Here is a 271362-nt window from a genome sequence, read left to right as displayed (position 1 = left end):
CCCTCAAGAAAGGGAGATTCAACATGTACAAAAATAATTTTAATGAAAACTAGAGCATAAATTCGAAGGCATCATCCAAAGTGCTGTAAGGAGGGCTCACGTACAAAGTGCTCATAGAGTATACAGATAGGGAAACTGAGGCCAGGATTGCTTAGAACTCAGTAGCAGCACAAGAATTAGAGCCCAGGAATACAAATATAAAATACCACTCCTCTGGACATGTTTTCCATTCCCTCAGGAAACCATACTGCTATGTTTCCCACTGTGACATTTAAGTTGCTTTACTCCTTCTGCAGTTAGCTTTATAGTTCCTGATAGAAGGGAAGGCGTGACGTCACTTTGACATTTATTCCTCCCTCTGACCAAATAAAACTAAAGTTTGAAATGAAAAGAGTATGGAGAAAACCTTTAGGTTCCACCCAATTATAACACAGCTTGAACCAATGACTCCCTGAGAATCATCTAGGGTGTTAGACTGAAACCCAAGAGTCTCATTTCCTCTGAATAAAATGAAGCAATTCCTGGCTGCAAATTCATCAGAGGTCTCTGTTCAAATACTGTTGAGAAGTCACAAGTTCGGATCTAGCTTGCATCCAGCCTCGGGATCTGAGAGCTAGGAGGCATAGTTCTTTTAATAATCACCATTAACTGTGAGCAACAGTACACTTTTCAAATTTCCAAGACACCCTACCCTCAGATACTCCCCGGAGGAAGAATCATTATAATCCTAAATTTTCTAGCATTAACCACTGATGCTTTTGACAGTGGGCAGTTAAGTAAGACACTCATCAAAATATGTATGTCTAGTCCTGCCATTCCAAAATACAGGCAGTGGGGACCATTAGGCCTTCATGATGAGTGTTTCTGAGCCAGGAAGTGTCAGACTGCTGACAGAATACTTCATGCTCCCAAAACAGACTGGATCTGAAAACCAAACTCTCCTGGCTTGGCAAGAATTTTTGAGGTTTATCATGAGAGTGACTCAGAGCTCACTCTCCAATCCAAACAACTTTTAAACCCTGCTGGCAGAATGATATAGTTAACAGGGATGGGGAACCCGTGGCCTGGAGGCCACCTGTGGCCCTCTAGGTCCTCAAGTGTGGGCCTTTGACTGACTCCAAACTTCACAGAATAAATCCTTTTATTAAGGGTATTTGCTCTGTGAAGTTTGGATTCAGTCAAAATCCTTTTATGAAGGGCATCTGTTCTGTGAAGTTTGGATTCAGTCAGAGGGCCACACTTGAGGACCTAGAGGGCCAAGGTAGCCTCCAGGCTGCAGGTTCCCCACCCCTGAGGAGACACCATCTTTTTGTTATCTTCTAGGTGAACTTGGTTCTCCTGTATCCTTATTGCTTAAGAAAAATGTAAGCCTCTGGAAAGTTCAGAGAGGCCATTTTTTTTAATGAACTCTCCATGTCACACTATTGTGGTATCGAGTTGGAGGTAAATTAACCAGTTACTTTTTAACTTGACATATCATTCTAGAGCAAACAAGGCAACACTGAATATCAACACAGGCCATCTGGATAAGCCCATACAATTGAAATGAGATACTTTTGTGTTTTCCATGTTCACTCTACATTCAAGATCGATCTATTTCCATAAAACATTGGACGACTGTTATTTTTAAGGGTTTCGTTTGGGATATTCGTATTTCTGGGTAAGTTAGGTGGAAAACTAATAGTTCCCCCAAATTTCTCTCTTTAAGAAGCCCACAGTTGTGAATTTAGTTTCATTGCAATTTCCTTCTATAGCAGCTTTAAATCTGTATTTTTATCTAAATAGATAACAAGGAATTTAAATGTCTTTGGAAGAAAAAAAAGTGTTTACAGACTGGAGGCAATGGAATCAGAGTCTGATTCTTTAACAACCAGAACTACCACGAGCCCATTAGAATAGCCTTCTACCTTCCCAATTACATTGTTTTAGTGGTTTTTTATAATTCTCTTAAAATTAGTCAAATGTCATCCTGGATTTTCTAGTCTTTTTTCTTAACGATGTAAACAGATCCTAGGTTCTAAAGCATTAAACCAGAAGGTACCTTGGGGGCCACCTGCTCCAAGCCACCCATTTTGCAGATGAGTGAAATGACTTGCCCATTGTCACATAGATAGAAGTAAAGGAGACAGGACTGGAACCTTGGTTTTCCAGAATTAAAGTCCAGTCCTCTAACACTGACAGTAAGCTGCTTTTTAGCAAAAGAAGACAGAGATATTGGGACTCCAGCCCTGCGCCACACACATACAAAGCCCTTTTCTTCTAGTTTTCAATTGAACATATATAAACTATATCAAATTGCTTCCTCTCTTAGGAAGGGAGAAGGGGAAATAGGGGAGGGAGAAAAATTGGACCTCAAAAAAAACTTTAAATGAATAATAAGTTTAATCTAATAATATTTTGTCAATATTTAATACTTACTATTTATCATTTATTACATATTACACTTATTTATTATAGTTATTACATATTATATACAAGGTCACATAGGAATATATACATATATAGTATTAGTAATTAATTTAATTTAATAATAAATTTAAATGAATACTAAAATTACATGCAATTGAAAAAACTAAAACACTATTTTGAAAAATACTTTATTCTAACAACTTTTGACAAACTCCTTTTGTGGAAACTCTCTCCATAGATGTCAATCAACTACCCCTATGTGAGTTATAGTGTTAAAAAATTTTCCAGGGCCCTGACAGGCTGTGATTTGCCCATAGTCAGATAGCTAGTATGTATCAGAGGAAGAAATCCTAACTCCAAAAAGAGAACTCTTATATATTGCTATATATCTCATTACCTTTGAAAATACTGAACTTCTTTATTTTTCTCCCCTTTGGCAATTGGAGTTAAGCGACTTGCCCAGGGTCACAGAGCTAGTAAATGTCAGGTGTCTGAAGTCGAATCTGAACTCAGGTCCTCCTGACTCCAAGGCTGGAGCTCTATCCTCTATGCCACCTAGCTGCCCTGGAAACACTAAACTTAAACAGCTATTTGTCCAAATTGAGCATCTTTGTTTTTAAGGCCATGAATTTTATGACTAGCTCCTTTCTTGGATTTTGTTTTCTGCAATTCAATCACTAAGCATTTATTAAGCACCTGGTATGTGCCAGGTATATAGGTGCTGGGGATGTATTTTTTTTTAAGTAAGAAACAATCAGTTTGCTTGCCGATATGGTCCATCCGATCAATTGACCTGCCCTGGCCCCGATCCAGAATGAATTCAAGTACTTCTAGAAAATGACTACCACTTGTTCAGTAGAAGGTAAACAGAATCTGTTGATAATAGGGAGGAAGACCTGGTTCTCCATTCCTGAGAAGAATTGACAGGATTAATTTAGTTCTCAACAGAGAACTGAAGGAACCTCCTCCAGGAGCTCATTACCTTGCCAAAAGTCTGGATGATACATTAGACCTTCTCAAACCTCCAGAACTAGCAAATAAGGTGGACTGATCTGGGTAGTTGGAGGCAGCTCTGTTTTTAAGGAAGTTATGAAGAAAACTAGTCATCAGTGACTGTGACAAGAATTTTGCAAGAATTTAAGTGAAATGTTTTTTTCAGAAATTGATCTAAAGAAATATAAACTTCTTCCAGAATATCCAGGTGTTCTTACCGATGTCCAGGAAGAAAAAGACATTCAGCATAAATTTGAAGTATATGAAAAACATGATTGATATGAAAGGTTTGAAGGCTGTTGTTTCCAACTAATTTTTCCACTAAAAATTAAGTTTGTATGGTGTTAGCACAAAAACTATTATTAGAAATATCATCTTTATTTTTGCTTAATGTACCAATAAACATTTATTAGGTGCCTACTTTGTGCCAGGCACTGTGCTAAGCTCCAGGTGTACAAAAAGGGACAAAAGACATCCCTGCCTTCAGAGAGCTCACAATTCAATGGGAAAGACAACATGTGAGCAAATATGTACAAGCAAGCTATAGACAGGATCAATAGGAAATAATTAACAGAGGGAAGGTCTAGAATTGAGGGGTTAGAGAAGTCTTCCTGTAGAAGGTGGGCTTTTATTTGGGATTTAAAGGAAACTAGGGAAGTCAGAAAGGAGTGAAGAGGAGAGAGAGCATTTCAGGCATGGGGGACAGCCAGAAAGAATGCCCAGAACCAAGAAAAGAGGTGTCTTGTTTATGGAACAGCCAGGAAACCAGCCTCACTGGATTGAAAAGTATATGTTGAGGACCAAGGTAGAAGTCTGGAAAGGTAGGAGGGGGTTAGGTCATGAAGGCTTTGAATGCCAAATAAAGGATTTTGTATTTGATTCTGGAGATAATAGGGAGCCACTAAATTTATTGAGTAAGGAGCCAGAAGAAGCCAGGAGGTGGGTGGAGTATGACACGGTGGGGAAAAATTACCATAGTGACTGAATGGATGATGGATTGGAGTAGGGAAAGACTTGAAGCAGGCAGACCCACCAGCAGGCCACTGCAGCAATTCAGGAAAAGCATACAATTATAAAAATGTACATGAAAATAGCAACCGAATGATTGAAACAATACTGAGAAATTAGAATGACCAAGCTTAGCCCCAAAGTAGAGGGATACAAAGACACCTCCTCCAACTTCTTCTCGTGGGTGGAAGACTATGGGTGAGGAATACTGCCAATAGCAGCAGACTTTTTCAACATGTTGGTAAGTTTCACTGGACTGCTTTTTCTCTCTCTTATTTTTCGTGATAAGAGATGGTTCTCTTGGAGGCAGAAAAGGAAATGTGAAGTGTAAGTGAGATTAAAACAAAAGTAACAGTAAAAAAAAATTGTTTTTAACAAAACCAAACCAAAAAATACTATTTCTCTGTAAGAAATGACAAATACAGAAATGCCTGTGATACAGAACTGAGTAAGCAAAATCGTGAGAACGATGTACAAGGACATCAATAATGTATATTTTTAAATGCATTAGTTGGAGTGTGGGAGGCGTCATGATGTGGTGGAAAGGAGACGGTGCTGAGAGGCAGAGGACTTTAGTTCACACCCCCGTTGTGCCTACTTGTTACCCGTGTGACCTTAGGCAGGTCATTGATCCTTCGAGGGCTCAGTTTCCTCATCATAAAATGAAGGAGTTGGATGAGATGGCCTCTAAGATCTCTTCCTGCTCTCAATCCATGATCCTGGGATCTTATTTATTTTTTTAATTAAATTTAATTTAATTTTAAAAATTTAAATTAAAAAATACTGTTAAATGGTTCAACTGGAACTTGTTAGTTTTTCGTTCAAATATGAAAATGAGGTATCACTTTACAAATCAACACTATAGGGTGTTCACCTATAGGAGAAAAACTATATAAAAGCAAACCAGTACTCTAGTGCATTTATGATTGATGTGGCTACTCTCTCCAGTGGAACAGATCACAACCTACACATGCTTTCTCATCCTGTACTCTACTTGTCTCCAGTCTTCCAAAGATCTACTAAATCTACCCAATGTGCTAAATGCCTTTCTTGAAGTCTCCTTACATTCCACGGACACCAACTCTTTGAAGGTTTCCTCTGGGAAGCAGGTGCAATCGTATCCCCATTTTGCCAATGAGGAAACTGCCGATGGGGTAGATGAAGGTTTAGTGACTTGCCCAGCTTACAAAGCTAGTAATTATCTGAGGTCACATTTGAACTCAGATCTTCATGTTTTCAGATCCACCTAGCTGTCTATTTCTCCTTTTTTTTTTTTGCTAGATAACTGTTCTACTTCCTTTTTCTATCATCAATTGCCTAGATGTTATGTTATTTCTTGCATACATGTCATGATTAGTAACAGGCTGTATTTATAACCGTGTTTCTCTCAATTATTCTTCCATTTGCTCTTTCCTGTATATATGGATAGACCAAACGTGTTTGAGTGGTTATAGCTCCCTGTTTGGTGTTTATTATTAGCTGGTCACTGAACATGGTTGTTTCTGTTGTTACATCTTCCAAGGAATCTTGAATGATCTTAGTATTTGGATGGGAGACACCTTGCTGTAGAAGAGCCTATAAAGTGGTGCTTTGTTCTTTAAAAAAAAAAGTACAAAACAATCCTATGAACTTCTGAATGTCTCAACTCCTATTCTCCCTGCATTTTGGCTACTTCCTTGGTAGATATACAGACAGTTTTCTTCTTCCCCTTTTCAGTTTAAAATTAGATTTGCAAGACACTAGGTAAGTATATTCTTACCAGCCTTTGAAAGGTGCCTTCCATTCTCAACTGGAAGCCTGTCATTCCTATATTTTAGGCCATGGTCCAGAAATCTACGTCCAGTTCTCAGACACAGCCTCCATAGACAATAGCTCCCTTCAAACAATTAACAGGCTTTTTTTTATTAAACACCTACTATTTGGTAGACACTGTCCTAGGTGCTTGAGATACAACCACAAAAGTTAGTCTCCCATCTTCATGGAGTTTACATTCTAACAGGAGAGACGACGGACATATATACTGATATATATAAACCATAGAGAAAACAGAAATTAGGAAAATTAGTAGGAATGAATGGCATTAGCATTTGGAAGAACCTGGAAAGGCCTCATTCAGAAAGTGGAACTAGAGTTGAAAACTTGAAGAAACCCAGGAATTCTGAGAGGTAGAGGTGAGGATGGAGTGTATTCCAGGCATGGGGTCAGTTTGGGGGGGGGGAAGTGGGGTGAAGGGAAACAGACAACCCAAAGGCACAACAAGAAGCCAGTTTGGCTGTTCCATAGAGTGTGTGGGAGAGAAGCAAAGTAAAAAAAGCAGCCGGGGCTTTAAGGGACCACGCTCTAAACAATGGCATTTATATTTGATCTTAGAGGCAAGAGGAAGTCCCTGGAGTCTACTGAGTAGGGGATGAGAAATACTCAGACCTGAGCTTTAGGGAAGTCAATTCAGCAGTTGTGTGGAGGGTGGATTGGAGTAAAGAGAGGTAGACTTAATTAGGAGGCTATTATTTTAGACCAAGAAAGAGGCGATAAGGGCCTGAACCAGGGTGGTGACTGTGTGAATAGAGAGTAGGGGACAAATGTAAGAGTGTAGAGGTAGAAACTGCAAGTTTTAGCAACTTAATGAATAAATAAGAACAAGGATTCTAGGATGAGCCTGAGGTTCTGACGTTGGGGGACTGGAATGAGGACAAGTACCCTCTACAAAAACAGGAAAGTTTGGAAGAGAGGATGGTTTGGGGGGCAATGTAGTAAGTTCTGTTTGGGGGTTTAAGGCATCACCTGGACATCTAGTTTGATATGTCCAATAGGCAATTGGTGATGTAGGACTGAAACTCAAGAAAGGATCTGTCCATAGACATGATGGGAGCTGATGAGGTCACCGAGAGTGTAGAGAGAGAAGAGGGCCAGTTTGTGGGGTTAATATCGATAATAAGCCAGCAAGAGACTAAAAAGGAATGGGCAGATAGGTAGGAGGCTAGGCAAGGGGAAGGAGTAGCAGTGGCAATAAGCATTTAATAAGCACTTAATATTTGCCAGGACTGGGGATACAAATACAAGCAGAAAGAAAGAAAATTTCTGCCCTCAAGAAGCTTACATTCTAATTGGAGAAGACACCACACAAAAGGGAGCTGAATACTGGAGAATGAGGAGGGGTTAGGGGAGGGGTGTATGGTATCCAAAGCCCAGAAAGTCAGAAGCAGAGCTGGGAGGGAAATAAAGGTTGGACAGCCTGAAACCCCACCCCTCAAACAAAGACCCCAAGAGGAACTCAACAATGGGACATGGGTGTTGGCGGCATAATGGAGGGATTATTTCAGGATCAAAAGTCTCCAGGGGTAGATGGATGCTGCTACTGCTGCTGCTGTTTGTGTTTTCATTCTCCATGAGGACCAGGACGTCAGGGTGGTGATGCCGTGACATGCAAGTGAATTGAATTTAAGTGAAAGAGGGCTGTGGATGAAAGAAAACCCAGAAAGGAAAGAGTATCAAGGAGAAGAGAGTGTTAACCATGCTAAATGCTTCATAGAGTCAAGAAGAACGAGGATTGAGAAAAGCCATTAGACATGGTAGTAGGAGATACATTAAAATCTTTGAACAGAACAAGTTTTGGTTAAATGACGAGAGATCAGAAGCCAGATTACTGATGGTTTTGAAGAAAATGAGAGGAGAGGAAGTGGAGATTGGCTTTTAAATTTTAATTTGGCTTAGAAAGGGAGAATAGATATAGGATGATAATCTATAGAGATGGTAGCATGTAGTAAGGTGTTTTGTTTCATTTTGTTTTGTTTTTCGGAATGGCATAGTCATGGACATGTTTGTAGGCTGCAGAGAAGGAATCAGTAGAAAGCAAGGGCTTGAAGATTGGAGGGAGCTTTTCTCTTCTGTGTCCCTTGCCTTTAAATGATTAAAAACCTCTCTTATGCTCCTTTGATCTTCAATTTTTTGCATAAGACTTCATAATCTTCATTAATCTCCTCTAGGTTCCTTCTGGCCATATCATTGGTGCCAATATAAACCACCAGAAGGGGAGAACAGCCACCCATTTTGATAAACCTTGGGAGGTTCTCTGATATACCTTGGATTCATGCCCTGGGAAAGATAACAGATCTATTAGTTGCCTAAATTCCCCTGGGTAGGGAGTTACCAGCCACCACTACCCATCTCCTCTTTCTCTGCCCGACCTTTACTAAGACATTGATCTCTTCACAGCATTTGTGAACTTATCATGCTTTGGGAGACAAATAGCTAGTTCTTTATCAGAACATCCAGCCCCTGCTCTTCAGGAAGAGCCCTGAATTTGTGTTTTTGCTTTGTTTTTGTTTTTGCTTTTTAAGGAAAACTTCAGTGTCCTTGAGACCCTTCACATTCTTTTGAGGAGGTAGACCAGCCTGCACTGATGGACATCCTTTGATTGTGGCAGATATACAAACATTGTGTCCTCAGTAGAAGTCACTTGAAAATTCCCTCTGAAATCAATTCAACCATTCTATTCAATCAATATTCCTTAAATGCATGTTACAGCCTGGGCACCGTGTCAGGTGTTGTAAATACAAAGACAAACACTGAAAAGTACACAGATAAATAAATGCAAAGTAATTTCAGGAGAGGGAAGGAACTGGCTGCTAGTGGAATCAAGTAAGACCAGAAATTGGGTTGAACTTAAAGGAAGATAAAGCAGCTAAGAGGAGGAGGTAAGGAGAGAAGGCAGTCCAGGCTTGGAGGATAACCCACGCAAAGACATGGGGAGAGTTGATGGAATGTGTGTGAAAAACACCAAGTATACAAGTCCTGCTACAATGGGGAGGGTATAAAGAAAAGTATTGTACACGAAGCCTGGAAAGGTAAGCTCGAGTCATATCATGAATGGCTTTAAATTTAACTTTTCATTATTATTAGCATTCCAGAGGCAATAGGGAGCCACTGGAATTTCTGGGGCAGGGGAGTTACTTGGTAAGATCTGTGCTTAAGGAATGTCGATTTGGCAGCTGAGTGGAGGTTGGATTGTACACGGAAGAGACTTCAGGCAGTGAGGCTGATGAGGAGGATATTGGAATAGTCCAGGTGAGAGGTGATGGGGATTTGCATTAGGATGGTAGCACTTTGAGTAGAGGGAGGGAAATGGAATGGATCCAGGGAAAAGTTGGGGAGATAGAATTGACAAGATTTGGCACCTGGTTGGGTGAAGAGTGGAGAATGACTCTGAGGGTGGGAAGTTGCTGCTGTTATCCAACCTTCATTTTCAAAGAGGACAAATGACATTGCAGGGTGGAATCTTGACTTCTGGGTGGATTGGATTTAAGTGAGGCAGAGGTGTGCAAACCCATCAATCTCACTCTCTCTTCCAGGGCACTGAAGTTTAGCAGCAGCACAAAAGCCAAGATGACCGTCGACAGCTGGGGTACGACGGATGACCTTGGCATCTTTGATGTCTGACCAAGCTCCGAGCGCTCCATAGCATCCACTTCAGCGGCCGTCACAGCCACCTTGACGAATCGTTCTCCCTTTCTGCCGGAGGGACATCTTGCCTGCTTGGGGTAGATCCCCCCAACTCGCCCAGCCTGTGGGTCACCCTCAGCCTGGTTTAACCCCATCAGCCCAGGGGGTTTTAAAAGGGCGTAGCTGCTGGGCATCCCACAGCTTCTTGGAGCCTGTTGAAACCCTTGATAGAAACAGGAAGTAAGGAAGAAGAATAATTTAAATTTATATAGCCCTTAAGGTATGCAAAGGCTTCACAGACATAATTTATTGTTTAGGTCTGTGCTTGAGATCCTCAGCTTTGGCTTTTATAAAGTTTATGGTGTTCATAAATGCTTTCTTATCAACTTTATACACTTTTATCAGCACTTTATAGCTTTACACCATTTTTATCACCTCTGAACTTGATAGCCACACCCAGCTTTCTAACCTCTTTTTTTGTGTTACCAATTTGTTTTATTTCTCTTACTTACCCAGACTTGTATAACACACTCATTAAGTAGCCCACCCTAGCTTTACTTCAAGACTCTGTTGAGAAGCTAACTTCCTTCGGAGTCAGGGAATCCTACCAGCTTCTGGATTCTAAATTAGACTCATCTCCCAAATGGAACAAGGTGAAGAGTAGAAGACACAGGATTTCCAGGAAGGGGCCTCATAAGCCATTTTTTTCTGGTATACCAACTGTCAATGTTTTTCTCAGATGCGTCCATCATTTGGTGACAGTTGTATCAGCAGATAGAGGCTTCCTCTTCATCTGTATTCTGCTGGTTATTCTTGAGTCCTCTTGGGCCATCTTTCCTTCTGCCCTGCTGTACTCTCATTTCTCCCAACCTGGGACAGTCAGTTGAGAGGCATTAATAAAGCACCTACTATGTGCCGGGCACTGTTCTAAGTGCCAGGAGAAAGGCACTCCAAAGGAGCTCACAGTTTAATTGGGGGTGGGGGGGAGGGAGGCAGGAAAAGGAATATGACAGCTAGTATTTATAATAGCACTTTAGATGCAAAGCACTTCACAAATATTATCACAAAAATCCTGTAAGTGCTACTTTTTATCCCCATTTTACAGATGAGGAGACAGATGAACATAGGCTAAGTGACTTGCCCAGTGTCACACAGCAAAAAAAGTGTCCTAGGCTGGATTTGAAGTTAGGTCTTTCTGATTCCAGATTCAATGTTCCACTGTGCCATCTAGCTGCCCTTCTAGACCGGACAGCACCCTCTAGACTGGATCTCCAAAAACCATGGCCCCCCGATCCAAGATGAGAAGAGCAAGCTTAGTGAAATGAAACAGGGAAGCTTCTGGCTTCTCATCTTCTTCCATATTTCTTATTGTGTGTGTTTCTAAAAGGTATTCTTACCTTTCTTCTTGAACTAGAATGTAAGCTCCCTAGGGCAGATGCTATGTCTTATAAATCTTTGCATCTTCCCCAATGCCAGGAATTGTGTTCTGCATATGTTAAGTACCTAATAAAGATTCTGTCCCCCAATAGAATATAATCCTCTTGAGGGAAGAGATGGCTTCATTTTTAAATGTCTAGCACCTAGTATAATGCTTGGTATATAGTAGGGACTTAATGAGTGTTGAGCTGAATTGAAATTAACAAATATTTGTTGAGCTGTTGACTGTGCTTCTTGGTACCTGTCTACATTTGGAAAGAAGATAAGCCGTATTCCCATACAGCGAGTAATGGGATTGTACTCCCACCACCCATACCTTTAGATACTGTCAAATCCCCACCCAATTGCAGATGATGCTTTATGTTCAACCACACAGCACTAGGTATGTGCTGTTTATGTTCAACCACTGTTTCTGAACAAATCCAAGTTATGGAAGGCAGGACTCTCCCAAAGAGCTAAGTAATTGACCCAGCAGAGAGCTACCATGCTCAGAACATTCAAAGCTAAAAATAAGTGAGCATTTTTGGTGTTATAACATGCCTAAGACTAACTCCTCCTTTCATCTTTGAGAATCCAACCACTTTTCTTTGTATAAATGATTCCAAAAGGAATATTAAAAAATAGAAGTTATTATAGCTTAAAATTGCATTAAGACTTTTGGAATGCTATCACATACACACATGTATATGTATACACACATGTGTATGAACACACACATATATGTACACACGTGTGCACATAAATATGCCATCCTTTTCATCTTTATGTGCCATGCACTTGTCTTTAGAGAAAAGCATAAAGCACTGTGGCTTGTATACTAGATTTTAAGCATCTTGAGGGCAGAGACCATGCTTATTTATCTGCGAACCCCTACTACTACCAGAAGGCATGGCATTCACATTTCTTTTTCTGTCCCTTTCAGCTTTGTCAGAATAACTCAGAACACTATTGTCCGGTACTGGAAGACACTCTGGCATGCCTCACTCAGGTGGCTAAGTAGCCTACTCTCTGAAGAGAATTTTGAGTGCAGTAATGAGCCATTAGGGAATAGCAGCTTTGATTAAATACAATTTTATTATCTTATTATCTTATGAGACTTGGGTAAGCCAGTATCCCCAAAGGCATTATGTGTGTGTGTGTATAAAATATGTATATTTTCCCTCTAGCCAAGGCTAGATGTCTAAGGGCCTCCTATCTGCTGAAAAAACTGTTCATGGATACCAGGCTATAAAGCTATATAATATACAATATACTATGGAATACTTTTAGACACTATGAATTTTTTTTATTGATTTCAATTTAAAAATCTATAAGTTATTTGTATAATACCTGGTCATGTGTCTGAAAATCATAAAATGATTAGCTTTCCTGTTTCAGTCCTTTGTTTTTATCAGTTGCTGATTTAATTCAGCATAGTGTCTCAAAAGGATTTGGTTTATGGTATTTTTTTTATCTTCCCATGTGCTTTTGGTACTTGTTAAGTAAAGCAAAAAATTATTCAGTCAGCAAGTGAGCCAAGCATTGGGAATACAAAGAAAACCAAAAATAATCCTTGACTTCAAGTAACTTAGATTCTAAGGGAGGAGCCAGTGAGTATATAACTAAGTACACAGAGTATAATAGACTGTGAATTCCTTGAGGCTGAAGATCAGGTCTCATTTTTCCTTGCGTATTTCTTAATGCCTAACATAGCACATTGCACATTGAAGGTGTACAGTATTAGTAATAATAGCTAGCGTTTATATATTTAAATATATATTTACATATGGCACCTACCATATGTCAGGCACTGTGCTAAGAGCTTTACAAATATTATCTCAGAACCTCACAACAACCCTGGGAAGTAGGTGCTGTTATTATCACTATTTAACATTTGAAGAAACTGAAGCACAGAAAGAGTAACTTACCCACATTCCACAGCTGGGGTCACATTTGAGATTAGGTTTCCTTGACTGAGTATTCTATCCACTGTACCACCCAGCTCTCTGTTTCTAGAATGGTTGAATGCAAGCTCCTTGACTTCTGTCTTCTCTTTTTTTATTTAGAGTGAAATGTCAGTAACCAATTCAGCTCCTTGGCTATTCTCCTATGGGCAGTTAGCTATTTTAAAAAATAAAATCATGATGATAAATTTTTTTTGGATTGTGACTATCTTTCTCAGTATTGTTTTGCTTTTATTTAAACTCTAATAACACTGTTTTGTAAGCATTGCTAATAAGACTGCATCAGAGTTTGTATTTGCCCAGGGCGAAGTTATGTCTAATCCTGACTTCAAGCCAAGAATTACAAAATGTTTCTGCAAATCTCTTGGTGTTCTGGCTGTGTTGGTTTATGACACTGAAAACTGGCACCAACACCCCCCCCAAAAAAAAACCCCTCCAGACTTACACGAAAATAAGTTATACTGACCACCATCATCAGCTATTTACTTGCTCCCTTTCTTGTGTGCAAAAGTTTCAAGTAGTCACTTACTCATCTTTCCCTAGTTCCGATTCAGGAAAGTTAATATGAAATGTCTTTGCTTACATTGTTAAGCTTAGGGCAAAGCGAAGAAAGTGGCATCATTCCAAAGTATCACTCTCCGTTCATTTTGCTCCAGCAGCTACACACGAAAGTCTTAACTTTTCAAGATGGATTGCAATTTGACAGTTGATGCACAAAGGCAGTTTCCCAGTTCTGAGTAATTTCACATAGTCTAGGGTTCTGGGAACTCCTTACCCCATGTCAGCTCACAGAGTATGCATGTGTGTGAACTTTTCTGAATACTGTATTTTCTTTTCTTTTCTTTTTCTTTTTTTTAACATGCGAACGCTATACAGCCGATTCTCCATTTCTCCTTCAAAGTTAAGTTTTCCCTAAATTCGTAACTCAACAGGCTTCTGGTTGGTTATAAAAACATTCCTGTTCTTCAGCCCCACCTTGCGGCAGGAAGGCAATTCAATGCAGTCCAATCACCTGCACCCTTTACTGAGCCCAGGAAGCATAAGAAATGTTTTAGAAAGTCGAAAATTCTGTGGCATTATTTAAGCAATAACACTCTGTCAGATAAGAACTTGAGGGTCCGAGAAACAAGTCAGGATATTTTAGCTAGCAGGAAGTAGACAACAACAATATGACATGAATTTCATTTTATTGAAGTAAATTCAACCTGTTCCATTCTGAGCCTTTCCTCATTAACTTTGAAAACAATCATTTTACAGAGTGAACAATGTTGGAGCATCCTTTCAAGTCCTAACCCTAATTGCATTTGAGGTAAATTCTATTATAGCTACTTTATGAGAATGATAGGAGCCCAGATTTAGAGTTCCAAACGATCTCAGCAGCCTTGTAGTCCCAACTCCTCATTTTGCACATGAGGAAACTAAAGCCCAGGACACACAAAAAGCTCATTGGGTCATAGATTTAGAACTAGAAGGATCCGATCGAGACCAGCTAGTCCAACTCCATTTTACAGATGAGGAAGCTGGGGGCCAGAGAGGGAAAGTGACTCACCCCGCAGGTGGACAGTGCCTAGAACAGGGTGGTATGTGCCTAACAAATGCCTGATGAATTAAACTAGCAAAGGCCTAAAAATAAATTTCCATTGAGAAAAACTTGGAGAGCATACAAAACTTCTCTTTCCTTCCCTATATGAAGCAGTTAGGGTAGATTTGGAGTCATTTTCCTTGGCACCCATTGGAGTCAATTTCTTTGGCAGCCAAAGGAGTCAGTTTCCTTTACGTCCTATGGATGTCAATTTCCTTGACAGGCGGTGGGAGTCAATATACTTGACATTCATGAGAGTCAATTTCCCTGGCTTATAACGGAATCAATTTCCTTAACATCCAAAGATGTCAATTTTCTCGGCAAAAGGAGGATTTGGATGGGTTGAAAGGCTATGTCTGCAATGAGGGGGTTTCCCAGGGAGGAAGAATCGGTTGCTTCCATGATTACGCACCCTCCCACCTTCGTCGGATCGAAGCCGCACCGAGAAGCCTCAAAGATGCATGCTTGCAAACAGTCCCAGGGCAGGCAACACCGACCTCTTGTTTACGATTAAAAGAATAGTATTTTAGAAGCCTCCTCTAGGACTAGGCTGGAACCGTTCCCCTATACCGGACAGTTTATCTGGGTTCCTCAGGGCAGCTGGCGGACATCGACGGGGGGAGGAGGGGGAAGGGAGAAGGGGGGGGGTTGTCCTGGGCGTGCGCGCGAGCGAAGGCGCCCAGCCCCCGTAGTCGGGGCAAGCGCCAGCCCGCCTCCGGCAACGATGCGTCTCGAGGGCGGTGGGCGGTGGCGGCGGCGGTGGCGGCGCTCGCGCCCCAGCCTCCGCCTCCGATTGGCTGGCGCGGGCGCCGACGTCAGAGCCCGGCTGGCCGAGCGGCGGCCCCTGCTCGGGCTCCGGCTCAGTCGGCTCGAGTGCGCGTTGCGGCGAGGAAGTGTGGCGGCCTCGGTCCTCCCTCCCTCCCTCCCTCTCACTCTCTCCGGGTGTGTAAGCGTGTGAAAACCTCCCTGTCCCTCCCTCCCGGTCTCCTCGCGGGCTCCTGCTGCGCCCACCGCTGCCGGCCGCTCCTCGCTCTTCCTCGCCGGCTCCCCCCTCGCTCCCTCCTCCTCCTTCCTCCTCCCCCGCCCCTTCCTCCACCTCCGCTCCGAGTCTCCCCCCTCACGCACCCCCTTCCCCCGCAGCCCCACTCACGCACTCACACCCACTCGCACTCACAGCCACGCTCTGACACGGACCTCTCCCCTCCCCACGCGCGCCCATCATGACCAAGGACGAGAAGAAACCTTTGGAACAGACTCTGGGCGAGTGGAAGCGCTTCATCTACAACCCGGGAAGCGGCGAGATCTTGGGGCGGACGGCGGAGAGCTGGGGTGAGTGCGGGCCGGGGGGCGACGGTGGTTTGGGCCGGGGGCAGCCGGCGCGGCGTGGAGCGGAGCCCCCGGGCCTCGGGGCGGCCGTGCCCGGGCAGGGGAGAGTGTGCGCCTGTCGCCCTCTCTCCGCTCTCCCTTCCTTCCTTCCTTCCTTTCTTTCTACCGTCCGCCCCCCGCAGGACCCCCGCGCCAGGCAGCTCCTGGACCCGCTACATCCACGGCTAAAAATAGAAGCTGACAGCGGGGAGGGCGCGGGAGGAGGAGCCCCCCGGGCCCCAGCTCCCATTCATTTGGCCGCGCTGGCGTGGAGGGGGCGTCCGCGTGGGGCCGGCCCGGGCGGAGGGCCCATGTGCCGCTGTCTATCTGCCGGGAGGGCCCGGCTTCCTAGGCCCGGGAAGTTCCCTCCTCCCCTCCGCTACCCGCGCCGGGCTTTCCTTCCGTTACTCCGGGCAGGGCTCGCTCCCCTGCGTGGAAAAGGGGGCACACGTGTTTCCGCGGGTCCCGGTGCCCTCCGTGGCCGGGAAGCCGGTGCCGGGTCGGTGTGAAAGCGGCTAGGGCAGGACTCTAGCTCCCCCAGAGGCGGGCCCCCTCACGCCCAGGCTGGAAGCCCCTCTGCCGGGAGTTGGACCAGCCCCTTCTTGTGCCCGGGGAGCCGGGCAGGGCGGGGGGCTCGCCCCCAGCTGGCTTCTTTGTGCCAGCCCCAGCGCAGAGGGCCTGGGCTCGGATGCCAACTTACACTCGGAGCGATTCGGAGAAATCAGACCCTGCCCCACTGGGTGGGGGAGAGGAAATTTCCACTGCCGTCGGTGTCTTGTGACTTCTTCATTGGCACCCCCACCCAGCAAGAAGTGTGTGTGTTTTAAATGTGTGGGTCGAATGAATGCAGTGGTGAAATAATCACAGAAGCACATTGTATCCAAAGTAGGCTGGCTTTGCGGAGTTACAGGACACTTGAAAATGTTCCTCCCCTTTTTATGACAGGCGTTTGGTTCGCTGTGAACTTTCTTCCAAGGAAAAACTCAGGGTTCCTGGCCGTTAAAAGTCTTCTTTGCTTTTAGGTTTAGGTTTTAACAAGTACCTTTTCAGAGTGTAATTAAATAAAATTCTGGTTTTGTGGTTAAGCAACCCCCCCCCCCCCCCCCCCCGCTGTATCTGTATCTGTAGAGTGCCGATATAATTTTAACAGATTTAAACGTTCAGCAGTCTTTGTAGATGTGTTTATAGCTGGTTAAGAAGCAGTGTTGTTGTTTGTCCTTCGTTTTCTAAGAGGACCATGACATCCAGAAGGTGATGCCATGACTTGCAAGTGAAGTGGATTTGAGTGAGGGAGAGCTATGCAAAGTCACCGTCCTCACTTTCTACCCCCTGAGATCAGGAGGACTGGAAATGGCCCCAAGAAGCAGTGAGTGCTGTCTTCCACTAAAAGTGGAAAGGGAGATGACTAGCCCATACCTGAATAAGAATCCTCTCCACTGAAGGCCATTCCTAGTCTTTGCTGGAAAACCTCTTTTTAAGGTGTCAAAGATCTTTGGAGGTGGGAGGGGATCTTACAGATCCTCTAGTCCAACCCACCCTCATTTTATCAATGAGGAAACTGAGGCAAGATGACTTGCCCACATGGCCAGCCTCAAACCCAGACCACCTGCATCCAGAGCCAGGACTTTATGGACTTGTTTCATTTTATATTTTGTACATGCAGAGTTAACTTCCTAGAGTGTAGAACATTGGCTGACGTTTAAGAAAAGTTTGAAGGTAGTAAATTAGTGTTAACTGAGTCAGAAAGACCAGGTTTCAAGTCCCCCCTTTCAAGGCTGTCGGTTAACCCTGCCCTCTCTGTCCCCTCAAGCATCTGGCCTTGCACATAGTAGGTCTTCAAAGAGAGACAGTAGTGAAAGGAACATTAGCGTTGAAGTCAAAAGACCTGGTTTCAGAGTCTCCATTTATTAGCTACGTGGTCATGGCCAGGTCACTCGGGCCTCAGCTGCTGTTATAGAATGCTGTAGTCCCTGCCTTGAAATAGGCCCTTCCGAAAATAAAGGACTTACTTATATTTAGACTGAGAAAGAACATTCATCAGCTCCATCATAGACTTGTCATATACTAGATGGAGAAACTGAGCCCCAGAGAGGTTGCAGATTCTGGAGCCAGGCTTTCTGGGTCGTAGAGCACAGTTGCCTCCCATAGCTGCTGCTGAGGAACAGGACTCTGAACCATAGGGGCCTGGTGACTTGATTCATCAGCAACCACTTGGTATATTCTTACCACCTCTTCATGTATATTGAGTATCAGTTCTTTATTATTCATTTGTGTTTTTACATTTCCAGTGTTGTATTGAGGTCTTGGCAGAGGAAATAGAAGTATGATCTGGATCGAACATTTCTGCCATCTTGTCAGTTATCATCCTGGTCACCCCCAGCTGTGGTTCTAACTCTTCTCAGATCCTGTTATTTTCTCCAATATAACTTTTTTTTGAAGCCCTCCCTTTGTTTTTTATTGTCCTTTAGCTTTTCTAAGCTCATTCTTCACTTGAGCTCTCCCAGTGATACTCTTCCAGTGATGTGCTTTTGTATTCATCTGATGTGGCCCATTCCATTGTCTGTACATGTCTTTTAAAAATTAAAGTGTGCCAACAAGTTCTCTGTACTTCAGTGTTGTACTCTTCACACTGCTCCCCACTTTCCTCTTTTTCAAAATAGCTTCCCTGTATATTCAGGATTTCATCCTTAACTGTTTCTGATCCCTTCCAGATGCTGTCTTCAGGGGCTTCATGAGATCCTTCTCTTCTTCCTCCAAACTCATCCAGAGAAATCTTCTCTTCCCCAAATCTAGAGTTCATGTTGGTCTTCCCAACTTTGGTCTCTTTTTGCCAAGGTTTTCATCATTTCTACCCCAGTAGCCAGTTCCTGTTAGTAAGAACTACAATAGAATTTCCCTTTGCTGTTCTTCTGCTTCTTGAAGGATGAAATTGTTAAGACAAATTAAGAAGTTAGTAGCTTTTTCTGCTTTTGGCAGAGAAAGAGGGCGCACTACTCTAATCATGCTTCTGTGCCAGGCTTGTGATATTTCACAGATGTTTTGTCTGTTTTCTTTTACTGTCCAAGTGGTCTGTAGTATATAGTTAATTAGAGTATTAATTCTCCATTAGACTGGAAGCTCCTTGAGGGCAGGGACTATTTTGGCTTTTTCTTAATATCCTCAAATGCTTAGCACAGTGCCTGGCACATAATAAGCACTTAATAAATACCATTCTGTTTTCCCTCCCTTAACAAGGGATTGCAGGAAAAAGCCTGGTTTCTGGATTTCTTCACATATGAACACTTACAAAGCTACCCAGTCATTTCCACAGCAGTCTTATTTTTAAAAAACTAGAAAATCATAAATTGCTAGCATCCATGAGATCTTTTTGTCATTTGTAGAAGATGAAGCACAACTGCACAAATGGGGCAATGTGATGTAATAGGGAGAGCTGGGCACTGTCAGAAGACCTAGGTTCTGGTTGGAATTTGCTGTTGGGTAGTTCCATGGTCATGGGCAAGTCACAACCCCCTCTCCCCCAGCTCATTATCGATTCCCTTCCATACAATAAGAAGGTTGGCCCTGGTGATCTCTAAGATCTCTTCCATCCACAGCTGTCCATCTCCATGGGGACAGAGAACTGACCCACCATGGAAACAGGAAGGTGGCTGCCTTGAGGAGCACCTCTCCAGTTTGGTGGGATAGAGGAGCCATAGTGGATGAAGGATTTGGATCTTGGTTATTATGGAGTCGTTTGTCCCATCTGATTTCTTTTGTCTAAGGTCTGCTTATCCAGAGTCACACTGCAGTCATGGTTCTCATTCCATCAAGTCTCAATAACATGTATCTGTGATGTCAAGTTTGCCTCTTTTCATTTGGACCTCTACTTACTTATTGACTCAGCCATGGATGTGTGAGCCCATGGGTTTTACTACTGGATCCTTTCTTGGATTTCTGTCTCCTTTGAACTTCAGACTGCCATTCCAACGTTACAGCTACTCTGTCTATGGGATCTAGTTTGAGAGAGAAATAGAGATGTAAATGTAGAGGCAGTTTTCTCCCACCCTCTCCTTTTCACTTTATAGCCCCTTTGATTAGATTTGCCAGATGCTAGGTTAAGTGCATGCTTATCAGCTGTGGTTTAGGGAATCCTCAGCCAGGTCATTCCCCTATTCTTCAATTGTATTTCAGAAGTCCAAATCTCCTTCTCAGATAGTCTCTTTTACCAGATATTCACTTCCCCAATCAGAATTTCTCTTTGTCCCTTACCTCCAGTAGGCAGCTGTGATAAAAGCACCACATAGGCCCTGGTGAAGGACTTCACTGTGTTGTCCAAGACTTTCTAATCTTTCCCAGTCTCTACTAGGTTCCAGTGGTATCATTTGTACACATAGGAATCATCGAAGCTGGTCTCAAGTAATAAATTGATAAGCATTTAATAGATGTCTACTCTGCTGGTGATACAAAGACAGGCAAAAACGAAGGAAAAACAGCCCCTACTTTTGTTTGAGGCACTCACAATCTAATGAGTGAGACGACTTGCAAACCACTATGTGTAAGCAAGATATACATGGGCAAATGGGAGATAATCACAGAGGAAAAGGCTTCTTTTTGGAAGAAGGCGGGATTTTATCTGGAACTTGAAAGATGTCAGCAGGCAGGGATGAGAAGGGAGAGAATTTCAGGTGTGTGGGTGAAGCCAGTGCAAAGTCACAGTGTCAGGGGATGGGGTATCTTGTGGGAGCAGTCCATTGTCACTGGCTTCTGTACCATATGGAGTGGATCCAGGTGAAGGAACATTGCAAAGGTGCACGGTGGAGGTGGGAGGCAGGCTGTAAAGAGTTTTGAATGCCAAGTAGGATCTTTTCTTTGATCCTAGAGGTGATGGGGAGCAGCCACTGGACTTTATTGAATGGGAGGGTGACATGATATGGTGATACATTTGATGGCTGCAGTATAGGATGGATTGTAAGGGGAAGAGACCTGAGGCACTTTGCCAACAAATAGACTACTATAATTACCTTGGCGTGAAGTGATAATGGCCTGCACTAGGGTAGTGGGGAGAGAAGGAGACCTATGTGAAAGATACTGCAAAATGTGGTGCCTTCAGGACTTGACAACAGATTGGCTGTGGCAGGTGAGAAAGAGTAAGAAGTTGAGGATGGCACCTGAGTTGTGATCCTGGGTGACTGAGAGCGTGATGGCGCTATTAACAGGAACAGGAGAGGGCTGAAAGAGGGAAGATTAACAAGTTCCATTTTGGACACATTGAGGTTAAGATGTCTACAAGATATCAGATGTTCAGGAGGCAATTGAAGATGGAGACTGGAGGTTAGGAATGGTCGAATAGATTTGAGAATCATCAGCATTGAGATGGTAATTGAATCCTTGGGCGTTAATGAGACCACTAAGGGAAATAGTGTAGGGGGGAAGGAACAAGAAGACCCCAGACAGAGCCTTGGGGAGCACCAAAGGTTGGGGGATGATCTAGGTGAAGCCTTGCTGCAAAGGAGACTGTCAGGCAGGAGAACCAGGAGAGCCAGGCTGCCCAGAGATCAGGAAGGTTGAGAACTGAGAAAAGGCCATTAGATTTGGCAGTTAAGAGATGGCTGTAACTTTGCAGAGTAGTTTCAGTTGAATAATAAAGCCAGACTGCAGTGAGTTAAGAGAGTGAGAGGAAAGGGAGTGTAGACCACCTTCTCAAGTCGGTTAGCCAGGAAAGGGAGGAGAGATTCTAGGATGATGACCGGCATGGTAGGAGACCTCAGCTGAGGGGGGTTTAGGATGAAGGAGACATGGCTGTGTTTGTAGGCACTAAGAAAGTAGCCAGTATGGAGTGCCCATTACATGCTAGGCACTGTGCAATGGGGATGCAAAGACAGCTCTTTGGGAGCTTATGCCAGCAGTAGGTGATGGGCCTCCTTTTTGACAAGACTTAGGAGGTTCTCTGTTACATTTCACCTCCATGCCTGCCCTGGGAAGATTGCAACCCTCTCTCTGTAGCCTGAGTGTAGTCACTAACCACCACTACTCGTCTCTTCTCTGAAAAGAGGAATCACCTTCCTAGTGGTTTCTTACCTGGTCACACTTAGGGATTTCAGCCTTGGGAGGACAAAGCAGCAGCTGCACTTTACTCCAAGCATCCAGCTAAGTGTAACCTTACCCTCCTTCCCTCCCTCAGCTCTTCAGGAAGAGCCTCCAATTTATCTTTGAGTTCAAAGTGTATCACACAACACCCCCCCCCCAATCCCATCCCATCCCACTCTAAAAACTACCCCCAGGGTCACTTTTGTGACCCTTTTGACACTTCAGAGACTTTGAGTTTGTTGTTTTTTTCCCCCGACATTGAAGTGTTTTTAGGGAGATGTCATTGTCCCTGATCATTGGTAGAGTGGACAGTTTCTTGAGCTCATTTACTTATTCTATAAGGTGGAACTTTGAACACAAGTGACTTGGTTTCATTGACTGTGGCAGACCTCCAAACACATACAGAATGCCCTCCTCTCCTACTCTTTGAAATCCTCAACCTAGTCTTTCACTAGGCTGCCTTTACATTCAGATTACCTCCTAGTTTTACAGCCACACCCAGCTTCCTTTCCCTGATCTTTGCAAAAGCTTGACGGTTCCACCCAGCTTCTCTTTTCTTCTTTCCCTAACCTCTAATTTTTTTTTTGCTAATTTATATCATTTACCTCACCTTGCCTTTTTCTCCACAGTCCTCTCACCTTCCAGATTGACCTCTTATTCCTTTAGTTTGAATTGTTTTCCTTTAAACTTTCCCTTTTATTCTCCCAAATTTAGCCTCTGGCTTTCTTTACAAATCCAAAACTCTGCAAATCACTTTCACAGTTTCTTTTTCCATCTTGCTGCCTTCACATCTTCCTTGTGCTGAATAAAGAAGTATAACAATCGTTGGGCCTGTGTTTACGGATTTTTTTTTTTTTTGCCTAGGACTTGCCTAGGACTCATCTCCAGCTTATCCCCAAGCACATTTAATTTAGCAAACTTAGTGAGTACCTACTGTGTGCAAGAACCCTAAATGACAAGACTGAGGAGTTTGAAAGGCAAGAGGAACTCAATGAAGTTTTGAAGTGGGATGAAGTGTTCAGAATTGAACACTAGAAATATTAATCTGGCAGAGTCTCAATTTAGAGGGAAGTAGAGTAATAGTAGTAATGGGAATGATCAGAGAGATATTGCAGAGATAAAATTGACTATTACCAGCATTCATAACTGGGAGAAACATGGCGGTCCTGCCAGAGAGAAATTAGGAAGGGAGGAGCAGGTTTACAGCAAAGATGAGTTTGGTTTCAGACATGTTACAGTTGAAATCTCCATCCTTAACAAAATTAATCTTGCAGTTTGAAATTGTATGGGATTAGAATGGAGGGAGACAACAGAGGGGGAAACTGGTTTGGAGACATTTTGCTTGAAACGGGGTTGTGAAACATTTTAGAACCAATTGGATTTGATGTCTGAAAAATTAATTGGTGAGAGGTCAGAATTAAAGTGTTTAGCCGTCTAAGGCAGGAGGTGGTGCAGTGGAGAGAGTGCTGGACTTAGAGTCAGAAAGACCTGAATTCAAATTCTACCTCAGGCACTCAGGAGCCTGGGTGAGCCACTTAACCTCTCTCTGCCTCAATTTCCTCATCTTTAAAGTGGGGATAATAATTGTACCTGTCTCCTTGGGTTGTTGTAAGGATAGAATGAGATGACAGTTGTAAAACATTTTGCAAATGCCAAAGAAAGCACTGTATAAATGCTAGCTATTATTATTATTAGCCTAGTTGATTAGAAGAATAGTGGTGCTATTCCTAGAAATAAGGAAGCTTGGAGGAGAAGAGGGTTTTGGGAGAAAGAATGAGGGGTTTTTTTGGACTTACTGAGCTTGAGGGGCTGATAAGACAGTCAAGATGGAGATGTCCAGTAGCCAGTTGGGAAGGTTGGTTGGCAGTAAAGGGATGGAAATTCAGACTGGGAGTTCTCTATATAAAAGTGGTCATTCAGGCCATGGAAGAGGGTACAGAGAACCATGTGGGGGCAGCCTCATGTGGGACAGCTATGTGGGGGAGGGAAGAGAAGCTAGGCAGGAAGGTGTTGCTGTGTCTCGGAAACTAGGACATTATCAAGAGGATAGCGGTAGGTAGTCAGACATCAGGGAAGAAATCACAAACAAAACCACTGGATTTGGCGATTAGGAAGCAGGCTGTTGGTGAGGAATTTCTGTTGGATTCTAAGGAGCTGAATCAATGATTGATAAAGAGGTGGCCCTCACCAAGGCCAGTATTTATACATGTACTCTTGACCCCATCCTCTGCCATGTTTTCCCCAACTTTTCTTCCTTCCTCCCTCAATCATCACTCTCTCCAGATCTCCTTGTTTCTCTTCCCTGCTGTCTGCACACACAGCCAAGTCTCCCCCCCCATTCCCCTATATCCCTGCCAGCAGTTAAGCCTAGACCTTTCTGTGATTTTTCAGCCCCAACACCTTGAAAAGCTGTCTCCACTTCTACTGTTTTCATGACGCTGTCATTATAGTTTCTCTACCCACCTGCCTTATCACTCCTCAGTCTCCTTCAGTAATTCATCATCTGTGTCACTACCCCCAGATTTGTGTGTAGTCCACATCTGGTCTGTCTTCTTTTTTCACGTTAAGATTTCCTGTGTGTCACCTTGGCTCCCTTGGGGTCAGTGTCTCTGCTGATGACTTCTCCTACACACACACCTCTAGGGTCTCCTGATTTGCCAGCCCTTCCTGAATTGGATGGCCCATGTGCATCTTAAACTTGCCTTATCCAAAATTAGAACTTGTTCTTTCCCCCAGACCCATCTTTGTTCCATGCACTTGCCTGTTTCTGTTGAAATCCCCAGCCTCTGTCCATTCACCCAGCTTGGCAATCTTGGCAACTTTGAAGTCACCTTCCCTCCTCTCACTAACGCTGCATCCCCATTCAGCCACCGGATCTCACCAGCATGTCTGGCCTATGTCCCTTTCCTCACTGCTTAGGTGGACAGCACCTCTCTCTCTCACTTTCCCGCTCCGACAGTTGCCTATTTGTTTTCTCTTCCTCCAGCTCCCCTCCCCCCACCTCCATCCTTCACACAGCTGTCGAAGCAACTTTGTGAAAGCGCCAGTCTAAATGTGTCCCATCCCCTCTCCCCATTCATTCTGTAAGGTCCAGTGGCCCCTTCTTACTTCTGGAACCAGAGAAATTCCTCTGGTTGGGATTAAGAGCTACCTTTCTCCCATACAGCCAGCCACACTGGCCTGTACTTATTCGTCTGCATCTGTACCTCATTGAATCCCTGACTTCCTTCAAGACTGCAGGGCCACCTTCCACCTTCCAAAGGAAGCTTTTTCTCATCCCCTAGCTCCCTCTTCCAAACTACCTTGTATTCATTTTATACACATCATGAGTATACTTACACACACACGCACACACACACACACACACAGTCTTTGCCATTGGAATGTAAGCTTTCTGAGGGTAGGGGCTGGTTCCCTTTTGTCTTTGTAACACAAGTTCTTAATGTCATTCAAATGGTGGGCACTTAATATTTGATGACTGATGAGGAAGTAGAGGTACTGAGTTCCACAAGTTTGTCTGTCATTAGGCTGTTAGATGGCACAGTGAATAGAATGCTGGGCTTGAAGTCAGGAAGAACTGAGTTCAAATCTGGCCTTAGATACTAGCTGTGTGACCCTGGGCAAGTCCCATAAACTCTGTATGCCTCAGTTTCCTCAACTGTAAAATGTGAGGAAAAATGAGAACAATTATGAAAAGGACTTCAGTAGTAAGTGTACGTGTGAAAATGATAATTGTCCAACAGTGGACAAAGCTAAGGTATAAAATATTAACTATCATACCTGAGCAGTTCTTAAAAGATTGAACAACTAATTCTGTGTATTTTGCCAATAATGATTTTATGTGGAGATCTTTAAAATCACTTTCAAACATCTCAGTTGAAACAATGACACTTTTTTGGGTGTGCTTTACAATAGTAGTGTAAAACTCAAATAGAAATGGGGTCCACTAAATGGTGCCATTACACACACACACAAGCATGTGTGTATGTGCTTATATTTAAATTGAGTTATTTTAATATTAAAATATTAAAATTATTAGACATATTAAATATTTTCTATTATTGAAATAATATATTTTTATAAATAAACATAAGATTCCTTGCAGGCTGCATGTGGGTTTAGTTTTGAAGTAATATTAACTATGTTTTATTGTATTTTTATTGATTTTTAAATATTTCCCAATTACATTTTTTTTTTGGTTAGTTAATGGAATTAAGTGACTTGCCCAGAGTCACACAGCTAGTAAATGTTATGCGTCTGAGGCCGGATTTGAACTCGGGCTTCCTGAGTCCAGCGCCAGTGCTTTATCCACTTTGCCACCTAGCTGCCCCTTCCCAATTGCATTTTAATCTGGTTCAGCTACACTTGAGGTTGTTGGAAGCTGTGTATGACACTTCTATTTTACAGTATATGCATATTAACAATTGAGTCAAAATGACAAGGTTTTTTTGTTTCTGTAGCTGTCAGTTTTTAATGCAGTTCCAGCACACAACAAGAAATCCAAACTCTTACTTTAATGACGTTTGCTTCCTGTTCAGTCTGTTGCTAAAAGTGGGGCTTCACCTGTGCTCCTCTCCCCCCATTGCATTCTCTGGTGGGTTGGGTAAAAGTAGAAAGCAAATGCAGTTGAAGAAGAGAAGAGCAAGGCTCCACTCCCAGGATCTCCCAAGGGATTGCCCAGCAAGCCTCACCAATAAGCGGTCGTCACTTGACGTCCGTAGCGTGAGCATTCTTTGGCCTGTCCCCTTTCTGCGCAGCAGTATCTCCAGTGCTTGCTTAGGGGACACACGCCAGTTTTGTAAAGCTGAACTCGCTACGACTGTGGGCTAAAACACCCACACAACATAATCTACTTCTAGATCATATTGGTGACAAGTAGCATTTATTGGACAGTGTATGAAATAGAATCACGGTTTGAGGGCTGGACTTGGGATCTAATCCAGCTCCTTTTTAGAGATGAGAAAACTAGTGCTCAGGCTGAAACCGAGATTTCCTTCTGACTGTTGGTCGCTGTTTTCAGCATTCATGGAGACAGTGGATTCCAGTCCCAGCTGCCATGCTTTGCAGTTCTCAGCTGCTGGCGCCGGGCAGGACCTTAGTATCATCTTGTTCTGCCCCTCTTTTGTAGGCGGATGCACTGGAGCCCAGATTGGCTGGGACTCACAGTTGGTTAGGGAGAGATTGTAACGTGTCATCTCTTGACTTTTGTGGACTTGACAGTTGGCCGCTGTCATCTGGGTCAGTCACATGGGCCTCAGACTCAGCTTTGCTTCTAATGCAGCTCTCTGGGGTGCCTTTTCCTCTGAATCCCCTGCTTTCATGCTGTGAGGCGCCTCTCTCAGTGCTCTGCTTGGGCCATCCCACTCCTATCTGGGTGCTTGGCTCCAGGGCCAAAGGCAAGTGGGCTTCATTTCCCAGGGCCACATGGTTGTGAGCGGGCTTTCATGGCATCCTTTGTCCTGGGAAATCCTATAACCTGCTAACCAAGCTTTACAAGATACATGCACTGTTGGGTGCATACAAGAAGACTTGCCTTACCCCCAGTGACGGTCAGCGGTGAGTGTGGGCACCTCCACAGTGTTAGTAACCTCCCATTATTTGTTAGAGAACACTTCACATGGCATTTGAGATTTAGTGTGTTCTTTGGGAATCTACTGGCAGTGTTCTAGGGGCCAGACATCTGTTTTGGAATAATACGGTTTTTGTGAAATTGGAGAGCTGACAGAGGCCTTTGAGATCATCTCATCCAGCCTCCCAGTAGGCAGCTGATAGAGTCTAGTGGAGGGACCATTGGGTCTTCTGGCTTAATTAACTCATTAATGCTTGAGTTACCCCACAGCTTGCTCACAGCTTTGGGAGAAAAAAGTGCCTTGTAATGATCAGATATCCATGTGTAATGAGCATAGTGGCCAGGAAGCACACTCCTTAGCAGTGTCTGAAAAGACAGTCTTTTCCACATTGCAAATAAAGACCTGGCCCATTGCAGAGTTTATACTGTTGATCACCTTCATTCTCAACTTCATTGTTTCTTAATCCCCTTTGGATAGGAATGTGATGGGAACTTTTAAAAATGATAGCCCATTTTTATCTATGTTAAATGATTAAGAAATATATAAAGTACTCTAGTAAATAATGGCGACAGCCTGGTCTCGGGCCCAATTCCTGTAGGGCCCAGGCTGGCAAAATGGCAGCTTAAGGGCAAGAGAGCAACCTTAGTGGTCTACAGCTCTGAGATCCTGGGGCTGGGAGGAAGGGGGTCCTGGGTCCAGACCAGCCCTCTTCTGCCCACAGCTTCTACCACACCCCAGGAGATATACAATAAATAAAGTGGTTTACATTGAAAAAGACCTAAAGTGTGCTTGTGGAAGTGGGCACCAGAAGGGCTACAGCTTGTGAATTATTGACAAGTGGCAGAGTTTTCTGCATGGGGGGGTGCAGCTAGGTGGCGCAGTGGATAGAGCACCAGCCCTGAAGTCAGGAGGACCTCAGTTCAAATCTGGCCTCAGACCAAACACTTGACACTTACCAGCTGTGTGACCCTGGACAAGTCACTTAACCCCAATTGCCTAAAAAAACAAACAAACAAACAAAAACAACAACAAACTGTTTTTTTCAGACAAAAGCCAGACATAGGCACGCAGGAAATTCTTATGCCCAAAATGTTCTCTGATATACCTATCACTTTAGAACAAATTCACATTTTCAAAACAAGCATTATAGAAGCAATTGTAATTTGAAATAAGCCTGGAAAAGGTAATTTGGAGCCTGCTTGTGAAGACGCCCTTTGTCTAAAAGGGTAAAAAAGCCATGAGGACTGTACCTAAGGGAAATATAGGAGAGAGAATCAAAGACTTGGCACCTGATTTGATGGATAGGTGGGGTGGAGGACATCAAACCTGGATGACTGGAAGGATGACAGAAAGAGACCTTAGGAGGAGAAGGGGCAGGTTCTGGTGGAAGAAGATGGTGTGGTACTGGCAAGACATCAGAGTGGGAATAGGAATAGAAAAGATCTAGAGAAACTCCTTCCTAGAGGTGATCTTCCAGTAATATTGTAGAAGGGATTTTTGTTGAGGTGTGGGTTCAGTTAGCCTCAGAGACCTTCTGACTCTGAAATTCTGTGACATCAGTTGAAAATATGCACCATTATTCACTCATCATTTAATAGAAAAAGCCTAGCATAGAGGAAAGACCAGTGAACCTGGAGTGAGATAGAGAGGATTTGGGTTCAAATCCTGCCTTGAAACTTGGACAAATGTAGTTAATCTGTCTGGGCTTCAGTTTCTTGATCTATAAAAGAGATTTGATTCCATGGTCTCTGAAGTCTTTTGTAACTCTAAATATAAAAACCCTTGATTCATTACTCCTTTTGCAACAATCTAGATTATTTTAAATAAAATGCTCATATAGAGGTGGTGATTATTTGAAGTCACGGATCAACTAAATTCTTGCATTAGAATATCTTTTTAAACTCGAATTTAGAGGAAGGCTGAGATTTGCTCCCATCTTAAATAATTAGGCTTGGATTGATCAGATGTTGACAAATAACCCTCCCTCCCAATGGCTGTTTTGGATTCCATTCAAAGATGCTGGTAGAATTCCTGCTGTCTTTTCATACATTTTTCTTTCCATGTTTTAGAAATTAGTGAGCTTTTTAACTTTTTATAGTGGCATAGCAGTGAATCTTTTAAGTGGAGAAAACCAAACAAGTATTATAAATCCAACAGATAGCTTATCTCTTCTTTCTGATTCTCTTTTGGCTATAACCTAATATTAGCTTTTTGTTATTAAAATACTTAATAGAAGATCTTGATTTTGACTGTCAGGTTACCAGCATAGCAAATACGGGTAAATACAGTTATGTCCTTAAAAGTATCATCCTTAAAATATCCCTTTGTCAGTTTTTAAACAAGGCCAACAAAAAGGTAAAGAAGAAGGAAAGTAGAACAAATTCCAGGAGAAACAAGAGCTAAAAGACTTATAGTGTCTTTTAAGTAGGTTTACTAAAAATATGTGTGTTTCTCAGCAATAATGGAATATCTACAAAAATTGGCCATGTATCAGGGCTCAGAGATTGCAAAAAAAAAAAAATCTAAAAGGAAAGAAATAATATAGTGCAATAAAAGTAGTAATCAGTTCAGAGACCAGAAAGAAAAGATAAATGGAGCCTTAACAATGAAATTCTAGATAACGAACAAAGAACAAATCACCAAAACAGTAATTCTGTGAACAAAGTGATGGTGATGACAAATACCAGAATTTCTGGGATGCAGCTAAAGCATTCTGAAAAATCATCCCTACAAATATCCGTTAACAAGATAAAAAGAGTGGACTAATGAACTAAATATGCATTTTAAGAAAATTAGAAAACAAATAAACAAGCCTAAAATAACTACAAAGAGGAGACATTTAAAAATTAGGGGAGAAATAGATAAACTAGATACCCACCTCAAAACAACTGTAGGAATGACATAAAACAAAAAGCTGTTCTTTGAAAAGACTATTCAAATGGATAAACCAATCAGATTAAAAGAAAGAGGGCAGAAAAATAAAATCATCAAAAAAAGCAAATGAACCAGGAGAAATCACAACTAAACCAAAAGAAATGAAAAGAATTGAGACCCTACCCTATACAACCATAGGCTAAAAAAATTGAGGACATAAAAGAAATCAGTGAGTACCTTCAAATCGTCACAAATACAAAGTAACAGAAGGCCCAATAGACGTAATCCAGTCTCAAGAAAAGAAAGAGTTTGTTGTAAAGGAACGACCAAAGAAAAAGCCTCTTCCTTCACCTGATGGATTCACAGGCAAATTATTTCCAACTTTTGAAGAACATTTAATATTAATACTACGCAAATTATTCTTAAAAATTGAGAGGGAAAAAAGCACCCTGCCAGAAGGATAGCTATATAGACCAATATTATTAATGAATATTGATTTCAAAAATCTTAAATAAAATCCCATCAAACCTCTACAGAGATTCATCTAGGAATTCCATTCATCATGACCAGTACTGTGTTTTTTAAAATAGTATTTTGGACAACTCTGAGGTACCACATCACACCTATCAGATTGGCCAACATGACAAAACAGGAAAATTATAAATGTTGGAGAGGATGTGGGAAAATTGGAACACTAATACATTGTTGGTGGAGTTGTGAAATGATCCAACCATTTTGGAGAACAATTTGGAACTATGCCCAGAGGGCTACAAAAATGTTCATACCCTTTGATCCAGCAATAGCACTTCTAGGGCTATATCCTAAAGAGATCAAACAAATGGGAAAAGGACCCACATGTACAAAAATATTCATACCAGCTCTTTTTGTGGTGGCAAAGAATTGGAAATTGAGAGGATGCCCATCAGTTGGGGAATGGCTGAGCAAGTTGTGGTATATGAATGTAATGGAATACTATTGTTCTGTAAGAAATGATGAACAGGCTGACTTCAGGAAAACCCTGGGAAGACTTATATGGTCTGATGCTGAGTGAAGTGAGCAGAACCCAGAGGACTTTGTATACAATAGCAGCCACGTTATGCAATGACTAAGAATGTTAAACTGAACCCTTCTCAGCATTACGAGGGTCTAAGACATCTCCAGAGGCCTTGGGATGGAAAATGCTGTCCACATCCAAAGAAAGAACTATGGAAGTCGAATCGCTCTCACTTATTTTTACCTTAAGTTGAATTTTGTTTCCTCTTTCTGATGGTTCCTCCTATTGGTTTTAATTTTTACTTACAACTTCACTAATGTGAAAATATGTTTAATGGGTATGTAAATGTAAAGCCTATGTCAGATTGTGCGCCATCTTGGGGAGGGTGGGGGGGGGGGAGAAAAAGGGAGAAAAACTTTTTAACTCAAAAGCATATGGAAAAAAAATTAAAAAAATAAAATAAAATAGTATTTTGGGACCACACAAATAAAACAATAAACACAGTTCTAAAGTAGGGTATGCTTATTTGGGGATTTTCCTAGTAGTTCTAGATTAAAGATGATGATTATTTATGAATCTCTTACAGAGATTGCTTTTGATTTTAAAGTTGTTACTGTCTTAATTTTTACATACCTAATATCAAAAGGACAAATTTTTAAAATTATGACAAAAATGACAAGATTTTAGTATGGAAAAATGAGTCAGTAAATTAAATTATTACCCTTTTTAAGGCAAACTGCTATCTAACCATGTCTCCTGTATTGTATTTGAAATTAGTTTTTTCAAAAGCTCAGGTGTTAAGTTCATTTTGTACGTATGGGTCTTTCTACATTTCTCTGCGTTCATCACGTAGTTTGTTTCTTACAGCTGAGTAACATTCTATTACACTTACATACCATAATGTGTTTAGCCATTCCTAATCAGTGGCATCTGCTTCGTTTCCAATTCTTCCTCACAAAAAGTGCTCCTATACATATTTTGATGCATATGGGGACTTTGTTCTTATCCATGGTCTCCAGGAGGTGAATGCTCAGGAAGAGAATCTCTGGGCCTCAGGTTCCCCACCCCTGGTATAGACCTTCACTGTCTTGATTGTCCTCCTGCACCGTTCTAGCTCGTCACCAGAACCAAAGCAGGATTCTGGCTGTCTCACCAGGGCAAAGTGCAGCAGCATCGCCAGCTCTCTGATCTTGCAGGTGCGCCCTCTCGAGCCCAGGGTAAGATTCCATCCACATGTTTGGCTGTCCTGTTACTCAGCTGATTCATCTTGCTTGTCCAGTACAGCCCTTCTTGAATGTGTGATGTATGGGGAGAAAGGCTTTGGATTTTTTCTGACCCCACTTGTAAAAGTGAAGTGATTTTTGGTGAATGTAGTTCCCTGTAACTATTTCACTGAGGAAACGTCTACCTGCACCTTTCCTTTCTTTGAACAGATAGTAAACTACAGATGCACAGGTTTGCATTTCTTGTCAGTTACAACAAGTCTTTGGATGTTTTTCTTAACTGCTGTGTATGTTCCATGTGTGGGTATAATTGAGTGTCTTGTTGTTTGCTGTTTTATATTTGCAGTGTTTCGTTTTTCATTTCTGATTTTTAGGTTACCGTATTTATTTGAATATTAGAGGAATCCCTTTTTTTCCAGCTTTTGTCTTACTCATTTCCCATAATCCCAGCCTGGTTCACATGCTGTTCCCCCGTTGCCCACCCTACATCAGACCCTTACAATTGTACTTACACCAAACCAGACCCCAGCTCGCTTTGGGCAGAGGCTGTTGGACTAGATAATGCTAATGTCCCTTGCAGTTATAGATCTTTAATCCTAGGTCAGTTTGACTTAATTTTATTTGAATTTTAAATTCAAAGGATTGGGCCTGCTCATTAAAATGTAAATATGAAAATGTATTCCAAAACCTGCTACAGTAGTAGCATTGGGTCACGTCTTAGGATTGATATGTAACTCTCCTCACTCCTCAGGGGTCCATCCCCCACTGTCAGGATTCTAACATCCCCATAATTTATTTATATAGTAAAATGTTTTTTAGGTGTCAGTGGATTATTTAGCTAGCTTAGCAACCATAATATTAAACATACTATAGTTGTCCCTTCCACATCTCAAGGGTTTGAGGTGCTTGTACCCCTGCAATCTAGAAAATTCGCTTAAAATGTTTGGCCTTCCTTTATACCAGAGAAGAGGTCTGAATTATTATGGTATTAAAAAATAAGGTATGTTGATATTATACAATACTATACATATATTTTATGCTTTCCTGAGTTTCTGAACTTTTTCTGTGTTACCTGCTGGCCTTTGCATGTTATCTGCGGCTTCCATAAAACTCCCCAAAACTTCCCGTTTAATTTCTTATTTCTACTCTCTCAGTGGGGAAAGTGGAGATAGGGAAGGGATAACTGTAATGTCCTTTCTGACGATTAACACCTATCTGTGACTTATGGCTAATTATTCATTACTTACTTTTTATGCCATTAGAGCCTAGATCTGACCCATTCCCTAAATGTCCATTAGCTTTATCTGTTGTTCTGAAGAAGATAAACTAGCCTCCTCAGCCCGATATTTTAAAGCTATTGATGTTCTGACTCTTCAACCTTTCCAGGTGTTACCTGCCACATTCCCAGACCCAGCCCTACCCTGTTGTTTAGTTGAGCCCTGAGATAATTCTATCTTTGATTTTCACATCTGTTTAGGTTTTTATCCCCCACTTTACCACTCCTTGTGGGCCTGGATGAGTTTTAGGTTTTGTCTTTGTATCTCCTGCTTGGGTCTAGGTACTTTTAATGAATGGATGTTAAATTAGTGGGAGAACATTTAACCACTTCCCTGCCTTAGGCAGGTTATGAAAGAAGAAAGTTTGCTCAGCCTGCTGATAGAGCTGTTTATTCTCAGCACGAAGTCTGGGTAAACGAGTTTTCCCAGCTTTTCAGTGTGTGGCTCTCTTATTTTGTTTGAATGGCACTTACAGTACACACTTAAACATCAGTGCAAAAACATTATAAAGGAAAAAAATAACAGTTTTTGGATTGAGCGGGCAGCTAACCAGGAGTTGATGAGTTCTCCTGTGAATTATCTCTGCCGCTGTCTCACCGCAGTCGGTGTGATACAGGGGAAGGCAAAGGGAAGGGCTCCAAAAGGCTGGCGAGGGAGGCTGCGTTTGTTCCAGGTAAGCTTTCCAGGGTCCTAAAGATTCTGAGAGGCGGCGGTGAAGAGGCAGCGTATTCCGGGCATGATGGATAGCGCAGGTATGGAGACCAGTCAAGTAAGAAGCATTTATTAAGCACCTGCTACAGATCAGGCACTGTGCTACGCCCTAGTGCTACAAAAGAAGGCAAGAACAAGGTCCCTGCCCTTAAGGAGCTCACAGTCCTGCGACAAACACGCACATAACTATGTGCAGACAAGGTATTCTCAGGTTAACTTGGTGATTTAAGAGGCATTGCATTAAGCGGGACTAGAAATCTTGCAGAAGGTGGGATTTGGAGAAAGCCTGGAGGCCGAGATGAGGAAGGGATAGGGGTGGGGGTGAGGGGGCAGTCAGAGAAAATGCGTCGAGTAGAGAGGAGAGGGAGTGTGTAGCAGTACATGGGTGGAAGAAAATGGTAAGAAGACTGGAAGGTAGGAAGGGCTTTAAAGGCCAGACACAGTTCTACACTGGATCCTGGAGGTGATGGGTGATCCCTGGAATTTATTGTTGAGTGTGGTGGGGGGCGAACAACATGAACCAGACCTTCACTTAAGAAAGGTCACCATGATAGCTGAGGGGAGAATGGACTCAGATGAGAAGAGACTACAAGACAGGATGAAGTCTTGTGGAGAAGTACCAAGATTACTGATGTGGCTGCAGGACAGGGAGAAGGAAGGAGAGGGAAAGTGGAGCCATCTTGGGAAGTGATGGGGAGCTCCCCACTGGCTGTTTCTGAGCCAGGAGAGTGCTGTGTGTGCTGAGACTTCAGGATGGTGCATGGTGGCTGGCCATGGTGGAAAGGGTGTGAATGAGCAGCATGCCTTTGTGATTAAAGGGCCATGCTGTCGTGGGAGGAGAATCAGCCAGACTTGGTACCCCGAAGATAGCTGTGTGGGACGAGGGAGAGCAAAGACTTCTGAACGACCCTGAGGCTCAGTGAGGGGCTTCTGGGCAGAAATAGGGAAGGGTCTCAGGAGAAAAATAGCGGGGTCTGTCTGGGGAATCTAAGGAACAAGAATAATAGAAGCATTTCTGGAAATCAAGTCATTGTGCATGGAGCTCGAGATCTCTTAGGTAATAAATTTGCTGCATAACTTTGTCCTTGCCGTCCTGATTGTTTCATCTTGGCCCTGCTTCTGTTCTCTGCTTTTACAAAAATGTTTCATTTGCCCTCAGAGGAGGGGCTGCCAGGTGGAGAACCTACCCCCACCTCCTCCCATTTAAAAAACATCCGTGTCCAAAATCTGTCTAGTCAAGTCCAGCCAGTTCCTGCATTGTCAGCATCACTAAGCGTGTCTTCTTGTGCTCCTCGGGTCCTCACCTCTTTCCCCCAGGGCCCTCTGGAGTTGTGACTCCTCATTGCCCTGATGAGTTTTAAGATTTTTTTCTTTATGAAGTCGGTGTCACATTGTTCTGGTTCTGCTCGCTTCACTTTGGACTAGTGAATTTTAGAGGCTTGAAAAACATCTGTTGGGAAATGTGTGGTCAGAAGATGGGCATGAGAGCTCAGGAGAGAGATGGGAATGTCTGTCATCTACCTCTAGATAATTGATGAACCCTTGGGAACTCGTGAAGAGAGAGAGAAGAGGAGCCTGGACAGAACCTTCAAACCTTAGGATACGCTCATTATGGAGCTGAACATAGATGATCTAGAAAAGGAGACTGAGAAGGAACACTTAGGCAGGAGGAAAAGCTGGATGAGAGTGGGGGGTGAGCAGTGCCAATTGCTGCTGAGAAGTCTGGAGAAAAGGCCATGGGATCTTGGAAACCTAGAGACAGCACTTTGAGATCAGTGAAGTTAGAAAGCTGGAATATTAAGAGTTGAAGTGAAAGGAAGGAGAGGAAGTAGAGGTAGACTTCACTTTGCAGGAATATGGCCCAGAAAGGGAAGAGATAGGATGACAGGATTACATAAAAGTTGGTTTGTTTTTTCTTTTTTTTAAGGATGAGCAGGACCTCGTGTTTTTAAGCACCAGTACATAAGGAGATATTAATGGGAGAAAGTAATAAGTATTCACAGCCTGCTTACCGGGCTAAGCACTTTATAAATAGTAGGTCATTTGATCCTCAAAACAAACTTGAAAGGTAAGTGCTAGTATCATCCCTATTTTATAGTCGAAGGAGCTGAGGCAAACAGAGGTTAAATGACTTGCCCAGGGTCCCACAGCTCGTAAATTTCTGAGACTGATTTTTTTTTTTCCTGAGACTGGATTTGAATACTCCAGGCCCATTGGTCTTCTCTATTTCACCACCTAGCTATTGATTAATAGGCTGATAGGACAGAGTAGGATCAGAGAGACAGGTAAATGGCTGGGCTTGATCAGAAGGCTCACTTTTTCATCTGAGACTGGAGTAAAGGTAGAGAGGATGGAGGATGATGGCTAGGTTAAGGGAGCTCTCTCACTAGCCTCTGTTTTCCGAGTCCCTTGTTGAACTAGAGTCCTTTATCAAGGTTGCTTTATGAACATCTCCATCTAGACATCCTGTACAGATCTCAAGCCCAACATGACCAAAGCAGAACTCCTCTTTTCACCCGCATCCTCCATGCTTCTGAATTTACTGGTCCCCTCATTTTTCTCCCTTCCCCAATCTAGTCTCCACATAACTTCCAGACTGATATTCTTAAAGTCATAGATGTGACTATGACACTGTCCTGTCAGGTGCCATTGACCTTTAGGATAAATGTGAACTCCATTATTTGGTTTTCAGACTCTTCACGATCTCACTTCATCATTCCTTTCCAGCCTCCTTGTCCTCCGCGCCCATCTCATCTTCACCTCCATACTCTTTCCCCATGCTTGGAATGCCTTCCCTCCTTGCCTCTGCCTCAGAATCTCCAGCTTTTGGAGGCCTATCCGGGTCTCCTACTTGCTAATGGCTTCTCCCTTGGAATTGCTTTGTGTCTGCCATACACACAAACAGTGCTGACTTTTCTATTTCTTCACTGTTTCTTCACTGGAAGGTGAACTCCTCCAGGGCCCTTTGTATCCCCGGAGCCTGCCAAGCAAGGTTGGTGAGTATGTGATAGGCATTTAGTAAATGCTTACTGAATATGTGAATGAATAAAACATTGGAGCAAAATACAGTCATTAAGAGGAATTTATCTAACAGTATTTTAACATAGCTAGTCATTATTTACCATCTCAAAAAGTTTCCTGAAAAATTGAAACCTGAGTACTGTACTGACAATGGTCTACTTTTGTATTCTTCAGACCCTCTAGGTTATCTATATTCCTTACCTTCTAAAAACGTATTTTAAAGGCACTCTGAGATATGTTTAATAAGCTGAATACAAAATGGATTGGGACAGATTGCAAATCACTCTCACTGCTCGCAGGAGTGCTCTCACTTTCCTAAGTTAGATTCACATCAGTCTGGAGCCCCTAAATTGTTTCTATGCCATTATATGAAAATTAGCTGTTGATAGAAGTAACAATTACAATTTAGTTGCTAGCTGTAATTATTAATTTTTAAACAAATAGGTTTTTTAAAAATGATTTACTGCTATAAGAGATGGGAGTCGTTATTTTTTCTTAGTGGAAGGCAGAGAAATATCCTTTGATCAAGCTGTTGCTATTTTTTGATGGTTTTTCATATTGGTGAGGAGTAAAAATAATTTGAATTGTAATTACTTTTTGGCCTTGTCAATCATTCTACGTGAAGGGAGCAAACCCTCAATTTAGGGAAAAGATATTCAGATTTAGGGCAAGGCCAGTTGACACATTTTATTCTTGTGTTGGACTATCCATTGATATTACCTTAAAATATTTCAAATCTACATGGATATTTTAAGTCTTTTTAATGTTTTCCTTATTTTCTTACATTTTCCCTAAGCTTGATTTGAAACAAATAAAAAAATTTTTTTCAGTGAAAAAGTGTTTGTTTCCCTCCCTCCCTTCTTCCTTTCCCCTGTTGGAAAAAGAAGAAAACCAAAACTCTTGTAACAGATATGCAAGACAAATACCCACAGTGACCATGTCCACCAGTATATGTCACATTTTTCATCTTGAGTCCATTACCTCTCTGCCAGAAGGGTGGAGTGATAGCCTGCTTCATCATCAGTCCTCTGGAATTGTGGTTAGTTATTGCATTGATCCGAATTCTTGAGTCTTTCAAAGTTGTTTGCCTTTACAGTGTTGTTATTGTATCTGTTGTTTTCCTTTTCTGCTCCTTGTTCACTCTGCATCGATTCATACAAGTCTGTCTGTGCTTCTCAGAAACTGTTTCTTTCATACATCTTTTGGCACATGAATGTTATGCAGTAGGTTTACAAAAAGAGTTGCTTCAGTATAAAATATATAAAAGTAACACATGGAACAAATCTAAAATAATAAAATATATTTTTAATTGTACATGGGTCATTTTCTATTTTCTGATCACTTTGGTATAAAGGTTATGGTAGTGGTATTGCTGGTTTCAAGGGTATCTGCACAGTTTAGTAACTTTGGGGGCATAGTTCTGCATCACTTTCCACAATTCACAGCTCGACCAACAGGGTGATCTGACATTAGTGTGCCCGAAAAACAAAGAAAATGGACAATGCAGGTGAAAGGGGGGGGTCGGGGAAGGGGCTTATCTGCTCAGTTTGGATCCTAAATATGAAGTTTTTATCTTGGAAGTTTATGTCAATTCCTAGGAAATGGTGTGATAAGACTCTATATCAAAATTCAGGTGAGTTTTCCTATCCATCTTAATTTTGTGCAAATTCGTAGACTGAAAGTTCCATTTTTGTTGTCTTGCTTGATCCTTGAGTTTTGTCTCTGTCTCTGCCTCTGTGTGTGTGTGTGTGTGTGTGTGTGTGTGTCTCTCTCTCTCTCTCTCTCTCTCTGTCTCGTCTGTCTCTCTTCTCTGTCTCTCTGTCTCTCCATCTCTCTCATTCTCTCTCTCTTCCTTTCCCTCAGGACTAACATGATGCCTTCTTTGAGTTTGGTCTTCCTTTTTCTTTTTTCTGAAACAGGGTCCTGGTGTGTGGTAGGAAAGTGATGCTGTCTGAAGGTGACCCTGCTGCCTTTCTTCTCTGCTATCCTCTCCCCTTATTTTGATCTTCTGGTAAAAACTTGATTCTAAATCAAGAAGACATTGCTTTAACCATTGCATCCTTTCTTGAAGCAGGGCCTCAGGCATGTGAATACAAATGGTTAACCATCCGAGCTTCAGCCCTTCCACTAGGATGACAACTAGGAACTGGGACTGTGTCTATACTGGGGGGAAAAAGTTAATTGGAGTAATTTGGAATTTTATTTAAATAAAACACCAACCTGATGGTTGGTTTTTAACTAAAAGCACTTAATAACTCATTATATACAACCGACATCACAACAGTGACCATTTTTCACCTTTGATTCTATAGTTATTTAAGCTAGATTGGTTCAAGGGCCAGAAATTGACCTAGTATAGACCCACCCACGGGTGAAAAGAGAAAAACAGACCAAGGGTGTGGAAAGCTGTTGTCTTCTTGCATTGAAGGCAAGGCCGCTGTCCACCCAGTTCAGGCCTTGGTCTTGCCTGCTGCTGGGTGAGCCCTGCACTGACCTCATGTCCATTGTTCTTCGAGATTGGCTGTCCTAGAAAATGGAGGAGCCTTGGAAGTAGAGGCCTTGAGTTGCTCCCCGGGACCTGGAAGAGCAGGAGAACTGGGAGGGAATCTCTGCTGGCCTGAGTTAATGAAGGCCAGGGCCAGGAGGACGATTGGCTGTTTTGCATGGCTGAGCTTGAACCCATGGCCTGGTCTCTCATCTATTAGGTCTCAGGGGATGGCTCACTGTTGTTTTGTCCTTGCAGGTTTGATCTTACTCTTCTACCTGGCCTTTTACGGCTTCCTTGCTGCACTCTTCTCATTTACGATGTGGGTTATGCTTCAGACGCTGAATGATGAGACTCCAAAATACCGGGACCAGATTTCTAGCCCAGGTAATTGTGGTGTCATTAGTCGGTTATTCACATCTGGCTTTTCACTCAAAATTGGTATATTATTATATGACCATTAAAGTTTGAAAGGGCCTCTTTATAAGAATGTAGTTTTGTAGTAGACAAAAAAAAAGGTTTGTACCTTGGTGCCAGGTAATTAAAATCTAGGAACTAGGATGTTTTTGTTTTGTTGGCATTTTTTTAGTTGGGTTTTTTTTGGGGGGTGGGTCAGGGTGGAGTGGGGAATTGACTATATGTTAGGCTAGTTAGCATTGTGGGTAGAGTGCTGGGCCTGGAGATGAGACCTGGGTTCAAATTTGACCTCAGACACTAGCTGTGTGGCCTTGGACAAGTCACTGTTAACATCTCTGTTTCAGTTTCCTCAGCAGCCAATCTCCCAGAGCTGTTGTGAGGGGGAACAGTGAGATGGTATTTAGAAGCATTTGGCCCACAGGAAGCTCTTAATATATGCTTCTTCCCTTCCCTCTTTCCTATTAACCACAGTGTTATAGCCCAGGCTTTTTTCAGCCTTTGAAGGAACTCCAAAGAAAAAAATGAGTATGGCTTGGTATTGCTTCTCATGATTGGTATTGATTCCAGGGTATTATGACAAAGCGCATCCTGATTCTTTCACAGAATCAGTTAGAAACTAATATTGACAGATCTAATTAAGCTGAAATGAGCGGGGGGAGGGAGCATTCTTTTTTAAAATCTGAACTCTCAGCTCCTCACACTGTGGGTCAGTTAGTAATTAATTCTTTTGTAATGGTCATCTCAGAGTTAACTCCCTGGGGCATTGAAGTGCCGTGGTCTGTGCATGGTTACACAGAGCTGTCGGGTGTCCTCAGATGGGCCCGCCCAACTCCCTTCCTCACTGATGGCATGGCTGCCTGCTAGATTGAGTCAGGAGGTTCAGAAATTAACACGTGTCATCTGAAAATGATCCAGGTGCCATTATTACAGTCAGAAGTCAGACTGCTGTAACGACTGGTGAACTGGATGGACACAAGCTGTTGAGAAGGCCCTGGTTGTGCTCCAGCCATCTGGGCTTTCAGAGATAGAATTGACTGACCATGAAACTGGTGATCAAGCTTTACTTCCACATTCAGTTTATGGGAAACTATTATTCAAGCAACTTGTGAATACCAACTTTTAAAAATTACCAATACTTTTCTTTACAATTTGAAGATTGTTTAAATAGAAAAAGCCAAATCTTTCTGCATGTTACCTTATAAGATTGTAGTTTCATTGAGATTAATGTTTCAGCCTCATACCAGCCTACTAAATTATATTCTTTCATGTGCTAGTGAATAATTTATGGTATCCTTGTATAGGACCGGGTGATAAAAATCTCAATATGAAGAATACAACGTAAACTTGTATCAATAAATACAATGCTAATACTTGTATGGACAATCTCAAATGTCCTGTATATGGAGAGTCAATGGATTCTAGTTAGTTGTAAGTTGATTGGGGGGGAGGGGGGGAATTTTTTTTGGGGGGGGGTGGCATATGTAAGGGGCCTTTGAATATTTCCTAATTCCTAATTAAAATTCCTAAGTGAAATTTGATTTTTTAATCTTTTGACTTTGCAGGGCTTACAATTGTCCCAAAACCACATGGTGCATTGGAGTTTTCTCTCAATGTCTCTAAACCTTCATCTTATGAAAACCATATTATCGGCATCACAAACTTTTTAAGAGGTGAGATTGTTTTCTTATGAGTACTTTTTTTTTTAAAGTGATTGATTCAAATTTGGTTTCTAACAGAGGAAAATATGTATGTTATATTCCAACTTCAATTTAAGGAAATAGAAAAGGTAGCAAAATGGTGCTTTGCTAATCATTCTGACTCACCAGTATACTTTAGGCAAGATACAGAACATATAAGGAGGCCTGATTGTCAAGAACAGTTAATTGGATTTTTCTGTCTTAGAACATAGAAGAGCGGACCCATATTAATTAAAGTAGGGATTCTGATTATTTAAGAGCAAATAAAGTTTGGCTGGCTGGCTGTAAAGAGAAGAAGAAGAAGAAGATTGCAAAGATTTTCTTTTAGGTTGTGGGACTATTTCTTGAAATTAAATAGTCTTACTGCTATTAAGACCGCTGTAGAAGATCAAGCCCAATTTTTTTTAGTGCTTTCATCTATCTTCCTAGACCAGTGTTTTTCAACTATTGTTCATCTCATTCATAACTCTTTGCTTGTTACCCTAACCTTGAATAAAAGATGAGTGGTGGGGATGTGAGTGATTACATTCACAAAGCATTTTCAGTTATCCTTCATTGCCACCTTGTGAAGAATGCTGTGACTTGGCCGAAGGTACACAAAGAAGTTCTGAATCTAGCATTCAGATCTTGATGGAGTCAACTAATCAACCAGTGAGCATTTATTAAGTGCCTTCTGGGTCGTAGGGACAGTGCTAAGTGTTGGTGTTAAGAACAAAATGAAGCAATCCCCATTCTCAAAGAGTATACAAAGAGAGAAAGAGACAAAAACGTGTGTGTGTGTGTGTGCGCGCGCGCGCGCGTATGAACATACATATACATACAGAAAATAAATACAAGGTAGTTAAAAGGGAATTTGGGAGGGGGTGGTACTAGCAAGTGCTAGATAAGGAAAAGCCTCATGTACATGGTTCTTAATATAGAATTATGATCATGATAATTTGATGTTTAATGCCTTGAATATTTTTTAGATCAGGGGTTCTTAACCTGGAGTGCATGGGAAAACCCCCAAAGGATTGGTGGATTTCAGGGGGTCTTTGAACTTTGATGGGAAAAATTATTTCTTTATTTCAGTATAATTGGTTTCATTTATAATCCTAAGTATTTCATTTTATGCATTTAAAAACATTCTCAGAAGGGGTCTGTAGGCATCAGCAGACTATGATGGGGGTGGGGCACAATACCGAAAAAAGATTGAAGAAGCCTGGTTTTTTAGGTAGTGGTAAGAAGAACTAATGATTAGAATAGCTTCCTTTCTTTAAAGATGGTGACTTGTAAAAATGACTTAATTTTCACCATCTGTTAAATATTTTATTAATTTTACCCTAATGGGGGTATAACTTTTCCTCATATTACTCATCTTAAATATTTGTCTTCTTGTTTTTACTAATTTTGTTTCTGTCTGCCTATATTTAAAATTGCAAACAGACTTTTGGTGGGTTTGAATTAAAAAGCAATTAATGTTAATGTCACTCACATCCACACAAAGTAAGTGTTGTCCAACATAAATGTAACATACACCTAGGGTGAAAAATTGTCTTATTCATGTGTTAAATGAAATTTTTAATCTGTGTCAGACTTCTGTCTTCTCCAACCCCATTTCTATTCTTTGGAATTTGACAAAACTCTTTTCAGAAGGTTTTGTGGATGAAGCCCTCTAAAAGTTAGGAGTTTTCATGGAAGTCAGACCTGAAATAAAGCAGTGCTTTTAATGAAACAACACAAGGAGGTCTCTTTGCTCAGCCTTTGTTCCCTAAAACCTAATTTTTTGGAAAGTCAGCAGTTGTTGGAGGAAAAATCAGTATTTATCAAATATTTCTGTGCAAGAAGAATCCTAAGTTTAGGCTCTGTGGAAGATACAAAGGTGCATAGCCTAATGTATTATCTTCCCTCTGAATTTGTTAGACTAGTAAAGTCTTGCAAACTTGGCATGTTTGTTGGGCTGGCCATTACGAACTTAGTAAATGTCTTGCTGCTCCTTCTCTTACCCAGCAGAGGCCACTGGTAGCAGTTTTGTGAAGAGCAGTCTAGAAAGGGAAAAATTAGGAAATGGTTTTCTTAATTAATGAAATATTGACTTGGAGATTACCTGAGAATAAAGTGAATCTGTGCATAAATATACAGATTATGATTGGCATGGACCCCATTTTCACTATGACAATTTATGTGGCTAGGCGGAGAAATCTAGAGCTGATCCCAGTGCTATCATTGACGATAAAGTCAATTAACATGTCATGTCATTATTGGACATCAATTTAAACATGACTACTTATTTGATCCCTGGAAGGAACAGTTTTAAAAAAGGTAAGATTAGTACCAGCATGATAGAGTAATGAGTTAGTGTTGAGATTTGTCTTTTGAAATCTCTTCACTAAAATCATATATTTATCTATTTAGCTTTGGACCATTCAAGATTGATGTGCAAATAATAAATGGTTATTTCTTTTTATCCCATAAGCATATGAAAACCAAAGACAAGAATATCACATATACTGTCGTAATGGAACGATTTTTGATCAGGATGACTTGTCTCCTAAAAAGGCTTGTAGATTTCCTCTTGAGACCCTTGAGACCTGCTCTGGATTGACAGATGAGTCTTACGGCTATTATGAAGGAAATCCTTGTATTTTTGTGAAAATGAATAGAGTAAGTATATGCTGGGGGCTTCAGCGATGAATGGGATTCTGTCCAGAACTAAGTGAAATTCTGTTTGAGTTAGCTGATTTTGGGGGGAAATGGGTGATTCTTAAATGAAATGATATACAGATATAGGAAAACAGTTGTTTCGCAAGTTAGTAATGTGGATTTCTATTTTTTTTACATAGTTGTTAAGTTATTTTGATTAAAATATTCTATAAACTAAACTGATTTGCTACGTTATTTTAATACTTTCATGAATTTTACTTTATACCAATCAAATTATTGACAAATGATAAATTTTTTGTTTAAATTACAATGTGAATCTATTGAGATATTTTTGTAGTATTTAATAACAAGATCCATGTGAGATTATGAGTGTGCCCCAGGCAGCGTCTTATTCTGATTGGCTGGAGAAACATGGTTAACATGAAGGCCGTAGCTGCTGTGAACTGCAGCAGGGTCACATGGTATTTATGAGTGTTCTGTACAGCGACACCACAGCATTGGTTTCTTTGCTAACTATGGTAAATTGGGCAGAGCCCTCAAAAGCAGCAGTTCTGCGGCAGCACCAGAGAGTAGCTACTGTTAGGGCTGTATTGAGTCTCCTCTTCGAAGGCCATTGGGAATTTCTTGATGTAAGCTAACCTTTTTTCAAAATGTTCAATTAGTGAGTTGAGGAATAAGTCATTTGGGAAATACCGGCAGGAGCACTCTGCTAATTTGATGATTGTTCATCAGGATTACCCAGGTGGCAAAGCCCTTTACTTCTTGTGACTGATGGAAACTGGGTGTGCATAAAGAGCCTGTTTCAGGGTTGGCATAGGCAGCAGTGATGTCGAATGCAAGAACATCCTTGCCACTTAAGTCAAATGGTCTTTCTTTGTTGTGTTTTTATTTGTTTTGTTAAACATCTCCCTTTTGCTTTTAATCTTGTTCAGGCTGCACTCAGGAGTGTTGGGGGTTTCTGAGTTACCTGAATTCATAGGTGAAACAGATGTACCTGATTGGCAGACACTTAAGGTTTTCTAGGAGGTGGGAAAACAGCAAGCAGGAATGAGGAAAGAGGCCTGGCCAAGACTAAAAGTTGTTTACGAATGATTTCAGAATGTGGCGTGGTAGATCCCCCTCTTCACATGACTTAACGTCAGCTTGTCCCCCAGCATCAGCGTATAAAAGGGTTCTGTTTTACTGGGGAAAACGGGGTGAAATCATTTTTTGATATGATATGAAAAATAATCATGTTTTCTTAACCTTAGATAATTGGATTAAGGCCTCAAGGAGAACCCAGAATAGCATGTGCAGTTAAGGTTAGTATCATTTTGAAAACAAATGTTTGCATTTTCTTGGAAATAGATCCTAAATCTGAAAAATGTCTGTCTTTTTAGTTTGCTGCTTAGAGAATAGTAAGAGCCTGGTATATGGAGTCAGACCTTTGCCCAGATCCCGGCTTGGTTTGTTGCGTATGGCCCCAGGCAGCCTCATGCCTCAGCCTCAGGACCTCACCTGTAAAATGAGGAAGTCAGAGGTCCCCTTGAGCTCAAACTGCTGTGCCTAGGCTCTCCAAAGAGTCTGCTTTCCCAGGTTCATACAGACATTGCCTTTAGTTGATTGTGTGCATTACACTGGCTTACGTAGTTGTCTTCCTTCCCTCACAGACTTTTAGTGTTAGTTAAATTAATTGCATAATTTTAATATCATAACCTGTTTATTTTTTTCTTCATGCTGCAAATCCAGCTTAGACAATTATATAAATAAAGGGTAAGAGTTTCTTAGAGAAACTGGTTTAGCTGTAAAATTTTCCCAAATGAGATTATCAACAGACGTTATCATCAGAAGTGCTGAGTGTCAGTTGACCAAAAAAAACTCAGTTTTTTTTATATTGCTTTTGAACTTGCCTTCTAGAAGAGTTTTGTACTTTGTTGTAACCCATGAGTGTCTAAAGTGGAAGATTGGAAAAAAAGAAAAAAGCTAATTCCTGTTACCTAAGTTGAACTCTCTTATATACGTGATCAATGGGCCGTTACTTTTCCTCAGTATGCCTGTCAGTTCAGAAGGAAACTTGTATAAAAAACAAGGACCTCCCCCAAAACCAAATACTCTTATCTGATCTGCAGGTGTTATTGGTAACTACATTATTTTTGAGCTCAAGTCACATTGTGGCTGCATTATTTGTCATATCATGGATACCATACATGTACATTGTTTAGGGGTTCCCCCACCAAGATTTTCTTTTCTTTTGAGGAATTATTTGTACTTATATTAAATTTCATCGAAAATACAGAACTGTTTGTCGAGTTGTTTTGTTTTTATTAGGATAATTTGCCTAAAAAAAGAACCAGATGTAATCCATAAGACTTAATTGTCTGGCCTTTCACTTAAAAACATCTATAATTTTTAATGATAGTTGCTATTTCCTCAATTTGCCTCAATTACTCAATTTGCTGTCTCATTTTTGAATATTTAATGAATTTCTGAAAAATGGTTTTCACTGTAAACCTTGTGTTTGATTAGACTGTTTAGGTTGTGGTTTACACATTCCTTTAGCTGATGTTTTCTTGTTTGCTTTTATTATAAGAACTTTGCAAAGAAGAGAAGATGGTTGATATGCTTGTGTTGGCTTTAAAAATAGTATCAGCCACAACATTTGTAGTGGCTGAATTTATTGAATTTCCACAAGCAAATGTCTCGGTGTTAGTTCCTTAAGCTTCAGTTTAACTTACTGAGGCCGGGCTCGCGGAGACCTCCCCCTGTTCTGGGCCCTTCCTGCTGGCCTCAGCACTTTGCTGGGTCTGTAGCAGAGGAGAGAGTTCGACTACATGATCTCAAGGAGTTTGCTTTTCCAGGCCCATGCAGACATTACCTTTGGTTGACGTGCACGTTGCACACAGTTGCCTTCCTCCCTTTACAGACTTTGAGTTTTATTGAAATTCATTACATAGTTTTAATATCATAACCTGTTTGTTATTTTTCTTCAGGCTGCAAATACAACTTAGACAAATATATATATCTAAAGGGTAGCAGGAGATTCTGCAGCCCGCCCTCATTTCAAATCTAAATTCCTTTTCAATTTAATCTCAGTTCCTTTTGTGTTTTGTTTTGTGGTATTTTTTTTTCTCCCTTATTAGTGGAAAAAGAGAATGTCTTGTATCTAGACAGTGTTATAAAGTCTAAGTGGAGGGTCCTATACATCCTTGAAAATTAACATTAGAAAAGTCTCTCTAGTAAATTGAATGTGGCTCAGGTCAGTGCCTTTTCCCCCCTCTAAAAAAAGAGATGGGTAAAAGTAGCAGAAATTGTTGTACTCTGAGTTGTGGTATAGTGTAGAAAATTTGTTAAGATTCTCATATTGAAGAGAAACCAACCTGCAACAACGTTGCTATGTTTGCACCCTGGTAATATTGCTGAACCAAGTACTGCTATTGTAAAACTTAAATCTTTGATTAATGGTAAAAACGTTTGAGGGAAATTGATTTGTTGAGAAAAGGGGCTCAAACGTAGCTGGTTTTTGCAGCAAAAAGTCATAGGCTGCAGACAAATGTATTTCTTCACAGTTTCCAGTGTTCCATTGACTAAATAAAGCTTTTGTCAGTATAGATTCTGGGTCTTGATTATTGAAATTTTGTCCTGTGGGGGTTTTCTAACTGATTATTTAGAGGTAGAGATGAAAGATTAATGCTGCTTTCCCCACCCCAGTTATCACCACGCATATACTTCTTGTGCAGCCATCAAAAAGTTGGGATGCCAATGGGTAAGGTTACTTTTTTTTTTAAGGCCAGTCCTTAAGTATTGTTATATGGTATGTGCTTTGATTAATCCAAACGTTTGGATTGGTGAATAGTAGCTCTGTTGTTGTTTATAAAACAATCATTGCATTCTAGATTTGTCATCCATTTATAAAGTCATGAATATGGTGGCTCTTACATGTATTGATATGGAGCATCTCCAGCCTGCCCCCTCGCACAATACATGATCATTCTGTACAAATCCCTCTGCATATAATCATTAGGATTAGGCCACATTAGAGAGAACACAAGCATGCAAGATAGGGAGAAAACATGATTGTAATAGATTTTGGATGTTCATCTGATGCAGGATCCATGGACCGGGGTGGGGGGGAGTGTTCAGGTCTTATTTGAGTTATCCTATCAAACATACAATGTTTAATTTAGTTTAGATATACTTTAAGATAGCTGAGGTTTTTACTACTTAGAGCAAATTCCATTGTTCCAAGTTCTTTCTCTTGGTTTAATCTATACATGTCAGCAGTACGCAAGTGGACTCCTGGCAGACCTGCTGCCTCCCGGGGCCATTGTGGCACTAGCAGAGGATGGATATAATCAGACTAGTTAATCTGTTCTGTAGTAGAGTTCACCAGTGACCACAGTTGTGATTTGTATGGTTTCCATTGTAAACCTTGACTTTATAAGAGTAGGAAAAGTGGCAAGTCTACTTTTCATCAGCATTGCCATTTCCCCCATACCATGAATAACTGAAATTTCTTTCATAGTATATACTTATAATTTTGCTTGTTAAAAGTGGTTTTGTGTGTGTGTGTGTGTGTATCTGTGTGTTTTAAATTTTAGGAAGGAAAAGATGTAAAGCTAGTAACTTTCCCCAAAAATGGAAATCTTGACTTAATGTATTATCCATACTACGGGAAAAAGTTGCATGTAAGTATGCTTGGGTTTTCAGCTCTCTTGGCCTTTATAGCATGTATATGGTTCTTTCTCAAAATTCAATAGAGTGGATTTGTGTCATGTAAATTCTGTTCTGTCCTTTATTTCTGTTATAAAACTCTAGCTATAGCTTCATGTTCCCATGAGGAAAGGGTTAATGTAGTAATTAGGCTTGAGGGTCAAGGGTATATGTTTTATAGTAGGAGAACTTTGGGACCACTTTTCATTTTGAGAATCCCTCCTCTGTGGTTGCACCCAAATACATCCCACCCTTTGGTAGAACATCACCATTTTCTTTTATCTCTGGGGTCATAGGCTCTTAAAACTTCCCTGTCTTGGTATGAAAGAGCCAAGTTAGAGTATCATACCTGACCAGCAGGTTCTCCTCTGTAATGGTGTCCGTGATCGTGGGCCCTGACAGGCTTTCCACAAGTACAGAAGTGGGGGGAGGAGTATGTTACTAAAATGAGGAAGAAAGTGGATTTAAATCTAGCTCTGTCACATAGTGCCTCCATGTCTGTCCTTGGTCAGGTCTCTTTGGGCCTCACTTCACTCCTGTCAAATGAGAGCATGGAATAGACAGCCAGCCACTAAGGTCTCTTGTCATTAATGAACCTTGGCTTCTCCATTTCATTGGCTTTCCTATTCTGTTGTCCTTTGTCCTTCTCCATATGCCAATTATTACTTTATTCTCTTTATTTGCTAGGTGGGCTATCTACAGCCATTAGTTGCTGTCCAGGTCATGTTTCTGACCCACGAACAAGAAGTGACAATAGAATGCAAGGTTGAAGGGTCACCCAATCTAAGAAATGAGGATGATCGTGACAAGTTCTTGGGACGAGTTGCTTTCAAAATATCACTGACTCATTAGTACGAGTAGAACATCTCCACAAAGTGAACATGTTGTCTGTGTCTTCATGTTGTATCGGCTGGACCTGCCATTCTAGAATTTGAAACCACCCCTTGGAGCAATTTAGGGTGGTACATGACGTTTGGGGTAGCATAATAATGTGCTTCCAGATCGTAATGTTTAATGTTCTCAAAGTAACTGCCTTTTGCCTTTGCCTGCCCCATTGGACCAGTGTGCAGACATAGACATGTCATATTAGGGACCTGTAAATAGCTGATTCAAAACGTGTGATAATGGTGGTCTTGTCCTGTTCTAATGTGGTTTTATCTCCAAGTGTCTATAAAGCTTAATGTGCTGTGCTATGTAAATATTTTATTGATTTAACACTGGTTTAACTGTCATTATCTCAATGCCAACACACCTTTAGGGATCAAATGATAAAAAAAGGTACCTGACCAACCTAAAGTGATTTATAACTGCAAGAACTGTGGTGTGTGGAGACACCTTAAGTTCTGTGTGTGAGGAGGAAGAGAAATAAAAGTGGATTAAAAAAGTGTCGGTGTAGAGTTTTTGAAATTATTTTAAAAGGCTGAATTGGTTTGGGCCCTGAACACAAAGGAAGGTTTTTGAGTTTTAAAAATGTGAGAAATACATGGTGGAATTGAGCTTTACGGTTTGTAAGATATAGAACATAGAACAGTTTTTCAAATGAGTATCAACACGGGTGGCCCCTTTCAAATCAACATGGTTTAGGTGAGTGAATAAATCTTAATTTTTGAAATCTATTGCTTTTTAAAATTTTCAATTATGAACTTAACTATTAACAATGACAATCAGATCAGCATACAGAACAAGAAATAAAACCCTTAGCACTTAAAAAGAACTTGAGACGAGTAAATCAGCTGGTGAGCATTTATGAAGTGCCCACGACGTGCCAGGCACTGTGCTAAGTGCTAGGGAAAGGCAAAGACAGTCCCTGCCCTCAAGAAGCTCACATTCTAACGAGGGAGTTCTGCCACCTTTGGTTTCATTTTTTCCCCCCTTCCTTTCATTAATATTTGTATTGGCCTCCCCAAATTACCTTGTATGCTACCTGTTTCTCTTTTAAATCTCCTTATGAACTCACCAGATATATCATTTCCTAATAACAAAAGGAGATAAGATAAAAGATAACAAGGCTCTCCCTTCACAGTATTTTCTTTAGATTATAGTTTCCTAAATTAAGGCATAAAAGATGGCCCATTGTCTGAAATCTCACCATCCCAATGAGTCCGTTATTCTTGGAAATGGAAGTTTTGAGTTCTTTTCTGCTACTCCTCAGCCCCAGGAGATATTTTTAATGGCTGCCCATTCCAAGTTGAAGGTATGACCCTTTCGCTAGGATTGCAGGGGTGTATGTACATTGTGGTATCAAGCAAGGTAAATCAAGGAACTATTGATAGTGCTTTTTCTGAAAGGGCAGCAAACTCCATAGTGTTGTCCATAAAGGGGAGCCCCAGGCCCCTGCAGCCCCTCAATCCACACGTGGATGGTTCTTCTGATCCCATCAATTAGTTCACTAGGCCATTGGGGGAGAAAAGTGGAAATACGCATTCCCAGCCTATAATACACACAGAACTAGGCCATACACTACCGCCTGTGAAGTTGTAATGGCGCACCAGGGCCCCAGCTGATAATTACATGTTTGTGCTTGTGTTCATGTGGGTTGGATAGGCAGTGAGGCTTTAAAGCGTTTTTCAGTAGTCTGTTCTAACCACTAAAAATTCCTCCTAAAATGAACAGGAAAAGTGTTCTAGGTTTTGATGCTCTTCTGTGTGTTGGAGACCTTGCTAGCTATCTGAATTATTATAATGTAAAAATGGACCAAGGGCTTATCAAAAACTATTTTGGGATGTCGCTGTAATATAAGTAGATATTGTAGAGAGGAATTCACTTTCCAGTGAGTCTAGTTGGGCAGTATCAGGGTCAAATAAAAATGGCTTGGACAGCCTGTATTCACCTGGGCCAGGGGCTGTATGGGATAGCCTGCCAGCCTTCCTTCCTTTTTCAAATTTTCAGTTCCAAATGGTTTCCCTCCAGCCCCTCCGCCATCAAGAAAGCAGGCAGTACAATACCCATTATGTGTGAGAAGTCATACAAAAGAGTTCCATGTTAGTCATGTTGCAAAAAAAAAAGCCAGAAAAAGAAAGTGGGAAAAATATGCTTCAATCTGCATTCATAGTTTATCAGTTTTCACTCTGGAGGTGGATAGCATTTTTTATCCTGGGTCCTTTGGAATTGTCTTGATCAGAGTAGCTAAGTCTTCCACAGTTGATCAGTGTGACTGTTACTGTGTACATTGTTCTCCGGGTTCTGCTCACTTCACTGTATCAGTTCATTTAAGACTTCCCAGGTTTTTCTGAAACCATCCCCCTTATTTCCTATAGCACGTTATTCCATCACAATCATATACCACAGCTTGTCCAGCTGTTCCCCAATTGATGAGCATCCTTTCAATATCCAATTCTTTGCCACCACAAAAAGAGCTACTATAAATATTTTTGTACATATAGGTCCTTTTCCTTTTTTTCTTGGCTTTCTTTGGGATACAGACCTGGATCAAGGGTATGCCCAGTTGTATAGCCCTTTGGGCATAGTTGCTAATTGCTCTCCAGAATGGTTGGATCAGTTCACAACCCCACAACCTTGCATTAGTGTCCTAATTTTTCCACATCCCTTCCAATATTTGCCGTTTTCCTTTTTCGTTATGTTAGCCAATCTAATAGGTGTGAGGTGGTACTTCAGGGTTTTGGTAAATTTGCATTTCTCTGTTAGTGATTTAGAGCATTTTTTTCATATGCCTGTTTATAGCATTCATTCTTCTGAAAACTGCCTGTTCATCTCTTTTGACTGTTTCTCAATTAGGGAATGACAGCGAGGCTTTCCTAAAACATTCTGCAGAGGACTACATTTTCACCATCATACAATTCACGGAAGGATACAGAGAATACAAGATCCCACTGGGTTTATAGTTTGTTGACTTCACAAAAGTATTTAGAAGAGCCTTAAAGCTCTCTTCCCATAAGGTGTTTCCTGTGAACATCTCTGTTATACAAGAATCCTTGAGAGCTTTAGCAATAGAGAGAAACATATTGTGTGACCTTATAACGAGAAAGACGCTCAGCAAAGTCTGTTACCATCGGGGGAGGGTGTTGTGACTCCATAGCGATTGGGAGGCCCTCTGGGTGCTCCTTGGGTTAAGTGCTGATTGAGTCACATCCCAGAACCTCTCAGATATGATCCATAGCAATTCCAAGGTAGGCCTACCTCAGGAAAAACCAAACTGGTGAAGAGTGCCCATTCACTGTCGTAGGATGGGTGGTCTGGAGAGCTCCTGTGCCTTGGACAAACACTGCAAATGAAAAAACAAGCTGTGCCCACAACTGAGCTGGCTAGGTTTTGGGGATTCGGTGAGCTACTCTTGCCTGAGATAGATGTAATGCTTCTAGCTACCAGTGGGGGTGCATTGCTGCAACGTCATGGAGCGCTCGTGAGAATCATCCATTAGGTGCGTGGGCAGTTTGTAACACATTACCAGCAAAGAATTAGACTGAAGAAGCAGTGCAAAGGAGGTCAGAAAAAGGATGAGCTAAAAAAGATGGGCCAGTAATGTGAAAATGAGGGAAGAAACTGTACCCTGTCACTATCCTCATGATGTCCAGAAAAACAAGGGGTGGTCCCCAGTATGTTGGGTGAATCCTGACATTTGGCCCCATGGCAAACGGAGGTTGGACAAGTGGGCAGACTGGTAAGCATTTATTAAGTTTAGCACTTCTAAGTGCTGAAGATACAACTACGAGCCAAAAGATAGTACAGTACCTGCCTTCAACCAGCTTACGTTCTAACAGAGGAAGACAATACACAAGAGAGAGCTGGAAGGTGGGTGCTACCTGTGCAGAGGAAGAGGGGAAATGAGGATACAGAGAGCCAGCAGGAAAATGAAATTTTTCTGCCCTTAGCTCCTCCCCAAATGGAAGGCCCTGGGAGAAATTCCTCAATGGGAGAAGGGGCCCACAGCTGAAGCATGGTGGAAAAGTCAGCATAAGCAGAGCCAGGAGGGGAAAGTTCCACAGTTTGATTTACCATCTGCTTTGTTGAGGGAAACACCCACCTCCCAGATCATTTAAGCATGTGACCTGGATCTAAAAGACAACATGAAACAAAATTCTAGCATATTTTAGCCTCTAAAGAGCTTAGGTCTTTGCTGTTTAATCTTTTTTTTTTCAGTTTTGATTTTTTTAATATTATTTAATATTTTATTTTTCCCAATTACATGTAAAAACAATTTTAACATTCTTTTTTCTTAAAATGTTGAATTCCAAATTCTCTCCCTCTCTTCCCCCCCCCCATCAAGAAGGTAAGCAATGAGACATAGGTTATACATGTGTAGTCAGGCAAAACACATTTCCATGTAAGTCATTCTATGAAAGAAAACAGACAAAAAAAAAAGAAAAATAAGGAAAAAGTATCTTTGATCTGTATTCAGGCTCTACAAGTTCTTTCTTTGGAGATGGTTGGCACCTTTCATCATAAGTCCTACAGAATTGTCTTGGATCATTGTATTGCTGAGAATAAGTTATTCAAAGTAGATCATCATATAATGTTGCTGTTACTGTGTACCATATTCTGCAGGTTCTGCTCATTTCACTGTGCATCAGCTCATGCAAGTCTTTCCAGGTTTTTCTGAGAGCATCCTACTCATCATTTCTTAAAGCACAATAGTATTCCATCACAATCATGTACAACAACTCGTATGGCCATTCCCCAATTAATGGATATCCCCCTCAATTTCCAATTCTTTGCCACCACTAAAAGACCTGCTATAATTATTTTTGTACACATAGGACCTTTTCCTTTTTGTTTTTTAATCTCTGGGATACAGACGTAGTAGTGGTATTGCTTGGTCAAAGGATATGCATGGTTTTCTAGCCCTTTGGGCATAATTCCAAATTATTCTCCACAATGGTTGAATCAGCATACAACTTCACCAGTAGCACATTAGGGTTTTAATTTTCCCAAATCCCCTCCAACATTTGTCATTTTCCTTTTCTGTCATATTAGCCAATCTGACAGGTGTGAGGTAGTAACTCAAGAGTTGTTTTAATTTGCATTTCTCTCATCAGTAGTGATTTAGAACAATTTTTTTCATATGACTATAGATAGCTTTGATTACTTTGTTTGAAAATTGCCTGTTCATATCCTTTGGCCATTTATCAATTGAGGAATGGCTCTTATTTCTATAAATTTGACTCAGTTTTCTATGTTCGAGAAATGAAGTCTTCAGAGAAACTCACTATAAAAATTTCTTTATGATTACCAACTATGTATTTCCCTCCACCCTATTTTCCCCCTGTTTATCTTACTCTCTTTCACCTTTCACCCTGTCCATTCTCAAAAGTGTTTTACTTAGGGGGCAGCTAGGTGGCACAGTGGATAGAGCACCGGCCCTGAAGTCAGGAGGACCTGAGTTCAAATCCAGCCTCAGACTAAACACTTGACACTTACTAGCTGTGTGACTGTGGGCAAGTCACTTAACCGCAATTGCCTTAAAACAAAGTGTTTTACTTATGACTTTTATCTCTCCCAAACTTCCCTCCCTTCTATCAACTCCTTCTCCCCCCCCCAATTCTCCTATCCCCTTCCCTTCCTACTTTCCCGTCTGGTAAGATAGATTTCTAAACCCAACTAAGTGTGTATGTTATTCCCTCTTTGAGCTAATTCTGACTAGAGCAAGTTTCATGTGCTCCCATCCCTGCTTCCCCCATTTTCCTCTCCAGTCTCTTTCAAGCCTCTTTTATGTCAGATAATTTATCCCATTCTATTTCTCTCTTTCCCCTTCTCCCAATACATTCTTCTTTCTCATCCCTTAATTTTATTTTTTAGATAGTCATACCATCACATTCAACTCACACCTGTGCTTTCTGTCTATATATACTCCTAACTGCACTAATAATGAAAAGTTTTTAAGAGTTACATCATTTTCCTGTGTAGGAATATAAACAATTTGATCTTATTGAATCTCTTATAATTTCTCCTTCCTGTTTACCTTTTTATGCTTCTTTTGAGTCTTGTATTTGAAAGTCAAATTTTCTATTTAGCATTGGTCTTTTCATTAGGAATGCTTGAAAGTCCTCTCATTGAATATCCATTTTTTCCCCTGAAGGATTATACTCAGTTTTGCTGGGTAGGTGATTCTTGGTTGTAATCCTAGCTCTTTTGCCCTCTGGAATATCATAGTCCAAACCGTCTGATCCTTTAAGGTAAAAGCTACTAAATCTTGTGTTATCCTGACTGTGGCTCCCTGATATTTGTATTGTTTCTTTTTGGCTGCTTGCAGTATTTTCTTCTTGATCTTGGAGGTCTCGAATTTGGCTATAATATTCCTGGGACTTTTCATTTTGGGATCTCTTTCAGGAGGTGATTGGTAGGTTCTTTCATTTTCCATTTTACCTTCTGGTTCTAGAATATCAGGGCTGTTTTCCTTGATAATTACTTGAAAGATGATATCTAGATTCCTTTTTTGATCATAATTTTCAGGTAGTCCAATAATTCTTAAAATATCTCCCCTGGATCTATTTTCCAGGTCAGTTGTTTTTCCAGTGAGATGTTTCACATTTTCTTCTATTTTTTCATTTTTTAAATTTTATTTGATTGTCTCTTGAAGAGTCATTAGCTTCCACTTACCCAATTCTAACTTTTAAGGAATTATTTTCTTCAGTGAGCTTTTGTACCTCCTTTCCCATTTGGCCAATTCTGCTTTCTAAGGAGTTCTCTTCAACGAATTTTTTGATATCTTTTTCCATTTGTCCAATTCTGCTTTTCAAGGCATTTTTTTCTTCAGTAGATTTTTGTGCCTTTTTTTTTTAACCATTTGGCTTATTCTGGGGTTGTTTTTTTTTTTAATGATTTTTAAGGTGTTATTTTCTTCAGTGTTTTTTCATGTCTCCTTTACCAAGCTGTTGACTCTTTTTTTCATGACTTTCTTGCATCACTCCCCTTTCTCTTCTCAATTTTTCCTCTACTTCTCTTACTTGATTTTTTTTTGGGGGGGGCAAGGCAATCATGGTTAAGTGACTTGCGCAGGGTCACACAGCTAGTGAGTATCATGCGTCTGAGGCCGGCTTTGAACTCAGGTCCTCCTGATTCCAGGGCCAATGCTCTATCCACCGCGCCACCTAATTGCCCCCATCTTACTTGATTTTTAAAATCCTTTTTTGAGCTCTTCCATGGACATTTTATATTTTGGGGGCTTTGGATGCAGGAATTTTGACTTTGTTGTCTTCTGAGTGTGTATTTTGATCTTCCTTGTCACTATAGTAACTTTCTATGGTCAGAATTTTTTTCTGCAGTTTCTTCATTTTTCAGCCTATGTCTTGACTTTTAACTCTTTGTTAAAGTGGGTCTCTGCTTCCCAAGTGGAGGGCGCACTGTCCCAAGCTTCAGGGGGGTTTTTTGTGCAGCTGTTTTCAGAGGTAGTTCTGGGGACTTGTAAGTTTTTGGCTCTTCCAAGGGGGCATGATCTAGGAAGAGGTGTGTTTACTCCTCTCCTGTACTGTACACTGGTTTTTGAGTGATCTCAAGCACTCTTCCACTCGGGAACTGGGACTAGGGTCCTTGCTTCCCTGTGGCCACAAGCTCTGCCATGCTAGTGCTCTTCCTTGCACTGAGACTAAGACCCAGAATGAGACCCACATCCAAGTGTAAGCAATGTGACAGTCCTGCCCCTGGTGCCAACAAAGGGACCCCTGTAAATCTCCTTCTGACTCATTATTCGATCCCCTTACCATCGGATTCAGTCATCCAAATGCCTGCTCTGGGTTTGCTGGGGCCTGGCCTGTGCTGGCTTGCACGCCTCTCACACCCTGGTGCAACAGACCTTTCCTGCCAACCTTCTAAGTTGTCTGGGTCTGGAAAATTGTTTCACTCCCATCTTTTTGTGGGTTCTGCTGCTCTAGAATTTGTTTAGAGTCATTACTTAAAGGCATTTGGAGGGGTTCGGGGGTGAGCTCAGGCAAGTCCTTGCCTTTATTCTGCCATCTTGGCTCCGCCTCTATCTAATCTACTCTGAAGGCTTCTACAAGCAGAAATCCCTCCCATAGTTAAAAAAAAAACAAACAGTAGGGTTCTCCCCATTTTTCCCACCTGTGTTTCTTTTAGCCCTCTTTTCAGTGATTTCCATTATGCTGTGGGGAGAGGACCTGAAGCGTGTCTTTTAAAGTGTAGAAAAACAGGCACAAGCTGGTGTGAGTCTAAGACACAGTTAAGGAGGGAGGAGGTGAGGGTGTGGTTAGAAACTAAGCCATTGCCCCAGGTGAACAATTAAACACAATACCGTTCTGTTACAATATTCCTGCCTCATTTGACCTCTTCTCATAACATGACATTGTAAAATATTTATGGGTTTATCTAAGTGACAGGAAAGCTTAGTCATCTCTCAATAATTTCACCTGTGGTCATTACTTCAGTTTATAGTGTCCAATAGATCCCTGGAAGCTTCAAACAGCCTATTTGTTCTTTACTTAATTGACTTAAACTAATAGGGGAGACATCAGGTGGCTGGTTTGCCCATGTTTCAGTAATAACTCATCTTGGTGTTTGTGAAAAGGTGAACAGATTTAATCTGAGCTGTGCTCTTCCACCCTGTCCCTATTTTTATATGGGATGTTCCTACAATCTTCCCAAGCCCCCAGTTTTGTGCTCCTGCCTTCCTTCAAAACCCTGCTTAGAACTTACCTGGAGTTCTTCCAGGTAAGCTAGCCCCACCTAAATGACCCCTCCTTTACTGCTCATCCTTCCTACTACTGAATTGTCTTCTACATGAGTGTAAGAAACAGGCCTCCTTTTACTATTGGGTTAGTAAAACAATAGTAGTGGGGTAGCTTTAAAGAGAATTCAGGGGAATGTTGTCTTATATCCATCAGCTATGTTGATTTCCCACTCCCACTCCCCATTTCCCTCAGTTTCCTTGGAATTTTCTCAGACTTTGTAATACTTGCATGATCATAAAACCAAAGCTGGAAGGGACCTCAGAAGCCATCTCAGCCAACCACCCCATTTTGCAGATGTGGAAATGGAGGGGCCCATGACAGAAGTGACCTGAAGGAGGTCACAAAGCTAGTTAGGAGTAGAAACAGTGGAGACATGAATCCATCCAGACGTCCTGACTCCTAAGCCAATCTCTTCTCCACTCAACCAGCTACTATCCCAAGCACTCTATCCTAGCAAATAAACATTGGATTTTCTAATTAGTCCTGTACTCTGCCACTTACAATCTTTTGGACAAGCCATTAACCTGGTTAAGCCCTGGTTTCCTCCTCCGTAAAATGTGAGGGCTTGGATTGCCTGAGTGGAATTGGGCCACACTTCATCCCACACCCTGGTACTCAGTACCTTTTCTGTCTTGGGCAGAGAGGTAGCTTATTCTTGATTTTCGGATTTTTGCCCTGGATAATGTAATCACAACAAGACATTGTTGGGGGGGAAAGAGGAAGAGGAAAATAAGGTGATTGAGGAGGGTCCAGATAGCTTATTGTCAATGCTCACGTGAAATTTTTTTTTCCCTAGCACAACAGGTAAGTACTTTGCCATCTAATTTGAACCATTTATGAACTTCTCTTTAGGCTCCAGACCCCTCAGCAGCACCCCTTTGTTGGCGGAGTAGAGAAAGGGCAAAACCAGTGTTTGGACAGGAAAGGGAATGAGTCATCTGTGACTATCTTCTCACTAATCTTTCCCCTTCTCCTGATCCTGAGTAGACTTTTGTGGTATGAGAATCAGTGAGGGGAGAACTGTATATATTTAATGGGCCCAGATTTTGCCTTCCACTCCAGGAATGCCTTTTCTTCACAGAAAGAGCTAACCTTGCCTGTCTTACCTGCAGAGGAAGGAGAACATGACCCAATTGAAACCTGCCCATGCCATCCATCTTATTGTTATGGCATGTAAACGAGGCTGCCAATCTCAGAATTTGCACACTCCTTTGGAACAAGCTTTCCTTGGGGCCAAAAGGGGATCTGTGGTAGTCGTAAATCTGTTTTACTAGTCTGTTGTCTTCAGGACCCAAAAGAGTTGATTGATACCAACATAACTTTCCAAATAACACCAGTTCCACCAGTCCAGCACACACCTATATGACCTACTATTTAGAAATGAGATAATTATTTGGGTAGTTTTCTCTGCTTCTCTGCCCTACCAGTAACTGCCTGGTAGATGAAAGTCTTTGGAACTCACATGTGCTGGGGCCTGTCAACTCGTGTGTGAACAGACAGGCAGATGGGCAAGTAGATTGAAGGCAACCTTAAGAGCTTTCTCTCCTCCCTATGGGAAATTGTTAAATTTGCTTCTTAGATCTTACTCTGTTCATTAGAACCTTTAACCCATATTTTTGACCAGATATCTTTAAGGAAATCATCATGTTGGAACACCCATTGCCCCAATTCTCAGCTTAGTTAACATGCTGGAGGAAATGGTCCCTGTCCTCAAGAAACGTGCACTCTCCTCCTCAGGGATACAGAGCATTTACAGATAAATAAATATAAATCAGGAGGGAAAAGATCTGCAGAAGAGAGGAGAGAGCACCAACAGTGGAAGTGGAGGAATTAGGCAGGATTTCATGGAGGGGATAGGGCCTGAGTTTAGTTTTGAAGAGAACAGTCGGTAAGTTGCACATTCTAGGCTTATGGTCAACCTGTTCAAAATGCATTAAGATGGAAGATGGGATGTAAACCTAAAGGAATACTAGTGGGTCATTTTGTCTGGAACTTGGAGTGTGTAAAGGGAGGAGGATTAGGAAAAAAGCTGGAAAGGAAAGGTAGCCATACTGAAGAAGGCTTAGATGCCACGCAGAAGGACTTGTGTTTTGTCTGGGAAGCAATATGGAAGGTGAAAGTCTTTGAGCAGGAGGATGACATCAGCTATGCCTTGTAAAGGATGAATTGAGGAGGGGAGACTGGAGGCAGGGAGATGAATTAGGACACTGTTAAAATATTCCTAATTGCTGATAAGTGGTTGAACCAGGTGGGTAGCTTGTGAATGGAAAGAATGAAACGTTCCCAAGATGTTTGGCGTGAAAATCAAAAGAACTTAGCAATTAATTGGCTAAGGGGAATGAGGAGAGGGAAGAGTTGAGGATGACTGGGAGATTGTGAACCTGGGTGACTAGAAAGATGGCAGTGCCTTCCCTCCTCAAAAAAAAAAGTTAGGTGGAGAAGTGGGTTTAGGGGAGGAGAAAATCAGTTTTGTTTTAGGTTATGTTGGAGATGATCTAGTAATGGAAACAGTCATCAGGCTGGAACAGACATTGGAATTCCTGGGTTCATTTGCCCCTGTCCAAGTCACAACATGAGCTGCAGCTGGTCATGTCACCACAGTGAAGTTGCCTCAGTTTTCCCCAAGGGATGCTGGGAGGACAGATGAGGCAATACATGTGAAAGGATTTGGAACTCCTAGGCAGAGAGGGGTAACAGATCAAGTTTCATTGATTTTCTACCACAACATTCAGGCTCCTGAGACCCCAGAAGGGAAAAAAACCTGACCCTCTGAGCAAGTCTTCTCTTGTCAGGATGCTGCCTACATTCAGGCACAGAAAATCCATCTGCTGCACGTTAGAACTGGCGTGGTAACTGGGAGGGCGTAGTGAGTGACAGGCAGGTAATGGATTGGGAGAGGGTGAATCCAACATATTGTTATTTAAAGTCAGAACACGAAGGCCTGTTACCCAACACCAAGGGAGATAATGTATGTAAAAGTCCTTTGCAAATGCTGGCCAATGCTGTGGAGAAGCTACCTGCTGGAGAACCAGCCTTTGCGTCCAGAAGATCCAAGTTCAAGAGCTGCCTCTGATGGGTCCTGGCTGTGTGACCTTCAACCAGGCACTTTACCTCTCATTGCCCTGGGAATTCACTGAGATTTGGCGGAGTTGAACATTTGCATCAGGGGAGGGGGTTTCTGCCTTGGGAATTCCTTGCTCAGATGAAATCACAGGTGCAGACCCCTTCAAAAAACTATTAGACATTAAGTGCATGGCAACCTTGTTTTCATTGCTTATCTTTCCTTATGGATTAGAAGAAACCGGTCACTGAGGACAGTGGCTGATGCCCACCCACTACTGATAAAAAAAGGGACCTGTGGAGTCATTGATAGAGGGAACTTTCCTCTGCCAGCGATCTAGCTTAGAGTCTTAGCTTGCCAAGAGCCATGAGAAGCTAGTTGAATGACTTGCCCCAGGGTCACACGGCCAGTCTGTGTCAGAAACAAGATGCGATCTAAATCAGCTATGTCATGCTGCCTCCTTTTTTGGGGGATAGAGGGGAGAGCAAGACATGCCAAAGGGACCTGTAGACACTAGGAATTAATTAGAAAATTTGCACATACAGATTTAAAACTGGGAGGGATCTCAGAAGACATCTGGTTTCAACTCCCTCATTTTGCAAATGAAAAAAATGATTGTCAGGGCAGGGTTCAGTGACTTGCCTGAGGTCCCCTGGGGTAAATAAGTTTCAGGAGGATTTGAACACAGCCATCTGAACCTAGAACCATATCCACTGTCTCTCTCCACTGGGCTTTGTTTATGGTATTATTACAGATTCCCCATATCAGAAGTGGCTTTCTCTAGGCACTGCCTAGAGGGGAAAGGCTCTGGCTGTGGGCTGTCTTCTGAAGGCTTCTCATTTACTTGCTCACATGGTAGAAGGGACAGTTACAATCAGTAGAGACGATGAAACAGCTGCTTCCCAGATGCCGGCAGCCAGCCTTCAGGTTTCCTCCCTTTATCTACCTGCAGTATCCCAACTGCCCTTGTAAGATTAAGCCAAAATTCCCAAGGCAGCCACTGCTTTCTCAGAGGTGGAAAATGAGTCTGTCTGGGATGGCTTTGTATTTTCCCTAATGAATTCAGAGAGTTGCTTTTCCCATTGGAAATTCACTGAGTGAATGAATGACTAGATACCATCTGGTAATTAAAAAAAATTTTTTTTTTGCGTTTTGGTGAGGCCCAGGGTCACACAGCTAGTAAGTGTCATGTGTCTGAGGCCACATTTGAACTCAGATCCTCCTGATTCCAAGGCCAGAGCTCTATCCACTGTGCCACCTAGCTGCCCCATCCAGCTGGTAATTCTAGTGGAATGGAGATTTCTAACTGGGGGCTTTGCTCTACAACATTCCACAAAGTTCCCATACACCATGGGAGTTTGGGATATATCTATCTGTATGTATGTGTACTGTCTACTACCTTTGGGATGATGGATTTAGAATGGGAAGGAATCCTCAATTGTCTCCTATTTCAACTTCCTCGTTTTACAGATAAAGAAACTGTAGCTCCCCGGGGGAGCTAAAGTGAGTTCCTGAAAGTTCTATAGAGAGAGAATGTGTAGCAGACCTTAGGATTCTAACCCAGGTCACCTGTCTCTAAATTTAGAGTTCTTTCTAGTATAAAAAGTCTATGTAGGGAGGGAACCATCTGATAATCATGTCACAGCAAAAGTCTGCTCAACTGGATAATGTCCATCAATTTTTAAAAAGTAAAAAATTAGATTATGTTTGTATTGATATCTATGTTCTCAATCTGATTTTTTAATTAACAATTAGTATTGTAGGCCAACAGCTGTGAATACACCCTTCAAATGACATTTACACACATTATCTCATTGGAACCCCAGGGAACAACCTCAGAGGCAGGCACTGCAGGCATTATTATCCTGATTTTACAGATAAGGAAACTGAGGCACAGAGAGATCCCACAGCTGGGGCAAGATTTTTAAGGGCTTCCTCAATCCAAGTTCAATGCTCTGTTCCCTGCACCCCCTATCTGCCTTAAAGTTGTTGTTCATTTGTGTCTGACTCTCTGTGACCCCATCTGAAGTTTTCTTGGTAGAGATACTGGCGTGGTTGGCCATTTCCTTGTCCAGCTCATTTTACAGATGAGGAAACTGAAGCAAACAGGGTTAAGTGACTTGCCCAGGGTCACACAGGTAGTCAGTGTCTGAGGCCAGACTTGAACTTAGGAAGATGAGGCTTCCCGATTCCAGGCCCTTGCACTGTGGTACCACCTGGCTGCTCACCTAGCTGCCTGGCGTCTAATAAATAATGATTTGTAACAAATCATTAATCAGGTTTCTGTTTACATCTTTTATGTCAACTTTAACCACTTGTTCAAATCAAAGTCTGCTTTTAGATGGGAATGGAGTTGCCTTCCTGTCAGATCTTTTTGTTTGTTAAGGAAATCTATGGTGATTTTTAATATAGCAATCTGAGTCAAACAGGTGAGAAGGAAATCAGATTACAAGACACTAAAGAGACAGAATGAAGAGGAACCAGAGGTATTTAGCATATAAAGTTGTTTTAAGAAGTTTGGCAATAAGTGGGAAAATATACATGGTATAATAATAGGATGGGTGTGAATTTGCATAACATAATAGAGGGTACACTGGTTTTTTTGTTGTTGTTTTTGTCCTTTGTTCTGGAAGAGGACCATGACATCAGGAAGGCGATGCCAGGACTCGCAAGTGAATTGGATTGAAGTGAGGGAGGGCTGTGCAAAGTCACCAGCCTCACTTTCTCCTCCGGAGCCATCTGGGTCCAGTGGCCAGATGTAGATTAGGATGACTGGAGATGGCCCCCCAGTTTTTTAAACATTGGGAACTGGAGTACTTCACAGTCAGGCAACCTTTGAGGAGCTAGGCTTGAGATCGGAAATTCATGAGAAATAGGACTGCTGTAATGAAGTATTAGATTTGGGGAAGGGGAGTGTGGAGAGGATCAAGGACATGGGCAGGGATCATACATACACGCATGTATACCTACATAGATCTGGGATCACAGATTCAGAACAGGAAGGAGTCCTTCATTGTCTTCCGTTCCAACTCTCTCATTTTATAGATAAAGAAACTGAGGCCCAGGGAGTTAAAGTGAGCTCCCCAAAGGTCCTGCAGGGAATGAGTAGCAGAGCTTAGTAACCAGGTCACCTGACTATTTATATCTTTGATGTCAACTTTAACAATTGGGTTAAATCCAAGTCTTTTAATTTCATATGAAAATGGAATTGACTTCTGGTCAGGTTAAGGAAATGTATGATTTTTCTTAACATAGCAATTATTATAGCCTTAGTAAATTAATATATACAGCTTTCATAAAGCATACAGTTGCTTCTTCCTCTGCCAGTGGGAAGAATACCATTTGAGTGATGATTCTGGGAATTTTAGAGAAGGAAAGCATCATTGACACCATTTTCTCAGCAAAGGGCATATTACCTACTTTAAGAATGAAATATAAGGAGGTACGTGGGGTAACAAGGAGATAAAGGTCAAATTAGCCACTCTAGGAAATGAGACAGGGATAAGCTTCATTTACCATTAATTTTCAGTAAGTGTGCACTTGGACTGGAATCCTGTGTTCCTTAAATTTGTAAGACATTCATTACCACAGCTGTTCTCAAATATGATTTCTATAATACATATTCTCAAAAAAGACCTTCACAATTTCACTACATTCATAGTTATTTCCTGTAAGAATCTACTGATGTTGAATAAGCAATTTATTATCTTTGAAAGCCTACTATTAGTTTTCTGTCCAGTGTGAATTATCCAGTGTTTTATAAGACGTTCTCCTTTTTCAGGGAAGGCATGACAACATTTATTGTCTTTATATGCTTTTATTCCAAAATTAATTTTTGTTGTTCACTGAGTCCTGTACTCCATCAGAAGGGCCTTCACTTTATTGATTTTATTTAATAGTATTTTATTTTTTCCAACTACACATAAAGAAAATTTTCAACATTCATCTTTTGAAATATTTTGAGATTCAAATTTTTCTTTCTCCCTCCCTTTCTTCCCCCCCTCCAAGATGGCAGGTAATCTGATAGAGGTTATGTGATTCATTACTTTTTTAAAGGTTTTTGTCTAGTCTAAATTCCCTGATGTTAAGTAAGAGCTGAGCTCCACTTGGCAGCCTCCTCACATTAATTACATTCCTAAGGTTTCTCTTCTAGATGAATTTGCTGTTCAGTAAGTCTTATTTTCCAGCAAGGCCTTCCCACATTCATTACATGTATGACGCTTCCTTCCAGTATGAACTCTGATATTCAACAAGGTACACTCTCTGGCAGAACGTCCTCCTACATTCATTACATTGATTTCTCTTTAGTACATAAGTACTAAATGTACATAGTACATTTCATAAGTAATGTATATAAGTACTAATGTACATAATACATTACATAAGATTTCTCTTTAGTATGAATGATATTTAACAAGCTATGTTTTCTGGTAGAAAGTCCTCCCACATTCATTACATTCAAACGATTTCTCTCTGGTATGAATTCTCCAATGTTGAGTAAGGTTTCTCTTCCAGAGGAAGGCCTTCCCACAATCACTATGTTCATTTTTTTTTCCTAGATAAGTTCTCTGATGTTCAACAAGGTGTATTTTCTGGACAAAGAACTTTCCATGTTCATTTCCTTCAATACAGTTTTTCTCCTGTTCATATTCTGTGATTTTAAAAAAGGTCTCAATTATAATTGAAGAATTCATATACATGGTATACTTAGAAACCATTTTTGCACATATTCCACCATATTTATGTGAGTCTGAATGCTGCTGGTAGCTCTTCCTAGGATTATCTTTTCCTACTGATCTTCTACAGAAATCTCCATCATGTTTGTCACTAGCAAGCCCTCTAATTTCACTGGGAGTCTTTCTTTTGATGATTTTACCAGCTTTGACTGATTCTCCTAATTGTTCCGCTGCTTTTCTAACTTGGTACCACATTCCCAGGATTCCCCAGACTTAGAAAGGCTCCCCCCTCCCCATTCTTTTCTGAAGTAATTCTGACACAGCAGGGCCTCGCTGGGCAGCTGACTGTTTTCTTTCAGTTCAAGCGTCCCAAAAAACAAGGTAAGGTGCTTCTTAGGGCATCAGCCCCTTTCATCTAAGAGGATTCCCCTCACTCCAACTGGCTTGGCCACTACAGCTCCTGGCCTAGGCAGACCAGATTCCCATAGTTCTCTAGCACCATGTCCCTGTCCAGCTCTTTCTGAGATGAGAAGGATGTTAGGTGCCCCTACTCCTGCTGGGTGAATTCCACCCTCATGTGCTTGAACATCATAGTTCTCTGGACATTCCTGGTGGACCCGCTTTTAGGGTCCTTTCCCTCCTCCTCAATTCTCCTACCTGAGGGGAGGCAAGATGACCACTAGGAGATACAGGGGGTTTTTTGTTTGTTTTAAATTTTTAGGCAATTGGGGTTGAGTGACTTGCCCAGGGTCACACAGCTAGTAAGCGTCAAGTTTTTGGTCTGAGGCCGATTTGAACTCAGGTTCTCCTGATTCAGGGCCGGTGCTCTATTCACTGGACCACCTAGCTGCCCCGAGATCTGGTTTTGAAAACAGTCTCTGAGAGTGATCGGCTGTGTGACCTTGGACTAGTCACTTGTTCTCTAAACCTCAGTTTCACTATCTATACAAGGGAGATAATAATATTTGCTCTGCCTTAAAGGGTTAGGAGAAACTCAGATGAGAACTTTTATACGCAGAGCTTTCTAAACCTTAAAGAGCTATGTAAATATCTACTATTATTGTAAGGAAAGCCTTTTCTAAGTCTAAAACTAAACATGGATGGTTAGTGTTATGACTATTATTGCTGTTACACTTGTGCCAGAGACTCAAGGCTATCCCAACAATCTGAGGACCTCTCTATCTATACCACTCTGTGCATCACCACCAGGTTCCCTTGTAAGCACATGGTTCACAAGGCTCAACAAGTAAAAGGATTTATTTATAAGCCAAAAACAATGTCCCTTGAGAACAGGACTCTTTTCCCTTTCATTGTAGCCCAGCACTTCACTGTACTTTGCATGCATAGCTGCTTTAATTAATGTCTATTGCCTGACTGCCCACGAATAGCGTTTCCCCAGAAGCTCATAGTGCCTCCTGCCCTGGTAGGACTCCCAGCAGGTGCTGCTTCCAGTGGGCTCCTCCTGACACGATCTCCTGCCTCAGTCCTTTCGCTATTCTGCATGGCCTTGATGGTTCAGAACATCTTTGTAGCATCCTTCCCCACTCTTCTGCAGCTCTCAGTGGCTCCCAGCACATGGCACCCTTTGTCCTTTCCTGCAAACTTCTTCATCTCTGCCTTCTATTATATGTATCTCCTACTCAATCTCTTGTGTAACATGTTGTATCCTTCTAATAGACTGTAAGCTCTCTGAGAGCAGGGACTTTTTTTTATTTTTCTATCCCTAGAGCCTAGCATAGTGCCTGGCACACTGTAGTGATTAATGAACATTTGCTGAATTGACTTTGTCCTGTGCCTCCAGGGAATACTCCAGAACACCTTTGTTTTGGTTTGGAAGTACTTGGCCACTCCTAAAGTCAGCTCCAAGACAACCCTATGCCCACTCCGGATTTCTCCTATGTGCCACTTCTGTGGTGGCAAAAAAAAAAAATGGAAACGAAGTGGGCAGCAATGATTAGGGAGTACTTGGACAAAGAGTGGCATATGAATGTAATGGAACATGAGTACACCATAAGAAATGAGGGAGGGGCAGCTAGGTGGCATAGTGGATAGAGCACTGGCCCTGAAGTCAGGAGGACCTGAGTTCAAATCCTGCCTCAGATCAAACACTTGACACTTACTAGCTGTGTGACCCTGGGCAAGTCACTTAACCCCAATTTCCCCCTCCCCAAAAAATGATGGATATGGAGAATTTAGAGAAAAACAAGAAGACTTAGGAAGTGACATTTCAAGAAAACAGCAAAGCCAAGAGAACAATGCCTATGATGGAAATGAAAACCACCAAAAAGCAGCCGAACCCAAATTAGTATAATTCAACTGGAGCTGAGGATGCAGACTAAGGTCTCCCCTCAGACTCAGGTGCCTCTTGGCTCTACTGGGGAAAGGCAGGGAAGGGAACTCGCATTTCTTGAGTCCCTGCTTTGTGCCAGAGACTGTACCAAACGCTTTACAATACGCCATTTGATCCTCATAACAAACCTGTGAGATAGGTGCTAGTATCCCCATTTTACAGTGGAGGAAACTGAGGCAAGCAGAGGTTATGTGACTCGCCCAGAGTCACACAACTAGTAGGTGTCTTCAGTCACATTTGAACTCAAGTCTTTCTGATTCCAGACCCAGCACTTTGACCACTGTACAATCTTGCTGTGCTCTGGACTATTCTTCAGAGAACAAAAAAGGGGGGAAAGCTCAAGTTTGTGGCTGGACTCCCTATTAAACGTCAGTAGAAAGGGTGACTCCCCTTCCCCCCCAGTGAAGTCCATCCTTCGAAGAGCTCCACTCAATCAGTCCATCTTGACAGAGTGCCCAGCCAGTGCAGTCTCTCCTCCAGGAGACACCTAGGGACACACCTTTTCCTTTAAAGGGACAGACTGTCACAGGTTCCAAAGACTCATTCATTCCCCAACAAGCGTTATCAAGCTGGTTGGAGAGCTGATCATCCCTTTGTGCTCTCCCCTCAGTTAAATATTTTCGTTTCCTGCAAATCGAGCCAGGGCGCCTTCATGTACATTGTCCCCACTTCTGGATAGCACGTTGGGAACTTGGGAAGCATACTCTTCCTAATTGCCTTCCTCAGTACCTTGCTCTCTCCTTCTTCACCCGTTATCCAGGTAGTCCACCTGTGTTTGTTTTGTAAGGCAATCAGGATTAAGTGAATTGCTCAGGGTCACACAGCGAGTGTCCGAGGTCGGATTTGAACTCAGGTCCTCCTGACTCCAGGCTGGTGCTCTATCCACTTCACACACTTAGCTGCCCCCAAGGTACAATTCTCAAACTCCTAAATTAACAGTTCTATGTGAAGATTCATACCTCCCGTAGCTGGTCAGGCCTAGCACTTTCCATTGATCTGAAACAGTTATACAAAGTTTGTCTAGGCTCATGCTAGCCTTGGTTCTTCTAAACATCTTTTCCAAACCCTAAAAAACCATTAGGAAAAGAAAAGGAAAGAGAAAAAACTAAAAGTAACAGAATTTTTGGAGTGGCACATGGCAGAGGCACTCACGTGCTTGCCAATGTGGCTAAGACTATGGGAGTGCCTGGACCCCAGCTTTCTGGTGGGCATTCTCGAAGGTTCAAAAAGGTTGTCTCTCTTGCAGCCCTAAGTGCATTTTACTTCTGGGGAAATCCAACACCTCAGAGTGCTACCAAAAGTTTCGATGTCTTTCTGGGTCTCTTTAGGGTTGAGGAGAGAGGCTCAGCAGAATTTCTGGCTGTTTTCTAACTGCCCTAGTTCTGAACTAGGAGTAAAGTTAGCAAAAGTCTAAATTAGAGAATAAGGTCAAATAAGTGCTGTCCTGATGCTCTCAACTGCACACAGTAACTCACCAGGACCTGTTGAAACAAGAGGTGAAGCTTGTTTATAATTAGCTATTGTCTAATAAATGAAGGATGCTAGCTAGTCTGCTTGAAAAGTTTGTTCACTGAGGTAGGTAAAACAGCATCCCCACATCCTCTCCTCTGTGGCTAATCTGCTTGACAAAGTTCTTTTTCAGAGATGTTGCCAAGAAGAGCGGAATTGGCCCAGATTTGGGTTGAAAGATGTTGGGGGGGGGGGAATACAGATAAATATACTCCTTGTATCTAATTGTATGCAAATACAATTTAGGGGAGAGGAAGCCAAGAGGTTCGGGGTTAGAATACAGGGCCTGGAGTCAGGAAGACTCATCTGCATGAGTGCAAATATGGTCATAGACACTTACTAGCTGTGTGACCTTGGCAATCACTTAATCCTGTCTGCCTCAGTTTTCTTACCTGTAAAATGAGCTGGAGAAGGACATGGCAAACTACTCCATTATCTTTGCCAAGAAAACTTCAAATGGGGTCATGAAGAGTCAGATACAACTGAACAACAATTCAGAGGAACGTTCCAGAGTGTTACCTCCTGCTTCTAAATCAATTGGGTATAACTAGTTCTTTGTTGGAAGAATGACGGAGGTCGCTGTAACAGAGGGGAAAGAACACTTGAATTTTGGTCAAATGACCTCGAATTCCTGTAGCAGAACATAGACTCGCTGAGGATGTGAAGGGCCATGTCAGCTTTAGCTTTGCATGCCAGCAGCCAGCACATTTGCAGCTTACTGAATATCTGTTGTTGAATTGAGCAGAGCATCGCCCCTCTCTCTGGTACTTATTACCTGTGGGATCATGGCATGCTTCCTCCTTGGTCCAAAGAAGGGATTGGACAAGTCAGTGGTGCTCAAGCTTTCCCCATCCCCTACCCCCACTCCATTAGTGTATTCTTTGCCAGAGGAATGAAGGCATACTAAGGGGCAGTTGGGAAACTCAGGCAGGCTGCCTTCAAGTCTCAACCAAAACCCCGTCTTGTGCAGAGAGCCTTCCCCAGCCCCTTGATTCCAGCGCCTTTCCTCTGTTAATTATTTCTTGTCCACCCTGCAGGTCCCTTGCTCTGTTTGTATACAGCTCTGCTTTGATATCTGTCTGCATGTTGTCTCCCCCATAAAACTGTAAGCTCCTTGAAGGCAGGGGCTGCCTTTTTGCCAGCGTTTAGCACAGTGTCTGGCACACAGTAGGTGCTTAATAAATGTTTATTGATTGATCGCAAAGATAAATTCCATTACAATTCACAGACACATCTTAACAGAAACTTTATGTGTCAGGACATCCTTTGAAGACCTTTGGCCTACGAGGCATTTGGCTTTCTTTTGGCTCTAAATTCTATAATCCTCATGTTGTTTAACTAGCAACATCATACTTAACCAAGCTAATGTTTAGGATGAAATTATTATTGGGTTTGCTATGCCCCACAAGTCAATGACATGTCTCTCAAGAAGAAAACCAAAGCCCATACAAAGAGGCATTTCTCCTGGCTTGGACTTTTCTGTCTTGTACAACTTCCAGGTTGTTCTAATCTCTTCGTTACCATGTTACATTCTCTCCTGTACGTTTCATCTATATAGGAGACAATCAGATAAGTCCCCGGACCAACCTGAAGAGCTTAAAGGGAGGTGAGCTGGCTTAAGACCTGGATGGCATGTCCGTAACGAGGCTGGCAGGCACACACACAGACTGAAAGGAGAGTTTCTGGATCCCAAGTTTCAAGATCCTTCTGGAGAGAGCAGAGGTGGGGGTCTTCTCCTCAAGAGGTTCTCAACCTCTTGGGGAGAAAAGGGTCATGCACACGTCCCTGAAGTTGGAGGATTAGAAAAGGACTGAGCCATGATAAAAGGGAACAAAAGACCTAGCTTTTACCCACTATTGTGTGTTATTTGAACAGTGCAGGTATGATAACAAAGGTATTGCCTTTCTAGTAAGCCCCAATTAATTTCCTTTCAAGGGCATTTCAAGCCCTTACAGAAAATTCTATAGTGGCTGTACAACTGTATGCAACCCTCTGGAGAAAGTGGGATGCAACCAGAAGGTAAAGGGTGGATGCTTCTCTAGCAATCCCAAATTCATTGACTTTCTGGAGTCCAAACCACAGGGTATCATTATGAGGCTACAGGCCTGTAAATAAACTGAGACAGAAACTGGGATTCACTAGAGAGGAAGGAGAATTATAGAAATCTTCTAGAAACTACAAGTCCTTTATTTGTTCTCTGAATATATACATGTGTATATATAAATATATATACATATAGATAGATATAGATATGTAGATTGGGGTGGGCAACCTGTGGCCTCCTAGATCTTTAACTGCAGCCTTTTGACTAAGCCCAAGTTTTACAGAACAGATAAAATTTGGAATTTAGTCAAAAGGCCTTACTTAAGGATCTAGAAGGCCACATGTGGCCTCAAGGCCAGTTTCCCCACCCCTGAAATAGATGCAGGAGCACACACGCACACACATACATATGTATGTTTGGTAGGGGGTGAGATAAGTTATCTGGACCTGATTTGAACTGTTACATGAATGCTTATATGAGAGCCGAGGACTCTTTCAACCTGAACCCATGGAAACCTAAATGAATTTTCATTTGAGCTATACTCTAAGATTTCTTGGGTGCGTGGGGGGGGGCTACTTTGGGTGGGAACAAAATGAGCCCCCAAATCATAATTTTTGAGAGGCCTCCACGACTGAACCTAGCCCATGTAAATCCAGAACTTGGTGCCCTATATCATCAGACCCATTTCACCAGAAGCCAAACCCTCCTGGAGATGGCATTTCCTCAGGCTCGGTGCTGACAGAGGTAGAAGTGAAATGCACGCTCCTGAGTCATACAGTCAACTTTGCAACGTGCCATGACGAACTTTCTCAGGCCTGGAGGTGGAAGCATTTTGGCTGGAGCTATGGGACTGCTCAAGGCTACAGGGAGAGACTTCAGAAACAACCCAGAGTACAGGGTGGGGACTGCAGAGGGTGTGTTGGGGGAGGGGGAACAGCACTTTGTTTCACTGAAATGCTTTGTTTTTCTTGCCAAGTGTGTCCCAACCATCTGGATCTTTGCATGGACAGATTTGCAGGCCCATCCCAAATTGGGAGTTGAAAGCCATACCTGTCATAGTCAACACATGTCAGGGATAACTTTCTTTTAAAAGATCTAGGGCCAGCATTATCATCAGTTAACAAGCATTTACTAACTGCCTGAGGAGAGCATAGAACTTTTCATTTAAAAAATGTATTAAATACCTATTATGTAGAGAGTCAAATTTAGATAAACATAGACCCTACCTTTATGGAACTTACAAGTTTGAAAGGGAAATATGACCCATTACCCCCATATAATGGGGGACTGGCCAGTGTAGACCCAGTTCACAATATACTCTACGTAGTCTTTTTGGAGGCTTAATGAGCCTCCTTTTAAAAATATATAATAGAGGCAACCGTTCCCCAAGTCAGAGCTTGTGCAGACATTTTAATAACTATTTCCTGCTGACTTAATACATAGAGACAATAAACCTTTTAACTGGTTGCTGAGCCAGAAATGAATGTTATTCCAACACTAAATTGGGAATAAATGAAAGAATGTCCTCCTCCTTACAGCTTTTGAGTGAGGCAGAACTTTGGTTAGCTGCCAGGGGGGGGAGCTGTTTCCTCACCCGGCCACCACGTGACTATGAATTCATGGTGGGGCTGGTTTTCTCTATCTGTTATGGGTATACCAATAAGAGATAAAACATGTCAGATTATGATCTTCTGGGTTTTGAAAGGTCAGAACCACCAGAAATCCAGGAACTAGAGTCTGTAGCAGAATCTGCTGTTAGCTGCAGCAATCAGCTGAGCCCAGTGAGGAATTCACCTTGAGGAACCTGCTTGATCCAGCCCAACGGGGAATCAACCCAGCAGCCGTAATTCACCTGCAAGCAAGAGATGCTATCCATCATCTATGGCATATCCCAAAGTAAACTTGGTGGCGTTGGCCAGGGATTATTTGGTAGTCCACTTTACATTTGAGTCTACTCTCCCAGGACTAAGTAGCCACACAGAGGGGAGAGTGTGCCCTGTTTTCATGTAAATATTCTGCAAATTCTGGCCTTGCTATGTGTTCTCAGTAAATATCCCTTTGTAAAAGTTAGTTGATGTAACTGGGTGTTAAATGATATTAAGAAGAGATGCAATAATCCAAATGATATTGAGGCAATAATCACTCATAAGGTGATATGGGGAAATATTAACTAGTGACCAATACTGAATGGAATCCACTGGATGGGGCTCAAGAGCAGTATTATCGGAAAAGACACTCGTGACCCCTCAGAGTTAACCCAAAAACGTTGATGGGGAGAAGTGGTGGCTTCACCCTGATGACTCTACCTGCTAACCCAAGTGTGAATTGGGAGAGTAAGCCCAGAGCCTATGTTACAAACAGGTTTGTATGATACACAGCATTACATAAGTAGATAACAAAGAGGCAAAATAAAGTTCTATGTGAGGTTCAAGGGGCGAGGTCATTAACAACCTTAGAGATTAAGAAAATTTCCTAGGAGGAGGTGGCATTGGAACTGGTTTTAAAGGATGAGCAGAAATTTAGCAGGCGAAGAGAGAGAAAGAGGGAATGCATCACAAGGTTAGGGAACAGCACGAACAGCATGAAGGTACGAGATATAGGACATGTTTGGGGAGGGGGTGGCAGACAAGATGAGGCTGGAAAAGTAGGCTGAAGCCTGGCCACAAAGAGCCCTGAACCTTTAGAAAAGGAATCTGAACTGAGTAAATATCAACATTCAGTCAGCAAGCATTTAATAAGTGCCTACTGTGTGTCGGGCACTATGCTAAGCACTGGAAATATAAAGAAAGGCAAAAAAACAATCCCTGCTCTCACAGTCTAACGGGTGAGACATGTAAACAACTACGTACAAATCAGATATATACAGCGTAAATTGTGGGTAGCATCACAGTGAAGACACTAAGATGAAGGAGGACTGGAAAAGGTTTCTTGGGACTTCAACTGAGACAAAAAGGAAACCAGGAAAGCCAGGAGGTAGACGAGGAGGGAGGGAGTTCCAGGTACGGGACACAGTGAAAATGGACAGGCAATAGGGATGGACTGTCTTGCAGGAGAAACAACAGAGCCAGTATCACACTTAGTATGAGTGGGGGAAAGGGTCTAAGAAGGAGAAAGGTTATGAAGGCCTTTATAGCCCAAAAGGAGACTTTATATTTGACCCCAGGAGTTTACTAAGTAGAGGGTAATAGGTTAAGCACAGCTGCACTTAGGAAGATCACTCTGGCAGCTAAGTGGAAGCTGGGAGACTTAACCAAGAGACAAGGATTACAGAGGAATGACATGACCATATTTATGTCTAAGGAAGACAGAAGCAGCAAAAAGGAAGGCCTTAGGAGGAAGATGCGTTAGGAAGTTATTACATTAGCACAAAGGGTTAATTATGCAGTAATAACAGCATGAAGAGAAATAATTTTGAATGATTTAAGAATTCTAATCAACACAACAACCCACCATGATTCCAGAGGACCAAAGGTAAGGCATTCTGCTTACCTCCTTACAGAGAATGCAGAATAAGATACACACATGCAGGCAATCTTCTTACTTGATAATACGTATTTGTTATAAGGGTTTTCTTCTTTTTCAATGGGGAAAGAAGAGTAGTGATAGGATAGCCAAAAAAAAAAAAGGAAGGATAAAAGGGTCATGGAAGCATTAAAAAATGCACAGAAGAGCACTGAAGGAAGTTCAGAAGGAAACACAGACAAGCTGGACAGTTTTGAAAGTAACATGCTGAATTTATTATATACTTAAGAGGAAAAGCAAGCTGTACCTAACAGACTCAGTGTATCATGTGTAATCTTTATTTTTACTATGTATATCAAAATTCTCATTTTATTTTGTGTTTAAGTTCCGAATAAAAAGTACACACACCTTTTTAAAAAAAATATGAAAGAAAGTCAAAGTCTTTGAAGAAGTCAAAGCCTTTTCCCTCAGAGCCTAAACTTGGGTAAGGTGACTTAGGCTTTGCTACTGGGTACTGATGAAAATTTGCAGTCTTTTATTCTGGTAGAAATAACTAAGCTTAGCACCTCATTAGCAAGAATAATTAGCTAAAGTAGCTTTCAGATAGCAGGCTGGGGTGAGTTACTCCTCACGTACAATTTGCTGTACCTGCTTTCCTAGTAACAGCGACATTTACCTTGTTCAAGACGTTGGGGACAATCTACAAGACGAATCAGAACATCATTCCTCTGGAGATGAGTATTTCAAATGTACTTCTTGGGAAGAAGTCCAGAAGTTCCAGGATAAATGAAAGGCCACAGAGTGTCTGTGTGTATGAACACATCATCATCCCTAAAGGGATTCAGGCTTTGGGAAATAACTGACCTTGGATTTGGGCCCAAAGAGAGCAGAACCCAAGAGTTCCTGGGCAACATGGGTCAAAGTGCTTTAGGAGAAGACAAAGGAGGTGGATGAAGCTACTGCCCAGGCACATCCCACAATGGGAACTGCTCTGGTAACTTGTACAGAACCTCCTGCATACCAGGTAGCAGATGTTGACTAATGCTACACTGTACTCAGTGAGATTATTTTTATAGGACTGGATCACCCCGAATCACACGATTGGGAATAACAGACATTTCATCATCCAAGAATTAGTCTTTTGATAAAGGAAACGTATTTCAACAAGTATTAGAAAGCTCTCATAAAGAACAAAGAAATTGAGAAGAGCTTATTTATTACTTGAAGAAATAAGACTAAAAACAGGAAAACCAGCCTCATTCAGAAGGAAGACGGTATAGGCAGGTGGGAACGTAGTGAATGAAACAACAGACAGTACAAAGGCAGGACGAAGCAGGAATTCAAAGAGGAAAGCCAAAGAAAATGGAAGCTGGAGCAGTTTAAAGAATCTAATAGGAATTGACCCTGAAAGGAAGATCAGACAATGCCAGATGCAATTAGTGTGAAGGTCAGACACATGGCCATGGGTGGGAAAGCAAGCCTCAACAAAGCTCCTGGCTAGACCAGCAGCATGTATAGGAATGGCACCATTTTAAATAAAAGCCCAGATTATGGAGTATTTTTTGTGGTTGATTTGTAGATGATCTGAGGTTGGATAATCTAGAGTTTATGCTTGCTTTACCTCAGGGTGTTTTTCTATCAGAACGGCTTATATACTTCTGGTTTAAAGCCCCTGAAGCTGGAATCTTCAATCCAGTATTTGAAAAGGCAAGCTCCTTTCTCCAAGACTTTATCTAGCCAGAAACTGATGAACCATTAGCCATTCTTCTGATGTGAAAGCTGAAAATGGTAGATTGTTTTCATTAGCTCCCATTCAGAATGAACTAGAATTAGAAGGGGATGAAAGATAAGAGGGTTGAATCTTATCAAGGAGTCTTGGGTTCCAAACTAGCCATGGGCACTTTCTAATTATGTAACTCTGATCAAGTCACTTAACTTTTCTGAGACTCAGTTAACCAATAAAATTGGGATAAAAATACCTCTAATACTTGTCAGAGCTGACACAAGGCTCATCTCAAGAAGGTAACACCTGCAAAGTTCTTTGCAAATATTAAATACTCTAAAAAATGTCAGCTATTATCTTCATTGTTATTTTCCAGCTGGTGTGAAGATAAAGCACAGAAATTTCCCATTTTGTTGGCTAATACCTAAACTGCCTTTAAAAAAGGTGAAAAGCACTTGAGGAACACGTACATGAGGGAACAGAATTTAAACTATTCATGGAACCACTTCCTTTCCTCAGCCTAAGGTGGAGTTCTAGGTTAGTTACTAAAGAGCAGATGGCCAGAGAGAAAGGATGAGCTTATAGCAAAGGCACTATAGTTTCACAGCAGGATGACTACTATGTTAAAAAGCACTTGGTTTAGTTATTGAAGAGAAAGTGAGAGACAGGGACTATTATGGTAGAATCTGGTATACCTTTTCTGATCTGGTCACTACCAGTTATTTTTGCTTAATTTTATTATTTTTTTAGTTTTTAGGCAATTGGGGTTAAGTGACTTACTCAAGGTCACACAGCTAGTGTCAAGTGTTTGGTCTGAGGCTGGATTTGAACTCAGGTCCCCCTGACTCCAGGGCCGGCGCTCTATCCAGTGCACCACCTAGCTACCCCACTTGCTTAGTTATTTTTGCCACTGCAGAGGTTCAACTGTTACAGTGTTGCAAAAATAAAAGGTGGCTATGGATCTATTTTAAAGATGAGTGTGTGGGGGCAGCGAGGTGGTGCAGTGGATACACCACCGGCCCTAAAGTCAGGAGGACCTGAGTTCAAATCCGGCCTCAGACCAAACACTTGACACTAGCTGGTGACCCTGGGCAAGTCACTTAACCCCAACTGCCTTTAAAAAAGAAAGATGTGTGGAATGTACTTCTTTGTGGACACTGTCAGGATTAACCACAACTGCTAAAGACGAAGACTTAAAACTTCAATGTCTCAAAACCAGTATATTTCACCAAGTAAAATGAGGGTTGAAAAAATATCCTAGAATGGACATTTTCACTTGGAATTAAAATTTAGGGAGGAAGGGACCCTACAGATTGTCTAACTAAGGGGTTCTTACCCTTTTTGTGTGTGGCATGGATCCCATAGGAAATCTGGTGAAGCTTACAGACTCAGAATATTTCTAAAGGCATAAAATACATGGGATTACAAAGGAGTACATTATACTGAAATGGAGTTATTGGAATAAGTTATCCGAGGTGGGTAACCTGTGGCCTCAAGGCCATACATTTCCTTCTAGGTCCTTGGGTGTGGCCTTTTAATTGAGTCCAAGTTTCACAGAACAAACCCTTTTATCTGAAACTGTGCTCCAAGGGCTATAAAAATGTACCTACCATTTGATACAGCAATACCACTACTAGGTCTGCATCCCAAAGAGATCATAAAAATCAGAAAAGGACCCATATGTACCAAAATATAGCAGCTTTTTGTGGCAGCCAAGAATTGGAAATTAAGGGGATGTCCATCAATTGGGGAATGGCTGAACAAGTTGTAGTATATGAATGTAATAGAATGTTCTCATGCTATAATAAGAAACGATTAGCAGGAGGATTTCAGAAAAACCTGGAAAGACTTATATGAACTGACACTGAAAGAAGTGAGCAGAACCAGGAGAACATTATATCCAGTAACAGCTACACTGTGTGATGACCAACTTTGATAGACTTAGCTCTTCTCAGCAATGCAATGGTCTAAGATAATTCCAAAAGACTCATGATGGGAAACGCTGTCCACATCCAAAGAAAGAACTATGGAGTCTGAATGCAGATCGAAGCATACTATTTTCTCTCTCTTTTTTCTTTCTTGTGGTTTTTTCCCTTTTGTTTTGATTCTTCTTTCACAACACGACTAATGTAGAAATGTTTAATATGATTTTACACATATAGCTTATATCAGATGGCTTGCCATCTTGAGGAGGTGGGAGAGGAGGTAGGGAATGAAAAAACATGGAACTCAAAATCTTACAAAAGTGAATGTTGAAAACTATATGTGTAATTGAAAAAAAATGCTATTAAGAGGGAAAAAAAGGAAATGCAGTTATCAAAAATACACACATACATATGTATGTTTGTTTTTAAAGTTCACAGACCTTAGGTGTTAAAAGCTCCTGCCCCTCACTAATGGCACAAAGTGAAAGGGAAAACTATTTCTTGGATGAGAAGGGTTTTATTTTGAAAAAGGCTGGCCATGTCCATGAGATTTTGCTTCCATCAGATCTGTTTAAGTGTAAAAGAAAATTAGGAGTCTCCCCCACTAAGAAATGAGAATGAGCCATCATCACTTCCCGTGTTATTTTTAAAAAGATATCTTTAAATGTATCGCTTACATCTCCTCTCAAATAATAATACAAAACCAAATTGCTTAAAATCATTTATTTTCCTACAGTACATTTTTTTTCTTCAGGTCACAGAACAATCTGATGCAGTCCTTTCTCCATGGTAAGCACAACTTTCAATCACTGTAGAAACCACATTCCATTTTTGCACTAGTCAACAGACAGTTACCAAGCACCAACTCTGTGCAAGGCACGCTCCTATAGGACGTAAGTTTGCTCTCCCCTTGCAGCACTTTCAGAAAACATGGGCTTAGTTGCATGTACAGAAATAGCCTCTTCTATAAAATTTTCCATAAAAAAATAATGGGTATTTAGTTACAAAGTCTGTGATACTACAAAGTAATATTTCATATTAGTTCAGATACCCCATTAGGAAAGTAAAACTCGTTTATATTTTTGCTCGTGTTTAAAATGGTTTAAAGCAGATAGTGGCACCACCACATACAATTTCTAATGGACCTATCCTCTGTGATGGTAAATCCTAACATTACATGATTAGAAATTAAATGTCAAACAACAATCAGTCCTTAAATACCAATGGTTTCTTAACAGCATTTTGGAAGGTGGGGAAGGGGAACAAGAGCAAGCTGTTTTGTTGCAGCTAAAAACAAAACACATGAAGGAATGCACAGCCGTACAAATCTGCTGGAAGCCGCTCAGACTTTCTTGATGGCTGGCTAGAATAGTTGACGATTTTATTTTTTAGGGCCTGCAGAAGGGTTATACCTGTCAAGCACTAATGGGAAAATCTGAACCGGAAAGTCTCAAGGGAGTATTTTGGCAGGCGATGATCTTGACCATTAACAGCAGTTATAAGCAACAGAAACACCACTGAAACCTTGACGTCATTTGTGATGGAGTGCAATGGAGCCGTTTGCCCCTGGCACCTGACATGTCCTGGCTGTACTGGCACGATCCTTTTAGGGGACTAAACATCCAGGACAATCTCAACAGGTAAATGATACTGGCAAATGGTATGTTTTTAAATCGACATGTTGTCTGGGCAGAAGGGTTTTGTGCCATGGCGGTAACAGGTAGCTACGCTGTCGCTAAGATGGTGGCAACAGAAACAAACTGATGGCAAATTCCTGAATTGTGCTGTGTAGAAGGAATCTGCAAGGTCTCTTAAACTCCCTGAAAACGTGGATCCATTGCATTGCCTTTCAATGGAAAGAACAATTACAGATGAGATCTCTGGTGTAACCCTTTGTGCAGTGAGTACCTCCTTTCTGTTGGTGCTATTGGTGTCCACGCAATAGAAGCACTGCAATGTGTGGTGCCTGCCAGCAAACTCCAAAAGGGCCATCATGGTCCACAGGTGGTTTAGTGGACTTGTTAGTTCTTTCTAAATCCCACTGTATTTTGGCTGCTTTTCATCTCTACATCAGTTCCCCAACCAGAGGGTGAAAAGTTTGTTAATTAGAAATGCATTAGTGGTATGAATTCTACAGGCCTCTTCGCATGGACTTGCATAAGAAATTATAGTATGAACACACACAACAAACGTCAAATAGTATTTCCCAGCAGCGGCAAATAGTTTTCTGACAAAGCACTCTTAATTTTTATTTTTTGGAGGTTGGGGTGGGACAGTGGTTGTTATTTGGGGGTCTGGCAGGGAAATGTTAAGGAGAATCGGAAGTTTTGTACAAAACTGGGTTTTGTAAGTCCTAGACTGGTCACTTACTAGCTGTGTGACTCTGTGCCAGTTACTCTGAGTTTAGAGATAATATAGTTGCTCTGCCTGTGCTCACAGGGCTCATGGGAGGAATATCATGGGTATAAATCGCAGAGCTCTGCAAACAGAAGGCACTGTGCTATCTTGTTCTCTTGCCCCACCTTTTTCTTCTCAAATACATGGGCAAAGGTATATAGTAAGAAGGCTAAGGTGTGCCTTTTGGAAAACCAATGTCACTGTTTAGTTTCAACTAAATCTAAGAAGAAATATTTGGCTTTCCACTTTGTGCCATCATTTTGGGGTTGGGTGTAAGCTTCCTGAGTTTTCCTGGAATTCTGATCATATGTGTTGTTACTGTCATAACCTTGGCCAATAAAAAAAAAAAACCCAAAAACCCAAACCAACCAAATGAAGTTTCTTAAGGGCTAGGACCATGTGTCATTCATGGTTTATCCTGATAGTGGGCCTTGCACTGAGTAGGTACAAGGTAAGTAAGCAATAACACTTCTTTTCAGGCCCTGCACTGCAGGCTTTAGATAAAAGCTTATTAACCACATGAACTTTTGATGGGATACCGCAGTACATTCAAAGTGTTCTATATGGAACACTACTTTAGATAACTTGACCTTGTGGATCCCGCCCCCTTCTGACAAAGCAAGTTCCTATGCAAGTTCAAGTAGGTTGTCTTTGTGCCAAAATATTACAGCTGGGCAACTGAAGGATGATACACTTTATGTAGAGAAATTCTTCATTTTGATACCAACTCGATAGATCCATCTGGGAGAAAACAGGCGACTGAGAAGTTTCCTGATTAAGACTTTTAAACATATTGAAACATTTCTTGGTTTGTAGATGTTGCAGCTACTAGTCTGTTTTAAACTACCTAAAATGCTGTTAGCTTTCCAAAGATACCTTGTTTTAAAATGGTTGTAAGAGCCTGAGAAATTATACACACATATATAGATACAATATATATCTACATATGCATATATGTGCCTGATATGCATTTTGGAGTTCAAAGGACTTTTTAGGTAGCAGATTTTATGGAACTATTTGAGGTTTGGGCTTTTAAAAGGATGTAATTTTATATTAATATGTGTTACTCTTATAAATGATTTCTAAGATTTTTTCCAGCTCATTTATTTATTCACAAGTGGGATTTGTGCCTGGGTTAGACTGAATTATACTAGTCCACAATGCCCAAGTTTCTTTTTGGTGAGAACCATCCAAATATGAAAGGTATAGATGTTCATTTTCTTATACAACAGAAGTGTTCATGAAGAGGTGGGCATCAACAGAACTTTGGTAACCTAAATCACAGTTTAAGTTCAAAACGGACTTTGTAGTGAATTTTTTCCCAATTTATTTGGCGCTTATTGTTCTGATTTTCAGTTCACCCAGAGACTGCCTCTGGAGACAGTTCCAACCTCCACACTTGTTTTTGAATGTGTAACATTCATCCTAGTTAAACTCTCTCACACTTTTTGGAGTGTTGGTGAAAAAAAAATGTTTCAAGTCTAGCTACAGAGGCTTATTTAGAAGCAGATGCTGCCCCCATGCCAGCCACTACAGCTCCAAGGTCCCAGGTCAAGTAATCAGATCATTCACTACCAGGATCTTTGGCACGGCCTCCTCGGCCACGCTGCCCAAGCAGTCACTGCTCTTCTCTGGAACTACTTTCTCCTTTGCTAAATGAGAGAATTAGACTGGACGGTCTGCAAGGTCTTTTCCTGCTCACGTTTCTTCATTAAGGAGTGGGATTAATGCCCAGATTATACTGGACTATGTCTACACTGACAAAGTTGTTCCTTCCTAAAAAACACTTAAATGAGTTGTCTGTGAACATTGAGCTTATGACAAGCTACCGGAACAGACAGATGGTGACCAACAGCATATCCCCAGTGCAGACAGAGGTAGAGTCACTTGGTTTATTTTTCTAATAGGGTAAACAAACTTCTTGTGACAAAATACTAGACAGTAAAGAAAACGAAAGCAGTGAACACAGGCATTACTTACTTATGAAATTGTCTAGGGAAATTACGCTCTCAAGAGCACAGGAAAAAGGAGACACATTTCTAACAGCACAGAGTGGGGCAAGGGATGGTATGGGTTCTCAGGGCCTATGTTCAAATCTAGTCTCTGCTACTGCTCCGACCACTCTTCTGAGCCGGCTTCCTCACACAGCAAATGAAGTGACTGGATAAGACCTTTAAAGGCCCCTTCCTGCTCTATCTTATGACCTCAGAACAATGTGCTAGAATTACCATTTCCAACTCCCACATGGTCTACCTAACCATGAAGACAAGGCCATTCAAATTCAATGCTTTCTGAAGCTACTTGTGATCACCAGGACACAACGTGACTTTGAAGGGAGAGAGAGGCTTAGACCAAGGGAAAACAAGCATTACGTAAATCTGGCCTCAGTGGCTACAAGGGTGCCAATGTATGTATGTATGTATGCACATATGTGTGTGTGTGTGTGTGTGTGTGTGTGTGTGTGTGTGTGTGACAGAGAGAGAGAAGATTTGTGTTTTCTTGTGGAAAGAGGTCTGCAGTTTTTAAAAGCCTCCTCCACAACAATTCAGGTAGACGCACTGCAGGCCTGAAACTGTCTCGTCAGACTAACAGCAGAGCACTCACAGAGAAAGAAGCCCTTGGCTGTGCTGTATCTGAGGGCCACCCTCAATGGCCAACAGGTAAAGTGACAAGCTAGAGAGAAGGGCACCTCTGGAGCCAAAGTACCTGGATACTGGGCATCTTCTGAAAGCGGCCCAGAGCTTCCCTTCACACAAAAAAGGCCTAAATAGGAAGATGATCTCACTTCCCTATTCCTCTTCTTCCCCTGATCAGGTATGCTCAGGGGAGTCAGGCAAACTGTGAACAGCCTCTTCCCAGACTGGCAACATGATTTAAGAGAGAAACCCACATTCTAGTTCCAGCTGTACAATCTTGGGTGAGCCCCTTAACCTCTGCCTCAGTTTCCTCACAGAAACATGACAGGGCTGGTCTTGGCCTCTGAGGTCCCCTCCAGCTCAAAAGGTCAAGAGAGTCTACGAATTTGTTGGTTGCCAGAGTCTGCTGGATCTCAAAGCTACTGGTTCCACAGAATGCTGTGGGTGAAAAAATTATTGCTTCCATAAACATGTGGAGGTTTGATATTCAACCAAGTGCTTTATTTTTAAAAGCCCTGATAATTGTTTAACAGGTCTAGATGACAGGGAGCTTTTGGCACTGTTGAGGCAAACTGTGAACACAGCTGCTTTTAAGCCTCTTTGGTGGAAACTAAAGCAATCTTATTCAAGCCAGGCCTGTTCTGCTTTGGATGCAGAGAAGGAACGGCTGAGGCAAAGGTTCAATGGTGGCAAGGGGGAACAAGAATGAATTCTGAAAATGGACAAATGTTAAAAGTCATTTTTAGGTTCTAACAGTACTGCACTCTTCCCTAAGACTTTTCTTGAGGGGTGCAGTGGGATGGGGGTCTGTTTTAACGCAGTCTAAATATCTGGATGCTGTTTGAAATAAGTGAAAGAAAGCGCTTATTCCATAACTCAGTCAGTTTTCTATCCCTGGGTTCCACTCCCATCCTCCCACCCCAAATTTGTTAGTCACAGAAACATGTAATGTAGACACGTCACATATTTGGTGTGGGGCTTGATGAAGCCTTTTAGCTTTATGGCCACTTCCTGTTGTGCCTGACTGGGAGGTCTCTTCCCAAATCCATGCTAAGATGAATTCTCTGCTCAAGACACTAAAACTAACACATCACCATGTCATCTTCCTGACCCCTAAACTACTTAAAGCTTATAGTAATTACATAATCTTGACAGAGTATTCTCTCAAGTGGACCTAGCCTGATGTCCTCTGTCCTTGTTTGACGGGTTTCTGAGCCTCGATAAAGACTCTGAGGCCATCCTAGGTGTTCACTGGGCTACAAAACATCCTTTCCTTTTCCAAACCCCTTATAACTTAAAAAAGGATTACCACAAAGTATCCAATTCATAGCTGATGAGGTCAGCAATTGAACTGGGCTGACAGACACCAAAGTTATAAGCCCCCAATCAAAGAAAACATTTGAATCATTCATTCCTTTGCCTCCCACAAAATTAACATCTAAAAATGATTTCTCCCTTCATTGTTTGGCTTCTTCAAAATTGAAGTGTTATTGCATTTACAGCCCTTAAATCAATCTTCATTTAACATTTCATATTTTTTGTTTTGAATAGTATTGGATTTACTTAATTTTTAATATTCTGGATAGCCACATGGTATATACCACAGTGTAGAGGCCTTGATATTTCTCCAACTTAAAATGGTATCACATTATGTCTGTTAAATATCAGGATAAGAGTTTTGTTGGTAGTTTGATATGAGTTCTCCAAACTGCCAAAACACTAGTAAATCTAATTTGTTTTTCTGATGAATACACATTTTAAAACATATATAGAAGTTAACATTGGGAGATTTTAAAGGGTTTAAGTTTTACTGTTTTCCTGGACTTCAGATTTAACTTGAATGATAGTAGAAAGAGGGCAGAGCAAAGGGCTCCTCAGCACAAAGGTGTGCTTTTGCCTAGAATCTGAGCCTCCTCCCTCCTCCCTCTTCCCTCCTCCCAGCTGTAATACCACAGTGAGGAATCTTTTACACTTGTGATTTAAGGATTCCTTCCCCATGCACTCTTTCTTTTAAACACAAACAGAATTCAATAATGTAGTATTCCTAATAGTATCTTTGGCTATGAAACACTGTACCTACTATAAGTCCAATAATTTGGAAGCATTTAACACACTATGACGTTTCCATGAAACAAAAATATGGGCCAGTTCATGAGAGATGCAATTTACTCATTAAGGGTCCAATGTGATTAAGAGGTCAATGGGATTAATGAAATGTACTAAGTCATAAAAGTGCAGGAGGGCTTACCAATTAATCTTTTTGAGATATTTTCTTTTACGACAAAACTGAAGTCAACTGCTTCAGTTTCACAAACTGTACACTTGCTGACACGACAATACTATCAAATGAAATGTAAGCAATCACTTCACAACTGGAGTTGGTTGTTTTTCTATTGTTCTCGCTTTAAATAAAAAAAAACCAACAACACCTGGCTGAATTGCACTGGCTAATAGTTGGATTAAAGCTATTTCTACAGTTTACTTTCCTGTCAAATTCCAACGTTGTAGGCACTGGCAAAAGGCAGTGCTGGCAAACATATACATGGAAATGCTATCAGAGATTCTTCTGTCTTCCATAAATAGCCCTAATAAATTCTTTTGTTTGCATTGGCTAACTATCTTAATTCCCGTTTTTGAACATGACAAATTACATCTGAAGTGTCACTGAAGTAAAATTATTGAGCTGGTTTTCCTACCTCCCGGACAAATGTCTAAAGTGGCTGGCAGGTGACATACATCATTAAACAGGCTTTCCGCTACTTCAAGAAATGTCAGCACTCGGAACTACTTTAAGACTTTGATTTCTAGACTCAGGTGAACAAACATTCTAGGTACCTCACGCATACAGTACAAAGCATAACTGTAAATATTCATCCTGGCATTTAACAACAGTACAGCCAAGAGATATGAGCATGGGAAGTATTTTAGCTAAGGAATCTTCCTTGTCGCACTCTCAGTTCTGAGTAGAATGATAGGGTGTGGGAGAAGACAATGGTCCCACATCTCAGAAGGTAGCTGAACCTCATTCCACTCTGCCAGGTCTTCAGGGATTTCTTTACCTCACTCACAGAGGAAAATACACTTTGTTTGCGCTGTGTCCTAGTGCTTTGTATGGCCAGAGTCTTCATTCATATTATGTTAACTTTCAACTTAATCATCTTAACTCTGATGTCTTTAGCTGTGTTTCACTTACTGTCACTGAATACACAGTGCAAACAAAGGCAAGAGGTGAAGCAATCACATCAAGAATAAGAGCTCACACTAAAAACACACACACGAGCAGCATCCTGTAAAATTTAGCTTTTCTACTGTCTTTATTCTGGGGATGAGGGATCCTCATCGTCTTCGTCTTCATCATCGTCGTTGAAAGAGCAGGGGGTCTCGCCTCGGGACTCTGAATAGTGGGATGTTGCACTGCTCGACTGCTGACTACTTGGGGCAAGGAAATGCCCAGTTGCTAAGGCCACTTCAGCATCCAAACAAAACCCTTGGTTTATACTATTAAATAATTAAAAGAAGACACATATCAATTAATTCCCAGGTAGAATATTTAAGCTTCGATAAATACACAAAAGAATAAATGCGAATTTGGCTCAAGCAAGGCCACAGATAGATCTTTTAGTGAGCTTCTAAAGTTGTCATAAAGACCTGTTGCTCTCTCTCCACGGAAGACTCGGGCTCTTTCTGTTCTGTGCATACTTTAGAGTTTATACACAAATATTTTGGAAGCTTACCTTGATTGTGATAAAGTGGTACCACTGGTCATATCTAAATTTGGAACTGATTGGGTTGAATTCAGAAGTAGCCCCTGATTCAACCATGAAGGTCCCGTAGACATATCTAAAAAAACCCACAAAGACAGGAAGTATGTATGGTGCAAATTTCATGGCTGATACCGTTACAAGTCTTAAGAATGGCTGGAAAAGTAAGTGGATAAACTTGATTTTAACTGCAGCTAAGAGGGTCCCTTAAATCTACCTGTCATTTCTCTGAGAAAGCCCCTCTCAAGATTACTGGGGGAAAAAGAAAATATCTACCATTCACTTATTTCTTTTTTTTGGGGGGGGGAAGGGCAACACAGGATAGGGGAGGAAAAAAACAAATTAAAATTCTAAATGTGAGGAAGTTAAGATTTCAAAAAGTCTCCTTGTAGCCAAACTTCCAGTAGAATTGCCCAAATCATTCTAGGCTACTGCCACTGAAGTTATTAAGAGTCCTACTGAATAAATGCTAGCCAATTCTATGACCACTGACACGTTAGTAAGAAATAGCTTATTCTTAGAGAAAGCAAGTTTGATCACCAACAAAATATGATAAAGTTTCCATATTTGGTTCTTTATCCCCACCCCCAAAAAAAGAGACCTAAAAGAACAATGGTGTCAATAGGCAAAGCCAGGAGTACATGAAAAGAAAAAGATAAATGACAGTCATAAAACTTAAAGTAATAAAAGAAAATCAAAATAGTAAAAAGGCTGAGACAGGCAGTGTAGGACAGTGGGGAGAAAGCTAGCCTTAGAGGTAAAGAAAACTGGAGTTCAAAGTTGACCTTACAAAATGTAAAGGGCACAAAACTCTTCAGTGCCCTGGGCAACTCTCTAAGACTGTCAGCTGCAAAACAGCTATCATTGAGTTGGCAAGCGTTTCTTATACTAATGATATCATAGTTTCAGACTAAAAAGTAGGGGGCAGGTAGGTGGCACAGTGGATAGAGCTGTGGCCTTGGATTCAGGATGACCTGAGTTCAAATCTGGCCTCAGACACTTGACACTTACTATATGTGTGACCCTGGGCAAGTCACTTAACCCCAATTGCCTTAAAAAAAATACACAGACTAAAAAGTAAAAAGTTAACTAAAGGGATAGGAGACATAGGGAACTATGGGGCTGAAAATTAACTTCTTTCGCACTCGTCCACAATGTTATACATCCTATAAAATATTTGTTCAATAAAGTTTTGAAGCATTTATTAAAAGTTACTTCCATGTACTAGGAATTGGTACACAAAGACAAAAATTAAATGGTCCCTGTCTTCAAGACACTTACAATCTATTGAAGGAAAACAACAGTAAATAAAAGAGAATGAGAGGAAGAAAGTACTCCTGATCAAACTCAATTAAAATACTCATAATTATGAAGATATAATCTTTTCCTGACAACAAGCAGAGAATCATGTTATGTTAAAATCACAAGGGACGTTGGAGATAATCTAGTTCTGCCCTACTCCCCACCCCCATTTTGATGAGGTAGAAATTGAGGCCCGAAGCGGATGAGTATCTTATCCAAGTTTATATAACTAGTCAGCCTTAAAGGATGCAAGTCAGGGAATACAATAAAATTCCTGTGCAAATATGTTTTTATATAATGTACAAATACAGATGGTATTAAGTGAGAAAATAACCCTTCCTCGAGGGTTCCACAAAAATGTTTGAAAAAAAAGATGAAAATAAGGAGTTTTTGAAGTCACTGGGACCTAGTTTCAGATAACCTGAAGTCATTTTCTACAGCAATTTAAGTACTCATGCTACTCCAATTTAGGGAGTGGATAATGAAACACAAGAATTTAAGTGGCCAAAGGCATATATTCACAAATTCATGTAACATCAAGTTTCACTTATACATGCAAAGAAATTTCCTTAATAAATTTTGGTATAATAACCCCCAATATCCATATGGCAAACTCTCTTACTTGTGACATCAAATGTCTTCTACATTTGGCAGTAAACAAAGCTGAAAATATCAGTTTTATTCTGTTAATGAATATGAGCATTCCTGAAACAGCTGACTGTTTTGCCGAACGAGAATTGCTATCAAGTGGTATTGTTCTAAGACATTTGGTTGCTGTCTTTGCCATGGACTACAATTTTCCTCTGTACTAAATGTTGATGATAGATAACAATTTAGTAAGTCTGCAAAGTCAAGCTTTAGGTATGAAAGGTTAGACTTTTCAAATTAAAGCAGAAATCTAATTTAGTACAAAAACAGATGCACATAGGTAGATTCTATCCTCAAATCAATATGAATATTGCACTAATGTGATAATCACTGATTATTCTACATCACTGTAAAGGTCATTTGGCCTTAGTAGATGCTGGTAATGTTATTAATAAGTTATTTTCTTTCCTATAGAATACTGCTTTTAAAAAGTGTGCGAATAGGGGGCAGCTACGTGGCGCAGTGGATAAAGCTCCAACCTTGGAGTCAAGAGGCCCAGAGTTCAAATCCAGACTCACACACTTGACACTTACTAGCTGTGTGACTTTGGGCAAGTCACTTAACCCCCAACTGCCTCACCCCCACACACCCAAAACAAAAAAACAAGAAAAAACTTTATGGGGCAGCTAAGTGGCATAGTGGATAGAGAACCGGCCCTGGATTCAGGAGGACCTGGGTTCCAATCCAGTCTCAGACACACAGCACTTATTAGCTGTGTGACCGTGGGCAAGTCACTTAACCCCACTGCCTAGCCAAAAAATTTAAAAAATAAAAAAGTGTGCCATTTTTAAAAAAATGGGCAATTTGCTGGGGACCTGAAAGCTATTTTGCTTTCAGAAACGTCTACCACAATGGCACTTATAATGGTAGCATCTGCTTAAGGAATAGTTTGAATTTAAGGGGTAAACAGTTCTTTCTGGATCTGGTTTGCATTTAAAAAATAAACCATCAAGTCCAAACCAGTCTTTCTGGTTTGGAAAGTGAAAAGATACAAAGAGCACTTGAAAGGAGGCTGACCACCTGGACAGTTGGCCACAATACAGCTTGTGCTTAAGCATCTTATCAGAATGCCAGAGAAGAGGATGAAAGGGCCTTTACTAATCTTGCTAATGAAAAGCAGTGTAGCAAAATAGGAAGAACAGTGGATATGGAATCAAGACCTGTGTCTGCAAATGCAAGACCCTGTGCGTCCTTGGGAAATGCAGCTTTTTAAAAAGTCACCACATCTCCAGAACAATCCCTTATTTATAAACTGGTGATAATGACACACTCCCAACCAACCTTATAGGGCTGTGAGCAAAGAGCTTTGAAAATCTTAAAGCATTATAGAAATGTAAACTATCAATCAGAAACTTTAACTACTACTATTCCTTGCTTTCTTTGCTGTGCACTTCTAAAACTGGAATACATCAGCATGCACATGGGTGAGGGGGCCACTACATCAAAGTGGTTTGAGCTCACTGCTTCAAAAGCCTCACTTCTGATTGTACAGACAATCACCTCAGGTCCTAGAGGGCCCCTTAGCAGTCCCTTCTAGAGACTGCTCTTGACTAGAGGAAGGGAAGTGAGGAAGACATGATTAAGATAAAAGAAGTAAGAGTTTTACAGTATATGATATCACTGAGAAAGCTGGCAAAAGTGATAGCATTTTCTCCTTTTAGAAATGCTTCAGGGCAGCTAGGTGGCGCAGTGGATAGAGCACTGGCCCTGGAGTCAGTAGGACCTGAGTTCAAATCTGGTCTCAGACCAGATAACCACTTGACATTTACTAGCTGTGTGACCCTAGACAAGTCATTTAACTCCAACTGCCTCACCAAAAAAAAAAAAAAGGTTTCTCCTTAACCAAATTTAGAAAAGGGCATAAAAGACAAACCAAAGGTTCATTCTAAAAGTTTTATCTGCCAAAATATGAGGTTCTCTGGTTTTGTCTGTCCAAGTCTCACTTCAATTACACAAATGACAATGAAATCTATAACCTATTTATTACTGGGTATATAATTAGGATGCAAGCATTTTGTACTGTTCCTGTTTGACCAAGTGGGAGTTTCTTCCATGTGGACAGATAAACAAGATGACTACACTAATTTTAACCTCATTTTCTCATAAAATAAATCAGACAGCTGCGTAAGACTTAAGGTCTCAGAATAGCTGACTTTTGGTAAGTTAAATAAAAACAAGTCTCAACAAGGCAGACAAACTGAAGTCAGATTCTGATTCTGAGATTTATGGTAACTTTCAGTCAAAAAGGCTATTACTTGTTTGGGAAGCAAACTAGAGGCAGCTAGGTGGGATAATGGATAGCAGAGGGCTTGAAGGCAAGGGACATGTTTGAACCCTGCCTCTGACACTTACTGGGTGACCCTGGGCACGTCCCCTAACCTCACAGAGCCTCAGTCTCTTCCTCTTTTCAACGAAGGTGTTGGGGTCAATGGTTTCTGAGGCTGAAGGTCCCTCCCAGCTCTAAGTCTATATCTTACGTAAATATACGGCCACATCTTCATTTAACCTTTGTTTTGAAATACTAGCAATGCAAAGAGCGTATCATAAAGCTGAATGACTTGTGCCAGCATTCATTAATGCAATGCTCTGTGACAAATCTGTTCCTTTGCTGCAGTGCTTTTAAAAATAAAAAAAGGAAGCTTATTTGTACAAGCAAACTGCAAAACAATTATTCATGTCCCTTTGCAACTGAAAAAAGCATGAATTAAAAAAAAATTGGAGTTAAAACGGCCATATCTCAGCCCCAGCCAGCAGATGAGGTCAGGAACAAGTCAAAACAACAGGACCTGCCTGCCTAATCTCCCTGGGGCCTATGACTGAGAATAAACTAGAGTGAATTTCTGGTGGTGTACTGACTAAAGCTCTCTGTTCAGCCCACTGCTGAAATGCCAGTGTGACTAGGGTGCCAACTCAGGTTGTGGTTAGGAGGTGGAACAGCCCAACAATCCCACAGAGAGCTGGGAGGGAAGAGAATTTAGGCAAAAGGACTAAAAACAGGCTAACTGAAGAGCTTCCGATGCTTGCTTGATGCAGTTCCTTATATTTTAAAATAAAAACTAAACAACTCTCACAGTACCAACAGACATGCTCTTTCCTGATTAAAAATACAAAACAAAACCCTTCACTTACATCTGAGACATCTGAGAACGACCAAAATGCCCTTCAGTAGCCATGCCTCTGGGGACAAGCCACTTTTACCATCTGGGTCTCAGTGGCCTCATACACAAAATACCTAGATGATCTTTAATATGATTGTGATTATAAGGGTCATGCCTAACACTTGCAGTCATAATATTAATAAAAGAAGGGGAGCCCAAAACTTTAGTTTATATCAAATTGTACACTAAACCCTTGGAGTAAGCAGAGAGTGTTCAGTTTTGAACTACAGGACATTTAAAAGGTAAAGTAATACAATCTTTATGCTTTTACGTATAAACTAACACAAACTCAGGTCACAGTGATTCTACAAGGTGTTAGTAGCACTCCTAATAATGAAGAGATTAATAAAATCATTAGTAATCAGCACACTGTAGGCAAAGGGATACTGTTAGAATATGAAGAGGCAGCATGGTGGAATGGATAGAGAATCAGGAAGAGGAGCATTTGAATCCTGTCTCTGACCCTGTCTAGCTATGTGACCCTGAGTAAGTCAGCCTTATGTATAGTAAATTACTTCACCAACCTTAAAGTGTTAGTTATTATATTAAAAGTTTGTTTTCTTAAATAGATTGTATAGTCATTCTATAACATTACTTTCACTATCACTCAGTTTATCAAATTGTTTATCATAGAAAACCCAAGGCAAATTCGGGCCCAGGCTGAGGAATTATCACACGTTCTAAATTAGTCAAATCCTAAACTAATGAGATTGTAAGAAAATAATCTTAGGAATAACTGCTGTTTTTAAAATGAACATTAAAAGAGACAGGTTTCCTTTGAAAACCAGGCCTTCTGCTCCTAAAACCATTTACTTACTTCAAAGAAATTTGCTGGTTAGGGAAATTTTTGCACACCAAAAAAATCTTTTCTTTGTCAACATATTATAAGCTTTAAAAGTGTGGACAACAAAGTGAACCGTATTTATCTTTTCCAGTTTTATAAACTTTGGTGCTAGCCTCTCTTAGGCATTCATCTATTCAGACTCAAGATTTCTTATTTGTCCTCAGGCAGAAATCCTACCACTTTTTTGATCACCGAACCTTTTCTCTATCTTCTTTATATCATTCATTAGGGAGATCTTGTTATCTTTCACTCACTGCTTAAATGGCACCTGGAAATAACAGGACATTGAAAAGGCTTGGGAAAGTTACTGAATTTTAGTCTTCTCAGGGAAAATTATTCTAAAACATCTTACCGGTGATATAACCTTCTAACGCCTTTGGCACCAATGATTTAGCAACTCTCAGGTCCTCGAGTGAACACTGGCCTGTTTCCAGGCCAAAAGACATTCCCATTCGCTTCAACACCTCTATATCATCATGGATCTCAAAAGTGTTGTCAAAATTAAAAAGGTACTCGAACCTGCATCAGAGAAAACGTTTACTTTAGGTTTTCTTAGGTATGGGATTTGTTTTCGTTGTTTACATTATACAAGACATACTGCAATGGAAACACATTTTAAGAAGGGATAGAAACAATTTTGTTAAAATTCAGCGGTAAGAGCCATTCAGCTGGGTTCATGAAACCAGCATTTCTGCAGAGTTCAAATGATCTAGTTTCCTAATTAAAACAACTTTCCTGTGAGGGAACACAGGAAAGCATAAACCTTTATTGCTCATTAAACTGGTTCAAACATAAGGCAAAAATTTTGCTCTGGCAAGGACCTTTACTTAATTCAAACCCAACACATATATTACTTTGTAAAAGCTATACTGTATTACATAAAGAATAAAAATAGTGAGGACAGTGGCAATTATTTCCCCTTTTCACTTTTCACTTTAATCCACTGTGAGTTGTTCTATTAACTGATGAAAACGTATTTTTGTACTTTGTACCTTTTGTTTTCAAAAGCCAGGGGTGGTGGTTGTTCAGTCATTTCAGTACTGTCCGACTCTCTGTGACCTGATTTGGGATTTTCTTGGCAGAGATACTGGAGTGGTATGCCACTTTTTCTTCTCCAGCTCATTTTATAGATGAGAAAACTGAGGTAAACAAGGTTAAGTGACTTGCCCAAGATCACACAGCTAGTCAGTGTCTGAGGCCATATTTGAGCTCAAGAAAATGAACCTTCCTGACTCCAGACCCAGCACTCTATCCACTGTGCCACTTCGCTGCCCACTAAATAAACAATTTTTAGCTTGGCAATTATTTCTCCCTTTCACTTTTCAATTTAATCTACTGTGAGTTGGCCTACTAATTGATGAAAACACATTCTTTTGTACTTTGTCCTTTTTGTTTTCAAAAGTCAAGCGCTGACTGCCTCACAAATGTGAACAGATCAAATATCCAATAACCGAATTCCTCTCTTTACTTGTTCACTCCTTCACAAGCTACCTGGTTACCTAAACTTTGTACTTCAAGGTCAGTATTTTTCTTAGCTCTTGTAACTAGTATCACAGCATTACCATGTGCACACACAGGTCATTTTTCTTTGTTTTTCTCTTTGGGGCACAAGCAGTATGACTTTTATAAAAGGGCTTGAATGAAGGCATCGAGTCCTTTTAGCTCTTTGTCTGTATGCAAAGACCACATTCTCCAAACATCACCACCACCAACAGAGGTAATTTGGACAACCACATCCTTACTACAGAAAATCACCAGCAAAGATTAGTTCTGTGGGCATCATTAAAAGTCCAGAGCACATTCTATTCACAAAGGACAATTCTATGAACATTAATAGTGGTTGGCACATAGCAGATGACCAAAAACCACTGACTGAATGAACACAAAAATTTATGATAGCACAATCACACACTTAGGTGAAATTTCTAAATGTAGGAGTCAAATAAACGCTGAATGGGAAAAATCAGCATAAACCTGTTGTGTTCAAATAATTTGAAGTATGCAGTTTGGAAGAAAGGCCAAAAACAAAATCCAAAGAAAACAGTGGAATTAGACAGATATCAAGATCTAAAAGTGTATGCTTTCTATATTTAATATTCACTGAAAATGCTTTCTTAAATTAGGGGAAAACACATATTGAGGGGAAAAAAATCAGCCATTAATATAATTGAATGACAAAGTTTTGGGACCTGTGCTGGACTAACAAGCTTCACCAGGCATCTGAGCCTTGTTCCAAACTCTAAAGAAGCCATTGATGTATATGAAAATCTTACTAAGTGCAAAGAAGGAAGAACAAGTTTAATATTTTCGTAGATCCACAGCTGCCAAAGTTTCTGCCATCTCCTTAATCCTCAAATACACTGTGAAGAGGAATCAAATGAAACATTTTATAAAGTACCATACTTCAGCGACCAGTAAAATGCTGACTGATAACTTCCAAAACATGACAATGGTATTCTTGAGAGACTCTTAGTGAGGCTGATTTCTAATAGATCATTTTAATACTTGCCACTATCTGAAATATCAGTTTAAAGAATGCCCACATTAGGAACAGTCTCGTATAGTGTGCTGACTCTATGAGCCCTAACAACTTTAAGAAGTCAGCACACACAGAACAAAAGTCCTCAATACGAGTATGTGCTTTTGCCTCAAACCATTATCACACACACAAAATCGTGGGATAAACAAAAACAAGGTCAATTCAGCTTGTGCAAAAACACCAAGGTGACATGCAAGAACTCAGCTCAGCAATTCAATGGAAAGATTCTAAGGGTTAATGCTAAGGATTTTAGCATTACCTTATAGCCACAGACAAGACTGTGTGACTTTTAAATGATGCCGTTTCTGAGCAGTATTTTTTTTATTAAATTGACTCTGAAAGGGTTAATCTTAAACAATCAAGATTCAGGCAGGAAAGTTCTATGTGTGTGGTTTCTCCTAGGATTAGACTATTTCCAAAAATCATATCTATCAGTATGATATGGAAACAATGCATGTGTTCACATGTAACCTTTTTAGGAGTTCAAATACTACAGAACGTACTGCAGTATATTCTCAGGCAATTTGTAGAGTAAGCATTTCTTTACTGCTACCCCTAAGGTTATCACTTCTCTTTTTAAAAATTCTGCTCCCTCTCATTAGTTGACCCAGGTGCCCAGCACTAAGAATAAGAACGTAGCAGAGTTTGTAAAGGAGATCTAAAGAGCAAAGCAAAATAACAGGAAGAAGAAAAGGACAGCAAGCCCATGGGGATTTCTGATGTCTCCAAAATGGCCCTTAGGCCACAGGCTGGAATACCAGTGACTTACATTATTCTGATGCCAGAAAAAATGAGCTGAGATTTTTTAAAGTGTCATTTTTCCTCTATGTGGCAACAGTCTATCAGACTCAATCAAACACAATTCAATTCAATTCAATTAGAAAAGCATTGTCAAATGCCTATTATGTTTCAGGCATCTGTTGTGATAGGTGCTAAGAAAAAAAACAAAAACAAAATATTTCTTGCCTTTAGGGATAATCTACCTCCCATTTTCACACTCAATGATTTTCATGCAATAGAAGTAGGTGCAATTAATATAAAGGTGCACAAAAGATACATGTTTTGGTAGTATCAAACAATCACAGAGTTGGAAGAGACCATCTAATCAAACATGGACCTGATTAGGAATCCCATCACTAAATACGTGGTCATCCAGACTTCCCTGGGAGAGCCCTCATGAGGGGGAGCCCACCACTTCCTCTGGCAGGCAGATCATTTCATTTCTGGATAATTTTAATTGTGAAGAAGTTTTTCCACAGTTTAAACTGAGATTTGTTGCCTCTGAACTTCTCACTGCTCCAGTTCTGCTTTCTGAGGCCAAGCACAACAAATTTAATCCCTTTGCCAAAAGACAGACCTTTCAAGTCTTTGAAGGACAGTTACCAAGGCTCCTTTACTCTTCTCATGAGGCTAACCACCATAACAGGTTCTTCAACCAATCCTCATCCAGCGGGTTTTCAAGGTCTCTCACCACCCTCTTCTGGACCCTTTCCATATTCTTAACACCCTTCCTAAAATGTGGTGTCTAAGATAAACACAATGCTCCAGGTACACTGAGGAGGGCAGAGGACAGCAAGACTGCCTTTTCCGTGTTCTTGACCTACGACTGTCCTGCTGAAGCCTTATCACATCTTTCTTTGGCTGCCAATCCTTCTGTGGCTTCACTTGGAGCCTGCAGTTCACCACAACCCCCAAATGAATTACATATAGTTATAAAGTGGCATCAAGACACAATGTTCTTATTAGAATATAGAGTGAATTAAACCCTTTCCTTTATTTACTATGTGATTTGTACGAGACACTGAGGTCCTCTCTCAAGCTGAACTGCCAAGCATTCAAACTCTACTGCAGAGAGTGCAACTCTCATGGGCTCGCCATGTAGCCCAAATGCCAAATGCACATTTACCTAAAAGACTACTTTATGTAGAACTCACACAAGGCAAGCACTCACACTGAGGTCAGAAGAAGCAATACAAGGATTCTCTCAAGAAGAACCTTAGTATTAATTGTGGAGATGCTCGCACAGGTGCACTCACATCAAAGAAGGCACTGTGTTCTATAAGCAGAGTAGAATCAAAGTAGCACAATGGAAACATGAGCTGTGTAAATGCAGAGAGATCTCCCTCCCAAATGTTCTAACAGACTATTTGTGCCCGATCTGTGGCAGAGTCTTTTGAGCTCATATTGGATTGGTCAAGCCACAGTCAAACACACTGTACTTTGACTCCAACGTTGTGATGTCATTGGTCCTCTTCAATTACCAAGCACGAACAACATGTGATTTCCTAAATGCATTCTCACTCTGTACTATGTGATAAATACTGATAGCCAGAGGAGGCTGTATGAATGGAAGCAGAATGCCATCACTGCCACGTGCTGCTGGCTGTCCTAAGTCATCAGATCAGAGTTCCTGTGCCGGCATGAAGTCTCTTTGACATGAATTTGAAGATGCGTTTGCTTCCCCAAATGAAACCCCATCCCACCTTATTCACACTTACTTGTCACTTGAGATGCTGCAGTCTATGACAGTTCTTTTGCTTGTGTTGACAATTATAAAAGGCAGTTGTATTGTGGAGTTCAGAGCTGGTGGGCCCTGGTTCTGCTGTTCATTCTGCCGATTCCTTTGTACCAGATTTTTAAAAGCTATTTGCTAAAGTAAGAATAATAGTAAAGGAATGGGATCAGTGGATGTGATTAAGAAATTGTAACTTCATGTGATTTAGAATAAATTTAAAACCAGACAGTTAATTTAGGCTGTCAATTCTTTAAGGTACCTACACCAATGTATTTATAATAAGATGAACCTACAAGAAGTTACTAAAGAAGAATAACTGGTTCAATGGCCATGTCTCCAAGAGGAAAAGTGAATTTAAAAAATCATTTTACCTACATTGTAACTTCAAAAGGAAATTGCATCATCTAAATGTTTTTTTTTAAGGAAACAATAACATTCAATTACTCAGTCATTAAACATTTATTTAGCACCTATTATATATCAGCACTGCGCTAAGCTGGGTGACACTAAGCTAGAGCGCTGGACCTGGAGTCAGGAAGACCTGGGATCAAATCCAGCGTCAGATATTTCCTAGCTCTATGACCCTGGACACGCATTTAACCTCTGTCTGGCTCAGCTCCCTCAACTGTGAACTGGGGATAATAATAGCACCTACCTTCCAGGGTTATTATGAGAACCAAATGGGCTAATATTGGTAAAGTACTTACCACAGTGCTGGACATATGGTAGGCACTTAATAAATGCTTGTTTCTTTCCTTCTCCCCAAATGCTGGAGCACAAAGAAAGGTACAAGACATTCCTGCTCTCAAGGAGCTCTCAGTCTAAACAGGGAGACAACATACAAATAACTATGTAAAAAGAAGCTGTATGATATATATGTTCAACCATTTACTAACATCTATATTAGCTCGTATGTGAATTACTCTGCAGAAAGGGCTTTGGTTCACTAGTCTCACTATTATAACTTTGCTAGGTGCATGGTATAGACATATCTAATTAAAAAAACTGGTCTGTCTAGCTACATGCATGTATCATGTTATAAAGCATACGGGTACCATTTGGAACATGCATGCATAAGTTCACAAGGAAAAATAGCCATCCATAGTATGTCTGGGAAACAGGAGTCTGATGGGCTGTGTTTCTTGATACAACCATGAGGGTAATTAAGATCACTTCACCATTTTAGAGAAGACAGAAGCTGTTCCCCACACTCTGATGACCTTAACGGAACAAAAAAAGGCCAGTAAGTATACTTAGCCCTCCTGTCCCCTGCCTGCTCATGGCCACAGATGCCAGACCTGCACCTTCTTCTCCTACTTAATCTCAGTGGGACAATTTATACACAAATTTTGTGGGGATAAGCTACCTAAATGTGGGGATAAGCATTACTTAAATCATGGGGTTGTTGTTAGAAAAATACTTTGTAAGCTGTAAGGTGCCAAATAAATTAGGCTGCTATGTCATTACTAGTCTATTGATTGTGGTATTAAAAAAAAAAAGGAAAAGCAACAATGGGAACTTTTTTCAATCTGATCCTTCTGGCTGAACATCTAATGGATAGGCCACACAGGACAGAAATCTTTCCTCAGACTAACTGCATAAATCACCAGGGGCTTGTTCAAGGCCATGTCTTTAAGACAGCAACTTTAGGATGAAGCGTGAGGTTAAAAGTAGTAAGTTTTAAACAATTCTGAGTGTCAGAATTTGAAACAACAAGCTTGGCTTTAAGGTTTTGAGTCAATTCCAGTAAGACAATCTTTACCACCTCCAATCCTTGGTGTACTATGGAAAGCACTTGGGGACAATGAATGAAGGTGTAATGAAGGTGAATGAAAGCTACAGATAATTATGTTAAGATATATGAATGGCTGTAAGATATAAGGATCAATGAGAATTGAAATGAAATGAAGAAAAATGAAAATTAAGGTGAGAAGTGGGAAAGATGGCAGCTTAGGAACTCTTGGCAAATCATCTGTACCAAGAGAAAGGAGAGACAAGTTACAGGAAGGAATATGTCTTTCTCTTGCCAGGGCACATATACTGAAGTGAATTAAGTAAATGGTCAAATAAGCTGTCTACCAGGACATTAGAATAACAATTATTTAAACTAGTAAAAAGCTGGTTTAACTCGGGAACTTATTTCTTATCCAGTGTTCCCCAAATCTTCACAAAGGTTTTTATTATCACAACACACGAGCCATTTAGTAACACTGTTTTCTCAACTCTGTTTTCTATCTATCTATTCCTCTCTTTTGCTTTTTCTCTTTTTTCCTATGTTATCTCCTGAGACATTAGACTAAGAAGATAAAAGGAGTAAGAATAATCATTTGAAATATTAATCAAATTCCTGTAGAATTGATTTACCTATGCCATACATATTGGATAAAAAAATTAAAGCAGGAAAAAAAAATCAAGAAACCGCTTTCAGTAAGATTACTTCTTTCATTTGTGAGGATGATAGAATGTATGGTGGAAAAAGAACCAGATCTGGAGTCAGAAGACCTGAGGCCAAGTCCTGTGTGACAACTGGCTAGTCATTTAATATTTGTAAGCCTTTTCTCATCTTAAAAAATTTGCAATACTATTTACTTTTCTCTATCTCACAGACTTGTGAGGAAAGTACTTTATAAAATTTAAAGCACTATGTGAGGTATTATTATTACTATGAAAAATTCAGTAAATTATAAGAGAAATCAAACAGGTAAAGAATATTTTGATCATACAGGAAAAAATGATTACCTAAGCAGTCAAAAAATCAAATAATTTAAGCCTGAATTATGTATTTACATATATTTAAATTTTTTTGCAACCAATAATAATGGCTACAACTTTGTGCTGAGAAAGACAAAAGTCTCAAAGCCTTTTCTGGCTCTATTTGAAGTTTCTCTGCTTGTAGAGAAAATGGCATTATTGTACTGTTCAAAGTGCATTTTTACACCAATTATAATAATCAAAGGCAAAAAAAGGTTATTTGGCCCAACCACCCTGTGACTCTAACTCACATGATTTTATACAAAGATTCCATTATGTTCAAAAAGCATCCAAACCCTTAGTGGTAATCCAAACAATTACAAATACAGGGATCCTTATTTAAATACTACACTTCTTTTTCTTAAGCAGAAATGTACTTCAAGTTCTGATACTTCTATATCATAGCGAGAAGAGGCTTCTATGATTCTGCATTGTAATTGCTCTAAATTGTAACCAGTTATCAAGGAGCCTTTACAGTGGTTTATGTCCAGAATGACAGTAGATGATAGGAGTAAAACATTTACATTTCTCAATGTAAATCCTTCATAGGGTGAACAAACTTCTGTGAGAAAAAGGCAAATATAAATTGCAAGAAGCTGAATCATTTCCAAAGACCAAGAGGCAGAAGAAGGCTGAGACCTGAGTGGTATTGAGACACCCCTGGGCGGAAAGACTACTGCTGCTTTCCCTAAGCATCTGCAAGTCAACAATTCTGAGCATTCTACAGAGGAAGTTAAGTCAATGGAAACAGAACACACACACACACACACACACACGCATGGACAAATCACAAGCAACACCCACATACCTGCAGTAGCAGCTCCTGCAGCTGAGCCCTCTTCTGCTTTATCCGCTCTATTCGCCTTTGCTTCTCTATCTTTAAAACACGGATTACAAATAACATCAATATAATTAAACTTAAGAATAAGGATGTACTTTAGCTTCCTTACTCATTCTCTTTTCTGTGACAGCAAGGACAGTGTAGCACTTGTCATTAATAGCAAAATCCACCTATGCTTTAAAGCTACTGCTAAAATTTTAATAGCCAGTCAAGTATAACATGTCCAATAGTGTGATGGCTGAATAAAATGACATAAAAGTTAGCAACATTAGCAAAACTGTTAATAAAGACGACATCACTTGTCTCCAACATTTAATCTAAGAACCAATACTATGCAACACATTCCCCATTTGCAGACAACATTTTCACCGTTTCCCCACAAAGAACATAACAGTTATTTACTTTGGCCTGGCTCTTCCTCTATCTCCTGGCTTTTCCCAAACATTTCTCTTCCCGGGCTCCACCAAACACCGTTTACTAGAGTTGCTGGCCTCTTCTGCGCTGTTTCTGGGCACTTCTGCCTAAGTTGGTGTTGCTCTAGCTAGGTATCAGAACATTTCATCTTTCATATTTCCAATCTCATTTTTGATATAAAATAATAATTTTTGTTTAGGAGGCATTCTGATCAACTAATTCCTTGAGTTTATCGATGGCAAGCTATCTAAAGAAGTCAGTTAAAGGTCTCTAGCTGTGCTGGAGTCATTTTTGGTATCTAGCTTGCCTTAGCAGCAGCCAAGGAAGACCTTCCGTTTTGTTTTGTTTTTCCTTAAAGAAAATCAAGAAAAACTCAGAGAAAAGATCCTCTTCTTTTAACTTTCACATGTCACAATTCCTTGTGACTGGACACAGACAGGTTGAACACACATTACTTTAGATCTGAGAGAAACATGAAATCAACCTTAATTACCTCAACAGCTATATAATCAGCTTGAGTTATCTATATTTCTATATTTATATTTATGGCCATTAGAATAAAATTATCCCCAAACCAAATTAAAAAACAACATTCCGTGACAAAGTTTAATTCAGGAAGGTTTCTTAAATTTCTGCTTTAACAAGAGGGCACAGAATGAATGAATGTTTTACATTTTAATTGTGTATGGGATAATTTCAGCTTTTTATGGTTATAGGTTTCAAAAAATTCAGACAAGAGGTATATGATTCCACAAGACTAAAAGGTAAGTAGGTTCAAGCAAAAAATCATTATGGCCCCATCACAAATGATTTTGATGAGGAAGAAAAGGAAAAGCATCTGAAGTGGAATTTATGATGAATTTAGATTTGAAGATGGTTGGTAAGAAAACCTATACGAAGTTGACAAAGATTAAGAGTCAGTCCTAAAAAATAATAGTGATCAATGGATTTGAAAATTTTCAAAAAAAGAAAATTAAACTATGATTGACCATCTGAAAAACTATTCAAAATCACTAAAAATCATGAAAACACACAAATTTAAAACTATTCTGAAATATTTCACACCTTTCAAATTAGAAAAGATGGTAAAAGGATGAAAAGGGTCTGTGGAAAGACAGACTAATCTACTGCTGCTGGTGTTGTGAATTCTATAAAACAATATGAAATTGTTCAAGACCCAAACAATCCACAACTGAGTTTATATAACTCAAAGATGCTAATAATAGCAAGAAAACACACACACACACACACACACACGTACAAAAACACCCATACTAGCATTACTCATAATAACAAAAATGAGTCTTAGGATCGAGGAAAAACTGAGTTAAGTTGTGATACAGATATGCATATATATATGGTACAGTCCTGCAACATAAGAAATGAAAAAAAAAGCATGCAAATTTCAGAGAAATATGTATAGTCATGGAGGAAACATGGAGGAAAACAAAACGAGGAACTAATTAATCATATAATGACTACAACAAAACAAAGACAGATAACAGAAAAGGCAATAAAACTGGTTAATTCTGCCTAATGGAACTGAAAAATAATGGATAACCCAGGTACCAGATGATTAAATTAAAATTAAAGCATACATTCTTCCTTTTGCTAATAATCTATGAACTATAAAAATGTTAAGTGATGTACATCAACAGGCTGTTACTTCTTTAATGTTTTTCTTATTCAGTAAATCTGTTTTACGAGGTTTAAGTATTTGAGGATAGTGTTAATTACACCAAAATAAAATATCAATAAAATAATTTTTAAAAACAGATCAGGTTAGGGGCAAGGCCAGAAGCAAGATGATAACCAAAGGTACATAAGAGTGTCTTAATATTACTATTATTAAGAATGAAGAAAGACTTATTCTAAGGAAAAAACAAAAAGGATTTTGTGTATCTGTGTAAAGAGGTAGCGAGGTGGTTTTATGAACAGATCACAGGATTAGGATTCAGTAAGACCTGAGTTCAAATCCAGCCTCAGATATTTCCTAGCTGTGTGGATCTTCGCAAGTCACTGAAAATTTTGATGCTTGTTCCATCATGTGTAAAATGGGGACAGGGGCAGCTAGGTGGTGCAGTGGATAGCTCTGGCCTTGAAGTCAGGAGGATCTGAGTTCAAATCCAGCCTCAGACATTTGACACTTACTAGCTGTGTGACCCTGGGCAAGTCACTTAACCCTGACTGCCTCACCAAAAAGCAAGCTAGCTAAATAAATAAATGAATGAATGAATAAATAAGTAAATAAACAAATAAACAAACACATAAATAAATAAATAAATGAAATGGGGATAACAAAAGCATCTACCTCCCAGGGTTGCTGCAAGGATAAAATGAGACAATATTTATAAAGTGCTTTGCAAACTATAAAATACTACATAAATGCTAATTAGTATTATTATTGTTGCTATTATTATTATTATTATTTCAATGAGATATCTGGTAAAGTTTCTCAAAACAACATGGTGAGAGAATAGAGGTCTGAAAATAAAATTTAATTTTAAGAAGTACAGTGGAAAACATGGAGAAGCGTAGGCTAGATGATAGTATTAGATGGATTTAAAACTGACTGAATGACTGGATCTGATTGTTGATTAATAGATACTGAGCTGCTGTGGTACGGAGAAAGTGAGATCTTTGCTAAAATGCCACAGGTATCTGTTTTTAGCTTTGTTTAGTTTAACATTTCTACCACTGAGCTTGACGAAGGCAGGAATGGAAAGTTTGTTAAATTTGAGGATGGCACAAAATGTAGCTTATATGCTGGATAACTAAATTCAGATAGCTGAAAAGATCCCCACAGGCTGGGATGATTGGCTGGGTAGAATAAGCAAATATAATAGGAAATTATCATATAGTTCTAAAATTGGGTTAAAAAATAAGCTACAAAATACAAGATGGAACTATGTGAGTGAAAAGTGAAAAGTTTTAGTGGTCTGCAATGTCATCATAAGGTCAACAAGTGTGATGTGGCAATTTGGAACTATGGCCAAAATCACTAAACTGGGATTAACCCACAGAGATCAAAAAAAGAAAGGACCCATATATAAAAAATAATATTCATAGCAAATATTTTTGTTATAGCCAAGACCTGGAAACTGAAGGGATGCTCATCAAACGGGGAATGGCCAAATGACTACTGTAATATAAATGCCACAATGTTGGACTAATGAAATGATGAAAAGGATGGTTTCAGAGAAACCCAAGAAGGTTTGTATGAAATGTTCCAGAGTAAGGTAAACAGAACCAGCAGAAAAATGTAGATGTTAAAAACAACTGATGAAAAAAACAACTTTGAAAGAATTCTGATCAATGCAATGACAAATCATGACTCTATAGGACTGATGATGAAGCATATTTACCTCTAGTGACAGAAGTAATGAACCCAAGGTGCAGAATAAGACACACATTTTTGGACACAGCAAATGTGTGGATGTTTGATTTGATTATGTACCTTTGTGAAAGGATTCTTTTTCTTTTCTTTTTTTTCCATTTGGGGGAGAAATTTGGAAGGGATTGGGTGGGGGCTAGCAATAGTTTCACCAAAAAAAAAAAAGAAAGAAAGAAAAAGGGTCACTGAAGCATTTTTAAAAATGCACAGAACAGAAGGAAGTTCAGAAGGAAACACAGATAAGTAGAACAGTTTTGAAAATAACATACTGAGTTTATTATATACTTAAAAACCCAAGTTATACATAATAGATTCACAGTTTTACATAGGACATTTACATTTTCTTTATTTCACAGATGTAAATGTTCATTTTTTTGGATATTCATTAAATCCAGAATTTAAAAAATACTGCTAAAAAGAAATAGGAAACACTTTAAAATATTCTCAAAATCACTAATTATGAGATCATATTGTTATTCTTTTTGAATATTCTGCTATTTTAAGTTTCTCTCCTCCCTGCTCATCATGGTCTTATAAAATCCTCTCTCTTTTTTCAAGATTCAGTTCAAGTACCACCTCCTACACGAGCTCAACTGCTAGGGCTATACCTCTTACACTACCTTGTGTTTAACTACTTTGTATTCATTTGCATTTCTTCTCTTTACAGTTTCCACATATGTTTATATATGTCTGCTTTCTTCCCTATCAGAATTGTAACATCCTTGTGAGTCCGGGTTGTTTCCATTTATTGTATTTTTATCTCTAGCACCTAATATAGTGCCTGGAACATAGTAGGTGCTTAATAAATGTCAAACGGCTGATTTCTAAATGCTTTTTTTTTTACTAAAAATTATGGTAGTTAATTGATTATTATTATCAATAATAATAATAATAATAATAATAATAATAATAATAATAATAGTAGTAATAGCTAGCATGTAGTGTTTTAAAGTTCACAAAGTCCTTCACAAGTATGATCTCATTTTATTCTCACAAAAACCCAGGGAAGGTGGTGCTATTTTCTCCATTTTGTAGATTAGTATTTATTCAACAAGTTATAGCTAATTTTTTCTAGTGTCTATAGAAAAAATGATAAAATCAATCAACAATTATTTATTGCCTAATATATCAACTATACTTTAAATTATCTATTGGTATTGCTTACATAGATTTAAAAATTCAATATAATCAATTTCTAAATAATTGTGAAAATAATATAAAATATGAAAAAATATAGATAATAATGAAAATATATTACAATTAGATGAAAATTCTTTCACAAATGAAGATAATATAAAATTATATTATTTAAAACCAAACAATTTTGTTCTTACCTCTAGGTTTTGACATTCTTGAGCTGAATTTGTAGGAAGCCCAATCCATTTTATTTCTTTTTTTTCCTTTGAAATTATGTTCATTGCCATTAGCACATTGAGGGCATCATAAACTCTTCGTCTAATATTCTTCTGATCATAAGCCTGCTAAAAAAAGGTTTCATTGAGCTGGGAAGTTTAAATGAAGGCAGAATTTTTATTTATGTTATGACACTGGCAAAAGGGAAAGGAATCTGTGAAAAATTATAATGGAAGAGAAGAAAAATCTCATAGCACTGTGATAAAATTATGAAGTATTTTTATTTGTGAAAACAGGAAATAGGAAACGCAAAGTTTGAAAAATACTGGTATAAAGGGAAAACTGTCAAACATACAACCACCATTCACAGCAGCATTTCTTGTGGTAGCAAAGAATTGGAAACAAAGCAGGTACCAATCAAGTGTGAAGCTGCTGAAGAAACTGTGATACACAAATGCAATGAAATGTTACCATGCTGCAAGAAAAGGCACATATGAAGAATTCACAGAAGCATAGAGGATTTATATGAGCTGATACAGAATGAAAAAAGCAGAACCAGGAAAAAAATACTACATCCAATGACTATACTATAACCTTGTAAACAGAACAGAAGAACTGAAACCAAACACTGTGGAATTAAGTTTGTCACCTGAGACAACTCTCTGTCCTCTTTCAGAGGTGGGTGTGGAACATAACATATATTTTTGTTGTTGTTATTTGTTTGGTTGTTTTTAGCCAATTGGGGTTAAGTGACTCACCCAGGGTCACACAGCTAGTACGTGTTAAGTGTTTGGTCTGAGGCCGCATTTGAACTCAGGTCCTCCTGACTCCAGGGCCGGTGCTCTATCCACTGTGCCACCGACCTGCCCCGAATATAACATATGTTGTCAGACGTGCCTGCCTGATGTGCTAACTGATTTTATTGAACTACTTTTTTTCTTCTTTCCTTTTTAATCTTTGTTACAGGGGATGGCTCATCAAGTAGGAGAAGTGGGAGGAATACATTCAGAACTAAAGGAGCTATGTGAACTAAAAGACATTTATAATTTTTTTTAAAAGAAAGGTTTGATTGAGGATTAGAAGGAAATAAATCACTCATTTCCTGGAAGTACCATTAATTCTCTTTTCTTTTTTTAGGCAACTGGGGTTAAGTGACTCGCCCAGGGTCACACAGCTCATAAGTGTCAAGTGTTTGGTCTGAGACCAAATCTGAACTCAGGTCCTCCTGACTTCAGGGCCGGTGCTCTATCTACTGTGCCAGCTAGCTGCCCCTGAAAGAAAATTCTTTTTTCTTTTTTTTTTTTTTTTAATTTTTGGTGAGGCGATCGGGTTTAAGTGACTTGCCCAGGGTCACACACCTAGTTAAGTGTTAAGTGTCTGAGGCTGGATTTGAACTCAGGTCCTCCTGACTCCAAGGCCAGAGCTCTATTCACTGCGCCATGTAGCTGCCCATTAATTCTCTCAAGATGAGATCACTACTTAGTGCATGGGAAAAATCAGTTTACTGAATGTATTTCACAAGGTATCTAGTTAATGAGAAATCTACTCCTTTGGAACTTGAAGAATAAGGCCCAATAACTAAAGTATATATTCCTGCTGTATGAATACTGAATAATTTCTCCAGCTATCACCTTAAAACAAAATGCTAGTAATGTCAAACTTTCTGGGACAAAGGTGATGAAGCTCATCTAAAAATTCTAAGTATAGTCTACTCATTAATATCTTATACAATTCTTATACAAGACCCACGTTCTTTTAATCACTGACTAATTCTCTTTAGCTTATGAGTCATAATACTACACTACATGCCATTACCACACATGGACACTTAATAGACATAATAAACCCGAAGTATGAGATAGGTATTGGCTCTTTGTGCACTCAGAGGGTAAAGTTAGAAGACAATGAATGCCATATTTCTAAGGGTAATTCAAGGCAGGGATATGGCTGATCAAACCTAACAGGCTCAGGTTCACACTATGTTAGGAACACTTCTTTCCATACCCATGTGACCAATATGATTAGGTGGCACTTCTGTGAATGCTTACCAAATCTGTGTCGGGTTATCCAACAAATCAATGTCAGAACTCCAAACAACACCTGGTTCTCAGGTTATGTTAACAAATTCATAACAAGTCTAATTTGCGTAATTTTTTTCTTTGTACACCACTTGGTATTACTACAAATAAACTATTACTAGACTATCTTTCAGATTACCTTTGACGATGCTATGTCCCACACATACATCCTAGTACTGTTACTCATACTATTACTATAAATATTATTCAACATTCTGAGAAGACAATTGATGACTAATTCAGAAATCCTGCTTAAAAATTTGTATCAGATATGTAAAATTAAAAGACTGAAAACAAAATAAGTGTTCCTGAAATTACACACATGCATACACTCCACCCCAGTTATAGCTGTGGGGTTAAAAAGTTGTCATTACATAAATTTTGTGGCTCTTAAAAAGATCTCAGAACAGATTTCAAAATTCTGTTGTTAAAGAGAGCAAGCTCTTGTGGCAGGCAAAAAAATATTTAAAACTTATGTTCAATTATTTTTAAGTTATGCTTACTTAGGGTTTATTCACGATTGCTAGAGTAAGACATATCCTGGCTCTAATTTTTTGTATAGTTAAAAAAATTTCTAATCTGAAAACCAAGAATATTTAAAATTCTCACAGAGCAACTCATCTACTTCTGCCAAACTATATTTGCTGTTACCAGAATCCCAGATTAATTTTTAAACGCTACCCTACATTAGGGTGTCTGAGAGTGGGAGGAGACCAAGGTATTCCTCTGTAACATTAATATTTAGTTGCTCAGTACTCATAACTCACTGATCTGTGTGTTTGGATGGATGGAAGCATGCACGTATGTGGTTCTTCAGTTAAAGCTAGAACTTTTATGGTGATACCAAGATCTCCATGTTTATGAGTCTTTTGGGCTCCCACTGCTGTCACTTCCCCTAAAGATGTTCCCATCTTGCCATCAGTTATCACTAAAGTATGCCTTTTCCAACCCTTCTGCAGCCATAAGTAGGCACTACCCAGGGGCTGTTTCCCAAGGGCTCAGGAAGAAGAAGAATATTCTACACATCAGTAAGCTGTGCCACGAGTTATACCCAGAATATCAAGTTTGTGATCAGGCTCCAGCGTTGACAGACAGAACTTCCATGAGCATCTCAGGGTGTTTTGTTTTGTTTTGTTTTTTCTCTCTCCTAGTGCCTTTTTTTAGTTTTTTAAATACATAATGGAAAAATTATAGATATACTGATCTCAAAAGGAAAACTAAATTTTATAAGATTTTTAAAAATTTATCTAGAACGCTGAAATTAGGGAGAATAAAGCAGGAGGTTTCTTAAATATTTCTGACCTCTCCACATTTAAGACGTACTTTAAAGGAGATAATATTGTTGCTGCAGTAAACATATTCAATGTCAAGTTTATGATCTACTTACTGAATCTGTTGCCAAATGATTATTTGAATTGGTAAACTCTGATACTAACTCATCAGCCACTTCATTATACGAAGTTGTTCCTTTGCGTTGAACTTTTTCACATACTTTCATTGAAAAATGTCTCAAGCCTTTTCCATTTTTATCTCCTTTTTTGCTTCTTTTGCTGTAAAAGAAAGAAAATAATTTTTAAGAAACTCCTCATGTTAGGCAAAAATGAAATGGTTTTCATTTTGAAGAAATCTATTTAGTTGAATTATTAAAATATAATCATCTTGCTGATATCTTTCTGATACCTACAACAGAGTAACAAATGTACCTTTTAAATCCAATTTATATACTTCTAGAAACTTTTTTTCGCTAAATTTAGTCATTACTTTAATGTCTTTCAAAATATAAAGATTTTTGTTTTGTGTGTGGAAATCAAAAGTACTACTATTACTAATTTCTTGTATTCTTTAACTTTAAAGAGATTATAGAAGTTCTCACGTTCTATCTAGTGTTTCACTTAAATTCTATAGTTACTTGCTAAGCTTTGATCAAGGATACTTTCATCTTCAATAAAATCTCATGAGATCTTATACATAGGTCAACAAAGTCTTAGTTCAATAATTTTCCTAATTTTGGAATAAAATTAACAAATATAAAGAAATGCTATTTTCATGAACAAATGTATTACATATAGAAAAGTTAAAGTTATAAACAAAATTATGACATCAGAAATGAGAACTGACCTATTTGTTTAGTGACTCTTATTCTCTTGGGGTTACTTTTTTTTGGGGGGAAGGGGGCTGTGATGCAACAGGGAAGCTGCATTTCCTTATTCTGATTTTATCTTTCCAACGTACCTAAGCAGTAATAATTGTGACTTTATCAATAATTAATGACTGGTCTGCCCAACACTAGCCACTCATTCAAAGACAAGTATTTCAATTAATCAACAAGCATTTGTAAAATACCTGTTACATTTCAAGAATATTTATTTTAATTCATGATAGCTAACATGATATTGTGCTTTAAAGTTTGCAACATGCTTTTTGTATGTGTGTATATATGTATATGTATTATGTGTATATATGTATATATACATTTACACATTATATATACACATATAATTTGATTAAAGGCATAAAGCAATTCCTTCAAATAAGAATGACTACATTTTGTTGTACATTTAAGAGGTGGTACATGTAGGTAACTATACTCTTAAAACAGATACAACATTAAGATATCACTGATTATTTTTCTGAATTAGTACAATCCTACAAAGTGATAACTCTGAAGAAAAATGTACAAGTCTGAACCAAAATCAGAAAAAAACACTGCCAAAACACAGAAAGACTTTTACCACAAACGTAAAGTTGAAAGTTATTACTTGAATATGCTCTTTGCTAATAAATGGCCCAAAGAAGCACAGACTGAATTTTAAAGAATCCAGCATGCTTTCTGAAGACATGAACACAGTAGCAGAGTAAAATACTACCAGCTTCCACATGAAACTGATACTCTGCAGAGCAGGAATAGTGTCCAACCTGCAGTACAGAGAGTTATTTAAGACTGATGGCTACCTCAGCTGTTTAATCAACAACCATCAAGCTAGACTTAACATGAAAAGGCTAATGAGCACCAAGAATGACAAAATGACATGCAACTGAGTGCAATGTTTTATACAAAAGGAGGTCTTAATGAACGCTGAATTGAATTTATCTAACTTACAAATTCAGTTGGTATAGCAGAAAAGATACTCCCAGAGGACTGCAATTCAAGTTATCACCAGTCCTTTGACTCTGTTATGAGACTTTGTCATTTAAACTCTTTGGCTACCCTTAGTTGTCTTAGTTGACTCATCTGTAAAATGTGGACAATATCAACTTAGCTACTTGAAGGCAGGAAGAAGGGCTAGAACCTCGGGGATCTTCTACTTCATATTGAGTCTAGCTTCCTTATAGCTGGCACTGGTAAAGCAGCAAGTAGCATGTGGTATCCAGTTAGGAAACTAGGTCTCCTTTCCATATATTGCAGATAAGCTACTATGACTCCTCTGAAAAATATCAGTGTAGTTCAGAACCTGATACCCCTTTGGGAACCTTCTTCACCTTCTAAGACTCCACTAGCAAGTTTTGTTAGTCAGTTGTGTTAAGGGCTCTTAAGTGGTCCCCTGAACTTGTCTTTTGAGTTGCCGTATTTTCCAGAAACACTGGACTCAGAGCATGCAGAAGGCCCTGAATGTGTCAAAGGACAAAGCTCCCCCTGACCTGACATAATTTCTTGTTGCACCCCAAGCTGGACTCCCTGCCTGTTCTTGAGAGGCAAGACAGGCAGCAGCCAGTCTGTGCCAGGCTGGGATAATACTTCTGTAGCTCGGGTCCTTTGCAGATAAGCAAACTATCTTCACAGTCTAGCAGCTTCCAAGGGAAAAGAATGAAGTTTTTGTCATCACCCTGCTCCTCCCAGTGGGGACTGGTCTTGTCTTTCTTCCCACCTTTGCTCCACTATTACCCCTTCCATGTCACACCCCTTCCTGGTATTCCCTCCTCCCTTTGTCCTGCTATTATAAAAATGCAAACTTCTGTAAAGACTAGGAACCCTTTGGGTTTCACAAGCATGTTCATTTCTCTTGTAATAAACCTGGTTTTCACATAAGTCTCGTGACGTTGTGATTGCCTGTTGACAGTTGATATGTAGGAAAATGCTACTAGCGGTGCGGGGAAGAACACTATCTTTACACAATCACTTTCTCCTTTGTCCCTTACCATCCAATCAAGGTGACAGGGAAGACTAGCGAACATTTTTGGAGTCTTAGACTGCATTCATGAATATATACATATATACTGATTTGCAATCAACCAGCATTTATTAAGTGCCTATTATGTGCCAAGCATTGTACTAGATTCTAGGGATACAAAGACAGGGGCAGCTTTGTGGTACAGTGGATGGTGTGGGCTTGGAGTCAGGAAGACTCATCTTCCTGAGTTCAAATCTAGCCTCAGACATGTGTGGCCCTAGGAAAATTACTTCACCCTGTTTGCCTCACTTTCCTCATCTGAAAAACGAGACGGAGAGAGATCTTGGCCACGAAATCCCCAAAATGGGTGATGAAGAGTCAGACATAACTGCAGAACAACTAAACAACAATATATAAAGACAATGAATGAAACTATATCTACTTAGGTAAGAGAAAAGAAAATCATAGTCAAATCTATGACCTATGGCTATGCATTGTGGTTTATCATGTAACAGACAAATTTTCTACTATTCAAGGATTGTGCTATGATTCTAATTTATTTATTATGCCGCTACTAACACCTCTCCCAAAGAGGGTGGCAGGAGAAGGGAACAGAAATGAACTGTACTGGGTCTACTTTATTACTAAATAATTCTGTTAAAATATTTTCAGGGATTTTTCCAACTAGTCACTAAAATGAAATTCTTGAATTACTTGACTTCATTTATCTATAGTTATTATGGATATTTAGGTATACTAGCCTCAAAATGCAACATTTAGTGCCCTGGCATAAAGAAAGGCTAAGCTTAAACTGAAATTACTGCTGTGCTATTTAAACATTTTCTAGTTTATATTTTTTAAAATCAACTGCACATATTGATACATATATTATCACAATTAGACATGAACACTGCAGTAGTTGTCAACTGGCAAAACACAGCACTCAGATATTACAATAATTCATTTTCCTGCTCCTGGTTCAAAATGGCACTAGGAAGCTGAATGTTATTTAAAATATACAAAGTAGACTTCAAGTCCTTGGAAAATGCTGTTCTGAAAGGTACATTTTTAAGAAAGCAATTTTGTTATGAAATGCTGACTCACTTCTCTTTATCATAAAATATAGTAAAAAAAAAAGTTAAGTGTGTTACCACAAAGGATGTATTTATCTAGAGAGAATACTACAGAATAACGCAAAATATTTATAAAATCTGTCTCAGTGATGAAAAATAAATATAAAGACAAAATCAAAGTTTGATTTGGAAAATACTGAGGTTCGATTTGGGAAAAAAGTCATTTTCAGAATTTGTAACTGAAAAGGAATGGTTATCACTTGTGTGGATATTTACATTATAATCTATCCAATGCTTTACTCTAATAAAGCACTTATTAGCATTGTGCTAGGTGGTATAGGAAGGCACAGCTCTAAATAATAACTTTTGCTGGGGAATTTTACACCGAGGAAATTTTAAATAACAACATCAGATGAGAATTCTTGGGTTTGGTATCAAAGTGAGCAGTCTTGATCTCCAAGGTCTATTCCAGTTCTAAATCCCATGTAGTCTGTGAAACAACAAATATTATATAGATTTCACATGAAACAAAATCAATGAAGGTTTAAATGGCCAGGCTTCAGAAAAGTTCAGATTTTTATCCTGTAAGCAATGGGGTATTCAAGCAACAGACTGACATAATGACAACATGTTTTAGGAAGATTAAGCTGGTGGCAATATATGGGAAAATGATTAGAGAAGGAGAAGCCAGTTTTTAATAATTACCCAAGAATGAGACCTTAACACTACAACAGCAGTAGTGGGAATAAAGAGGACGCCACACAGGGAGACACACTGAAACGTTTGAGATTTGGTGATTTATTGAATATGGTTCAGAGGGCAAAAGTTAAATGAGTCAAAAATTACTCCTAAGTTTCAAGTTAGGTGACTGGAGTAATAGTTTCCCACTCACAGCGGGAAACAGTTAAGAAGGGAAGATGATTAGTGTAGTTTGTAAATATATAGAGTTTAAACTGTCAGCAGAGTATTTAAATTGAAACATTATACCATTGAAGACACACAACTTGGGCTCAGATGGGAGTATCCCCCTAAGCCAAACATTTCATTATTAAAATAGAAAGGACCACTTGATAGGAAATGCAACCAAAAAGATAGTTATTTTAGCCACATCTAACAAATTTCCTGTATCTCACATAGAGATCTCTACAAATATGCAGTGTAGAACTTCCAAGTAAACACCTGAGTGACAAGGTGGGAAGGAACATCGGGGGAATTCCAGCCATTATTCAGCTTGACAAAAGGATTTCTAGTTGTTGGGAGGTGCTTCAAGCTATATTCCCCTTCCTAGGAGAGCATCTCCGCTTTATTTCAAAATTCCCTGGAAACCCAACAAGAATCATGAGCCCACTGAAACAGCAGTGATTCAGAGCTCCTTTGCAAGGTCTCTCCTACTCAATCATGTGATTAGAGGGAATACAGTCATGTTCTTTGCTCATAAAAATCAGAAACATATCAGACTAATTGAACATGAAAGCTGAAAGAGACCTAGGAGATTGTTTGACCTAACCCATTTTACAGAAAAGGAAAGCTAAGACCAGAGAGATTAAGAGACTTGTCAAAGAACACACAGAGTTTTTCGATGTTGGTTTTTTTTTTTGTGCTGAAGTGCACTGCGGTGTAGTGGAAAGCATGTTGGACTGACCGAGGAGACTTTGGCTCCAACTCAACAACTACACATCTGTTTCTTAGCAGAAACACTGAAATATGTCTTTCTCCTTAACTTGGTTCCAAATACAGTAAGACTGTTCAGAATTCCCCAAGAACTAAAGCTGAGTTTATATGCATAATGCAGTCAGTTCTTTTACTGATAGTCAAATCAGTGGGAAAAAAAAAGGAAAGAAAACAAAGAAAGAACAAGTTAACAATCACAACCTCAAAAAGAGCTTTCTTCATTCTGAAATATTAGATGTAATTCTGAGAGCTTTGCTTTCTAATTTGTATAGGGAACTTTAAGTGAACATAAATTTACTGTAGTACACTGTAAATTTAAATTTATTTCTTATGCTCATACTGTATAAGCAATATAAAATCATAATCTCATTTAGACAGCTTCAGAATAAATAGCAATGACATTAAATAAAATGCAAAAAAGCACTTTCTGCAGTCGCTTTTTACACAATTTGTCATCAGGTCTTCTCCATAAGCAGCTACAGATTCTGTTGCCATGCTGAACTGATCAGAACTGAGGATAACACTAATGAAAGCTCATGGAGCTTAGAGGCTAGCACAGGTCTAAATGTCTTGTTATCAAAATCGGAGATTTCTGGAAAACACAAATTAGTTATTTTTTTAATTCCAAATTTGTAATACGGCAATTCTTTAAGTTCTTGTACTAAAGAAATGAATCACCATGGCATTTCCCCTCAAATACCATAATGATTTAAAAAGACTGATCCCTACCTCCAAAAGTAAAAGTTGGAAGAAAATTGGAAATGGAAAATTCAATAGGTACTTTGTAGAACTCTAAACTGCTAAAGAATCATGTATACTACAAAAGATAATCCAAATAGTAACAGAGATGTAAAGAAACAGTAAGCGTAAGACAAGAGCTATCCAAGTACATTCACTCATTTGGTAAACATTTATTAATTACTTATGCAGAGTACTGTGCAATGTGATAAAGGCAGTACAAAATTTAGATAAGATATAGTTGCTGCCCTCATGGAACTTACAGTATAGTAATGGAGTAATATAACCCTCATGTAGAGTATTAATGCATTAGAGAGGTAAAAAGCACTGCTCAACAAAGTCCCAGTGAAGGAGGTAACAAATAAAATGGGCTTCAAAGGATGTGTCTCAAGTCCAAGAAACAGGGTGACCAAAGACACTGCAGTGTGAAAGTGAGCTCCAGGGGTGGGGCACAGTCCATGCTATGCTATATGACATGGTACAGCCAAACTCTGACTGAACGGGTGGAGCACGTAGCCGGGATAAGGCTGGAATGATAAGGATGTGGAAAATTAACTTCCTTAACTTTAAGGAATTTAAATTCCATACCTTAAATTCTAGGCAAATCTGAAGATCTTCTATAAACATAAAGCTGTTTTAACAGACACTACTGTAACTAATTTTAAAAATATGACATAATCACATAACATTGAGTCAAAAGGGATCGTAGAGATAGATAATCTAACCATCTCATTAGACAAAACAGGAAATTAAGGCACATGGAGGTTAACACAGCTGGTAACTTGAAAACCTGTGTCTTCTAAGCTGTCCAATGTTATTTCTAGTATATATATATATATATATATACACACACATACATACACACACACACACACACACACGTATATATGTACACTGTCAATATATAATTTTACCTCTATTTTATCTTCATTTCTTAGCTGATACATTAAAACTCCTTGTTAATACAATGAACTCTATTAGATAAAAATTTTGATAGAACAGATGCCTTGATAAATCCAGTTTAAATTTTAAAAAGTTATTGTTTACTATGTTCAATGTGTCCATTAGGTATTGGAGAATATACAAAAGATAAATGAGACATAATCTCTGCACCTAAGATACTTACAATATAATTTAGTAAGGGGATACAACATGTATGCAAATAATTTTACAAACAAAATTTTTTGGAAAAGCATGCAGAAATTGTTATATGTAGTATCTAAGGATGAAATGATCATTCCAACTAGGTCAACTGGAAAGGAAAGATTAATAATCAGCACATTATGAAAATGGTAATACAATAACTTACATGGTTGTATAGATCCGTGTGACCCAAATAACACTGATTTTCCATAATAAAGTATTTAATAAACGAGAACCAATCCTTTCCATGAAGTGGTATAATCATTAGCTAGCTATTAGTCAAAAAATATTTATTAAACACCTACTATGTGCTAGGCAAGGAGCTCACATCTAATGGGGGAGACAACATGCAAATAACTACGTACAAACAAGCTATGTACCAAATAAACTGAAAATTATCAACAGAGGAAAGGCTCTAGAATTAAACATTCAGATGTATTCTCATTTATAAAACTGCTTTTGTGCAATTTCATAATTTATAATTTTTTGCAACTACCTTTTAACATGTTTCTATGAATACTGGCTTTGGTGTCAGAAGACCCGAGTTCAAATCTTAATTTTGCCATTTTCTTGCTAGTTCTGTGACTTTGGTTCAAAAGAATCAAGTGATTTAACTTAACTTTGACTTAAAACTACAAGTCTGTTTCCTCCTATAAAATGAAGAAACTGGACTAAATGAGGTCAAAGGGCCCTTCCATCTCTGATTCCACACTAAGTGGAAAATAACTATTTTAACCCCATTACTCAGGTGAGGAAAATGATGCTTTAAAAGGTTAAATGACTTGTCCAAGGTCATAGAATGAGAAAATGGCAGGGGCATGTATGTGTCTCAAACCCAGATCTTCTGACCCCTACTTCAGTATTCTTTCCCTTGCCCTGCTGCTTCTAAAGATGGATCTGTGATTTATGATTGATGTACAGGAGGTGATTTTTAATTATCTACATAATGTTATAGATTCTTTGCAAGTGATTACATGCTTTTCAAAGTGTTTCATGGGTTTAGATTTGGATTTGGGGCAAGGGTGGGGGAGAATGAGAGAAGCTCATATCTGTTCCCTTTAGTAAACTGTACTGTCTTTAGTTAGCGGAGGTGCTGGTGGCTTTAAAGTCCCATCCATAAACTCAATCCCAGTATAACTTACGGGTGTGTGTGCCTGTGTGTGCTCCTGCAGAATTAGGGTAGATAAGTGGGAAAGAAAGGAAGATGCTGGGAAGGTAGAACAAAGACAGTGGAGGCACAGCTATATTTATGGCCCCACGTACCACTGACAAACTTTATAAACCGATCTCCTCTGTATAATTCCACCACCTAACGTGTCACTTTTGAAAAACAAGAGTGTACATATAATGTACATACTGCATGTAAAAATGGGAAAAATCTAAAAACAAACAAACAAACCCATGAAGACTTTGGATTGTATTTCTGTAGCGTTTGAAAAGAATCATTTTTAGGTTCCATTAAAATTAGATCTTATCTGTTGTAAAACTACAGGGGCTAAACCAGAGATGTTTATCATAACTACATTCGACTGAACTAGCAAAGCTACTCTCCTAGAAATGGCTGTAATTAGACAAAGGGACTTGAAACCTTTGAGACATTTACCAAGGTCAAGTAAATGTCCTGGCCGCTGCTCTCTATGATAATATGTGGAATGAGCATATTAGAGAAGCCCAATGTGGAAATACAGGTGGAATAAAGAAAAGTGACAATGCCTTCAATTCAATCACCTCATTTAAAGAAGTAAAACGGGCAATAACTAAAAAAGCAACGTAATGTGCTAGAAGAGTCAGCAAGCTTCTGAGTCTTGGCTCTATTATTAACTTGCTTTGAGACATTAGGCAAGTAATTCCTCTTCTCTGGGGTCTCAGTTTCTTTTATAACCAAAATTAGGATAATTATACCTTTTCTACATCTTTCATAGATAGATATGGGAAGGTTCAAATAAGATAAATGATACAAATGCAGTTTACATAAAGTGCTACATGGATGGAAGAGACTGTTATTTTATGTTTATAATTCCAACTGAGATTTCAGGGTACATGTATGTTATAGATGGAACAGGACTCTGAATGAATTTTTTTCTTTAACATAGACAAATTTGATATCACTCATTAATCATCTTATGACAAATAATCAATTGTACTGTATTCATGGCACTTATATTTGTATATACATATATGTACATATAAGTATGTACATATATGTGTATGTGCACACACATATAAATATATATGTCTTAGCCAATATAATTTTTAAAAAGATGTATAACTATGAGAGGCCATGAAAAGCTAACAGACTATTTGTTCTTTACTTTCATTAGTATTACTGAGAGTAACTTGAACATAATATCTTTTCTATATTTTTATAAAAGTTTTACTACAGTATTATACATTAACAAAAGATGCATTCCCTGTATTATTACTGAAATAATAGATATCAAGGTACGGTTAATATAGCATAAGCGTTAAATGCCATTGCTCTAAATTGTGGCTGATTCAGATATGGAATACAAGAAGTGGTAGTAACTTTCAGAAAGATGGCAAGTTACAGAAAAGTTAAATTTAAAACTACTGCAACATTAGAGAATGACAAAAACCAAAGAGAAAGATCAACTGAAATGAATTTATTGCTACTTGATAGGAATCTCCTATGAAGCAAGATAAAACTTTTATTTCTTTATTAAGCTATCTTCTACATAAAGATGCATTCTATTCAAATTAATTAAAATTTCATTTCAAGAGCTGATTTGACTTCTGCTAAATACATGTGTCTCTACTCCCTCTCCTCTCACCATCTTCTGAATTCGCTGCAGTCTGGCTTCTAACCTTATCATTCAACTAACATTGCTCTCTCTAAAGCTACCTACGATTTCTTAATTGCTAAATGTGATGGCCTTTCTACAGTCCTCATTATTAACCTTTCTGCAACCTTTGACACTAGGGATCACTCTTTTCTCTAGGTTTTGGGGACACTACTCTATCCTGGTTTTCCTCCTCCAAATCTAACAGCTCCCTGGATCTTGGTCTTGTTGGAGGGATCTTCATTCCGGTTGCACCTGCTAACTGTAGGCGTTCCCCAAGGCTCTGTCCTGTGCCCTCTTCTCCCTCTCTACTACTTCACCTGGTGATCTCATCAGTTCCCATAGATACAATGATCATCTCTATGTAGATGATCATCAGATCTATTTATCCAGCCCTAGCCTCTCTCTTGGCATCTGGCTTCACATCACCAAACGTGTATCAGACATCTTGAAATGGACATCTCATAAACATCTTAAATTTAGTATGTCCAAAATTGAACCACTTTCTCCCCCAAAGCCTCCCTTCTTCCTAATTTTCCTGTTAACTACCCAGGGTACCATCATCCTCCCAGTCCTCCAGGCTCAAAACTTGGTGTCATCCTTGATTCTTTGTTCTCCCTTTATCCACCCCCCCTCCCCATCTAGTCCAGTCAGAATGGTTTTGTTTGTTTGTTTGTTTGTTTTCGGTGAGGCTTTTGGGGTTAAGTGACTTGCCCAGAGTCACACAGCTAGTAACTGTTAAGTGTCTGCGGCTGGATTTGAACTCAGGTCCTCCTGAATCCATGGCTGGTGCTCTATCCATTGCGCCACCTAGCTGCCCCTTAGTCCAGTCAGAATGGACTTTAGAAGAACAGCTGCCAAGCACCGTCATTTCTACTTTTGTACCATCTCTCCAATATGCCCCCTTCTCTCCTCTGACACTGCCACCCCCTCCCCCAACAGTTCTTCATGATCTCACCCCTGTACTATTTCTAGAGCCTGCAGGTGGGTCTGCTTGTCTCATGTCTCTCCCTATACCAGTCCATCCTCCATTCAGATGGCAAACTGATCTTCCTAAAGGCAGGTCTGACCATGGAAGCCCCTACCCCACTACTCAATAAACTGTAACAGCTCCCTATGACCTCAAGGAGTAAATATAAAATCTTATATTTGGCTTTTAAAGCCCTTCACAACCTGGCCCTTTCCTACCTTTCTAGTCTTTCAGGCAACTTGGTAATTTAGTGGATAGAATTGTGGAGCTGAAGCCAAGAAGAAGACCTGAGTTCAAATCTAGCCCCAAAAACTGTGATCCTGGGCAAGTCACTTAACCTCTGCTTGATTCAGTTTCCTCCTCTGTAAACTGGAGATAATAACAGCACCTATCTCCCAGGGTTGTCGTGAAGATCAAATGAGATATTTGTAAAGTGCTTTCAAACCTTAAAGCATTATACAAATGTTAGCCATTAGCTATTAATAGTCTTCTTACATCTTACCCTCCAGTTCTGATTGACCCTGGCCTCCCTACTACTCCTCGCATCAGGCATGTCAGCTCTGGACTCAGAGCATTTCCCCTGGCTCTCCCCAGTGGCTGAGGGGGCGGGGAGGGGGACATTTCAATCTCCTTCATCTGCACCTTCTGCCTTCGTATCCCCAGTGGTCTGGCGCATAGGAGATGCCCAATAAATGACTGATGACTTGACTTATGTTTAGAGCATAAACTTCTTCCTCTTTTTACAAGGCTATAGTGTTAGAAAGTACAGTCTGAATTGTACAAGGGCATCCATGGTAGAGGAAAACATCATTTAACCAACTACATTAACTTCTTTCTTATCCAACTTTCAAAACACAACTAAGGAACAAAGAACAGTAAAGCAGCCAAAAAAAAAAAAGCCCCAGAACACCAAAATAGATGTCAAAGTCTGTGCACTAAAGCTCTTACAATTTACTCAATAGGAAGCACTTTAGGCCTTCATCCATCCACAATTTACTCTTTATTTTAGACACAAATGCATAATAAGGACATTTTTATGATATCTCAGACAATAGAAGCTTAGGCGCCACAATGAGAAATGGGGCAGGGACTTCCTACGCTGACAGCAGGAAGAAGTCATAGCTGACAGCAAGGAGGGACCCCTCCCACACCTCCCCCCCAAAAAACCATACCAAACACAAAAACCCTAAAGAAAGCCATAAAAACCCAAAAAGCATATCACCAGATAGCACTTAATAAGAGTATTAACCAACCACCCTAGACACCCCAATAGCCTCAGAGGATACATACTATTACAGAACAATACAATAAAGATGAAGTACCCAACACCATACCATGCATTAGATATAGTAGGGGATCAATACTCATGGAATCCATGTGTATGACAATCCTGAGACATCAAGAAAAGATCAAATTATGTTTCATATGCTTTTTTTAAAAGAAGTATAATGGAGGAAGCTGGGTGGCTCAGCGGAGAGAGCACTGGACCTGGAATCAGGAAGACCTGAGTTCAAATCTGGCCTCAGACACCTACTATCTATGTGACCCTGGGCAAGACTCTGTTGGTCTCTGTGGAAGGAAATGGCAAACCAGTTCAGTTATCTTTGCCAAGAAAGCCCTATGGACAGTATGGTCCATGGGGTCATGAAGAGTTGGACACAACTCAATGACTTGACAACAACATCAACAACAACAAGGACTATAATGGAATTTGGAAAAAAATTCCACCAAAAAGATTTAACACATTGCTAAGTTTCAAATATCTAAAAAATGTAGATGTGGAATATCAAAAGAGGAATTATTGTATCTATTTTGTATATCATTAATAGTCAACTTTCTCACACTTAGAAGAACATTTCTACTGTTAACAGTTCTCTGTAAAAGAAACAACACTAGCTCACATCTACAAGGCGATTTGTGGCTTAGGAAGTGCTTTCTTCACAACTGTGTGAGGCAGGCGGAGGAAGAGGAAGACAATTCTCAGGGAGATTCAATGGCTCCCCCAAGACGACATAGCCAGCCCTGGACAAAAGCCAGGGTCCAAGCCAAGATGTGGCCAAGCTCTGAACTGAATGATGCTTCTGGTGCCCTGTGGAATGCATGCATTCAGAGAAGAGGGCAGGCCATTCACTACGGAAAGCAGCAATGGTGGAAATAAGAGCAGCTAAGGAGGATGAGCTCAGCTCTCTACCCTTAATTTGCTACTGGGGTCCATCCTGGGCTCCCAACTCTCTACACTACGTATTCCACTACACTTTTACTCACCTTTCTGAAAAACCAGTGTCTATAAACTCTCTAGCACGTTTTCGATCCCTAAGGGGAAAAAAGAGATAATATTTTAAAAGAACAAAAAAAAAAGAGATCACTTGATTCTTTTGAACCAAAATAAACATATGTATAGCTATAACTGACCTAAGTTTGGTAAAGGATTTATTTTGTCCCTATTTCATTTCAGATTTCATTTAAACAGATAAGGTAAATAAACACTAAGACAAATGAAATATACTATATAAAACAAGGTACAAAAAAGAATTGAAAGGGAAAGTATTTGAATGACTCCATTTCTGCCAAAATTCAGTACATTAGAGTACTATAGAGAAAAAATTTTTAACTGTGCTACATGAATACTATGATATATGAATCAAGAAATTTCAAATAAATTAGCTCACAAGTTGAAACAGGCTTTGGGAAGAAAAATACCATAGAGGATTACAAAGAAAAAGGGTAAGAGAATACTTTCACTAAGTCATGATCTTTTGACTCAGCCAGGAGTGGGGAACCTGCAGCCTCAAGGCCACACGTGGCTTTCTAGACACTCAAGTTGGGCCCTTTGACTGAATCCAAACTTCATAGAACAAATCCCCTTAACAAAAGGATTTGTTGGAACCCAAAGTTTTAAAAACAAATGTTAAAAATTATTTTTACATGCAACTGGGAAATGAGATATACAGGCAATGGGGTATAGAAATCTATCCTGCCCTACAGGAAAACAGAAGGAGAAGAGGATAAGAGAAGGAGGAGGTGATAGAGGGGAAGGCAGATTAGGGGAAGAGGTGTTCAGAATACATGCAGTTTTGGGCTGGGGAGAGGGGAGAGATGGGGAAAAAATCTGGAACCCAAAATTTTGTGGAAGAATGTTGAAAACTAAAAATAAATTAATAAAAAAAGACTAATGGGGAGAACATATATATATATACTGAGACATATATGTGTGTGTGTGTATATGTATATATATATATGTGTGTGTGTGTGTGTGTGTGTACACACACACACACACATACATATATCAGAACATGGAAGATAAATAGAGTAAATATAACTTTAGGGAGGACAGCATTAGAAGCTATGGGAATGGTAAAAATGCTGTTTAGAGGACGTGGCACTTGAGTCTGTCTTAAAAGAAGACAGGAACGGTAAGAGTCAATGGATGAAAGGAAGAGCCAGATATATTTCAAATACAGGGTTCTTTCTTTTCTATAATTACTTTTCAAAGTGCCAAAATCTTTGGATAGTGCCAAAATCTTTCATCTATATAACATATGAAGGAATGGGGACATGAATGGCCTGTGAGACTCCAAAAAACTTTCAGCAGCTTGGCCATGACTGCAGTCTAGGATTTTCTTTCCTGTCTTCTTGGATATCACTGTATACGGCTCTGGCTGCTCTTATCGTAACAAACAGAAGTAAAAGATTCACGCATTCTGTGTTTTCATCAGAGACAAGGAAAGGGAGATAATGGGTATCCTCCACTATCAGGTCCTATAGTATTTGGAAACCATGGCATAGGTGATATGTTGAAAGGGAAATCTAGGTAATGATTTGCATATTCACCTCAGAGACAAACATCCAATCCTTCATAACTTAATAAGACTGCCTAACAGTGAGGGTTTACTTGAAAGAATGTGACATTAAGATTTGCCAGTGACTAACTTGATATCAGGCCAAAACTTACTATCTCATAATTTCATACTCAGACATTCATCCCTATGCCAACAACTTGCTCTTCCTTATCATACAGATGATAAACAGGTACATCAGTCTAACAAAGTTTATGAGAATACCCCAAACCTGCCACTACACCACAACAGGGAGCTGGCGGGGCACAGGAAAGGTGAGTATCACTGTTTACCAGAATAGGAGGAAGGATACCCTGCCACACTGCCCTTGCACCTACCTGTTGGTACAACAGACACTAGACTCTTGATCTCACTCTACTTTTAATGATATTCACTGTATGTACTTACACTGTGATATATAAGCAATTGGCAGTAGTAGCTTTCTATTGTGTCCATCCTAAGAAACAACACTGATCAGCTAATAAATATTTTAATACATAAAAAAAAATTAAAAATAAAAGGATTTGTTCTGTAAAACCTGGACTCAGTCAAAAGGCCACACCTAGGACCTAGAAGGCTACATGTGGTCTCAAGGCTGCAGGTTCCCCATTCCTGATCAGCCCATTACACAACAGTACTGACTAAACCTCAGGGAAATAACTCTTATGTGGCAGATGATGGAGAGACCCTTCCAGGGCATGACTGAGACAAGTAATGTATCTACTATTCTCCCAAGTTTGACACTTATACTCTAGTATACAATAAAAACCACCTAGTGAATATTTAATAAGGGAACTGGAAAACAAAACTTTTGTAGGACCCTGAAATTACTTATAATTGTGAATGTAATTTTCAGCAGACATGAAAATCAGCATTTGGTCATTTTAATACTGAAAACTTTAAGCTCCAAATCCAAACTATCAAATGCTTCCCCTTCCCCTAATGTAGGAGGAATGGTTTCAATTGTTTAATCTACTGACCATATATCTAAAACTCATCATAAAAGAAACTTTTTTTTGCCATTAAAAAAAATAGTGATGCCTTAAAACAAATAAACACACATTTATCTCACAGCATGCCCACACTCATGGAATCCTCCCTTATAACAAGAAAAAACAGTTCAGAAAAACCACACCACCAAGCAACGTTGTCTGTCAGGGCATTAAGTAGTGAATGTCTGTATTTCAGCATCTGCCTTTTCCCCCCTTCTTTGCCCCCACCAATCATCTGTCCTCTGAAACCAACACTGGTTTAACCAACTCTGAACTGGTCTGTTAAAGTGAACTTTTAAAAAGGAAGCTTAGGGGCAGCTAGATGGCACAGTAGCTAGAACACTGGCCCTGAAGTCAGGGAGACCTGAGTTAAAATATGGCCTCAGACACTTGACACTTAACTAGTTTTGTGACCCTGGGTATGCCACTGAACCCTGACTGCCTTCCCTCCCCCCAAAAAAGGTTGTATTTTTTTTTTAATCTTTCGATATAAGAAAAAAAAATAACAGGAATCTCACATGTGTAACTATCTCCAAGAGGTTTGCAGCATTATTATTAGGCATTATTTCATTAATATATATAAATATCTGAAGCAAATACTTTACTCAAATAATGTTTATTAAGTTCTTTCTATGTAATAAGCCATGCTAGAGTCACCCTAGGTAAATGAATGATGGAGCAAGAAGTGGAATTAGCCACTGGGAACTGACAAGAACTGAATTCTGTTCCATTTCTTTACCTTGTGAATTTTGGAGAAGAGAGAAGGGTGGGCATTGTTATGAAAGATTTTGCCTTTTTACCCATGTGAGAAAATATGATACAGTTTTGGTTTCGTTTTTTGATATACAATATGATAAATACTGACAGATGTCAAGATCTTAAAAAAATAAAAACAAAACAATCCACAAGCAGGGTAGCCTTCCTGAGAAGTTTATTTCAATCTACCTGTCTTTCTAATTCCTTTTTCAGTTGCTCTGACTTGCACAAAGTGCAGCGTTCAGAGCACTGGACTGGAATCCAGAGGCCAATGTGTAAACCCCAGCTCTGGAACAGAGATTATTCTCCTCATCATACAATGAGGAGGCAGGACTAGAGAGTCTCCAACGTCGTTTCTAAGCTCTAAATCTATGATCCAATGATACTACTGAGAGCAGAAAATGGAAATGGCCAGGGAAAGAGCAATTCAGTCAACTGGCTTTTCATCAATGAAAATACATAACTTCTTTTTTAACATCTAAATCCAAAGATTTAAAACATGTTCTGCATTTCTAAGATGACTAATGATGTTATTCTTTTCTTGGTAACTATTCACTTTCAGAGACAGAAAAATTATTTCAGTTATTAGCATAACATTCTGGGTGATGACCTATTTGCTAATCAGGAAATACGAGGATGAAGACATACAACAGGCTCTCGTATTAACCAAACACACTTATGCCCTCTTGTCTTTGACCATAAAGAAGCCCACGTACAAAGGAAATTCTGAGTACAATCACCCAGGTATGTTGTGGCACATTTTGCTTAAAAGATTTTAAAGGACTGATGATTCCAAATGGAACATGATTCTTGGGTTGGTAGGCACTAAAGAGACATAAGGTAATACTGGAAGATAAGAAAGCAAAAAGAAAGTACTTTCAACAAAAAACTAAAAAATTAAACAAACTGATAAATAAGCCCTCTCCCTCCCCACTCCCCCCCCCTAAAAAAAGGCCTTACCCTGGAACCCAGCCAGTGGCTTCTGTCACATGTGTCTGCGTGACCATTGCTGGTGCAGGGCTATAAGGATTCCCGATCAGAACACTCCCAGAACTGGCTAGTCTTTGCGGTGTGCTTATAATCTGTAAATGTTAAAGAAGAACAGGAAAGATTCTTAAATACATAAAATGGTCTGAACAAAACCATGTCACTAAGGCGCATTAATATTAAAACACATAATAAATTCAACACAGGCTTGGAATCATGTTGACATAAACAGAACACTTAACCTGGGCCAAAATGCAAGTTTAAACAAGTCTACAATTTTGGAGGATTAAATCAGAAATATGAAAACCTTTCATTTGGTAATTGTGAAATCTGACTGTTGCACAAGTTGATTCACCAAAGCTAGTTTATATAATATTAGAGCTTCACATATATGTTTGGTGCTTTAAAAAAAAAAATTCAACATGAAAATATTAGAAAAGTTTTGTAAAAACTGGTCAGAGCCAAGCGATAAGAGACGAGGAAAATTAACATAAAATCAAAATTTAAAGCACAGTATAAAACTAGTAAAACTGAAATGAGAAAAAAATTCAGAAATTTCAAATTAATTCTTAATCATGAGTAAGTAGTAGCAGATGTCTAGGTACCTGAGTTCTATGTGAACCCTATTCCTTAGTCCTCAAGTAACAAATCTTCCTCATTTGGCTATTTTATTTTCTATAATAGTCTGAATTTCCTTCTTTTGGCTTTCTTTTACCAATTAGTATTCCTCTACTAGCTTTTTAAACCCTCCACACTTTTATTCCATCTGCTTTAGCAAATCAAATCTGTTTATTATTCCCATGTATGAATCTTCATTCCTGTTTTCCATTTTCCACAAAGGTGGTAATTTCTTTTAATTTTTCACAAATCTTCTAATTCTTCACCCACATTGTACTCACAATCAATCTCTTCATCAAGATTTTCTACATTACTAATCTCTTTATGCAAATAATCTAAACATATAGGCAGAATGATATATTGTAAGAAAGAAAACTGATTGGAATTAGGAACCCTGGCTTTAAGCTCCCACTGTCACTCTGACTCTACTAGCAGGGTGACTTTAGATGGGTCACTTAATCTTTCTGGGCTGCTTCCTCATTTTAAAACATGAATAATGATGAGTGCACTGTCTACCTCTCAGTGGTGGTCTATGCAAGTGCTTTGTAAATCATAAAGCAGCATAAAAATTTCCGTTGTAACAGTTAACATGAGCTACCTTGCTTCCTCTAACCATTCAAACACTTTTTTTTAAAAGATTGAGTGTTTAGGTGGCTCAGGGCTACAAAGTAATCATGAAGGGACATTTGTTGGAGAGGCATTATTTTGATGCAGTAGAAAGAACGTTGTATTAGGATCAGAAAACACGGGACTGAGCAAGGTTCAACTCTTCCAATTTTGAACCCCATGAATTTGGAGCAAATCATAATCTCTCTGTGCTTCATTCTCTCCCTCTGCAAAGTGAGGTTAACACCATCCCCCGGAGCTGTTGTGAGGACCAAATAAGACAATGATACTATCTTACTGATACAGTACTCTTCCAACATGGGTAATACAAGTGCTCCCATTTTACAGATTATGAAAGTTGCCTGCCAGAGACATGAAGTAAGTGATTCAGAGCTGCCATGGAGCAAAGCTAGGACTGGACTCATCAACATTCACTGGCATGTAAAAAAAATTCTTAGCATCTTTTTGCTCCTCTACACAGACACATACAGACACACACAGACACACATGCATATACATACATATAAGCTGGGAGAAATCACAGCTATATTGATTTCAAAAGGAAAAGTGAACTTGGTAAGTTGGGTTTTTTTTTTAAATCTCTAGAACACTGAAATGAGAGGAGGAAAAGAAGCTAGAGATTCTTTAATTACAGAAGACAATGTTGTTGTATTAACTACATTCAATGGCCAATTCATGACTGACTCATGGAAACTGTTGCTATATAACTACCAGTGCTTACTCACTGGCCACTTCAATATATAAAATTAAAGCAGACTCTATAAAGCAATAATAATTATCACAGCTAACATTTACATGATGTATTTTAAGTGTTTTAAGAGAACTGCTCTTTTTGATTTGATCTTCACAACAATCCTGAGAGGAAAGTGCTAATTTTGGGACCTCAAGGTGGTAGATGCACAGGACAGAGCTCCAGACCTAGAGGCAGGGAGACCTGAGTTCAAATGCAGCCTCAGATACGAGCTGTTTGACTCTGAGCAAGTCACTGCACCCTGTTTGCCTCACCTTCCTCATCTGTAAAACGAGCTGAAGAAGGAAATGGCAAACCACTCTAGTATCTCTGGCAAGGAAACCCCAAATGGGGTCACAAAGTGAAATACGACTGGACAACAACAAAAGTGCTAGTCTTATCCCCATTTTACAGACAAAGAAACTGAGGCTGACTTTCCAGATCATAAAACTAGTAAATGTTTGAGGCAGAATTCAAACTTAGATCTTCCAAACTCCACTATGCTATGGCAGCTACATGGATAGGATAGTGGATACAGGGGTGGAACTTGCAAATCAGGAAAACCCAGTTCAAATCCTCCTAACTACTTATCTGTCTTAGTTTCCTCATCTGTAAAATTAGTATAACAACAGTATCTACCTCACAAAATTGTTGCTAGGATCAAATGAATTAGCATACATAAAATGTTTCCAAACTAGCATTTTGTCAATGCTAGCCATTATTATTATAGAAATATAAAGTATTATTATTGCAATTGCTGTTTAATTTAACAACCATTTAGCCTTCCTAATTGTTCTCTTCCACTGACCTTAGTCCTTCCCCAGGAACAGAACTATCAGCAACCCAGGAGAACAGAGTATTCAAAGAGTTAACTCAATAGAAGAGGGCTGGAGACAAAGAGCATGGGCCCCTTGCTGTGAGCCAGACTTTTGTGCACTAATGCCCATCGTAACTGCCCTAGGGTGGGAGAGAACGCAGAGCAGGAAAGGCGGTGTAGAGCAGGGCAGGCCGGAAGAAAAACTTCATGGGCATTTCATCATCTTTCATACACCTTTTTTCTGTTTTCAGCTCCTTAAGTGGTTTCCTGCACCGGAGTCCTCTTTCACTTAAAACAGCAGGTGGTGGATAAGCAGTGACCTCTAAGGCCTGGGACATCATGCAGATACTGAAGTGGTTAAGTCACTGATTCGCAGTTCTCCCAGGGGAATGTGAAAACTGCTCAGTATCTGTCAAGACACTGGAGGATATGGAGCTCAGACTATTCCAATAAGAAAAGTACTAATGTGGGGAAAAAAACCTTTTATTTTTGTGGGGTCTCTTTGGGAGAAACCTCTCAGCAATTGCGTGTTTGTAGATACATTTTACCTAAAATAGTAGAGAGAGCCTTTGGAATAAAATACAAATGCCTAATCCTGACTCTGGAAGTTCTTCCCAGCTAGCTCCAGCCTGTATCTTTCCATTGGTATTTTATGTAACTCCCTTTCAAACACACCACTTTCAAGACGAAGTGAAACACTTGCTGTTCCTTTAAGCCAGCACCCCCTCTTCCACTCCAGCAGCTTTGTAGAGGTGCTCTACCTGCCTGCAAGGTGTTCACTCCTCATCTCTGTCTCTTAGACACAAAATTTCCTTTCAAGGCCTAACTCAGGCGCCACCTCCAGCCGGAAGCTCTTCTTGGCTCCTCTAGCTGCTACTAACTTCTTCCTCCTCAAACTATCTTCTGTTTATTTACTTGTCTGTCTGTATCTCCCAGTAAAACGTGAACTCCCTGAAGAAGGGCTGTTCTCATCTCTGCTTTTGTGTTCCCAGAGCCCACCAGAATGACAACTGTTTCATTCACTGCAAATGACAATTGCTATACAAGTATACAGGCGTTTTCAAGATCTGAAACAAGCATCACATGTACACACACAGCTTTAATAAAAATATGTAATGAAACAAGATACATATTAAAACAAAATCCATATGGAATACAAGTGCCTATCAGAGAAGTTACTTATGACAGCTCTTACAAAAGAGACGAGGAGGGGAGGAGGGAAGGAGGGAAGAAGGGAAGGAGGGAAGGAAGAAAGGGAGGGAGGGAGGAAGGAGGCAGCCAGGCACTATGTTAAGATTTTGTAAATTTGATCTCATTTGACCCTCACAATAAACATTTTGGGAGGTAGGTATATGTTCCCTATTTTACAGTTGAGGTAACTAAGGAAGATAGAGGTGAAATGACTTGCCCATGGACACACGGCTATTAAGTATCTCAGGCCATTATTTGATCTGGGTCTTCCTGACTTCTAGGTCCAGTGCTCTACCTACTGTGCCACCCAGTTGAGATACACACTTATCAAAATACAGTGAAAATGATGATAAATGATTTACCTCTCTAAGCGATCTCTGACTGTTTTGCAACTACATCCTGTTACTTTATAAGCTCTGAAAGTTCCTTTAGCAGAATCATGAGGGGCCAGACACATAAGCATTTTGGAGTCGTTCAGCCGAGAATAACTAAGAATATTATTCTATTCCACGTTACCAGGAAAGAGAATTAAGTAAACTTTTATCCATTCAAAGAACATTTAAAAGTGTTAGTCATCTTCTGTCAGTCAATCACTAGATAAATAAGGGGCAGAGAATCAATCCACACTCTTATGCATCTCAGCCTCAGAGGCTGCGTTGAGTGCACAATCATCTGCAAACAAAAAGTTGAGCCCAACTTTTTGAGCTCTCCCTCCAGTTTAGTCTTGGTTTGTAGCCTTTTCAAGTTAAATAATTTACTGTCAACATGTAGCTGACTTTGATGCCATTTTCATCCTCACTGAAAGTGTCCCACAATATCACTGAAAACATCTTGCTAACACACACAGGAGCAAGCACACAGCCCTGCTTCACTCCACTGGTGACTGGGAAAGCATGAGAACATTGTCTATTATCCAGAACCCAGACAAGCATGCCATCATTAAAATGACATACAATCCTGATGAACTTTTCCAGGTAACCATGATCTTCCACAAGCCCTCATGACTGACAGTATCAAAGGCCTTGGTCAGGTTGATGAATGTTGTGTACACACCCCTGTTCTGTTTGTGGCAGGTCTCCCAGAGTTGCAAACACCATATTGACTGTTCCTCTGCTCTACACTGGCTCTCGGGTAGATGACCATCTACCAGGCTAAGGATTAGACTATTAAGGAAGACTCTGGCAAGAATCTTGCCAGCAATGATTAGGAGAGAAACTGCCCTGTCAGAAGACAATTCATTTCCTTTTTCTTTATAGAGATGGAGGCATCTTTGAACTCCAGCAGAGGTGAGGAACCTGCAGCCTCGAGGCCATAAGTCCTCAAGTGGGGCCCTCTGACTGAATCCAAACTTCACAGAACAAATTCCCTTAAAGGATTTATTCTGTAAAACTTGGACTCGGTCAAAAGGCCCCACTCAAGGACCTAGAAAGCCACATGAGGCCTCGAGGTCACAGGTTTCCCACCACTATTAGGGGATAACCTCCTCTTGCCATATAACCTAGAATATTTCAGTCAGTTTTCACGTGAGTAGTGAACTCCCTGTTTTGTAAATCTCAGCTGGAACAGAATCAGCACCAGGTGCTTTGCTACAGGAGAGGAGCCTAATGCCATTCAAAACTTCTCGTTCAGTTGGACATTCAGCTTCAACACCAAGAAAACAGAAGTCCTCCACCAGCCAGCACCATACCTTCTATACGTGAAGTCATTAGTCACAGAGAAATTTTGTACACTAAGGATAAATTTATTTACCTTGACAGTATACGTTCCAGGAATGACCACACAGATGACAAGGTTGATGCACACATTGCCAGTGCTAGCTCAGCATTTGGGAGCCTCTGAATAAAAAGTGCAGGAGAAAAGAAGTAGGCTGCTTACCAAATTGAAGGTCTACAGAGCCACTGTGCTGACTTCACTCTTGTATGCCTATGAAACCTGGACACGTAACCCAAATGCCAAATCCACATTTACCTAACAAATTATTTTATGGAAAACTCACGTAAGGCCAGTGCTCACACAGTGGTCAGATGAAACAGTAAATGGATCCTCTCAAGGTCTCTCCCAGGAAACACTAGCACTGGACAGCCCAGCATTGCATGTCCACATCAAAGAAGATGCTGTATTCCATAAGCAAAGCAGAATAGTAGTAGCACAAAGGAAACTGAGCTACACAAATCTAGAGATATCTCTACTGCAAATGTTCTAATATGAACTACTTGTGCCTGCTCTGCAGTAGAGCCTTCTGAACTCTTACTGGACGATCAGCCACAGCTGAATACACTTTACCTTGACCCCAACATCATGATGTCATCGGTTCTCTTTGAAAACAAAGGACAAACAACAGTCAATAAACATTTATTACACATCTATTATGTGCTAGACACTGTACTAAGCACAAGGGACACAAAGGAAAGGAAAAGACAGTTCCTGCCCTCCAGGAGCTCACAATCTAATGGAGAAAGAAAACATGAAAGCAAAAATGTACAAACAAGATATATGCAAGATAATTATAATATATAATTATATTACATAATGTAACATATACAAGATAATAGAGGGCAGGCATTAGCATGAAGGGGCAACAGGGAAGGCTTCATGCAGAAGATGAGATTTTAGCTGGGACGTGAAGGAGAATATTCCTGGCAAGGAGTACAGCCAGTGAAAATTCCCACACTCTCGAGATCATACTGGATATGAACGGTACCATACCATGCTACGGATATGCAACAGAGCAACTGCCATCTATCACACCTTAAAGGTATTTTATAGGAAGGAATAAAAAACTTTTTAAAGAGAAGACATGACTTTCTGAATTTTTAAAAAAGGGTTTAGTTCACCACTGGTTTGTTAGAAATTATCGCACATACCCAAAAATTAAGAAAACAGTTACAGTATTTTAATGCATAATTCCTACTTCCCATCACTACTCACACTGAAAAGTTCTGCAATACAAGTGACCTTTCTTATGACTTCTCTGGAGCTAGGCTTCAGGTCTACTTAGTCTCAGAGTCTATGTAATTCACAGGCCACAAGGAACCTCCAATCACTGATAATCCTAAATATTCCTCTTCTCTCTCTTAAAATTCAACGTATATCTTGTATAGCACTACTAAGGAGTTCGTATCTGTGTGCCCACATCCTATGAAAGAATGGTAACAGCAGGCAAGCAAGCTAATCTGCTTCATTTAAAAAGATCTGTCTTTCATTTTTAAATACAGAAAAAAACACGGGGAAGAGTTTGTCTGGGAAGAGTTTGTTGAAACTAGCCGTTTCACTGATGTAGTCACCCCTTTAATCTTGCCCATTTCTCAGACAGCTATCACCAAATCACAATACCCTATTAGAATATGCAATGTACTTATATATGACAGTTTATGTACTTATATGTGACAGTTTTTGTTAAAAGAAGGAAAATTTACCAGTTGCACACCTGTTAGGGGTTTTCATGGTTGTATCACTTCAGTTAAAAATACCTTCAGAGAACTTTTTGTTTACAAAGTAGTCTCTGGATCTTGGTTCAATGGACTCTGGCCACATAAACAAAAATAAAAGGGGAAGAAATTATAATCTATTAACCACTACACAACTCCTGGTAGTATGGAATCATACTGTTATTAGTTCTTATCTCTGGGTTGTTGGATTTTTTCCCCCATTTTCTTCTATTCTTTTCCCCACCAATGTTAGATTTGTCAGCTATGATTTCTCACTGTTAATAATACTATAGTGCTATGTGCCAGGCATTGTATTAAGTGCTTTACATTTACTGTCTCATTTGCTCCTCACAACAACCCTCTTATAGATGGGGAAACTGACGCAAATATATCTATTTTTTAAAGTGACTTGCTCAGAGTTATACAGCTATTAAGAGTGTGAGGCCACATTCCTGACTCCAGGCCCAATGCTCTACCCACTGCGCCATCTAGCTGTTCCCCAGGCACCACTATGCCTACCTCTATGTGTCTGCCCTTTCCAAGAAGCTTTTAAACTTCCAGATGCTGGAACATTAATCAGTATATAAAGGAAGAGTCAATGAACAGTCCCTAGAGTCTGAGGACTTTTTCTTTTTTTTTGGCTAGGCAATGGAGTTAAGTGACTTGCCCAGGGTCACACAGTTAGTAAGTGTCAAGTGTGTGAGGCCGCATTTGAACTCAGGTCTTCCTGACTCCAGCGCCAATACTCTATCCACTGCACCATCTAAATGCCTCCAAGTCTGAGGACTTCTTAAGGCAGGCCTCAAATTTTTTGTTATGAGCAACTATTGTATTCCTCACCTGAAACCTTAGTACCATCAGAGAAAAAATGGTAAATATGTGTGTTGGGGTCAGGAAATCCCATTTAAATCACTGAGACAGATCCAGAATTTAAAAAGCGCTAATCAAACAAGCATTTATTAAGCAGCACTATGTGACAGGTACTGTGCTAGGCACTGGGGACAACAGTGACAAAGACCTAAGTCCCTCCCCTCAAAAAAAGCTTATTATGGGAGACAACATGTACATATACAGCTATGTTAAAAACACATACAAAAATGCTAGGTAGTTTTTTGAGGGGGGAAGGTACTAACCAGCTGTTACGGGGATGGGGTTGAAGGGAGAAGATGGGTCAGAAAGGCTTCACAGAAGGTGGGCCTTGAGTTGAGTCTTGAAGTAAACTGGGACTCTAAGAGGTAGGCTGAGAAGGTACATTCTAGGTACCACAGGGCAGCCAGTGCTAAGTATCATGAGGTGAGAGATGGAGTTTCCTGTATGAGTACAAGGGAGAAGGCCATTTGGCTGAACTATAGTGTGTGAAAGGAAATATGTAAAATGATGTGAGAAGTATGTTAGGGCCAGCTTGTAAATGGCTTGAAATGTCATGTAGGGGAGGCATAAGATCAGACCTGAGCATTAGGAAAATCACTTTGGCAGCTAGGAGGAGGATGGATTAGCATGGGGAGAGACTTGAGGCAAGAACGATAAGGAGGCCAGAAGTAAGATGACGAGGGCCTGCACTAGGGGTAGTACTTTCTTTCTTTGCCGGAAGGGAATCACTAAAGTACTAGTTAGTGAGCCACAGAGAAGGTAGGGTGGCAGCACTAAGTTCACAACGGTACCAGGTTTTGTCCATTACTGATCAACTGCTGCAAAATTACAAAAGACTACATTTCTTATGTTTTAGAAAAACCAATATATTTAGTTAAAATAATTCCCTCTTCATTTTTATACATATTTATTTATACAAACACACTTATGAGCTCACTTTGTCATTCATTTAAATGCAAAAACACTAACATTAGGAATCTCTCAATCTATGAAATTTTCTTTTTTTTCTTTCAGATTAGATTCTATCACACTATTCCTTTAAGTTCAAATTTCAGCACAATGGACTACCAGGAAGACGTTAATTAGAAAAGAAAAACCAAACAGAAACACCCATTCCAAGCATGTTTGAGATTCACTTTATAACTAATTTACATGGACACATTTCTACTTTTCAAAGTAGATGACAGTTGGTCAGGACAAGCAAAATGAGTGGTCTTTACTTCAAATCTCAGAGAACATATAACATAAAACATACAGTTAACCAAAATATAATAACCTGAATGCTGTGATAAGAGATCGGCTGACTGAATGAAAAAGTATTTAATAAGTATTTACTCTATGTGCCAAGCACTTGTGCTAAGTATTGAACTGTATGAGACTGCATGAGCTCCCTAACTCTTAGGTACTACTGCCATCTACAGTAAGAAAAGAACTTTGCTTTCAGGAGTAAAAACACTGATCATGCAAGGATTGCAAGGTGTTTCTATTTGATTTATACCTGAAACCTCTTCTACCATTTCTCCATCAATCAAAAAGTGAATTCAAGTCAAGTCATCAAGTGTTTATTAAGTCCCTGTCATGTACCAGCCACTGTGCTAAGTGCTAGTGATGCAAAGAAAGGAACAGTTCCTGCTCTCAAGAAGCTCATACTCTAATGGTGGAAACAGTATACAAACAACTATGTAAAAACAAGGAATCGGGGCAGCTAGGTGGCGCAGTGGATAGAGCACCGGCCCTGAAGTCAGGAGGACCTGAGTTCAAATCTGTCCTCAGACCAAACACTTGACACTTACTAGCTGTGTGACCCTGGCCAAGTCACTTAACCCCAACTGCCTTTTAAAAACAAAACAAAACAAGGAATACACAGGCTAAGCAGGAGGTAATCTCCGAGGGAAGGCACTGGAATTAAAGAGGGATGGGATTTTAGCTGAGACTTGAAGGAAGCCAGGGAAGGCAGAGGCAGAGACAAGAACACAAAGAATTCCTGGGGGAGCCAGTCAGTGTAAATGTTTCAGATGATGGAGTAATTTTTAATGTAAGTAACATCAAGGAGACTGGTGTCACTGGATCAGAGAGTACTTGGAAGGGAGCAAGATATAAAAACAATGTATAGATAGGAAGGCACCAGGTGATGAAAGGCTTTAAAAGCCAGAGGATTTTCATAAGGGTCACCTGTTGAACTCCCTAACAACCCATTACAAAATACTTCTGTCCACTGTATCAGAGAATTTTGACATCTTTGTTCAGGGAGAAAGGAAGGAAATTGCCTTTCATAAGTATCTTAAACACAAGGGGGAAAAGCCAAATTGTCTAGAAAAGAAAGGGTCTAGGGAGAGCCAGATCAAGGAGCCAAAGAGTTGTTAGTCTGAGCAGAATTTCAGAAGGGAAGACTTTGACTCTTACTAATTTTGGAGCTACACCAGCCTCCTAAGGGAAGACAGTCTGTAGTCCATCTTGTGAAAAACCCTCCACATTTTGCTATGGTCTTTCTTAATTTTCCTTGCTAATTCTGTTTTATGGACAATATATCTTTCTATGTATGTATCCTGATGAAAGAAAAAAGAAAACAAGCATTTATTAAGTGCCTACTATGTGCCATGCATTTTACTAAGGACATTATAAAAATTATATTACATTATAAAAATTATCTCATATAATCCTCACAACAGCCCTGTGAGGTAAGAGCTATTATTATCCTCATTTTACAACTGAGGAAACTAAGACAGACAGCAGTTAAATGAATTGCTCAGAATCACACAGCTATAAAGGTGGGAAACGAACTCAGGTCTTCCTGACTCCAGGTCAATGCTCTATCCACTATACCACCTAGCAGATACAGCAGATCAACAATAGCGTTCCCAAACTATAGTTTGTTCAGTAGTCTGAAGAGTATTTTTTCTAGACCAGAGATTATTAACCTGGAGTCTGTGAACTTGTTTTTGTTTTTTATATTTTGATAACAGTATTTCAATATAATTGGTTCCCATGGCAATTTTATTTTTTTATATTTTGATAACAAGTATTTCAATATAATTGGTTCCCATGGCAATTTTATTTATTTTGTATTATGCACTTTAAAACATTATTCTGAAGTAATGGGGTGTCTGGTGTACGTGCAAAGCACTCTGGATGGCACTACTCTATATGGAAACACAAGGGCGTCTGCTTCTGAGAGAAGTATGGTGTTGATCAAGGAAAGTGCTTTGGAAAGACTTTGGAACACACAAAGACATTTTGTAATTCATTCTGGTTGGCTAACTGCATGGTGAGTGAGGGGAGGTTTTCTGATTGTGTGCAGAGGCATTCAAAAAGATCTGATCCATCAACCCCATCACTCTTGGGGAATCTTGGACTCTGCATTCAGGATGTTCAGTGGGAGACCATGCTGGAAGGGGAAAAGTCTTGGGGCTTTCTTCATCTGAGGCTGCTGTGGACAAACCCCCACATGTAGTGAGTACATTCTGCCCACTGTCCCATAACCAGGCTGGCTGAGTCACCCCCTCAGTGTGCTAGGGCACTCTGAGGAGAGGCTATATTCTCCTCCATGGTTAAGGAGATAGTGACTAGTGTCCTGGTTCTATTTAACATCAACTGGCTTTCACAAAGGGATAGGAACTTCAAAAGTGCTAGCAATAACTAGCATACAAACATTTTCCCCAACACCTTGAGGCGTACTTTCTTCTACACCACCTTGATCTCTTGCAGGAAGTAGGCTAATAACTTACTTCAGATCTTTCATAACATTGGTTCCACCAAATTTATGTCCAGATACAACATGACTGCTAGATGTATGGACGTCTCAGTTACCACTAGCCTAGGTCTCAAACGTCATTTCTGAAGGTCATTTTTTGCTCTTTGGAGCATCAAAGCTAGACGCAAACCTGTGAACTCTGGAATGCAGAATGCCAAGGGATGCTCTGGACCTAGATGCTTCTTAAGGTTCTCCATTCCCTATCACTTGTCCTGTCTCTAAGGCCTGCAGACACCTAGCAACTGTCATCTGACCTACTGATATAACCCAAAGACCCTGAGACCTTGACATCTACTCCACTGATACACCCTCAGAACTGTACCAATTACAATGGCAGCTGGCAGGGACTGTCTTACTTTTTCTGTTTGTATCCCCAGTACTTCACGCATACACAGTAAGTACGTAGCAAATGCTTCCCCCCTCCCCATTCATTCATTCATCCAAAAATATTTAAAAAACAGCATCATTATCTAGTGCTTAAGTCAAAACAGAATAGAATGTGTAGGTGAAGTTATCATCTCTGCCAGTGAATGGGTAAACCTATTAGTCACATGTAGATGTCCCTCATCTCTGCTTCCTTCTAACACTTACTTAAAGTTTTTCCAACATATTTACTTACCTAAACTCACATTTAAACACTTCTATAAATGTTAAGTAGTAAAACTTATACCACCTCCCAAACAGGGTTGTTTCAAGGATCAAACGAGAGGTGTGCAAAGCATTCTGTACACATTAAAGCACTATGGCTGCCATTTTTATTATCTCATCTTTTACATATACTCACATATATTCATCCTTATCCACACATAATCAATATGGTCAAGAGTAGGAAAATGATTAACAATGTTTTTTTCAGAGTTCCATCTCAGAGTAATCTTCCAAAGGCCTGCAGACAGTCTAGCAGACAGTTTTAGCAATAAATCTTAATTGCTGTACCATTTAAAATGCAGAGTTGACAAGTCTGATATGCTTAATGCACAATTATTAAGAATAAACTACAACTGCTTCCGCCCTGAGCTTTTGAAAATTGCTAAATTTAAAAATTGCTAATTATTTTGAAGCTAAAAACCATGTACTTAAACTGGGCTGTAAAAGAAAATTTATTAAACAAGTTGAGCAAGGTTAATGATCTGTGGAATTTTAGCTAAAGTATCAATGAGATTTACTGAAAATGTGAAAATTTTGATCCACTTCTCAACCATACAATTTGTTGAGTACAGACAAGTGTCCCAATTTTAATAGAATTTGGGCTACCATTAAACTGTTACTTACCTCTTCCTTCATCTAAAAGCTGCTAACTTCTTTTCTGTAACAATTTCTAATTTTCATGAAGACTAGTGATCACTAGGGTGTGGGAAAGGAATGGAAGAGAGGAAGAAAAGAAAGGAAATAATAGCAAAGTGTCAGATGTGTTACGTAGGAGGAAGGAGAAGGTGGCACCACTGATGGCTACATTTTGTTCCATCCTCCTTCTGTCCCCTCCATCCCTGACTCAACCCCAGGAATTCCAGCAAATCACAGAGAATGAGTTATGGAGGTGGCAACCTATTTGGAAAACCAGCAGGAAAGGCTTTGAGAGCTCTACCATCAATTCCCAAACTACTGGCTAAGGACTGAAAACTTAGTCAAAGGCTTCTCTAACTCCAACGATATCTTCACTCAAACTTTATAACATTAAGAATTGATATTTTCATACTGATTTAATATTTACAATGTTTTATATACAGTAATCGATTTGAGTTCCATAAGATAGGTAACTGTACTAACACCCCCATTTCACAAAAAAGAGGACTGAGGCGCTAAGAGTTTAAATCATTTGCCCCGTCACACAGAGCTAAAAGCAGGGCTGAGTTCCTTCTTCCTGACCAGACTCCATCTCTGCTGTATTCACTGCCACACAAAGTCACTAAAACACCATCAAGGTAGAAAACATTTAAGGACAATTGGCATATAGATATGACATCCACAGGGGAAGATCTGAAACAAAATTTGTCTATTGGGCTTAAAATTAAATAATGAGAAAAGCATAATCAAGACTGTCAGAAATGATTGCTGAGACATAGCTAGGGTCTTCTGAAAGATTACGGAGAATATGAGAGGTTTCATTCCAGAGGAGATGGGCAGGGAACGTTATCTTGATTTGCAAAAGAAGCAAGAGTCTGTAAGCTATAGGTCAGTGAGTTTAACTTCACTTCCTTGCAAAATTATTGAATTTACAATTAAAAGAATTAATTAATTAATTAGTTAATTAATGCCTGGAAAGAAATCAGTGATCCTAAGGATGTAACATGGTTTCATCAAAAATAGTTGAAGCCAGACTAAATTGATTTGATTTTTTAACTATATATAATAATGTTTCAATTTCAAAGTAAATTGCAATCATTGCTTGAATGCTGGATGCCAGTAATAAATTTTCCTCCACTTTAGCCTAGTGTTCTGTTCCCTGCATCTCTCCCATTCTGTTTATTATCTTTCCCCTTCATTTTGCACTAGTTTTCCCTTAACCTTCCCCTAACCTTAAGCTGACAACTGAGTACAGGAGAATAACAGGAGAATGGCAGGAAGACAGGAGCTTTTTTCTCTTTGTACTTCCTTCTCCCTCATCTTTCATGCCCAATTCTTTTTGCTACTGAAAATTCTATCCCCTGCCAGATCATAAAGCAAGGTGACAGGCAAATCACTAGGGAAGGGTAGTAAATGGGGCCATCTTGGCAGCAAGGTAGCTTGCAGAGATAGGGTCTGCAAGAGAAAGAAAAAAAGACGCAGAGGTAAACTCTCAGTGATAGTGGGAAGGGATCTATCATAGCTTTGTAGGTTGTATAAGGGATATATGTGTACACAGGCACACACACATATACACCAGGCATGTATAAGTCAAGATTTCCAGTATTCATAGAAATTTATATTACAGATCACAGTGATATTATATTATACACTCATGCCTCAGTTCCCTTATCTATACAATAAAGGGATTGGACCAGACAATTTTAAAGTCTATCTGGCATTATCAAAATCCTATAAGTCAAAAATTGTATTTTAAATTATCTTTTAAGGCAGTGCTAATTTTTAATGTGTGCTTAATATGGCTTGCAGAAATGGGGGGAGGGGGGAAGCAGTATTTAAATATATTTTTCCCAATCTAAGCAACATGAGACATTTTAAAATATCTTTTAAAATTGATAAAAGAACGAAGGCTATATTTCCCTATCAATAGCATTCTCTGAATATGCCATATTTCATGTTCTCATATGTTTACTACTTAATGTCTTTGGAGAAGCACATTTACTTTTACATTTTCTACAATTAATTTTTAAAAATACTGTTATGTGATAAATTACCTAATCTGGTTTCCTTCATACATCTTTTCATACAAAAACTTCTTGAAAGTAGTAGTAAGACCAAATATAGACTTGTTCTCTATTTTTTCATTCTTTTGGTTTTATTTTATAATTTCTTGATCTCTCATAGAGTCATTAGGTTCTATTTGCTCCATTCTAATTTTTAAGGAATTCCTCAGTGACCTTTTGGACCTCCTTTTCCATCTGGTCAATTCTGCTTTTTAAGGCATTCTTCTCCTCACTGGCTTTTTGGACCTCCTTTGCCACTTGGTCTAGTCTATTTTTTAAGGTGTTATTTTCTTCAGTATTTTTGTGGGTCTCTTTTAGCAAGCTGTTGACTCATTTTTCATGATTTTCTTGTTTCACTCTCATTTCTCTTCCTAATTTTTCCTCTACATATCTTACTTGATTTTCAAAATCCTTTTTGGGCTCTTCCATGGCCTGAGACCAATTCATATTTTTCTTAGAAGCTCTGGATGTAGGAGCTTTGACTTTGTTGTTTTCTTCTGAGTGTATGTTTTGACCTTCCTTGTCACCAAAGTAAGTTTCTATAGTCTGAGGTTTTTTCCCTTGTTTGCTCATTTCCCCCAACCAATTACTTGATTTTTTAACTCTTTGTTAAGGTAAGGCTCTGCTTCCAGTGTGGAGGGCATAGTGTCCCAATCTTCAGGGGGTTTGTGCAGCTGTTTTCAGAGATACTTCTAGAGACCTGTAAGTTTTCAGTTCTTCCAAGGTGGTATGATCTAAGGAGAGGTATTTACTCCTCTCCTGGCCTGTACTCTGGTCTGAGAGTGATCACAAACACTCTTTTCTGCCCTGGAACCACATGTGATTCCCTCCTCACTGCTGCCACAAGCTCTGCTATACTAGTGCTCCTCCTCGCCCCAGGACTACCACCCAGATCCAAGCATGGGCAAAGCAACAGAATTCTGCCTCAGTGCCAGCAAAGAGACCCCAGTAATCGCCTTCTGATCAGTTGTTCGATCCTCTTACCATCTATGGGCTGAGAGTTCCAGAAGCAGCTGCTGCCACCACCCTGGGACTGTGCTGGGGCCGGGGCTGGACTGTGCTCCTCTCTCACTCAGGTCCAATAGACCTTTCCTACTGACCTTCTAAGTTGTCTTTGGTGTTTGTGGGTTGAGAAGTCTGGAAACTGCCAAAGCTGCCAGTGATCCAGTCCCCTGAGGCCAGTTCCAGGTTTGTTGGGGCCCAGTCTATGGGTGCGGCCCACACTAGACTGCATTCCTCTCTCAGCCTGGCACAACAGACCCTTCCTGTTGACCTTCCAGGTTGTCCTGGGCTGGAAATTTGCTTCCCTCTGTCTTTTTGTGGGTTCTGCTGCTCTAGAATTTGTTTAGAGTCATTTTTTACAGGTATTTGGAGGAGAGCTCAAATGAGTTCCTGCGTTTACTCTGCCATCTTGGATCTGCCCCAAATGCCTATAGACTCTTCTCTAGCTGCATCCCATAGATTCAATTTTATATATAGTTTGCAGCATTGAATATTATTTTTATGGATATCAGAAAAGAAGATAAAGCATCACTAAGAAAAAACAGAATGCAACCCACCAATTTAATCAAACAATAGGAAAAGGGAGAAAAGTACTTCATAAGCAACTGTGACCTCACTATTATACCATTGTTATTGTTGTTTGTCCTTCTTTTTGAAGACCAATGACATCACGAATAAGTGATGTCCTGACTTACACATGAATTGGACTTAAGTGAGGCAGAGTTGCGCAAATTATCTAAGCTCAGATTGGAAAGAAAAAAGCCTGCCTTCCAGCCCTCAAGATTTAACTTCATCAGTTACTTGAAAGCAACAATTTACTAACAGAACAAAAGGATCTCCCTACACACATACACATAAAAATTAACAAATTTTTACAAATATTTTTTCAAAAATTTAATCAAGCATCATGTTAAGTTCTAAGAATCCATGATCTCCTTACCATTTGGGGTCCAACATTCACATTTATTGGTCCTAAGGTTTTTGGTAAAATCTTTGTTGTTGAATTGGTGCTGGAAACCGGAAATGCAACAAGTGAAATGTTACCTAAAAAAAATGGCAAAAACTCATTAGTTTTCTGAAATTTCAAGGCATTTTTAATACCAGGATTGCTGGTTCCCAACCCCTTTTCTGAGACAAACTGGAAGTATCCATAATTTTTTTTGAAGAGTAAAGTTCTATAAAATTATCTAAACAAGCTAACTTAAATTTATTTTAATTTTTTAAAAGTATGTGCTGTATAAGGAAACAAGTCAGTTGTTACTGAGAGAAGAGAATTTCAACTCCCCAAAAAAGTAATTGAAGTAGCATCTCTAAACAGGAGTAGTGAGTTTTTTTGAGGAAAAACAGTCAACCAGTAGCAAAAGTATATGTCATCCCCAAATAAAAGTTAGCTTTTCCAAAACTAATCAGAAAAAAATGAAATAAATCAGTTCTTTTTTGAGTCTCAACTTGCTAAATCCTTTGAAATACAGTGCCATGAAATAGAGTAATGTTGAACATTTAATTTTAATACTTTTTTTTTGTTTTGTGGACTATTCTGATGCTGCCCCTGCAGTATTTAACTACTCTCCATCATTTTACAGTCCATTACATTCATACACCACAACTTGCTCAGCCATTTCCCAATTGATGGGCATCCCCTCAATTTCCAGTTCTTGGCCACCACAAAAAGAGCTGCTATGAATATTTTTGTACATGTTGGTCCTTTTCCCATTTGTTTGATCTCTTTGGGATATAGCCCTAGAAGTGCTATTGCTGGATCAAAGGGTATGCACATTTTTGTAGCCCTTTGGGCATAGTTCCAAATTGTTCTCCAAAATGGTTGGATCATTTCACAACTCCACCAACAATGCATTAGCGTTCCAATTTTCCCACATCCTCTCCAACATTTATCATTTTCCTCTTTTGTCATGTTGGCCAATCTGATAGGTGTGATGTGGTACCTCAGAGTTGTTTTGATTTGCATTTCTCTAATCAATAACGATTTAGAGCATTTTTTCATATGACTATAGATGGCTTTAATTTCTTCATCTGAGAACTGCCTGTTCATATCCTTTGACCATTTATCAATTGGGGAATGGCTTGTAGAACTTTTTTTTTTTAAAGAGGAAGATAGTTCAATTTTTTTTAACTTTATGCTAACATACATCAACCATATCTGACAGTATATGTAAAATCCAACATCTTGTATAGCTGAATGACTTTTAATTTTTTTCCCTTTGATCTGTTTTCTAGGTAAGTTGTTGTTTTTGCTACGTAAGATGACTTATATTTCCTTCTATTTTTTTTTTCACAGCCTTTTGACTCTGTTTTAATATATCTTGTTGCCTCATGGATTCAATGGCTTCTATGTGGTTCATTCAAATTTTCAGTAAGCTTGTTGCCTGGACAAGATTTTGTAGCTCTTCTGCCAAGCTGTTTATTCCCTTTCCAATTTTTCTTCCATAGCGATCATTTCTTTTCTCATTTTTCCCTCAAGAATTCTCAATCCATTTATAAAAACATTTTAAAACTCTCACTGCATCTCTTCCAGGAATTCTACCTGAATTTGTGCTCAAGCTGTTTTTTTTTCTCTAAGGAATTGCTTGGAGATGTTTTGGAGTTGTTCTCTTCTTCTGTTTGTATCTAGAGCGTCCCTGCCATAATAATAGCTCATTATGGTGGGTCGTTTTTTGGGTTGTTTTTTTTTTCCTCTCTCTCTGCCTATTCTTCCAGGGACTTGATGTCAGAGCTAGGTTCTACAGTGCTGGGCTAGTACTACTGCTGTGTTCTTGGGAGTATTAAATGTTATTCCAGGATCTCAGGTACAAGTTGGGGACCTGCAAGTTTTCAGTACTCCCAAAATGGTCTGATCTAGGGTAACATTTGATTGCTGCTCCCTGATCTGAGCTCTGTAAGTTTTAGATATGGATTTTGGTCTGCTCCAAAGTAGAATGCTGGACTCCACCTTGAAGCTATGTATGTTAAAAGATAATTGAGGCGCAGCTAGGTGGCGCAGTGGATAGAGCACTGACCCTGAAGTCAGGAAGACCAGACACTTGACACTTACTAGCTGTATGACCCTGGACAAGTCAATGAACTCTGACCGCCTGGCAAAAAAAAAAAAAACAGCCAGGTAATTGGTATCCTGAAGTCAAAACTTAACAGGAAGAACACATTTCGAGCAATTAACACATAAGCATGTATACTTTTGACACAGTAAAATACACAGCAGATCTAAACCAAAACCAACACACTTCCATAAACACAGGGCTCATTGCCCTAAGGCAAGTATGGAAAGATTAACATTTCTTCAAAATGGAAGAGAATATAGAAATAGAACACCTAATAAACAGGTTAAAAATTTACAGAAATGCTTCTGGAACAAACAAACCTCACTTCAAAAAGCCAACAGTAAAGGCTGACAACATGTATATGCCACCACTGTATTCATTTAATGTTAATGAAACTGGTTTCTCTCTAGAAAGAACAAATGAAACCCTTTAAGATCAAAGATCAATACCCCATAGGCAACATCTACATCAACAAATATGGTGATAAATAAGATTCAAATAAATGTTGTGTCAACCAGATTTGTTTAAAGAAACCTAAGGGTTTATAATAGTGATTCTAGATCAGGTCACTGCAAAAAGCTAGCATCTACCAGATATCTAAAAAGACATAATCAAGCAAGATGGCTAAAATTATACACTAATTAGGTGGCACAGTGTATAGAGCACCAGGCCTGGAGTTAGGAAGACCTGAGCTCATCTCCAGCCCATGACACTATCTGTGTGACCTTGGGCAAGTATTTAATCCCTATTTCCCTCAGTTCCTCATCTGTAAAATGAGCTGGAGAAAGAAATGGAAAAATATTCCAGTATCTTTGCCAAGAAAACCTCAAAAGGGGTCACTGAGAGTCACAACTGAAAAACGACTAAACAACAAAAACAGAAGCTTGCTATCCTTTAGAAATCAACAAATAGCAAATCCTCACACTACAAATATATAACCCCCTTCCCCAAACATCTTTAAGAATAAACAGCGTATAGTGGGACTGAAGCACCATAACAGACAGAACCATAGCCCATAACTGTCTGAACATACCACTGACTCATAAAAATTTAGGACAAATGTTTTTAAAAGATGTCACACCAAACTTAATATTCATAATTTCCAAACTACATGAAACAAAAAGTCTTTAAAATATTAGGCCCCAAAGAGGAAATTAAAGCCATTAGTGAACAGGACAAAGTACATATCATCTCTGCCATCTACTGGAGTTGTCCCAAAGATGCTTTTAATGAGTTTATGGAAGAGGAGTTGACATTTCAATACTCTTTACTTGAGTACAAAAAAGCAGTCATTTTATCTACCTGAGCAATAATCCTCCAAACTTCAAGTACAAAAGGACAACAGCAGGATAGTCACTTGTCTCTGGGTTGTTTCTATCTTAATTCCATCAAAAAAGATGAGAAGATAAAAATAACAACACTATTGTTACAGGACTGTGTTAACTCTTGTATTTATTTTTGGCTATTTGCTTTTGCTTCTATCTTTAATATTTATCCTTTTCAAATCTAAACATATTTTAGACCTCCCCATGCTGCCACACGGTTCTCTTTAGACATCTTTTCCTTTTCTTCTTTATGAGATTCATTAATGATTATTTCATCAGAATTTCCTACTTCAGAGTCTTTCATAGCTTTCTGAAAATGGGTATTTATTCTTAATAAAATTTTACATGTTTTTCAAAATGTTGGGTTACAGGGAAAGATTTATATGTAAGAAAACAACTTGAGAATAGCACAATATAAAATTGTGTGTTTACAGATAAGTATAAAAGGAGTTCAGAGAAGGATTTATGGGATGGAGACTTAACAGGTAATCATAAAATTACAAAATTTCAGACAAAAAAACTCAGTTTCAGGTCCCACTGACCTATTCAAGATCACAAAACTCAAGCAGAACTTGAACTTGGTAGTTTGAGACAGATGGGGACAGGAAAAAAAGAGCATTCCAGATAGGAACAACAATATGAACAAAAATACATTTTCCCTTTCTGCTACTTCCATCTCTACTTCCTATGAACATGACTAGGTATATAAAATACACATTTTTAATTTTTATTGACCTTTTGCTTTTACATAGCCTTGTTTTCTAAATGTACTCCTTCCCATTCCCCATTACAAAAAGCCACCCCTGATTAAAAAAAAAAAGATTAAAATGGGAATATGGCACATGTGAAGACTCCATCAACTTGCTAAGATGGCATCATCTGCATGAAGGATGCTAGAGTGTGGCTTCTGGTAAAGTCATGAAGACTGCAGCACACGTGGACATTCTGTAACTGGTTCTGGTTATCCTAGCATATGGTTGTGCAACAGTTTTGTTTTTTTTTTTCCACTGCCATGGAGCCTGAAGAGTAGGCATTTTCAAAAGGACTTCCACATTCCCCAACTGATAAATGGTCAAAGGATATGAACAGGCAGTCCTCTGAGGAAGAAATTAAAGCTATCTATAGTCAGATGAAACAATGTTCTAAATCACTATTGATTAGAGAAATGCAAATCAAAATGACTCTGAGGTACCACATTACACCTAACAGATTGGCTAACATGATAAAACAGGTCAATGATAATAAATGTTGGAGAAGATGTGGGAAAACTGAAACACTAATACATTGTTGGTGGAGTTGTGAAATGATCCAACCATTCTGAAGAGCAATTTGGAACTACACCCAAAAGGCTATAAAAATGTACATACCCTTTGACCCAGCAATAGCACTTCTGGAGCTATATCCCAAAGAGATCATACAAATGGGAAAAGGACCCACGTGTACAAAAACATACATTGCAGCTCTTTTTGTGGTGGCCAAGAACTGGAAATTGAGGGGATGCCCATCAATTGGGGAATGGCTGAGCAAGTTGTGGTGTATGAATGTAATGGAATACTACTGTGGTATAAGAAAGGATGAGCAGGCAGTCTTCAAAAAACCTTGGAAAGACTTACATGAACTGATGCAGAGTGAAATGAACAGAACCAGGAGAACACTGTACACAGTAACAGCCCCATTATGGGATGACTGACTTTGATAGACTTCGGTCTTCACAGCAACGCAAGAATCTTAGACAACTCCAAAAGATTCATGATGGAAATTGCTATCCACACCCAGAGAAAGAAATATGGAGTCTGAATGCACATGGAAGCATACTATTTGCTCTCCTTTTCCTTTGTTGTCTTGTTTTATTGCTTCATTCTTGTGATTCCTCCCATTAGTTCGAATTGTTCTTTATATCACGACTAATTGGAAAATATGCTTAACATGAATGTACGTATAAAGCCTATATAGGATTGTATGCTGTCTGGGAGGAGGGGGAAGAAGTGGAAGGCGGATGAAGTGGGAGGGGGAGAAAATGTAAAACTCAAAATCTTATGGAAGTGAATGCTCAAAACTAAAAATAAATAAATTAAATTTTTTAAAAAAAGGATTTACAGCACCAACCATGTCTTGGCTACATTCATTTCTGAAGAAGTAAGTTAACTACTTCATTAATGACTTCTGATGAGGGAAGCATGCTGTAAAGGTAAGGGCAGTGGGGCCTCTCATCCTCACCCCCTGAGACAATATAGTCCCCCTGCAAAATAGTCCTAAGTCCTTAGTCTTTTTGTTTGTTCCGTTCTAGGTACACAGAATGGAGTCTTTAATTTGTATTGGAAGAATGAGCCAAGGGGATCCTTATTAAGAGTCAGTGAGAATGTGAGCTCTCTGAGGGCAGGGATTGATTTTTTTTAACCTCTCCAGCACCACTGTCTTTGCACGGTAGGCATTTAATGAATTTTTACTGAAATAAATTGAGGAGATACTCCACAAATAAGAATTAGAAAAGAAATAAACAGAGGCAAGACAATTCAGGATCTATTGTTCCTATTAACAGTCTAACAATTCTTTTCAAGAAATAGTCTTAAGCTAGGTATCTCTATCATCTCATTCTATTTCTGCCATCTAGTCCTTACTCAGATTTTCTTCTGAATTAGCAATTAAGTTAAATTTATATTTTTAAAATTAAGTTTCATTGTTATACTCATCCTGATGTTCCAGTTTATCAATAATTTTTTGTATCTTGATTCTGTAAGCCAATACATTAGCTAACTTTCCCAGCAAATTTGTTAAGCATATTTTCTTAAAAGGGCTGAGGCCAGAGCTTGAAGGCATGCCAGAAAAATATCCCTCCAGACTGGTTCCTCTTCAACTGAACAAACTTATTAAGCAGCCACTATGAATAAGACATTGTGCTAGATGCTGAGTATGCAAATACAAAAAAAGAAACAAACCCTGCCCTCTAAAATCTTACATTCTGAGGGGAAATTTAAGGGAGGGAGGGCAGCTAGGTGGCGCAGTGGATAGAGCACCAGCCCTGAAGTCAGGAGGACCTGAGTTCAAATCTGTCCTCAGACCAAACACTTGACACTTATTAGTTGTGTGACCCTGGGCAAGTCATTTAACCCCAAATGCCTTAAAAAAAAATCTAAGGGGGACAACATATTTTTTTAAAAAAAGGGAATAATGAAGCAGAAAATAGAACTAACAATGGGAGAATCAGGAAAGATCTGATGTAGGTAACAGTATGTGAGTTGGGCCTTGAAGGTACAGAGGAGGTACATTCTAGGCACGAGAGACAGTCTGCAAAGGCATGTAGATGTAAGATGTTCAAGGAGTTTCTCCATAGCAAGAAAGTAAGGCTGAGCTGTCAAGGGCCTATAGGACTAGGACCATAACCAATTCAGGGAAGTGAAGCCATCAGGATTGAATGTAGGTGTGGTAAACACAATTACCCACCCACATGTTGGAGAAAATAAAGGTTGGAGCCAAGAATCATAGATTAATGGAAATGGGACCAAAGAGTCCAGAATTTCCCAAATTAATAAATTAGCCTCAGAATACTACTCGGGGCTTTGAACTAAACTGCCAGAACCCCAAAATACTGGTCCAAAGGGTGGGTGTGATGGAAATGGGCATGATATACACCTGTGGGAATAAAGGGGGAGATCAGGAAAACTACAGAGTCAAATAGATGAAATTAAGCTTCTGTACAAAAAACAAATAAAACTGGTAGGCCAGTCTGGCTAGAAGGTAGAGTAGGTGAATGTGAGTAACACAAAATGTCTAGAAAGGTAAGTGGAGGGGCACCTAGGTGGCGCAGTGGATAGAGCACCAGCCTTGAAGTCAGGAGGACCTGTGTTCAAATATGGCCTCAGACACGTAACACTAGCTGCATGACTCTGGGCAAGTCACTTAACCCAAATTGCAAGAAAGAAAGACAGAAAGAAAGACAGACAGACAGACAGACAGACAGAAAGAAAGAAAGGTAAGTGGGATCCAAATTGTGGTAGGCTTTAAATGCTAGCCCAAAGGTTTTCTATAGGGAGAGACAGTGGAGAGTTTTAAGCAGGAAAGTGATATGGTAAGACTAGTGTTTTAGGAATATTCTTTTAGCTGTTGGATTAATTTTGAAGATGGACAGAGAAGGAAGGGACTAGAAAGCCAACAATTCAATTAGGAGGCTAATATAATAGATGATAAAGGCATGATGTAGGTAGTGGGCTCTGTCACATGTGATTGATTTCAGAGATAGACTTGGTAACTGAAATGGAGACAATAGTGAAGCAGTGAGAAAAGTCAATGTAACTTTGAAGTCGTAAACCTGGGTAAATGGAAGGAAATGATGGAATTGGAAAATTGGAAGTTTGTTTGAACAATGGGTTTGGGGGAAAAGATAAGTTTGTTTGTGGACATACTGAGATTGATGCATTGAAAAAATATTCCAAGGAAATTGAATATTCCATGTTCAATAGGTAGTTGGCAATGCTGAAATAGAGCTCAAGAGAGAGATTACAGCTAGATATGTAAATACAGAGAAATATACTTATATCTATTTATCTATGTAGATTTGAGAGTTATTTGCACAAACCCATGCAGATATTGAACCATGAAAGCTAATGAGATAACCAGATAACCAACAGTGAAAGTTTAGAGAAAGAGGCCCAGGATTAGAGTCATATTCATTTAGGATGGTAGATGATCCAGCAAAGGATCTGCCACTTGCTTATAGTAATTCAAGAATTTATGAACAGATCTAACTATAGAGCATTCCATAACAGGGAGAAAGGGAAAGCTATGTAATTTAATAGGATATATGTTATAAGTTCTGCTGAAGAAAGTATGAAAGCACCAAAATGTTGGTCATACAGGAAGCCACAATCTTAGTCCTGATGACATTTTGGGGGTGTTATTTTTTTAATATTTATTCCTTTTACTCAATTTATGAGTTAACGCCCTCCTTGCTACATGAATAGTAAGAGTCAAAAACTCACGGGTAAATAATAAGATAATTAACATTAGGGCACAAAATGACTTGGACTTTAGTCCCTACAAAGCACTAGTAGTATTCTTAGAGTGTAAGCTTCTATACAAAATGGAAAGAGGAAAAAATCCATATCATAATCCATATTTTTAAAAGACTGCCAACTCTATCTCCTGAACTTTAGATAAATATTGAAATCTCAGGTATTTGGTTTTTATTAGCAGTAATAACTAAACAGGCAGTAAAACCAGCTGAAAAGGTTCCACTGGGATTTCCATAAGCGTAAACACATCCAGAAACAAAGGGGCAGACTGATACATTCAACATCATCAACATAACCTGGATTCTACTGTTTGACTACTGCCCTTTGTATTATACTCAAAGGATGGTTCTCAACAGGTTTTAAAAATTCAATCACCTAAAATTTTGGTCAGATTAATAGAACTGAAGCCCCAACTGGGCCCTCTTCCCTAAAAAGCTGGCCCTAGCTTTTTCCAATAGCATGCTCCTTACAATACTCAGAAACCATACCCTGGCATTCTTCTAGTATCTTTGGGTTTTTGCTCTTAGAATGTAATTCCCTGAACTTTCTTTAAAGTGGCCTGTGCGCTTGAAGAAAAATGGCTACAACACTGAAGAGCTGACAGCTGTTCTATTCACTAGCCCCAAACTTTGGCAAAAACTCTAACATCAATTGTATTTCAATTTCATGAGCACCTGATACAAAATATCTTTTTGGGTTCTATCATATGGACAACTTGAATTTTACAATTTATTGCATGAAAATTCAAACTACATCTGAACACTACCAATTTGATCAACTGACAAGAGATTCATTCAAACAACTGTGGTTTGCTTACAGAAGAATGGAAATTAATTTGATCATGGCACATTTTGGGCCCTGAAATATACTGAAGGGCTACAAAATGACTGACTTGTGGGAATGTGAGGTGGGAATAGCATACTGCAAAGATAAAGGAATCAAGGAAATTTTGGATCAAAATAGCAGAAACTATGCTTACTTTCAAAATGAAAAATTACTACATGTAAAAAATATTCCTGACACATAAATAATTTAATCTACAGAAGGCCTGTGGGAAAACATGGGCAAAATTACACAGTATGAAAAAGCATGGACAGGTTGTAATATGTAGCCACTGAAGAAGATGCCTCATTGATAAGATAATGGTTCTGCTGAAATAGGAAAGTATAACTACATAATATCATATTTAATATTTTAGAGAGGAAAATATTGCAACACTGAAATTTTATCACAGACCTATTCACATCGAGTGAAACACAAGGATACTACAGAAAACATTTTGGGAAATGCTGGTCTACACAATGATTGATAACCAATTTTATTCACTGTTTCAACGAAATGACTTGCTGAGTTTTAACGAATTAGCTCAACTAATAACCACAGTTAGCATTTAAGATAGCACTTTTAAGGTTTGCAAAGTGCTTTACAAGTATTATCTTGTCTGATCCTCATGACAACTCTGGGAGGCAGAACTCCTATTATTAACTCTGTTTTACAGATGAGGAAACAGAGGCAAACAGAGGTTAAGCAACTCGCACTGGGTCACATAGCTAGTAAGTGTCTGAGGTCAAATTTGAGGACAAATTTTTGAGGTCTTCTTGACTCCAGGCCCAGAATTCTATCTCCTAAAAGCCACCTGGCTGTAATCTTGTGATTTTAAACTTAGCAAGGTGTTAAGAAAAAAGGGCTATTTTGTATTCTAATTTTTTCCATTCCCTTCCTCAATGGGGCTGGGGCAGGTAGGTCAGTGGAAAGACTGCTTAATTTAGAGTTAGGGACCTAGGATCAAATCCCAGTGCTTTCTAGACTCTTTATCACTCTGACCACCTTCCTCTAGATTATGGAGTTCCCAAGCTGTTGGTGGTATAGAGAGCCCTCCACCCATCATACTGTGCTCCTAAATAGCCCATGGGACAGCTTGTCAATCTTCCTTTTATAATGTGGTTCCCATGACTAAACAATACCATATGTGGTCATGCCAGCCATGATACAATTTTACTAATGCAGCCTAAGATGGGGGGGTGAGAGGGGTGGGAGGTTATGGGAGCCAGCTCCAAGTCAGGAAAAACTGCGTTCAAGTCCTATCTCAAATATATAATGGTTGTCTGACCACTTAAGAGCTTCAGAAGGTCTCTCAGGCTATAAATTGCAAATCAGTTGCTGATCTGCATTGGTAGAGGAAGTTTTCTCACAGGGAGTTAGTTCTCTGTACCAATAAAAAGGCTATGAACTATTTTTATATCCACATCAAATTACTAACTCATAGTTACTAAGTCAATCAAAATTGTCAGGTTTAAAAAAAAAATGAATTGCTGTAAACCAGATCTATTCCAACATATACCCATGTACCTGATCTTTTGAAGCTAAGAGCAAAACTATACATTTATTTCAATGAGATTTTTAAAAGATGTGCTGTGATCCTTTGGTTGTGTTTTCTCTAACAAATTAGTAATTTCTCTCAATTCTGTATCCAGCAAATTTGAATGGCATGCTTTCTGTTTCTTTATCCAAGTCACAAATAAAAAAATGTTAGGGAGTCAACATGGTACATGTAGTGGAAACAGCAAGAGACTAAGAGTGAGGAGACCTGGGTCACCATCCCAACTACTCTAGAATTTGCTACATGACCTTAGACAGAGACATTCAACCTTTCTGTGACTTAATTTCCTCATCTATAAAATCATGTGGTGGTACTAGACGATACCTAAGGTCCCTGTAAGCTCTAACAATCTATGAATCCATGCTGGACAGGAGAAGGTCACATACAGTTTCAGAGAATGTCATTAAGAGATTATCTCTCAATCTCTCATTTTCTCTCAAAAATGACCCCGATCCATTAACAAACACTGTTTGAATAGTTCTTCAACCACTTAAACCAACTTATCTGTAACTATCATCCAGCTCATACTTTTTTTTTTGAGGGGGCAACTGGGGTTAAGTGACTTGCCCAGAGTCACACAGCTAATAACTGTCTGAGGCTGGATTTGAGCTCAAGTCCTCCTGATGCCAGGCCTGGTGCTCCATCTACCCACTGGGCTACTTAGCTGCTCCTCCAGCTCATATTTCTTAAACTTGTGGATAAGGATATCTTGAGAAAGTTGGTCAAACGTCGGGATGAACTCAAGATATACCATTTCTACATTAGTCTCAATTTACTAGACAATTAATTCTAACAAAAAATAAAATGAGGCTAATTGGCCCGAGTTACTTATTATGTGTAATCCTAGGCAAATCACTTCACTTTCTGGGTCTCAGTTTCTTCATTTATAAAATGAGACATTTGGAACATGTTTCTGCTGAAGTCCCCTCTTGCTTTAAATTGTGTGATACTCTGGCCCTGACAATACTCATTCCTAAAGATCATTATTTTCCTTTTCTAAGTGGTTATAAACCTTCTGCTTAATAATCCATTCTAGAACTTTGCCAGGGATCAATGTCAAGTTCAGCAGTCTAGGTTCTAGAATTCACCCTTTCCCAAATTTTGAATATCTACACAACATTCACCCACCTCCAGTCTTTTGGCACTTCCTCCAGTGTTCATGATTCCTCAAAGATTTCTGATAATGGTTCCACCATCACATCTGCCAGTCCTCTTTCAGTTTCCTGGGATGTGATTCGCCTGAGCTTGGAGAATCACTTAAGGCAGCTAGGTGCTCTCTTACTATATCCTCACCTATCTTGAGCATCAACTTCTTCTTAATCATGTCTGTTCTATCTTTCCAGTTTGCAGATCATTATCCTTAATATAGAAGACAGAAGCAAAATGGGAGTTAAGCAGCTCTGCTTTCTCTGTCACCTGTTAACATCATAACATCTGCCCCAAACCACAGGCCTGTCCCATCCTTGTTTGTTTTGCTCGTTCTGAGCATAGTTCTTAAAGCCCCTTTAATTGTCCTCGGAATTTTTTGTAAGCCTCGACATGTTCTGGATTTAGCCTTCCACAGTCTCTTCTCACAGGCTTTGTGCCATGTTTAAATCAGTCCTATGGTATGGGTCCTCCTTTCACAAAAGCCATTTTGTGAAAGTTCCTTCCATATCTGCATTCATCAAAGAGTGTTCTGAGCAGCCACATGGGTTTCATTAGATTCCTTCCCCTCTGCTTTCTCTTTGGTTGTTTGTTTGTTTGTGTGTGTGTGTGAGTGATTATATTCTCAGAATTTCTTATTTGAGAACCTCTCACCTCTTTGGAACACATTCCCCTACTACAGCTGTCAACACTGGGATCATATTTATCTCTTCTTTGCAAATTCTGAAATCCAATTTCTTAAAGTATAGGCTGGATTTAAAATTAAAATCTGCCTGTGCCAAATACTAGTCTAGTATCTGTGTCACCTTTGACAAATAACTTCATGTATAGTCCTTTCCATTCTAAATTTATGACTCCATGTATGATCCATTAAACTCCCTCTCAACTCTAAATATATGATTTTAAGATCATTTTACTTTGCCCCAAATTCTCTTAATGGCTTCATACATTAGATGGCACAGCCACTATTTCCCATGGTTTTTAAAATTAGGTCCAAAGTATAGTTTCCCTTATGAATTCTTTTTTTTTTTTTTAGTAAAACAAAACTGTCAACAAGGAAAGTCAACACTGTATTACAGAAGCTGTTTTTAGTAGAATGAGATGCCCAGTAATTGTTGGGAAAACTGAAGTCTCCTATCACAAAATATTTCCTTTGTACAAGTTTTATATTATGTATTAGAAAAGTATCGTAAATACTCTCCATGTAAATGTTGAAGTCAAGGGAGCATACAGGTGACATCCACAAAAACATCCCTTCTATTCCTCTCTATTCTCACCTAATGATTCACAACTAGGGTTCAACCCTCAGGTTAGTAGATTTCCACACAACTCTTCTTGACAGTCAGTGTTGTACATTTGTCTTTATATTATATATGCTCCTGACCAAAGTACATTCTTTCATTGTTCCTCATTTATTGATAGATCTATGTGTCTATATGTCTATATACTTACAGATATATAGACACAGATTATCTCCACACTACACATTAATATAGGGCAGCTAGGTGGCACAGTGGATAGAGAGTGCTGGCCCCGGAGTCAGGAAAACCCCACTTCCTGAGTTTAAGTCTGGCCTCAGACACTTACTAGCTGTGTGACCCTAGGTAAATCACTTAACCCTGTTTGCCTCAGTTTCGTCGCCTGTAAAATGAGCTGGAGAAGGACACAGCAAACCACTTCAGTATCTTTGCCCCACCCAAAAAAACTCATATGGTGTCATGAAGAGTTGGACACCACTGAAACAACTGAACAACAATACATGCATTAATATGGAGCTCTAAGCATCAGTCTCAATTCTCTTTCCTGCTATTTTCTCCTGTGAATTAAACTGGCTATCTCCTCTACTACTGTTCTTTCACTGTCATACCTGTTGCCCTCTGGTACTATCTGACATAACAGTTTTTTCTTAACATTTCTTTCTGCTTCTCCCCCCAATTTTTATTTAAAGTTCATTTGACCAGATCAGTGAGTCTTCTGTCAAATATGCTTTTCCCAGTTCTTATTAAATATATTCCAGCCCTTGTCAGGAACCCAACATTCTGGCAGCATAAACTATAGTCAAGAAAACCAAATTTTGTTTTTCAATACTAACTAGGTAACCAGCTATTCACCTCCTGAAAGAGCAAAGAAGAAAAACTTTCCAAAACTTTTGACCCCCTCTTTTCTATATTTCAACATATTCAGATCTCTTCTATTCAAAAAAAATAAACAATCAAAACATTCATTCAATTTTTACAGCTAACTTACTCCTACTCTACAAATTTCATCCTTGAGAACATCATCTAATTATATATGATCGCTCAGCTGTCTCTAGCTTGATTTTTTTTTATATCCAACAGAATTAATTTTCACGCTTTTAATCTAGCCTGATCTATGTTACAAGAACAAGTACATTCTAGTGCAAGGCTAGACTGGGGAGCATAGCCTAGATCTGGGGAGGATGATTTATCTCAGATATCTTGCTTATGAAAGGGTTTATTTTTAGCTCTTTCAAAAGTTGTAACAGCCCCAAGAGTTATGGGAAAGCCTCTGAAGTCTCTGCTTATGGTTTAAGGCTTAGGAAGTCTCTGGTGAGCTCTTCTACAGAATTCAAGTCTGTGAGGATTCTAGAGTGTAAAGAAAAGGGGTCAAAAGGATAGTAAGACAGGCTTCTGTATAAGACAGGTACGAAACCACAATCCTGGTAATCTACTGCCTTCAAGTATACTTGGGATCAGCACAGATTGATTTTGGAGTGATAAAAATCCTATCTTGGTCAATTGATCTTATGCTATTTTTCCCTATATTACACTTCCATGAACTATATCATCTGTTCCTATGGTTTTGATTAGCATATTTATTTCTTCAGGATGCCCTTTGTAGTTTCAACTTCAAAGGTTTCATTTTTAGCAAGAAGCCAAAATTAACACTGTACAATGACTAAACCTAAGAATTGCAAAACGCCCAGCATATTTTTTAATCTGAAGTCCTTTGCACCCAGTTTTCCAAACATGATGAAAAAGTATTTCTAAAAACACGTCAATGAATCGTTTAAAAACATAGAAGAGGGAGCTGCCAGATGGCATAGTGGATAGAGCACTGGCCCTGGATTCAGGAAGACCTGAATTCAAATTTGGCCTCAGACACTTGACACTTAGCTGTGTGACCCTGGGCAAGTCACTTCACCCCACTGCCTCACCAAAAAAAAAAAAATATGGAAGAGAATAAAAGAAAGTTCAGAGGAGGATACAGGTAAGAAAGAAAGTTCAGAGGAGGATACAGGTAACCAGGCAATAATGGCTCTATCGCACTATGTAATAGATTCACAATTTCATATATAATCCCCAATTTCTGGACTTCTTTGTATATGGAAATATTCATGTTTATAACATTCTATAGTTCGTGTTTATGTAAAATCACTGTAAATGTCTCACTCTTCTCATAAACCAAGAAAAACCCATTTCTTTGTCTATACACCTAAGATTTCATACTAAAGCATTTTGCAATCTTGGAAAAATCCCTTTGCTTCTCTAGTCTCAGTTTTCTCATATGTAAAATGAAGGGGTTGTAAGAGAGGATTTCTGAAGTTCTCTAGCCCTTCAAGATCATACATGGATTATTATAATCTTTTTAATGTTGGTTTTCTCATTTCCAGGGTCTCATCCCCTTCCATCTGTCCAAAGTGATCTTGCCAAAATCTGTCAACCACATTTACTCCTTTGACTTTTTGTACTATATACTAATTATTATCTTTGCTTCTAGCATCATCATCAGATCGTCTGACTTTGTCATTTTTAAATTTCTCTACTTTCCTACAAAAAAATTTCATTTCACATCTTTCTCATTCTCATTTCCATCTGTCTTTACTCAAGCTTTCTTACTTCAGTTCAATGCATCTCATACATTCATAATTACTGACTGAATTTTCCTTATGACTAAAACAATCTGACACTTGGAATCCTGGGTCTAAGCTACTGTCTCCTACAGTTCACCTCTGTCCAAAAATTCACCTTTTTTAGGAAACCTATCCAAATTAGGGGAATAAAAGGATGTTCATTCACAGAACAGTCCAGTTACACACCGCTGAACTTCTTTACAGCTTGGAGACATTATTTAGAAAAGAGCAAGAACTGTACTTGCTCTTATTTTTTTTCTGAGCTCCTCATAATAAGCCCATGCTCTATAGCCTTGAATATTGTGTTTCATGACTAGCATATTGTGAGCAATTAATAAACAACAGCAAGAGGCATGTTTGCCAAATGGAACACATGCAATTGCCTAGGCACAAAAAAAGGCTGCTAAGCAGAAAACAGAAAATGTTATCTCCTACCAACAGTCCACATGGTTCGAGTAGATCAAGGGAGGTGGGTATAACTAGAGAGATCAGAGTTTAATATCATCAACAGACACAGGGCAGTTAGCTTTAGAAATCACTCACATAAAAATACCACAGTTCCTCTTGCTAGATAAACTGCCTTTAACTATGTTACAGATAGGAAGGAACTAGTTTACACAGATATTATATTTCTCAAATACTTAACATAAAAATACTCAGGCTGATGAATAGTATAGATGAAAAGAGAAAAAGAATTCCTAAAACGAATTTAAACTTTAAAACACTCAAGATAAGGGAGTTCACGGATTCCACAGGGGACTTAAAGCTACAGAATGGTCTTTTTGCCCTGGAACTAATAACAAAGTCATCAACATAAACCATTACAATTCCATATGAACTACAATTAAGAATGATAATGGTATAAAATCTCAGTCATAGCCCTAAAAACCCCTTGTGCCCAAAAAGTATTCATGCAAATATCTTAAAAGTTTCATAAACATAAATAGTTCATTTTACCACCAGGAAAATAATCAAGAGAATGCAAGCTTCCTACCACAAATGGATGGAAGTGTCAAGAACAATATTTAGTACAAGCATATCCCAATTTACCAATCAGTTTACAGGATCATAAACTTAGAGCTGGAAGGGACCCTATAAATCATATAATCCACTCCATTAACAAACAGATAAGAAATGGAGACCCAAAGAGATCAAGTGACTTGTTTAGGCTCACAAAGCTATTAAGTGGTAGAAAGTCCCTACCCAAGCACCACCTGATGGTTATTTTTTGGGCCCACCTGGCTCAGAGTAACCGTTTCTCCTGTGGCCAGCAACCATGAGGATCTTCCCCTCCTAGTTTGATTTTTTTTTTCTTTTTTGATTAAAGGGGCCATCTCTTGGCTCACTTCTTCTTAAAGAGGCCAATTCATTGAATGAGCATTGCCTCACTCAAAGTTAGAACTTGAACAGAACTTAGCTTAAAAGGGTCAGGGTCTCCTATTGCATCCTAAACCATCTCCAGTCATCCTGATGAATATCTGGCCACTGGACCCAAATGGTTCAGGAGAAAAAAGTGAGGCTTGCACAGCCCTCCTTCACTCAAATCAAAGTCAACTGCTAGTCATGTCATCAACTCCCTGATGTCATGGTCCTCTTTGAGAACAAAGGACAAACATAACAAAGTAGTAGAACCAGAATCTGAAGCTGAGCCCTTGGACTACAAGTCTTTCTACTGCACCACTCTAAAAATCTGCTGTTAAGTTACAGTATCAGGAAGGGGCAGTTAGGTACAGTGGATAAAGTGCTGGACCTGGAGTCAGGAAAACTTAATTTCCAGAGTTCAAATCTGGCTTCAGACACTTACTAGCTGGGTGACCAACGGCCAACCATTCCAGTATCTCTGCCAAGAAAACCCCAAATGGGGTCACAAAGAGTTGGATACAACTGAAAAACAACAACAAACATGCTAGGGACTTTGCTACGTGCTGAAGATATAAAGAAAGGTAAAAAACAGTACCTGGTCCCAAAAAGCTCACAGTTTAAAAGACAAGACATGCAAACAACTATGTAAAAGCAAGATCAGACAGATAGGCAGATAGATAGAAATGTGTGTATATATGTATGTATAACATATTTTATACACACACACACACACACACACACACACACACACACACACACACAGAGTAAACTGGAGATGATACAAAAGGGAAGGTACTGGTATTAAGGAGAACCAGGAAAGGTTTCTCACAGAAGATAGGACTTGAGCTGAGACTTGAAGCAAGCCAGGGAAGCCAAGAGGCAGAGATGAGGAAAAAGTTAGTTTCAGGCATGGGGGGCAGTCAGTGAAAATCTTCATGTGAGAGGAACAGCAGGATGACCAGTGTCACTGGATCACAGGATATACAGAAGGGAGTAAGGTGTAACAAGACTGAAAAGGCAGGCAGAAACCAGATTATGAAGGGCTTGAATAGCCCAACAGAAGACTTTCCATTTGATCATGGAGGTAAAAAGGAGTTAGTGGAGTTTACTGAATAAGAGATGAAATGATATGGTCAGACCTGAGCTTTAGGAAGACCATTTTGACAGCTGAATGGAACACAGACTGGAGAAATTAATTTGGAGATACCAATGACATTCTAAATGTGAGGAATATAAGAGAGGACTATTTTTGTAAGTTCCTTGAGGGCAAAAACTCTATCATTTTTATCTCTATCCCCGACATCAAGCACAGGATCTTCTTGCACAAAGCAGATACTTAATATATTTTGAATTTAATAAAAATGCCTAATCAATCAATCAATCAACAGACGTTATTAAGCATATATTACGTACTAGGTGCCAGAAATAAAAAAGTAGAAAGAGTCCCTTTCAAAGAGCTTCTAGTCTATGGGGAAAGACAGCATGAACAGATAAGTAACTACAATTTGATGTTACAATGCATTGAGAACTAACATATTTATCTGTACCTCTCTGTATAGACACAAGCCTCATCCCAAGAAAGTTAGCCACCAGGTGGTGGTGAATGTTTTTTGGCCAAGGCAACTCTTCAAAACCATCTATTGTGTGAAGAGGCTGCTGCTATCTCACCTCAGTGACAGAAATAGCCATGGCAATGAAATCATGTTTTTCGGGAAGGAATGAAATTTACATAAACACTCTTTGAGATACAATTGTCATAAAAATCCTCTTCGAAAGAGTGTAGAATTATTTATAACTGCTATAATAAACTAATTTGTTGCTAAACAGAAGGTTAAATAGTCTCAGATATTTTTGTTGTTATTGCTAGAAGTGTTTCCCACTATTATAATGCCCATGCTTACGATCATAAATGACAGTAATATACACAAAATGACAAAAGTGTAAATTACTGGGGCTAAGTCAAAAGGAGGGGCTGGAAACATGTTTCAAAATTGTAATTGTTCTAGACCATTTTTGAGACATAATACAAATTATTTTAAGTTAACATTTTTGGAAATGAAATAATTATGCATCATTTAGGGCCACCAAAATACTAAAATTAAGAAAAACTTTGAAATTGCACCAAAAATTTACCAAAGGATCTTGAGTTATGAGAATAGTAACAAAAAATTATGCAGTTGAATTAAACCATTTCTAAGGTCCCTGGTACAGATCATTCTGAGTTTTGATTTTGACAATAAAATGTATCTTTCAGCAAAAAAGAAAACAAAATGCAAAAGCTCTACTCTATCTTTTAAAGCCTTCTGTTCTACTCTAAATAGTATGTTCTTTTGTCAAAATTTGTTATAATCATAGTGTGTTTAAAATACAGTATCTTTTAAAATATATTAAGCTAAATGTGCCATGTTATTGTTGTTATATTTCCCCCAAGAAAAGTTATAATGTTACTTTTCTTTAAAAAGTTAAAACTTAAAAATACTACAATTTTAGTTAAAACAATAATCAAAGCAAAGAAATCACTAAAAGTTCTCAAATGCGATGCTATAGGTTGAAAAAATATCTCCTGGAAATGGAGCCCTTGATTCTTTCTGCCCCTCTGCCATCAATCTTCTACCTGAACATATTAAAAATCCACACAAACCTTGCAGTATAAGAAGCACATGAATAAATGTTGAACACAAATACTGAACCATGAACCATAACATAGGAAATTTCTAGGTTTTATACTAAGTAAACTGCTACTAACTTTAAAGTATGATTTTTGATAATCAATAATTTAGTAAAATTAATTGAATATTTAGTATATCACTATCATAACATTGCTTCAACAAGCCTATAAAAATTAAAACTCCAGGATGTTTTGCAACAGCATAATTTCTCTTTATTTTACTATAAGAAAAGAAAATTTTAACATTTTCTTTAATCATTAATCCTAATATTATTCTTATTTTAGTCACTTTCATCACGTTGCCTCTAAGATCTTCTTTCCCTCTGATTCTATATCTCCCAATTTCTCTCTCTCCATCATATTAGCATCTCAGTGACTCCCTTTTCAGAGGCAAGCTATATAGCAAATCACCTCTACTAAAACTAAAATATGTTGATTCAAAAAATGCTTGGAATAAATTTCACTATGCCTCACTGTATTAATTTCATCTTTAATTTTAGTTAAGTAAAATTCAGGTAAAAAGCTATGATTTTTATTAAATTATTAATTATTCTAGATAGAAAAATCTATTTGCAAACTAAGTTACTCAAAGTTTGTCTAACAAAATTTAAAATTGTAATAGGTAAAATAATTTTAAGTGGTTCTGTTAACCTTAAGTAGAAACTCATTAAGCCAGATTTATTATCCACCCTCATTCTCCACATGGGATGCTGTGAGTTTTGAATGAAACAGCCCCAATTGTAACAGAAGAAACATCTGTTGCTTTTTCCCCATCAGGACTTTTCTAACTGAAAGAAGGGCTTTTCTCCCCCAACCTCAGTGACTACATTCCTTAAAATAACTACTTTTTAAAAAATGTACTATGTAGTTCAAATTTTACTATACTGATGAAGGAAGAACTGATTTCTCAATAAACATTCACCTAAAAAGTTCAGCTGGCCAACAAGCCATACATTATATTCAAGAACAAGTGATATGGCTGACAGAATACTATTTGCTCCTAAAAATATGGACTTTAAAAGTATTCTTCAAATAGTCAATTCGATTAAGTTGTCATACATTCAGGGACCATGTGTCTTTAAAAACGTTCAGTGTTAACATTTTTGTTCACAGGATCCAGATCTACACAGGACCTTGTTTGCTATATTTTCTTTGCCAATCCAAAACTAACATAATGGCAGTCACTGGCCCAAGAGGCAGACACCAAATGGTGCCACCCACACTCTCACACTGTGCCTCATAATAAACCATAAAGCTGTGGAATGCACCAGCCCCTTTATGAGCAAACAATGCCTGAGCTTCATTAGAATACAGCTGACATTTTCAAAGCACAAATACTTTTAAGAAAATTGTACTAGAAAATGGTAATGAAACATCTATAAAAGCTGAAATACTTTTAAAGTAGCAAATTTATTTCCAGTGACCACCAAAACACATTTTATTTTTTGCAATTAAAAAGTTTAAACAGAAACTTGCCCCCCTGTTAGGGGCAAAGTTCATTTTATTAACTATTGGAAAGAAATGAAAGTAAAAACTGTATGATATAACAATTTGGACTGCTTTCCCAACCAGTAACCACACGAAATACTTTTCAAAAAATTATTCTATTACCCAACTGTCTGTCATATCTTTGGGATAAGAAATATTTCTAGGATTATTTTTTGCATTTTTATTAATTTATCAAGTATGAGAGTGACAAACTAAAGCTAAGTCTACCCCACTCCCCTCCCCCAACCCCCAATACACTGTAGTTTCCTTGACTGCAACATTCAGGAATGTCTTGAATTCAGTATGTTACTGCCTATTCACCAACTTAAAGCTGCTGTTTATGAATGAATATCTAATAAACCATATCAAAAACTTAGCCAGCCGTATGAAACAAAATGATCTCTCTTACCTGTTCTAAGGAAGCATGCCTCTCACTGCAGTACCAACAACACTCTACAGTCTTTGTTACCATTCAGTGGAAACTTGAGACTATGTCAGACTTAAGCAATCGAGTTCAGAATAGATCCATTTAAAATACTTCACAAGAATACCAAAAAGATACTCAAGGGAAATATTAGCTTTATTTCACAAAAATCGTAAACACTTTCTAACAATGATAAAACCCCTATCTGTGATAATATGAACACAATGGTCTCCTAAGAAAAGGCAGTATAATATCTTGGGCCCCCAATTTTAGCTGTTTCCATTTAGACTCACTCTTCTGTACTGAAATGTGAAAAAATGCTTAATTATATTAAAAATATAATCAAAGATACCCAAAACCTGGCAAATATTTTTTTAAAATTACTTGAATATCAATAGCAGAACATTAAAATCTATAGATTAAACTTACTCATGAAGCCTGTTATTTTTCATGCCAGGATATTCATTGGCTCAGAAGCAAAGTCAAAGCAGGAAACCTTGATTCATCTTGAAAGCAAAGGTATCCTGAGTTACTGAATGAAACATAAAGAAACCATGAAAAACTGCTGCGAAACTCAGCCTGAAATGGGCTTAAATAACTTTATGAGCTTTATGGGCCTGAAATAACTATCTAGTTTTCTTGCCTTAAAAAAATTTTTTTTGATCCTGTCCCTTTGAGATAGTGTACATTGCTTCCATGCCAAAATGATTGACGTGTTCATTTCTGATATCAACTATGAACAGCTTTGGCTGCGCTCATTTTTTTTTTCCTTTTCCACTGGGCAACAACATAACTTTCAAATTCTTCATTTTATTAATTTGCCTCAATTTCCACTAGGTTCCCAAAGGCAATGCCAGCAAAGCACAAGTTCTGCCTTATCCTACCCAAACTTAAGTAACTCTAGCAACTGACTACTTGTCTGTTGTCCAAAGACTAACCTAAGTTCTGGGTCATCATCAAAAGATTGGCAACCAGATGATTAATATTTTGGACAATACCAAGTTACAAAAATTGCCAACTAAGGAGTTGAGAAGAATTCAATCTGTCAGAGGAGAAAATAATGACACCAATTAATATTCCATGCATTTGTGATCTGATATTTCTATATGTCTAGTAAGTGCTTAATTATAAGCATACAACTACTAATCCTAATTTTTGGCTTGAGATTGAACAAAAGTTGATCTCTTGAAGTCCTTTACATGATTTATTCTTTTCAAAATCAGGGAATCATATTATAAAATTGGTAATATTTATAAGACTTTCCTGTCACTTTGTTATATAAATACAGGAAGACATGGCAGGCATACAAAAAGTAAAAGAGAAAAGAAATATTATATATAACTTTTTGATAATATTTTAATTATATAATTAGGATATTACTAATTGAAAACTTTGTGTAAACAATTATAAGTTCAAGAATTTTATAGCTCAAAGAGATCTTACCAGCTCATAAATTTAAATGTCTGACCCTTGCAAGTTCCTAGCAAACACTACTTTGATAGCACATAAGTATTTTCCTTTCTTGACTAAAGACTACATAGATCTGAAACATGCCCTCTTAGCACTGGCCATGGTGAGCAGCTCAAGGGAATTTCTCTCTGGCCCATCTTTTTCCTATCTATCACTAACATGGCTTTTATTCATTCTATGTTACTTAAAATATATCAAAGCAAGTCAATAAGCAAGAGAAGCAAGGCAAATAGAGTCTGGTTGATTCTGCTCCCACAATGTTCCTACTTTGCATCTTCATTCATTTTGCTCTAACCATTTTCTTTTGGGGTCTCAGTGTTCAATCATCCAGCCCAACCCCTACCCAAAACATGAGTCTTGTAAACATCCTTAACAAGTGATCACCCAAGCCTTGACATCACTAGTGATTGAGCACTCAATACACCGCACAAAGTTCCCTTGGGCCAGTCCCTTCCACTTTTGGTCATCAATAAAAATAAGTTTTTATTGAGTTGAAAACTATCTCATGGTAATTTCTACCAATTTTTATTAGGTTTTGCTCTTTATATTCAACTCTAATCCTTCAAGACAATCCTCCAAATAAAGAAGCAGGGGCAGCTAGGTGGCGCAGTGGATAGAGCACCAGCCCTGAAGTGAGGAGGACCTGAGTTCAAATTCGGCCTCAGACCAGACATTTACTAGCTGTGTGACCCTGGGCACGTCACTTAACCCAACTGCCTAAAAAAAATAAACAAATAAAGAAGCAGCAAGTTATAATGAGGTTAAAGTACCAGATTTGGAGGCAGAAAGACCAGAGTTCAAATCTTAATGCTGATAACTATCAGCTACATGACTGTGGGCAAATCACATAACCTCTCAGAGCCACAGCTTCCTGAACTGTAAAACTAAAAGGATTTCCAATATGGCCCCTGAGGACCCTTCAAGTTTTAAATCTATAATTCTAAGAGCTATGTGAAATCATTTGTCATATTCCCCTTAAGTTGCCTCCCCCCCCTCAAGCTAACTATCCCTTTCCATTGTTAACAGTGATCTGAACTGCTCTCTCCTCAGTGCTCAATGTCTCAGTCAAAAAGTCAACTGTTCTTGTCCCTACCATCCTTAACAATTGTTACTCTACACAGATATAAGGAGAAAAGTTATTTAAAAATCTTTTTGGCTGACTTCTCTCAGAATCTCTTCTAAGCTTGTTTTTCCTTTGTTCATAATATTAAGAGGATCCCTTTAAAGCAAAAGACTACCACTGTTACATGGATTTAACACTCATATTTATCATTTAGTATTTGCTCCTGGAGTCAATGGAGTTTACTGAGCAGAGGGGGCAACATGTTTAGACCTGTATTTTGGGAAAATCACTTTAGTGGATGAACACAAAATGGACTGGAGTGAGGAGAGACTTGAGGCAGACCCACCCACCTGATATCAGGCTATTGTAATAGTCCAGGCACGAGGGGAAGAGGACCTGCACCAGAGTGTCACTGGTGTCAGAGAAGAGAAGGAGGTATATTCGAGAGATGTTGTTAAGGTAAAACTGACAGGTTTTGACAACAACCTAGTGATGGGGGGGGGTGAGAGTTAGTGAAGAATCCTAGGTCATAAGCTTGAGGGACTGGGAGGATGGTGTTGCCTCAAAAGTAAGTGGGAAAGTAGGAGGGGGCAGGAGGTTGGGGGTGGGGAATAATGATTTCCATTTTGGACATATTGAGTTCAAAATGCCTACTGGACCTCCAGTTCAAAATGTCTGAAAGACATTTGGAGATATGAGATTGGAGGTCAGCAGAGACTGAGGCAAGAGAGGTAGATTTGAGAATATTCGGCAAAGAGATAGTAATTAATCCACGGGAGCTGATGAAATCACCAATGGAAGAAGTATAAGGGAGAAGAGAAGAGGACCCATGACAGAACCTTTAGGGACACTTACAGTTAAGGGGAATGATCTGGAGGAGGATATAGTAAAAGAGAAAGAGGAGCAATGAGAGAGCTAGGAGGGAAACCAAAAGACTGACATTCCAAAACCTAGAGAGAAGAGAATATAAAAGAGGAGAGAGCAAATGTCACAGTCAAAGGCTTCAGGGAGGTGAAGGAGAACAAGGACTGAGAAAAGGCCATTGGATTTGGCAACTAAGAGACCATCACTAACTTTGGAGAGAGCTATTTTGGTAGAATGATAAGGCAGAAAGCCAGATTATAAGGGGTTAGGAAAAGAGGGAGGCGAGAAAAAGTGGAGGCACCTATTGTAAAAACCTTTTTCAAGGAGTTTAGCTACAAAAGGGAGCAAAGAAAGAGGATGACAGTTACCAGGAATGGAAGGCATCAAATGAGGTTTTTTTTCAGGATAGGTGAAACACAGGCATAACTACAGACAGTCCTCATCTGTAAAATGGGAGATAATAATGGCATCTACGTCTCACAGTTAACATGGGGTTAAATGATATAATATCTGTAAAGCACTTTGCAAACCTTAAACTTATTTATTATTCTTAGAGCAAAAGTCAAAATCTACATCAAATCAGAAGGTTAAAGATAAAAAAAGGTCACTTCATGCAATTACAATATTGTAGTTTGACCCAATCCAGTCAAAGAAGCTTCTGACTTCAAAAATGGAAAAGGATAAAGATAAAAATATTGACCCTAATTATAGATGTTTAACTGATATAAAGCAATTGCCACAAGGAGATCAAAAGGGCTCAGAAACAACCTGAGTCAACAAATGCCTGATCTCTGTCAAGCAGAGAAACAGACACGCTGGGTCACACACACACACACACACACACACACACACACACACACACACATACACACACACACACGCGCACACACACACACACACACACACTCTCTCTCTCTCTCCTAATTCAGTGTACTGCCTTTCCTACAGTATATGATAGTTTGGACAACAGGCATTCTTCTTATGTGACTACTTGGAAAATGACTCTGGATCTCATTGATGCAATCAGTATAGTGTCAGCATCAAACAAAAACACCTGGACAGCCTCATTTTATGGAATCCTATATCTCTCCTCTCCTTCACTACTAAACTTTTTTTAATTTAAATTTATTTTTAACATTCATTTTTCTGAAATTTTAAGTTCCAAATTATATCCCTTCCTCCAGTCCTTCCCTTACCATTGGAAGGCAAGCAATATGATATCAATTACACAAGTTATGTCATACAAAATATTTCCATGTCTGTCATGTTGCAAAAAAAGGGGGCAAGAAAAATAAAGGGAAAAAAAAGAATGCTTCAATCTGCACCCAGAGTTCATTAGTTCTCTCTTGGAAAGTGGATAGCACTTTTCATCATGAGCCCTTTGGAATTATCTTGAATCATTGTCTTATCAGAGTTGCTAAGTCTTTCACAGCTGATCATCACACAATACTGCTGTTACTGTGTACAAATTCTCCTGGTTCTGCTCACTTCACTTTGCATCAGTTCATCTAAGTCTTGCTGGGTTTTTTTTTTCTGAAACCACCCTGTTTGTCATTTCTGATAGCACAAGAGTATTCCATCACAATCATATAACACAATGTGGTCAGCCATTCCCCAACTGATGGGTATCCCCTAAATTTCCAATTCTTTGACACCACAAAAGAGCTGCCATAAATATTTTTGTACATTTCCCTTTTCTTGGATCTCTTTGGGATACAGATCTAGTAAGGTATTGCTGGGTCAAAGGGTATGCAGTTTTATAGCCCTTTGGGTATAGTTCCAAATTGTTCTCCAGAATGGTTGGACCAGTTCACAACTCCACCAACAATTCCTATTCTTCCACATTTCTTCCAGCACTTGTCACTTTTTTTGTGTCATATCAGCCAATCTGATATGTGAGGTGGTACCTCAGAATTGTTTTAATTTGCATTTCTTTCATCAGTAGTGATTTAGAGCATTTTTCACGTGACTACTGATAACTTTGATTTCTTCTAAAAACTGCCTGTTCATATCCTTTGACCATTTATCAACTGAAGAATGGTTCTTATTTTTATAAATTGGCTCAGTTCCCTATATATTTGAGAAATGAGGCCATTATCAGAGAAATTTGCTGTAAATCCCCCCCCCCAATTTCCTCCTTTCATTTTAATTTTGGCTACATTCATTTTGTTTGTGTCAACACTTTTTAATTTCACATAATCAAAATTAGCCATTTTATTTCTCATGATCTTCTCAATCTCATCTGCTCATAAGTTCTTTTCTTATCCACAGATCTGACAGGTAAAATTTTCCATGTTACTCTAATTTGCTTATTACAACACCTTTTATGAATAAACTAGGTTGAAGGTAACCAAGGAGTCTCAGACCTGTCAGTGAATTGGGGGGTGTCTACCCCAAGTATGTGAAGACTTCCCTCAGCAGAATGGGTAGATGAGAACAATTTGTTCCAATAGCCATGAAGGCAGCTTTCAGCAGGCCCTGTGAAGCCTTTGGAGCTTGGTCAGACATCGAAGATGCCAAGGTCATCCACTGCATCCCAAGCCAGTGCCAATCATACTGACTTTTGTCCTACCACTGGATTTCAATGACTCTGGTCAAGTGAGGCTGTTGACTATGCACAATTCTGCCTTGTTGAAACCAATTCCCACACAAATCCAGATATCACCCTATGATGTCATTGGTCCTCTTCGAAAAATGAAAGACAAACAACACTTCCTCCTGTAACTCATTTAAATTCTCCTTTAAAAATCTGGATGCTATGTCATTTGCTGCATATATGTTTAGTATTGAAATTACTTCATTATCTACAGTGATTATTAGCAAGAAACAGTTTCCCTGATTATCTCTTTTAATTAAGTCTATTTGTGCTTTTGTTTTGTCTCAGATCATTATTGCTACCCGCTTTTTTTTTCTTCAGCTGAAATATAATAGATTAATAGATAGCCCTTTCTCTTAACTTTGTGTGTGTCTCTCTTTTTTTGAGTGTATTTCTTATAAACAACATTGCTGGATTTTGGTTTCTAATTCATTCTGATATCTGCTTCTGTTTTATGGGTGACTTCATCCCATTCAAAATCAGAGTTATGAATACTAATTATGAATTTCCCTCCATTCTATTTTCTTCTGTTTATCCTTCTTCCTCTCTTTTACCCTGTCCTTCCTCAAAAGTCTGTTTTGCTTCTGACCACTACATCCCTGAATCCACCCTCCCTTTTATCACTCCCACTCCCATTTCTCTTATCCCTTTCCCCTCTTATTTCCCTATTGGGTAAGATATATTTCTTTACTCACAACTGAATGTGTGTGTGCGCACCTGTGTATTCTTACCTCTTTGAACCAATTCGGATGACAGTGAGGTTCAAGCACTGCCTGCTCCCCCCCCCCATTTTCCTCTCCACTGTAAAAGCTCTTCCTTGCACACCTCTTTTATGAGATAATTTTCCCCATTCTCCCTCTCTCTTCCCCCTTCTTCCAGTGCTTACCTTTTCCTCACCCATGTTATTTTTGAGATCATCCCAACATAATCAATTCATTTTTGTGCCCTCTATTTATGTAGAGTCCTTCTAATTGTCCTAATAATGATAGAGTTCTTAGGAGTTACATGTATCTTCTTCCCATATAGGAATGTAAACAGTTTAACTTACTGAATCGCTTTTGATTTCTCTTTCCTATTTACCTTTTTATGCTTTTCTTAAGTCTTACATTTTAAAGTCAAATGCTTTATTGAGCTCTAATCTTTTCATAAAAAAATGCTTGAAAGTCATTTATTTCATTAAATAACCATCTTCCCTCACCCCCAAAAAGTTTATATTCAGTTTTGCTGGTTAAGTCATTCTTGGTTTTGTAACCCAAGCTCCTTTGCCTTCCAGAATATCACATTCTAAGCTTGTAGTAGCTTTTTTTTTAACGTGGTAGCTTCTAAATCTTGTGTGATTCTGATTGTGAATCCACAGTATTTGAATGGTTCCTTTCTGACTCCTTGAAGTATTTTCTCTTGACCTGGAGCTCTGGAATTTGGCTATTATATTCCTGGGTGTTTTTATTTGGGAATCCCTTTGAGGAGATGATCAGTGGATTTTTAAAATTTCTAATCTACCCTGTGGTTCTAGGAAATTGGGCAGTTTTCTTTTATAATTTCTTGAAGTATAATATCTAGGCTCTTTCTTTGCCCATGACTTTCAGGTATCCAATTTTCCAGGTCAATTGTTTTTCTGATGAGAATTCACATTTTCTTCTATTTTTTCATTCTTTTGACTTTGTTTTATTGTTTCTTGATGTCTTATGGAGTCAATAGCTTCCATTTGACCAATTCTAATTTTTAAGGAATTTTTTTTCAGTTTGCTTTTGTACCTTTTTCCATTTGCTCAATTCCTTTTTTAAGGTAGTTTCTTCAGTATTTTTTGTGCTTCCTTTGCCACGCAGTTAATTGTCTTTTTATAATTTTCTTCTATCACTCTTGTTTCCCCAGTTTTCTTCTACTACTCATTTAATTGCTAAAAACACTTTTTTTTTTGGTTCTTCCAGGAATTCTTGTCGGCCTTATGCCCAATTCACCTTTTTTTTTCTTTTGAGGCTTCCTTTGCTTGTAGCTATTTTGACATCATGGTCTTCTTCCAAGTTTGTATCTTGATCTTACCTATCACTAGCACAGTTTTTATGGTTGGGTTTTTTTTTATGGTGGTGGTTGTTTTCCAGCTTATTTCTTGACTTTGAACTTCACATTAAAGTTGGGATCTGTTCTCAGGGTAAGAGACAGACTACCAAGCTTCCGCCTTTTTCATACTGCTACTTTTAGTTCTAGTTCTGGGGGTTTGGCAGTTTTCAGTGCTTCCAAGGTGGTATGACCCTGGGAGAGGTGTAGTCACTGCTCCCTTGTGGCTAGAAGTAATACTGCTCTTCAGGGCTCCTACTGTCTTGGGACAAGTATTATTCTTCGCTCTGGAACTGCAAGCCAGAAATGTGTTTAGGCAATGGAATTGCCAATTAGTGTCCTGTCCTGCACCCAGTGCCAGCACAGGGGTCCCTTGTAGTCTCTTTCTGACCAGTTACCTGATCCCTTTACCAACACTGGTTTGAGAGCTTCTGAAGCTGCTGCCACCTCCAAGAACCACTGCTGCTATTTCTGCCATGTGGGCTGTAGGCCAGCACCTACCCCAGTGTCACAGACCTCTCCTTGTGACCTCCTAAACTGTCTTAGGCTAGAAAAATGTCTCACTCTGACCTTTTATTGTCTCTGCTGTCCCAGATTTCGACTTGAAGTGCCATTTTAAAGTTGTTTGGAGGGGAATATTAGGAGAGCTCAGATGCTTCCTTTACTCCATCCTCTTGGAACCATTTGCTAAACTTCTACAATAAGTATTTTACACACAGTCTATATCTCCTCACTACCTACTTCTCAAGCTCTCACAGAATGATTTCCAACTCTATTACTCTAGTGAAACTGCTCTCTCCAAGGCCAGTTATTTTTTAAAATTATATGCTCAAAATAGCAAATAAGCAAGGTGAAATCAAGCAAAACCAGAAGAAATAAAAGTAATCAGAACATATTGTACACAATTATATGCTAACAAAACTGAGAGCATAAAAGAAATAGAGGAATACTTCAAACCTATAAAATGCCCAAAACTATCAGAAGATAGAAAGGGAAACAGATCTAGCTGTAAAAGAACTACCAAAAGAAAAAAATGTCCTGGTCCCGATGGATTCACAGAAAAATTCAATCAAACTTTTAAAGAACAATAAATACCCATACTACACAAATTATTCTCAAAAAATTGAGAAAGAAAGCACCCTATCAGAATCTATTTATAAGACAAACATAGTCCTAATACCCAAACAAGGGAAAGATATAATGCAAAAGGGTAACTATAAGCCAGTATCATTAATGAATTATTGACTCAAAATTTTAAACAAAATCTTGTCAAACAGACTAAGCAATTTATCCAAAAAATCACTCATTGTGACCAAGTGGGATTTATACCATTTTACAGACGATTTTAGAAAAGCAGGTTTCAAAGAGTTTGGAGAAAGGCTAGGTAGGGTGTCATGGATTAAAAATTCTAGAGGGGGAAATGCAGTGTCTGATATTGAGAAGGTACAACTCCTTGTCAAGATGAAGTCCTCTACATAATGTCCTTAATCTCTTCTTCTCCTACAGACTGCTCCCTTAATCATCCTCTTCTCTAATCCTCAACCTCTTCCCATCTACTTGTTCCTTCTCCACGGTATTCCAACAGGCCCAACTCTCCATCGTTCCTGAAATACTTTCATTGGACTCAACCATCCTTTCAAGCTATTGTCCTATATTTCTCTTCCCTTTTTCAGTCAAAGTCTTGAAAAAAAAGCTGTCTCTGCTGGGTGCCCCTACTTTCTCATATTTGACTCCTCATTACGATTGGGATTCCATCTTCATCACTCAACTGAAAACTTCTCCTTCACCCTCCAAGTTACCAATCATCTCTTAACTGTCAAATTCCAAGGTTTCTTCTCAGTCTTCATTCTACTACAGTTAGGTGGTGCAGTGGACAGAACTCTGGGTCTGGAACTGAGAAGACTTGAGTTCAAATGTGGTTTCAGATACTTAATAGTTGTGTGACCCTGAGCAAGTTATTTAACCTCTGTTTGCCTCCCCTCTAAAATGGAGATCATAATAGGGCCTACCTCATAAGGCTGTGAGGAACAAATAAGATATCATTTGTAAAGTTCTTAGCACAGTGCCTGGCACATAGCAGATGCTTAATAAATGCTTATTTCCTTCCCTTTCTCTACTCGAGTCTCTGTTGCTTTTAATACTACTGACTACCCACCTCTCTTCCAGCACAGTCCCTCCTCTCTGGGATTTCATGACACTACTCTCTCCAGATTATCCTCCTTCCTGTCTAACTGTTCGTTCTCAGACTTCTCTGGCTCATTAGCCATATTGAAGTCCCCAATTGTGAGTGAAACCCACGCCTCTATCCTGGGTCCTGCTCTTTTTTTCTTTCTATACTTTCTTTCTTGGTGACCTCATCATCTTCCATGGGTTCAATTATCATAATCTATGCACATGATTCCCTGATCTATAAATCCAGCCCCAGTCTTTAATCAGAGCTTCTGTCCAGATCACCAATTGCCTTCTGGGCATTTCAAACTGCATATCAGAGAGATATCTCAAACCTGATACATCCAAAACAGAACTTATTATCCTTCCCCAACAAAACCAATTTTCTTCCAAATTTCCCTGTTTCTGCTGAAAGCACTGCCATTCTTCCAGTTCCTTGGCTCTGTAAACTTGGTGTCATCCCTGTCGCTTCATTTTCCTTCATCGACATAGCCAATCATTTGCCAACTCTTGTTTCTACTTCCACATCTCATACAGACAATCTCTTCTCTATATTCGTAGTCACCAATTTAAATGAGTTCATCATTATCTCTTACCTAGATTACTGCAATGGTCTTCTAATTGGTCTTCCTGCCTCTAGCCACTCCTCACTCCAGTCTCTTCCTCTGTGTAGCTGACAAAATGATTTTCTTTCAGCACAAATCTGACCATGTCATTCTCTAGTCAAGAAATTCTGGTGGCTCCTTGTTGTTTCTAGGATGAAATACATACATACATGCATGCATACATACATACACACATGCATACATACATACACACACACTCTCTCTCTCTCTCTCTCTCTCTCTCGTTTAGCTTTTAAAGCCATTCACAACTTGGTCCCAACCTGTATTTTCAGGTACACTGCACCTTATTACCTCTCTAACACTCCAGCCAAAATATAATTCTCTCTGTTCTTCATAAATGGCATTCCATCCTCTGTCATACTATCCTACATATTAGCTGTCCTCTATGACTGGAATACACTCCCTTCTCACCTGTGGTTCATAGAATTCCTCTTTTCTTTCAGGACACAGCTCAAGTACCACCTTCTATATTCTCAAGCCTTTCAGCCTCCTCAACTTCTCATGCCCTCCTTCCCTAACTACCTTGTATTTAACTACCTCATAAAGGCATATTTATATGTATTATTTGCATATTAGTTCAGTATACACTTGGTATTTTCCCTTAGAATGTAAGCCCTTTCTGAGCAGGGATTTCTTCATTCTTTGTGTTTGCATCCCCAGCACCTCGCACAGTGCTTGGGACATATGCTGATTGACTGACTAACAAAGAAGTATTCAAATACTGAAGACACAAGGAGAAAAAAATCCAATAAGCTGGAAGAGGGGTATCTAAAAAAACCAAAGTAGACTGACCAACCAACTTAGATTTTTTAAAATAACACACATAGAAGATGGAAGCAAAGGCACGTAACAAAGGATAAACACAAAAGCATAGTATGGTATTGGAAGCACAGAAAGCTAAGTACCAAAAGGGAGGAGGGGTAACTTGTTTTTATTTTTAGCCACCTTGCACAGAAGGGGAGGATCAGAGAACGGGAGGTTAATAGGATGATGATAACGGTGATATATGTCTGCCAATCAACTATATGCCAGGTTCCATGTTAAGTACTGGGATTAATTAAGAAAAGGCAGACCTGCTCAATCCTTTTTTTTCCCCCTTCTTCTGTTTTCTCTGCCAAACAGAGTAATCTCTGGACTAGAAAGGACTAAACAAAAACAATTAAGAGGGAGCTGATGTCCAAATATATCTACAGCAAGAAAGTATCTGCCTTTTTGCCAGTTTAGGTCATCAACTACATTCTAGAATATAGTCAAAACTAGTAGGTATGATTGCTGAATCACTCCCAGTAAATCTTTAAAAGACCATGGTGGATGGGTAAATTTGCAGGGCTGCCAAAGGCACATTCTTAATTTTCAAAAATATGAAAGAACCCCCCCAAAAAAATACGAAAGAAAATGGAGTTCGCAAACTTTAAGCCACAAAGCTTAACTTGAAATCTTGAAAAAAAAATTAGAATATATTATTAAAAAAATGGTTACTTGTCTTTTCTCAGATTACAAAAATAGAAAGAATGACTTCATCAGGAAAAGATTTCCCTTTTAGGATAGAGTTACTAAATGGGCAGATTGGAAGAAACCTACACATTTACAGATTTTAAGAAAGCATTTGATAAAGTTTCTCACGATAATTTTATGAAAAAAAAAAAACAGATACAGGGTAGACAACTGTACTATTAAGCAGAACTGACATTAGTTAAATTCTCTAACCCAAAAGGTAATCATTAATGGTCCTACTGAACCTTTGGAAGACAGTCTCCAGTGGAGTACCCCAGGGATTTGTGCTTGGTCTTGTGATGTTTAACATTTTTAACAATGATCTGGATAAAGTCATAGATGGCATACTTACCAAATGTGCACCCAGCATAAAATTAAGAGGGAAAGCTAATGTATTTGAGGAGACAATCAGGATATTAAGAGTTATTATTGTTAAACCATTGGCCCAATCTAACTAGATGACATTTTACAGGGATAAATGTACAGTTTTTATAGGGGTCAAAAAATCAACTTCACAAATACAAGATGAGGGAGGCCAAGCTAAAGGAAAATTCATCTGAAAACTGTAACAATGTGATATGGCAGCCAAAAAAGCTAATGCAATATTAGGTTACATTACGAAAGGCCCAGTATCCAGGTTTACGGAGGGGATAATCCCATTATATTCTGCCCTGGTCAAATCATATCTGGAACATCATGACCAGTTCTAGGTATCATGTTTTAGGAAGGATATTAAAAATCTGGAAAATGTCTAGGAGATCACCAAGGATAGTGACGACCCTTGAATTCATACCTTCTAAAGGAGGCATTTAGCCTAGAAAAGAGAAGACTTGAGAGGGCCATGAAAACCCTACAAGTTTTTGAAAGGCTGTGAATGCTAAAGGAAAATTAAACTTGCTCTACCTGGCACTAGAGGGAAGAATTAGAAGCAACACGTAGAAGATCCAAAGAAGCAATTGAAGGTTCGATATTAGAAAAGCTTCCTAACAATCAAAGCTATTCCAAAGTGGAATGGACTGCATCAGGAGATAGTGAGTCCCTGCTATTGAAGGTTAGTTGGTCTATGTGACCTCTGAGATCCCTTCCAACTCTGAAATTATGTTCTCTCTACCTAGCCACATTTTATTCATCCTTTAAGACTCAATTCAAGTCCTATATCCTCCATGAATCTTCTGATAACACTTTAGACTAGAATGATTGTTGCTTACCACCCTGAACTATAGAAAACCTAAGACATTTTAAAACCAAGGTTATGTTCTCTTCCAAAAAAAAAAAATCTCATATCTGTACATGATTCCCCAACAAATTAAGATCTCTTAGGCCAGGGATTTTTTCATTTTTTTCTTTGTGTCCCCAGCATCTAGCCCAGCAGCTGGCATAAAGCAGGTACTTAATAAATGTTTATTGACTGAAGTTGTGTATCCTAAGCAAATTTTACCCCCATCTGATTTAATGCAATTACTTATTTGACTGAGAGACAATGTGATGTAGTAAATAAGGCGTTGGACTTGGAGTCAAGAAGAACTAGGCTCAAATTCTGACTCTGATCCTTATCAGCTATGGGACTACATTTAATTTCTCTGAGTTTCAATAATACTCTAAGATCATAAGTTATATATAAATGATCCCCTATTTGATTCCACTTAGAGGCTTCCCACACTAAAGAAATCAGAGGTCTTAGACTGGTTAGAAGTACCTAGAGGGGAACCCTAGGAGCTACTTAAGCCAAACCCTTCATTTTACCTATGAAGAAGATGAAGCTCAGGTAGGTTAAGTGACTTGTGCAAAGTCACAAAGGTAGAAAGTGACAAAAGTGGGATATTAACCCCTGGCCAACAGATGGCAGGGATTTAGTCATGAGATGACTATATAATGATTTTATGAATGTACATATGTGTGAGATTATATAATAAGAGCCAACTAATCTGCCAAAATTAAATTTATCACTCTGAAATTAGTTTGTGGGAAGTGGAGTACAACACAATAAACATTTATTATGTACCAGGCACTATGCTAAGCACCAGGGCTGTGTACAAACAAGACAGAAAGAAGATAAAAAGTACAGGTTGCAAGGGGGCGGGGGGAGGTCCTTGGCATTATGATGATGGTGGAGTGGAATAAAAATGGTTTTAAAGCAGAGAGGAAATGAAAATTTCACTAAGCCCTTCTGTAGCAAATCCTTCTAAACATGTATCATAAATTTATCTGTCAATCAAGTAACCAAGAAACATCTGCTGAACACTTAACACATGCTATTTTCTACTTAACCATAAATCTTTAAAAGAAAAGGTAACAAAGAAAAATTAAAATGCGGTAGGTTGCTTTCTTTTCACTATCTATAAACTTTTCCCTGTTTACTGATCACATTTTAATTTTTGTCACCTTCTCCCTTAATAAGTTTATGGTGGAGGGGAAAATGGCACCACAAAGGTATGTAATTTGATGACTGATAAAGGATTGTGTCACATAACTATCACGAAGTACTTGAGGGAATGCTATCTATAGAAACTAAATAAAAACGTGAACAAGGGAGGAGGCAAAGGGTGTAAATAAATCCTCCATAAAAAAGGAATTCTTTAGGGGGCAGCTAGGTGGCACAGTGGATAGAACACCGGCCCTGGATTCAGGAGGACCTGAGTTCAAATCCGGCCTCAGACACATAACATTTACTAGCTGTGTGACCCTGGGCAAGTCACTTAACCCCCATTACCCAACCAAAAAAAAAAAAAGGAATCCTTTCATCGAAAAAAACACATGCACATTTTAACCCTGGGTGATAAATATTTTTCTAAGGTCTTCTAAGTGACAGCATAAAGAAACTGCAGTAGGTTTCAAATGCGGGCTTCTCCAATGATCTTTTCTCTTGTAAATAACCAAGCTAAAGTTTATGGTGAAGTTCTCTGCTCCCAAAGTGACTCCTCAAGTAGTCTGGATAAACAATTGGTACCACTATATCACCGGTTATAAAAATGACAATCAAACTATTCAAAGAAAATACCAGAAAGAGATTTTTCTTCATACAGAATCACTGATATGAAAAGTTTTCTATGAAAATACCAACTGAAAACAACAAGAATCATTCCACGGTGTTTTTATATTTCTTACTAAAGAAGGTCCAACATATATAGTTAAGTAGATAAAGAAAGTTCTTATTTCATCAACATCTTGCTGCTCACTACTGCTCTGTAAAGAAAAATAAATCTACAGAACTCTAAGCATCAAGTGCAGTCTCTGACCATAATTTTGAAATTAAATCTAACATTAAATCTCACAGAAATTGAAGTACGTAATTTCATAATGTGCCAACTTACACTTGATTCAACAATTTACTTCACTCGTTAATGCAGCATGTTCCCATCTACCATTTCATTAATCCGCACAAAAAAACAAAGCATTACCACTAATTTACAAACAAGGAAACAGGATCAGAGAGCTTAAGTGAGTTGTTGGAAGTTACATAGTAAGCCACTGGCAGAAGCTATCAACATGCAGGTCTCCTTACCCCTACACCAGACCACTTCCTACCAATCTCACTGTGCCCTTGTCATTTGCACCAATTTTAGGATTTAAAGGAGGCTTTCACAAAAGAGTCAAATGAGCCAGTAAGGATTAAAGCAATAGGCCTGTGTTATTAAAATGTTTTAACTTACAGCAAGGAAACTTACAGGCTGACATGAGAAATTCTGGAGTGAGAACATAATAGAAAGGGCAATAAGAAAAAAACATAACCAAGGAGGTTAAGAGAACCTCAGCTGTGATGGTATTCACATCAGGGCACGAGGAAGAAGGGGAATCAACTCTGGTCTGGAGAAAAGACAACCTTTAGACTAGGCATCTGCAGTTTTACCAGCTCTCTATTAATGTTTCCTGATGAATATGAGAAATAATTCTGGCCCTGTTTCTTCATATTGATGCAGACGAGGACCATGGGTTTTCCATATATTATGTCATAAGCTAAAAATTACTAGAGACTGTTGAAGCCCCAGTTGTAAGAGAATAAAGCATGAAAGTTTCCAGGATGGAGAAGAAAGGTGGGTCTAGAGCAAAAGAATTCTGGCACAAATTAAGTCTATAGAGCACAGAGAAACCCAAAAAACCAGAGTGTTTTGGTTCTTTTTTTTGAGTCTACCCCAAAACTGCCAAAGTGAATAATCAAAAGTAGACAGTTTTTTAATCAAATTTTTAAGCCTGTGTATTTATGTAAGCCCTTTGCAGCTTCTGGATGAGAAAACAGACAGTGCTTACACACTACGAGATACCAGAAATTTTCTAAAAACAAACAATACCAATCTAACCTTTGTGATAGGGTTATCACATATTTGCTAGTCCAATGCAGACCCTACAAAGAATTCCTTCTACTACCCAATATGAACTCATTCTTTTCTGCTTAAAGATCTGTGAGGGTGAATCCACTATCTCCAGAAGAAGCTCATTCTACTTGAGAGCTTTAATTGTTAGAAAATATTTCCTTATATAAAACTTAAATTTTCCTATTTAATACTTCTGTCCGTTACTTCTAGACCTGCCCAGTGGGGCCAAACAAAAACAATTAGAGAAGTATCATAAACAAATTAGAGAATCAATAAGAAGACACCTTTCACAAATATGGATAAGGGAAGAGATCTTGGGCAAACAAAGGATAGAGACTATCACAGGAGACAAAATGGACAATTTTGATTACATAAAACTAACAAGGTTTTGCACAAACAAAATTGATGCACTTAAGATTAGAGAGTAAACAATTAACCTGGGGGAAAAACATCTTTATAGCAAACTTCTTTGATAAAAGTCTGCTACCTAACATACATAGGTAATTGATTCAAATATAGAAGAATAAAAGCTACAGCTCTTCTGTTGTTTTTAAAAATGATATGAAGAGACTGTTCTCAAAAAAAGAAATACAAATTATCAACAGCAATACTAAAAAAAAATGCTCACAAACACCAATAAGAGAAATTCAAATTAAAACTTAAGGCTCCATATCTTGTACCTACTGTGTTGAAAAACTGGATAATTCTGGATAACAAAAAATTAAAATTACATTTGTTAGAGAGACTGTGGGAAAACAAGCACACTGATGCACTGTTGAGGGAACCTGTGAATTGGTCCAACCACTGAAGGAAAAAAAAAATTCGAACTATACCACAAAAGTCACTAAAACTCTGCAATATCCTTTGATCCAGTGATATGAGTACCTGGCTTACACACACTGTAGAGATCAAAGAAGGAAGGTATCCATATGTACAAAAAATATTTATAGTATCACTTTTTTTGTTATAACTAAAAACTTGAAACAAAAGAGGTACCCAGCAACTGGAGAAAAGCTAGGCAAATTATAATATATAAATATAATGGAATATTACTGCACCTCAAGAAATCACAAAAAGGATGTATTCAGGAAAGGCTGGAATAAATTTTATGAAGTTTTCCCAATTAACTGAGAAAAAAATCTTTGCAGCAAACTTCTGTGATAAAAATTTTCTAACCAATATGGAGGGCAGCTAGATGGCACAGTAGATACAGCATGGGGCCTGTAGTCAGGAAAACCTGAGTTCAAATTTCGTCTCAGACACTGAGCTGTGTGACCCTGGGTAAGTCATTTAACCTGTCTGCCTCAGTTTTTCCATCTGTAAAATGAGCTGGAGAAGGAAATGGCAAACTACTCCATCATCTTCCCAAGAAAGCCTCAAATGGGGTTAGACACAACTGAACAAATCCAATATGAAAGAGAAGTTTCAAATACATATAAGTACAAGTCATACTCCAACAGATTAATGGTTTGTAAGTAAATAAATGATGCAGAATGAATTAAGTAAAACAAGGAAAACAACTTATACAATAATGACAAGATGGTAAAAGAAAATATCTTTGAAAACTCAGTAACTATGTATAGACTCCAAACATGACTCCAAAAGATTGGTGATAAATTGTACTTCCCACCTCTTGATGAGGAGTAATATACTACAGTTGCTGAAAGAGACAAAGATTTTCTAGTATAGCCAATGTGTGGATCTGTTTCATTTGACTATATTTAACTGTTAGAACAGAGGGCATTTGGCTTTTTTGTTCTTGTTGAGAAGAGAAGACAAATAGAATAGTAATAATAGTGATGCCCCTGAAAAAGAAAAGATTAACAGAACATTTATAAAACAAAGAAGAGGGCAGAAGGAAGTTCAGAAAGAGATACAAGTGTGACAACATTAAAATTACCATAATAAATTCACATATCTAAGAAATAAGCTGTATAATACTAATATTCAGTTTTATTTCTGTTCTCGTACATGGAAATAACTATTTGTTGATGTTTATTAAGCTCAGAAAAAAAAGAATGGAAAAGGGCAAATGTTACAACATTTTCAAAAAAAAATATATTCCACAAAGTATAAGCCAGAGAGCTTTATTTAAATTCCTGGCAGCATTCAAGAATGCATTATTAAAGGATTACTAAGTGAACAAAGCAGCATGATACAGCAGATGGAGAACTAACTGGCTTTAAAGCCAGAAGACTTAGGTTCAAGTGCTGTCTCAGAGACTTACTGGCTCTACAACCCCGGGCAAGTCTCTTAACCAGTCTGTTGGACATCTCAAACTGGATGTGTCACAGACATCTTCAATTCAACATGTCCAAAACAATTCATTATCTTTCCCCTCAGCCCTACCCTACCCAGTCATCCAGAATTGCAATTTAGGGGTCATCCTTGGCTCCCTTCTCTCATCCTACCCCCCTATCAATCACTTTCCAAGTGATGTCATTTCTGTCTTTGTAACATCTCTCACAGATACTCCCTTCTCTGTTCTAACACTGTCACCACCCTGGTATAAGCCTTTACCACCTCATGCCAGGTTGGTCTCCTTGCTTCAAGTTTCTTCCTACTCCACCTCATCCTCCACTTAGCTGTTGAATTGATTTTCCTGAAACTCAGGTTATAACATAATAATCCTCCATCCCATTCAATAAGCTACAGCAGCCCCTATTACCTCCAAATGTTCTCATCAGATTTTAAAGCCCTTCATAACACAGCCCCTTCCTACCTTTCCAGTTTTCTTACACCAAACTCCCCTCTCCTCTCCATTTGCTCTATGATCCAGTGCCACATGCCTCCTTGTCATTGCTTGCACAGGACACTCTACTACTAGACACCATAAATTTTCAATGACTATCTCCCCTGCCTACAACTTTCTTCCATATCTCTACTTCTGCCTTCCTTCAAGTCTCAGATAAAGTAGCACCTTCTGCAAGAAACACTTCCCAATCCCCCTTAAAGCTAGTGCCTTCCCTCTGTTGATTATAACCAACTAATTCCATATGTATCTTATTTGAACATAGTCGTTTGTGTGTTATCTCCTCCCATTAGACTGTGAGCTCTGGAAGAGTAGGGATTATTAGTTTTTGCCTTTCTTACTATCTCCAGTGTTTAACACCATGCCTGGCACATAGTAGGTACTTAATAAATGCTTGCTGCCTTGAGATAATTTAAGTTAAAAAATGTGCTAATCACAAAATTTTGGGTTGTCTTATTCAGGGCTTAAGTAGACCTAGTATAAATGGGAAAAGACAGATAATGAGGTATGGTCCCAAACATATATAATGTCAAAGAACCTGCTGACAATGCTATTTCAGTGTACAAAGAGATAAAGAGAATTATAATTTCTCTAAAGTTTCAGAGAGAGAGAGAGAAAAAGACAGAGAGTTAGTTCTACCTAGAGTTGGGAAAGTCTTTTCTATTTAGTTGACAAAAGCCTCTACCCTCCATTTTTTGGTACCCTTGGAAACTAAAACTCTCAAGAATTAGGAAGACTAGTTATACATAGATTTATGTATTTTTTTGTGCACGTAAGTATATATTCAATTCTCCACTAAAATATCCTACTTTGATGCCTCTTTTTGGCTTAGAGGTGACTCTGGGTTATTGAAGGTCACATTAGTGGAGCACAGAGTCTAGTGGGCCTTACAAGGATGAAACAGTTAATAGATGAATTGTGTGTCTTGCCATCCAAAGACTAGCCTAACTTAATGAAGAGTGGATCATCACCAAAAAGTGGACTAAGAAGTTATGGGAGAGAAGGGGGTGGGGGAGATCCACAGGGATCCGTATACCATGAAGCTCGTGAGCTGTACAAAAATGGGCAGCAGTATGGATTTGGCCCTCAGGCCATAGTTTGCTTATTACCCTTATGTTAAATTAGCACAAAGGGATTAGGATCCACACTGCTGAGGAGAGTATTCATATCAATGAAATGATGGATTTTTAAAGTATTGGATTAAGTGTATATTTAATAATCAGCAAAAAAGTTTAGTAACAAAACTAGTTCGGTGAAGTAAAAGGTTAAATCATTTCAAAAAGGAATAACATTTTTATATTCCTGTCAAAAAATATTCAATATAGTCCTGACCTCTCTTAATACAATTGCTCCATAATAAAAACTAATGGAGGGAGTTTCCACATTGATAAGACAGCATATGCACTGATGACTTAAAAAAGCAATAGGAAATGCCTTTGGCAATTCTTGGCAAGACAAGATGAAGCTTGGAGATAGAGCAAACGCACTGGATGGCAGAATCGATAGAATAGTGGTGTCTCTCCCTGCATTCCTTGGCCAAACTCCAAGAAAAAACTCTTTATGTTTGCTGCCTCTATTTCTCACTCTTTAATCCTCTGCAATCCAGCTACTGACTTCATCAGTCAATTGAAACTGCTCTCTCTAAAGTTACCAATGATCTTTTAATTACCAAATCTGAGGATTTTTTTTTCTCAGTCCTAATACCTCTCAATCTATCTGAGGAATTTAACACTGCTGACTATCCTGTCCTCCTGGATACTGTCTCCTCTCTGAGTTTTCGTGAGACTGCTCCTTCTTGGTTCACCTCCTACCTGTCTAACCACTGTTTTTGTTTTCTTTACTGATGCATCATCCATATCATATCCCCTAAATATGGGTGATCACTAAGGTTCTGACCTAATCATTCTCTTCCTCCTTTACACTGCTGGTAACCTCAGCGGCCTTTATGGGTATAACTATCATCTTTACATAGATGATTCCCACTTATAGAGATCCAGCCCCAGTCTCTCCACTGAATTTCAGTCACACATCACTAATTATCTATTAAACATTTTGAACTAAATGTCCCAGACACATCTTAAACTCAGCGTGAACTCATCATCTTTCTCCCTAAACCCTCCCCTTCCAAACTCTCTTACTTCTGTTGAAGATACACCACCTCTCCTGTCTTCCAGGTTGGTAACCTCAGCATTATCTTTACTCCTCACTCTTCCTCACACCATATAACTGATTAGTTGCCAGATCTTTCCATTTATACTTTCACAACATATCTCATATCCTTAAATCAGGCCCTTACCACTTCTTGCCTAGATCACTGCCAAAGATTCCTAATGAGTGACCCTGTCTGAAGTCTTTCCCCACTCCAATCCAACCCACACACTGCTGCCAGAGTAATTTTCTTTAAATACAGACCTGACCATGTGACTTCCCTATTCAATTCAAATTCCAGCAGATTCTAACTGTCTCCAGGATAAAATATAATTGTTTAGTTTTTTTTTCAAGCTTTGCACAACTTTGCATCAACATATCTCTTTCAGACTCGTTAGACATCGTACTCCTCTCCTACACTCACACTCTGTGATCCAGACAAACTGGACATTTCTTTATTTTTCACACAACATACTCCAAACTCCTGCCTTTAGTTCTTTACCGAGGCTGTCCCCCACGCCTGGAATGCATGCCCTCTTTACTACTGTCTCACAGCATTTCTCTCTTTAAGACACTGATCATCTTCTACAAGAAGTTTTCTCATCCCCCCAATTTCTAGTGTCCTTCCTTCAAAACCACCTTCTACTTAGTTGACAAAATATTTTCACATGTATTAACTTTCTGTTTATGCTGCACACGTTTTTACAAGTTCTTGTCTCCCCATCAGAAGCGAAGCTCTTTGCATAAGGATTGTTTAATTCTTTGTACTTGTATCCCCAGCACCCAGCACAGTGCCAGGCATATGACAGGCATAAATACTTATTCACTGAAAAAATGGGCTTTTGCAGCAGACCACAGCTTGCAATCACTGAAAGGAATTTACTATGAGATCTCTTCCAGGGTCTTATGAATTCTGGGCACAGATCACTATCCAGCTGCAGTGCCTAAGACGCACATACTAAAGGTTCACTGCAATGAGCTACCGAAGTTTAAAACTGCACTAAGATTTTAGAAGTACCCTCTACACTCCATGCCCAAAACGGATCTGTGAATTCCTTGATATAAATATGATTTCCTTAAATGAGGCAGATGGCAAACTTTTCCAAATCCATTCTTTGTGACTTTATGTCACATGGAAATCTAATTGAATTCTTACTTTACCTACTGTATTACCAAATTAGTAAGGACTAAGAGGGTTCTGAGTACTTTAGATAAAATGGAAGTAAGCACAGCACCTGGGAATAAGGGATCAGAGTAGGGAAATGACACTGCCATTCTTCTCATTCTCATATCAAGTCTGTTCCTTAATCAATACTACTTTTTTTTGGGAGGGTAAGGCAACTGGGGTTAAGTGACTTGTCCAGAGTCACACAACTAGTAAGTGTTATGTGTCTGAGGTTGGATTAGAACTCAGGTTCTCCTCACTCCAGGGCCAGTGCTCTATCCACATCGCCACCTAACTGCCCCATCAATACTACTTTTTGTTCTAAAGAGTAATAATTTAAATTTCAGTTCCTTTTCTCTCCTGTAAACTGGTAAGAATAGTTTTGCAAACAGTAATGTAAAAAGGGGATGAGGGGAGGAAACAAGCATTTATTAAGCACCTACTACATACCAAGTGCTAAGTGTTTAACAAATATTATCTGTCCATCTATTTTTGTCACCATAATATTTGCTATTTGGGGTAGAGGTAATAATGAGGACTCTGTCAACCTATTTTCTATTCCAACTACCTTAAATATAATGGATATATGTTTGCAACATCAATGTTGACTTTTTTCCTATCCTAGTGACTATGTGTGCCTTCCCTGAAGCTCCTAGCTAGCTGTGCTGATAAATACGTTGTCTTTAATTTAATTAGTCCCATAAATAAGAATATCTTAAACAACTTCTGAGTTACTCCTAAATCCTAGCAACAGAGTCCTTTTATTTCAAAATACAGCTTATGATTTGTATACGGAATAACTTTTAAAAAGTTAACCTAACATGCTGCATGGATATTTTCTATGCCGTGTATCACTATGGAAAGAAGCTCTAGAAACAGGGCAGTATTGAAGAAGAGGGGATGAATTCTAAGTATTTTCTCTTAGTGTGGACATATGATCTGTTTGGCCTGGAGATCAACAGGAGAAATGGTTTGCATAGAGGCCTAAACAGGTAGCATTGTTAGGGGTAGATTAAGTTATTCCAATTTTAACTTTTTCCTTGAATCATTTGAAATCTTTGTAAATCTTAAATTATCTTCAATCTTTGTAAATAAGACATTTTCTTCCAACAAACTGTTAAGAATATAGTGCAAGGAGTCCTTTGTGAAATTTATTTTATACCTGATTATAAGGAGCTAAAAAAAGATAAAAGTAATCTTCTAGGAATATAAAATGGTGTAGTAGGCTTTGGTCAATCCCCATCAAACCGGTTAGAAGAAGAAAGAAGAGATATGGCAGTGGTGCAGGACAAATTTAACTACATAGAGGCAGGAAAATAAGTTTATAAAGACAAGATGGGAAAGTCTAAAGGCATATCTTAAGAGCAAGACACAAAGCTCTGCGCTTGCTTTAATGACTGCATTTTGACCACTCCCTCACTGGTATCTTGGCACCCAGCAGTTCAGTAAAATAAAAACAGTCTCTAGGAGATGGCCATTGCTTTCCTGACCATGCAGAATCCTCATTTCCTTCAGGTTGCTATAACAGAATATCTTGGGCACACCTCCATGAACAATATAACCTCATGCTGTCAGCTTTCTTAATGAATCTGTGAATGCCTACACCTATATCCTTTGAAAGTATTAATAAAAGGCTATTTATTAGTAGATTGTTTTCTAAGGACTCATTTTCCCTGATTCCAACACCTAAGGGGGCCCTACAAGCCTAACTCAAAAGCTATATAGTTTTCTATTCATAGCATTAGGAAAATTAATCGTGTAAGATAATTATGAAATTCTACCTGATACTATAATTCCACTGATAAGGATGTTATAACTAGATTTAATATAACATATTTTGGTCATATTTTCTGTAGCAGACCACAGCTTATAATCACTGATAACATCTATCGTCTTTTACTTAATTCTGGGCACAGAAGATGTATGTTGCTGTTCAGTCATTTTCAGTCGTGATCCATTTGGAGTTTTTTTTGGCAGAGATACTGAAGTGATTTGCCATTTCCTTCTCCAACTCATATTACAGGTGGGAAAATTGAGGCAAACAGGGTTAAGTGACTTGCCCAGAGTCACATAGCTAATAAGTATCTGAGGCTAGATTTGAACGCAGGCCTGCAACTGTATCCACCCAGTTGCACAAAGAGGCATGTACTAAAGGTCTACCAGTTGGACTCTAACTCAATGGGCTTTCAATACAATCTCAACCCTAATTCTGAGGGAAAATGTTATTCATATTAAGAAGAAGGTTCCAATTCCAGTTCTTCCAGTTACGTGATGTGTGAGTCTGAACAAGACACTTAAATTCTCAGTTTCCTCTTGTAAAATAACAAGTTTGGACTAAATGGTCTCTATGATCTCTTTCTAGCTCTATCGTGGTCAGTTGTTTCAGTCCTGTTGGACTCCTCATGACCCCATCTGGGGTTTTCTTGGCAAAGATACTGGAGTGGTTTCCCATTTCCTTCTCCAGCTCATTTTATAGATGAGGAAACTGAGGTAAACAAGGTTAAGTGACTTGCCCAGGATTGCAAAGCTAGTGTCTGAGGCCAGATTTGAACTCACATCTTCCTGACTCTAGGCTTTGCTTTCTATCCACTGTGCCACCTAGCTGTCCTTTCAAGCTCTAAATTTCTCTAAATCTTGATCCTTTGAAATTCTCATATGCTTTTTCACTAATACACATGAAATGTTTCTGGAAGGACTAGGCTTATACTAGGCATAACTTTAATCATTTTTCACTCATCAATCAATACGTATTTGTTAAGTTCCTAATACCAGCCAGGTATTGAGGTCACAAAGAAAAAAGTGAAAGAGTCCTCAGCCTCAAATACCTTACGATCTAGCCAATGAACACAACAGGTTGTCTATATATGTGTATATATGTGTGTGTATATATGTATATTTGCACAGTTATACGCAAAAGAGATGGGGGAGAAAAGCACTAGAATCTGGGAAGATCAGGAAAGGATTAACTAGAAAGTGGTACTTGGGGGTTTAAGATGTAGAACTAGGTAGAAAATACATGCTAGTCTTTGGTGACATTCAGTACAAAGGTATGAACATGGCAGATGGAGTGTCAAGGATGAGGAAGATTAAGAAGAGCAGTTTGGGTAGACCACGATGTATGTAAAGCAGAGTAATATGGAAAAAGTCTGGAAAAGCTGGTTGGGGCCAGGTTATAAAAGGCTCTAAATGCCAAACAGAGATACATGTATTTTATCTTGGAGACAATAATGGAGGAGATAATGGAGTTTACTGAGTAGAGGAATAATTGGGTCAGACTTGTCCTTTAGGAAAATTGAGTTTCTCTTCCTAGTGAGTTTTTTAAACGGAAACTTCTATCATTTATCAAATACTTCCTCTCTGATTAGCAAGATCTATTTTTATACCCTCTAACTAACAGAGGAAATACTGCCAGGGTCAAATGTCTGAAGAGTACAAATTGGTCAATTTATTATATACTGAACAATAAACATCTATTGACTGATTTTTAAAATTCTGTTAGTAATCTAAACACCATACTGAAAATAGATATGAGACAAGCATTTATCCAATGTTTTTTAGAAATTCTCATGCTACCTATACAGCCAGGCTACTTTAATTGATTTTTGCCATTGTTCAGCCAATTTGTTCTGTCTGGCTCTTCATGACTCCATTGGGGGTTTTCATGACAAAGATACTGGAGTGGTTTACCATTTCCTTCTTCAACTTTAACTGATACAGTTGAATAAACAAGGAATTCCTGAAGTGAATTATCATTATACTTGGAAATTCAGATGCTTTAACATATGCTGCACTGCTAACAAAGTCAGGTGTAACTTAGTGGTTTACAGTTTTGTTTCCTAGATAGCTACAATACAAATAATTCTAGAGATAAGTCAACAAGTATTTATTAAGTACCTATTATGTGCTAGGCATGGTGCTAGGCACTGGGGACACACACAAAAACACACACACACACACACACAAAACAGTCTCTCCTCTGAAGGACAGACAACATGCAAACAACTGTTATTGTTGTTAGTCTTTTCAAAGAAAACCAATGACATCCTTAATGGGTGATGTCTTGACTCATTTGTGAAATGGATTTAAGTGAGACAGAGCTGCACAAAGTCATCAGCCTCACTCTCTTCCAGAGTCATGAAAGTCTAATGGCAGGACAAAAGTCAGGATGACTGGCCATGGCCAGAAATGCAATGGATGACCTTGGCATCTTCGATGTCTGATCAAGCTCTAAGTGCTCTGAAGTGCCTGCTTCAGCTATTTTCACGGCTTTTGGAACAAACTGTTCTCATCCACCCATTCCACTGAAACAAGCCTTTACATGCTTGGGATTGGTATTCTCCTAACTCACCAGCAGGTTTAAAGCCTGTCGGCTACCCTCAACCTGGTTTAGCCAGGCTGCTAGACATGCTATAGCTTCCTGGAGCCACAGATGAGAGTTGGGTGATGGGTGGACACCAAAGGTGAATGATTAGACCTGAAAAGGGCTCAGAAAGCACCCACACCAGAAGTACTAGTCCTCTCTGAATACCCATACATACAACAAACCAGAGATAATCTTAGAGGGAAGGCTCTAGCATTAAGGAGGACTGAGAAAGGTTTCTTGCAGAAGGTAAGATTTTAACTAGGACCTGAAGGAAACCAGAGAAGACAGGAAACAGACATGAAGAGAGAGAGAATTAGAGCATGGGGGATAGCCAGTGAAAATGCAAAGAGTCAAGAGATGAAGTGTCACATGCAAGGAAAAGTAAGGAGGCCAGAGTCTCTGGATCACAGAGTAAACAGAGGGCAAAAAAGAGTAAGAAAAATGAAAACATAGGAAGGGTTTTAATTTAGATTAAAGGAAAATCAAGAACATTTATTTGATGTTTTTAGATTAATGAGATTTAGAGCCTAGAAGAGATGTAGTGATCCGTTTAGTCCAACTCCTTCATTTAACAGATAAGAAAACTGAGGCATCGAGGTCACACAGCTAAATAAGGTGACAGGGTCAGGATTCAAAAGTTCGGCATTTGTGTCAAACTCAGGGTCCTTCACACTATACAACACAACACAATCACGTGTCAGACTGGGGTTATAGGCACATCTTATAATCATTGTACTTTGAATCACAGATTCAGAACTGTAGCACAGATTTTAGAGGTCCACACAGTCTAACACTTATTTTACAGATTAGGAACCTGAGCCCCAGAGAGGTTAAATGATTTGTTCCAAGTCACACAAGTAAAAAGCAGAAGAAACAGGAATCTAACCAGGCCCTCTCACGCCTTATTGTCCTTTTTATCATATACGACAGATTCTCAGAACTGAAAGTAACTTAGGGATTGTCTAGCCAAAACTTTACCATAACTAGGAAAGACTTCTATAACATTGCCTTCCATTTGCAAAAAACAAATGAAAATTTAAAAAATTTTAATCATTCATCTTCCACTTGAAGACCTCCACTGAAAGGGAACTCATTACATTTAAAGGCAATACATTCCACTCCTGGATTATGATATGAGCCGATTTCACTTTCGTAATGTGTAAGTCCTAACATTTACAAAAATCACATCTAATATCATATAGGTTCCCATGATATCTGCAACAATAACACCAAGTTGGAAATGTGAACAAATGAATGATCAAGTTCATTCCCTTTGAAGACCTGTAGAAGGAACTGAGGATGTTTAGCCTAGATGATTATATTTGGTGATATCACCTAGAGGTGATATTTGTCTTTAAGTACTAATAAGTCTGCGATGTAGAAAAGGGATTAGGTCTGTTTTGTTTGGCCTCCGAAGGTAGAAGTAGGAACAGTTACACGGAGGTCATGACGTCTGTATGATGTCCGGACAAATTTCTGAACTGAGTTATCCTTAAATGGAACAAGCTGACTTAGGAGGTAGTGGCTTCCTTCTCAATGGAGTCTTCAAGTCAAGTACGTTGTAGTGAGGATTCCTTTGGAGTATGGGCTGAACTTGATGATCAATGAGATCCCTTCCAACTCTGAAATTTCAAAATTTTATGAGGAATTATATCTTCCAACAGCATCAACTTTTTATTAAACCAGAGGAATATACATACTCTTCTGTGTTCCTTTAACAACATTCTGTAATATGATCCCGTATAGAGATTTTCAGGGTTTTAGAAAGGGAATATGGTGTAATGGGGAAAAAGCAATGCCAATTCTGGCCAAAACTACCTAAGTAATCTTGGTCAAGTCATTTACCTTACTTGAGCTTCAGGTATGGACCATGATTGTGAATAAAAGCTGGTCACTAAGACACTAATAGGCAATAAGAAGTTGGGGGAAAAAAAGACTCCTAAATAAATTCCATTCTCAAAACAACAAGAAGTTACATAAGAAAAGAAATTTTATTTCAACAGCCCTAATCTTTCTAAAGGATTACAGGTTGACTTACCAAATATGGATGCTGAAATAACACAAGACTGTGTGTGCCATTTCCTCTAAGAGGAGATTCAGTTTATGGCATTTTCACAAGTAGGGGAGTGGCTCACTTCAAGATCTCTAAAAATAATAGGTATCATTAACGTCAGGTCTAGATATCAATCAACTCATCCACCAGAATTTATTGAGCACTCAATATGTGTCAGATAGTGTGCTAAGCACTGGGGATAAAAACCAAAAATGAAACAGTACCTGCCCACAAGGCGCTTATATTCTATCAGAAGAGAAAACATGTACACAAATAAGAACATATTAAATAAATACAAAGTAAATTTTGTTTGGGAGGAGGGCCTGATGAAGGGAGGTATACCAAGAAAGAATTAATTTAGAAGATGTTGCTTAAGCATAGTGTTGCAGAAAATATGAAATTCTAAGAGGCTCATTCCTCCGTAGGCTACACTGTGGACTTCCTCTACCATGGCCCAGTTCTGCATCCTGAAATTTCACTCCAGCCCTATAACCCACACCTTGGAGTACCCTCTGAGCCTGTAGCCTTCTTGATGGTTTCTTCCAGAAATTCCATTTCAAGAGGGTACTGTGGTCTCATCACTCTCCAGCCTGCATTCTGGATTTCTTCTATCATGTCCCAGTGCCAGGAACTCCCACCACCCCTTCAACTTCCTGTAATGTGTAGTCTTACCCCTTTAGAAGGTAAGCTCCTTAAAGCTGGGGGAAGCCTTTCTTCCTAGTTCTATCTGTATTCACAGTAATTACACTGGCAATGTAATAAATTTCAGAGGCGAAGCAGAAGAGCATTTCAGGCATGGGGATCCTTCAGTGCCGAGGCACAGAGATGATTCTCTTGTGTGAGAAGCAGCAAGAGGTCAAGGTTGGATAGATTGTAAAGTATAAGAGGGAGCAACATATAATAAGGTTGGAAAGGCAGAATAGGATTAGGTTGGGAAGAGCTCTAAAGCTGAAGAGAAGAGCTTATATTTGATCCTAGAGGCAATACTGAACTCTTGGCATTTATATGGTCAGAGATGCACTTTAGGAAAATCACTTGAAAATGAAGCAATTTAACAATAACTGGAAATGTAAAACAGTGGCATATTTATGAAGGAAAAACCTACTTGCCTCATTTATAACAACTGTACAGCATCATCAAAGCTTTTCTAAGTCCAAAACCTGCAGTAAAAGTGACATAAAGATTTCTGAGAGCACAGATATTTTGTAATGCCACTAAACCACAATCCAAATTGCAGAAACAGCTAACAGGAAGATTAAAAGATGGGGTAACCAAGATCTTATTTAGAAACATTCTTTTTAAATTCAAGAAGCTCCTAAAATTTCAATACTTAAAAAGATAACAAGCAGGAAAGGTCTTAACTTTGATCATTTCTGCCTAATTCCAATAAATATCCTCATTTGGAATCTAAAGTAGCAGGGAAGATGCAATGAAGATGTAATTTAGGAAAAGAAACTACGAACCCAGATTCTTAAGGAAAAATAATGTATATTTATATATAACTAATGATAAAATTAACTATGGAATTAACAGGTCTCTTTTTCAGGCCAGAAATTTATTTTGAAATAGCTTAAAATTAAACCCAGATTGAGACACCAAAGCCTAAGTAATTATGTTTGATAAATACAAAATTTCACACCAAATTTCCTAAACAAAAAGATTAGAAACTAGCAATAAAAAAAATTATAGGCGAAAAACATTAACTCATATTCCAAATCAAATCGAGTGGTAGTCACAGTAAATATATTTGGATAACAGACATATTACTCTTCAAATACAACTTTCCATTCACTTCATATAAAGTGAACAAAAAACTGTGTACTTAGTTGTGGGCTCAGATCTACTGTGACATAAAATCCAAAGGCGCCCTGCATGACGTCAAACTTTTAGAAACCTATTCATTAGATTATCCTAAGACAAAAGCTGAAATCCTATTTAAATAAACACAGAAGTCTGATAGTACTTTGAGAGATATAAGACTAATGGTCATGGATACTGTAGAGAACAGTCATGTAACCAAGAAGTGGTTACCCTAGCTAACTTTCTAAAGTCCTTTCTAAATATGGTTGGCAAAGTACTTTCTTCACAATAACCCTGTGAAATAGGTAGTGTAATTATTATGCTATTTTAAAGATGACAAAACTGCAATTCTGAGAAGTTGAGTTACCCATGATTACACATATATTAGGTTTCAGAGATATGATGTTTGCAAGATTTTTTCTTTGTTGTGGGAGCTTTGGATCTTGACTATAACATTCCTAGGACTTTCCCTTTAGGGTTTCTTTCAGAAGATGATCAGTAGATTAGTTCTATCCTCACTTAGCTCCCTGATTCTAATAGTTTTCATTTATGATTTCTTAAAATACAGTGTCTAAATTTTTTTAAGTGTTTTTAAGGGAGTTGATCAAACTGTCTTACCTTGACCTGTCCTCCAAGTCAGTTGTTTTTTATATCTAGTATCCAGGTGGTACAGTGGATAGAGTGCTGGACCTGGAGTCAGAAAGACCTGAGTTCAAATTCAGCCTCAGGCACTTATTAGCTATGTGACCTTGGGCAAGTTACTTAATCACTGTTTGCTTCACTTTCCTCATTTATAAAATGAGGATAATAAAAGTACCTACTTCCCAGGGTTGTTGTGAGATCAAAGGAGATAGTAGTGATAAAGTGCTTTGAACAGCACCTAGCACATGGCAAGCACTATATAAATGTTACCTATTATAGCGATTGTTATTATTTCATATATTTTTCAATATCTTGATTTTGTTCTATTATTCCTTGCTGACTCACAGAGTTACTGATGTCTATGGGGTCTGTTCTTATTTTCAGAAAGTCCGTGATTAGAGCAAAGTTTACCACTTTGTCTTTCAAATGATTTATTTTCCTTTCAATTCGTTCATCCAGAACTTTTTATTTCATTTTTTATCTCTTGCTTCATTTCTTCTAGGTATAGAGACACTGGACTCCTGGTTGTTCCAGAAACAAGACACTCCATCTCTCAGCTCTGGACATTTTCTCTGGCTGTTCCCCATGCTTGGAGTACTCTTCCCTTCTCAGTTCTGCAGACTGGTTTCTCTGGCTTCCTTTAAGTCCCAAATAAAATCCCATCTTCTATGGGAAGCCCTTCCCAACCCTTCTTTATCCTAGTGCTTCTCTCTGTTAATTATTTCCTATTTATCCTATATATATATGTATGTATGTACATATATATATATATAGTTATCCCATACACACACACACACACACACACACACATAGCTTGTTGTACATATTTGTTTGCTTGTTGTCTCATCATTAGATTGTGAGCTGCTTGAGGGCAGACATTGTCTTTTGCTTTTTTTGTATCCCCAACGCTAAGTACAGTGCCTGGCACAAAGTAGGGACTTAATAAATAATTATTAACTAAGTAGAGTGCTCTTTTTTTAAATTATTTACTAGCTTCAACACTATTTCCTTCTACCTTGTCCATCATGAAGTCCAATAACACAGTTTTGATGTATAGTCAACTTTTACCATTACTGACTGCCAGATAACTACAGTAGTGTGTTGTGCTAGATGATGGAGAATGAAAAAGTATGGTACAACATCTATCTCAAGGTGCTTATATTCAAAAAGTAAGCAAAAATATAAGGTAGCATATCTAAATTACTAAATGAGTGATATGAGCAATAAAAGCTACTGGAGTTCACAACAGAAGGGAGAGATCACTTAATGAACTGGGGTCAACTGGAGAAGGCACCATCAAGAAATCAGAACTCAATTTAGCATAGACCCAGATAAGTAGACACAAGCAGCTAGATGGTACAGTGGATAGAGCACTAGGTTTGGAATCACAAAGACTCATCTTCATGAGTTCAAATCTAACCTTTTACTAGCTGTGTGGCCCTGGGCAAGTCACTTGACCTTCTGTTTGCCTCAGTTCCTCATCTGCAAAATGAGCTGGAGAAGGAAATGACAAACCACTCCAGCATCTCTGCCAAGAAAACTCCAAACGAGGTCATGAAGAGTCAGACATGACTGGGAGAAAAAAAGACAACAGAGAGAGGATGCTCCAAGTAGTGGGAGAAATTAAATCTCATGGGTTTGGGAACAATAAGGACATGGTTGAAGTGCAGTGCTTGTGCAGGCAAGGGCCAGAGTGAGGGGATCCACAATGCCAAGTTGGTTCTATACTACAGACCAGTATGGTATAGAAGTTGGTGGGAGTCCCTGATTTGACCCTAAGGGGAATATGAACAACTAATAAGAGGGAAAAGAAATAGTTCATATCTCACCTTTTCCATGGAGAAGCTCATTGTAGAGCTTGTCTCCAATACAACCATGCCTCCACTTAGCTTCTAGCATTCCTCTATTTCACCATCTCCCTCTTGAGTTCAAGTTCCCAACCTCTCCTACTTGTGAACCCATTGTTGGCCTCCCATGGCAGTTATAACATAACCTTGATTTGGATACCTGCAGCAGCAACTGCAAAAATTTCATTAGGAAAATGCCTCCAGCCACCCACAGCAAACCCACTCAAATTAACCTAGTGTCTATAGCAAGTATCCCTCACTTGGAAGGCACTACATTCCAGGGCAGTGACTGATAAGACCCTCCCCTATTTCTGTTTTGGATGGGCCAGAATAAGTCTTACAGGATAAACAGACAAAAATGTGTTGAGAGTTGCATCTCTGAAATTAAAAAAGGAGATAAAAATAAAATTATATTTGATCTTAGGTCCAATACAGAACAAATGCAATTTTTAGTTTAGGGTTAAAGTTTCAGTGGTGAAGAAACATGGTCCTGAACTTTAGGAAAATCACTTCAGCAATCACGTGGAGGACGGATTGGATAGGGGAAAGACTTGAAGCAGGCAGAACAAAGAGGAGACTGCAAAAATTCAAGAAAAAAAGATGATGAGAACCTGAACTAGAGTGGCAACTGCATAAGTAAACAAAGGGACAAATGAGATTCCATGGAGGCAGGAGAACAGTAAGATTTGGAAACTGATTCAAAATGTTGGGTAAGAGTGAGGAGTTGAAGATTACACTAAGGTGAATCTAGGTGACTAAAAAGATGTACTGCCCTTGAAAGAAAAAGAGAAGTTCAGAACACTCTTGAGGGGGAGAAGGGTGAAGGTAGAGGGGGTGGTAAGGAATGACATCATGAATAGACAAAATCTGGCGGGAAAACTGGAGAAGTCTGGCACAAACTAGGTACAGATCAACACCTCACACCATATACCAAGATGTGTGCCAAATGGACATGACGGCTACCAAAGGCTACAAAATAAAATAGAGGAACAAGGAAGGAAATACATATTACAGCTAAGAGTTCTTGGATGGAATCTTCTCCATCTACAAAGGATAGAGAAGATTCAAAAAAATAAAATGGGTAACTCTGTTTACATAAATAAAAAAGTTTTATATAAATTCGGTGTAGTTAAAATTAGAAGGGACACAATTACATGGGAGGAAATTTTTGTAGCAAATTTCTCTGATAAGATATTATTCCCAAGATACATAAGGAGCTCCTTTAAGAACAGGGTCTGTTCTTTATCACTCTTTGTATCCTCAGTACACAGAACAGTACCTGACATATAATAAATACTTAATAGATGCTTATTGACTGACTGAATTCAAATTTACAAGAACAAAATTCATTCCCCAATATGTAAACACTACGAACAGGAAGTTTTCAAATTAAGAAATCCAAACTATCAACCATATGGAAAAAATGTTACAAATGATTAATAATTACAGAAATCCAAATTAAAGCAACTCTGAGGTTTCATCTCATACCAGTTAGACTGGCAATGATGAGAGGAAAATGACAAATTTTAGAGAGTGAATAGGACAAGCACACTAAGTCACTACTGGCTGTGCTATGAATTGGTCTAGTAATTCTGAAAAGCAATTTGGAACTATGCTATACCACTACTATGCCTATATTCCAAAGATATCAAAGAAAAAGAAAAAAGTACTGATAGGTACATACATAAATATGTATAACACTTACTTTTTATGTAACCCAGAACTGGAAACTAAGGGAATATCCATCAACTGGGGAACGGCTAAACAAATTACAATAATGAACTTAAACATAATATTTTTGTGGCAAGAAAAAATGAAAGGGACAATTTCAGAGAAACCTAGAAAGAGTTGTATGAATTAATGCAATGAAGTAAACAGAACCAGTAGAACAATTTAATAACAACAACGATGATAAAACAATAACAACAGACAGCATTTATAGTGCCTACTCTGTGCCAGGCACTATGCTAACTACTTTACAAATATTATCTCATTTGATTTTCAGAACAACTCGGAGGAGTAGGTGCTATTATTATCTCCAATCCTACAGTCGAGGAAACTGAAGCAAACAGAGGTCAAGTGAATTGCCCAGGGTCAAGTTAAGTATCTGAGGCACATTTGAACTCAGATCTTCCTGACTCCATCCCAAGTGGCCCACTATAACACTTCTAGGCATTATGTAAAATGTACATATGTATTACATAATATGTATTACGCAACAACAATATTAATAGTCATAATAGCTAGCACTTATAAAGTGCCTCAAGATTTGGAAAGCCCCGTACATGTTATCTGATTTGATCATCCCAACAACCTCATAAGACAGGTGCTATTAGTATACCCATTTTACACATAAGGAAACTGTCACCGAGAGAGGTTAAACCACTTGCCCAATAAGTCTGAGAAGCAGGATTTGAACTCAGACCTCCCTGACTCCAAGTCCAGTGTTATTAACCACTGTACCACCTAGCTGCCTCAGTAACAACAATGATAAAGAAAAAAAAACTGTAAAGAAAAAAACAATTTTCAAAGACTTACGATGTCAATGCAATGACCAAGTATGATTCTAGAGGTCTGGCAGTGAAGCATTACTGACCTCCTGAGATGGGATGGAGTCAAGATGCAGAGTAAAATGTTGACATCTTTGGGAAAGGCATTTGTTTTGCTTGACTATGCATATTTGTTATAAGAGTTTGGGGGATTTTTTCTTTTTCAACTAGGACAGGAGAAAAGGAGAAGGAAAAGGGAGATAGTAATAGGGTTGTAAAAAAAAAAAAAAGTAAAATCATTGAAGAATTTTTCCATGCACAGAAAAGAACAACAGGAAGGTGAGAAAGAAAACAGACAAGCAGGGTAGCTTTGAAATTTACATGTTGAATTTATTATATACTTACAAGGAAAGGCAAGTTGTACATAAGAGAGTCACAGTTCTCTCTACAATCCTTCTTCTAAGTTCAGCATGGTATATGATCACTTTATTTGGTGTTTAAAATAGTTGTTTTCAAAGAAAAGAAAGATAATGTAATGAGACTGAGAACTAGATCACAACCTGTCCACATCTGCTCATCTGGTGAGGCTGTCTTACCCAAAACATGAAAGGGTAGTTGTCTTACCAGTCAGGCCCATCTGTTTACCATCACCATGTGATCAGAGGACAGGAAGACTCTGCTGCAGGGGTGCCCATGAGAAAAAGTCACTTTCCCAACTGCAACTGTACAGCAGCTGCCATAAGCAGTCAGGTGGTAGGTTAGGCTACAACCGTGGACAAAAGAGGAAGCTAGGATCTTCAGAGGGAGAGTTCAGAATAAATTATCGGGGGTTAAGAGTAGATGTGTTGTTAGAGACAAGTCCCAAAATTGGCTACTGTAGTAAAAAAGTTGGCAACTTATTTTCCCCCTCTTCAATTGTTTGATTACATACCCCTTTAGAGTCAGGCCCTGACCCCTACTTTGGAAACCAATGCTACAGACAATGAGAAGCCACTTCAGGCCCCTTAGTGAGGTGGTAAAGGGTGATAATATATGATAATATAATAATTATGACACATAATAATAATGGAAAGACATAAGGAGGCAACCTTTACAGGAAAAAGAACATTAGACTCAGGATCAGGAGAGATTTAGGCACTTGTTAGGCACTTATAAAATCATAAGCAAGTCCCTTAACTTCTCTGATTTTGATTTTCTTCAGCTGAAAAATGGAGGTAATAATACTTGTAGTACTTACTACTTACAGAGTAATAGTAAAGATCTAATGAGATGATGATAATAAAGTACTTTGCAAACCTCAAAGTGCTGTTTAAATGCCAGCTGATAGTACATGTAGCAATATTTTTAGAAAGACTAAACTGATAGGGGTATGATAAGATAATTATGCAGGAATTAGGATAATCTCGATTTGGAAAATAGTATCATATCCTAGGTATGATATGCACCTAGAACTGGGTAGTGATGGTGGTAAGTGAATGGAAGAAATGAGACACTTTATGAAGAAGAACAGAATAAATTTATAGTGACTGGCTGGATATGAGCTGAGGAGGCAGAAAAGAGGATGACTACTTCAAGCCTCACTGACAAGAAGAACTGATGGTAATAGCAAATGGAGGTAGGGGAAGGCCAGAGAACACTTCTAAGAAAAAGTTCTAAGTTCCATTTCAGACATGTTGAATTTTATATGCTTAGCAAGATATTCAGATGGAAATATTTTAAGCAGGCAGTTGGGGTGAGAAGTATGGTCTACAGCTGCAGATTTAGAATCACTGTCATAGGTGACAGTGAAGTGGCAAGAATGAATCTAAAAGAGACAATAGAATAAAAAGAGAGGAGGATCAAAGATTGAGCTTTGAGAAGGAAAAACTTGGGACAGAAACTGGGAAGAAACAGAACAAGAAGAGGGCCAAGGTAACGTAGTATTGTGGAAGCCACAGAAGGATAAAGTTTCAAGGACAAGATGATCAACTGTGTTCAATGTTACAGTGAGATCAAGAATGAAGACTGAGAAAAGGTCACTGGATTTAGAAACTTTGGGGACAACAGTTTTAGTAGAGTGATTGGTTCAAAAACTACACTGCTAGCGATTAAGGAGTAAGTAGTAAGGAAAAAAATAGAGGTAACGTATAAATTTAGACTTCTTTTCAAAGAGTCCTAACATCAAATAGTTAATGTTTTCATGTCCCATGAAATAGCCTGGCATAGTGGATTTGGGAGTCAGGTGGACCCGAGTTCAAATTCAGATATTCACTAGGTAAATGACCAAGGGGATGCTATTTAATTTCTCTGAGCCTCAAATTATCTCATCTGAAAAATGAGAATAATAACAACAGAAGCTATAGTACCTAGCTGACAGTGCTGATATGAAGCTACAATGAGATAAGGTGAATGGTATGCTTTACAAACTTTAAATATCTCTAACAAATGCCAGCTAGTTTATTATTTTAAGGAAACAAGAAGGATTATGATATAAAACTATACATGGCTAAGAATCATCAATACCATTTGTTGTTGTTCAATCAGTTTGCCACCACTTGTCTTCATTCTTCCTTAGTCCTAAAGATCAGACTCAGACATCTTTGAAAAGCCATGATGGAATCCCTACCTTTTTCTCTTCTTGCCTTTTCTTCTGCATTTTTTCTGCCCTTTCTTGTAATGTTATTTTTTAGTCTTTCCCATCTTGTTTTTATTCATATTTCTTCATTACTTAATCATTCTCATCATCCTACTTTCTGGACATCGCCCACTTATACCTCTGGATCATACAACTAGATTCCCAGTTTCCATAACCATAATGCTGTGGTCTAAATATTATATTTATTTTCAATACCTCCTTCACAGCACTGCAATACTTAATTTATATTTTTAAAGCACCTTGTTTAAATTTCTATTATATTTTTTAAATACTTAACACCTACTTGTAGGGAATTATCATTTCAGTTCTCTGAGGTTCTTTATCCACACATCACCATTACCCCCCTCTTGGGAAAGTGCCGTACTCTTCCACAGGCCATAATGACACACTGCTTTTTAGGAGCATTTTGCTTTGGGGATTTGCTGATTACTATCTTCTTTAAGTCGTTACACCAATCATTCATATTCCTTCTTTGGTGAGTTCCTTGCTGAATAAGCAAACCTATCCTAAGCATCCTTCTCTTCAGTGGTAAAAAATGCCATTGAGCGAATAAATTAACTAATTTATGACTACTACAAAAGTCAATTTCCCTTAGGTATAGCAGATCTATATAAAAGTTAAATCTAAGTTCTAAAATAGAAATGGGGTTTTTAACAAAAACATATGGGTTCATTGAGGGCATAATAAATTTGAAATGGAATTTTAAAGAAATCAAGCCACCTTCAACATTTCCACCAAGGCAAATATTTGCAACTCATATTAACAGATTTACAGAAAATGTAACAGTTTGTGTAGATGAATAGGCCCTCAGGAACCAGACTACCACAGCTACCCTAACAAAAAATTGTATGCTTAATAATAAAATCCCAAAGCAGAAGAGAAAAATCTCCAAAGCGTCCAATTTCTCTACTTGTCTGAGTCATTTCAATTAGTAAGGGACTGTGCAAGACAGTGCTGTTAGGTGGAAAGAACACATTATTTGGAGTCAAAGTGAGTTCAAATTCCTCCTGTAACTAATTCCTAAACGATCTCGGGGGAAGTCACTGCATCAATCTAGGCCTCAGTTTCTACATCTCAAAACTAAGAGTGTCGGACTAGAAGACCTCTAAGGTCTATTTTAGCTCTAAAGCTAAATTAGATACAGTTGGTGGTACACTGGATAGATCACCAGGCCTAGAGTGACGAAGACTTGAGTTCAAATCTGGCTTCAGACACTTAGTAGCTGTGTCGCTGGGCCAATCACAATCTCTGTTTGCCTCGGTTTCTTTGTCTAGATAATGGGGATAATAACAGCACCTACCTTACAGGGTTATCATGAGGCTCAAATCGGATAATCTTTGTAATGTGTTTAGCACAGTGCTTGGTACAATATACACATTACTTATCTCCTTCCCACTCTTCCCCTTCTTCTAAATCTATGATTCAGTGATGCCAGAGAGGTATTCAAAGGGAAGTTCACAGTCCTATTTTGTCAAAGAGAAGTGATGGGAAATTAATTCTAACTTCCTTAGATCAGGTATATTATTCATGTTTGAGAAAAAAATCTCCTAGGAATGAATGGGCATAGATCAAGGAATTCTAAGAAACTGGTAATATCTGATTCTGACAAAACGATAAGGTAGGTTATTTGCTATGAGCAGACATACATTTGTTGTGATACATAAAAAATTATGTATAAAAGCATTTAAATTAATGACATATTTATAAATTAAGTAGATATGGCCTAGCTCTTTTCATGAAAACCAGAACATTTTGTTTTGTCTATCCTTACCTTTTGTTGGACTCAGGTTCTGATCTATAAATCCTTTGAGTTCTCCATTTGTAGAAGTCAGACCAACCTAAATAAAGTATTTTTAAAAGAAAATTCTGTTAAAGAAGATAAGTGATAGTATCCCAGTACTCTAAAAACTGCTTCATATCTTTCACCAGATTGACACACATCACTACAAACTATTAAAACCCACATTATTGAGAAGGGGATTAAAAAAGGCAAATGATAGCAAATGTGGCCACAGAATGACCATTCATAACCATGAGAAATAATGGTTTCCACTTATGTATAATTGTGAATATTGTGGAAGAAAATGTGAACATAATGTTATGAACCCTGCTATTAATCAATAAAAATTGCTTCAATGAGAACTTCGTAAAATCTAGGAGACACAAAGCTGCCTACAGGCACTGAAACTTCGCCATAATGAATTCCTCTGATTTTTGCTTTTCTTTCTTTATTATGGAAAAAAAATTCTCTTTAGATGATCAGCATGTTATGATACCATAAGCCAAATGGAGCAGATAAACTTTACAATGCTTAAGGGCAAGATATCTCCTATCTATAGTCACCTTTGGGGAATCTTCTTAACATTTAAAGGGATATCCAAAGGACATATCCTACATCACAGAGCTAAACATGGAGAGAATAGTCAACAAAAGTGATCATAATTTATTAAAAGACCAAAAGAAGAAAATTCTATATTTATAACAATGAATGGTGATAGTTTTACTAAAGCTGTACAACTATACCAAAGATTATGAATATTAATTAGGCATATTTACATCAGATGCAACACTAATGATTTTTCAGTTAACTCTTATCTATACTAGTGAAAGGAACTATATTACAGTTGATTTAAAATACAAGATAATGTAAGCACACACACACGTATCTGGAATGTGTTCTGGAACATATATTTAAATACAGTTGTCATATTCTGGGAATTCATGATAAATCAAATAAACTAATAAACTCCCATGTAAAGCTATAACTAGAAAGAATGGAGACTATTTCTTTATTCCACCCCATGTTCCATTACTGCTTCCTGATCCCTATTTGATCACTGGGCATACAGAGCATTATATCTTAGTCTGCTGAAAAGCACTAGAATAAGCTGATTTTTATAATTGTGGGTTCACATGTTCCTGGAACAGGTAAGCAATAAAAATCTGTTTCAAAAGCCCTTTCTCTAACTACTTGGAGGCTAAAGCAAATGATGCCAAATTGAACAAGGCTGTTGGGAGGACAAAGAGTTTAAAGAACATCTGAGAAAGGAAAATGATAAGTGCTGGAGAAGATGTGGAAAAATTGAGACACTAATGCACTGTTGGTGGAGTTCTGAAATGATCCAATCATTCTGGAGAGCAATTTGAAACTATGCCCAAAGGACAACCAAATTGTGCATACACTTTTCTGTTGTTGTTGTTGTTGTTTGGAGGTGAGGGTGGGGCTAGGCAATGTGTGACCCCGGGCAAGTCGCAGGGTCACACAGCTAGTTAGTGTTATGTGTCTGAGGCTGGTTTTAACTCAGGTCCTCCTGAATCCAGAACTGGTGTTCTATCCACTGCGCTACCTAGCTGCTCCTGTGCATATGCTTTGATAAAGGAATAGCAGTACTAGGTCTGTATCCCAAAAAGATCATAAAAAAGGGAAAAGGACTTACATGTACAAAAATATTCATAGCAGCTCTTTTTGGGGGGTGGCAAAATACTGGAAATGGAGAAGATGTCCATCAATTGGGGAATGGCTGAACAATTTGTGGTATATGAATGTAATGAAATGTTATTGTTCTGTAAGAATGATGAGCATGAGGATTTCAGAAAAACCTAGAGGGACAACATGTACCAACTGATACAAAGTGAAATGAGCAGTACCAGGAAAACACTGTACAGAGAACCAGCAACACTGTGTGATGATCAACTATGAATGACTGAGCTCTTCTCAGCAATACAATGATCCAAGACATTTACAAAGAACTCATGATAGAAAATGTCATCCACATCCACAGAAAGAACTGATGGACTTCGAATGCACACTGAAGTATACTATTTTCATTTTCTTTTTTTGTGTGTGATTTTTTTCCTTTTGGTCTATTTCTTCTTTCACAACTATGACTAATATAGAAATGTTTCACATGATTGCACATATATAACCTCTATCAAATTGCTTACTGTTTTAGGGAGAGGGGAGGAAAGGCAGAAAAATTTGGAATTCAAAATTTTGTAAAAATGAATGCTAATAATTATCTTTACATGTAATTGGAAAAAATACTATTAAAAAAGGATACTGGAGGGGAAACTATCAATAAATAGTTGTATTATTTTGTGTAAATTATTTCCCCATCTCTGAGTTTCATTTTCCTCACTTGTATATCAAGATTTGGAATCCTGCAAAATAAACTTCTACACTAATCTATCAACAGAAGGATCAGAATTTAAGAGATCCTTGCAGGACCAGGCTGTGTCAACTGAGAAAGTATATTTGCACATGCTAGAAATGGTAAGATAAAAATTTTAATTTCAAAGTAAAATTATAGTATTGCTTGTAACTATTTGTATTTGCATAGATAGGAGAAATTATAGTGAAATTATTTTTAAAAGCATTTGTGTTAATTGACACAACTGATGCTCCTTATCCTTCTAATATATCCTGGGATTTTTTTGGTTAGTAAATACTGAGGTTATTTCAAGATATTGTCACACTAAAAGGGCTAGAATTCTTTCTATACACAATTAAATTTAGCATACACTTACAAAGCACCAACTGTGTGCCAGGTAACAGGCAACATGGCATAGTAGAAAAAGAACTGCTCTCTGACTCAGGAAGACATGGTTCAAGCCCTACATCTGGCACACACAGTAACCCCGGCAACTTTCTAAGAATATGAGATTCAGAGTAGTTGTGATTTTGCATTGGTAATGCAGTTTCCTCAAGGGGAGTGTTCTACATCAATGGAATCACAAGTCTATTCCTTCCTCTCTCTCCCCCCTAACAACAAAAGGGAAAGGCACTTTCCTAGTCATACAAACAAGAAAAATGACATTTCTTGGCCCTCAAAGAGTTTACTTCATATATAAGGGAATATGACATATATTCAGGTAAGTATAATAAAAGTTAGGGTATGACAGAGGCAAAGGAACAATTCAAATAAAATGTTCTAGGAAAATCTGAGGGAAGAGAGAATACATTCATCTGGGAGAGACCAAGGAAGGCTTAAAGGAGGAAGTGGCACCACAGCTCAGCCCTGAAGAAAAAGAAGGATTCTGATAGGAAAGGTTGAGGAAGGAATGTATTCCAAGCATGGGCCTGGATGGTTTGAGTGACTACGTTAATGTGGGAGAAAGAATACTGAGTTCAGAGAATAGTTAACAGTCTAATTTCACAAGAGTGTGTGCTGGGGAGTAATGTGAAATAAGGCTGGAAAGGGAAGTAGAGTCAAACCCTGAAGGTCATTAATTGTCAGGCTGAGGAGTTTGTATTTTATCCTACAGATAACAGGAAGCCACGGATGATTTTTATGCAGGAGAACACCACAGTCAAACTTGAACTTTAGGAAAATTATTCTGGTAGTTGGGTGAGGAATAAACTAGAGGAAGAGAACAAATACATGGACACCAGCTAAAAAGCCATTACTTAGGCAACAGATAATGAAGGTCTGGATTTGTTGGTGATAGCATTAGAGGAGTAGAATTAACAAGAGTTAGCAATTAATTCCACATGAGAAGGTAAAGGAAAGGGAAGAGTTCAAACACACTCTGGATGACTAGGAGCCTGGTGGCAACAGCAACAAAACAGGAAAGTCAGAAGGAGAGGCAGCTCTGGAAGGCAGATAGAATTAGTTCAGTTTTGAGTTTATAGCACTGGCAGGAAACCGAGGCAGAAACGTCCAATTAGAGATCTAAGACCACAGGAATGGAAGTTTCAGAGTTTTGTTGTATGTGCTTTATCTAATTACTCCTCTACCACTTTTAAATTATTTTTCTTCATCAAGATTAAAGCTTGCAATATACATATTCAAGATCTCTACAAAAAAGCCTTCCATTCATTCTTTTAATTAGTACCATATGTGTAGACTCAAATATCCCACATTATTCAAATAACCCTCTAATCCTAATAAAAACTTCCTCTAGAATTTAAGATGATCACTTCTTGTCGGGCAGGACAGAGACAACCAGATAGAAAGCAACTTATTAGAACTCTGTATGCAATAATGCAGAGGCTCAACCACACCTTACATGTTGAATAGTTTGTTACACAGAAAACTCCAAAGAAATCGTCTGAGCTCCCCTACTATTTATATGTTCACTCTTACAAGAAAGCTGAGAAGGAAAGGAAAATGTCATCTCTATTCCTCTAGAGTGAAAGTGGAAAGATAAAGACAAAGATGATCCCTTGAATATAGACCCAAAACAAAGTGAACACTTAATAAATCATGATATTCTAAACTGAAAACATCAGCCTATACCTTTTGTTTATGTAAAACGATCAACTGTAAAACCTCAACTAAAACCACAGATTTAAAACAGATAGTTTACAGTTGTATAGTTACTGTTATATCTAAACATCTGCTCTATTCAATGCCTGACTTCTGCAGAGTTAAAAAACAGGAATCTGAAAAAAATTCAGTTGTACACCTGCATCATTAAATAACCACTGAATTATATCGTAAAAGAAATAAAGACAATCATTAGTCAACATATGTACCCAGATTATTCTTATACCAGTGATACTACAGAGTATTCTAATAATGAAATCCATGTTTTTTTGTAGTATGGAACAAAGTACACAAGCAATTTCTACTTAAATGTGAAACCACTGTCAAAATCTATGCAGCTGGGTGCACTGCTGGGCCTGTTGTCAGAATGACTTGGGTTCAAAACTGGCCTCAGATACCAACTAGCTGTGTGATCCTAGCAAGGCACTTAACTCTGTCTGACTCAGTTTCCTCAACTATAAAAATGAGGATAATAATAACACCAACTCCCCAGGCTGTTCTGAGGATCAAAAGAAATTTGTAAAGTTCTTAGCACAGTGCCTGGCACATATACAGATTTCATATGTGTATATATATAAATCTCCTACATATTTCCTAAATTAAAATGACAATACAGGTATATGTACTTATATGTGTATATATACATATGTCTATATACACACGTTTAATTGTATTCATATACATACATATAATCACAGCATAATATGATGAAACATAGAATTACAACTAATTTCAAGTCATACCTCTGATTCTTGCTGGCTATGTGACTTTTAACTGCTATGAGTCTCAGTTTTTTCATCAGTAAAATGGGAATAATTATTATACCAGCCCTCCGTAACACACAAAGTTTCTGTGCAGATGTGACGGTGTAGAGCTGAAATGGATAACTAACTGGACTAAGATTTGGAGAAGGAAGAAAGGGACATGAGAACAAGGGGGATGGCCTGAAAGAAGTAATAAAGAAAATGTCCTCCTCCTTCCTCCATCACTCAGTAACCTCTCTTGCATAGAGGTTCATGCTATTCATATCTACCATCCAATCAAAATCCTGGTAGCCGTTGTCTACAGACAACCAAGTCACTCCCTTTCCTTTCTCAATGAGTTTGATATTTGGCTTACAATTTTTCTCTCCTCCACAATTCCTGCCCTCATACCAGGGGATTTCAACAGACAGTGATTTTCTCTCAAATACCCTAACCACTCAATTCCTCAACCTACTCACTTCCCATTATCTAATTCTGCACACCACTTTAGCTGTACACAAAGATGGTCATACTCTTGATTTTGCCATCACCCACAAATGTACCACCTCCATGTTCAAGAATTCAGAAATCCCCTTATCTGACCACCATACACTATTGGTTTTTCACCTCTTCCCTCCCTTACATAACCCTACTGTTAATCCACACTATGACCTGCAATCCCTTGACCCCTCGATTCTCTCCCAGGCCATCTCCCCTGGCCTTTCTCTCCTCTTCTCCCCATCTTGACTCCTTGGTGAACCATTCAACCCTACACTGTCCTCTACTCTTGAATCTGTGGTCCCCTTATCATATCACTGATTACTCCTAGCCAAGCCTCAGCCTTAGATGACTCTTACTTCTCATCTCTTTCACTCTTACACATATGCTGCTGAATGAAGATGGAGAAAATCACACAACCATTTTGACTGGGTCTACCACTACTGCTAGGCAATCCTACTATATCTCCTTTATCAACTCACTATCCCATTCTCTACAACAGCTCTTCCAAACCTTTTCAGCCCTCCTCAAACTTCCAATGGCTCCTCTTACCCCCTGTTCTCGCAGGTAAGAATCTTGTCTGATATTTTACAGAAAAAAATTGAGGCCATTTGCTGTGAACGCTTTCTTTCCTCTTCCACACGTCCTATCACTCAGGTGCCTTATACCCCTTTCTCCCTCTTCACTCTCTTTACACATGATGAAGTGGTCTTACTCTTTGCCAAGGCTAAACCCTCTACCCATTCAAGTGATCCCACTCCATCCCATCTCTTCCAACATATCGTTCCCTCTGTTACCCCTGCTCTATCCCTTATTTCCACTCTCTCTCTGTCTACTGACTCCTTCCACTTGATTCTTCCATCATCCAATATCTCTTCTTCCCTTAGTAGCTAAACTCCTTGAAAAAGCCATCTATAACAGGTACTTCCAGTTTCTCTTTTCTTACTCTCTTCCTAGTCCCTTACAATCTGGCTCCTGATTTTATCATTCCATCCAAATTGCTCTCCAAAGTTACTAATGATCTCTCAGTTACCAAATTCACTGGCCTTTTCTCAATCCTCATTCTCTTTGACCTCTCTGCAGCCTTTGAACTGTTGATATCATTGTCTCCTCCTTGATATTCTCTTTTCTCTAAGTTTTCATGACACCACTCTCTCCTGGTTTTTCTCCTACCTATATGACCACTCCTCTCTCTCCTCTGCTGGATCATCTTATAGATGACATCCTTTAACCTTAAGTGTGTCCCTCAGGGTTTTTTTCTTCTATACTTCTTCAGCTGGTGATCTCATCAGCTCCACTGGATTTACCATCTCTTGCTGACGATTATTAAATCTACCTTTCCTTTCCCAATCTCTCTACTGACCTCCAATCTCACATCTCCAGTTGCCTTTAAAACATCCCAAACTTAATATGTTCAAAACAGAACTTATTATATTTCCCCCTAAACCCTCCCCATTACTATAGAGAGTAATTACATCCTTTCAGTCCCAGGCTTGCAACCTAGAAATAACCCTAGATTCCTCACTAACTCTTCTACCCCCTCTCCATATCCAAGCTGTTGGAAAGGCTTGCTGATTTCACCTTTGCATCATCACTCAAATATGCCTCCTTCTCCCCTCTAACTCATCCCTCTAATGTAGGCCCTCATCACCTCATGCCTAGACTACTACACTAACCTGTCGATGGGTCTGCATGCCTCCAGACTCTCTCCACTCTAAGCCATCCTCCATTTAGCCACTAAAGTGATTTTCTTAAAATGTAGGTCAAATCATGTCACTCCCCAATCTACTTAGTAAACTTCAGTGGCTTCCTATTACCTCCAGGAGCAAACACAAAATGCTCTGTTTGGCATAGAAAGCCCTTCATGATCCCCCGCCCCTCTTTCAGTTTTCTTTCACCTTACTATCCCAATACATATTCTTTGATCCACTGACACTGGCCTCCTGACTGTTCCACAAGCAAGATAGTCCATCTCTCAGCTCTGAGCATTTTCTCTGGCTGTCCCCCATACCTGTAATGCTTTCCATCCTCAGCTTGACTACTGACCTCCCTGACTTCCTTTAAGTCCCAACTAAAATCTCACCTTCTCCAGGAAGTCTTCCTAACCCCTTCCAGTGTTTCCCCTCTGTTAATTACTTCCTATTTATCCTGTATATAACTTGCTTTGGATATATTTGTTTGCCTGTTGTCTCCCCATTAGACTGTAAGGTCCTTGAGAATACGGGCTGACTTTTGCCTCTTTTTGTATCCCCAAGGGCTCAGCACAGTGCCTGGCACATAGTAGGCACTTAATAAATGTTTACTGATTGACTGATACAATGATAACAAGGTTTTATGGTCAGATAAGGAAATGCCTAAGCTTTTAATTAAGGAAGTGGAACACTTGTGGATAATGGTGAGATCTAGTGTGATCATCCTTATGTACAGCTAAAATGGAATGAAGGACTAGCCTGGAATTTAAGGAGGTTAAAGAGCTTGACGCAGCATCTGTGTAACTACTGATGTCTCCTAATCGAGTGGTATCAATCTTCAAACAGAAAGAGATTCCTGTAGGTGGCATATTGACTTAGAAAACCACAAACAAACATTATCTACATCATACTGTATTTTTATTTATTTTGTTAAACTTTTCCAATCACATTTTAATCTAGTTTGGACCCCACTGGGGATTTTTTGGGGTCTGCATTCCTGGCAAGTTTGATACCTCTGACCTAATCTGATGGCAGGGGATGGGAGATGGAGAAAAATGTGACAAGCCAAACAATAAACTGCTTGAGAAAGAAAAGGAGCATTATTCACCCTCTCTTCCCGCATGCTCTCTTCTCTTTTGAGTTTTTCTAGACACAGCTCCCTCTTAGTTTTCTTTCTGCTTGTATGATAATGCATCTCTGTCTCCTTTGCTCATCAGCCTTGTCACTTACCCTGTGCTTGGTTCTCTTCTCTCTCAGTGATCCAATCCCCTCCAGTGGCTTTAACTTCGCAGGTGACTCCCAGACAGACATAGATAGCCAGAGTTACTCCTCTGAGCTCTGGTTCTCTATCACCAACTGACTTTTGGACATTTCCTGCTGGATGACCCACAGACCTCCCAAACTCAAGATATTCAAAAATGAACTCTTTGTCCCCAAACCTTCCCCTATTCCAAACTTCCAGTTCCCCCAGGTTCAAAACCTCATCATTCTGCCTTATGCTACATATCCAAAATGTCGCCAAATGTTGTCTTTTCTACCTCCACAACATCTATTCCATGCTTTGCTCAAACAGATACCACATCAGTTCAGGCTTTATCATCTCTTGCCTGGATTATAGTAACAGCCTCTTACTTGGTCTCCCTGGTTCAAGTCTTTCCTCGCTCTAATCTATCCTAAACACAGCTGCCAAAGTAATTTTCTTTATGTCCAGATCTGACCAAGCTAGTCCCCTACTCATAAAATTTTACCATGAAATTTTTGATTGCCACTAAAATAGTTTCTATTTCTGTCTGATTTTCTATAGCTCTTCATAACCAGGCCAAAACCTATCTTTACAGCATCAGTGAATATTAGACCTACCTCCACCCCCCAACACTCTGTTCTTCACTCAAGATAATCCATCTCCTACCTCTGCACCTTTGCACTGGCTGACCTGGTAAGCACTTTCTCCTTATTTCTGCTTCACAGAATCCCTCCCTGCCTTGAAGATGCAGGTCAGGCACCATATTCTGTATTTAGCTTTTTCTGATCCTCCCTACTAATAGTATGCTTGCTCCCTATCTTGTACTTAGATACTTATTTATGTACGTGTGTATACCTATCTATATATGTATATATATTCACTTATATTTATGTTGTATATTTTTCTATATATACTTGTTTCTCCCATTAGAATGTAAATTCCTTTTGAATTCCTGCCTCACTCTTTGTGCTTGTATCCCAAGAGCCTAGCACACGGCCTCTAACATAGTAGGCACTCAATAAATGCTTGTTGGTTGACTGAAAGAATGAATGAAGCAACTGCTTCAGTAGATAGTGTGAGTTCATACAGGGAGAATGAGGAGTTGAGAGTAACACAAATGTCATGAATTTAGAAGGATTCTAAATTAAAATGCTACTGCTTTCAAAAGAAATAAATAGGTTTGGAAGAAGGGTGGGTTTTGGGGAAAAGATAATAAAACCTATTTTGGACATTATGAGTTTTGAGGTATCTCTGGGTCATCTCAGTTGGAAAGGCAGTTTTTGATGTAGGACTGAAGCTCATGGGAGATAGATCTGAGAGCTATCTGCATAAATATGATAATTAAACCTCAGGAAGCTGTTTAGGTCATCAAGAGAGTAAAAATATAAGGAGCAAAGAGAAGAGGGCCCAGGAATACCCCATAATAAGGGGATGAGTTAAGGATGATGAGCTATCAAAGGAGACTGAGAAGGAACATTTAAGACAGGGAAAAGAAGAACTAGGAGAGAATAGTGGCATAAAAATCCACAGAGAAGAGAAGGAGGAGAGGGTGATCGATATGTGTCAAATGCAGCAGCTAGGTGCAGATGGAACTTAGGAAAAATTATCAGATGTATCAAATATCTTTAGTAACTTCAGAGACAGCAGTTTCAGCTGAGTGATGAAGTTCAAAGTCAAACTGCAAAAGGCTGAGTAGTAAATGAGAAAAAGGAAGTAAAGGCACCAAGTACAAACAACTTTTTCAAGGAGTTTGGTTGAGAAAGGGAGGAGAAATATAGGATAATAAATTGAGAGGATGCAATACCATGTTTGAATAAATTAAGGAAAAAACCAGTAGACAGGGAAACACTGAAGATTAGTGGTGGGTAAAAGGGTGGTAATCTACTGGGAGAAGGAGGAAAGGGACAGGATCAAGGGCACATGTCAAAGGGGATTTTACTGGGCAGAGAAAGCCTACGTCATTATTACAGACTGGAGGAAAAGGGAAGAGAGTAGCAGATGATATCCAGAGGTTCTGAGATGAAGAGAAGGGGAAAAGAGTCTTCTGGAAGGCAGAGGATGGCACTGCTTTTTTGAAGAAAGATAATCAGTGCCCTTCTGATACAGTCCAGACATATTCTTCATTAAGAGAAAACAGAACCAAGAAATTATTTTTTTTTAGCAAGTGCTCCAGTGAAATTGATGAATTCAACTGATGCAAAAGGAATTCTCCAGGAATAGCAAGAACTAGCACCTTAAAGCCCAGTAAAAGGTCTTTCTATCTGGCATCAGCAATCTGCATCTGTCTGCAAGTGACAAACTTAACAGAAGTTTACCAGAAGTCAGCTGCCGGGGGGGGGGGGCAACATAACCCTCAAAGAAATTGTTTAACACTTACATTTTCTGTCGTCATGTCAGACTGGAGTCTTTTTTAGTTTCTCTAAAAGCATAAAAAAACTCTTCATCTTCAAAAATACTTCAAAAGAAACATCCTGTTAAATAAAAAAGAGGCAGAAATATAAGGTCTTGAGAATATTCTTGAAACACTTTTCCCTGTCCAAATGAAGCTAGAAAGAATAAGAAAAATAAGGTGTGTTTTGGTTAATCTAGTTGGACCTATCCCTTTTTCTTGTATGTACCTATGTCCATCTAAATTAATGTGAAGTGGATGAGAATACTTTTAAAGGATACAGAACTATTAGAACCTCTCTTTCTTTTTAAAAGTCTAGTGTATTTTTGATTCTCACTCAATGGTGACATGGCTCTTTATAATGAAATTCATCTAACATAAACTAGATAGACATCAGAAAAAAACTATAATTCCTTAAAAGGTAGGCTGAAATGGAATTTCTATTTGTATCTGAAACTAAGATAGGCTTGGAGAAAAAAATATCGTATGGTTTCACTTTCTCATAAAATATTTTTATCTTGTTATGTTTTTATGCTTAAGAAAGTGGATCATATAAAATATCCAAAGATATCATAAACTATTCCCCAATTTTGGGTTTCCCCATTCTGAGATTCAAATGTTCCAAACATCTATTTCTTTAAAAAAACCCACAAAATCCTAAATAAAGCTAATACATGCTATAATAACTCTACTGTATATTTGCAATGACCACAATAGCAAATATGAATAATATCTATCCCAGAATTCAATATTCCTGGGAGTTAGGACCAAACAGTATAGCTGCTAGTGTTTTTAATATTAACACTAAAACTCTGGATTTTTGGAACAAATTTATTAATAAAGTAATTCATAAGTAATAAAAGTATCAAATGTGATATCCTGCTAATTCTTTAAAATAATCTTGCCTACACAGGTAAGTAAATTTAAATTAGATTGTGTGTGTGTGTATGTATGTATATACACACACACATCTATATCTATATCTTTGCTTTTTGTTGAGGTGATTGGGGTTAAGTGCCTTGCCCAGGGTCACACTGCTAATACATGTTAAATGTCTGAGGCTGAGTCCTCCTGACTCCAAGGCCAGAGCTCTATTCACTGTGCCACCTAGCTGTCCCTAGATTGTATATTTTTAAGGCATCATTTAAAAATCTAGAATTTTCTAAAAATACTATTCTTAGGCAATTTAGGCTTACTATAGAACTTCAGAATTGGAAAGATCATCTAGTTCAACTCATATGTTTCAAAGAAAAGAGAAGAGAGGTCCAGAAAGGCTGTGACTTGCCCAAATTCACTGTATTAACTTGGCACTAGAATCCCAATTACATTACTATCAGCCCATGGCTCTTTTTATTACTCTGTTGCCATTTTACCTATAAAATGAGGCTCACACTTGTATTATGATCAACAGAATTGTCATGAGTATCAAATGTAATAATATATGAAAGTACCTTGAAGTCATTAAAATATTACACAAATAAATGTAAGTTACACTAAATTTAGCTTTGTGAAACTCAGCAGTTATTTTGACTTGATTAGAAGTCTATTTGAAAACAACAACAAAAATCTCCTAACATCTCGAGTAAGCTAAAAGCAAGTTTAAGAATCAATACAGTGAGGAACTAGTATTTTACTTGAATGTCTCAAAAAACAAAAACAGACCTTCTAATAGACAAGAATTTTCTTACTTATCCTCTCTAATCATTTTTCTTTTTCCCTAAAAGTAAAGTTGAATTACTATGATTCTATCTGACCACAGTTCCTATAAAAAAGAAAAACAAAAAAGCATCCAAGTTTCCCTATATTAAAAGTGTTTTAAAGATGTTTAAAAAAACCCAATCATAACTTCTTTATAAAGAATATTCTCACACAACACATTATTTCTAAGATTCCTAACTTCAGAAAATTCTGTCTCTAAACACAACCTTCCTTCTACCCTCCCCCTGACAATACCTTAATGAACTGCAATTCATTAATGCCTTCTCATTCTCTCAGTCTGTATCAACCCACTTTTGGGCTCTACTTGTTCTCACACTGGTTCCTGGCCCTTTCATCCAGGGTCTTCCATTTTAAATAATTCACTACCTAAAAAGGATTCCATAACTCCCCTTTCCTGATTTCTCAACTCCTTCTCTGCTCAAAAATCAAATTAAGAAATCATTCATAAGAAAATAAGAAATGTATACCTGTAACATAAACCTACTTTCATTCAGACGGAATGAAGTCCCTCTACCATTCCCCACAGAGTGTTCCAAACTTCCTCTTCCTCAAGCCCCCAGGTGAAGCTCCACCCCACCACTCAAACTCTACATTGTGGCAGAGAACTGAGCATTATATTTTATTGAGAATGAGGCTTCCTTTAACTTCCCTTCTCTATTCCTCAAAACTTCCAGTGACATTATCCATTCTTCCTATCTCAGAAGATGAGGTACTGTGTTGCTGTCAACCGAGCACTGGATTTGTAGTCAGGGGACTTCAATTCTAATGCTCAAGTAATAACGTTTCTGAGCTTGCTTTCTTCATCTGTAGAACAGAAATAACAACTATTTTAAGCCATGCAAGGATCTAAGACATCTCCAAAAGTCTCATGATGGAAAACACTAACCACATCCAGAGAATGAACTATGGGGTTTGAAAGCATACTATTTGCTTTTTTTTTTCCTTCTGTTTTGTTTTTTCTTTCTTGTGGCTCCTCCTATTGGTTCTAATTCTTGTGACTAATAGGAAAATATGTTTAATAAGAATGTCTATTGCATGCCGTCTTGGGGAGGGAGGTGGGAAGGGAGAAGAGAAAACTTAAAACTCAAAAGCTTATGGAAGTGATTGTTGAAAACTAAAAATAAATTAATAAAAAGAATAAGTAAAAAAAAGAAAAGAAAATGGATAAGTCATTAACTAATTTGATTGAAAAAGATGAAAACCAAATTACCAGTATTAAAAAATAAAAAAAGATGAATTCACAACCAATGAAGAAATAAAAGCAATTGTTACAAGCAATTTCACCCAACTATATGCCAATAAAATTGACAATCTAAATGAAGTGGAGGAATATTTACAAAAATATAAGTTGTCCAGATTAAAAGAAGAGGAAATAGAATATTTTAAAAATTCTATCTTGGAAAAAGAAAATGAACAAGCTATAAATGAACTCTCAAATGAAAAAAAAAACCTAGGATCAAATGGATTCATCAAATATTTAAAAAACAATTCCAATACTACATAAACTATGGGGGGAAAAATAGGTAAAGAAGGGATCCTACCTAACACCTTTGACAAAAATATGGCCTTGATACCTAAACCAAGAAGAGTCAAGAGAGAAAAGAAAACTATAGATCGATTTCCTTAATGAATATTGATATAAAATTTTTTAAATAAAATATTAGCAAGAAGATTATAGCAATATAATCACCAAGATTATCCACACAACCAGGCTATAATTAGACTAAGAATGCAAGGCTGGTTCAATATTAGGAAAATTATAAGTATAACTGACTATTTAATAACAAAATTAACAAAAATCTTATTTAAATAGATGCAGAAAAATCTTTTGACAAAATATAACACCCATTCCTGTTTTTTTTGAAGCACTAGAAAGCACAAGAATAAACAGAACTTTCCTTAAAATGATAAGTACTATTTATCCAAAACTAAAAACAAGCATTAACTGTAATGGGGATAACCTAGAAGCTTTTCCAATAAGATGAGGGGAGAAGCAAGGACGTTCATTAACACCATTATTACTGAATATTGTAATGGAAATGCTAACTATAGCATGAAGACAAGAAAAAAAATTAAAATAAGCATAGGCAAAGTGTAAACAAAACTAACACTTTTTGCAGATGATATAATTTAGAAAACCCTAGAGTCAACTAAAAAACTAATTGAAAAAAATTAACTCTGGCAAAGTTACAGGATATTAATAAGCCCACATATATCACCCACATTTCTGTATATTGCCAACAAAACCCCAGAAAGAAGAGATGGAAAGAGAAATCCCATTTAAAATAACTACAGACAGTATAAAATACTTGGAAGTCTATCGGTCAAGACACATATGGGAACTATACGAACATAATTTCAAAACAGTTCACACAAATAAAGACAGATCTAAATAGCTAGAGAAATATTAATTGCTTATGGGCAGGATGAGCCAATATAATAAAAATAATAATATTATAAAATCAATTTATTTGGTCAGTGTCATAGCAATCAAGCTACCAAAGAATTGCTTTATAGAGCTAGAAAAAAATGTCAAAATTTGTCCAGAGGAAAAAAAGGTTAAGAATATCATGGAAATCAGTGGGGAGAGAGAGACACAGAGAGAGAGAGAAGAGAGAGAAGAAGAGAGAGAGAGAGAGAGAGAGAGAGAAGGAAGATGCTTAGCAGTACCAGATCTCAAACTATACTACAAAGTTGTAATTATCAAAACAATTTTTGTATTTTTGTTTTTGCTTCATCTATAACTCCTGCTTTTTTGGATTCATCTGATGCAGAGTAAATTTTGTTCTATATTCTCATATTTATTCTATGTCTTTCTTTTTAGGTATATTTCTTGTGAGCAACAAGATTGCAGGGGTTTGTTTTTTTTTTCCTTATCCAATTTGTCATTCTTCATTGTTTTATTGGACTGTTTGATACATTAGCATTTAAAGTTATGAAAGTCAAGTTTATTATTTCCTCCATTTTTGTTCATCTTTGTCTTTAAAGGAAGTACTTTGTCTCTTTTCTTTTTATTTAATCCCTCTTAAGACGACCCTCTCTTTGTCATCCTTAAATCCTTCTTCTGCTTGTCTCGCCTTCCCCTAGGTTTTAGAATTTTATTTAATGATATGGAGCACTTCATGAATTTGTATTCTTGCATATAACAGGGATTGAGTAAATGCTGGGTGAAATGAATTGACTATAAAGGTCAGTTATTGTTATTCATCTTATTCTAAATCACATAAAATTTTGGGTTTTTTAAAAATGTCACAATCACATATCTATATTCCAATGATGTTCTTGTTCCTACAGAAACTTTATTTAAAAATGCAAATAATTTTAAAAGCACTTTAAAATTTAAATTTGATGGCCTATCACTCCATTCAAATACAATCACAATAAAGAAAATAAGCATTTACTATCCAGAAGGTCTGAAAAATACGTCCCTTACAACATTTCAGCATTTTTTCTCTAAGCCTTCAAAATTGCAACTTTCATCATCTGATTTTTTTTTAAAAAGTCAGTAACAGAGTATCTCTTTGGAATTAACTACTATTTAAAATAAAGCTTACCAATTTTTATGCTCTATCACTCATTAAAATTAAAATTTACCTATATTATTTATCTCTTTCCACAGCAATTAACAGTGTTCTCTGTACAAAATGAGAGCTTAGTCAGTGTTGACTAACACAGATTAATTAGGAGAAACTAAGAAGTTTTAATATGTAACCTCTAACTCCACAACAGAAAATTAGGGAGGATTTTTAGTTGGCACTTTCTTTACTTTCTTAGCAGAACTAATTTTTCTTCTAAATAAAAACTGTTACAGAAATATAACCTGAGGTTTTTTTTCCAGTAACTGCTTATATTATTTTTAATTATTATATTATCTTAAAGAATCAACATAGCTAGAATATGTAATTAATTAAGCATAAAAAAACTTCAAAACTAGTAGAGGTTTGTATTTTTTACAGTGTCTTTGAAGACAAAATTTACATGGTCTTTAACCCTTTAAAACATTGGACAGTGAAAGTATACATGAAATCCAAAGTTTGAGAGGTCACCATTTTGTGTGGCACTAGTAATTTCTGAAAGATGAAATAAAGTCATGTGCACTGATGCATAATGCTTTGTCAAACTCAGCTCACCAAGCTTTAACACCAGTAAAAACAGTTGGGTTTCTTCTTCCAGCTTCATGAACACTTTTTGTCCAGCTCAAAAAGCCAGACTTCATGACTTCACCATCTGCCATGACCTCTTGTCAGTTTCAAACAAAGCACCTCACACAGATGGTCTCAAAATTTAGATCCTTTTCAATTCCCAATTACTACTTGGCAGCTTGCATCACACTGCTTTCAAGATGGTACGACTTTAATCAGAAACTAGCATAGCGAGAAGAAACACTAAAAATGAACATGAAGTGCTTATTTTTTAAAAACCTTTGAATAGAAAAACACTTTACCTAAATGGGATTCAGAGACTTTAAAATGCTATTGTAAAAGATACCAGTGGAAGCCAAAATCAAGCAAAGGCACCATATCCAAAAGGCAAACACTTAATAATATTTCTACAACATTTCCACAGGGAAAAAAGTTCCAAATAGAATTTAAATTATTAAAAATATTTCAGCTCTTTAATTTAAACTTCCATAAGAATTGATTTTTTGCAGATTGTCTTGATTCAGTACAACAGGTTAATTTTCTTCTAAATTAAAGAATTATTAAAGAGCTACTCAAATGTTGATTCTGTTTACGGCACTCAATAACCTATGGGGTACTACTTGGTAAGACCACTACACTCCTTTAACTTTCACTGAGCTCTTTGGAGTTGCAAAAAATTCTACCTGGGTTACAGACTAGTTAAGCAAGGACCAGAAGCAATTTAAAAAAAACAAACACCGATTAAAGTGTTAGATTAAAAATAAAAACATAAATCATCGCAGGGGAAAGATTCCTTGTATAACAAAATGCTTGAAAAACTGAAGAGTAGTTTTGGCAGAAATTAGGTTTAGAACAGCAACTTAAATCATATGTCACGATAGAGCACCAGCCCTAGAGTCAGGAGCACCTGCATTCAAATGTGGCCTCAAACACTTGACACTTCTACCTGTGTGACACTGGGCAAGTCACTTAACCCCAAATGCCTTGAAAAAAAAAAAAGGTCCAAATAGAGATGAACCTGAATATATATATGATGCTCCATCTCTCACGTCCAAACCTCTACACTGGCTATTCCCCCATGTCTGGAACGCTCTTCCTCCTTCTCTGCACCTCTTGTAGCTCAAACACAATGTTCTACAGGAGGCCTTTCCTGGTCCTTTTGGCTGCTAGTACATTTCTTATGTCTATTTTGGACATGTCTTAATGTATTCTTACACATGCATGTGTTGGCTCCCCTAATAGAATGTAAGCTCCTTGAGAACAAGGATTGTTTTATTTTTGCTTCTGTATCCCCAGCACCCAGTACGGTTCCTAGCATATAGTGGGTGCTTAATAAACGCTTGTTATTTTGAATGAAAGACCACATCATTAAAAAAAAAACCCTAAGGAGATTGACAAGAAGTACCTTTCACAGGTAAGGGAAGAATTCTTAACCCAACAAAGGACAGAAGTGCATTAAAGTCAAAAGAGGTAGTTCTGATTACATAAAATTAAAAAGCTTTTGCACAACAAAACCAACAAATATTGAAGAGAAGAGAAACTAGTGGGGAGAAATATTTGCACCAAATATCACTGATAAGTCTGCTATCCGAGATACACAGACTCACATGCATAACACCAAGAGATATTCCCCAAGTGATAAGTGGTCAAAATATATGAAGTTTTCAAAAGAATGGTTTTCAAAATAAAACCATAAATGGACACATGAAAATAAGCTCTAAAATTTTTAAAGAAAATTTTTAGAGAAACACAAACTAAAACAACCCTGATGCCTCACAAATGAGCAAGAATGTTGTAAAGTGGGAACTCATTCAGTTTTAGACAATACTAAACACACTGTTGGTGGAGCTATGAATTCAACCAGCCATTTTGGATATCAACTTGGAATTGCACATTAAAAGCAAATAAGTCAAAATAAGTTAGCTAATTTCAGATAAACAGTAAAATCAGAAATGACAAATTCTACCCATTACTACTCATACATGACAAAAGCTAGTTAATCTGATGAGGCATTAATCAGAACTTTTATTAATAATAGATATCATATATATATATATATATATATATATACACATACATATATATAATATACAATGATGAATGTTATTTCCTGAGTACCATAAAAATCAAGGTCATTCTGAACTATCAAAGAAAGACCAAATTATTTTCAGTGTGCTAAGATTTTACAGCATTTTAATTATTTGAAAATTAGCAAAACATATATAGTATATGTAGTAACTCTGTTAAACAGAATGTCACCTGATCATAATAGATAATTGAGAGTTTAAAATATACAAGAATGCTGCACATTCTCCAAGTGAGACAGCTTCAACCCTCTAGAACAGCAGTTCTCAAAGTGAGGTCTGGGGACCCCTGAGGTCTCCAAGACCCTTTTGGTGTGTCCATGAGGTCAAAACTATTTTCATAATAACACTAATATGTTCTACTTTCAAATATATTAAATATCAATAGATATACCCATGTATATCTCATATATATACCTCAGTAACTTTTAAGAGTGCAGAGATATCCTGAGACCAAAAAGTTTAGCAACTGCTGCTCTAGAACACAGCTTTAAATATTCTCAGAAGGAAAAGGGGTTTGTGTTCCCTAAACATGAGCTTGAACCTTCCTTCACCTCACTGAAACTTAGCATACAATTTTTAACAAATTTGGTTATTGAGTCACCAGCTTGCAGAAAGTAGAAGTAAAATGAAGATAGGGGAAAGGGACTTGTTAGAGGCAGATAGCAGCATAAGTTAAAGTTGACATCCTGAAAATACAGAATTGAATGGTACCACAATAAATATTCATAATTGTGACCCTGGGTTATCAAGAGATTAAATTATGTGTATATAATTTGTTTAAGAAAACAGGGAAGCATATATTTTATAAATATTTCCATTAAAATTGTTTAATTTTTAAATGCTAAAATGGATAAACTTGAGTTACCTGAAAAATTCATCAATTTGAAATATGTTAACTCATAGTACAGTCTAAATTAAGCATGACTGTAAACTTATGTTACTTCCCACTCCATCCTCCCCTCTCAAAAAGTTATTTACATTTCTAACTCATTTTTTCTAAATAATTTTAAGTCATTAGAATGTTTTAGAAAATTTTAATATTTTAGTTAACTATGCATTACATTATAGGAGTAACATATATCTGTCTAAAAGGTAAAATATATGCTCTTGTCAGGAAGAAACAACACTGGAGATCACCCTAGTTTAGAACAAAATGAGGTTTTTATAACCTTGCCAAGAACATAACAAAAAGGTTCTTTTATTAACCAGTACAAACCAAATTTTAAACCTCTAATTTATGCTCAGGGCCTAAATGGATTAGACCACCTGTTGCACATATGCTGCTTAACAGGGTCAAAATTTCTAGGCCAGTACAGCTCTTGGATTAATTACCCAAATGTTTGTCAAGACATAGCCTTCCCTGTTCCATCACAACAGGCAACACATTCTTACATTTTATAAGTACATCAATATTTTTAAAGGTTAAATGATTGTACAAAAAAAACTACATGAAATTTCCAAACTGTATAACAAGGAAGAAAGTGAGGAAAATACTACAGTTTCTGGTCATCTTTTATTGCCATTCTCCAAAAGGCTGATCACTTACTTTTATAGGTGTTCAACTAGGCAAGAAATAAAATATAAAAACAAAACACTGACAGTGTATTTCTAAAAACAGAAATGCCATAAGGTACGTAGGTATTTCTTCAAAAACTTACTCAGATCAACAAGAGTATACAGTATCTATATAAATATTTAGTTCGAAAATAATTCTAACACATTACATACACATACCTTAGACTCCCATTAAAATCGCTGTTGGAATTATCATTTGTTTGTAGATGTTATGTTTAATTTCCTTACTTCTAATCATATACTTACAAAGCAATTTTATTTTGTGATATTTATGATTTTAAAAGTTCTAAAATAAAAAGGACTTAGAAATAATCTTAACCAAACTCCTAAATTTACATATGCACTTCTTCATATTGTTATGACAGCTTTTAAGTGAATCACATTTTTTCTTTTAATTTTTATTTAAAAATTAAGGCATGTAATAAAAAATGTGGCTAGAAAATCACATTATCTTCTTCCTCTCACTTAAAAACATTTAAATAACAGAAACAATCCTAAACCTACAACAAGGGAGGTAGGATGCTGTAATGAGATGAGCACTGGCTTTGGGCTCAGGAGACCTGGGTTTGAATTCCAGCTGTCACTTAACTAGCTGTACGATCCTTAGCAAGTCAACTAACTTTACATAGCCTCGTTTCCTCATCTGCAAAATTACACCATTATTTCTATTACCTTTACTTCTCAGGAATATTATGAGGAAATCACTTTGTAAAACTTACAGTGGCATATAATTCTGAGCTACCACTACTTGAACACTTCTAGTGCTGGGAAACCAAAGACTATTCAAAAGACAACACATCCATTTTTGAACCCTTCCAATTGCTACAAAGTTGTTCTTCATCCTGCAATGAAGTCTATACTCTGGCAACTACTACCTACTAGGACCAACAATGGTCCTATTTATAAATTATAAAGCCACATATAATCATACTTCCTTTCAAATGTTCAAAGACAGCTATCATATTTTCCCCAAGTCTTCTCTTCTCCAGATTTTCTCAGAATTTGGTAATGTCAGAGATGGAAAGCCTATAAGAAGCCAAAAAGCACAACCAATACCAGAAAAATAATCACCTCAACAACACACTATGGGGCAGCTATATAGTGCAGTGGATAGAATGCCTGACTTGGAGTCTGGAAGATCCAAGTTCAAATTCTCCCTCGGATATTTAAATAGTTGTGTGACCCTGGGCAAGTCACTTAATCTCAGCCTCAATTCTCTCACTGTAAAATGGAGATCAAAGTACTAAACACCTTACTGGGTTGTTCGTGAGCATCAAATTAGATGTCATCACAGAAAGCATTTTTTTTTGTCAAACCTCAAAGTGCTACACAAATGGCTAAAAAAAGGTAAGAAGAAATATTGATTATTTCAAGTAACACATAACACGATACAAACAGCAGTAGTAACACCTGAGAAATTTTTAATTTGCTACCTGGATAAGTAACAGACCAATGCAAAGACAAAAACACAATGTGTTAGGAACAAACTAACAGCATTTCCCTCTACTCTCCCCCAAACAAGGGTTGAAGTGTTTTTTTCCCTAAAAGGCTACATAGGTGTCACCCAGACTTGACTACCGCCTTAGGGCCTGCCTGCCTAGAAACAGCTTCTTGGAAGCCTCTAGCCATACTGAAGTGGCTTCTTGGTCATCAAGGGGCATAAGACAGCCCGTTCACAAAGACGTAGTGCTTAGACTCTAGGCCCTTCAGATTTGGTAGCTGTCCCGAGACTACCTGAGTCACCAGATAGTCACCAGCAAAACCCTGTTTTGCTGACCAGACACATTTCCATACAAAGCTCAGGGATCCTTGTCTACCAAATCTAAGTGCTGTATTATCTTTGTTGAATATTCTTTCTATGTTATACCTAACTGAACCTCCTTTTTAAAATGTTTGACTGACCTACAAGTCATTTTGCTCCAACACCCAACGTGAACACTATCAGCCTGAATGAGGCCTGTCTCTAACAAATTTAAGTGTTAAACTAGACATCAAGAAACTGTATTCAACAGTATTTTGTAACTTGTCACAACAGGAGTGTAAGTGACTTAAAATGAGGTACAGGAATAGCAGGTAGGAAAATAAAAGAAACAGGGAACCATTTCCTACAAAGTATCTGAAGAAATAAAAATTAAATGGAAGCAATAATCATAAAACTCTTCACTAAAGAAGTGCCTGTAAATTCAAACACTTAGTCAACCTATCTCAGTGCCTGGCACACAGAATACACTTAACAAATGTTTATTGACTTGAACTGACTTTTCAGAATAATAGTGAAATACGGGCTTGGTATATATCATTATCATTTTAAGAAGGTCAGGAAAAACAGAAAATTGACTAATCAGAGAAAGCAGTCATCTGGATTGAAAGAAAGACAAAAGAAAATGAAATATACCAGATGAAGTCACTTACAATAGCCTACAGCTCTTTGAACTTGCAATGCTAACCACCCTTGGTAGCTCTCTTACACTTGTTCTCCTTCTTCTTTTGGCTGTGGCCTGTCATTGCCAATTCTAGGCTAGAGGTTCCCTGAGGACAGCAACTCCTCATCAAATTTGTCTGGTGTGTATCCTAGGGCCTAACACAAAGCTTTTGAACATAGGTGAACAGCACCAACAATGCCTCAAAGACTGAAGATTCTGAAATAAGACAGGGGAAGTCTGTTTGCAGCACATCATCAGTTCTCAGAACTGGAAGGGATCTCAAAAATTATCTAGTCCATCTCACCTATGAACTCAGTTATCGTCTCCAGAATATCCTGTAAAGATTATTCAGCCTCTTCTTTGTGCCCTTCTACAGAATCCTAGAATTAGAGGGCTGGACTTCAGAAGTCAATCAGTCCAAGTTCTATACAAAGAACCTCTACTTGAAAAGCTCCACAGGTACAACTTGCCCAGGGGCCTTTTTTCCCCATTTCTGGACACCACTGTTAGGAAATCTTTTCTTATATTGAGCCTACATCTGGCCCACCCGCCACACAACTTTCATCTAATATTTTTAGTTTTGCTCTCCAAAGGCAAAATGAACAAGTCTAATTACTCTTCTGTTAAAAAAAAAAAAACCTCAAATATGTGACATCAATCTTTCCTACTGAAGTCTTTCCTTCTCCAACTAAAAGATCCTTAGTTACTTTAACCAATCCAAAAATGTCATTTTTTTGGTTCTCCTCAGTATCCTAGGTCACCATCTTCTGGACATGCTCTAGTTTGCTAATATCCTCTCCAAAATGTTGTGCTCAGAGCTAAACACAAGACTATAGATACAATCTGACCAGAGCAGAGGACAGGATAGCTAACACGTACCTCTTCTGGACTTTGTTTGGGTCTGGATCTGCAATTTCATCAGTGTGGGGAACTTCCTGATTTAGAAACTCCCTCTACTAACAAAAACTAGCAATTCTTCTTCAGTCTTAAACAGTTATCCTGGATCCCGAGAAACTAAGTGAAAATGACTTGCCCATTGTTACCTAGATAGTATGTATGTCAGAGGAAAAACCTGAACCCCTACTCATTCCAGACACTAAGGCCATCTCCCTACTCATCACTCCTTGCTGACAAGTCTTCTGGCCATGACGCCTTTCTTAAAGCAGTCTGAGAGCTCACTAACCTTTTTGACTGCCACGTCACACTACAAAATCACATTGAGATTATAGGCCACTAAAAGTCCTACATCTTTCTCAAATGAATTGCTTTCTAGACAATTCTCTAGAATATGAACAGTTAATTTTATTAACCCACATTACATCTTATGAAATTCTAGCCTCTCATCCTAGCCTGTGAAAATCTCTCTGAACTGTTTTTGTCATCCAATATATTAGTTATGCCTTCCAGTTTCCTGTTGTTCAAAAATCTGAGGAGTGTATCATCTAGATCAGCCACCCAAATAATTCATTAAAATACTTAACAGAATAGGGCCAAGGATAGCTCCTTCCAACAATTCACTACAGACCTTCCTTTAAGCTGACACTGATCCATTAATCGTCATTCCTTGCATTTAGTTGTTCAACTAGTTTTAAGACCAACTAACTGTACTATCTTTTAATATATTTGACTCCATTTTGCCCCCCAATGAGAGACTTAGTCAAATGTCATACTGAAATCTAGTTATATTCTTGTCGATAGCAGTCACTTTATCTATCAGTCTGCTAATACTGCTAAAAAAGGAAATTAGTCTGTCATAACCTGTTCTTTTTCTTCTGTTTTTTGTTTTTACTTTTGAGGCATTTGGGGTTAAGTGACTTGCCCAGGGTCACACAGCTAGTACGTGTCAAGTGTTTGGTCTGAGGCAGGATTTGAACTCAGGTCTCCTGACTTCAGGGCTGGTGCTCTATCCACTGTGCCATCTAGCTGCCCCCATAACCTGCTCTTAATGAACCCACAATGGCCTATCACGAACACTTCCCTGTCAAACGGTTAGAAACCATTCCTTTAGTAACATGCTATAGAAGTCTATCACATATTAAAGTAATACTCTACAGCCCATTTTTTAAAAATTGGATCTGTAATTTCATCAAGAATTCCAAAGTAAGGAACTTCTACCACCAATGAAGATATGTAGCTTCTCTGCAACTTAAAAATCTTAGAGAATTGCCTGGGCCACTGAAAAGTTAAATGACTTATACAGGGTCACAAAGTCATTGTTTCATAGGCTGAAGCCAACTCTGCTTCTCCTCCAACAGATGACATCCTAGCTTTCCCTATGCTTTAGGACCCCTCACTCATGGCCGCCACTCCCCGTACTCTGCTCCTTCACATGCCATCACTCCTTTGTTGGCTGCACTATACTCTCCTCCCTTCCCTATCTCAAGGCTCTAGTGAGCCAGTTCCATTCTCCATTATCATCCCTACTCTCAAATCCCTTACAACTTACCTAGCACCGATAATACCTTGCCAAACCCTAAGTGTGACTTACTCCCATCAGCCAACTTCTCTGCTCCCATTCATGTACTGCAGAATGGAGCTATAGGACATCAGGGAACCATGCTGACTGCATCTGCTATAAATTTATTTTACATAATCTCAAGTAGGCCCTCACTACAGTAAAGCAAACATTCTATTTACCACTCCACCCTACCCACTGACCGAAATTATCCCATTCTCCACAACAGCTGTTCGAAACCTTCTCATCTGTTCTCCAGCCTCCCACTGCTCCCCTTTCCTGCCCCCTCAGCTAAGGATTTCTCTTCCTCCTTTGGGAAAAAAACAAAAACAAAAAACCTCAAACCATTCCCAAGACCTTCTGCTTTTCCCCTCCTCCTCCTCTCATATAATTCAGACATCTCTGCCACCCTCCCCCACCATTTCTTCCTTCATCCCAGTCTCTAAAGAGGAGGTAGCTTATCTCTTGCCAAGGCAAACCTCTGACCCCATCCTCTCCCATTTTCTCTCACAGACTGCCCTCACTATTATCCTTATTCTCTCTAAACTTAAATCTACCTGTATCTACTGGCTCCTTCCCTACTGACTATAAGCATGTTCTCATCACCTCCACTCTTAAAAACTTTCACTTGGTCCAACCATCACCACTAGTCAAGGTCCCCTGTTTCTTTTCTCCTTCAGCTGACCTCCTTGAAAAAATTGTCTATACTAGGGGCCTCCAGTTCCTCTCCTCTCACTTGCTTCTAAACTGTCTGCAATCTAGCTTCTGATCTCTTCAATTGAAAGTCCCCTCTCCAAAGTTACTTATGATCCCTTAATTGCTAGTCCTAGTGTTCTGTTAGTTATGAAGAAGGCATTCCAGAAAACACAGTGGAAGTTGGCAAATCTGGAATGAGTCATTGATGCAGATGGTAGGATTGAAAGAGATGGGAATGAGGGAAAAGACGCTGAGAATAGGAAACAGGGTTTTATACATTGGCAGCTGGAGTTCCAAAATTGCTGGCAATGGAAGTAGACCAACCATTGAGGCATGAATCCAAGCAGAGTACCAGTGTTTGGCAAATCCAATGAAGAAAGAAGAGATCAGTCTGTTTGTGTTCCTTTAAGGTCCAACCCACTGACAGGTGATGATGTATCCTTTGAGGCCCCAGGAGTTCTGCCTCACCTTCTGGTAGAAGCAGGCATAAGTCACATTTTGGAGAGTCCAAGAGGGAGGCAAGAGGTGACAGTGTGAGGTAGGGTGACTGAAGAAATCCCTGAGGGTAAGGATAGAAGCCAGCTGGCAGGCGGGCAACATCTGGTCCAGGGGCTGCCTGTCAAAAGTGCTGGAGAAGATACTGGGGTGGCCATGTCTGGTCTCATGGATGGCCACTATAACACTGGAGAATGCTCTGGGTAGCCAGGTCTAGTCCAAGAGAGCACTGGAAAAGGCTCTGGAGTGAAGACAAAAACCAAAGGTAGATAGATGGCTGGGTCCTGTTCCCAAGATAACCCAAAGAAAGCTCTGTGATTATTGTACTCTTAGAAGCACCAGAGCAAATAGGATACGCTTAGTATGTTAGCCACCTGCATCTTAATTCTTCACTATGCCAGTGTTGTTCATGGAATCTTTGAAATCTCAGAGCACTTAGTACCTACATTACACATTTATCAAATTCTACCTCAAATTATAGTTGTTTTACCTACCTTACTAAATTAATTTATAAGCCCCTTACAGTCAGAGGCCATGTTCTATTCATCTTTATACCTCCTTTAATACCCAACAGAGTATCCTGTTGGCAAGAACAGAAGCAGCAAACTGCAATGGAAACACTTAGATTCCTTAGATTAGCTTTACCAATAATTAGTGTGAGTCAATAATTAGCAAGTCATCAAACTTCTTTGGTCCTCAGTTTCATCATATACAAAACAAAAGTACTGTATTAAAGGACTTCTAAGGTCCCTTTAATGGACAGCTAGGTGGCACCTTAGTGTACAGAGTGTTGGGCCTGGAGTCAGGAAGATTCATCTTTCTGAGTTCAGATCTGGCCTCAGACAAACACCAGCTGTGGGACCCTAGGCAAGTCACTTAACCCTGTTTGCTTCAATCTCCTCGGCAGTAAAGAGCTGGATAAGGAAATGGCAAGTCATCTAGTATTCTTGCCAAAAAAAACCCCACAGGGTCACAGAGTTGGACACAACTAAAAGACAGCTGAACAACAATATGGTCCCTTCAAACCCTACAACAACATAAAAATTAATAGAGTTCCCCTGGCATTTACTGGGTTGGAACTAAATCCTCTGTCTGGCATTTAAAGCCCTACATAACCTGCCTCCAACCCCCTTAAAGTCTTCTTATACCTTCCCTTTTCCCCCATGTACTCCGTGATCCACTGACTCTAGCCTCCTTGCCGTTCCTCCCACTTAGCCACTCCATGTGTTGACTCTGGGCATTTTCACCTGCTGTGCCCATGCCTAGAATTCTCTTCCTCCATGTCTTCTAACTTCCCTGGATTCTTCAAGTCTCAACTAAGATTATAACTTCTTTGAGAAGTCTTTCCTGATTCCCCTTTATCCTAATGCCTTCCCTCTGCTGAACTTCTCCAATTTATCCTTTATCTTCTTTGTCCATAGATGTTTTGCATGTTGTCTCCTCCATAAGATCATGAGCTCTTAAGAACTGTCTTTTACCTTTTCAATTTCCCCAGCGTTTAGCACAGTGCCTGGCACATAAAAAATGTCAGCTTTGAAATTACCTTCTTTTGCCACCAGAGAGCACTCCTGAGTTATTATGAAAAAAAGCTGGCTGAGCTTACTAGAAATGGAAAAACTAACAACAGTTTGGTGGAACTGTATCACAAAATGATAAATTTAGAGTTAGAAGGGCCCTTGGAGGTCACTTGATTACAATCTCTTCATTTTAAAAGTAAAGAAATGGAGGCCTAAAGAGATTTGCCCAAGTGTCAGAGGCAGAATTCAAACCCAGGTCCTCTTTAACTTCATTTAACAATTGAATTATCACTAGAAATTCTGCAGAAGATAGTTTTGGTAGAATTGTGGGATTGGATGCCAGACTGCAAGGGGTTGAGAAAGTGAGTAGAAAGTGAGAAAATAAAAGTAATGAGTTATATTTCAGGACTTAAATAAACTTGTTTTTAAAGAACAGAAGACCAGTAGAATTGAAACTATCTCCAAAACAACTAAAGATCTCTTAATTGCTAATTGTTGTTGTAATTTCTCAGTACCTATCCTTCTTTACATCTCTAAACTCCTGAAATTGTTATCACCACCTTCCACGTCCTAGATATTATCACCTTGGCACTGCCGCCCTCCAAGTTCCCCTACCTGTCCAAATCGCTCCTCAGCCTCCTTTGTTGATTCATTATCTGCCTCCAGAACCCCACATGTAGGTATAAACATTTTTGTAAATGCATAAAAAAAGATAACAAAGGAAACCAATAGAAAGAACGACAATCTTTTTTTCATCTAAGTTCATGGACCCCTCCGACATCGAACCACAAACTCCAGGACTCCAGGTGAAGAACCTCAGTTCCATTCAGGCAGGATCTCTTCAGTTTCCATGGTTTCAATGAGCAATTCAATGCAGATGGCTCCCAATCTAAGCATCTAACCCTAATCTCTCTACTGAATGCCAATTACCCATAACCAAAGGCTTACTGGACATTTCTATCTGGATGTCCCATAGACATCCATTTCAAACTCAGCTTATCAAAACCGTAATTCCAAACTATTCCCATTCTTCCTCCAAAGTTCTCTATTTTTCTCTGAGGAATCACTTCCAGTCACCCAGCTCCGTAGCCAAAGAATCATCTTCAACTCTTCACTCTCCCTGGAGCCTAATACCAATCAAATAAAATCACTGATTCTAACACTAACCTCCCTCTTCTATCATCTTATCTAGAAGGGAGCTTAGAGGCTCAAAAAGATAAAGTGACTTGCCCAGGATAACACAGCCAGAAAGTGTCTGTGGCAAGATGTTAAGTAAGATAATCTCGACTCTATCCACTATGCTACCCAGCTGTCTTCTTGCCTCAAGTATTTCTTTCCTCCAGTTCATTCTCCGTAGTTACCAAATCAACATTCCTAAAGCAGGTCAGTCCTCCTCCCACTGACACTAGGATAAAAGGCAAACTCCTCAGCTTGAGATGTAAAGCCTTAGCAGTCTGCTCTGGTCCACCTTTCAGTACTGAATTCATGTTACTCCTGTTCTCATACTCTCTACTGCAGTCAAACCACCTACATGCTATGATCTGAATTCAGCTATCTCCTCCCTGCCCTCTCTTCTCACCTCTTCCAAAATCCTTAACTTCCTTGAAGGTTCAACTCTAAGATTTTTTCTGAATCCCCTACTTGTTAGTTTTCTCTGTCTCCTCAAATTATCTTATACAGTATTTGCTGATCTGTGTAATTATTGTATCTCCAATAAAACAGATGTTCCTTGAGAGCAGTGCCTAACTGTAGTACACAATAAAAACTTAATGAACAAAAACTATATACAATTTTTTTTTAGGATTGGCAAGGAAATCACAGCCAGACCTGGAGGCTGACAAAGAACAAGTTGCTTATTAATTCATTTGATTCTACTTGGCTAAATTATAAATGCATTATATATAAAGTATTACTCTTTATTTTGAAAATTTATTCATGTTTTGTTGAAATTATTAAGTTTACAATACTTTTTTGAAAGGAATAACAGAATACTTTATAAGAGAAAATGAAATGACAAAGCTGTGGTCACCTGATGATGTTGGGAAACTGAAGCATTTCAAGTTAATTTAAAAAATTATCTAAACAGCTGATAATGTGATTTAAAGTAGTTCACAGTGCTTGTACAGTACTTCAGACTAACCATTTGTTACTCTGTAAGACCTGCTCTCTCTACAAAGCAATGCATAGACCTTCCATTTACTAAGTGAGCTAACCTATTATTAGCCTCATCATATTCCCCTAGCCCACCAAATATGTCTCATAGCCCTTTTTCAGAGAAACATAATCTGTAAAACTCCAAAACAATAACGATACAGTAACCTGAAAAAACATTAAATTTGATTTAAAAATATATAACTATAAAATTCAAACAGTATAGATACAGGATCAAATTCAATAATCTTATGTAAAGTGCTCTGCAAATCTCAGTGCTACATAAATGTTAGCTATTATTATTATAATGATAAGGATGACAACGATGAAGATGACTATGAAGCTTTCCTAAAAATAAGAGACCAAAAATGCAAATCAATGACAATAAAAATTTTACCATTCAAATATAGTGTTTTAAGGCTTACAAACAAAGCACTTTCCTGTAAGAGACAGGGGCTTCATAGATGAGGACACTAAGGCTAGAAAGTTAAGTAACCTGCTTAGGGTTCCAATTCCTGGTATATGAGAGCTGGACTCAAACTCCTGGCTCCAAGTCCAGTGCTCTTCCCACTACACCAAACTGCTCTTCAGAAACATTTCCTAGAGCCTAGTTTGCAGGGATCAGCTTGCCCAATTTCACTCCATTCTGTAACATCTTTTCTTGCTTCTTCAGACATCTCCCCAAAAAAACAAAAAATAATGCTAAGCAAAAAGATAAAATAATAACGGAGAAGAGGGAAAGGATGGACACAAAGTAGAGAGGCAACTGGGCTACAAAGGTCAGAATGATAAATACACAAGAAAGCAATATTAAAGGGAAAGCTAATGGTCATCTATTTCTGAGGCGGACAAGACTAAAATTCAAGGGGCAGCTAGGTGGCTAAGTGGATAGAGTTCTGGCCTTGGAGCCAGGAGGCCCTGAGTTCAAATCCAGTCTCAGACACTAGACACTTACTAGCTGTGTGACCCTAGGCAAGTCAGTTAACCACGACTGCCTCGCCAAAAAGGGAGGGAAAAAAAAAGACTAAAATTCAAATTCCAAAAACACTAAAACCCCTGAACCATAAGGGTTTCCTATACAAAATATAAAATAACTTTCAAAAAGACAATGAATAAAACTTATTAATTAATTCACAGACAATAACTAATGAGCACTTAGGACGTGAGATTAATCTTTCAAAACAAATATATTCAAATGAGCATATCAGTGTTCTTAAATTAAAACAAGGGACAATACATGAAAATAGCCTTGATTCTACCTGCCTTGGTAAAACCTTAGTAAATAACCAGAATTTAGAGAAAGAATTATTCTCTTCTTGGGGTGAGTTGATAAACAACAAGGGTGTTTACAGAAATTAGCAGTCAATTAAGTTTAATGTAGTAATCTGAAATTATTCATCCTTCTTTTCACAGAATATGACTCAAAAGGTTTCTTTCCAAGCTATGAATTATAAAAATAATTTTTACACAAACAGGAAGTGACTCTATATAGGTTTGTGAACTTCTGGACTACACACATACATACACACATATCTGAGAGATTATGGACTGTGTGTGTATGCATGTTATATGTGTGTTCTTAGCAGCTTATTAAAATAGCAAAATATGTACAGAGAGAAATAAAAAAGTTGTCTTTTTAAAATGATTTTTTACTGATTCCTTTGTTTTTTATGACAGTTTCCTCCAATATCATTCCCCCTCCCATAAAGCCATCTCATATAACAAATTGTATTTTTATTAAAGACAAAAAAAAGAGAAAAAGGAAAAAATCAGCATAACTGATTGATAAGCTGAAAAAAAAAGGAAATATGTGCAATGTGCAACACTGATGAACCTCCCACTTCTGCAAAGGGGTGAGATGACAGTGGCTTCTTATTTTTTTCCATGCCATGCTCGTTCTTTATAATTCTGAAACATTCACTTTTGGTGTGTAGGGGTGTGGGGGGGAGTGTTCTTTCCATTTATATTGTCATAGTCACTGTGCATGCTGGGTTTTTTGGCTTTGCTTACTTTACTCTGCATCAGTTCATATATATCTTTCCTTGCTTCTTTGTATTCAGTCAGGCAATAAACATTTATTAAGTGCCTATTATGTGTCTGGCACTGTGCTAAGTGCTAAAGAAACAAAGAAAGACAAAAGGCAATCCTTGCTTTCAAGCTCATAATCTAATGGGGGAGATAACTTGCAAAACACTATGTACAAACAAGATTTATATACATATATATATGATAAATCAGAAATAATCAACAGAGAGAAGGCACTAGAATTAAGGATTGGGAAAGGCTTCCTGCAGAATATATATCTGTTAATTGTTTACTATCTGATAACAAACTCTTCTCACAGAAATGGAGTAGAAAGATCTTTTACCATTCAATTGCTTCCCTTCCTAGGTACATTAATCTTGCCTGTGAAAAAGCTTTTCAGTTTATTAAAATCAAAGTTATCTATTTTTACTTTTGTAATTGTCTCTATCCCTTGTTTGGCTCAGAATACATCTATTACCCATAGCTGTGAGAGAGATATGATTTGTCCTCTAATTTAATATAATCATCTTTAATATTAAGGTCACCTATCCATCTATACTGTACTGTGGAATATGGTATAGAGGGTTAATCTAAGCCTAATTTATATCAAGACTGCTTTATAGTTTTCCCAGCAGTTTTTTTTTTTAACAAATAGGGGGTTCTTTGCTAAGTAATTTATGTTTTCTGGTTTGCTGAAAACTTGAAGTTATTTCATTGTTTTTGATTCTCCCTTGTCTTTTCTGTTCTACTAATCTACTTTCTGTTCTATAAGCAAAGCAGACGGTTTTAATAACCACTACTTTAAAATAGTCTGAATTCTACAAGTACAATTGTCCCTTTTGTCCCTCCCTTTTTTCATCTCTCCAGTGATATTCAGAATTTTGTTTTCAAATTGTTATTATTTTTATCAAATTCTATGACGTATTTCTTTGATAATTTGTTTGATATAGCATTAAAACTGTAATTAACTTTCATAGTATTGTCATTTTTGTTATACTAGCATGGACCAGTCACGGACACAGTATATTTTCCCTTCACCTATTTAAGTTGTTCTTTATTTAAGGAGCATTTTGTAATTGCTAAACAAGTCTTTTATGTGCTTTAGCAGGATTGATCCTTAAATACTTTAAGCATTTTTGTAGTTACTTGGAATGGGATTTTCCTTTCTATTATTGCTTCTTGGATTTTGTTATTATTACAAAGAAAAGAAGGTGATTTTTGAGAGTTTAATTTCTAGTACTCAATTTTGTTGAAGTTATTATTATTAACTGTTAAATATCTAAGATTTTCTAAACAAACTAACATATCATCAAACAGTGGTACTTCTTAATCTCCTCCTCAATCTTTATGCTTTAATTTCTTTCTCTTGCCTCACTGCTATGGCTAGCATTTTCAGAACTATATGAAATAATAGTGGGGAGCGAGGGCATCCTTGCTTTATTCCTACATTTACTGGAAAAGATTCTAGTGTATTCCCATTGCATGGGACACTTTTTGGTTTTAAATGCTGTTTATATAAATATACATATATAAATATATAATATATATATATATTTTTTAAAGGTCCCTCCATGCCTATACTTCCAGGGTTATTTGAATAAATGAATGCTATATTTTTCTCCATGTATTGAGATAATCGTGTGGTTGGAATGTTTTTGTTTTTTCAATATATCAATTATGTCGATTGCTTTCCTAATGTTGAACCATCCTTGCATCCCTTGTATAAATCCAACTTGATCATAATGAATGACTTCTTGGGTAAATAACTGTAGTCTGTTTGACAGGACTTTAAAAGTTTTTGTTCATTAATGATATTGGCCTATAGTTCTCTTGTGTTTTATCCTATTCTAATTTAGGTGTTAGGGCCATATTTGCCCCCATTAAAAGGATTTAGGTAAAATATTTCTTTCTCAATTTCTGACAACAATTTCTATGACATAGATACCAATTATTCTTTAAATTTTTTGATAGCATTCTCCTGTGAATCCAACAGGATCCAGAGTTTTTTCTTTGGTAGTTCCTTTATAATTATTTCTATTTCTTTTTCTGAGACTGGGTTAAGATCTCTATTTGGTCTTGTGCTGATTTGGATATTTTTCACTTTTGAAGGTATTCCTCTATTTCTTTTGTGTTCTTAGTTTTATTAGCTTATAACTGAGCATAAGAGGTTCTGGTTTATTTTTATTTTAGTTTTGTTGTGATTTCACCTTGCTCATTTGCTGTTTTGTTGATTTTCTGCCCTCTTCTTTTTAATCAGATTGGCTAAAGATCTATCATTTGTATCAGCCTCTTCAAAGAACCAGCTTTTAGCTTTATTATTTCTATAGGGGGTTTTTTTGTTTCCAGTTTATTTCTCTGCTCATTTTTTAACATTTCCTCTTTTGCTGACTTTCTAATTTTTAAATGTACATTTGTCTTTTTCTGTTTTGCTAATGTTTGAAGGTTTATGATTTTTTTCTACCTACAGACTGCTTTTGTTGCATCTCGGTAACTTTGGTGTACTGTGTCATCATTATCATTTTCTTTCATATAATTATTATTGTTTCTATGATTTGTTCTTTGACCAACTCATTTAAGATTTCATGGCTAAGTCTCCATTTGGGTCGCTGTGTTTTGCTTGTATTCTAAGAACTGATTGTTATTTTTGCTGTTACTATTTCTGCCTCTTGCCATTTGTTTGCAGTCGTTCTATGTCTCAATACATGGACAATTTTTGTAAAAGTTCTACTTAGTTCTGAGAAATACATTTATTCTTTACCAATTCCATTTAGAAGATGCTCTGGTTTCTCTAGCAATGTGTTTAGTTCTGTATTTTCTCTTTTGTTTATCCTTCTATTAGACTATTAGACTTCTCTAAAACCCAGACAGGTTTTAGATAAGTAACACTACTCTGTTACTATGTCTTTTTGTAGCTCAATTAATGTTACCTTTTTTAACTTAGATGTTTAAGACATCTGGAGCATGTAAATTATATATTGATATTGGTTTGTCTATGGTTCCTTTCAGCATAATATAATTTTGTTCATTTCTTTATGTTTTTAATGTTTGGTTTTGCTTTTTCTGAAAGCATTAATTGCAATTTCTGCTTTTTTGGGATTCACTTGATGCACAGTAAACCTTTTTTTCTAATCCCTTATTCTTATTGTGTATATCTCTGTTTTTAAAATGTGTCTCTTGTAAGAAACAGATTGGGGGTTTTTTCTTATACAGTCAATATTTTTCATGTTATTTAACCCACTGCTTAAACCCATTCACACGTAAAGTTATGAGTTAGGCTTTTATTTCTTTCCTTTATTTGTCCTTAATATTGGAATTTTCCCCCCAAAATGAACATTCTTCCTTCTATCTATGCCTCTTCTATTATCTTAATCTATTTTAAGGCAATCCAAAGGCTCTCTTCCCTTCACCCTCAGGTACCCTGCCCTCCTGTTTGTTTCCCCTTTCCTTAGTTTTGGAATTGTATTAGTTCCTTTTTTTTTTTTAATTTGCCTTTATCTAGTTAATTAAAGGCAAATTTAAAAAAAGGAACTAATACAATTCTTTTAATCTCTTTTCCCTAACAGTTAAGTATTCAAGAAAAATCCTCCTCTGCCTATCTTCCCTTTCTATTTGTTTTATTAGTTTTACTTTGTTTTCTACGCATTTTTCTAAAAGTAATTTCTTTCCCTCATTGGTTTTCAGTCTATTCTAGATTTTTTTTTTTTGGTTCATGGCCCTTAATCTTTCATTCTCTGTATTTCTCATGGAATTAAAACTCAGAAGTATCTATTTGGGGTTCCCTGTTCTAAGCAGGTTGGTTTTTTTTCCTTTTCATTGTCTTGTAGATCCTGACCCCACCTTCCTTTTTTTTTTTTTTTTGGTACTTCACTCTTAGAAATACTAATTCCTTTATACACATACTCAACTGGGTATGGAAATCTATCTTACCCTACAGGAAAATAGAGGCAAAGGGGATAAGAGAGGAGGGAGGGGATGACAAGGGAGGGCAGATTAGGGGAGAGGGTTATCAGACTGCAAACACTTCTGAGGAGGGACAGGGTCATAAGAGAGAACAGAATAAATAGGGGCAGGATAGGATGAAGAGAAATATGGTTAGCTTTTCACAGCATGACTACTACGGAAGTGTTTTGCATGACTATACATGTATAACCTGCATGGAGGTACTTGCCTTCTCAATAAGGGTGGGGAGGAGGGAGGAAGGGAGAAAATTTGGAACCCAAAGTTTTAAAAACAAATGTTAAAAATTGTTTTCACATGCAACTGGGAAATAAGATATACAGACAATAAGGTATAGAAATCTATCCTGCCCTACAGGAAAATAGAAGGGGAAGGGAATGGGGGGGGTGCTAGAAGGGAGGGCAGATTAGGGGAAGGGGTTTTTAGAATGCACACTGTCTTGGAACAAGGGAAGTGAGAAGATGGGGAGAAAATTTGGAACTCAATCCTGTGGAAGTCAATGTTGAAAACTAAAAATAAATACATTAATAAGAATACTCAAAAAAAATTGAAAAATAAAATATGGAAAAAAAAAGAAATATCAATTCCTACAGTTGACAGGATGCTGCCCTACAATACAAATCTCCCTACGCTCCTGATTATGCAGTCTATTATTGACCTCTTTCCTCCCCTTGGTCAATTTGTTCCCCATTTGCCTTGAAATCTCTTGCCTGGGTCCATCCTCTACCACTCTTCTGGGTGACAGCTGCCCCCAGCAGCTCTGAATTTCACAAGCTAGGATAAATGGTATAGATACCAAATCCCTCAGATGATATTCATTATAAGGTTCCCCTATCTCTCTCTACAGAATATTTCTCTTCAAGGTTTCTCCCTTTTCCCCCCTTTCCTCTCTTTGCTTCCTCACTGATTCTCCTATAGGTTCTTTTCTTCCTGAGAAGCTATAGTGGTTATTTTCCCTTCATTGTTAGTCTTTGACTTGAATAGGGTATATCACATATTCCCCTCTATCTTCTTCTTCTCTCCCCTTTCATAAGCTCCCACATTTTAGGTTATACCACAAAAAGCAATGAATCACCCGGAGGTGGAGTGTGTGAGGCTTAGTCCATGACGGTTCAGGCTTCTTTCCCCATTATTTCTCTCTGACTTCAGCTTTCATTCTTGTCTCCTCATGTGCATTTAGAAAGAAACATCTTAAGGGTCTATCTTGTTATTCTGTTGTTGCTGCTGTATTTGTTTACCCTGTTTGAGAAGTAAATGATTTCTTAAGATCTGATTTTCTTCCTAGGAATTTTCTGAACACCTTGAGTGTATCTTTTTTTATTTATTGTTGGGCTCAGAATTGCAGGGTAGATTATTTTGGACTGCATCTTGAGTTCTTTTGCTTTTCAGAACATTTCATTCCATTTCCTCCTACAGTTTGTAGTAGGCACAGAATGGTCTCATACTATTCATTTCTTTCCTTTATATCCAGAGCTCTTTCTCCTGGTCACCTGAGGAATTTCTTGTCAGTGGAGCTTTTAAAATTTACCACTGCAAGTCTTGGGATTTTCAGCATAGTGTTGTTGCTCTTTTTTGTGGAGGTAATCTGTGGATTCTTGATTGGCACTTTGTCTTCTGTATTCAGAAGTTCTGGGCAGTTTTCTCATATTATTTACTTGCATTATGGTATACAGACTAGTTATCTTGTCTTCAGGATCCGTATGTTTTACTCATATGGCAATCGTTCTTTCTTTTAATGCTATTGTTTTTTGTTTCTCTTCTTACAGATCATCCTTCACTTCCATGTACCTGCATTCCCAATCAGTTGTCCTCTTTTGTTTCTTTGGGGAGACTTGCCATCATGGAATCATGTCTTTTTATTGTGCAAATTATTCATGCTATGCAGATCATAAATTCCGCTTGGTACAGTGAAAAGAGAGCAGTGGGCCTGGAATCAGAGAGACTCAGGAGGTCAAATCCAGCTTCAGACACCTGATAGTTGTGGGGACAAGTCACTTAACCTGTCCGTCCTCAGTTTCCTCAACTGTAAATTGGAAAAAATAGTACGTAGCTCCCAGGGTTGTTCCAAAGGTCAGCTGAGATAATATTTCTAAACCGCTTATCACAGTGTCTGGTACATAGTATGAGCTTGTTTCCTAAGTTCTCAGGCTGAGCTCTGAGGCATCACAGATCACCATAGCTCCTTGCTGATGTCTTGATCCTTGCCACTGTCAGACTGTACAAATTTCTGCTATTTGGATCTCTTCAACCCCAGGGAGTAGGGGGATTTGGAGGAGTTAGCTTATGAGTGGTGGGTAAGAGAGTGTTGAGTGGGTAGGTTGGAGGTTAAGGATTAGCTTTCTTTGCTGTTAGTTCATTAAGTTTTTACCTCGTTCGGCTTCTTGGTGTCCTAGACTGTGAAGACAGATGAAACTACTTTGCCTCTGGCACATAATTCCTATTCTGGAAAGGTTTGAGAGGATCCAAGAAAATACCTAGTCCTGCATCTTTTTGGTCACCTTATCCCAAGTCCTATGTCTGCTTTATTTCCTACAGTAAGTGAGATGACACAGACTCCTGCTTATCTTAATTTACTTTGACATTTCTACCTGTCAGTTATACCTGACATGGATAAAAACACTATCAGCAACAGCATTTTTGCATCTTGTGTCCAGTGGGTCAAGCAGTATCTAGTTATCCTGTTTTTTATTCTCTACTTTATTCTTCCATGTTTTCTTAACCAGTTTCAGCTGATCTCGTTTCATCCCAGTTTAAGATTTGACCAAGGTTTTATTATATATATATTTTTCCTTTAACCCAGCTGGGTTTATTTTAGTCAAAATAACAGAGTACAGCACATAATATAAAATAATTGCTAGTTTTGTTCCAAGTTCAGCTTAAGTGGTATCTCCTACATGAGGCCTTTTCTGATGATCCCAAACTGTTAATGAGTGAGTCACTTCTAAAATCACCTAATATTTATTCTACACATACATATATGTGCACATGTTATTTCTGATAAAACGTAATCTCCTTGAGGGCAAGGACCATTTCATTTCTGTCCTTGAATTCCCAGCATCTAACACAACACCTGATACACAGCAGTTGTTTGTTGACAGACTGAGGTAATTGGTGTCTAATACTCACAATACTATTTGGCTGAGTAGCCTAAGAGCAGCCATGTGAACTAGGCCTATATTTGTCACCTATTCAATTTAATTCATTGTACATACAGTATGGCCACACAGCCCATAAGTTATGATTCAACCAATTAAAATACAGCTAAATTTGAAATATGCCTTAATGAAAATAATAGCTGACATTTATATAGCACTTTAGCTTTCACAAAGTGCTTTACATACATCCTCTCCATTGATCTTAATAACAACCAAGTAAGTTATCATCATGTCCATTTTTTTTGAGAAAAAGGCTTAGAATGATTAAGGGTCAAAAACCTAATCAGTATCAGAGGTGGAATTTGAACTCATGCCTCCCTAACTCTCAGTTTGGCACTCTATCTACAATACCAGGATACCTAAGACATGAATACATGCAAAGTTAATGCCTTTTAAAAAACATTTAAACTATTACTGCTATTGATACAGGCACACAGTATCATTTTACTGGATAATCCAGGGCCTAGGTGGCACAGTGGAGAAAGTGCTGGGTCTGGAGTTAAGAAGACCTGAGCTCAGACACTTCCTAGCTGTGTGACCCTGAACAAGTCACTTAACCCTGTTTGCCTCAGTTTCCTCATCTGTAAAATGAGCTGGAAAAGGAAATGGCAAACCACTGCATAATCTTTGTTAAGAAAACCCCAAATGGGATCACAAAGAGTCAGACACAACTGAAAAACAACTGAACAACAGAACTGAATAATCTAGAAATTATTTATATTTTGCACTTTAATACAGATATCTGACAAAATCACAATTTAAGAAAAGAAAGACAAGAACACTGATGACATAACCAAGGACGAAGTAAACTATGTTTAACTCTTTTTAACCAGTTTTTCTGAGGCTCTATTTTGGGCTATTCCTTTTGACTCTACCCTCTTTGTTGAAGATCTCATTAGCTATCATGGGTTCATCTATTATCTCTATGCTCCCAAATCTATATATTGAGCCCTTATTTCCACCCAGCTGTCTAAATGGCATCTCCAATTCAACATTTCCAAAACAGAATTCATCTTTCCCCCTTTCACCCACCTCCTGACTAAGCTCTCTTTTGTAAAGGGACAACTTCAAACAAAAAGTTCTTCAAACTACCCTGGTTGGAATCCTGTTACCTTTGACCCTTTAGCCTCCTTCATCACCACCCCATATCCATTCAGCTTCCAAGTACTCTCAATTCCACATCTAAATCTCTTATATCTGTCTCCTTCTCTCTATTCATACCACAATTCTGGAGGCAGCTAGGTGGCGCAGTGCATAGAGCTCTGGTCTTGGAGTCAGGAGGACCTGAGGTCAAATCCGTCCACAAACACTTGGCACTTATTAGCTGTGTGAGCCTGGTCAGGTCACTTAACCCCAACTGTCTCACCAAAAAAGGAAAAAAAATTTTTAATAAAAAATAAAACATATTACATCTCTCCTTATCCCCTCTCAATCCCTCTGATGGGTCCAGCTGTGTCTAGCTGTCCTTCACAATCTATTTCCGACCTACCCTTCTCCAAACTGATTACCCCCAATATATACACTACATTCTAGCCAAATTTCCTACTTGCGGCTCCCCAAACACAACATGCCATCTCAAATCTCCTGGTCTTTGTTGTATGACACGCCTATGATGCTCTACATCTCTACCTCAACCTCTCACGAGCCCCCTAGCTTCCTTCAAGTGCCATCTCCAAGAGGAGGCCTTTTCTGATTCCCCCAGCTGTTGGTGTTCCTTCTGAAAAAAAAAATTATTTTGTACTTACTTACCCTTTACTTATCTGTGCACATGTTGTTCCTTTACTAGAAAGTAAGTTCCTTCCTCAGAACCATGCACAGTGCCCTAGCACAAAGGGATCCTTAATAAATATTTGTTGAATGCAATGACCAACCAGGATTCCAAAGGACCAGTGATGAAGCATGCAATCCAACTCCTGAAAGACAGGTGATGGATTCAAACAGAAGAAGACGACATATAGTTTTAAACATGGTCAACGAGGGAATCTGTTTTGTTTAACGATGCATATTTATTACATGAGTTTTATTTTTATTTCAGTTGAGGAGAGGGGACTGAGGAGGGTGAAAAGAGAGGTAGAGGGCAAGAAAAGAAAGAAAAAGTGAATCACTGAAGCATTTAAAAATGCACAGACAAGAACAGAAGATGGCCAGAAGGAAACAGAGACAATGACAGTTTTGAAAGTTACATGTTGCAATTAGTATACACTTAAAAGAGAAAAAAAATTATATGTAGTAATTCCCTTATTCTATTCTACTCTGAATATAGAAATACTCATTTCTAGTGTCTATTAAAATTCAAAATACTTGTTGAACTGAACTTCCCTGCTTAATTTCTTATTAATCAATCCTAATACTACCTGCATAATCTAAGGACAAAATATAAGCCTAGGCAAAAAAGCCCTTTTCCTAAGTTTGTTGTCTGACACACTCACATTCTCCTAAGAATTGAGAAGGCAATGCTTTGGTTTCAGAGGAGAGACTCTGAAAATGCTATCCCTACTTCTCCTAAACTTCAGGCTGAAACAAGTTTCAAAAAATATAGCATCAAAAAATGTGTTAAATAGAGGTGACAATGTCCCAAGGAAATTGAAAGTAAATATTTGTTGATGTGGATGATTCAGCCATGAACAACCCCGTGAACAATCTAGAATTGATTTACATTCTTCAAATCATGCTTCTCAACTTACAAAAGTTACATACATATAGCCTCAAAAAATGAAGAGACTTACTTGTCAGTTTTCAAAAATATCAAACACATATTCTAAGATCTAAGTATTTAAAATAACACTCAAAAGATTTAAGACAACACCCCAAGTATTTAAGATGACAACCAAATCAGAAATTAGTGGACATGTCTAACTTCAAGTTTGCTTGGAACCCACACTTCCAAAATTTAGCATTAGTTCTTACTGTCTTTGTTCCTTACAAAATTGGACTGACATGATCAGACAGCATTCTACAGAACCAACACCAGCCAAGGACATTCAGTCTTACGAGGAAAAAAAATTTCAAGCTCATGCTATAAAATCCATACTCACGAAAGAATCTTTTGAATTTTCAAAGGCATAAAATGTAAATGCTTCCTACTAATCTAAATCATATCACCATGATTAATCTTATTTATTACAGTTTGGGTAATAAGCAACCATTTTCCATTTATTAAGGTAGCAGAGATTTTATCTGTGTATCTCACTTTTTAATTGTTTTCAAGTTCATGACTGACAGCTTTAAGAATTCTGGCTTCAGAGGAAAAATCTACAGGTGTCCAGAGAGCCTACAGTCATGTTAAAAAAAGACAGAAATTAAATGGCTACAATAACACAATATTATCTGTGTGATACTGACTAAACAATTATAACCTATTTGAGCCCACTTTCCCATCTATAAAATGAGTGCCTGGGTCTAGATAATTTCCTTCTAACAAATCTGTTTGCTCCTAACATCAATAGAGGAAATAAAGGAAGAACTTGCAAAGCCTTTGAGACTTAAGGGACACTTTTTTTTTTTGGCAAGACAATTGGGGTTAAGTGACTTGCCCAGGGTCACAAAGCTAGTAAGTGTTAAGCGTCTGAGGCTGCATTTGAACTCAGGTCCTCCTGATTCCAAGGCCAGAACTCTATCTACTGTGCCATCTAGCTGCCCCAGGGACTTATTTTTAAATAGAAACAGTAGTCTTAAGTCAGAGAAAAGGTTGCTATGTATGTAAAAACATTAAGACCAAAAATCTGGCTCCAGGCACAAGACCATGTAATAAATGGCAAAAACTTTATTATTTTGGCCACAAAAGAAACTACAAGCCTAAAACTTCATCGGCAAATGTCAAAATACTTTATAAATGTCCACTATTTCATAATTAAGAAATACAAGATACATATCCACAAAAGCATGTATTATACATATCTCTCATAAGAACACACAGTTTGCTAATAAACAGCATAATAGCTTCTAAGAAAATCTAGGACAAATAATAGAAACAATCTGCATTTTGCTATCCACACAATTTTAGGCATTTGCTTTGCTACTTGGGAACACCACTGATTCCAATCTTATAGTATTTTAACACAGATAGGTAACACTAAATTCATTTTCCATGGGAGTGAAGAAGTAAACTGAATGATCTCCAAGGTTTCTTCAAGCTCTAAATTCTATGATTAATTCTACTCTTTTCTTTAGCTGACATAAGATTTAGACACAGCATATAACAGTAGAAAGTACTCTGGATTTGGAATCAAACACTATTCAAATCCCAGCTTTGTCATTTTCTGCCTATGTGACCTTGGGCAATTCACTGGACCTCACTGGCCCTAAGTACGAGGGGGCTGGAATGGATAACCCCTAAGGTTCTTTTCAACTTTAAAATTATGACACGCTCTATTACTTTCAGATTAGATGTAGCCTGCTAAGAAGAAAAGAGTAGATTTGAAATCAGAAGAGTGAAGTAATTTAAACCAAGTGACCTTGAGCAAACAGGTTGTTTCATTTCTCAAGGCAACAGTTTCCTCATCTGCAAAAGATGATGGATCTGAAGTTCCTCCTTCATCTCTAACCCTCTATCAGTCTGTGACTGAGAGACCAGTCAAAACGATAAATGGTACAGGAAATGATTTGAAAAGAGATCAGATTATGACTATAATACTAAAGTTGGGGGGCAGCAAGAAACTAAGCTGTTAACTTTTTCAGGGAGAATAAGAACATAGTCCTAATGAGGTACTTGGAAGGTTCGATGATATTTTGGGAGACCTCAGAATGGTTTAACAAAGAAAAGGGAATTCAAGTTTACAGTGTCTTAATATTGATATTGATAACATCTGATTCATTTTTCCATGGAGAAGGGAGTGGACTAGATAGATAATCTCTGAGGTCCTCTCCAGCTCTAAATTCTCTGATAAAGCTCCATGGAAAAGAAGATGATTCACTCTATTCTTTAGAGGCAGAGTGAAACAGTTATATATTGTGAAGTTATAGTTGTTGAGAAAGGGGGTGAACATAGGAATTAAGTTTAAAAGAAAAGGAAAAGACGGATGGGAACAAACGGAAAGGCTTCAGTTTGGAGGGGGGAGAGGAAGAGAAGCGGAAAGGAGCTAGGAAATCTTCGAGCCCCGTGGGGTCCTTCACCCCAGAAGGCATCACTGCTTTTGTTATGCGGCAAATGCCTGCAAAGGCGCTCTCCCCTGCACCGGGGTCCCCCCACAAAAGGGGAGGGGTGTCCCAAGTCCAGCTTTCAGCCCCCGTGTACGCGCGCACACGAAGGCTCCCACGTCCTGCTGCGGGAACGTAAGGAAGGGACAACGCGCGTGGAACTAAAAGAGGGTGAGGCTCGCGAGGAGAAGGGCACGCGGTGGCTCCCCAGCCACGAGGGCGGGGATTTCAGACCCGCCCCTTCCTCGACCGCTGGGGGAGGGAGGGGCGAGAGAAGCCGAGGGCTTGCTTCCTCGGTCCCCCGCCTCCCCCCTCCCCCCACGGCAACCCCACAGCGCTGCCGCGGCCGCGGGAGGACCGAGCGCTGAGGGGGAAGGGGGACGTTACCTGCCGGTGTAGCCGTGGAGAAGGCGGCCTGAGAAGGACGCGCCCGGCCCGCGATGGGAAAAGTGCGAGGAAGCGACCCGGCGCCGCTACCGCGGCAGCTTCTCGGCAGGACGAGGGCAGCCGGCGGTCTGCGGACTCATCCCCCGGGGGCCGGGGGCCGGGGGCGAAGGCGCCGGGGCTCGAGAGCCCGCGAGACCGGCCGGCCGTGCGCACGCAGCCTCCAGGAGCCTCGTGCCCGCCCGCGCCCGCGCGCGTGCGCCCCGCCGCCCGTGCGCGGCCCTGCTCCCGCTCCCGCCCCAGGCTCTCCTCACCCCCCACCCCCAGCCGAGAGTCGGGAACAGCTGCAGCTGGCTCAGGCCCACCTGCTCCTCTCACCTCGCGGGCGGTCGGCCTCGGCCCGGCTCGGCTCTCTTCTCTCTTCCCCCGCGCGAGCTTTGGCGGGGGCTGGGCACTGCGCGCTCCGGTTGGACGCCTAGCCGCGTGACGTCAGGCGCTGCTGCCCGCCGATTGGTCTGGCTGGCGATGCGTGCAGGGTGTAAACAAACCCCGCCCCCTGGCTTCCCAATGAGGGCGGGGAAAGGCGGGGGTGGGCAGGGGGGCGGGGCCGAACGTCCCGCCCGAGCCCTAACCGCGAGGTGACAGCGGGAGGGGGAGGAGCCTGGGAGGGAAGAGTAGAAGGGGTCTGGGGGGTGGGGCCTGCTTCAAGTCCTGCCTATGGGGCGTGGCCGAAAAGGAGCGTGGCCCGTGGCTTGCCCAGGCCTCCTGATTTCCCGCAGGAAATTCCAACCCCTTCCAAGGAAAGGGAAGGAGGCAACTCGGTGGCGCGCTGGGCCTGGAGTTAGAAAGACTAGTTCAAATCCCGCTTTTTACGCCACCGCCACCACACACATATACGCACACGTGTTACTTGGGCGAGAGAATTCACCCCGTCTACATCAGTTTCCCCCATCTGTAAAATGAGGACAAAATGCTTAGCACCTACTTCTCAGGGTTGTAAAATGCGATCATAAGGCGCTTTGCAAACTTTGCAAAAGCACAGCACAGATGCTAGTTATTATTTTAAAATAACGCCATGATGTGACAGGACTGAAGAAGGTGGGGGGGGACGGACGCTAATCACTCACTGTGCCTCGCAGTGCTCAAGAGCGAGACAAGACCGCTTGGGGATTTCACTTAGAAATCCTAATATCATAGATTTAAAGCTGGAAGGGACCTACTCTAACCTTCCTTACTTTTCACCTTAGGAAACCAATAGTTAGCATGCATCTGAAGCAATTTGCCCAAGGACACCCAAAATTAAGCCTAGGAGATGCTATTTAACTGGACAGTCTAGTCAACAATAATAAATACCAGCTAACATTTATATAGCGCTTTAAAGTTTGCAAAGTGCTTTGTAAATAGTATCTCATTTGATCCTCACAACAATCCAGAGAAGGATGCTATTATTATCCCAGAATAACAGATAAAGAAACTGAGGCAGACAGGTTTAAGCAACTTGCCCAGGGACACACATCCAAGAAGTGATTTAAACTCAGGTCTTCCAGCAGTCTATCCACCACTGAACCACCTAGCTGCCAGCAAGCATTTGTTAAATGTCTGCTTGATGTGCCAGGAACTGTGTGCTAAGTGCTGGGGATACAAAGAAAGGTGGAAAACATGGTCCCTGCCCTCAAGGAGCTCACTTTCTGATGGGAGGGTGAATATGCAAAAAATTATACATTCAAGATTTAGTCCTTTTCTTGCACCAAACGCCCCTATCTTTGCAGGTAAAGCCATTTGGGTCCAGTGGCAAGTATAGATCAGGATGACTGGAAATGGTCCAGGATACAGTGGGAGACCTTGGCCCTTCCTAACTCAGCTTAGAGCACACCAAACCATTCATAGCCTGGAATGCAGCACCTACACAAAACTGATCCAAATAAGGAAGCTCAGAGACAGGATTCAATTGTTGTTGGAAGGAAATAAGTAAATCAGATTGGGTGGAGTGGGGTTGAATGGACTTTGGATTTTTCCTCATACCAAGAAAGAGCATGAGGACAATAGCCAGAATAACTGAATCAGAGACTTTTAAATATGGACAAGACCTCAGAAGCCATGCAGACCAAATTCCCATCTATGAATCCCCTCTATCACATTCCACAAGGGGTCCTCCAGTCTCTTGAGCAAACAGCTCTAGTACTAGGTAACTCAGCCATTGCAAGAGATAGCCCATTCCATTTTCATTCTCTCTAAACATGATGATCTTCTTCCCTCTACTGAGCTGAAATCAACCTCTGTGTAAGTTCCTAGGTCTGGCCTCCAGGGCAAATTAATTCCTGGCTCTCAACCTTTCAGATGTTTGAAAACTGATCCCACGTTTCATGTTTTCTTCAGACTGAACACCCCCTTCCAACAAACCTTCAGTTTGACTGTTTGTTTGATTTTTGGTTTTGTTTTGTTCTTATGAGGCTTGCTTTTGACTTTCCCTCACTGTCCTGGCTACCCTCTCTGGACAGCTCTAGCTTATCGATATGTCTCTTAAAACATAGTTCCCAGAGCTAAACATTCTTTCAGAAGTAGAATGAACAAGTAAAGTCAAGGGATTTGAAAGCTAAATAATGTCAAATTAATGCCACCGTGCATAATTTTGAAATACACAAATCCTGAAGCAATGATTGCTACAATTTCATTAATAAAAAATTGAACATCTATAAGGCAATGCATTACAAGTTTTTTTGGGGGGGTAGGCAATGGAGTTAAGTGACTCGCCCAGGGTCACACAGCTAGTGTTACGTCTCTGAGGCCAAATTTGAACTCAGGTCCTCCTGACTCCAGAGCCAGTACTCTATACACTGCATCACCTAGCTGCCCCCAAAAAGCATTTTTAACATCCCTACATGAAAGATGCTGCAAAATACTGGAGATGCAGAATATCTAACCCCCCAAAGGGGGAGTATACTCTACTGAGAGTATACTGCTGTATCCTCTACTGGAAGATCACAGCATGCACATGAGTAATTCAAGGAGGAAAAGACCCTAACCACTGGGGGGATAAGGAAAGGCTCACTTCACAGAGAAGACAGCAAGGAAATAAGGCTTCTGAGAGGTAAGGATGAGGAGTGAATTCCAAATATGAGGGGCAGCTTGTGTGGATACAGGGAGGCAGCCACTAGAATGTTGCATCTGAGGAACAGCTAATAGACTAGTTCAGCTGGATCCTGGATTACATAAATTAGGAAGGAGAATAATGTAAAATAAGGCTGTGGAAGGGGATTGGACCAGACTGTTGAGAGCCTTAAATGCCAGGCAGAGAAGTTTTTGTTTTGTACCAAAGGTTATAGGGAGCCATTGAAAGATTTTGAGCAGAGGAATGACATGGCCATACTGGTACCTCAGGAAGATAATTTTAGCATCCTCGTGGAGGGTGAATTGAAGATTGGAGAGACTGGAAGCAGAGAAATTAATTAGGAAGCTAACAATTGGGTATGTGAGGTATGATAAAGGTCTGAAGGAGAGTAATGATACTTTGAATGGAAAGAAAAAGAATAGAAGAGATGTGGAAGTCAGATCCACAGGATTTGATGAGGAATTAGAAATGAGGGCTGATGACTGAGATTATAACCCAGATAGTTAGAAGGATGGGGAAATGGGAGCGGGAGAAAGGAAGGCAGGCTTAGAGAAGATAATGATTACTCTGTCTAAGATTGTGCCTCAATTTCATTCCAAATCTGCTAAACCCGATATTCTCTTGAGCAAAAAAAACTTGAAAAAAAAACTTAAATATCTTCCATATAACATCCTCAGATATGACATGAAGCAAAAGGAACAGTGAAATGTAATAAAATTTCCATCCACTGTGTATCAGTGGTGTGATCTGACTGTGAATTTCCATGACCTAACCAGGGTAAGCCATAAAAACCTGTAGATGCTAGTTTGACAGTAAACCAATCTAATCTGGGATAAAGGGCAACTTACTAATGTAGTTAAAAAATAAAAAGACCCCAAAAACCCTCCAGGAAAAAGTAATTTATGGAAGTTTTTCTGGGAGGAGGGGAGAGGAAAACTAATATAACATTTAAAAATTGATAAATAGGTACCTAGTGCCAATTTTGACCTAGTGATGGCAAAATTAGCTTGACAAATGATGAAAAAGGAATTTTTCCCTTTTGCCTTAACAGCCATCTTTCTCATTTCCTCCTCATTGCTTCAATCAGTAAGTATATATTTTGAGACAAGAAAAGAGAGATTTTTAATGCCATTATCCTCACTGAGATTTACATAGCAACATATGATTTACTTACTGTATTCTTCATGACCCATTGAGGCAAGTGGTACAAGTATTTTCATTTACAGAGAAGGAATATGAAGCTGAGAGGAAATGAGTTACTCAAATTCACATGGCCACTAACAAAAATTCATGCTTTCTTGTGGCAGCAAAGAATTGGAAATTGAGGGGATGCCCAGGCTGAACAAGTGGTAGTTATATGAACATAATGGAATACTATTGTGCTCTAAGAAATGATGAGCAGACTTCAGAAAAACCTCGAAGGACGTATAAGAACTGATGCGGAGTGAAATGAGTGGAACCAAGAGAACATTGTACACAGTAACAGCCACACTGTAAATGTTAACAAAATGACTAACTGTCATAGACTTAGCTCTTCTCAGCAATGTAAGTTTCTAAGACAACTCCAAAAGACTCATGATGGAAAATGCTCTCCACACCCAGAGAAAGAACTCTGGAGTCGGAATGCAGATCGAAGCAGACTATTTGCAATTTTTTTCTTCTGTTGTGTATTGTTTCCTCTTCTGGTGGTTCTTCCCATTAGTTCTAATTCTTCTATACATCATGACTAATGTGAAAATATGTTTAATATGAGTGTATAAGTAGAGCCTATATTAGACTGCATGCCATCTTGGGGAGGGGGGAGGAGAAAGAGGGGGAGAAAATTTAGAACTCAAAATCTTATGGAAGTGAATGTTGAAAACTAAAAATAATAAATTATTTTTAAAAATTCATGCTTTCTCAGACCAAATTCAGTACTTTGTTCATTCCACTGTAATCCTAGAGATAAGAATTTCAGTGTTTATTTTATATTATCCATACCTAACCAAGTCTACTTAAAATTAATCAAATAAGTATCAATAATGTTGTTGTTATTGTTCAGTCATTTTCAGTTGTATCCCACTCTCTGTTACCCCATTTGGGGTTTTCTTGGCAAAAATATTAAAGTGGTTTGCCATTTCTTTCTCCAGTTCATTTTATAAATAAGGAAACTGAGGCAAACAGGGTGAAGTGACTTGCCCAGGCTCATATGGCCACATATCTGATGCCAGATTTGAATTCAGGAAGATAAATTGGCCTGACTCCAGGCCCAGTGCTCTATGCACTATGGCACCACCTAGCTGCATCAATAATACCTATACTTGATAAAGCAGGCATGCATACTAATGTTTTCTACTAGTCAGCCCATGTGTGTCCTAGCCCAGTGCTTTTTTATAAGAATTAAAATGCTTCTTCCCTTCCTCTTCACTTTCTAAGTTCCAGGCCCACATTACCAACTGATTACTTGGCATTTCAAACAGGATATTCCATGGGTATCTCAAACTTAATATATTCCAAGCAGAATACTGCTGGGATTTACCTTCACAATTCCCTCCTTCTCACAATCACTTTCTACATGAAGTGTTTCCTGATCCCCATGGGTGCTTATACTTCAGTATTTGGTGTGTAATGTATATGCATAGAAACTCCATGTTATGCATGTACTCAGAATCTGCCACATTGTCTCTCCCATCAGAATTCAAGTGCTTTCAGGGTGGGAGTAGTCCAAGTATGTCTTTGTATCCCCAGCACTTAACACAGTGCCTGGTATGCAGTAGGCACTTAATAAGTGCTTGTTGTTTAACTGATCATCCATTATTCCATTCTGGCTTCACTTCCCATCTACTTGAATTCCTATGTGGGTTCTCATCTTCCCTTGATCCCTCATTGTTGTTCTGTTGGTTTTTCAGTCTTGTTCAACTGACTTTTCATGAGCCCTTCTTGATCTCTTAGCCTTCTACTTTTCCTGGTCTAGTAATACATGATTCTGGGTAACTCCCACCATCCACTTTCTCAACTTTTATTCCCAGATTGTAAAATGCATACCGAAGAAATCACAAAACTGGACGATCTAAATGCACTATAAATTTATGCTAACCTATCTAGCCTTCCCCGAACAACAAATGTTTGTTGTTTGATTGCTTCATTTGATGATGATATAATAATAATAACTAGCACTTAAACAGCACCTGTTGTGTGCAAGGCACTGTGCTAAGAACTTTATACATATTCTCATTTAATCCTCACAACAGTCACTTGGAGAGTGAGAGAAATGTAGGTGCTTTTATTATCCCCATTTTACAGTTGAGGAAATGGAGGCAAACAGAGGTTAAGTGACTTGCCCAAAATTACCCAGAGAATAAATGCCTGAGGCTGGATTTGAACTCAGGTATTCCTGACTCCAAGCCCAGTGTTCTATCTACTACACCATCTCTGAACTTTCCAATTTCTGTCAAGGGCACCATCGTCCTTGTATCAAGGGCACAACCACCCAGGTTTGTAGCTTTAGATTTATCCCAGACTCACCCTCATCCTTCTTAGCCAATTAGTTTCCAAGTCGTATCCATTCTACCTTTGCGGTATCTCTCATATCGGTCTCCTCTTCACTCACAGACACTATTTCAGTTCAAGACTTTTATCACTTTTCACATGGACTATTGTAAAAGTATGGAGCATTGTAAGAGAGGAGCAGCAAGATATTGTAGTAGCTAGAGCACTGGGCTGCTAAACAGGATGACTTGTCTTTGTGAGTTTACATCCAGCCTCAAAGACTTACTAGCTGTGTGACCCTGGGCAAGTCACTTAACCTTGTTTGCCTCAGTTTCCTCATCTGTCAAATGAGCTGGAGAAGGAAATGGCAAACCACTCAAGAAAACCCCAAATGGGGTCATGAAGAGTTATACACATACACACTCAATTGGGTATGGAAATCTATCTTACCCTACAAGAAAATAGGGGGGAAGGGGATAAGAGGGGGGATGATAGAAGGGAGAGCAGATTGAGGGAGGGGGTAATCAGAAGCAAACACTTCTGAGGAGGGACAGGGTCAAAAGAGAGAATAGAATAAACAGGGGCAGGATAGGATGAAGGGAAATATAGCTTTTCACAACCTGACTACTATGGAAGTGTTTTGCATGACTACACATGTATAACCTGTATCAAGTTGCTTGCTTTCTCAATGAGGATGTGTGGGGAGGGAGGAAGGGAGAAAATTTAGAACCCGAAGTTTTAAAAACAAATGTTAAAAATTGTTTTCACATGCAGCTGGGAAATAAGATGCACAGACAATGGGGTATAGAAGTCTATCCTGCCCTACAGGAAAATAGAAGGAGAAGGGGATAAGAGAAGTGGGGGGTGATAGGAGGGAGGGCAGATTAGGGGAAGGGGTATTCAGAATGCACACAATCTTGGGGTGGAGGGAGGGGTGAGATGGGGTGAAAATTTGGAACTTAAAATCTTGTGGAAGTGAATGTTGAAAAGTAAAAATAAATAAATTAATTAAAAAAAAAAGAGTTGGACACGACTGAATTATAAGAGCTTCCATCTGGGCTCCTTCCATCTCTTCTCTCCCCTGTGCAATTCATTCTTCACGCAGCAGCCACAGGGATAGCCCTAAATCACAGATCTCTGTTGTATTTCAGTTTCCTGTCTCCAGCTCCTAGGACAGTACCTTGCACATAGAAAGAGTTTAATAAACATTTGTTGAAAAGATGATATCTAAACAAAAGAGTTGGGAAAAGATGCTTGTGAGTTGTTCTGTTTATCTTTCTTCTATCTTGTAATTTACAATCCAATAACCCTAATATGATACAGAGTGAGGGAATGATAGATAGCCTCTCCTTTCTTTCCCTTTACAATTAAAAAAAAACCCTCTTCTTTTTTATGTTTTTAAATTAAAAAAAGTATTTAGTATTTTATTTTCCCCCAATTAAATGGAAATACATTTTTTTAACATTCATCTTTAAAACTTTGAGTCCAAATTCTCTCCTCCCCCCCCCATTTAGAAAGCAAGTAATTCAATATAGGTTATACATGTGTAGTCATGCAAAACATATTTCCATATTAATAATGTTGTGAAAGAAAACATAGATACCCCCCAAAAAACCTCAAGAAAAATAAAGTAAAAAAGTATGTTTCAATCTGTATTCAGACACCATCTGTGTTCTTTCTCTGGAGATGGATAGCATTTTTCATCGTAAGTTCTTTGGAATTGTCATAGATCATTATATTGCTGAGAATAGCTAAGTCACTTACAGCTGGTCATCTTATAATATTGCTATTACTTTGTACACAATACATTTCACTTTGCATCAGCTCATGTAAGTCTTTCCAGGTTTTTCTGAGAGCATCCTACTCATCATTTCTTTTATCACAATAATATTCCATCACAATCACATAGCACAATTTGTTCAGCTATTCCCCAATTGATGGGGATCCTCCCAATTTCTAACTGCCTGCTACCAGAAAAAGAGATGCTATAAATATTTCTGTACACATAGGTACTTTTCCCTTTTGTTTATTATCTCTTTTGGGATATAGACCTAGTAGTGGTATTACTAGGTCAAAGGGTATGCATGGTTTTATAGCCCTCTGGGTGTAGTTCCAAATTGCTCTACAGAATGGTTGAATCAGTTCACAATTCCACCAACAGTGCATTGATGTCTCATTTTTCCCACATCCCCTCCAACACTTGTCATCTTCCTTTTCTGTCCTATTAGCCAATCTAATAGGTGTGAGGTGGTACCTCAGAATTGTTTCAATTTGCATTCCTCCGATCAATAGCTCTTTAGAGCACTTTCTCATATGGCTATTGATAGCTCTGATTACTTCATCACGTTGATATCTCTTGATCATTTATCAATTGGGGGAATAGCTCATATTTTCATAAATTTGACTCATTTCTCTATATATTTGAGAAATGAGGGCTTCATCAGAGAAACTTATGTCAATTTTTTTACAGTTATGATTGCTAAATGTATTTCCCTCCATCTTATTTCCCCCATTTATTTGATTTCTCTCCTTTCACTCTGTCCCTCCTCAAAAGTGTTTTGCTTCTGACTACCATCTCCCCAATCTGCCTTCCCTTCTATTATCCACCTCATTCTCTTATCCCTTCCCTTCCTACTCTCCTTTAGGATAAGATAGACTTCTATACCCAGTTGAGCGTGTATATTATTCCCTCTTTGAGCCAATTCTTTTTTTTTTTGGCAATTGGGGTTAAGTGACTTGCCCAGGGTCACACAGCTAGTAAGTGTCAAGTGTTTGGTCTGATGTTGGATTTGAACTCAGGTCCTCGTGACTTCAAGGCTGGTGCTCTATCCACTGTGCCACCTAGCTGCCCCTGAGCCAATTCTTATGAGAGTAAGGTTCACTCACTCCCCCTATCACCCCCACATCTTCATCACCCATCCCCTCCCTTGTAAAAGCTTTTTCTTGCCTCTTTAATGTGAGATAATTTACCCCATTCTACCTCACCCTTTCCCTTTCTCCCAATGTATTCCTCTTTCTCTCCTCTTAATTTTATTTTTTTAATATATCATCCCTTCATATTCAACTCACACCTATGACCTCTGTCTATATATACTCCTAACTGCCCTAGTAATGAGAAAGTTTTTGTGAGTTATGAGTGTCACCTTCCTATGTAGTAATATAAACAGTTTAACCTTATTAAGTCCCTTGTGATTTCCCTTTCCTGTTTCCCTTTTTATGATTCTCTTTACTCTTGCATTTGGAAGTCAAATTTTCTATTCAGCTCTGGTCTTTTCATCAAGAATGCTTGAAAGTCCTCTATTTCATTGAATGTCTATTTTTTCCCCTGAAGGATTATACTCAGTTTTGCTGGGTAGGTGATTCTTGATTGTAATTCGAACTTCTTTGACCTCTGGAATATCATATTCCAAGCCCTCCAATCCTTTAATGTAGAAGCTTCTAAACCTTGTGTTATCCTGACTGTGGTTCCATGACATCTGGCTGCTTGCAATATTCTCTCCTTGACCTGGGAGCTCTAGAATTTGGCTATAATATTCCTGAGAGTTTTCATTTTGGGGTCTCTTTCAGGAGGTAATAGGTGGATTCTTTCAGTTTCTATTTTACCCTATGGTTCTAGAATATGAAGGCAGCTTTCCTTGATAATTTCTTTAAAAATGATGTCTAGGCTCTTTTTTTGATCATGGCTTTTAGGTAGTACAATAATTTTTAAATTATTTCTCCTGGATCTATTTTCCAGATTAGTTGTTTTTCCAATGAGATATTTTATGTTGTCTTCTATTTTTTCATTCTTTTGGTTTTGTTTTCTTGTTTCTTGATTTCCCTTAAAGTTACTAGCTTCCATTTGCTCAATTCTACTTTTTAAGGAGTGTTTTTCTTCAGTGAATTTTTGTGCCTCTTTTTCCATTTGGCCAATTCTGCTTTTCAAGGCATTCTTCTCATTGGCTTTTTGTATCTCTTTTACGTTTGGCCTAGTCTGTTTTTTAAGGTGTTATTTTCTTCAGTTTTTTGGGGGGTCTCCTTTACCAAGCAATTAACTCTTTTTTACATGATTTTCTTGCATCAATCTCATTTCTCTTTTCAATTTTTCTTCTACCTCTCATACCTGATTTTCAAAATCCTTTTTGAGCTCTTCCATGGCCTAAGACCAATTAATATTTTTTGGAGGCTTTGGATGTTGGAGTTTTGACTGTGTTATCTTCTTCTGAGTGTGTGTTTTGATCTTCTTTGCATCATAGTAACTTTCTGTGGTCAGAATTTTTTTTCTGTTGTTTGCTCATTTTCCAGTCTATTTTTAAGTCTTTGTTAAAGTGGAGATCTGCTTTCAGGGTGGGAGGCACACTGTCCCAAGCTTCAGGGATTTTGTACAGCTATTTTCAGAGATACTTCTAGGGATCTATAAGTTTTCAGTTCTTTCAAAGTGGTATGATCTAAGGAGAGGTGTGTTTACTACTCTCCTGGCCTGTAGTCTGGTCTATGAGTGACCACAAGCACTCTTTTCTGCCCTGGAACTGTGAGGAGAGTTCCCCTCCACTGTGACCACAAGCTCTGCTATGCTGGTGCTCCTCCTTGCCCTGGGGCTGCCACCCAGAACTGTGACCCAGATCTGAGTAAGGGCAAAGCAACAGAGTCGTGCCCCCAGAGCCAGCAAAGAGGCCCCTGTAATCTTTTTTTAAATTAATTTATTTCAAATTATCAACAATCACTTCCATAAGCTTTTGAGTTTTGAATTTTTGTCCCCCTCTCTTCCCACCTCCCTCCCCAAGATGGTACGCAATCTGATACATGCTGTACGTATATATTCCTATTAAACATATTTTTACATTAGTGATGTTGTAAGTAAGAATTAGAACCAATAGGAGGAACCACTAGAAAGAGGAAACAAAACACAACAGAAGAAAAAAATTTTCAATTTGCATTCAAACTCCTTAGTTCTTTCTTTGCATGTGGATAGAGTTTTCCATCATGAGGCCTTTGGAGATGTCTTAGATCCTTGTATTGCTGAGAGGGGTTAAGTCTGTCAATATTAGTCATCATACAACATGGCTGTTACTGTGTACAGCGTTCTTCTGGTTCTGCTCACTTCACTGAGCATCAGACCATATAAGTCTTTCCAGGTTTTTCTGAAGTCTGCCTGCTCATCATTTCTTATAGCACAATAGTATTCCATTACATTCATATACCACAACTTGGTCAGCCATTCCCCAATTGATGGGCATCCCCTCAATTTCCAATTCTTTGCCACCACAAAAAGAGCTGCTATATATATTTTTGTACATGTGGACCCTTTCCCCATTTTTATGATATCTTTGGGATACAGCCCTAGAAGTGCTATTGCTGGGTCAAAGGGTATGCACATTTTTATAGCCCTTTGGGCATGGTTCCAAATTGCTCTCCAAAATGGTTGGATCATTTCACAACTCCCACCAACAGTGCATTAGTGTTCCAATTTTCCCACATCTTTTCCAACATTTATCATTTTCCTGTTTTGTCATGTTGGCCAATCTGATAGGTATAATGTGGTACCTCAGAGTTGTTTTGATTTACATTTTTCTAATCAATAGTAATTTAGAGCATTTTTTCCACATGACTATAGATGGCTTTAATTTCTTCATCTGAGAACTGCCTGTTCATATCCTTTGACCATTTATCAATCAGTGAATGACTTGTATTCTTATAAATTTGACATAATTCTCTATATATTCTAGAAATGAGGCCCTTATCAGAGAGACTGGTTGTAAAAATTCTTTCCCAATTTTCTACCTTCCTTCTAATGTTGGCTGCATGAGACCCCTGTAATCTTTGATCAGTTGTTCAACCCTTTTACCATCTTTGGATTGAAAGCTCTGGAAGCAGCCACTGCTGCTGTTGATTCAGTGGCTCCCAGTCTGTGTTGCCATGGCCTGCGCTGGACTCTGCTCCACTCTCAGGCAGATGTGACAGACATTTCCTACTGACCTAAGTTACCTTTGGCTAGAAAAGAATTTCATCCCATCCTTTTGTGGATTCTGCCATTTTAGGAATTATTTTATGGCATTATTTAAAGGTATTCGGAGGGGTTCAGAAGAGAGTTCAGGCAAGGTGCTGCCTTTTCTCGGCCATCTTGGCTCTGCCTCTGCCACTCCAAAACCTCACCCTTCTTAAGAGCAACATCAGAGGAGATCTGAGGGTGGGGCAAAGTAAGAATGCCACAAAATGAGTATCAAAATTACTACCAAGATACAAACATGATAATACTTAATCTGAAACTTTATTATATGCTGGCTCATACTGCTCTCTATTTATATATGTAAGTTTTCTCTGAAACCTTATATTTCTATAATTCTTTAAAGTTTTATAAAGTATATGACATTATCTCATTTGATCCTTGATAATTCTGTGAGATGGGTAATAGTGGACTATTATCACCATTTTTCAAATGAAGAATCAAGCTAAAGCAATTTAAATGACTTTTCCAAGATGCCTGTCAATTGAGAAATGGCTGAAAAAGTTATATATAATTGTGATGGAATGCTATATTGCTATAAGAAATGATGGGCAGGATTGTTTTAGAAAAACCTGAGAAGACTCACATGAACCGATGCAAAGTGAAATGAGCAGAATGAGAACATTGTACACAGCAACAGCAATATTGTAACAATGATCAACTGTGAACAACTTAATGGGGCAGCTAAGTGGCGCAGTGGATAGAGCACTGGCCTTGGATTCAGGAGGACCTAAGTTCAAATCTGGCCTCAGACACATAACACTTTAGCTGTGTGACCCTGGGCAAGTCACTTAACCCCATTGCCTAGCCAAAACAACAACAACTTAGCTACTCTAATCAATACAATGATCCACAATTCCAAATGACTCATGATGAAAAATACTACCACCAAAGAGAGAACTGATGAACTCTGAGTGCAGACTGAAGTATAATTTTTTCACTTTACTTTCTTGCTTTTTTTTTTTTTGCAACATGGCTAGCAGGGAAATATGTTTTGCATGATTTCACATGTATAATCGATATAATATTGCTTATCTTCTCAATGGGTGGGGGAGGGACTAGAGGGAGGAGGGAGAGAATTTGGAACTCAAATTTTAAAAAAATAATGTTAAAACATAAATACATAAATATTGTTAAATGGGAAAAAAAATGACTTGCCCAAGACCACAGTGCTAACAAATAGATTATGTCTTCTGACTCCAAATCCTTTCTTTTATCTCAAAAATACAAAACTTTTTAGAAAGCATATGTTTTTTATTACAAGGGATGGCTCTCTGGGTAGGAAAATGGGAAGGAGCATATTTAGAAATCTTCATATTTAGAAATGAAGATAACATAAAAGCAAAATAAATCCATAATTTTTATAAGAAAGCATATGCTTCATGATGTGACCCTACAGTACCTAATACATTGCCAAGGCAAGCATTCAGCACACCAATATTTGTTGACACATTTTAGACTGTTACTGAATGACAAGACTGCAATATTACTCAATGACAAATCGCTGTGGTCATTGTTCGGTCATGTCTGAATCTTCATGACCTCGTGGACTCATACTGTTGGCAAAGATCCTGGAGTGGTTTGCATCTCCTTCTCCAGTGCATTAAGGCAGAGTTTAAGTGACTTGCCCAGGGTGACACAGTTTGTAAGTGTCTGAGGGTGGATTTGAACTAGGGTCTTCTTGATTCCAGGTCCCGCACTCTCGCCACTGAGCCACCTACTTGTATCCTCATTCAGTGACAAGACTGCATGGCTACTTCTGCTTTTATGGAGATTCAGACAAGAGGAAGCACTAATTCTACTAGATTATTTACTATAGTAAATCCTGTTTTAAGCATATTAATCCAGCATTATAGGACCATTAGTTAGCATTGGTTGTTGTTTTTATTAAAGTTACCTTTGATATAATATGAGCACACTTGTGCACATAAAAGATGCAAATTAAATATTTGCTGAGTAAGTCAGCAAACATTTATTTTAAATAAATTTTATTAATATATTTGGGGGTGGGGTTTGCATCCTCAAAATTTCTTCCAGGATCCCTCTCCCTTTCCTGCCCACAGAGCTATCCCACATAACAAACAGTATTTTTTAAAGACATAAAAAGAGGAAAAAAATCAACATAATTGATCAATACATTGAAAATATCTGAGAATGTACGTGTATTGTACAACACTGGTGGACCTCCCACCTCTGTAAAGAGATAAGGTGAAAGTTTATTCTCATATCTCCTCTTTTGTGCCATATTTGTTCTTTACAATTTTGCAACATTCACTTTTGGATTTTTTGTAGTTTTTTTCATTGACATTGTTGTAGTCATTAGGTATATTGTTTTTTGTCTTACTTACTTCACCCTGCATCAGTTTATATAGTTCTTTCCATGCTTCTCTGCATTTATCATATTCACAATTTTTTACATTTCAGTAATATTCTATTACATTCATGCATCATTTGTTGTTTTGTGTTTTTTTTTAAATTTGTTCATACATAATTTGTTTAGCAGTTTCCCCATCAATGGGAGTTTACTTTGTTTCCAATTCCTTGTTATCACAGAGTGCTGCTACAAACAATCTGGTACATATCAAACTTTCTTACTATCAGTGGTCTCCTTGAGATATACGCCTAGTAGTGGACTCTGAGTCAAAGGCTATGAAAATTTTAGTCACTTTATTTGCATAATTGCAAATTGATTTTTAAAATAGTAATACTAATTTACAGCTCCCAAAATGTGCTAATGTGCCTATCTTCCAACAACCACTCAAGTCTCTCCTCCAAAACACAGCTGTCAAAATGATATAATCGTAGGTCCTAACTATGTCACCTCTCTACTCAATAAACTCCGATGGCTCCCTATCACATTCAGGATCAAATATTAAATCCTATGTTTGGCTTCAAAGACCTTCATAACTTGGAACACTACGCCTACCTTTCCAGCCTTCTTATACTTTATACCCTCCTCCACCCTCTTTGTTGTTCCTGGAATAGGACACATCATTTCTTGGTTCTGGGTATTTTCACTGGCAGTCTCTCCATTTCTGGAATGCCTCCGCTCTCCTCATTTCCACCTCCTGGCTTCCTTCAGATCTCAACTAAAATCCTACCTTCTACAGAACTTTCCTAATCCCTCTTAATTTTAGTGAAATCGTCTGTTGATTTTTTTCAATTTATTCTATATAACCAAAGTCCCATAGCCCATTGCTATGGGATGATCCCCTCCTTGGTGGAGATCAATGCCCTGGCCTGCATGAGAGGCAAGGTGGAGTTGGTAATAATAGGAAATAGTTCCAGACTCTTTGAGTCTTTTCAGGTTATCTTCAGATTCTTCCACGTCAAGTGTCCCTTTCTGGCTTCCAACTTCAAGGGAGAAGATGAATGATGCCAATCTCCACTTCAGGTTGCTAAAAGAGGCTCTGGGAAGAAGCTGACATGAGAAGAGCTGGTAAGTCTACACCATGTCCCTATACTCAGCATCTACACCAGAGACCTCAGGGAACTTCCCCTTGGACAAGATCTTGGGCACTCTCTCTTTGTCTCTGTCTCTGTCTTTCTCCCTCTCTCTCTCTCCCTTTCCCTCTCTTCCCTCTCCCTCTCCTCCTGCCTCTCACTCTCTAGCTCTCTTCTTCTTCTCCCCCTCCACCCCCCACTTACAGAGGGAGAGAGATGAGCCAAGTCTACCTCACTCCCCATGGTGCAAGCTCCTCCATTCTGTATTATCTGATATGTATTCTCTTATGTATATTTTGATTTTCTGCTTTTGCTATCAACTCAAATCAAGGGGTTTCTTGTAAATTGCTATGGGTGCTCATTATGGAACTGGTATGTGGTGGGAAGGAAATCAAGACCTGAATATAAAGCTTGGAGTCCTCCTTTCCCCATTAAATAGAGATCAGAAATTTTGCTTGAACCTGAAAATCACACCCTCTAGATTAATAATTTTAAGGGAGCATATAGATATAATTCAAGCCTTGAACCTCCTCTCTCTGAGGAGAGCAGAATGGTTAAGCTCCTGCTTCCCTTTCTGGTGGGAAATCGTTTCCCTTGGAGAAGAATTGTGAAAGAAGAGGCTAGAGATATCCATTCTGCCTCCCTTAAAGCCACACTATGACACCCCCTTGCTATCTATACGGGACAGCCCTTGCTACACTACACATAGCTTGTTTGTATGTAGTTGCTTGGTTTTTCCTCTGTTAGATTTTGATCTCCTCAAGACCAGCAACTGACTTTTACCTTTTTTTGGCATCCCCAGCACTTAATACTGTGCCTGGCACAAAATAGTGCTGGTTAACAAATGTTTATTGACTCACTGACTGATTAGAGCAGCCAACAGGGAAAGAGTTGTCCATAGACAGTAAAGACTAGAAAGAAAGAACCCACTTTGCATCAATTGGGCTATAGGAAGTAGAGAAATACATAACATAGTAAAATAGCAGCCCTTGCAAAGAAAGCATTTGCAAATGTTCCAA

General features: G+C 38.7%; 2 protein-coding genes and 1 pseudogene across 20 annotated transcripts; 2 read left to right on the top strand and 1 right to left on the bottom strand.

Moving 5' to 3' along the window:
• The first annotated feature begins 3136 nt into the window (after nucleotides 1-3136).
• Nucleotides 3137-3681, top strand: LOC110197208 (dihydrofolate reductase-like; annotated as a pseudogene).
• Nucleotides 3682-15646: 11965 nt separating this feature from the next.
• On the top strand, nucleotides 15647-51244 carry ATP1B3 (ATPase Na+/K+ transporting subunit beta 3). Of its 2 annotated transcripts, XM_020970956.2 has the most exons (8): nucleotides 15647-15753; nucleotides 15988-16140; nucleotides 40656-40784; nucleotides 42377-42484; nucleotides 44967-45154; nucleotides 46405-46455; nucleotides 49732-49818; nucleotides 50531-51244. In XM_020970956.2, the coding sequence occupies exons 2-8, from the start codon at nucleotides 16032-16034 to the stop codon at nucleotides 50693-50695; spliced, it is 837 nt and encodes a 278-aa protein (XP_020826615.1). In that variant the 5' UTR covers nucleotides 15647-15753; nucleotides 15988-16031; the 3' UTR covers nucleotides 50696-51244. The 2 variants fall into 2 exon arrangements, with proteins under 2 accessions (XP_020826615.1, XP_020826614.1); XM_020970955.2 differs by having other exon boundaries at nucleotides 15654-16140.
• Nucleotides 51245-80939: 29695 nt separating this feature from the next.
• On the bottom strand, nucleotides 80940-254798 carry TFDP2 (transcription factor Dp-2). 18 transcript variants are annotated; one of them, XM_020971002.2, is made up of 13 exons: nucleotides 254718-254798; nucleotides 220411-220504; nucleotides 209361-209427; nucleotides 147260-147363; nucleotides 129912-130033; nucleotides 125633-125680; nucleotides 112250-112412; nucleotides 108766-108912; nucleotides 103591-103659; nucleotides 100015-100166; nucleotides 95330-95496; nucleotides 88999-89104; nucleotides 80940-88762 (listed from the first exon to the last, which is right to left on the bottom strand). In XM_020971002.2, exons 2-13 carry the CDS (start codon nucleotides 220423-220425, stop codon nucleotides 88579-88581), a joined length of 1344 nt encoding a protein of 447 aa, XP_020826661.1. In that variant the 5' UTR covers nucleotides 220426-220504; nucleotides 254718-254798; the 3' UTR covers nucleotides 80940-88578. The 18 variants fall into 18 exon arrangements, with proteins under 18 accessions (XP_020826661.1, XP_020826662.1, XP_078003655.1 ...); XM_020971003.2 differs by having other exon boundaries at nucleotides 108766-108909; XM_078147529.1 differs by having other exon boundaries at nucleotides 254705-254774.
• Nucleotides 254799-271362: the final 16564 nt, after the last annotated feature.

The sequence above is a fragment of the Phascolarctos cinereus genome, unplaced genomic scaffold (genome assembly GCF_003287225.1).
Source record: "Phascolarctos cinereus isolate Bilbo 61053 unplaced genomic scaffold, phaCin_HiC Scaffold_7;HRSCAF=346, whole genome shotgun sequence".
Classification (NCBI taxonomy): domain Eukaryota; kingdom Metazoa; phylum Chordata; class Mammalia; order Diprotodontia; family Phascolarctidae; genus Phascolarctos; species Phascolarctos cinereus.
This window is presented reverse-complemented; position numbering and strand designations above follow the sequence as displayed.

Coding starts and splice junctions, on each gene's coding strand:
- ATP1B3 (XM_020970956.2), top strand. CDS start 16,032: ATGACCAAGGACGAGAAGAAACCTTTGGAACAGACTCTGGGCGAGTGG. Junction 16,141..40,655: donor GCGGACGGCGGAGAGCTGGG/GTGAGTGCGGGC, acceptor TTGTCCTTGCAG/GTTTGATCTTACTCTTCTAC. Junction 49,819..50,530: donor ACTACGGGAAAAAGTTGCAT/GTAAGTATGCTT, acceptor TTTATTTGCTAG/GTGGGCTATCTACAGCCATT.
- TFDP2 (XM_020971002.2), bottom strand. Junction 108,913..112,249: donor ATCATTTGGCAACAGATTCA/GTAAGTAGATCA, acceptor ACCTTTTTTTAG/CAGGCTTATGATCAGAAGAA. Junction 100,167..103,590: donor TGCAGGAGCTGCTACTGCAG/GTATGTGGGTGT, acceptor TTCTTACTTTAG/CAAATAGCTTTTAAAAATCT.